The 288,358-nt window shown below is 44.2% G+C and overlaps 1 long non-coding RNA gene across 1 annotated transcript; it reads left to right on the forward strand.

Annotated features, from left to right (window-relative positions):
• Positions 1-91,161: 91,161 nt before the first annotated feature.
• On the forward strand, positions 91,162-212,042 carry LOC144761348 (uncharacterized). The gene is made up of 4 exons (XR_013595679.1): positions 91,162-91,290; positions 93,230-93,357; positions 201,643-201,732; positions 211,937-212,042. It is a non-coding gene; the product is annotated as an uncharacterized LOC144761348 (long non-coding RNA).
• The last annotated feature ends 76,316 nt before the right edge of the window (positions 212,043-288,358 follow it).

The raw sequence follows: 288,358 nt of genomic DNA on the forward strand, positions 1-288,358 counted from the left end.
GCAAGTAGTGCCAGCTGCACCGCTTAGGCCCTTTTTACAGCTGCGCAGCAAGTAGTGCCAGCTGCATCGTCTTGGCCTTTTACAGCTACGCAGCAATTAGTGCCAGCTGCACCGTTTAGGCCACCAATCTGATGTACAGCAAGTAATGCCAGCTGCATTGTTTAGACCTTTTCACAGGTGCACATCTAGTAGTGCCTGCTGCACCTATTAAGCAACTTTCTCCGTGGGGACAGTTCAAATTGAGTCATGACTCCTGCTGCATCAAAGGTGGTCTGAAGATGACGAGGTTACTGTGCATTTTCTAGACATTGCTAATCATTTTGTGATCCACCCTATGCTCTTTGCCCTTTGCCTTAGTGTCTCACAGGAGCTTAGGGTCATATAATAGTCTGTTGAGAACTTGGGCATTCATGGCGGCTGGTACCGAATATTTTTCTATTAGCAGGCTGGTACTAAGTTCAGTGTTCTCCAATGGTCACTGGGTGGTTATATCTGTTCTACTTTGTCTGTATTTGCTCTGTGATGGGTCCCTACTATTTGCAAATATTTCCCTTGTAACTTTTATCTAGTGCTAGGTGGCACCTCATACTCCTAGATGAAGGGCCCAACAAATTCCCACCTCACTTCCCTGACGGCACATTAACTGAGTATTCTCACCAAAAACGTTTGGATTATGCGCCCCCTTTTTGCCCTTTTATTTCTCCTCACCACCACTTTCCCAATAACACCCCTCTCATCCCTCCCCCACCCTTCTTCGCCTCATCTTCCCAACATGGCCACCTCTCGAGTTAAGTCTGGAGCCAATTGCAACAAAATCATTTATCCTCCCGACCAGACTAAAGCTACAATAAAACGACTGAAGCATAACACTATTGAACGTTTCCCGGACTCCCTTTTTGTTGATCAATTTTACAATGGTTGTCTTGGGAGGCTCAAAAACGATTTCATTTTCTTCACTCGCGACACCCCCTCTTGGTCCAACAGTTTTTACAATTCCCTTAACGTCACCTCCTCATCCTCTATCCCTTATGGGAAACAACTAAAAGTGTCCCCCTCTGAGTGCTTCAATGGCTACCTCACTATCTCACTCTATAACAATGGTACTGTCATGATCCAAGGCAAAGACGCCTGCCTCTCGCTCTTTGACCACCTCTTCCCCACCTTACTCCCCTCCTCTGCAACCGGGTTTCCCCCTGTCTCTCCTTCCAGCTCCACCCATTACTCCCTTTCTCCTACGCCGACCCCACCCCACTCCAATTGGCTGCACTCTCGAGAAGCACAGGTCGGCCCTCTTCCCTCCCCGCCCCAACTTACCTCATCTCCTATTCCTCCCCCCTCACAGTATGTCCCCTCCCACATTACTTCAGCCTTACCACTAGCTAATACGCTCCTCGTCCCATCTGCACTATCACGATACTCCAATCTCTTCTCCTCCCCATACTTCTTCCTATCACCCCCCTTTTTAGTCCACCTCTCCTCCAACCCTACCCCCCAATTAACCTTCCCTATGCTCCCCTTATCCCTCCTCTCCACCCCTTCATCCCCTCGTCATTCATCCCGTTTTCGCCACATTCCCACTGCATCTCTCTCCTCCCTCCTACTCCCCCAGTACTGCTGCACTACCCCCTTTCCCCTCCTAGTAACCCCTTCCATCTCCCTCCCTCGGGCCCAGCAGGACCACTTCCTTTCCTCAACTTCCCTTTCTCTCAACCCCCCTCACTCTGCCAGATGCCCGTTCCCTCACTGCCACCTCTCCTAACTGACAGGACCTCCACAACCACTGCACCTCTTTTCCTCCCAAACCTCCTACATTCCCATGACGCCACTCAGGCCTCCCCCTCCTACTTCTCTACCGCCGTGTTCCGAACCTTTCTCCCTCTAAATTTTTCCTTAATTCCTCTTCCTCTTGCAACACCAACAATGACAACTCTCCCTTAACGCCCAATTCACTTACTCCACCTGTGAACCCCACACCCCAACTTACCTCCTGTCCCCCCACCTCTCCCCAACTTACCTCCTGTCCCCCCACCTCTCCCTGTCTTCCACCACCAATTCCACCCCCCCTTGTCTCAATCGAGCCACCCAACCTTCCGTGCTCTGCCTCATTCTCACTGGAAAATACGCTAGTCTCTCTGATCACCTCCATCTCCCAGCTTACAGCTGCCATTTCACTTTTATGCTCTAAGATCTCCACCCATCCATGCAACTCTACTCCCTCCCAACTTCCCATGAGATGCACCTCGCCCCCTCACCCCAATACAGCCAAGCTCAACCTCTCGTCTGCAAACGTCGTTAACTCACACAAGCCCTTGAACGCCACCCTTCTTCAACAGACATACCCTAGGAACCCCACTATCTACACTATTCCGACCATCACCTCTGTCAGAACAAAGCATCCACCTAAACCTTCCCGAGCACCCCCACATAAGTACAATATCCCGATCACCCTTCAGAGCCCAAGTGCCCCCGTCACCAAAACAGTCTTGACAGAGCTGCGCTGTATGCTTCACAACTGCAGATCTGCAGTAAAACACGAACTTGAAATCTCCGATACCATCACCCTTCACAAACTTGACATGCTCTTCCTCACAGAGACCTGGTTCAAAGATACCTCTCACTCGATGTTTGATCTCCTATTACCCACAGGCTATTCCATTTTTAGGATTGACAGAACTGACAACACGGGGGGAGGTGTTGCAGTCATCTTTAGAAACGCCCTCCAACTTAAGGCTTCTCCAATCAGTTCCTCCCTCACCTTTGAATGCCTTTCTCTTGAGCTTCAATTGAAACACCGTCCACCGCTCAGATTCCATATCATTTACCGCCCGCCTCGTAGTGGCCCTTCGTTTATAGAAGATCTCACTGACTTCATCAGCGACCAATACACACAAAGTGACAATCAGACCTTCGTGGGTGACTTCAATCTCCACTAGGGCGTACCACAAGACTCCTCTGCGAACTCTCTGGCCACCTTCCTCTCTACAAACGATCTTATCCAACACTGCATTGAACCAACCCACTCTAAGGGTGCAATCCTGGACCTTGTTATTTCTAAAGCAGGCATGCTTTCTACCACTACCCCAATTCATGTAGATTGGTCTGACCACCACCTCATCCCATTCTCTCTTCAACTTTCACACTCTATAACTCTTGGCCAACCCAAGAGGGCCATCTCCTGGTTCCGTGATGCCAAAAATATTGATGTCGGTCCCCTCTGTGAGTCAGCTTTGCTATCACTTCCAAGGCTAGACCCGAACATAGCTGTTGACGACCTCACCTCCCAATGCCTCACAGTTCTTGCAGCTGAAATTAATAACGTCGCTCCACTCAAAAGCAAAAGGATAAGGCCCACTCCCTCAGCACCTTGGTTCAACAAATCCCTTTATCAGGGCCGGACTGGGAACCAAAATTGGCCCTGGCAAAGAGATGGCCGGCCCCCCTGGGAGCGTCCAAGCTGTTTACCAGGGCTGTTTTGGCCGATTTTGTTACAGTGGACGATTTTGCAGCAATGCTGCAAAAATGGCCCTGTAACAAAAATGGGACCCAGGGGCCCACAATCGGCCCCCACCCTAGCGGCCCACCGGGGAAACGCCCGGTGCCCACAACGGCCAGTCCGGCCCTGCCCTTTATGAGGAAAGGAAGCAGCTAAGATTCCTGGAGAAGCAATGGAGGCAAGTGCCCTCCACAGACAATTTAGCCATGCTTCGCACAGCAAGATCCAAGTACCACAAGCATATCTTCCTTGAGAAAGCGGCACACTTCAAAACCCTCCTTGACTCCGCCAAAAATAGACCCAAAAAACTATTCGGTCTCATCAAGATTCCGAGCTGCTCTCCCCCATCCTCCGAGGTGGAGGATTCTACTAAGAGAGCAGCGGATTTCGCTATTTTCTTCGATGAAAAAGTGAAATCACTTGTGGATCAGGTCATCTCTATGCAGACGACACTCAACTCTACCTCAAGGTTGCCTCCACTCATGATCTCTCCATCCTAAGATCTACTCTTGACTCCATTCAAAACTGGATGTCAACTCATCAATTGATTCTGAATCCCTCCAAAACTGAATTCCTCCTCTTCTCCTCCTCACTCTCTCCTCCCCCGGTTCAATCATGGATGGATCAGATGAATCTACTAAACAATAAACCCATCATTGTCGACAGTGCAAAATCCCTTGGTGTCATTCTAGACACAAAACTCAATCTAACTCCCCACATCAATTCTATTGCAAAATCTGCTCGCTACCAACTGCGCCTTCTTTGGGGAATCCGTCGCTTCCTCCCGGAGCAGGACCTTATAACCCTGGTGCAATCGCTGGTCCTCTCTAGACTAGACTACTGCAATTCTCTTCTTACCGGCCTCCCCAAATCTCACCTGTCCCCACTTAAGTCTGTCTTCCATTCAGCAGCTCGTTTCATTTATGGGGCCAAAAGAAGCGATCACATCACACCGATGTTATCCACCCTCAGCTGGCTTCCCTTCGAGGCTAGAGCTACCTACAAGACTGCCTGCATTACCCACAAAGCCTGGCACTCCTCATCTCCCCGCTACCTGGCGAATAAACTGAAACTCTCTGGAGGCTCTAGACTTTCACGCAATGCGGAGAATCTACTACTTGAACCTCCCACTTTCAAGAAGGAAAGAACAATGGTCCAATCCTTTTCAGGCAACGCAGTGAGAATCTGGAACTCCTTTCCACCTCAGCTCCGGACCACCGCCTCCTCCCAGGCCTTAAAAAGGGACCTCAAAGTTCTCCTCCTCCAGAGACACCTCCAAAAGTAATTCACGTCCTCTTGCTATTTGTGAGGAAGACTTCCCACTACTGATAATTTCTACTTTCCATGACCATGGAAGTGCCTTCCCAGTGTATGCCTGTGGTTGGAGGGTCTGCCTTTTTGCAGTATTTTCCATGTACTGGTGTTAGGTGCCCTTTTGTAACATGCACACACCACTCTGCCCTTGTAACACACGGTTGCTACCTCTCACATGTTTTTACCTTTGATACTTGCACAAGTGCCACCTTGCCCACGTAACGCTTGTTCTTGTGCCTGAGTGTCTAGCACTTATTGCAGTACTATACCTCAAATTATACTCTGTTTTCTCTTATAACTGCACACTTATAACTGCACACAAGTAGTGCCAGCTGCAACGTTTAGGCCTTTGTACAGCTGCGCAGCAAGTAGTGCCAGCTGTACCGTTTAGGCCTTTTTACAGCTGGGCAGCAAGTAGTGCCAGCTGCACCGTTTAGGTCTTTTTCAGCTGCGCAGCAAGTAGTGCCAGCTGCACCGTTTAGACCTTTTACAGCTGCGCAGCAAACACTGCCAGCTGCACCGTTCGGGCCCGTCACAGCTGTGCTGCAAGTAGCGCCAGCTGCACTGTTTATGACACCTTTTTACTTAGGGTCATTTCTGATTGAGGCAGAACTCTTGCTGGATTGGCAGCTACCTTGACATTATGGTTTATGATTAGAGTCCATTAGTGGTCCGCTGAGACTATGGGCGTACAATGCGGTTGGAGCCGAATGTGCTTGTGTTTCAGACTGATGCTTTGTACTGTGATTACCAATAGTCACTCGGCGTTCGTTTTTGATCTGCTTTACCTCGACTAATTGTGCATTGTGATGGTTTTGACAGTGACCCAGTTGGTTTTATCATATGTATTCATGTCCCTTGTAAATATTATCTTGTGCCAGTGGTTTTCATATACACCTAGATGAAGGGCCCATCAAACACCCACCTCTCTTCCCGAACTACACATTAGTCCAGTTTTCCACTCCCAATGCCTGGATTATGTGTCCCCTGTTAGTCCCTATACTTCTCTTCTGCACCGCTCTCCTAGGTACACCAGTCTCATACCCTCCTAGCACTCTCTCTCACATCCCCAACATGGCCACCTCTCGAGTTAAGGATGGAATTAACTGCTACAAAATCATCTATCCTCCTGGCCAAACCAAAGCTTCAGCTAAACGATTGAAGCATGAGACTATTGAACGTTTCCCTGATTCCCTTTTTGTTGACCTTTTTTACAATTGTAATTCTGGGAGGCGCAAAAATGATTTCATTTTCTTCACTCACGACACCCCTTCTTGGTCCAACAGCTTATCTAATTCCCTTAACGTCACCTCCTCCTCCTCTATCCCTCATGGGAAACAACTAAAGATTTCCCCTTCTGCGCATTTCAACGGCTTCCTCACCATCTCCATCTATAACAATGGTACTGTCTTGATCCAAGGCAAAGACACCTCTCTCTCTCTCTTTGACCACCTCTTCCCCTCCCTACTCCCCTCCCCTGCGACCAGGTTTTCCCCCGACTCTCCATCCAACTCCACCCTTTACTCCCTTTCTCCTCCCCTGACCCCCCTACACTCCAATAGGCTGCACCCTCGGGAGGCTCAGGTCGGCCCTCTTCCCTCCCCCTCCTTTGTGCCCTCCTCTCCCTTTCCTCCCACTCCACAGTATGCCCCACCCTTCATCACGTCAGCCTTACCACTAGGCAAAACGCTCCTCGTCCAGTCGGCACCGTCTCAGTACCCCAATCTCTTCTCGTCCCCCCTATACCTTTCTGCTACTCCCTTTTTTAGTCCACCCCTCCGCCAACCTCCCCACCCAGCTAACTTTCCTTATGCTCCCCTCATCCCTCCCTCTGCCCCTCTTCTCTACCCCCTCCTCTCCTCACCTCTTTCCCCGACTTCTTCACAATCCCATGGCTTCTCTTTCTTTCCCCCACTCCGCTAGCAATGCTGTGCTGCCCCCCCCCTTTACCCCCCTGGTACGCCTTTCCATCCCCCCCCCTTCAGGCACAGCAGAACCATTTCCTGTCGTCAACTTCCCCTTCTCCCAACCCCCCCCATTCTACCAGATACCGGCTCCCTCACAGCCACCGCTCCTAGCCAACAGGACCTCTCCAACCACCTCCCCTTTTTTCCGCCCAAACCTCCTATACTCCTATGACTCCTCACAGTCCTCCCCTCTCCCTCCTCCCCACAGTCTTGTTCCGCACCCACCCCCCCTAAACATGTCCCTAATTCCCTCCCTTCGTGCAGCGCCATCAAATACAACTCCCCCTTCTCCTCTGATACCCCAACCCCCGCTCTCAACCTACCCCTTTCCCCACCTAGGAACCCTATACCTCAACTCTCCTCCTGTCCTCCCACCTCTCCCTGCCTACCACCACCTATACCACCCCATCCCTCTGCCATCGAGAGACCCAACCATCCGTGTTCTGCCCTACTCTCTCTCGAAAATAAGATATGCTCTCTCATCACCTCCATCTCCCAGCTTGTAGCTTCCATTTCACTTTTAAGCTCTAAGATTTCAACTTTTCCATTCTCATCAACTCCTCTAGAAAACTCTCACCTTCCCACGAGATGCACCTTGACCCCTCACACCATTATAGCCAAGCATAACCTGTCGTCTGCAAACATCGCTCACCCACACAAGCCTTTGAACGCCACCCTTCCTCAACCAGCACCTCCGAGTAACCCAATTACCTACTCTATTACAACCATCTCCTCTGTCAGAACCAAGCATCCACCTAGACACTCCCGTGCACCCCCATATAGGTATAATATCCCTATCAACCTTCTTTGCCCAAGTGCCCCCGTCACCAAAACAGTCTCGACAGAACTGCGATGCATGCTTCACAACTGCAGATCTGCAATAAAACACAAACTCGAAATCTCTGATACGATCACCCTTCACAATATTGACCTGTTCTTCTTAACAGAGACCTGGTTCAACGATACCTCTCATTCCATGTTTGATCTCCTCCTACCCACTGGCTACTCTATTCTCAGGAATGACAGACCTATCAAAGTTGGGGGAGGTGTTGCAGTTATCTTTAGAAAGTCCCTTCAACTCAAGGCTTTTCCCATCAGCGCATTCCGCACTTTTGAATGTCTATCTCTTGAGCTTTAACTACACCACTGCTCACCCCTTAGATTCCATGTCATATACCGCCCACCTGGCAGTGGCCCTTCATTTATGGAGGAACTCACTGACTTCATCAGCGACCAATACGCACAAAGTGACAATCAGACCTTCGTGGGTGACTTCAATCTCCACTGGGGCTCCCTGCAAGACTCTTCCGCGAACGGGCTGGCCTCCTTCCTCTCTACAAACGATCTTACCCAACACTGCACAGAATCAACACACTCTAAGGGCTCTATCCTGGACCTTGTTATATCTAAAGCAGGCATGCTTTTTATCGCTACCCCTATTCACGTAGACTGGTCTGACCACCTCCTCATCCCATTCTCTCTTCTCCTAGCACACTCTATCACTCTTGGCCAACCTAAGAGGGCTACCTCCTGGTTCCGTGACGCCAAGAATATTGACACTGTTTCCCTCTGTGAATCAGCTTTGCTGTCACTTCCAAGGCTAGACCCGAACCTAGATGTTGATGATCTCACCTCACAATGCCTCTCAGTCCTTGCAGTCGAAATCAATAGCGTTGCTCCTCTCCAAAGCAAAAAGAAAAGGTCCATTCCCTCAGCACCCTGGATCAGCAAATCCCTATATGAAGAAAGGAAGCACCGAAGACGCCTAGAGAAACATTGGAGGCAAGCACCCTCCACCGATAACTTGGCCACGCTTCGTTCAGCAAGATCCGAGTACCACAAGCACATCTTCCTTGGGAAAGCATCACACTTCAGAACCCTCCTTGACTCAGCCAAAAACAGACCCAAAAAACTATTTGATCTCATCAAGACCTCTAATTACTCTCCCCCAACCTCCAAATTGGAGGATTCTACTAAGAAAGCTGCTGATTTCGCTGTATTCTTTGACGAAAAAGTGAAATCACTTGTGGTTCAGGTCGCTCATCCTACCCCTCCAGAGGAGCGCAAATCACTAGCCATCTGGCAGAACTTCGACCCCATCTCTGAAGATGTCCTCCTCAAGTGCATCCTCGAAACAAAGCCCTCCAACCACTCGCTCGACCCCATCCCCAGTGCCATTGCCATTGACTTCTATACCCTTTCTCTTCCCTATTGGACCACTCTGGTCAACCTCTCCCTCTGTCAAGGCTCCCTCCCTGTTCCCTTCAAATCTGGGCAGGTCACCCCTCTGCTTAAAAAACCCACTGCGGATGCGGATGACCTCAACAACTTCCGCCCCATCACTAACCTACCCTTTCTTGCGAAGATCACAGAAAGATGTGTTGCGAAACAACTCTCACGTCATATCAAGGACAATGATCTTCTTGACAATTTTCAGTCCGGCTTCATCCAAAACTGCAGCACTGAAACTGCCCTGCTGCAAGTGATTGATGACGCGCTGAGAATACTAGACTCGGGGGGGTCTTGTCTTCTAATTCTCCTTGACCTTTCGGCAGCCTTTGACACTGTCAACCACAACACCCTCCTCAACACCCTTCAACAGAGAATGGGCATGGAGGGCACCATGCTTAAATGGTTTGCTTCTTTCCTTTCTGATAGATCCCAAATGATGAAAATAGCGGACAGTCTTTCACTTCCTTCGGCAGTGGGTCAAGGTGTTCCCCAAGGCTCTATTCTTGCACCCACATTGTTCAATCTCTATTTGGAACCTCTGGGAAATCTCCTAAGTAAATCTGGGGTCAACTATCACCTCTACGCTGACGACACTCAAATCTACCTAAAGGTTGCCTCCACTCAAGATCTCTCTGTCCTAAGCTCTACCCTCGACTCCATTCATAACTGGATGTCAACACATCAACTGATCCTGAACCCCTCCAAAACTGAGTTCCTCCTCCTCTCCTCCTCACTTTCTCCTCCCCCGGTGCAATCATGGATGGACCAGATGAATCTGATGAACACTAATCCCATCATTGTCGACAGCGCAAAATCCCTTGGTGTCATACTCGACACAAAACTCAACCTACTCTCCCACATTAATTCAATTGCAAAGTCTGCCCGATACCAACTGCGCCTTCTTTGGGGGATTCGTCGCTTCTTCCCGGTGCATGACCTCAAAACGCTGGTCCAATCGCTGGTCCTCTCCAGACTTGACTACTGCAATTCTCTTCTGACTGGCCTCCCCAAATCCCACCTATCCCCCTTAAGTCTGTTCTACATTCAGCAGCTCGTTTCATTTATGGGGCCAAAAGAAGCGACCACATCACTCCCATGTTATCCTCCCTCCGCTGGCTCCCCATCGAGGCTAGAGCTATCTACAAGACTGCCTGCATCACCCATAAAGCCTTGCACTCCTCCTCTACGCGCTACCTGGCGAATAAATTGAAACTCTCTGGAGGCTCTAGACCATCACGAAACGCGGAAAATCTACTACTTGAACCTCCCACTTTCAAAAAGGAGAGATCGATGGCCCAATCCTTTTCAGGCAGCGCAGTGAGAATCTGGAACTCACTTCCGCCTCAGCTCCGGACCACCTCCTCCTCCCAAGCCTTCAAATCTGACCTCAAAGCTCTCCTTCTTCAAAGACATTTCCAAATGTAATTCATGCCCTCTCTGCTATCTGAAGGAAGCCCTTCAACTACTGAAAAATCTATTTTACTTGACTATGGAAGTGTCTTCCCAGTGTGTTCTTGTGGTTTGAGAGTATGCCTCTTATGGCAGTATTGTCCTTCTTCCTGTGGCGGGGACTCGTGGGTGACTTGCATCCGTCACCTTCTCCTGTAACACACTGTTTACACTCCTACATTTGTTTGTGTCGACACCTGCACAAGTGCCACCAGTGCCTTTGTAACGTTTGTTCTTGTGCTGGAGTGTCATCCATATATTGCAGTATTATACCTCTATATTTATTTTGTACGCTTTTTGTAACCTGCACACGTCACTTTTTTCCTCCTGCAATGCACCGTTTGCTACCTCTTGTATTTTGTTGATTCACGATTGTCAGTTTTGTAATGCACCGTTTCCTACCTCTTATATTTTGTTGGCGCACAATTGTCATTTTGCTTCATTTAATGTAACGTTTGCTTTTGTATTTTGTTCACTTGTAATGTTCTCATGTATCAGTTCTGTTCCTATTGTGAAGCGCTCTGACACCTTCGGGTAAAGTCTGCGCTATATAAAAATGCATAAATAAATAAAACTTGTCACTTTCCTTTTGTGCACTTTTGACTACCTCATGTATTTTTGGTTGCTCACAATTTTTACTCAAGTATTTTGTTTGCTCACAATTGTCACTATTACCTTTACTACCTCATGTATTTTTGGTTGCTCACAGTTTTTACTACCTCATGTATTTTGGTTGCTCACAATTGTCACTATTACCTTATGTAAGTAACGTATGTTTTTGCAATCTGTTCTTTTGTGATGTTTCTCATTATGTTTCATTTCTGTTCCTAATGTGAAGCGCTCTGACGCCTTCGGGTAAAGTCCGCGCTATATAAAAATGCATAAAGTTCAAGTATTAGTATCCATGCCTTTCCCCGCTCCCCCTCGTGTGTGCGCATGCGTGAGTGACTAGCGTAGGGTGTGCACAGCCAGACGGGGGAGCGCCAATACACAGGCACAACCTGAATGAATCAGCACCCCTCCGACGTAGGGGGTGTACAAAACGACGGGGGTGGAAATCTAGTTAGAACACCGGATCAAACTCGCAGTGCGGAACGTGTGTGGGATGCGCCCGGACCAAGGGCGGGCCCATCTGAACCTGTCCACTGCAGGACGAGGCAGGGCTTGGAGAGGACTTTTCAATTGAAGGTAGGCCTTTTATTAGTACTTTTGTGCCTTCCTGCTAGATTCTACACTACACTATGGGGAAGAAAAAGCCAATCCAACCATCTAAACCAGGTGTTGAAGGGGCTTCATCATCTCTGTTGATCACATTGGGCCTCATTTATGAGGCCCCTTGCGCCATCAGAACATCACTTTTTGTGACGTTCGGTGGCGCAGAAGCCTGCGTGATATTTATCAGGCAGCACTAAGCCACTTTTTTTGGCTTAATGCTGCCTGATAATTATCATTCCCTTTAACGCATTGTTCTACGTCAAAGGGGCGTGCAATGGGTGTTGCTGCGTGCGTTCCCAGCAACATCCATGGCCTTTTGACACTGCCCCAGAATTATGAGAAATAGTAAATGTGAGGCAGTGCCAAAAGCTTACGCCTCCCCAGGGGAGGCGTAAGGGAGGCGCAACAGGGAGAAATATCTTTATTTCTCCACGTTTTACCTTTTTCTATGTGTGCTGCAGAAAACATAGAAAGAGGAAACGCCTCTTGTGATTATTTTTGTACAGAAAGGTTTCCCTTCCTGTACAAAAATAATCATCCCCGCAATGCAGGCACCCATGCACCATTGTGCAAAGGTGCCTGTGCTGGCGCAGGCAGTCCATTGTGCGCCGGCGCAGGGGAATAGAACAGGAATGCGCTGTATCTTATAGATGCGGCACATTCCTGCACTTTTCTTTTGCCGCGCCGCTTCCCTACTGCAAAACCTCATAAATGAGGCCCATTGTATCTATCATCTTCTATTGGGGCAATCCCTTCAGAATTCGCACTAGTGGAAAACTATAGTGACTCTGTTCAGGAGCTAATTAGTGACCCTATTATCCTTCTGGAAATTTTACAGAGAAATTCTGGCAAGATACTTTTAACTGAGTGCAACGTCACCCAAACAAGAGAACCTTTAAATGGCCAGCTTCTAATTGTACTTTCTTAAATTACCAATCCCTGTATAGCGCATAACTCTCACGAAGTTATTTTTACTGCTGATTAAGTAGTTCCTGTCCAAGGGCACTGCACTTAAATCTCCTCCACAGAAACGGAAGCGGGATGACAGCAAAATCCAAGGGCTGAAGTAAAGGCAAAATAGTCAAAGACCACACCTGCTGCCCCATCTCAAAATCTTGTAGAGTTACTTCAAGGGTTCCTGATTTTAGCATTGTTCTGTCGAACGTTTGTAAACCTTTCTTTGAATCCATGGAGGTTTTATTAAGGGATTTCCAGAAAACTGTAGTGACGCAATTAAATCTTTCAACTCTGGTAGATAATTAGAGTAATTTCCTACGGTCAAACTCAGATTTTTTCTGCGGTGAGGTGGTTTATCCCCCAACATTCACAGGAAAGGGCAGTGGTTCTACAATTGATTTTATTCTGTTTTTTTCTTATTTTGCCCTGCTGGTACTGCACTCAAATATTTTAATGTCCAACATTAGTGACCATAACCCAGTCTCCAACAGTTTAGGTTGTCCTGTCATAGACCCAAACGCCTCAGGCCCCCCCTTTCTGCCCAAACAGGAGGATACACATTAAAAGGGAGAAATATTAAATGGGAGAAATTGGACCAAAATCTATATTTTGAGAACCTAATCAATGAATCCAAAGATAAAGTGATGTGTTGCCTATCAGATGAAGCTAAGCCACATGACGTCTTAGAGTATTATGATTTCCTTTGTAAATCAGTGACTAAAATGATGACTTCAAAAACAAATCCTACTAGATCTACTACCTGTAAATAGTTTAACTGTGCCTGTTTTCTTGCATCTAAAACATTTAAATTGACTACAAAGCTCCATAAAAGAAATGTAGAGGTGATTAGGCATGCCTAGCGGATTTATACGGTGACTCTGGAAGAAATTAAAAAATAAATTAAAAAGAAGGCATGGGAGGACTTATAAGCAGCACCGGAACTCAAGATGTCTAAGGCGTTCTGTGAGATTATTAATCGGCCTTTCCATTTCAAAGAAAAGAATCATAAAATAGAATGTCATATCCCTTTAGAGAAGTGGGTATCTTATTTTTCAGGGAATTTTGATCAAGTGGGACCGGTTCAACTTCGCCGGCTGTGCCTTATTTTAGCATAGAGGGCGCATCTCTATAACTCTATTGATGTTGGCAGTGTAGCTGTGGCCATCTTAACGAGTCCTGATGGTTAGGTACCCAGTCCAGATGGGGTCCCTATAGATGTCTTCAGGCAGAACTCAACATTTTGGGGCTGTTTATTTACCAATATGTTCCATGCTGCTGTTCGATCTCAATTGCTAAATCCTGGAAAGATCTACTATTGTTCCCATTTTTAAAAATGGCAATACAAGGCAACCAAACTGCTATCGCCCTATCTTCCATTTAGAATCCTCTGTCAAGAACTTAGGGAGGGTGATCCTCCATAAATTGAATGAGTGAGCAAAGGCGAGAGCCTTTCTTTCATAGGTTCAATACGGTTTACGCCCAGGTGCTTTTTACAGTCGAACAGTACCTGAACCTGCTTGCGAGTAAGTACGTTAAGGCAAGGGGAGGTCCCCGTCACTTACTTTTTTGGGACCTCTCTAGTGTCTATGACTTGGTGGACAGGGGTAGGCATTGGGACATGATGAGGTAGTCAGGGGTCGAGGCCTCACTGGTAGAACTCGTAAAAGGCCTGCATTGGGACACTGCTGCCCAAGTGTAGGATGACCAGGAAGGAGAATATACCCTACAGGGACCAAAAGGGGGGTCAGACAGGACTGCATACTTGCTTCATTTTTATTTTTAGTCTATATTAATTCCCTAAATCAAGTTTTGAGGGCCAGAGGGAAGGACTCTCCTAACTTGGGTGACCGACTTGTGCCCGTCCTCCTCTACGCGGACAATGCAGTGCTTATCTCTTGCATCGCAAATGGACTACAGCAGTTACTTGATTGTTTTAATGAATTCATGGGCGAATAACCATCAAAAATCATACATCATGACCTTTGGGCCAAAGCATACCCAATCGTGAAGTTTTACTATTGGTGAGTCCCTATTACCAAGGTCCTAAATTTTAATGACCTTGAAATTATAATGGACTCAACTTTTAATTGGGACAAGCTTTTACCACAGAGAGCTTCTAAAATTGCAGGGGCTGTGGAGGCCATTTTTTAATTTGCCAAAAAACTAGGTCAAAAACCTATCAATTAATTAATTTTTCTTTACAGTGCTCGCTGGGAACATATGGAGTGGATGTTTCATGAACGTTAAGGAACGTTGGAGGTGGCCAGGGGTCACAGCTGTGACCTCTAGCTTGATCTCTGCTACTCATGTGCCTTCCTTTGCGACCCCTGGCTCCTGAGGGAGCAAAACATTTGCCTCCTGTAAGGCCAGGGGTCGCAGAGGAAGTTCTAGGAGTAGCAGGGAGCAAGCTAGAGGTCACAGCTGAGACCCCTGGTGTTTTTGGGGCTACACCGAACCAGGGTGCTTGCAGGACATTGAAAACACATTCCTTGGAAAGTGTTAGAAGTCCTAAAGAGTACAGCCAGCTTTATACCTCATTCAGAAGCAAGTCTTCCTTACATAGATGATAAAATAAAAATAGCACATCGCCTACTGTGTTTGAAGATGTGGCATTTACCTCACACCAACTTTTCACGCCAAATTCTAGTGGATTGTATAAAATAGGATCACAGGTATTCCCCAAAGGAAATTGACACTAAATCATGGACAAGGGTAAAAAATGAGTTACTAAGAACCAGGCTATGGATATGGTCTGCCGTCACATAGAGATCACGATCACAGATGGGATTGTACCTTATTTGCAGTTGATTTCTCATGCTGAACATAGATTTTTTTAACACGTTTTTAGACTGTACATTTTCTGAGAGCCTTCCCACAGCAGGGTACTTGGTTTTCTACCATTCATAGAGTACAGATTTTAAGGCCCTATTTACATCTAAACAATTTAAGAAATGTAAGCCGTGTAATCCTTATTTATATTCACCATGTTTTGAGAATTAGGAGAGAACTAAGGGGTATATTCACAAGAATGCGTGCTCAACATCACCAAAAAATGCTAACGCACCTTTACACATCACAGCCTATTGCGGAAAAATAACCCTGTGTCAACGTGGAATTCACAACACAGCGGTACCATGCGATAGTCCGCTGAAAACGCGCCCAATGTCCGCGATATAACCACTGTGACAGAGATAAAAACACAAACCCCAAAGCGTAAAAAGACGCAATGTGCCCAAATGCGATTAGAAAACAGTGACAACCAGCGAGAGACCAGCAATCCCACCACGTAATGCGAGAGAAAAGCACAAGCCCAGCATGCGGAAAATGCCACTAAAAAAAGACATCAACCTCGGAGTGCCACGGGTGCACCCTGAACAACTGCAGTGGACAACATGAATCCCACAATCCCCGCAGAGGAACACCCAGTAATACAGGGCCAGTGGAAGGCCAATGAGAAGAGGAAGCGGAAGATGGGGTACAGTCGCCAGTAAAACCCGATTATCGCCACGGATGAGACAGAACACCACCACCAACTGTACGTCACCTCCAAAGTGTCATTGGCAACAAAGAGGCAAAGATGGCACATCACATCGGACCATGTGAATGCCGTCGCATGGCAGTGGAGGACAATGGAAGAGCACAAGAGGCCCTGGACTGATGTGAATGGCAAAACCTAGCAGAAACTCGCTGCCAATGCGAAAGCAGCAATGCTCCATAGATGAGGGGGGCCAGCAGAACACCAGGAGCTGAATGACATGGAGAAGATGGTGGCCACAGTCACCAGTCGGGAGACGGTGACAGGAGCCAGAAATCCGGACACTGTCCAACATGACCCGACACCACATCAACAGGGTGCGCACCGACCAGGGAGTGGGTGGACGGGGGGAGATGGGCACAATGGCATACATGCACAATTAAGCAGAGCACACTGCACACCCACAATGACTCAGGATAATGTCCCTAATCCCACGAGAATACTTCAGCACACACAAATAAGTGCACCTTGACATTGTCAACATCCCGGTACAAACAGCAACACCTCCACAACAGAACACAGCACATAAATGTGCACAACATGGCAAATCACATCTGGCACAGCAGGAAACAGTGACATGACAATATATACAAGTCGAAGCTGTTACCTGCAAATATGTTTTATTCACACATGCTGTGTTTTTGGACATTTTGTACTGTCCCATGATAGCCAGGGACAGCCACAATGTCACGTGCTCATGAGAAGTAATTGTCAATGATGGTGTTCCCCTGGGCCTTTCCTGCCGCAGCTGCAATGGGATGTGGGCCACCTGCCCTATCGTCCCCATCATCGTCCGGTACTTCTGGAACTGGGATCCATGGTGCATTGGTGCGTACACAGATGTTGTGCAAAACACAACATGTCACGATCCTCTTGCACACGATGTCCGGGCTGTACAGGAGCTTTCCACCTGTGCCGTCCAGGCACCTGAATCGTGACTTCAACACGCCAAATGTGCGTTCAACGATGCTCCTGTCTTGTATGTGGGCAGCATTGCACTGCCTCTGGGTGGGTGTGTTCGGGTCTCGCAGGGGTGTCATAATCCAAGGGCAGAGTGCATATCTTTGATCCCCTGTGACAGTGCAGGTAGAAAAGAGTCAATAGTTAGTTCGGCAGAATGTGATGGCAGGCCCACTAATCCAGTGACGCCTGTGCTGCCTGTGTGTGGGGTGAGTGTAAGCCAGCCCTCAGGGAGTAGATGGTGCTGGCAACAACTCCAACAGTCATCAGGCACTCAGAAAAGCAATCTCAGAACAGCAAGGTGGGATGACTTGAGTTGCACAGGGTTAGTGGCCCCGGATGCACACCCGCCGACATGGGCCCACCGCCACGGGACGCTGACCAGCGGGAGACTGGGGTAGGGTCATGAAGGCAGAGCAGGGTCTCATATGTGTCATAGGTGCCTTCCGCGGAGTGTCTCGAGGGAGAATGGGAGGTCTGCCCCCAGGGCATGATGCAGAGGGCACATGCCAGCTGTGCCAGATGGCGGATATGCATGCCACAGACTTATGCCAGACACCAAATCCGTACCTGCCCATTGCTGATGACAACCCCCAGGCCACAGGCTCAGACACCAATGATGTTCCGCCGGAGGCTGACGGTCACGCACGGCGCACAGGGTTAGTGGCACCACGTGTTGCTGGCTTGCGTTGAGCAGGGTTAGTGGCATCACGTGTCGCCGGCCAGCAATATGGACTTATGCCTCACTGATCGAAGGGAGTCTGGTGCTGTGGCCGCTGCCACTGACTTGTGGTCATGGCCATTCAGGACTCAGGACACAGTTCCACATGTGGGACCTACTGGGATGAAGAGGACGCCGGTGGGATATGTCAAGGAGAAAGGAGTAATGTGGGCCAGAGTCGTGGGGGCCAGCAATGGTCTGCGGAGGCTGCATAGGTCCCGGGCCTGGGTCTTGCACCGGCACATGGTGGGCCCTCTTTGACACACAATGGTGTTGGCAGGTGAGCAGTGCGGCCTTGGGGGGCTGGGGAGGGCAGGCCTGGTCTGGGTATCAGTGTCCTGGTTTGCAGCAGCTCTACAGGGCCGCAGGCCCCGCTACTCATGGCATCGGCCTCATGACGGACTGCGAGGCGACGCCATGTCAGTGACGTTGGCCTTTCCGGGAGAGAACAAATCTCCGCGTCACTGGGTTTTTGTCCACACCCCTGCGCAACCCTGGCGTACTCAGGGCCAACTCACTACGCTCCCGTACTCAGGGGGGGATGTAGTGAGTGACATTTCCACTATCTGAGCCACGGCCTGGGGTGACATGGTTGCATCCCCTGTTCACTACTCTCCAGTCACCAGCAGTTGTGGTCTGCATGGACATATCTATGGTTTGCATACCCATGTCTGTCCTGGTAGGTGGGCATGTTGATTTACATGTTGTTTGTGGTTTGGTCACGTCTGCATTCCCACAGTTGTGCGTTGTGTGATGGTGACTTTGAGGTATGTGGTGTGTTGATTTGCCACTTACCAATGAGTAGTCCAGTTCCATATGTGCCATCCTGGAACCGCAAGTTGATAATGGACTGTCGGAAGATGTAGGAATCGTGCACACTGCCGGGGTAGTTTGCAACAACATTGGGGAATGGTCCCCAGTGATCCACTATTTCCTGCACATTGTTGGAATGCGTGTGCTTTCTGTTGCGGGAGTGGTGTGCAGTATCCGCAGGGGGCACAAGTGGGACATGGGTGCAGTCTATTACCCCCAACACGGCCGGGAATCCAGCTATGGCGTAGAAGCCTTGCTTGGTCTCCTGCTGTTCCTGCGCAGTGTGGAGGAAATAAAAGTACTGGGGTATGAAGCTGAGGATGGCATCCAGGACATGATGTGATGAACTTTGAAAGGGCAGGCTGTGAGACTCCTCCGACTCTGGAAGTTGTTGGTTGGAAGTCACCAGAGGCCAACAGTGCAGCATAGCCTGCAGCTTTGTCTGCAGAGGAATGTTGGTTCTCCACTGTGTTGGGACCGTCAATCTGTGGGCGATGTGGGTCATGATGCGGATGATGGCTGTCCTTTTGAGCCTATAGTGGGCAATGACTTCCTCGGGCGTTAGGTCTGTGAGACTGGTGCGTTTTCCGTAGGTCCGCTGTCTTACTGTGCGCTGCCTCTGTGGTGGTCCGGGGGGGCAGGTCCAGGTCCTGGGGGTGGTGGCAGTGGCGGTGGGTGTTGTGGCCCTGTTGGGGCTTCGAGCTGCATGAGGAGTAGCTCCATGGCATTGTTTGTTCTTCTGGTGTGGCTGTGTGTGGGGCTCTGTTGCCTACTGCAGGTAGATGTCCGGCTTTACACCTGCAGGAGGCAGGTGTTAAATACCTGCTGCTACTGCAGCTTAGCGTGTGGTTTTCACTTGCATTGCAGATCTGGCAGTTCGTTGTGAAAGTGGTGTTGTGGTTTTTTCGTGTGTTTTTGCATGGGAACCCCTACTCTGCATCTCATTAGGGTTAGTTGGTGGTGTCTACAGTGGAGATAAATTTTGGGGCAGTTATCGCGGGAATACTGGTAATGTCAGCAGTTTGCACCAGCTTGTAAATGGGGTGTTAAACCTATCTCCACTTTTGATGTGTTAAGGTGGGGATAAATCGGAGAAAAGTCCTTGTGAATATCCCCCTTAATGTTTTAACCTCGCCTGCTACATAATTCTCTTGTTTCATGAATTTTTAAAATGATATGTCTTTCCTTGATCGAGTGCGCTTCTAGCAATATAATGTCTTAAAAATGTATTATATTTGGTAAAACAGTTCTCTGTATATGTTAGACTTATTTTAGTCATCATTGTTGTGACCAGGTTTTCATCACCTGGACTCATGCATACACTGCTATATTGATATACTTAATTTAACAACCAATAATAAATGTTTGCGTAATATAGCAGTGCATGCTTGAGTCCAGGTGATGAAAACCTTGCCACAACAATGATTAGTAACACATGCTAGTCAGGCATATGTCAAGCATAGCACGTAAACAGGTTCAAACTTGGTTAACCTAGTAATATAAATAAAGAAAAATCTTGATAAGCAGGAGTGCAAAATCTCCCCTATTCTACTTAAAATTATTTTAGAAACATATTCAGCACGGACATATTCCCAGGGACCACTACCTGCTCTTAAAAAATAATATTGCATACATTTGCAAAGGGGATGGGGTCCTCTAGGGTCCCCTTCCCATTTGCGAATGCATTACCACCTACTTGAAGTAGGTGCTAATTTGTGAGTGTTTTGCGACCACAATTGCGGTTGCAAAACATTGATACATAGCTTTTTGGTCGCTATTCCTAATGGTGAGCCTCAAAACATATTTTGCGAGTCACAATGTATTTGCGAGTTGCAAAATACTGTTTGTACATGGGCCCATGCTTTCTAGCGAGAGTAAACGAATCTAAGACCCGTTTGCGCACGCTTAAAAGCGTGTTAAAATTTGGCCCTTAGTGCTGTGGTTTGAATGCAACACATTCTGTCTCAGATGAAGTTAAGTTTCAGCAGTAATATGAAGGGTGTGACACTGCGACCGTAGCTGCATAGAACATGCATATAAACTCGGTCTTTTTCTGAAATGTTAACCTATGGTGTCGCCCATGAGTAAGAACATCATGAGTCAGTTGTGACATTTTAACATGAACATCTTTCAAAGTGTAACACACCTACAGTTTTAACAGGAGCGACATTTAGTCAAAAGAACTTTAACTTGGCTTGGACAGAGTCTCATTTAAAAACAGACAAGTCACAGGTGTTTTTTCTAGCGAGTCAGCATCAAAGTCTCTCAACTTTGTAAAACAGACTTTTCATTTCAGTTACTAAAGACCCTTATTTAATGATGGTGTAAAACAAGTAAAAACAAAGGCAGTGGAACCACTGCAAAAAATGCAGGCAACCAAGTTTTAGGAGCAGATGCTAAAGGTTTGGCAAAAATACTTTAGAAGACGAAACTAACGTAAAAATTGTTATACAATGGAAGCAGAGAACTAGTACAATGTATGCCCCTGTTAAATCATGCAAGCAACCGTGGAATGACTGCAATCAGAGTTAACACGAAATGAAGAGTTGTCTTATAAAGGTTTTATCACTTACATTTAGACAGCAAGTTAATAACATCAGAAATTTGTCATAAGTAAATTTAGATCACCTAAAAACTAGTACTAAATACCACTATACCATGCATTGGCAAAGCAAAGAGGTTTCGCTGAACCCTCATGGCATGAATGCTGTGCCCATTCTCATGGTTTACAGATTTCATATACACAGCATTATGTCCATGCTGTTTCTCATATGGGAAGACCCACAATATGACTAGATGACCTGACATGACATCCCTCAACCAGCATTTTCCCAAATAATACAGCAGGTTATGGTTGCCCTTTTTAGACACGTAGGACATTGTGTTATTTTTTAGACAAATCAGCAAAATGTGTATGCCATCAAAGCCTATTGTTTTGCCGTTGCCAATCTCCCATATGTTGTTGGATCCATCAGCTGCACATCCAGCTGGTTAAAGATAAAGCACAATTACCTACTATTTCAATGTATAGATTAGTTGCAATGCAGATCACCCATTCCCCCATTTAAGTGCCCTATTCCTCGGCCTTGCACATTATTGAAGGGTCCTCTACAACAGCATGATACTACACAGCATGTATCCCATCATCTAAATGAACTGTTCCACACAATCATACGCCTAACAAACTGTTAGACCTGTCATCCTTAGGGTGATCTTCCCCCAAACATTTTTCCTTCTTACCTCCTCTTTTTGTTGTATCTTTATGTTGGCCTTAGGACTCTGCACACTTTACCACTGCTAACCAGTGCTAAAGTGCATGTGCTTCTCCCCTAAACATGGTGACATTGGTGTATACCTGATTGACATATTTAGATAACTTATAGGTCCCTTGTAAAGCGGTATAATATATATCCAGGGCCTGTAATCTAAATGTTACTAGTGGGCCTGCAGCTTTCGTTGTGCCACCCACAGAAGAAGTCTTCTAAACCTGCCATTGCAAGGCCTGTGTGTGCAGTTTTCTGCCACTTCAACTTGGCATTTAAAACCACTTGCCAAGTCTTAAACTCCCCTTTTATCGCACATAAGTCATCCCTAAGGTAGGATACTATAATACTAAATATTTCCCTCGGTGACCTACACACTTTTATCTGTTAACTTAGTTCATATACATTTCATCAAATAAATATTAGGAAAGCAACAGTGACCATTCAACGTTTCTCATTATTCTTTTATTATTATGTCAGGTTCTTTTTTCTTATTTCTTTTTTTTAAAACATATTTAAATTCATATTATCCAACCAACAGTTTTTTCATTTATTTTACAATTGTTCAACTTCATGATTCCACAATAATTCAATACAATATTTTACAATCAAAAACATACAACATTTATATATGAATTATACCAAAGAAGATTTCTTCTCAAAAAGATCTTTTTCTACAATTATCCCTGGAAAAGAATAAATACATATCATCAAATTACAACTCCACAAATACACACACACTCACCACAACTACATTCATACTATATCTGTATATGGATGAGTAGTCACTGGCAAGACAATACTCCTCCCAGGAAAAAGAGTCCCGGACAAACCAAGGACTCCGCACAAGGTCGACGCTCGTTTCGGTGAACAACAGTTCTATAAGCCACCTTCCTCAGGACCTATCTAGATGTCACGCATACATTTCCCAGGGAACCTATATAAATATATAAGATAATCAGCACTATTGCAAATATAAAAACAACATTTATCTTTATACATAAACATATTGTTCTGTTGAGCCCAAAATGCGAACACCCAATAACTACCATGGATCATATCACACTCAATCATTTAATAAATCAAAAGAAGAAAAGAAGAAAAAATAGTTTAGCAAAAAAAAACAATGTGTAGATAAATACAGTGTCAATGTCACCCAGGAATTTCTTTATGATAACACACTATACCAACACCCTGTGTCAAAGATAGTTCCTTCTAACCAAGAAACTCCTATTTTAGATGGAAGTGTTTATTCCTTCACTTACAAGGAAAAAAGCTAAACTTCTGCACCTTGGTTCTATCATTCCATAATATACGAATCCATATAATTGAAGATCATACGGGACTCCCATGTTAACCTTTCAAGGATGTCCTACAAATTAAGGATTTATATTTTAATCCATTTCTTTTATATTCTTGCTGAGACAAAATGGTAGACAACGTCTACTACCACATCCTCTTACCAAAAGCAATATGATGGGTATGTAGTGATGTATCCACTTTCAAAAAGTCACAGCGAGTCAGCTAAAAAGATAATATACTGAAATGTAATTAATATTGTTAGTTGTTCGTGGTGTTTAGCTAACATAAGTTCTATAGTTCTTCCATATATACTGACCTGGTGTTATTGGTAAACAAATATAATTCCTCGGTAACTTAGATCATCTATTAGTTTTCTCCACTTTTCTCCAATTCACATTGATGTGATACCTATAAAAAAAATCAATATTTAAGTGCCTAGTACATGACCTCCAAACAACAGTAATTCTAAATCATTGGTGCTCTAGATAAACAACTGTGTATAATGACCTTTGACACTGTCAATTTGTTGTTATCAGTAAAGACTGTTCTATTCCTCATCTAAGGGTTCCGTCTCTCACCTAATATTAACAATATGACTCCCCATAACGGTCGCATTCTAAATGGCAGTATAACACATCGATATCAATAAGGCAACCCCATCCTTAGTCGTATAAATCCTCTCGTCTGACCTCACATCTCTCTATATAGTGTATTCCACAGGGGACCACCGTGTGTGATGCAAAGTAACTCCGGGGTTTAGGGTATTTTAAGACGTCAGAAAATTGGAAGTCCCAATCTCTTCCTATATCATTGAATATGTTTTCTCACCTACTTCCTCGTTCATTAAATGACAACATTTCTGACTTCGTATCTTTTTTCCTACTCTATAATAATTTCTAGACAATCCTAAACAGTATTAAACTGTCTCTCCCCTCCACTTTTTCAACTCGAAAATGCTGGTTAGAACCATTTATGTACGCGCCTACTTTTGCAGAATTGCGTTTTATAGTCTTGCTTCATAGGCATAGTAACAATAAAGGCGAGGTTTCCACCTAGTGTGTTAAGAAATGGCACTTCCACTCATCGCCATCTAAAATGTACATAAATCATTCTTTAGTTATTTACGGAGGAGACAAATAATGTTTAAGATTTATGTCAGTTAACTAATAAAACCAAAACTTTAGTCTATTCCCTTAACTACGGAATAGTGGCTTTACCCCCCAACTCCAACTTACTTTTGCCATCCCCATGATTCTCTCTCCATGATGCCGTCTCGTGTCGAAAGAAAGAACTTGACCGTTAGTAAACTCGGGCTTTAAATGCCCCAAGTTTCCGCGTTCCCGATCATTCCCGATGAGTGTCGCAAGATTAAAAGCAAGATTCGTTGACCCTGATTGTCAGTCTATATAAAAATAGGACTAATATAAATCGCCATCTTGAATATAGACGTGTATCACGGGGGAGTGTCACCAAGGTCTCAAAGCCCACTACAATAATCTGAACAGGCATGAGACCTATCACGGTCGCCATCTTGAATGGTAATAATGTAACGTAAACCGATAGCACTGATTATTAATGGAAACAAAGCCTTTCTATCCCTATTGTACGAAACGAAAAACTAGTGCGGACCATCTTTGTTTACGGTCCGCCAGCAATCAATAAAGATCACGTGATATCACATGCACCGCTATATCCCATATGTTTTAATCTGTCTAATCTACTTTAGGGAATAAATAAATAATCTCACTTCCTAACAAATCGATCTAGTGTGTCCCTAATATGTATCTCATAATTATAGAGACCCAGTCAGTACAGCGATATAACTCCGAACTATACATAGAGTCAAGATACTTCATATGGCAAAATTGAATTGAATTGAATTGAAAATTTAAATTGAATTGAAAATTGAATTGAAAATTGAACAGAATTTCTATCCTTAGTAACCTGAGAAAAGTCCCCCTCTCTCTAGAACCCCCTTCCACCCTCGACACACCCCGTCTCAAATGCACCCTCCTCAACTGCAGATCGGCCTCTAGGCACTCCTCTGCAATCGCTGATCTCATCTTATCACTGGACCTTGACCTAATCATCATGACTGAAACCTGGCTAACTGAATCTTCTACACCCATATTGGACATACTGGTTCCCCCCAACTACCACATCACCAGACTAGACAGGGTTGGTCAAAAAGGTGGGGGAATCGCATGTATACACAGGAGTAACCTCTCTGTCTTGAAAGTAACCTCTCCCTCCCTACCCTCCCCAACCTCCTGTGAATACATTTGCCTCGATATTATCAGTGAGGGCAAACCGATATGCTCTCTTCACGGCATTTACCACTCACCAGGGGACAACTTTACCTTCTCGCAACAAATCATGGATTTCATCACAACCAATTCAGGGCGACAACTCACACAAATATACCTTGGTGACTTCAACCTTCACTGGAACGATCATAAGGACGCGGTGGTAAATAGTCTTAAAAACTTCCTCGACGCCCTTGACCTCACCCAAATATGCAACAGCCCGACCCACGAGAAAGGCTCTATCATCGACCTTATCTCCAAAGAGGACTCTATCCAACTCGAATCTATCCAACCCTGTGACTGGTCAGATCATCACATTGTCACGTTCTTCAACGAAAAAGTCAAATTTAACACGGTTCAATCCTTCAAGCCCAAAGTCTGGAAAAGAGACCTGAAAAAACTCAACCCAAACTCTCTACCCCCCAACAGCTGCAATATATTACTTCCTCCCACTGGCGTTACGGATGTCCAATCCTTGACGGATCACTATCTCAACGCTATGACCTCCATTGTTAACGAAGCTGCACCTATGCAGCTAAAAAGAGCATTCCACAAAAATGTCCAATCCTTGGTACGACGGGAGTCTCAATGACGATAGACGGGCCATGCGAATGGCAGAGCACACTTGGAGATCAGCTCCCTCCGCACTGCACTTAAAAACGCTGAAGAAAAAGAGAAATGCCTACTTCAGGAAAATAAAACGCTCAAAATCAGATTTCTTCAGCCGTCAGCTCGACCAAGCCAAAAATCGTCCGAGAAAGCTGTTTGAGCTAATCAGAACACAATCCAAGGAACAACCCCAACCACTCAGCACTCTGGGCGAAGCACCCTCCTGCGAAGACTTCGCTTCTTTCTTTATCCAAAAAACAGACAACATAAAGAACGATCTCCTCATTGACGTAAGCCTCTACCCCAAACCCCTCTGCACAGCACCCACTGAACCAAAAAACAATGCTACATGGTCATTCTTTGCCACCTACTCGGAAGAAGAAATTGGTAGACTGCTCAGCACTGTGAAACCAGCCAACCACCTCACGGACCCCCTTCCTGCCAACGCTGTCAAAGACCTTACCCCGTCGCTCCTCCCACTCTGGACTAAAATTATCAACAGCTCACTTCAACAAGGGACCATCCCCGACTCCCTCAAAGTTGGACAAGTCACACCTCTACTAAAGAAACCTACAGCCGACCCCTCTGATCTAAATAATTACCGTCCCATTACCAATATTCCGACTCTTGCCAAATTGCTGGAAAAATGCGCACAAACTCAATTGACTAGACACATTAATCAGTTTGATCTACTCAACCCTCATCAATCAGGCTTCAGAGCGGACCACAGTACAGAAACTGCTATGATTCACATAATTGACGACGCCCTCCAAATCCTGGATCAAAACGATACCTGCCTCCTTATCCTTCTTGATCTCTCTTCTGCATTTGACACCGTCAAACATGAAAACTTACTCGAGCTCTTAAACACAAGAATGGGTATATCTGGAACTGTGCTCAAATGTAAGAGTAACAACTTGATGTCTTCTCCAATACCGGTATCGCTAGGCGTCCCACAAGGATCCTCCCTATCCCCAACTTTGTTTAACCTAGTGATGGAACCTCTCACCACCTTGCTACAAGCATCCAATGTTCAATTCCACATGTACGCCGATGACACCCAACTTTATCTCAAATTACAATCACCCAAAGACATTATGCTCTTGAATTCAACGATCAGAAGCACCCAATCATGGCTGGCCGCTAATCATCTCAAACTCAATGCTCTTAAAACAGAGTTCCTCTTGATCTCACCTCCTGCGAAGATCACTACCACTCAAATCTGGCTTAAACACCTAACCGCACTCAATGTTCATCCCACCATCGTGGACTCAGCAAAATCTCTAGGCATAACACTTGACACCAACCTCAACATGCAGGAACACATCAACAAAGCAACTAAGGGGGCGAACTACCAGATTAATACCTTAAGGAAACTCAAACCCTTCCTTCCAGCCAAAGATTTCCAAACTGCGGTACAAGCTCTAGTCATCCCTCGAATAGATTACGGCAGCATCGCCCTTTGCGGTCTCCCCTAACTACCACGGCACCCATAAGAGCTTCTCTAAACGCCGCAGCGAGACTCATCACCGGATCAAAAAACACTCACACATTTCTCCTGACCTGAGAGCCCTGAACTGGCTGCCTTTTGAAGCCAGAATACATCTGAAAATCGCCTGCATCACGCACAAGGCTGTCCACCTGAGCTCACCCGGATATCTCGCCCAGAAACTGACGATTTCCGGAGGCTCTAGAAACACTAGAGGCACAAACAATCTCCTGCTAAAGCCCCAAAGATTCCGCAAGGAAAAAACGTATAAACGCTCCTTCTCAGGAATGGCACCCAGGATCTGGAACTCACTCCCCCCTGAAATCAGGCTCATCTCCTCTACCATACTTTTTAAGAAAGAAGTCAAAGCTATCCTCATGGCTAAATACACTTGAATTATTACTGGGGATGATTTTACAGACGCTGCACCATTCAGTTCTACTGATCTTTTCTGCATTTTTGTATGACTCGTGTTATTGACCTGCCTGAGTGTTTACGCTATCAATTATTTGTACTTGTTTCATTATTGATGTATCTGGCTGACTATGCTCCCACATGTACCTTCCCCACCCCTATTGTTATTTACTCACACGCTGTTCCTTTAGTCTGTAAAGCGCTCTGATATCTGCAAAGATCTTGTTCGCGCTATATAAAACTTTCAAATAAATCATACAATTGAGCCGTTCTTAATGGAAAGAAAGGGTTTTGTTGTAATATAGGTCATCAATATAGAAAAGAATTTAATAAAAAATCTTAATTATCAAAAAGTTTTATAAAAACAAAAACATCACACAATCATCAAAATATATAGTACATCATCTAGATCCTAATATAAGATAGGCCCCCAATAAGTATTGTAGATGGAGTCTCTATTTTTTATTATAAATCTAAGCGACTTCAAAGGGTTCCTTCTTTTACAAGACTTAAAAATCAAAAAGCCTATTCATATACTGACCACTGAACGAAAGTCTGAGATACCCCAATAAGGACCCAAATGTGTCTATGTCTATGGCACCATCACCAATGTATAACAGTAGGGCTAATCCTGGTAAAAATTTCGATAATCAAGTTCTGGTAACATACCAGAAAATATTTTTATTTAAGCCTTTACGTATGCTGTCAAATTGAAAGATCCAGAATGTCTCACGTTTCTTACGGGTTATCTCCATAGGTTGACCCAGTCTGAACTGAATCTTTTCTATGCTGCACCACTTAAGCTCTAATTCCGTGTGTTGTGCCTCTAGAAAATGTTGGACCAGGGGTGCCGCGACCTTCTTAGTTCTAATAGCGGACTTGTGTTCGCTAAAGCGAAAACGGAATTCGCGGCCTGTCTCTCCCTCGTATGCCAATCCACATGGACAGAAGAGTACATATACAATATTATCACTTCTGCAATTGGTGAGATGTTTCAATTTCACCACCATGTCATTGTATCTAAGTTTATCTGTCACTAATGATGCTTCACATGAGTGGCATGAGCCACATCTATGATTGCCCAGAATGACGGGTAGACCAGTGACAGTCGTTTGATTATCCACACTTTTAGTTTGGTTGCGTGTGTGAACCAACAGATCCGTGAGGTTCCGATTACGACGATACGCAACCAATGGAAGAGGAAGTTTTGGTTCTTTATCATCCGTGTTTAAAATTCTCCAGTTTTTATTGATTACATTTTTTATCTTAAAGTTTAATGTCGAGTGATTAATGACACAAACGATTTGTTCTTTAGTTGCCTTTTTGGTACCATGCAACAATGCATCTCTGTCGTAGTACTTTGATCTTTTGTATGCATGACGTACTTAGTGATGAGGATAACCACATGTTAGTAAACGTTCCTTCAAGGCATCCCCATGTATATGAAAAGATTTCATATCTGTACAATTACGACGTATGTGGAGAAATTATCCAAAAGTGATAGAGTCTTTTTGGCAATTCGGGTGGAAACTACCAAATTCCAATATTGTATTTTTCGCAGTTGGTTTCCTAAAAAGACTCACCTGCAAATATCCATCAATGCTCTCTATAGTAATGTCCAAAAATTCAACTTTGCATGGGCTCCAGTTAGCAGTGAACTTAAGATTTACATCACTGGCATTAAGCCAAAAAATAAATTCCTGCAACATCTCCTGATCACCTCTCCAAATAAAAAAAATGTAATCGATAAAGCGTCTCCAAAGAGACACATTCTCGAAAAACGGCGCCGCCTCATTAAAGATGTTAACAAGCTCCCATTCGCCCATGTAGGCATTCGCTACACTCGGTGCACAAGATGCTCCAATACTTGTGCCTTTTATTTGTTTATGTAGGGAGCCACCAAAGTCGAAAAAAACATTCAAAAGTACAACCTCCAAGCACTCCATAATGAAACTATCAGGTCTGTTGCTAGGGTATCTTTGCAAAAGGGCTGCTACTGCAATTAACGCTAAGGAAGGCCCTAGGTAGCCCCAAGGGCAGGGTGTTGTGTAAGGAAAAGGTAGGACATGTACATTTAAGTTTCACATGTCCTGGTAGTGAAAAACAGCTAAATTCATTTGTCACTACTGTAAGGCCTATTCCTCTCATAGGCTAGCATTGGGAATTCCTTAAAACACTTTGAAACTGTTATTTCTGATTAGAAAGGAGTAGCTACATCATGTTTCATATCCTTGGAATGTTAGTGATGAATCCTCTTTACTGGTAATGTTGGATTTAACATTACTATTTTAATAATGTCACTTTTAGTATGTTGACATTTCTCTGCTCATACTGCTCTGCATGCCTTGCAGCCTGTCCCCAAAACATGTCTGGGATAGATGAGAGCTAAACTTCCCTCTAGACAGCCACTAACAGAGGAAGAGTGGTTGTGACAGAGAACTCATCTGCATTCATCTTGATTCTTCTAGCTCTCCCTGGGCACTAAGAGGGAGGGAGAGCTCACACTGAATAGGCATTGTCCTGTGTCCCACACAAAGGGTTGATTACTCACACCCCCCCCCCACCAGCACCACAGATAGCCTGACAGACTGAACTGGGAATGGGGTCCTGTGCACTCCAAGGGCCTGCTTTGAAGTCCCCCCCCCCCCCCACTTCAAATGCACAACTGGGTATAAGTACTGTGGCTCTGATCCTGCCAAGACAGTACACTTCTGGACCTATGAAGAACTCTACCAGCAGTAAATACTGCTGTGCTGCAAGGATTGCCACTTTGCCTGACTACTGCTCTGAAGGAACTGCTTTCTGCTTTGCTGAGCTGCCCTGCTGCCTGATGATCTCTGCCCTACTGAGGACAAGGACTGGACCCATCTCACTTAAATCAGAGTTACTCTAAGCGCTTGATGGTTTGCTCCATGTTTCTAAAGTCTCAGGGCCATCAAATACTTCCTACAACCCTGCTGTTGCTGCTGCTGGACTCTGCCATCTGTGAGCCGTACCCAGTCTGAGGTGCCAATCCAGTCCTGGACCTCAGAAGTGGGCTCTGCAGTTGTTTTACTTCAAAATTGACGCTGTGACGACTTTGCGCCGATCAATAGATCGTCACAGTGCCCTTCGACGCCGATGCAGTGACGATCTGAAGACATCCATGTGCAGCTTGATGTTGACGTGCGAGTCAACTGCGAGGTTCAACGATGATGCTGTGCCTGCTTCGTAAAGGGGTTTCTCTGACTGAGTGGATCAGAACCAACACATTGCCTGAATCCACAGGATTGATGATGACTCATCGCCTCCCCTGCTTCTCACACCATGTCTTCGACTGTGACGCTAGCTCCGTCTAAGGTATTTTGTCAGTGGGACCTGCGTGAGTCCTGGAGACAGCCTGCACTCCATCGCTGTCAGCCTGAACTTTGTATTTGGCCGTGTCTAGTGTGACCTCAAGTAATCCCTTAACGCTAATAAAATAGCTAAAGTGGGGCATTAAAATAGCTATGCGGGGCAGACTCTGGACCTTTTGTTCTCTAATATTAAGACCATTACAATTGCGAAAGTGACCCCTCTCACATGGACAGACCATTTTCTGATTTCTTTTTTAGTCACTCTCCCAGGTTGGTAATAACCCAATAGGAGTGAACAAGGAGGCATTGAAACGAATAACCAAGAAGGCCTTCAGGGAGGAGGATCTTATACATCTGAGGAAGAAGAAATCTGTCTCCCATTTGATAAATTAATGCATGGAAGGTGAGCCCTTTCCATATCTGGCGAGAATTCCAAATATCATGATGCGTCGAACTCTCATGAAAAGTAGATGTGATGTCAGAAAGATGTGGTACCCTGGTAAAGGAAGGAAACATTTGTAATTGTGGCCTCAACATGAAAGGGGATTTAAATCACACCCTTGTGGACTGTTTATGGTTTTTAGCTCTACAGAAGTCCTTTTTAAAATCCACCTTTAGCCCTACCCTGTTGGAGGTGTCAATCCAGTTTCTTTAGAAAATATCATATCAAGGATAGGGGGCAAGCAAATAAATTATTAGTCGAATTGAGATTTCTTGATGTGATGTGTGCCATGTGGCGATTTTTATTTTATTGCCTATTGATACTTTTTTACAGCTAACTGGGACAAATTTATTGAATTGAGTCGAGTTTTTGTTTTTAGGCGAATTGTGTTTTATAACGCATTTTATACTAAGTGTTTTGTTGGATTTTAACTGATATATTGTGTTTTTAAGAATTTTTGTTAAAGACTAAGGTCTAAATAAACATATGTTTTGACTGACTGACTGACTGACAGTCACTCTCCCAATTGACATAAAAATGGGGAAGATATGCCTTTTACGCTCATAAGATCATGGTGTACGCTAAATGCACAAACGTTTGTTACTAACTTTACTTACCTGCTGAAACACATGACCTTACCAACCAGATTGAATCTTTTAATGTTGCGATGACAAGCTCTCTGGATATTTGTGTTCTGCTAAAAATTAATAAATCTTTGAGGAAGTCCCCCTCAGAAAAATGGTACTCAGCGGAATTGAGAGCAATGAAAAGAAATATTTAAAACCTCGAACAGAGATGGAGGTACTCAAGAAATAAATAAGGCTACATAAAGATTCAATAGGAACAAACAAAATATTATAAAGCCCTGAAAAGAGCTAAGAAGGACTTTTTTATTCATCGAATCGAAGAGAATAGTTGCTCATCAAAGGAGCTATTCACAATTGTTAAAGAACTTACCCAGCCCTTTCAATCGATTCTCCATACATAGGAGTTCTGTGAGGAAATTGGGAATTTATTCTCCAATAAAATTGAAAACATTTATTCATCCTTTGAAAATTAACCCCCTCAAATGGAGAAGACACCATGTTTTTTAGACCCCCATCCAGATGAAGACTCATTTGGGAGCCTTTGAGCTACTATCAGAAATACAAGTATCCAGATGATGACAGAAGTCAAATCTAGCTCCCCGTTCGACCCCTGCCCTCTTTTTATCTACTTCCAACTAGCAGTGATTTTAAGCCCTCATTTTACCAAAGTTTTTAATCAATCTCTGGCAGAAGCTACATTTCCAGAGATTTGGAAGGAAGTGCTATTATTACCCCAGACTAAAAAAAAAACTGGTATTGATGTGTGAAACCTTTCTAAGTATCAACAGATATCTCTCCTTCCCTATATGTCTAACATTTTTGAAAAAGTGGTGAGGAAGCAATTGGCCTATTTTTTAGAGACTAATTTTCTTTTGGATCCCTCTCAGATGAGATTCCGGGCTAATAACAGTACTGAGTCCACGCTGCTAGTCGTGTTAGATATCAGGTCCGTAGTGGATCGGGCGGTGATGCAGCCCTGGTCCTACATGACCTGTCAGCAGCTCTTGATACCGTCTTGCACAGGATTTCTGATCGACTGGCTTTACGAGATGCGCTTACACTCTCACGCTCTTAACTGGCTGTGTTCTTTCTTGCTGAAAAGAGCTCTTTTACTTCTGCTTGCGGGGTTCCACAGGGCTCTTTGCTGAGCCCTACTCTTTTCAATATAGCTCTGTCTGCAAAAATTGTCAGTAATTGGGGCTTTGAGGTCATTTCTTACGCAGAGGACAACCAACTGATGATATAACTGGGGGAGGATCACAATATGACTAGAAGTATTCTTTAGGGATGCCTTGCTGAAGTAGCAGGATGGATGTCAAAGGATTGTTTAAAGATCAATGCAAAAAACCCAGAAATCCTGCTGTTTGATGGTGCGCATCAGATTTGGGATGCCGTGTGCTAGCCTGAGCCTTTGTGAGAGATGCCCACGCCCAAGAAGTCGGCTAAAACCTTGGGGTCATCACTGATTACCAACTCTCTATGCAAGATCATGTCTGAACTATGTATGACAAATGCTCCAGCATCCTCGAGCTTTGAGAAGAATATTCAAATGCATCCCAATAGCTTTGTAAAATAACTCCGTTCAGGCCCTCATAACAAGTAGACAGGACTATTGTAATACTCTGTAGGTATGGCTGATTACCTATGCACTAAATTGCGGGTATTTCAAAATGTAGCAGCCAAGCCTATATGCAATATTGATAAATCTGGCTCTGATTCAGCCTGCTTCACTTCTCTGCATTGGCTGCCTATATACAAGAGGGTCAATTTTAAACTTTTATGCTTTGCTCACAAAACTTTGCATAAGTGGAACTGGCAGCTCTACATGCCCGAACGGAATTTTAGGAACCTACTCACGAACTGAGATCCCACAGTTTGGCTAAACGAATAAGGAAGGGGAGATAAGGAGGCCGTTCCTGCTCTTATTTGACTGCGGTTCAATTGAACTCTATACTCTTGGACATTTGTTTAATTGATAATCATACTAGGTTTAGGAAAGAATTGAAAACTTAGGCCTAGATGTATCAAGCCTTTTGCGAATCGCAAACGGTCTATTTGCATGTTTTGGAATGCAGCAAAAATTCGCAAATTAAGGAATTGCAAAAATTTGCGATTCCTTATTTTGCCATAGCATTTAAGGAATCGCAATTTTGCGATTCCTTAAATGCTATGTATGTAGCATTCTTGAATTGCGAATTTTGGTTAAGAAATCGCAAATTACCACCAACTTGTAGTTGATGGTAATTTGCGAATTCTTTAAAAAATGCACAATTTGGCATTTTTTAAGGTGGCATGTGACGCACACACATGCCCATAGGGCACACACATGTAGATTTCAGGGGTGCAGCAGGATGTCTTTGAGACACCCCTGCACTCTTGAAATTATTCTCAATTTGCGATTAGCAAATTGCAAATCGCAAATTGAGAATTACTTCACAATCATTCCTATGGGTGTCCTGGCCCATAGGAATGCATGGGAAATTATTCCTTAATTGCGAATTCGCAAAATGCGAATTCGCAAATAAGGAAGACTAAGAAATAGCAATTTTCTACATACATTCCATTTTGCGATTTCTAAATAGCGATTCCTTAAAAATCGCTATTTAGAAATCGCAAAATTGAACGTTGATACATCTGCCCCCTAGCTCCTTCCTACGTAATGGATGGCAGGACTTTCCAGTCTTCGTTTAATGAAACTCTCTCAGTGTATAGGTTGGGCGTCTACCTAGCGCTGTGATATTCCCTAGAGGAAAAGTATTGCACTCTACAAATACGAAAAAATTAATAAATTACATAAAATTGACTTCTGAGCACAATTTTTGGTTTATTTTCAAAAAATCATATATATGGTTCTACTTATTGGATTATTGTTGTTTTACTTATATCATTATTCTCCATGCTTCTAAACCTATGTAGGGTATTTTATTTTTTTGTGTTTTCATTGTGTGTGTGTGTGTGTGTGTGTGTGTGTGTGTGTGTGTGTGTGCGTGTGCGTGTGTGTGTGTGTGTGTTGCACAAATAATTTAAACATTGCCTCTTTAGATAAACCTGACTGCTCAGTGCCACGCTACCAGAGGGTGAGCATAGGTTATAATTAAGTGTGTATCTAGCTTACCCTTACTGTGATTGTGGTCCTTGCTTGGTTAGGGTCCATTCCTGTGCCAACTAGAGGCCCAATTTCTAACACAAATCTTGCAAATGTTTTGTGCGAGCTGTGACAAGAATATATGGCAACCCTAATTGTGTATGGGTACAACAAAACATTCCACTCATGCACCACCATGAGCACATGCACAAGTATTGTTGTATTTCATTATAAACATTGGTGTTGGTGCACACGTTGCAATGATATGTGTCCATGGCAACTGTATACTTTCTCACCCTCACAGGATAACTCTGAATACCATCTAAAACCTTGGTTTTTGACCCTCAAAACAAGGTCCACCAAACCATAGCAAGAAGGATAGAACAGTGCCTTTATACAAACTAGAAACATCATTAAATGTGTCTTTGGACTTGTCACATTCAGGTTCTGTATTGTTCACAAGGAGAGCTCACACTCCCCTTCTCCTCCCTGGTTGAATTGTAGGCTGCGTGGCTGAGTGCCAGCACACACCGGCCTGCTTTTTCGGCAATCTCTGGGATCCCGCACAATCGACAGGATTTTTAGCTTACAGGGCCGAAACAGCAGCTCACTCTGGCAAGTTCAACAATGTTGCACGGTCTTGGTGCCGAGGGTTTTGATGGTGTCATAGGCCATTCAAATGTGCATGTTGGCCTCCAGACGATCCTCAGAGAATATTGCTGTGGGCTTTGAAGTATTGTTCTAGAGGATGACCCTGTTCTTCTATTGACCTTCTATCAGTACATGGTCCCTTGTAGAGAGATTTGCTATTGTGATGGTTAATGAAGCCTTCCTTATTTCAAAATTCTACCAAACAACTGGCAGCTTTGTCAAGTAGAACCAATTAATCAGCTCAAGTGGTACTCTGTTCCCTGATGGTGCCTGTAACTTTGTTCATGGCTACCGGTACTGCCTTCATTGTTTGGAGCAGCTCATATCCATTGGCCACTGTTTCTTGTTGCTTTCTTACCACCTCCTGCAATCTGGATGCATCATGGGGTTTTACATAAATTGATGCTGTTGGTGCAGGTTGGTGTTTACCTTAACACTGAGGGATTAAGTCCTGATAAGACAAAGGCTGCCTAATGTTTTGGCCACTATGCTCTATATTAAATTTCATGAGGACGTTTCCACGAAGACTACCCCAAGGATGCTCTAATCTAGGAAAGAGCTGAATAGCCTTTTGTTGGATTAGCGCCATAGAAATACCATATACATGCATAAATACTCTCAGAGTTGGGTTTTGCATTGTCAGACCAGCCACCAGTGTCCCCCCTCAGCATAAAGAAACAAATAGAGGTCGTGCCACTGTCTGCAGTGAGGTGTTACACTTTGGGGATACCTAGAGGGACCAGAGCATGAAGCACATATGGCTTGGGAAATAGGCCAGATGCCAACCCGTTGCCAGGCTGCACCACCAGCGCAGTTGTCTTGGTCCCAATGAAGCTGAGCTGTAGCCCATAAACTACAAAGCATGCTTAGTAGGCCACTGTCATCAGATCTACGCTTCCCTAGCGCAACTACTACCCAGAGGTGTCTAGGGGCAACCTACTAAAAATTCGACGGGAAACAATACGACCCTGATCAGTTACTGATCAAACAGACAGGTTTTTAGACTTTTTTCTGAATTCCCTCAGGTTCGATTACTTTTACCCATAGCTGGTAGGGGGTTCCACAACCTGGAACTCAAGTCACGTTCTAATGTGTCTATAAATTGTATCAATGTATGGAAACGTAACAGTCCCAGCCTACTATTACTATTGCGTGTGTTTCTTTGTTGGTTTTTATTGAGCCTTAAATGACCAAAAATACATTTTATAAGACAGACTTCACACTGACAAAAAAATCTTAGCATTAATTGAGTTAAACTAAAAACAAAAATCCCAGTAGGTTGACATCTGTCAAAAATCTGCCTTACAAATCCTAAACACAAAGGAGTATAGCATGCAACCAGAAATCCTGTATGAATACATAATTTACAACAATGTTTTACACCGTAACTGGTTTAAATTAGAATGTTTCTAGGGTAAGTCGTTCGCACTAAAGTGGTATATACGAGCTGTGTACATTGAATTACTGTAGCGTTAATTGGAGGAACTCTCAATGCCATGCCGGGCTGATAAGCTGATTTACCCAAAATCACACAATGTGTGTTGAAAAGAAATATGTAAACTCCTTACCATAGACTTCAAGCTTATTGCTCTAACAACGAAACCAGATTCTATTGCTACCCATTGTAATTTCAGAAGAAATAATTAGAGACCATATCAGGACTTTCAGTACCTACGTGCAGTCAAACTGCTCATTATATGATGAAATATGAGTTGTAATTACAACAACTTTGGAAAAAGCAATTGACTATTTAATTAGTTTTGACTACGGTAAAAAGTTCAGCCCAATACAGGCTCCTATAATTGTAATTATAAGAGAGAGCATTTCTGACCACCCACGTGAGAAAAGGAGTTGTTTCATTCGAGACCCATAAACACTCAAAAGAGATGGAGAAAGGAGAAAAACGTTCTTGTTTAGTTTTTTCCGGAAAATACCAAAATAATATGAATATGAACCCTTTCACCCATCCACTAAGAATCTGGAAAAGACATTTGAAAAATATAAAGCAAAAAAAAACCATTTAACTTGGCATTTTCCATATTACATGGGCTAAAAATGTGAATTAGTTGCTTGGAAAAAGTCTGAATTCTGATAATACTGTGCATAGGAGAGTCACAGAAAATCGAGTCAGCTAATAAAGTCAGTGGAACATGAGGTGTGACAAATGCTTGTCAGTGCGGCTTGGGACATTCCACACAGTGGGTGTTTTCAGTGTTTTTCTTATTCGATTTGTGTCCCTTTCGTGATGTCGTAAGTATGAACCTACAGCAGTTCTGACAGCGTCATTTGTGAGACTTAGCCGCCTTGTAAAGGCCAGGGCCGTGAAGCAAAGCCCTGCTGTTTCCACTGGTATTCACAGTGCAGCCCATTGCATGTGGGGCGTGAGGAGGGGAGGTGGAAATAAACAGCTCATGGTTGGGCTGAGGTGATTGGTCACACAAGGTAACCAATGAAAATATTTACCTCAGTCATTATTGGTATACACTGCTGGTGGAAATAAAAAAAAACCTGCTGAAATAGATGGGCCCACCAGCTGCAAATGTAGTTATTGAAGACATTGAAAATACTCATAATGTAAGTATGTAAAAAGCAAAAACTTTAGTCCAGAAGTGACTCAATTAAGCGTTCACCATCTTACTCCCTCCTCATACTGCACTAATCTGTATTCAAGGCCTTATCTTTCCGAGCTGTTCCTGTCCAAAAAGAAATCCTGACTGTAAAGAGCACTGCTGCTCCTTTGAGATAGCGCAACCCTAAATCAAAACCCTAAAGAAATGCCAAACACCTACTGGGATCCAAACAGGCCTGCCAAATTACAAAACTATTTCAACATGTGCGAAAAGAATTGTGGCCCAGGAGGAGGCCGGGTCTCGTGGCGGGATCTACCTTAGACTCTGCCCCCTCGCCCCACCAACCCCCTTTCCTAAAAAAACAAAAGCTTGCTGAGGTTGCCACTGATTTCCTGGGGTGTTTTCACACCACTTAATGGTCACTCCTGCCTAGAGGTCAACAAAAAAAAGGGAAAATCACTCTGTGTAGTTAGTCTTTCCTGTCACCGACCAGTGATATCGGCTCCTCCCCTGGTGACCATGTGAAGGGAGCAGACATAGTGTGACACACGGTGGCACCATATGAGTTGGCAGGTCTGGGTAAAAGTCTTGCAGGAAAATGGGCAAAGTCTCAAGATGGCCATATCAGGCGGCACTCCATGTCCCAGAAGTCCGTACATTCTTCAAACTAATTCTTCCCAGCCCTAGACCTGCCGTAGAACAAGCAAAAGAAGGCCCCAAAATGCACTGGTGCCAAGGAAAGAAAAGGTGACTTCCACTCGACTGCTGTGTGCCAGTTTGAGGCTGGTGCATGAGTAGTGGCTGGGGAAATTGAGGTCTTGAAGGCAGTGGTGGCCCCTCCGCTTTGGCAGAGGAGCGTCGCCCCACTACTTTCAAGCAGTGCAAATAAAGGAAACATAACATAATAATAACTTTGAGTTATTATCATGTTAGGTTTCTGTGCTGCTTTGCAGGCGTGCGGGCCGGGCTGCTCTGTTCTCGGAGCAGGGCAGGGGAGGAGTGGTTTGCCCACTCCCAAGTGCACATGACTGTTTAGCCAGCCCTCTGGGACCGCCAAAACAGTCATGCACACTTTTCCTGTTCTCCACGCAGGCTGCATTACAGCCTGCATGGAGAACATGCTTAGGACCCCATTCCCTGCACGATGCTCAGACCCAGCCACGGCCGGTGGTAGGTATAACTTCAGGGCGGTGACGTAGGGAGGGGGAGGGGCAGGGTGGGGGTTTGTAATGTATGGAATACGGACTTTAACAGGTAAGTAAACGTATAAATAAATAAAATGAATTTCGTTGTGTGCACTGCTACACCAAATGCGATGCAGAGGGCACAACGAAATTCGTTTTATTTATTTATATGTTTACTTACCTGTTAAAGTCCGTAATCCATACATTACAACACCCACCCTGCCCCTCCCCCTCCCTACGTCACCGCCCTGCAGTTACACCTACCACCGGCCGTGGCTGCTCAGACCAATCACAATGCTGCATTGCTGCGTTGTGATTGGTCAGGGGAGCCTGGGAGCTTATCAAATGCAAGGCTGGCTGTGCTTCCGGTTCCTGGGGACCCGGCAGCAAGGTAAGTGTTTATATATAACAAAATGTTTTTCCATTGCTCCACCCCCTGTGCGCTCCTCCGCCCCACCCACGAGCCGTGCCGGCCGCCACTGCTTGAAGGCCCAGCAGTGACAGGAATCACCCGTAAGTCTGAAACTCCTCCTATGCCTTTAAGCCCTATAAGGCCATGAAGCAGAATATACAGCTCAATGGGCCAGATTGTGCCACAAGACTTGGCATTGGATTGTCGATGGCAGCAGCCTTGCTCCCCAGAGGAGCAGTGATGACGTAGGAAGTGGTGATAGCATGCTGCTCTATTCCTACTCCAGTGCATCCTGAGTACGCTGGCTGGCACAACTTGTACCTTACCTTTTCCAGGTAGACTTTACCACATGGTACGACATGGCACCTTATGCAGGCTTTACAACATGGATAAGTATCACACAGGTCATTTTTAGATACTTTACAAAGTGGGACTCTACCATGCAGATACATTATACATATATATATATATTTTTAAATGAGATAAACATCTGTGTGTGTGTGCGTGTGTGTGTATATTCATTGAAAACCCTCAAAGATTAAAGTGACGTTATATTAAGGTATCGTAATATCTTATGTTACATGAAAAAACCTTAGGAATGCACTGAAAAAACAAAGGTTAAAGTAATTTTATAGTTAGGTGAAAACATCACGTTTAAAATGTAAAAAAAACACCGACATGCACCAGTTATAGTTAACTGAATAAACTAGTACTCTCTCCACATGCACAATTTTGTTATCAATTATCTCATTAGTGATATTACCACTGATGTATTAGAACATTTCGGGCCAGATGTAGGTAATTCTATTTTACCACTTCTTAAATACCGAATTTTACCGATTCGGTATTTAAAAAGTGGTAAAATAGAGGGGGGGGGGGATGTAGGTAACACAGACTCGGTAAATACCGAATCGTTAACATTCGTTATTTACCGATTCTGTAAATACCGATTCGGTAATGCCCATTGATTCCTATGGGCATTGAAGCCCATAGGAATCAATGGGCATTACCGAATCGGTATTTACCGATTCGGTAAATACCGATTCCAGCAAGGGTGCAGGGGGTGTCACTTTGAGACCCTCTAGCACCCCAAAGACGGGCATGTGTGCCATGTGGCACACAGACATGCCCTAAGGGCATGTCTGTCTGTCACATGGCTAGGTGTGCATGCACACATGTGCATGCACACCTGGATTCGGTATTTTACCACCCAATTTGATTGGGTGGTAAAATACCGAATCTGTAAGGCCTTTGGGACTCAGAAGAGTCCCACCTACATCTGGGATTTACCGATTCGGTAAAAATACCGATTCGGTATTTTACAGAATCGGTAAATTTACCGATTCGGTAAATTTACCGAATCTGTAAAATGATGCCCCTACATCCCAAATACCCATTTACCGGTCGGTAAATGACCTCCTACATCTGGCCCTTCATGAGTAATGTAATATGTGAGGTCATAGACATTGCATGTCGAGGACACAATTTCGGGTTACATTTTCCTTGCACTACTACCTAGGCTGCGGAGTTCAGCTGTTTTGTGCCTGCTGCATGTTGTGCAGATCCATTTGTATAAAATACATCACCAAATGCGATGCAGTGCGCACAACGAAATTCGTTTTATTTATTTATATGTTTACTTACCTGTTAAAGTCCTTAATCTATACATTACAACCCCCCACCCTGCCCCTCCCCCTCCCTACGTCACCACCCTGCAGTTACACCTACCACCGGCCGTGGCTGCTCAGACCAATCACAATGCTGCATTGCTGCATTGCGATTGGTCAGGGGAGCCTGGGAGCTTACCAAATGCAAGGCTGGCTGTGCTTCCAGTTCCTGGAGACCCGGCAGCATGGTAAGTGTTTATATTTAACAAAATGTTTTTCCATTGCTCCACCCCCTGCGTGCTCCTCCGCCCCACCCACGAGCCGTGCCGGCCGCCACTGCTTGAAGGCCCAGCAGTGACAGGAACCACCCGTAAGTTTGAAACTCTTCCTATGCGTTTAAGCCCTATAAGGCCATGAAGCAGAATATACAGCTCAATGGGCCAGATTGTGCCACAAGGCTTGGCATTGGATTGTCGATGGCAGCAACCTTGCTCCCCAGAGGAGCAGCGATGACGTAGGAAGTGGTGAGAGCATGCTGCTCTATTCCTACTCCAGTGCATCCTGAGTACGCTGGCTGGCACAACTTGTACCTTACCTTTTCCAGGTAGACTTTACCACATGGTACGACAGGGCACCTTATGCAGGCTTTACAACATGGAAAAGTATCACACAGGTCATTTTTAGATACTTTACAAAGTGGGACTCTACCATGCAGATACATTATACATATATATATATATATATATATATATATTTTTAAATGAGATAAACATCTGTGTGTGTGTGTGTGTGTGTGTATATTCATTGAAACCCTCAAAGATTAAAGTGACGTTATATTAAGGTATCCTAATATCTTATGTTACATGAAAAAACCTTAGGAATGCACTGAAAAAACAAAGGTTAAAGTAATTTTATAGTTAGGTGAAAACATCACGTTTAAAATGTAAAAAAAACACCGACATGCACCAGTTATAGTTAACTGAATAAACTATTACTCTCTCCACATGCACAATTTTGTTATCAATTATCTCATTAGTGATATTACCACTGATGTATTAGAACATTTCGGGCCAGATGTAGGTAATTCTATTGTACCACTTCTTAAATACCGAATTTTACCGATTCGGTATTTAAAAAGTGGTAAAATAGAGGGGGGGGGGGATGTAGGTAACACAGACTCGGTAAATACCGAATCGTTAAGATTCGGTATTTACCGATTCTGTAAATACCGATTCGGTAATGCCCATTGATTCCTATGGGCATTGAAGCCCATAGGAATCAATGGGCATTACCGAATCGGTATTTACCGATTAGGTAAATACCGATTCCAGCAAGGGTGCAGGGGGTGTCACTTTGACACCCTCTAGCACCCCAAAGACGGGCATGTGTGCCATGTGGCACACAGACATGCCCTAAGGGCATGTCTGTCTGTCACATGGCTAGGTGTGCATGCACACATGTGCATGCACACCTGGATTCGGTATTTTACCACCCAATTGGATTGGGTGGTAAAATACAGACTCTGTAAGGCCTTTGGGACTCAGAAGAGTCCCACCTACATCTGGGATTTACCGATTCGGTAAAAATACCGATTCGGTATTTTACAGAATCTGTAAATTTACCGAATCTGTAAAATGATGCCCCTACATCCCAAATACCCATTTACCGGTCGTTAAATGACCCCCTACATCTGGCCCTTCATGAGTAATGTAATATGTGAGGTCATAGACATTGCATGTCGAGGACACAATTTCTGGTTACATTTTCCTTGCACTACTACCTAGGCTGCGGAGTTCAGCTGTTTTGTGCCTGCTGCATGTTGTGCAGATCCATTCGTATAAAATACATCACCAAATGCGATGCAGTGCGCACAACGAAATTCGTTTTATTTATTTATATGTTTACTTACCTGTTAAAGTCCGTAATCCATACATTACAACCCCCCACCCTGCCCCTCCCCCTCCCTACGTCACCACCCTGCAGTTACACCTACCACCGGCCGCAGCTGCTCAGACCAATCACAATGCTGCATTGCTGCGTTGCGATTGGTCAGGGGAGCCTGGGAGCTTCCCAAATGCAAGGCTGGCTGTGCTTCCAGTTCCTGGAAACCCGGCAGCATGGTAAGTGTTTATATTTAACAAAATGTTTTTCCATTGCTCCACCCCCTGCGTGCTCCTCCGCCCCACCCACGAGCCGTGCCGGCCGCCACTGCTTGAAGGCCCAGCAGTGACAGGAACCACCCGTAAGTCTGAAACTCCTCCTATGCCTTTAAGCCCTATAAGGCCATGAAGCAGAATATACAGCTCAATGGGCCAGATTGTGCCACAAGGCTTGGCATTGGATTGTCGATGGCAGCAACCTTGCTCCCCAGAGGAGCAGCGGTGACGTAGGAAGTGGTGATAGCATGCTGCTCTATTCCTACTCCAGTGCATCCTGAGTACGCTGGCTGGCACAACTTGTATCTTACCTTTTCCAGGTAGACTTTACCACATGGTACGACATGGCACCTTATGCAGACTTTACAACATGGTTAAGTATCACACAGGTCATTTTTAGATACTTTACAAAGTGGGACTCTACCATGCAGATACATTATACATATATATATATATATATATATATATACATTTTTTAAGTGAGATAAACATCTGTGTGTGTGTGTGTGTGTATTCATTGAAAACCCTCAAAGATTAAAGTGACGTTATATTAAGGTATCGTAATATCTTATGTTACATGAAAAACCTTAGGAATGCACTGAAAAAACAAAGGTTAAAGTAATTTTATAGTTAGGTGAAAACATCACGTTTAAAATGTAAAAAAAACACCGACGTGCACCAGTTATAGTTAACTGAATAAACTATTACCCTCTCCACATGCACAATTTTGTTATCAATTATCTCATTAGTGATATTACCACTGATGTATTAGAACATTTCATGAGTAATGTAATATGTGAGGTCATAGTCATTGCATGTCGAGGACACAATTTCTGATTACATTTTCCTTGCACTACTACCTAGGCTGCGGAGTTCCGCTGTTTTGTGCCTGCTGCATGTTGTGCAGATCCATTCGTATAAAATACATCATGATATTCATGTAGCTATTTTGTAAACGGAACCTCAGTAATTGTTGATACTGCAAGAATTCCTGTGTTTTCAATGAAGGATCGGAGTCTAACTGTGTATCTGTACTAACCCAAGTCATGGTCCATTTTATTCAGCAGATATGTAGTGTATGTGAAATTGGGATAGTTGTCTTAGTGGCAGCTTCCAGCGATGATGTTGGTGTTATTACAACTATTCCCTTTCCTTGAGCTGTGGGTCACTCTTTAATGATTGCAGTTTACAGTGCTGTGAATATATTTTTTTCTGTAGGAGTAAATCTCTCCATTGAAGACGATTATAAATATGACTTACATGCAATTGGTATGGTTTGCCCTTCATTGTACAAAATAAATGTATACACTGATTGACTGGGTTATATCCTGATCACCAGGTTAAAGTTGTTATCTCTCATTTGTAAATGTGATGTAGTAATCATGTCTCTCTATAAATCTTGCAGTATCTATGTATGTTCCTGTTTCTAGATCCCTGAATAAACTGTAGGTGTCATTAGTTAATAAAGAATTTCACACTTAAAGCATAAAGTGGTGAACATGTCCATTCAACATTCAAGAATTCCTTCTATGCTTGAATCTGGGGGTTCATGCGCAAACGTTTCTTAAAATCCAGTGTGAGTCCTTTTCTATTCACAGAATTTTTTTAAACTTAATTTCTATCCTGCTTTTGCTAGTACAGAATTTTTTTTGTCTGCATGTTCTTTCAAATCATGATCTGTAATGTAAAAATCATCAGAATAGGTAACTACACTTGCTCTATCTCAGTTTTTCTTTCTCACAACATAGAGGGCTATTCACATACCACTGAGGAAGTTTTGCAAAGCCAAAAAAAACTTCTCCCAGGGTAAAGCAGGTGAAAACGATATGATTCTGATCCTAAACGGTGTGTAAAAAAATCAATTTGCGATATCTACTCTGCTTTTGTATCTTGTGTGTGTCAATTGATCATCAGACCTGAGCTATGTGCATTCTGTGCCGCATACATTTTGTAAAGTGAATTTAAATTGTGATAATCTAACACATTCTCTAAGAGTTACTTGGTTTGAAAACCGAATAAACAGACGTGTTTATTGTTCAGGGGCACGGAATCCCTATCCCTTGATACTGCAACCCTCTTATCATTCTCTTAAGAGCTGTATAAGCTTCTGGCTTTATTGGACATTGCTTCTGAATTTGTGCTTCATCTCTTAAATTAATTACATGGGGCGTTGCTTCTTTATACCATCCTGCTAGTCTTTTGTATAATGCAGTAGCTAATTGTAATGCCCATTTAGTTGCATACTGAGATACTAGGTTGGAAAATGCCCCCATTATATCTTCCTCCCCTATAGCATCCTCCCTGATATCTTTAAGGGGCCACTCCTCTACAGCTAGGATTATATCATATTAATCAATTAATAGTGTACAAAATTTAATTGCAGTTGTTCACTCAATCCTTCCTTCTATTTTTATTATAGCTTTATATATCAAATTTAGTTTGTTTAAACTTTGTAAAGAGTTTGTTTGAGTAGTTTTCTCCTTCACGATCCAGAAGGGTTTGAGGTTTTGGTGGGCTATTGTTATTTTAACCTCACTGACTGATACAGCCTCCACCCACCCTCTGTTCCTCAATAGACATCTCCTTCTGTGAGGCATGCTGTTTTCTTTCAGCACCTACTCTCTTCTTCTGAAAGTACTGTTTTGATCCGGGGGAAGAGTGTGCACCTTTATCAAACTGTCTTATCTGCACAATCCTGTGAGGAATAAGAATAACTCTCATCAGGGGATTGATATCTCTCTCTAGAGCTTTTATTTCTCTCATATCTCTCAGGTGATATCCTCCATTATCTTCATCTTTATGATAAAATGATGGTCTCTCTCTCTATAGCTCTGCCATGACTGTTTTCCCCTTGTCTCCAGGATTGTTGCACCTCTATTTTTCTTTTTTTCACCCGATTCTCATTCGCTCTCTTTGTTTTTAATTGAGGTCTATTTGGCCTTAACCTCAGCCACAGATTTGATATATTTTAGGTAATTCCACCTCTTTCTTATCTTACAGAGTTGCAGCATGTTTTTGATGAATAGCTAATAATTATGCATCAACTCCAAGAACAGTCTAAGTAACAGTGTCTATATTCCATATATGTTTCATCTCTTAATCCATAGGAGGTGAAACTCCATGCTCTGCCTCTATTTGTTGTAGTACTTTTAGCAATACTACAATTGAGGGCATGATATGCGCAGTTACGTAGAAAGTTGCCTACACATTTCACCATAACTGGTGCTGTTGCACAATCTGTATCATACCCATTGGCAAACACACATTATATTCAATGTTTAGCCTGTGGAGGGGAAAAGGGAAAACCTGACTCTAATTAGTTAATTTTCCTTACTAATCAAAACAATGTTTCATTCTGTTTAGTTGGGCAACTATTTTATATCGTTTATTGTCTGTGGATTAATAGCTGTAGCTAGTGTTTGTGTAGACATTTGTACAGCTTATATCACATCAGTACCTCAGTATGATTAAATGTTTGGAATCCCAGTAAGCATTTTCCTAATTTCTGCAATAGAGAGGTGGTCATGCTCTGGGTGTGGTGTGTATGTAGCGGATACTAGTCAAGTTTGTCATGGCAATGTAAGTGGCCCCAAACGTATTCCTTGAAACTACATATGAGAATTTCCCCTGAAACAATGTTAAATACTCAATGCATGTTAAGGGAACTTCAATATACTTAAATGGATCATACTGAGATAGAGAGTCTATCTCATCATACTTTGTAAATAGCCTCACTGCATCTGCAGCTTCTCCTTCAATCTAGGAATTTACCACTTCAGTAGTACATACTATCTTCGATCTCTAGTACTACTTCTCCCTCATTTATTGGGCATCCCATAGCCATCAAATGAGGAGTAAGTGCATGACAGACATTGTCTGGAATAGGTCACTCTTCTAATTCAGTCACTTCTGATTCTCCAGACATTGTTTACAAGACTCGAATTTGGTACTTACAATTTGGGCTGATTCTTTGCTTCTGCAAGCGCTTAACAAACCTCAGTTTGAGTAGGGAATACCTCTCCTAACTCGGAGGAGGATAACTAAACAGCTCCAGACATCTCCAGTTAATTTTATATGTCTATTATTCAGGGTCTCAGGTCTTCAAAAGTTCCTTAAAGATTCATGCTACACTTTGGGTGTCATGTCGTGAACCCCCCTAAATGTGGGGCCCATCCGAAGAGATTTCCTTATCCCCAAATGGGAATTTTCTTATCATCCTCCGCACCATCCCCTGAGAAAAGGAAACCAGACTCTCACTCTTTTTAATAACAAGTTAGGATCAACTAGACTTAGGGTGCTGTGAGACAGACAACTCTGTCAAAGATACAATGATAATTTGCAGGGGCTGCTTGTAGTTGCGCAGACCCTTGCGCTGATCCCTGAAAATAGTGGTCACAAACAGAAATTGGGGATTATAATGATTAGTTATTTATTATGTACACTGAGAACACACACCTTTTGTATGATATTGCTAAGAGCTATTATTATTATTTTTTTAACAACCATCACATAAAAAAATGAATATTGGAAAACTACAAATCATTTTATTTTGTACATTCCTACTGATTAAAGTCATTAATCTGGCCTTACTTATCTTTATAGCTATATTATTGTCAGCTTCTCAATTATGGTTTTAGTTGAATTGGTACACCATCTGTTTCTAAATTATGGCAAGCAATATATTCCAGCATTCCTCTAAAAATATTTGCAGTCTGATATCAGCTCTCCTGCATTTTCCCCAAGCAACTAGTCTTCACATGTGCCTCTCCCTAATTATTGGGTCTCTTTATACCTTCTTCCTCAATGATTCACTATGGAGAGAAAAGGTAAAAGCTGCTTGTGTAGCTTCTGTCTGAACGATCCCTCAGTAAGAGACATATTTCCGAAAGGCAGGCAATTGTATCAAAATACACTGCCTTTCACATTATTTCTGTGCCCGGCCAGATGACCGTACAGTGATCTCACAATGTTGCCTAATGCACGCAGCTTCCTAAACAACAGCATGGAAGTTTCCTACTCTCTGCAGTTTTTTTAGTACAACTAAGTTCAGCCTGTTCATGAAATAATATGGTGATCTTGCACACTTTGTTAGCCATCATCATAGATCCAAATATGAGTTTCCTAAGCCTCAAATCTTCCACATACACACACAAAAGGATTAGTGCGGACATGTAACGTACAACTCAGCTACATTTGTTACGTAACATTCAAAGGTTGTCAAGAAAAGTCTCTGCGGCTCACCACCAATGTACCTGGGGATAGGCAAAGGTTGCCCGAGGGAGGGTGGGCATCTGCTCAAGTTTGAATATGATTAAGAAAAACAGAAATTTACTGAACAAAACAAGATTAAAGTGAGATTACAATTGGGTATTGAAATTAGATAAGAACTAACAGTTTAAAAACTGTAGGTTGACAGGCCCTATGGACAACCCCCCGTAGTCTGCTAAAACACACTACATATATTCCTGAGATGAGCACAATGGCAAACAATCTTAAAGCCATGCTTACAACAGCAGTATGAGTTAAAACACCATAAAAAGGTCACCCCCTACATTCTACATTATTCAGTAATCTGAAGTGCCTCATAATCCTCTGCAAAGTTCTGGAAATAAACATCCACACCTCATGAAAGTCCTTGCCACATGGAATTTGTGTATAGCATTGTATTACACAAATTGAACCTAGAAATGCACCCAGACATTCAGTGGTGACTAATATATTGTCAACAGATAATATGGCTTTCCTCACAGATTTTTTTGCAACAGACTTTGGTTTTAATCCAAAAACTTGCCTCTGCAATCTACAGAATTTGCAGTCAGCCTTTACCTAGTTTAACATGGAGTACTACTTTCACAACAAATTTCCTTGGTTAGTAAAAGGTGCACCATATTACTTTCAACATACACAACCACACTTGCCTCCAGGCCTTAGGTTATTTCTATTCTATGAACCCACACGCTTATACTCTGTAACCCTATGATGTATATGATGATAGGTACTTTACTAACAACATTCCTTTTTAAAATGATGCAAGGGCTTGTAAAGTAATGCAAATATTAGTAACAAGGATGATATCATTTGAGCTGTCATCGATGATGTTATCAGTGATGCCAATTAATATGTCATGTGTGATATAATATGTGAGATCATAAACAGTGCATGATGGGGGTGCAAGTTATAGTTAGTTCACAAACTATAACCCACCATGCACAGTTTTCTCATCAATAATTTCATTGCAAATGTTGTGAGTAATATTATCAATGATGTCATAGAAAATGTCATGAGTAATGTAATATGTTGGGTAATTAGCAGTGCGTGGCGAGGGCACGAGTTTTAGTTACCTTAGGGCACGAGTTGCAGCTACTTGAGATGAATATAACTATAATTGATGAATTCCTATGGTGTTTAGAGTTTAAAAAGTTACGTTGGTACTGAACATTTCACCTAGCTATAACGTTACTTTAACCTTTGTTTTTTTCAGTGAATATCTTTTTTTGATATAAAGTAATATTTTATTATGATAAGTAAATCAACCCCCCAACGCACATGACCTTTGGCTGTGTGGGGCACATGGTTGGTGGTAGTGACTACCCTGCAGCCAACCACTCGCCGGCAACCAGCCCCACAGTGCGCCTGGCCACTGCGCTGCGGGGAGTGGCCGCAGGGCCTGTCCAGCAACCAAGCCCTGCGGCCGACCCCTTCCTGCAGGCAGCCAAAGCCTCCCTTCCACACCCCACACTCTATTTATAAAGTAGATGCATCATCTCTCTCCAAAGATTATTAATAATCTGTATCAAATGTGGAGTTGCTTGCTCAGGAGAGTGCGGGGTTAGGTTTCCTGGGTCACTGTGAAGCTTCACTTCTGAGGTTTGGGCTCCCTGGGACAAATGCCAGCACCAGGAGTGGGATGCAGGCCCCCTCCCCTTTTTTCAAGAATCGAATGGTGGCTCGTGGAGGGGTTCCACATGACCTCTCCCCATTATTTAGTAACAAGCCCCAGGGGATGGGAATACTGCGGCCCAATAGAGCCACGGCGAGGAGGACTACATGCCCCCCCTTCCCCTTAATGTGATTTCAGTCCTGGGATGGGTCCCTGAGGCCAGAAATGGCTTGAGGAAGGGCCCCCATTCACAACCCCTCACCCCACAAAATATAAAATAATGACCAGCAGGTCCCGGTCCAGCCTGGGGGGTCCAATAATTTAAATAAAAAAGAACGTCTGCTGGTGTTTTGCTTTTTTTTTTGTGCTGTAATCCCATAGGAGTCCAGTGGCAATCCCATGGGACCAGGGCTTTTAATTCTTTTTTTTATTTTGGCCCTACCCCACAAGGGCTAGAGGGCAGAGTATCCCTACTCTGCCCCTTATATCCCTTTATAGAAACAAACTCAGGACAGGGGACTAAATCCCCGAGTCCTGTAATGGCTGCTTGCAACATTTTTTCTCATGTTGAAGGTAGCCATTCCGGGAGCAAGTAACATCCAAGCCGAACTCTGTGACATAGACTAACTAGGCTGAATTGATGGCAGCGTGTAATATTAGGGTCTAACCTACCCCATTGGAGGTTGATGCCTTTAAAATACCTGATGAGCCAAGAAAGATGCTGCTGGAGTTGGACTATAGGTATATTATATATAACCATATTATGGGGTGCAGGGATTGGTCAGCTCCAAACTTCCCTATTTGGCCGGCATGGCCTAAGTGAGGATCAATATGTACTGGAGAGTTTATGTTTTCTTAATTGTTGGGCTCACCGATTGGTTACTACGGTTCCATGTTTAAATATCGAAAAAAAAAATACAGCCAACAAAAATATCAATGTAATAATATCGATTACAAAAATATCGACTCACTATACTTAAACAGGTAAGTACAATAATATCGACTCAAAAATATCGATGTAAAAAATATCGACTTTAAAAAACTAACATTACTTAAATTAAATAATATTAATATTATAAAAAATTAAATTTAATGTAATATATATTTTAACTAATTATAACAAATAAACTTAATTTAATAAATAAAAGTGTACATATACATATATTTACTTAAATACATCATATTAACTATTATCTTTATTTAATTTATTAACTTTATTAATTATATAAAAATAAAATAAACACATATATAAATAATTTAAAATAAAATAAAATATTCTATATTTATTTAACACATTAAACTATTAAAAAAATACATACATTTACTAACAAAATAAAACATTAGTAGTTAAAGCATTGGATAGCGGCAAAGTAAAAATGACTATTCCCACTCCAGTGAGTGCAACAGTAGGGAAAGCGCTGGATAGCGTAGGGGTAAAATTTACTATTCCCACTCCAGTGAGTGCAACAGTAGGGAAAGCGCTGGATAGCGTAGAGGTAAAATGTACTATTCCCACTCCAGTGAGTGCAACAGTAGGGAAAGCGCAGGATAGGTTAGGGGTAACAATTACTATTCCCACTTCAGTGAGTGCAACAGTAGGGAAAGCGCTGGATAGCGGAGAAGTACAATTTACTATTCCCACTCCAGTGAGTGCAACAGTAGGGAAAGCCCTGGATAGCATAGGGGTAAAAATTACTATTCCCACTCCAGTGAGTGCAACAGTAGGGAAAGGGCTGGATAGCGGAGGGTTAAAATTTACTATTCCCACTCCAGTGAGTGCAACAGGAGGGAAAGCGCTGGATAGCTCAGGGGTACAAATTACTGTTTTCACTCCAGTGAGTGCAACAGTAGGGAAAGCGCTGGATAGAGTAGGGGTAAAAATTACTATTCCCACTCCAGTGAGTGCAACAGTAGGGAAAGCGCTGGATAGCGGAGGGGTAAAAATTACTATTCCCACTCCAGAGAGTACAACAGTAGGGAAAGCGCGGGATCCCAAAAAAATAAAAAACAAAACTATCAACATTTTTATTACATTTAATTTCCAATTTTAACATAATTAATATATAAAAGTAAATATATTATTATTAACAAAGATAATAAAAATAATTATTTACACATTATTTAGCACTATAATATCCACAACACGCACCTAAAATTATTTACACAATTACATTTAATATTTACTAATTAATTAATGAAAATTAATTTATTATCATTTATTAATTAATCAATAAAAAATTATTTACTTACCAGCTTTCACACCATTTACACATATAAACACCACAACACACACCTAAAATTAATTACACAATTACAATTAATAATTAATAATTAATTAATGAAAATGAATGTATTATTATTTATTAATCAATAAAAAATTAATTACTTACCAGCTTCCACACCATTTACACATATAAACACTACAACACACACCTAAAGTTAATTGAACAATTAACATAATTAATTATTAATTGACTAATTGAAATTAATTAACTACTAATTATTAATCTATTGTTAAGTAATAAATAACACATTAATTAATCAATTAATTTTATATAATTAAATTACTTCCCACCCTATTCCCCTATAAGGCCACAACCCGCTACGGAACTAATAACGCAAAATTAAACTTAAAATAAATTAATAACTAGAAAAATTCTAAAACAAATAATAAAATGACAAACAATTCTATTAAAAACACTAAAATACATATCATTATTAATAAGTTGATATTTTTGTCAACTATATTTTTGTAAACGATATTTATTACAACTATATTTTTGTAATCGATATTACTTACATGTCAGGCGATATTCTTGTCAACTATATTTTTGTTGTCGATATTTCTTCCAAACGATATTTCTGCGGCAATATTAATGTCTCACGATACTTCTCCGTCGATATTCCTGCTCTGCACCGTTACTACATCAATGTGGGCAGCGGCACTGGGGGTTGAATAGCTATTACCGTACAAAATACATTTATACACTATTGAACGACCTGAATGGTGTATGGGTGAATTTTTATTAATGTTTTAAAAAAAAGTTTTATAAAGCGTAAATATGACCCAAGGGAATAGGAGCACAGTACATAACAAAAACAACAAGAAGCAACCAATGAAAAACTGAGCATGTTCTGGCAACGTAAAACGGAGCAAGTTCTGATTGCATAGATGGGTAAAGAAGGATCATATTCTATTTTCCTCTGTCAGTTAGGCATGATCTTGAACTTCCAGGTGTGGTATAGATAGAGTGGATATGACCAAGAAATTATTGAAAAATAATCATAGTCTTTAGCATGGGAGGAACGTCATGTGAAATCATCAACTGATTGCAATAGGGATGTGAATAAAGCAATGTGCAGGAGACGGGATCTGCTGTCATAAATGTTGGGTGCATTGATCCCCGCGTCCTCAGTAGCCTCATAATTGGGGAGGTCAGGCATAGTGGAATCTGTTAATCAGAATCTCTTTGACATCCTGATTGCACATAGCCGCTGATGGGTTTGTCTGTATCTCTGGCAGAAGGGAGTTCCATATTCTGAGGGTTGATCTGGAGAAGGAGCCAAAAAAGGAGGAAAAATTGGCATTGATCGCTATTCAGAATAGACCCTTCCACTAGATCTAGAATAGACCCTTCAGTCGAGTGAAAACTCAGTTAAATATCTTGGGTGCCCATTAGGATGATGGGCGGACTTTGTCTGCCCGCCATTCCATCGTAGAAAGGGACCGCCCGCCTTAAGGGCGGGGGTCCCGTGGGGGAAATTAGGATGCGCCTGCCACAGTGGCGGGCGCATCCAGCATTCCTGACATTGTGGCCAGCACCACCCGCCACAATGCCAGGAAGGCATGATGTGCACTTCCATGCACAACATGGCAGGCACCGCGCGGTGCCTGCCATGTTGTGCATGGAACTGCTGGGGGGTACCATAGGTAACCCCCATGTGCACCCCCCATCCCCCCCGGAGTCCCTGGCGACCCGCAATGGACCCCAAAGCAGACTCCGCATGCCTTTCCGTGGCGGCAATGCCGCCATTGAAAGGCATTGGAAAATGGCCATTGTAATATGGCTGGCGGTGTCTGATAGACACCGCCACCATATAGAACCCTTTTCCGCCCGGTCGCAAGGCGACCGCGGCAGAAAAGTGGCGGACGGTCTTTCAGTCCGCCGGGGACCCCCCAGCCATGATAATATGGCGGGGGGGGGTCATTCCGGCACGAACGGCGGGCCCATCATCCTAATGGGCCCCCAAGTGTTCAAATTAACCCTGGGAGTAGTTCGCGTAGTAGCGCTACACGTAGCTACGCGAAGTTCACTTTGCACCTCGCGAGCTACGCGAACTGCATAGTGCACTGTGCAAAATGCTGTTCGCACTGATTTAACAGTGCTGGATGCTTGTCCGCACTGTGCAATCAGTGCAAACCGCATCTTGCACAGTGCAAGCGGTCGTTTTCTGCCAGACAAGTAGATTTCTACTCGAGCGGCAGCTTTCTCAATGCGAACTGGTAGTTTCTCATCGCGAGCGTTCGCAAGCATACGCGACCACTCCCAATGAGAAACCTAACCTCCCCGGGTTGAGAATCTCGCTGGGAGGTTTATTTTCCAAGCTCGCGATCGGCAACTTGATGTTGCTGATCGTGAACGAGAAAAAAGTCTCACCGGGATGTAATTTTGCTTGCTCGTGGTCGCCAACTTGATGTTGAGGACCGTGAGCAAGCAAAAAATAACCGCTACACTACGCGTGTTTGCACTGTGCTACGTGCAATTCGCGTAGTGCGAAGTAGCGCAAACTTTGCAAACTACACGAGCGTAGCGTTGTACTTTGCCCAGAGTTAGTTCAAATCCACAGTTCTAAATAATTCAGAGATAACTATGGGTTAACACTTAAAAGATGTTCAACAGAGGTTTACAGATGGACATGCTGACCCTTAACCATAGGGGGCATAAAAGCACTGGTTATAATGGTTGTGTTACCCGAATTCGAGTATATATTTATGAATATCCCTACTCCAGTCCCTATTCCACTCTCACAGACATTCTTTGAAAATCCTGACTCAGCTGATTTGGCTAGTTAGCGAGTGTGGCTAAAATGGGATGCCATGATTATGAAAAGGGGGATTCTATGTAGCCGGTTTGGAATGCTACTTTTAGCAGCTCAAGCACTCAGCTGTGTACTGGTATTATCCACCACCACTTATACCACATAGCTGAAAATGGCCTAGTAGCTATGGGCTCCCTGCAGACTGCAGTGCTCAAAAGCATACCTTACTTCACGAACCACACTGACACAGTTGCCTCCACAAAAGGGTGTGGTATTTCTAAGGAAAGTAACCCGGTCACACTCAATTGTATTCACTTAAATTTCCTCTTCTAGTCAGCACTCCCACTACAGACAAACTCACATTAACAGATACACTGACTGAAAAGTGTGCCCTGAAAAATAATTGGTGCACATTCTGTATTATGAAGTGCAACCCCTGGATGGGGAACAGCACAATTTGCAGTATAGTGCCTGCCAATGCTGCAATTTGGCATCCTAAATGTTCTTAACGGAAATGTGAACAACGTTTGACTTTGGTGTTTTAGACCATGTGTGTAATAATGAAATACTGAACATTAGCATGTCATAAACTATATTTCTTTATGACAGTTGGATTCATCTTTTTTAAACAGGCAGATACAGTCATATTTTAAACTGCCCTCAACTACATCAAGCAGCTAATTCTTCTCTATATCAAAATCTATACTATGAGACAATGTGAAAAACAAATCTTGACACCCTTCAATGAGGAAAAGTATCACTATATCTCAAGTCTGCATTTTCTGGCTTAGATTATTGAGCAATGTGTGTCCCCCTGCTAATAAAACATATAATACAAAATGACATTTTAGGGCAGGCCATAGTACAGAATCAGCAATACCCACTGTGCTGGATGGCATCCTTTGAACCTTCAATAAGGGCCACCCTTCCCTTCTCATCCTACTAGATCTAACTGTGGCTTTTTATACAGTTGGCCTTGCTGTGAACTCTGCAAAACAGGAAAAGCCTCAGAAGGCTATCTGCAATGTCACAACTTCGGTCTCTCAGGATGTTCACCAACGGTCAAAACTGGTAATAAGTATTCTGCTCCATAACCCATCTCACCCAGTGCCCCTCATGGTTACATCCTACTGCAAGTTCTCCTTAATATCCATGCACAACCCTTGAGCAAGCTCCTTCAAGATCTTTAAGATTCTACCACCAATACACAATAAACAGATGACACCCAGGTCTACCTTAAAGTGGATTCTCCTAAATCTATTGTCAAGTTAAAATACTCACTTGAGCACATCCACAAATGCCCTGAGCAAAATTATCTCGAATGTAATTCATTGAAGACTGACTTTTCTCCTCCTTGCAGCTAAACCCTTCCCTACCATTGCCTTTCTTTGATTGAAAACACCATATTCAGTGGATATTGCCCACAACAGGCCTCCTCTGCTAAATCTCTAGTATTCATTCTTGACTCTATCCTCAATATGAGAATCCACATCCAAGCTATGGCCAAATTTGCAATATTTCACCTTTACATTCTCAAGATTAAACACATTCTCTCCTTCCAAGATCTGAAATTGGCAGGAAAAAGACACGCCCCTGTCTGAGCAGAGTCATGTGCTTCGGCCAGGCACCTCACTAGTGCAAAAAACATGGGACATGTTACTCATTTTCTTGCCTTCTTGAAATGTCTTCCAATCAATTCTTGTTGCATCTTGAGAACTGTTCACCCTACTTTCAAAGCCTTGAACTGCCAAATTACAAAATATCTTGCCCGGACATTCTCATTTTCTGGAGGCTCTCGCTCTCCCCCCTGCAGTCTGAAGATCAATTGTTACTCTATTTCTGATAATGCCTTGAGAGTATAAAACAATCTGCCTCTCCATATCATTAATGCCCCTTCTTTTCAACGCGTTAAATCCCTCTACAAACACCTGCTACTTGAGGAGCACTTGCCCATTCCTGCCTAATTCACACATACATTCTAGCTGAATCATATGGGCTCTTAAATAATTTCTACTTTGTGTCTTCTTGCCCAGCTACTTACCTTTATTCTTAATTCCACATGATTCACAAGATCCTTAACACTATCCCTACCCCAAAATCTAGGTTACACAATTTCCTGCTGTCAGTCCCTTACTCCTAACTTCTAACTTCTGAGTCCTCTAAGGCCCATAAACCATGGCTTCTGTAAATTGATGCTTTAGTCTACCTGCATACTTACTCCTGTGACTTTGTACTGTATGGTTAATACTTGCAATCCAGCCCTATATTTCATATAAGCCCTACTTGTATGATTAACGGTACTGCATGCAAATTATTGGTGCTGTGTTAAAGCTCATATTTTTTCTGTAACATTGGACCCATGCTGTGTATATAGGCTGTTGGACTTGTCCCTTTCTGCAGGATCTTCCCCAGACTGTTTGCCTTCCTCCTCCACATTTTTGTGAATTTGTTTTTGTTGGCTTTGCACTTTTCAGCTGCTACCCAGTGCTAAAGCGCTTGCACTCTCTTCTCTGAACAGAATTGGCTTACACCCAATTGGCATATTTAATTTACTTATAAGTCCCTAGTAAAGTGGTTCAATGTGTACCCAGGACCTGTAAATTAAATGCTACTAGTGTGCCTGCCCTGCAGCACTTATTGTGCCATCCACTTAAGTACCCGTTTAAACTTGTCTCAGGCTTGTCTTTGCGTGACAAAATAAATCTTTTGGCAGGCCCAAACCTTCCTTTTAAGCACATGTAAATCATTCCTAGGGTAGGCCATAACCGTCCACAGGGCAGGGTGCAATGTACTTAAAAAGTATGATGTAATTTTGAGTTTTACAATCCCTGGTAGTGAAAAACTCTTTAATTCGGTTTTCACTACTCCAAAGCCTGCTTCTCCCACAGGATAACATTGGAGTTGCCTTTTTATATTTCATAAGCTGTAACTTCAAAATGGGAACAGGTAACCAGGTTTTGTTTGGTGTCTTTGGAATTGTAAGGCAAAATCCTCTCTTATGGTGAATTCAGATTTTAAATTACAATTTTGAAATGGCCACTTTTAGATATTTGGCATTTTTCTGCCTTAGCTATTTAGTGCCTACAGCCTGGCTCTGGGTCACATGACTGGGTGTACAGACAGTTGGGCTTTCTGTATTCCTCCTAAAGAGCCCCACACAATAGAGAGCTTAGGTGTACCTGGATAGGCCATCACTGGCAGGACTGAGGGTGGAGCTGGGCATAGTTCTACTTAAACTTGAATAGGCTGTGTCCTGCCTCCACACAGAGGCTTGCATACTCCCTTTATTTAGTCTGGAGCCAGGGCAGGGAAGGCAGAAAGCCTGTGGACTTCAAAGGTAAATCCATAAAAACGTCTCCCCTTTTCAAAGGAAGCACCTGATATAAATATGTGACCTCACACACCAACTCTTCAGTACACGTTTTGACTCTGCCAGGACTGTTGTGCTGCTGAAGGACTACCACTCTGCTGGACTGCTGCCCTGCTGTGCTGACCTGATGCCCTCTTGCCTGGGTGAGAAGAACTGGACCTGCATCTGTTGAAGCCAGAATCCCAGGAGACTCCAAGGGCTAGTTGGCTGGTCTCCTGACTAGAGTCTCGGTGACAGAAGGCTCCAACAACTTTGAACCTGACACTTGGACTCTGCCAGCCCATCTGTAGACCCAGCAGAACCGACGCATATAATCTGTGGTGCAATCCTGAGGAGAACCGATGCATCACCTCTGATGTCCGGCTTCTCTCAGTGCAAATACTCCACAATAACTTTGCAGCCTGCATTGGAACTGCTGCTGTGCAAAAGCTTTCATGACGCAGGCCCTTGCATTGCAAATCTCTTGTTGATGACAGCCTCGATGACGATGCAGGTTCTTGCATCCCAGCCTCACAGCTCCTTAGAACCATGCAGCACCTCGACTGCGTGATGCATCTCCGACACCTGCCTTTGCATCCCAAGCCCTCGTCAACAGGATCCTCGCCGCGATGCAGGACCGCTCATCGCAGCTTCCCAGCTCCTCGGAATCAATGCATTGCCTCAATGCTCGACACATTCTCAACGTGAGACCTCACAACGCTACTCAACCAGGATTTAAGGTACTCAGCTGAACTAGCTAGGTCCCTGAAACCAGCCATTGTTACATTGCAGTCAACCTGATCTTGTGAATTTGTCCTGCTCCAGTGCGATCAGATACCAACAGTTGGAACTTTGTACTTGTGGTGATATTTTCACTGACATTTTTAAAACTGCATATTTCTGGTTCTAATAATTGGATTTTTCTTGTTTTGGTCTTGTTTTATTAATTAACAATTAATCTATATTTCCACATTTGGCGCGGGATCTTTTTTGTTGTATTTTTACTGTGTTACTCTTTGAATTGTTGCACAAATACTTAACACATTGCCTCTAAGTTAAGCCTGACTCCTCTGTGCCACACTACCAGAGGCTTGAGCATAGATTAATTTAGGGGTTACTTGTGACTTCACCATGACAAGGATTGTGGTGTGTTCTTGAGTAGGGTTTTAACCCCTCAACTATCAACCCAAGTTCTGACATAGGCCAAATCCCTACCCACACATATATCTTGCCTAATATAAATTCTAAGCCCTTTTTATTGTTTGCTTCTTTTAAATTGTTTACCCTGGCTAACTTCTGACGGACCTTAAACTGCATGTTACTATGTGCTCCGTCATGCACACCAGTTAATGCACCATTAGCTAATCTAAGTACCATCTACCACCCTTATATACCTGTGTACAGAAATCCTCTGTTGATCCCTAATAAATACTGTTACTGTATACAATTTTTGCTTTATCTCACCTTTCAACACATGTTTTACTCTTGCTTGGTGTCTTCACATGCTACTTAGGTACAGCACTCTGGATCCCTACTGTGTGCAGTTCGCTCTATATAAAACAACAGATAACAAAACAAAATATGTATCATCACGTGATACAATGAGGAAGTTACATAGACTAATTAATTTCTAGAAGAGGCATCGATGAGGCGCCAGAAAGAGGGCAGAGGCATTCGAAATAGCACAAAGTCATGTGGTCGATGCGTTATTTGTTATGAATGTATTCGACTTTTTTCTAACGCGCTAGCCTAGCCTGAACACACTAGGTTTTACAGTGCACCTTGAGGCTTCTTGGAATTGAAATGTATTTAGTGGCCATGGCTTCATGGTTAGAAGTTGGAAAATAAAAGAAACTAACATATTTGTTATTGGTGGTGGCAGCTAAGAAGATATGTGAGTTGACATGAATGCAACTCTTTTTAGGACACTTATACTTTGCTTTTAAAGTGGTGACATATTCATTGAGAGGTATATAGAGGCCACACGGTAAGTATATTAGACAGAGTCAGGAAGGATGTTTAGCTGTGTTTGAACTTTATAGAGCCTTACAAGAAAGTGACGATGTGACTACAAGACGACACTAACTTGGATGGTGGAGTTATATTCTTACGCATCTGAGGGACAGGGATTTTGCCTATGTTGGGATGGAATGTGGTGTGCTGAAAGGTGGCTAGAGGAATCCATGGAGACGAAGCATAATAACATTTGTTGCAGTCAGGTTGTTTTTTTAGGTTTGAGGGTAAGAGCTGAGCAATAGGAAGGTGACTTTTGGTATCAATAATTAAGGGTGGTTAAAGTATATGATAAGATGTCGGCCAATGACCAATGGGAACTGTGTTTGCTGAGAAAACTGGTTTTGGTGTGCTTGAACTGAAGCATTTTGTTTAGGTTGAGGTACATTCCCAGTTGACTGCAGAAGCAGGTGTGACAGCACCTCTTGGGTGCCACAGGATATGTGGACAACGGAAGTATGAGACATTGCCGCTGGCTCAGTAACCTTAAGTGACATCTACAAGGTTCACCAATTGACAAGTCTTGTTCTCATTTTTGGACTCAGGAGCTCAGAGACGAGTAAAAGAGTGAGTTACATGAAGGACAGGAGAGAGGATTTAATTAGTTTCCTAATGAGCTAAATTGAAAAAGAACAGTCCAAAGTTACTATTTCAGGGAAACTGATGAATATTGGTATTTATGAGAAGTATTTTGGGGGGCGAACCCAGTTGAGAGGTGTATAGTCAGAGGATTTTAGGAGGCTGGTACAGGGGGAAAGGTAAGATCAAGGCAGGACATGAGAAAGGTGATAGCAGTGGAAATATAAGAAGGCATTGTATTTCCGCTGCAGTTTGCATGCACGTTTGCATGAGAGGTTTCATTGTTTAGGGAGATGTTTGCTTTGCTGTTTCTTAGAACATTTCAAGTGTCAGACGTGGTAGGGGAGAAACAGTAAGGTGGATTGTTGTGTGGTGATGTGACTGCTGTGGAATATAAAATGGAGATGTACGTGAGGAAGAGTAAGTGTCCACATATTCTACCATATATTCTATTCTATAGTGTCACTATGTATTTTTTATTTACTCCACATCTATCTCATGGTATTGCTGCTGTCATCTCAATAAAGTACTCTGATACCTTCGGGTCTAATTTGTGCTATATAGAACTTGATAAATAAATAAAAGAAAATAAATACGATGGATCAGAAAGCGTTGGGATAGACTGGTAAGGCTGGAGGCTATTGGTCAGCACAATCATTTGTGAGTTATGCCTGATACAGAGGGGTAGGTAGTAGGCACATGGCTGGCATGAAAAGGTTGATAGAGTAAGAGGCAGGCAGGTTTTGGGTATGCACTTATTTAGGTTTGGTGCCTTCCCAGAGGGGTTCTGTTTGGGTTGAGTGAGAGGAGAATGAGGAGCTTTGGTATTTACTTATTTATTTATTTATTTTAAAGTTTTATATAGCCCAAACTTGACTCAAGAGGGTATCAGAGTGCTTTACATTTAGGATTGTTGCGTTTAAAGTTACATCAGTTACAAGAGCATAGTAAGATACAGTACACATAAACAATGTTGCAAGATTTTGTAGGAGGGAGGGGAGGTAGGAGTAATAGCGGGGAGACGAGGAGGAACTGTGCCCAATGTCCGGCTGGGTAGGTGATGGTCAAGGAGGACACCAGGGCTAATCTCCTCATTACCTGTCTAGCAGCTCCACCGGGCATCAGCCCTGTTGGTCAAGTCTCAGCGTTCAGGAAAAACAGTTTTGAGTTTATTTGATTTGAGAAGTTTATATAGCGCTGGCTAGACCCGGAGGTATCAGGGCACTTAACCAGAGGATCGTTGCATTACAAGGTACATCTAAAAATGTATATATAGCGCTGGCTAGACCCAGAGGTATCAGAGCGCTATACCAGAGTAACATTGTGTTACAAGTTGCATCAGTTACAATAGCGTAGTAAGGTACAGTAAACAAACAACAAGGTTGAGAGAATTTGTAGGAAAGGAGGGGAGGAATGAGCCATAGCCGGGAGATGAGGACGAACTGTGTCCAATGTCCGGCTGGGTAGGTGACTGTCGAGGGGGAAACCAGGGCTAGTCTCCTCATTAGCTGTCAAGCAACTCCACCGGGCATCAGCCATGTTGCTCAGGTCTCAACGTTCAGGAAAAAACGTTTTGAATAGATACATAGGCTACAGAAACAGAGTCAAGTAGTGGAAGAGCATGTCCCCACTAGAGGACAGAGGTAAAAGAAGGAGATGGGGGGAGGGAGTAAAAACAAACCAGAGAAGGAGCTGGGGCTGCCTTTTAGGCCGATGGGGGATATGTTCAAGGTCTGGTCGGAGTCCGGTGGTAGGGATAACTGTGGCAGCCAACTTGGGGTCAGGCAAGGGATTCTGACCTTGGAGTTAGAAACAGCCAGGACCCATTTTAGACTTTCACTCGCGGGGGGGGGAGTGTTTGTTGTGCAATGAATGCTGAGCAGGTCTTATTTCTACATCCTACTAAAGTGTCCTGCCCCACATGGGGGTGCAGCTTGCTTCTGCTCTCACAGTTTGTGCTTCTCCCACCATGTTTTTCTTTCAGGGCAACGAAATCCTGTTTAGGAGCTGCACGAACCCTACAGTCTCCCAGAGTGTTGCCACCTGTCCAACCCCGCGTCTCCAACTCCCATGGCCCTTCGCGTTTACAGACCTACTTCGCTGCACATAACCTCTGGCTGGCCCACTGTATACGTCTTGATTTTTTAGAGGTGCGGGGGAGTTCTAGGGGGCCCCTCGGGTCCCTGCCCTTCAGGACACGGTCATCATGCGGCCCCGGATCTGAATAGTTGTGTGAGGGTTTCTGTGCAGCCAAGTTGGCAGTAAGGATGAAGGTAGCCTGCGATAGGATGTGCTCATTCTGCAGGTCTAACGTTGGGCAGCAATTGGAAAAAAGCAGTATGGATTTATAGACACTCCATTGTAAAGTGGGTGGGCAAGCACACAGGGAGGCAGGTATTTAAATTGCAGTTGCAACTCGATTATAAGAAAGTGATTGTTCATTGGCATGGAATTGGAGGCATGGGATATGGGAAACTGGTGGCTACACTGCTGTGACTGAAGCATAAGTGGCCACGGCCAAATGTTGTGTTGATACACTTTGGGAAAAAAAGCTTACTACAATCCACAGGGTTAGAATTGATTGATAGTGAAGAGGGACCTGCCCTGGGAGACTGAAAAAGAGGTGAGGTGGAGTTATTTTGGACAGAGTGGTGGCCACGCAAAGGTTGCAGACGGCGAGAAAGCCAGCAATGATCAACAGGGCAAGAAAGGATTTGAATAGAGGGGTGTCAGATTTCTGTAACACCAGAGATTTTGTTGAGGGCAAGGCATATGTAGATTGTATTAGACTCCCCAGTCTTGCTTATACACAATGTGGTACATTTGTCTTCCTTAGGGTACAGATTGTACCTGCAGAAGGTGATCATGGTTGTGGGGGATGATGGTAAAGACAGTGTTGAGCTTTTAGGGGGACAGAAATAACTTCTCTGGAGGGTTTTTGTGGTGGTGGTAAAGTCCCTTAACCCCTTCCGTGCTCATGACGAGCTCAGCTCGTCTTGAGGCACGGTGCTCGTGTGCTCATGACGAGCTCAGCTCGTCATGACCACACCCATTTACATTAGGGCCCAGCACAGCAGGATAATCTCCCTAGCAGCCAAGGTGTTAAAGGAAGTAATTTAAGTAATAGAGAAGTGAAGTATTGTGTTTGTTGGGTGGAGAGGGTAGCAAAAGTGAACTCTGTCATAATCTTACACCAGGTAGGACAAGCATTAAAGGGTATGAGACAAACCAGTAAAGTTGTTTGGGGCAGTTTCTAAAGGTTGAAGAAAGACGGGGAGGTTTAGAAATGGGAAATGTTTTAGAGGGAGGAGGGAAGGGTTAGTGTTTATTGTTAGTAGGTTAACAGGGCATTTTTGTTTGTGTTGCTAAGCCGAAGTTTTGTAAATGTGAGCTTAGCTGCATCCTGAATAAAAGCAATGTTAATTGACAAGTGAGTCTCTGGTTCATTTCCCTTCCATGTAGAGTCCATAGTACAAGGGCTTTACCATGTGGTAGAGGCCAACAGACAGAGGCCTGGAGCCATATTGAGCATTACTTTATTACAGCTCTAATGAAAGTACATTGCCAAACGAATGAGTGTCTGATGGGTTCAGTCTTTAGGAGTTTCTGAAAAGGGGGTGATTAAGTTCTGCTCTTAGGCTGTACTTTAAGATATTTCAGCCGGGATTTAGGTACCTCTCACACAACGCAGTGAAGCATCCAAAGTTGCTGCGCTGTGTTTTGTGACAGTGAAAGAGCAGGAAAGCACCATATCTACAGAGAAATGGCACTCTTCTCCTCTCTTCCTAGCGTCGGTACACAATCAGGCTGCCAAACACCACGCAAAGAGCATTGCACCATCGTGCAACCATGTTTGCATGAGACTAGCATAGGTTTTCTACTGTTTCAGTACAAAATGCTATGCTTAGAATAACTTAAAACTTTTCCTATTTTGTATATGTGCTGCACAGAATAGCACACATGTAAAGTGGGAAAAGGTATGGGACATAAAAGCATTTCTTCCTTTTAACGCTTGAATTCTATTATTGTTAGTAGATGGCGTTTTGAAAAACCAGGGGTGATTACTCAGAAACTCCCAGGTACCAATCATGGAACGCCCTCCTGACACAGAGCCGTTGGCTCAACCAACGATATCGAAGATCTGGAAAAGGGACCTCAGATGTATCAATACAGACGATCTAGCAACCCACTGTAAATATGCCCTCTCCTCCCAAGCTGACATATCCAAGGTTCAGGTGCTTACTGACTTCTACAACTCTACTATCTCTAACATCGTGGATTCAATTGCACAACTCCAACAAAAAAATGCCTCAGCAAAAATATCCAAACCGTGGTTCAACGACAATTTAAACTCAGAACGCCGCAACCTTAGGGCAATTGAACGATCTTGGAGATCCAAACCTTCTGCGGATCAGCTAAAACTCCTTAGAGAGGTTAGGAGTTCCTACAACAAACAAATCATGAGCGCTACTTCAGATCCCAACTTGATCAAGCTGCTTTTCGCCCCAAGAAACTTTTTGAACTGGTCAAACAGCAATCGTTGGAACGCTCCAAACCACTCAGACTCTGGAGTCAGCCCACCCACATGCGACAAACTGGCTGCTTTTTTTTACTGAGAAATTAAGACTCATCAACATTGAACTTGCTTCTAAGAAGCCTCTACTGCCATCCTATAGGTCCATGCCACATCCTGCCCTCTTAGAGAAGCTCAAAACAATCAGCCTGAGCACCAAGAACAATGCCTCATGGGGAACCTTTACTCCCTTCAGTGAATGAGACATCAACAAGATTCTTCTGTTTATCAATCCATCTAATCACTTCAGTGACCCGTTGCCACCCTCCATCTTCAAAGAAATCAAGGATGTCATCATCCCCATCTGGACAAAAATTGTCAATGCCTCACTGTCACAAGGCACAATCCCAGATTGCCTAAAAGCAGCTCAGGTATCACCTATACTAAAAAAACAAATGCAGATAGTTCAGGCCTTAACACCTTCCGCCCTATCTCTAACATCCCACCCTAGCCAAACTCCTAGAAAAATGCGTCCAATCACAACTCTGCGCTCACATTGAGAATTTCTGACTCCTGGACCAGCATCAATCGGGCTTTCAGAGTGGGCACAGCACTGAATCGGCTCTCACTCATGTTATGGATGATATTTTAAAAATGCTTGACCAAAATGAATCTTGCCTCCTTATCCTCCTTGACCTTTTCTCTGTGTTTGACACTGTCAATCACGACAACCTCCTTTCCATTTTGAAAAACAGGATGGGCCTCTCTGGTCGGGTGTTGCAATGGTTCTCGTCCTTCCTCCACCACAGATCACAAAGAGTCAAGGCGGACCACTCTCTCTCCCAGCCCTCCCCAGTATCCATGAGGGTCCCCCAAGGGTCGCCCTATCGCCCATACTCTTCAACTTGTTCTTGGAACCCTTAGCTAATGCCCTAAACTCCACAAACATTCATATATACGCGGATAATATGCAACTTTATCTGAAAATCTCCTCCCCGGATAACCTCATATCACTCAAGACTACTCTAACATCTACTGAAAACTGGTTAACCGAGAACCACCTCCTGTTCAACACTTTCAAAACGCGATTCCTTCTCATTTTTCCCCCGAATCACACTCCCAAGTTAGACCTTTGGTTGAACCGCATCACTGCCTTCAACTGCTCCCCCATTATTTACTCAGCCAAATTTCTTGGTCTCTCCCTGGACAAGTATCTGAACATAAAGAATCATATCAGCAATGTGTACAATGGTGCCAATCACCTGATGAGGATACTCAGGAATATCAAGCTATTCCTTCGACAAGCCGATTTCAAACAGGTGGTCCAAGCGCTTGTTTTGCCAAGACTAGACCATGGCAGTGCAAAGCTCTGTGGCCTCCCTAAATATACCTTGGCCCCACTAAGGGCTTCTTTGAACGCTGCTGCCAGATTGGTTATGGGTACTAAAAGAAATGCGCACATTTCCCCAGTCCTAAAATCCCTTAAGTGGTTGCCTTACGAAGCACAAATTCAGATAAATATTACCTGCCTGTCTCACAAAGCCCTCCATCTCAAAACCCCCAGCTATTTAGCACAAAAGCTAGAATTATCCGGAGGAGGTAGACCCTCAAGAAGTGCTAACTCTTTCCTCCTGAAACCACAGATCTTTCGCAAAAAGAGAACGTGTCACCGAGCTTTCTCCGGCTCTGCCCCGAAGATCTGGAACTCTCTTCCACCGGAAGTACGCAAAATCTCCTCCACGGTTGCTTTCAAATTAGAAGCTAAAAGATTCCTTATGAACAAATTCTTTCCTTAAATGGGTTTGGATCATCTGCTCTAAGTCATTGGTCTAACAACCGTAGGAACTGCACTGGGTGCTACTCGTCCTTAACCAATCGTTTGCTCCCCCTTAACTCGCTATGTACCAGTTATTGTATTATTCTCTATCGGCCCCTTTTGTTTTGTAACTGTTCTGTTTTAGTTTTCTTATTTGATGCCAATATTACATTTATTACCTTCTTTCCCTCTAATTGTAAAGCACTCTGATATCCTTCGGGGTCATGTTTGCGCTATATAAAACTTTATAAATAAATAAATAAAGAGAAGCAGAAAGCAGCGCTTTGAGCTGGTTTGCGTTGCTTTTCTTGTAAACCCATGCATTGGTTTGCAAATACCTGAAAAGGATTCTGCGTCAGGTCTGCCTTACAAGAGTAACCCAAACCCAATGCAAAACCTTTGTAAATCTTGTTTTTTTATCGCCTGGAGGTACGTTTTTGGATAAGGTGCATGTCCTGTCAGCAAAGGTTTCTAGCTGGTTTCACTTACACAGTGACAAATAGGTATTCCATCTAGAGCGAAGCCTTCTGAAATCATTTCTGAATAATGGAACGCCTGCTGCAATGTTACCTACTGATGCACGGAACACCCATTACTTTCACGCTATCCCTTGCACAGCCCTATTGATTGTTTATAGATTTAACTTTATCTTATAATTAATTTTATTGCTATTTGCTGTACTTGCAAGCCTACTTTCTTTAACTAAACAATATTGCTTTGCCCTAAATTGTATTATACTGACATTTATTGCTATAGAATTCGATTAGGTGTTATGTTTTTTGTCTTATGGTGATTTATTTGATACTGTTGTGTATTTTGTTACCTTAGTTGAATCTTATTAATTCCGGTTTCATGTTAGCCTGTTTTGTGCGTAGTTCACAGATTTGTTTGTGAAAATGCAAGGCATGCATCCAACTTGCACCAGTGTTTTCTGTCAGTTGCATGTCCTCAGTGCTGCTTCTCACCTGGTGGGTACTTCGCTCCTTCATCTGTATTCCTATACGTGTTTTATCTTTCCTCTACTAATGACCTGCTATTCACCTTTGCGTTTTCCTTTCATTGCCAGATATTACCTGCCATCTCTTTTCAAGAAAAGTGGAAGTAACTCATTCACAAAAAGTCAGGACAGGTATGAAAAGCATAATGCACTTTGCTATTAGCAGAGTCATTATTTAGTGTAGCAAAGAAAGATGCAAGTGTGGGGGCGGAGAAGGGTTTACAGTGCAATGAAAGAAGTGATGGAAATATGAAAGAGCAACCACACAGCAGCTAATTCAGTAAAGAGGTATGTGGAAATAAACTGACACATTAGCAATAAAGGAGGTGCTGCGAAAACTGGAAAGTGTTGAGGCAATCAAAGAGATTTGGTGCAATGAAAAAGTTTACTCTGTAATCAATTAGCTAGAATGCCAGTGAAAAGGGTTCTTCTGTTTCAGTGGAAGAGGCACAGAACTGTGAACTCAATGGCCCTGAGGCAGAGATATCCAATGTATGCCTATGGGAGGTCCATTTTGGAACTTCCATATAAGATAAGATTGGAAATAGAGATTCTAAATGAAACTTCCATACCTTCTAAAACACTTATTTAGCATGTGTTTACAAGTTCAAATCAGCCCTAATTTGAAAGCATGGGACACTTTTATAGCTATCTAATTCACTAATAAGGCCCACTTTTATTTTGGTGTCAAACCTGTTTTCTGTTCGAGTTCAACCTTGATCTGAATAGGAGAGATGTGGTTAAGCTTTCCCACAACAGTGGCCGGTCTGAGGCCACATGACTTTGAGTTGATTTAGGCGCAGTTTGGAAATTCATATGATAAAACGTTGCCATAGTTCGGTCTCGACAATATGAGGTATTGGATCACTTTTTTGAAATTTGAATCCAAGATTAAAGGTTTGATTCCACAAATAATTCTAAATTGGAAATGGTTCAATGTAGCCATTGGATTGATGCTTCAAGGTTTATGATGGTTGTTAGAAATGGGGTTTCTGGCTGGCTAGGGTATGCACCTAAGTCAGGCAGAACCCACCACTCTAGTCAGGGAAAGGGAGTTACACACATAAGATAACCACTGTTCACCCACTTGGTAGCTTGGCAGAGCAGTCAGGCTTATCCAAGATGCAATCTGTGTAGTGTTTGCACAACACACACACACAGCAGTGACACACTAGGCACACCACAAAAAGAGACTTCACACAAGGTTATATAAAAATATCTCATATATTGTATACAAAACACATAAGACCGAGGATCACATGAATCATTGTGCCACTAGGCAATAGTAAAAATAAAAGCACGTAGACTACAAATCACATACATCACTTTGCCAACTAAGCAATTGTCATGACATCATATAGACCATAATCACTTTGTAGTATGTAAAACACATTAGACCAAGGATCATACAAACCACTTTACCAATAGGCAATGGTCATAACGTCCTAGGTAGTGCAAAATAGTAAATACAGAGCTGTCATACATGTTATAGACCATAATTCGCTTTGTCACCAGGCAATTGTCAAAATACCACATTTAGTGCAATAAACAAATGTTTATTAGTTGCCCATTTCATAAGAACATCATGAAAACAACCTCCCACATCCCCATTGTATGTATTAGGCAGTTTCTGAAAACCACAGCCATTATCATGAGGTTCCTGCCAGGCATGAATAAAAACGTTCCCTGCATCTCCCAGGCTGTACAGCAACTGCTACCCTGGCTCCAGAAGCAGTACAAGAAATATGTTTCAATTACCCAAATAGGATGTCCAGGGGAGACTAGCACCCAGATTACCAGGCGGTTTATCAGCTTTGTGGCTTCGGTTTCTCTCCCGCCTCTGACACCCTGTTCACTAGCTCACTGAGCAGTGCCTGCTGTCGGACTGCCCGGTCGCTCTCGGCGAATGCGGTTGGTCACGAAATACAATGGCTCCGTTGGAATCTCCGAGAGGGGGAGGGCCAGAGCACAACTTCCGTGCTGGGATCCCTTCAGGAGAGTGCCCTGCACTGGCCCTTCCCAGCAACGCGGTCAGATGCTGACTGTGCTGGGCCAGCTGCTGAGTTGCTGCCCGGCTCTCAGCTTCCTGGGTGTTTGCTGGGCAACGCAAGGAACTCCTGGCGGGGCGTTGGAGAATGCTGAGGACTCCATTGTGCCAGCTGTGCCCTCGCTTCAGATTCTCTTTTTTCTGTTCATCGTAGTTGGCGAGTGAGCCAGCGCCTCTGGCAATAAAAATCAAAGTGATCACCACTCGCTTCTATGGGACAGGCACCACTCTTCGTGGTTGTCAGGAGCTTCGACCCATGCACCGACTGCCAGGTGGGAGGGAAAAAGCACTTCCTCAATAGTCAGCTCTCCCCTCCCTCTGTTCCACACACAAGGAGGCCAGTGCAGTGCTGCAGAGGTGGAAAGGTAACCGCCCTGAAATTCTTAACAACAGCACTCTCAACACGCGCTTGACCATGGAACAGAGCCAAGAGAGCTCCTCCTTTTGTAAAAAAAATAGAGAGAGAGAAAGCGCTCCACCCCAGCTTACTTTTGTGCAAAAACAGGTGAAGAACACAGTGCCCACCTTGCACTGTTAGGCTAATTTGGGAAAAGAATAGTCCAACCTTTTCTCCTGCACCAGGCAGGTTCTTTGTGAATATAGCCAATATTTTCCTTGAAGTCTTTTAAATCCCTGAGACTTCCAACAGGAGGCAAGCACACACACGCCATTGGAGACTCTTCCCAAGCAGGATACCCCACCAGGGCTAAAAGAGTCAGTCATGTTCCTCCACCACAGACAGAAGAAGCAACTGCAGGTCAACCCACCACTCACAAAGACAAGGTAGTGCTCCTCACACAGTCCTTCCGCTCTTCTTGGCAGTGCCCTCTTGTTCCTTGAAGTTATCTGAAGTGCTGGGGATTTAGGTCCAATACTTATACCCCAATTTGTTATTGTTCTCTTTTGTGTAAGGGTCCCTGAACTCAGTCCAAACCAGTCCTTGGTGCAGCATAACAACAGGGGCCAGAGACAACATTGTGAAAAAAGAGACAGCCTATTCAGGTGCAAGTGAAACATCTCACACCACTCTAAATGCAGACCAGGTCTATTCAGCCAGAGATGAGTCACCCAGGCAAGGCAACACACACCTCATGCTCCCTAGTGACTTCCTAGAGTGAATGCACATCTGCATCTCCTATCGCTCAAACACTCAATGCTGAATACATAAACAGCAAGAGGCACACTGAATGGTAAAGCAAGAAAATGTCAGTTTTAAAACACAGGATTTAAAAAACACCTTTACCAAAAGGTGCGTTAATAAATTCTGAGTTCAGAGAGCCTAAACTTAATTTTTCTGTCTTGTCCGTATTGAAAGTTACACTTGTAAAAATGTTCCAGTGCAATCCCAATGATAAGCCTATGGGACAGATAGCCTTTCAATAGTGAAAAATGAAATTCACAATAATTCACTATCAGGACATGTCACACACACCAGTACATGTACTACCTTTCACATACACTGCACCCTGTCCATGGGGGTACCTTGGGCCTACCATAGGGGTGCCTTACATGTAAAGAAAGGAAAGGTTTGGGCCTGGCAAGGGGCTGCACTTGCCAGGAAACATGACAGTTTACAACTGTGCGCGCAGACACTGCAGGGTCAGGTCTAAGATACATTTACAGGGTTACTCATGTGGGTGGCACAAACAGTGCTACAAGCCCACTAGTAGCATTTGATTTACATGCCCTGGCACACACTGTGCACTTTAATAGGGACTTACCAGTAAATCAAATATGGCAATCATGGATAACCAATGATATCACAATCTATACAGAGAGCATATGCACTTTTGCCCTGATCAGCAGTGGTAAAGTGCCCAGAATCCCATAGCCAACTAAAACAGGGTCAGAAAAATAGGAGGCAAAAAGTGTGGGGATGACCCTGCGGAAAGGGCCAATTCCAACAATGGAGATAGAGACAACTATTCTAGACAGTTTGCACTTCATCCAATCACATACACTTATATAGCACAAACTTAGAGGCAAATCCGTAGTTGTTTGGGGAGGGGTGAAGGCACAAACTTTGGAGTATCACAAATCTAAACCACTGAGCAGAGCCAAACCACCTCCTATTCACAAAAATCTAAAGACTGAACTCTAGTTACGCATTTTCTGATCTCAGACATCAAAAGAAGCAGTGGTAGAGGAAAATCAAATAGCAATGCGTGTCATGTTTCAATACGGCAGACCCACTGAATGACACTGCTCTCCAAGAACATCCGTGGTGGTGAACAACATGGAACATATCACCAGGCACAGAAACAGGGGAAGGAACATGGAAGGGAGTGAAAGAGCGAAAGCCCAGACTGAAGCCCACTCTCTGAGGTTTCGTCTTTTTCAAGGGACTCGACCACTCTTTCTGGATGTTACGATAGGAAGTAGATTCAACCAGCTGGAAGACGGAGCGCAAACAGTAAGTATAATATACCAGCAAGATGGCAAGGTAAAACAACTGAAACAATCTTATCGGTTTCAGCAGAGGACGGTGCTATGATGAGATGGGAGGCAACTTGCATTCCAGTGCAGGACCCTGTACACTGCTGAACACACACAGGTAAGGCTCTACAGGAAATGGGGAAGAAACAGCATACTCAGCAATACTAGGAGGGAAAAGGACTAGGGAAATGGTAAAGGAAAAAATAATAAACAGTGAAGAGATGCCAAATGTGTGCAAACTAAAGTGAGAATTGGAAAGCAAATGCAACCACACAATATATTGCTGGGCACAGGACTAACTTCCTATGAAGACTATATAGGGTTCGACTGCCCATGATCTGGAAAATTACCACAACCCAGGAAGTGAGTACATGAAAGTCACTAATAGTTAGCAGTCTAATGTTTCCAATGCAGCCTCCATGGAATCGTTCACCAGCACCTCCAGCCCCTTTAGTCTGTCGTCTTGCATGTATCCTAACAATGTTTCCCCTCACTTTCGGTTGGAAACTATTTCCTTCTTACTTCAGCACCCTGACCCATGCTCCTCCTCAGCACTCTTTAGTAACCACAAAGGTACTTGTATACAGCTTTACAAAACAAACAAACAAATAAATACATAAATGTGTTTGTTAAATGAAATGTTTCCTAAGCTGTTTGCAATAACCTTTGGACCGCACTGGGGTCCCTACCATACCAAATACTTTGATCATCTGCAACGAGACAGCGGCATGTCAAAGTTAAGGTGTCTGGGCCCATTTAGGCCCGATCGGACCCGGGGTAAGACATGCTGCTAATATCCGACCCTACAGCAGCCTGCAAACCTGCTGATTCTACTTTAATTTATTCTGCTGCTGAGCTTTGCTGATTTTGTAATGCATTAGTGATACTGACAACTGAAATAGTGAGTACTCTCTTAAAGTTAAACGTACCTTTACCTGAACTCACTATAAATAATACTACACAATCTGTATCACCTTCTCCCTCAGGGTTCTGCACTAGCACTCACATTAACATTCAAAACATCAAGTGGCAATTAATAAACGTCCACTTCTGGCCCAAGCATGCCATTGAAATGGATGATATACAGTTGAGACATCCTTTGTATTACTAAAATGTGGCTCAGACTGGCAAGATTCCGATATTACTGATTAATAACCTAATGACGTTTCCTTATTAAACAAGATCAACAGGGACCAATATGGAGTGGTATTGTGGTAAGTATCATTATTATTACATATAAAAATGCAAAACCTAAATACACGACTTAGAAACTCTAACCACTTCCTTAGCAATTTCTCCCTCAGATATCATCTCTATACTGCTAATCCAGTAACCTCCTACTATCCATAGTGGATTTCATTGATCTAGTGCAGCGTTCCCCTAAGTCGCTCCTGGAGGGAAGGATCTATGCCAGATTTTTAGCACATTCCCATTTAGATAAAGGAAGTTATCCTAAAAATTTAGCATGCATCCGGCACTCCAGGACCGACTTTGGAGCCCACTTGTTTTCTCATTTACTCACCACCTGTTACTGGTGTTACTGGTGCTGTTTGGACCACTTCTGTTTCTCAGCCGCATCCACTGGCTGCTTCCACCAGGACACTGCCGCTGTTTGTAACGTGAGGCATAGGACTGCATTGCCCATCATCCTGTGCGGTGCGTATGTCGTGCACCGCACACTGAGCGCCAGGAGGCGTTCAAGAGGGGGCTAGGGCTCCTGCGGGGTGGGAGCTCACTTGTTTTCTCATTTACTCACCACCTGTTACTGGTGTTACTGGTGCTGTTCGGACCACTGCTGTTTTTCTGCTGCATCCACTGGCCGCTTCCACCAGGACACTGCTGCTGTTTGTATCGCGAGGCTCCAGGACTGCATTGCCCATCATCCTGTGCGGCACGCACATCGCGCACCGCGCGCTGAGCGCCAGGAGGCGTTCAAGAGGGGGCTAGGGCTCCCACGGCCGGGCGAAGCCCGGACCAAGGGCCGGCCCGTTTGAGCCTGTTCGAGGCCAGTTGAGGCCGGGCTGGGCCCCCTCTTTCTTCTGCAGCATTCTAAGGTCAGCCATCACTTGCTCCTTGTTGGGTTTTGGAATTTCAGGACATTGCAACTATTGTGCCTAGTTAAAGGTGAATTCTCGGGAGGGAAGGGGGAGGAACGCTCTCACAGGAGGAAGTGTGGCTGGGACTCTGGACCAAATTATAATTAGAGCTAGTTCTGTCTTAGCCCATGAAATAGCCCTGACTGAGCATTGTTTATCCCTCTATCCATTGCAATTAAAACGATCATTACTGGGCGGATTGATGTCTGCACGCTCACCAGAACGTTGTTTGGCTGCAGGCCCAGATCCCTTAAACTCGGCAGGAGGTGCTAGCCAGACTCCATCAGAACTGCTGGACATATCAACAATCAGGGAGTTATCACCTAGCCCTGTGTCTGTAGATTTGGTCCAAGAGAGCACAGTATGCACTACTCCACCACGTGTCACTACAAGGTCTGTTCCCAAACCAAAGCCTCAAGTTTCGGAAATACTACCCGAGCCGGCTACAAAGAGGAAACGGGGAGGGGGCCCCAAAGGCAGAAAAATGCAAAGATGCCAAAAACGACTCGGACTGATGGGTTGGCGACTCCAATGCTGCCAGCGATAATTGAGCCTCAGCCTACCAACCTTACATCGGGCGCTCCAAACATGGATAAAGTTGGCGTTCCCGTGCCTGAAATTGAAGAGGCCCTATGGGCTAGAACGGGGCCCTTATTTCGACATCACTATCTCCTATTTATGTAAGACTGACACTAATAGAGGAGAAACTAACTAATCTTGAACTGTTTGTCGTGTCTAATCTTGATTCTATTAAGGCCTCAGTGGGGGAAAATATGCGGCCCTCTGAATCGATATCTAATGTGCTGTGTAACCCCACAGATCCCAATCGCCCATTAGCGACCCCTTTAATAACCAACCCAATGCCCTTACCATCTGGGAGGTGTGACGGGACGAGCATTGTCTCTGATGTCTAGTGAATTTGCCCAGCTTATCCAGAGCCCCCCTAGGGTGGTGGGAGATAGATCATGTGCTAGGCCAACAAGTAATACCTTACAAAATAACCCTATCTTTTGCCTAGTTAACCAATTAATCACTGCTCCTCGGGGTATGGGTTATGACTTATCTGTTAGGCACACCGATCTGGTTTCAGTCGAGAAATGATTGTAGGGTATTACATCTCCCAGCTGCCGCTGCCCCATTGGTAGTGGTATTGAGGAATGTACCGACTCTACATCCCGGCCAGATGGAATCTACTGACCAGTTAATGGCAAAAACAATTCACTGGCTCAGTGCACAATTGAAGGAAGCAGGGGTATGGGGTTGGGATATTTGTAACCAACTGATAATGGCTAGACGTTCATCATGGGTAGGATATTCCTCCAAGGGCGGGGGTGACTGTGTAGTCACCAATTTTAACAATGTGCATGTAGTGAGCCTCCTACTGGAGTGCTTAGGGAGTAGAAATTTATGGCATTGTCCCGATAAAAAAATCTCTTCTGCCCCTAGGGTTCTTTTAAAGACCCCGTTACTACTTGCCGCCAGGAGGTAGGATTCGTAGTGCCCATCACAGGGCCATAGGCCAACCCCTTGCCCCATTGTCTGTCTTAGAAGCCTGCTATGGACAGCCACAGGTAGATGCATCAGGGACAGAGAATACCCCTATTCACTCCGCTATTTCCCACGCGACAGATTTAATCCTCCAGGTAAAAACAACCAGTGGGACACAGTGCACTGAAGTATTGACTCAGATAGAACAGGGTGAAGGACTAGGATCCAGGACATTTAATATTGTATCCTGGAACACAGCTGGGCTCCTATCGAAGACTAAATCTTCTGATTGGTCTAATTTTATCGAGTCCTATGATATTGTTGCCTTCCAGGAGACTTGGTCTCTGAGTACGATCTTTCGGCCAGGTTACTTAGCATTTGCCAAGCCAGGAATTGCGAGCACCAAAGGGCGACCAGCAGGTGGATTAACTATTTGGGTCAAACAACAGGCGGGCCTTCGGATAGAAGATCTAGTGATTGATGATGCAGATATTCAGGCAATCAAAATAATCCCTGTGTGTGAATCAGAGTTTATATTAATAAATGTTTATACCTGAGGGCTGGTAGGTGGGAAAGTTTCACAGACCATCTCCAGCCTGGACACATATATTAAATCACTAAAAGGGTCAAGTAATCGGATTATTGGGGGGGACCTTAACTGCACGTTCGAGCCACTTGGCCTAGAAGACGGGAGCCTCACTAGTGATGAGGAGGCTATTTGAGGTGTTCCGTCTCTAATGCTTGCCCCTATTAAGAAGTGGACAGAAGCCGTCCTACAGTTAAAAAGTCTAACACTGGAGAGGGGGCTTCGTGCAGCTAATGGAAGATATAAATCTGACAGCAATGGTAATCCAACTTATATTAGTGGGCTAAGAAGCAGTAGGATTGATTATTTCCTTATTAGCTTAGAATTCTGGCAATGGGGTGAGGGACATGCAGGTCGTGAAAAGACCAGAGAGCGATCATGATCCCCTTATATTGACATTAGATGTGAAAGGCTGTTCGACCATGAGTGGTAATATAGATACTGTAACAGCAGACGTGATTATGCCTCACGCCTGCCGCAGGTTAAAATGGGCGAAGGTTGCTGAGGATGAGGGCACTGTAACTCAAATTAAGTCAGCACTTGTGGACTCCCTCACTGCCCTCTCGCTACTTGATTTAAATGAGGACACTTTCCCAGCCGTTACAGCAGCTCATGAGGCCCTGTTTGCCAAATTTAGATCTTTTTTTATAAAACCCACAACAAGAATTAATAGGTATCTTGTGTACAAATCTGCAAAATGGTATGACGGGATATGCAGGAATGCCTACAGGGCCTTGTCTAAAGCAATAAGGGCAGGTTTAACGCAGGAGGTAAGGAAATTGAGATCTGAATATAAGGCAACCCAACAACGGGCTAAGAAGACCTATGATGAAAACAGACAAAGGGACTTGTTTGATGCAAGTAATGGGAAGAACCGCTGCCGATTCTAGCAACTACTCAAGTGGGGTGGTGATAATACAGGTTTGGCACCAGATAACAATGTCCCCCCCTGAAGCCGGGGTTGCACATTATGAGACCCAATTTTGTTCGCATGCAAATTCTCCTGGGCAATATCAATATGGAGTCCCGGAGTTAGTTTTAACATTTACCTCAGCGGAAATAGAAAGCACATTTGATGGGGTAGCTGCAGGTAGAGCCCCGGGCCCGGATTGCATCCCGGCGGATGTATTTAAATCTGACCAGGAGAATTGGCTGAAATATTTTTTTATTTTTGCCAATGGTCTGGCTAGAGGAGCCCCCATCCCGGAATCCTGGCATGGGGCGGAAATTATCCCCATATATAAAAAAGGGGATCATGCTAGTCCGATAAACTATCGACCAATAAGCCTTATAGACACTAAGCAAAAGTTGGTGGCTAGATTAGTGCTAAGTAGGGTAAATAGGTGGCTTGATGATAATGAAATTCTATCCACCTATCAAGCAGGGTTTCGTTCCCATGTTAGCACTATTGATAAAGTTTTCAGATTTATGATGATATATTGGAATACAGTGGTCTTAGCTGGGGGCACCCTCTTTGCAGCATTTATAGATCTTAAATATGCATTTGATCTAGTGCTCCGTAATAAACTATGGGACAGCCTTAAGCAAGTAGGGATGCCTGCTTAGATCTTATCATTCATCATCAAATTACATGAATCCACCTATGCCCAAGTCCGGTGGGGTTAACAGGGAAAGGTAACTGAACCATTGCCCATGAACAAGGGAGTTCGGCAGGGGTGTGTTTTAGCTCCTACCCTTTTCTCTTTGTTCATTAATAATGTTATCTCTTCCTACACTACCGCCTTCCTCGAGACGAACGGATCCCTCGACCCCTCACAGTCCGGCTTCCGAGCCAACCACAGCACCGAGACCGCCCTCATCGCCGCCACCGATGACATCCGAGCCCTGATGGACAATGGAGAAACAGCGGCCCTCATCCTCCTAGACCTCTCCGCGGCATTCGACACGGTCTGCCACCGCACCCTGGTACGGCGCCTCAGCAACATCGGCATCCAGAACAAGGCGCTGGAATGGATCACCTCCTTCCTCGACGGAAGAACACAGAGAGTCCGCCTACCACCGTACAAGTCAGAGGCCTCCGAAGTCATCTGCGGCGTCCCCCAAGGATCATCTCTGAGCCCCACCCTCTTCAACGTCTACATGAGCCCCCTCGCGGCCATCGTACGCAAACACAACCTCAGCATAATCTCCTACGCCGACGACACCCAGCTGATCCTCTCCCTGACCAACGACCCCGCCGCCGCCAGAGCCAACCTGCACGAAGGGATGAAAGAGGTAGCCGAGTGGATGACGACCAGCCGCCTGAAGCTGAACTCGGACAAAACGGAGGTCCTCATCCTGGGCTCCTCACCCTCCGCCTGGGACGACTCCTGGTGGCCTCCCGCCCTGGGCACCGCACCCAAACCGACAGACCATGCACGAAACCTGGGCGTCATCCTGGACTCCTCCCTCTCCATGACCAGACAAGTCAACGCCGTCTCCTCGTCATGCTTCAACATCCTACGCATGCTACGGAAGATCTTCTGGTGGATCCCCACCGAGACCAGAAAGACCGTCACCCAGGCCCTCGTCACCAGCCGGCTGGACTACGGCAACGCCCTCTACGCCGGCACCACCGCCAAGCTCCAGAAGAGACTCCAGCGGATCCAGAACGCCTCAGCCAGACTCATCCTCGACATCCCACGAACCAGCCACATCTCCGGACATCTGAGAGACCTTCACTGGCTCCCCGTCAACAAAAGAATCACCTTCCGCCTCCTCACCCACGCACACAAAGCCCTACACGACCAAGGCCCGAGCTATCTCAACAGCCGAGTCAACTTCTACGCTCCCAAACGCCACCTCCGATCAGCCAACCACGCCCTCGCCGCCGTCCCCCGCATCCGAAGAGCGACTACAGGAGGAAGGTCCTTCTCCTACCTGGCCGCCAAGACCTGGAACTCCCTCCCGACCGACCTGCGCCTGACCCAAGACCACCTCTCCTTCAGGAAGAAGCTGAAGACCTGGCTGTTCGAGCAGTAGCGGCACCCCCCCCCCCAGCGCCTTGAGACCCTACGGGTATGTAGCGCGCTTTATAAGTGTCACTGATTGATTGATTGATTGACACTGAATATCCTACGGACACTCCTACTCTCGCTGGTTCAAGGGTTCCTCTTTTAATGTTTGCAGACGACACTTTAATCTTGTCTAAAACACGCGTTGGTCTGCAACGAGCCCTTGATAGATTCAGTCTTTTTTGTAATGATCATGATCTGGTAGTTAATGTCGACAAGACAAAGTTCATGGTATTACATAAATATAAAACAGTGAGAGCCAGAGTAGAAATGAATTCTGCGTCCCTTGAACAAACAGACTCCTTTACTTACCTTGGTGTTACAATGGGCAAAAGGATGAACTGGAAGGCTCAGACGGATTTGTTAGTCTTAAGGCATAATCAACTTGCAGGGGCCCTTTTGAAAGAACATCGCCTATCCCAAACTAAACCAGTTGCTCCGATCCTAACCATTTACCAAGGGAAGGTTAGAGCCTCAATAATCTATGGAGCTGAACTTTGCGGCTTCGACAATTTAGTTCCATTGGTGCAAGCCCAGAACAAGTTTCTGAGGGCACTGACTGGCCTTCCTATATCTACACCACTTAGACCCTTACTTTTAGATCTGGGGTGTATTTCTTTTGAGGAGGCAGCAGGTTTTAGACCACTCGCCTACTGGCGAAGGCTTTGGACTACCCCGGAGCTGGCTCCCTATGTGCAAGCTGTTAAGTATATTAGAGAAGCTGATAAATCCAATAAAATCATATGGTTACGAAAGATTAAGGCCACTTTATTGGATATGGGCCTCACCCACTTGTGGTCGGACCCAGACGGGAACTCTTTCCCCTCAAAATCAGATTTTAAAGCCTTATATAGGGACATGGTCTGTCAGAAGTCTCTTTCGCAGGTGAATGGCTCCTCCTTAACAGGGCTCTTTTTGGATCATAAAATTGAGTATAGGCTAGAGGCTTACTGGCTTACCATCATGAGCCCAGGTGATAGGAAGCTCACTCACCAATTTAGAGTAGGTACTCTTCCCCTAAAATCTTTTACAAAAAGGTGGGGGAATGATCAAAACACAAAATGTCATTCTTGCCTATGCGAGGAAGAGACCATACCGCACGTCCTGTTTGTGTGCCCTGCATACAAGGGCCCCCATCATAAATGGCTCAAGCCAGCGTGTGTCACCTTAGGAACAAGATCTTGCCAAACAGCTTTGCGTATCTTAAAAACTAATACTAGCGAAGTCATAGTTATTGCTATGGCTAAATTTTGGAGCTATTCGTGGGCCCTTAGAAGGGATAGGTAGCATGGTACTACGTAACTGATTTTATTGAGTGTTATGGTGACTTTAGTCTCCTTTAATCTAATCTGCTTATATGATGAAGTGCCTATCCAAAACTTGCGTAATTAGGGACATAACCTTCTCTCTGCTATGAATTTTTACCTGGCTTTATTGAGATAAGGATTTATATACTATTTTTACCTGATATGTTTGTTTTAAGGGAATTATTTTATGAATTTTAACATGTGACATTTTTTTTCTCGCAACAAAATTTTTATTTTATTGATCAGGTAAGGCATATATGCAGTCCTCCACAGTGAGGAGAGCCCTGCCAAAACATCAAAGCATGTATGAGCATGTCACAAACCCAATCAGAAACAACCCCGTCCGTCCCCCCCACCGCCCACGGCCACCCAGCGACCCCTCTACCCACCCCTTATCCCTCCCTAACCCAGCGCACGTAATCACAGTAAGCCTCTAGTAACTGTTTGTATCGAGCTAGGAAACAAGCGTCTCCTCAGGCCTGGAGCCCATCTACCAAATCCACACCATCGTCAGAACATGTGACATTTTTAATACCTTTCACAAAGTTATTCCTTGTACTTTATATTGTTTGTCTACATGTGTCTTTTATGATTGTTTGTGATCGAATAAAGACTAATTGAATTGAGAACCCTGATCTAGTGTTAGCCTTTGCCTCTGATAATAAACATGGCCATTTTAATGTACACAAAATGTAGATGGGAGAATAAATTCTCAATTACTAACATACAGGGAAGACTGTGTGGATTTAATCAATTAAAGCACTTACTTACTCTTCTGCCCATACCTTACATGCAGTTTGGGCTCCCCAGACCAGTTTCATTGCCTACCCCTGCCCCCTATTTCATGAACTGACCATTTTCTCATCACTTTTGATTTTAAAATGTCCTGTAACTTAACTTAAAACACACTTCAAAACAAGGATATCTTTTAGAACATGTATTAATTATAATCATAATTTGACAGACTCTTTATCTGCTCTACCTATTTTACAACAATCAGACTCCAGCTACTCTTAATACACCCAATGATCCATCCAACATCAAATGTAATATTATCTATTTCTAAATATCAATCTAGAGCTAATACTAAAGCCTTGCTGTGGTTTACATCCACACTACATGAATTGAATCTAGAGGTCAAACAAGCAGACCAAACATGGCATTCTGATTACTGATTTGATTGTAAATCCCATTACAAAGAATTTGCTTCTCTATTACAATCCTATACCCTCCCACCAAAGAATTTTGTGAAAATGTATCCAGATACTTTGAGAATGAAATTACATAAACTCACACAGTTGTGCACAAAACACAAATCAAAACATATTCCTCTGTCAATAAAAATCCCACAATTTGTTCAATTTCATAGCCCTACGTTTGATGGTGTACATGAATTTATCAAGAACAGTATATTTGGTTCACTTTTAGATTCAATTCCCATAAAGATTCTTCATCTACATATACTTTGACTGACCAATGCAGTTTTCCAGATTGTTGACCTTTCTTTGAAATCTGCCATACTCCCTAAAGTACTTAACGTTGTGATTGTCAATCCTCTACTAACAGAAACAAATCTAAACCCTGAATTTTGATGAATTACAGACATATAACCTTTTTTCCAGTTGTCTCTCAAATTACTCAAAGTATAATAGCCACAAAGATATCCTTTTTCTTGAGGACCATCAAGTCTTAGGTAATGATCATGTGGACTTTTGCCCTGATAGAAGTCCAAAAGACACCTTGGTCTCCACCATTGATGACCTCTGTACGTTAGCTGTCTCAAAGAGCACGAGTGCACTGATCTCTTTACATCCTTCACCAAGATTCAATACAGTATATCACAATATTCTAATTTCCAGGCTGGCTGCCAATAAATTCTTTGGAAGTACCTTGACATGGCTTTCCTCTTTTTTAAGGTATAGATCTCAAAGAGAAAAAGCAACAATTATATCTAGGGGTCAGAAAGCAGAAAAACTCACTGTGAGAACAAGACTTCAACATGGAAAAACAATAAGTTTGTGAACTTAAGGTGGAGACCCAAGTATTCTCCCAAGTGTGACACCAATGTGTGAGCTAAAGCTCGAGGGCATGGGTGAATTTTCCCATCAGTAGCCACTCTGTACCGCCCTTGTTGACATCATTTGGGTTCTCCTTGCCCAGGAGGAAAAGGGAAAAGGGAAAACAGCCTATTGATGTTATTTAAGGCTGTTCCAAAAACCTTTGGCATAATGTGATGTCAGTACTTATTGTTTTTCCATGTTGAAGTCTTGTTCTCACAGTGAGTTGGGGCATATAGCTAGTTTGGGTCGTTAAATTTGCCCTTGGACTCTCTTTTTAAATGGAGGTTGTTGATATATAGATCTCAATGAGTCATTACTGTCCATTTCATGACTCCTGTTAAAGCCATCAATACCACAGTTGTGCAGGATTCCGTTCTATCTCCTTCTTAAATCAACATTTGTGTCCAACTTGTCTCTTCTCTAATAAGTTTTGGATGTAATTTTTATACATAGGAAGTAAGAACCCAATTGACCTACTGTGTAAAATGAAATAATTCAAATCATGATATCTTAAAAGCTTTTAATGCAACGTGAAACGCTGGATGGGTAAATATTGGTTGAAAATTATTCTTATGAAAATAGAAGTTCTAGTGTTTAATGATTCCACAGAATAGTCTCCCTCTTTATGGCCAACTTTAGTAGGTTATTTTCTTCAATTGAAGCTCAATGTCACGAGTCTTTCAATAATCTAGTAGTTAGACCACAAAATAAAGATGTACACTGAAATATCCTCAATTGTTTCTTCCTGCACCTTCTATATGTGCAAACTTACATAGTTCCTTCCCTATCTCACTAGTAAAGGTATAAAAGTCCACTCTAGCTGTTAGTTTGTTTCAAAAATAGAATATTTTAATGTCTTCTATCTTGGCATTGATGAATATCTGTAGAAAAAAACTTCAATCAATTCTAAAACAATTACCATGAGTTGTTATGTGAGCCCCTATCTTTACCAAAGTTAAACCTTTCCTTACCAGACTCTGTTGGTTATAGATTCATAATATTACAATTCATTTAAAATATTGTGCTTCGTATATAACTGTCTGTTTGGTAATGCTTCTTCATTTCTGGCTGACAAATTAGTAAAATACACCACTACCCGTATGTTTCTATCAACCTCTTTAACCCTTCTTCCAATCCCCTTTCCCCACAATAAATAGACCTAATTTGGAGGCAAATCATTCTCAGTTATTGCCCCTCGTCTCTGCTATGCATCAATACTGGAACTGAAAAATACCTCATCGCACTTTTTTCTCAGAATAACGTATTCTTGCTTTGTCCCGTTCTTCCTTAATGTTTAATGCCAAGAGACCTACAAGTGTATGATGCACTTCATAACAAACCCCTTAGCATGACTTAATCTTACCAACCTTATTTCGGGTGAACTTCTGGGTGTCTAATTTGCCACATTAATTCATGGGATTTGGGAGACCTTATTTTTACAACAACCTTTTCCCAATGCTTTCTCTGCAGTATTGGATTGGACTGTCTGACTCCTGCGGTTCACTAGCTCAGCTGCAGTTTACAAAACTGTTAAAGAGTCTTTCAACTAAATGTGGTTTCTGGAAAGACTGTGTTGATTGGCGACCCCAACAGCGTCTTAGATATTAAGGTACCCACCTACCTCACAAGGAGTAGTCAGCCTTCATTCACACCTTCAACCATCTGCCCGCTTACAGCTAGTCACCAGTCAGTGAAGAAGTTTATTGAAACAGCAGTGCCTACCGGGATCCTAATAAAGTACCTTGATGCCTGGGTTTCTTGGGTTTTCGTCACCATTGGTGATTCACTACCATAAAGAGAGACTCTACCAGTTCAGGCCTGAGCCAAGAACCTGGATCCCCTTCAGTACAAACCATGAGAAAGGCTTTGGTTAGCGCCATCAAGTAGGAAGAATACTGGACTTCGTTCCTAATAGAATCCTTCCACAAGTGCTTAACTGCTTAATTTGAGCCAGTGGTTGGGGCCCACCGGCACTCATTTTCAGGGACTGGCTATTATTTTTCCTTCTCAGACATTTCCCGAGAGTAAGAGAGAGAAAAATCCACAAAGTGGAAAGATAAAGAAAAAGGGAGAAAGGAAGAAACGAGGAACCTGAAAGAGTGATATAAATAGGAAGGGAGTGTCTGGTAGTGTATTAAATAAGCATGAGGTGGATTCAAGACTACGCTGCCTTGGTATTCATGGCGCTGACATTTCACCGCCTTCTGAACAGAGCTTTGGTCCTCGGTACTCATTCTTTTACAAATTGAACTGGACTCCTCCAAAAAGCTTCCGGCTGGACATACTGTTCTGTCCATATAAACATAGAGATTCTATCAATGTGTAGTGGTGCAAATTATTTTTTAGAGAATTTTTGATTATAGTGAAATGAGGGCTCCCCCTTAACGATGGAAAGATGGGAGCACGTGTGCTTGTTTAAAATACCCCTCACACACTAAAAAAATCCGTTAGTGTCATGCTTCATCATAGGGGTCTTCCCGTCCCTATAACGGGGCGGGGCGTGCTACGACCAGACGGACTACGCGGGAGCACTTTCAATGTGACAGAGCTATGTGTGGGTGCAGGGGTGATCAGTGAAGTGTAGGGATCTAGCTAGTGAATGCAAAAAAATACAAAAATTAAAAATTCCCTGGCTAGTAGAACAAATGTATTTTATTGGTTTCTCTGGCTGGGAATGTTAAAAAGGGGATGTAGGTAGAGCAATTACTGACTACCAAGTCGACATGTTTCATAGGCAGTCCCCTCCTGCCTACTCATCAGGACCATGTAGAGATCCCTGCTATGAATAGCTCAGTTATATAAAAGTAAGCCTAATGTCCTACAAATAAGCCAGCAAAAATAGGCTGGATATTTGTGCTTCGGGGCATGAGCTGGCCCAGGTGAAGCAAAGCACCAAAAATCAGTGCCAAACAAGTGACCAGTGGTCCTTTTCCGTAATTTCTTAGTGCCCCATGAGCTGGCAGGCGGAGGAGGATTGGCTCGGTCTAGTTACCGGAGCTGCGCGGTAGGAATGACAGGCGAATTGCTGAGCCGGTAACTAGACCGAGCCAATCCTCCTCCACCTGCCAGCTCATGGGGCACTAAGAAATTACGGAAAACATTAGGCTTACTTTTATATAACTGAGCTATTCATAGCAGGGATCTCTACATGGTCCTGATGAGTAGGCAGGAGGGGACTGCCTATGAAACATGTCGACTTGGTAGTCAGTAATTGCTCTACCTACATCCCCTTTTTAACATTCCCAGCCAGAGAAACCAATAAAATACATTTGTTCTACTAGCCAGGGAATTTTTAATTTTTGTATTTTTTTGCATTCACTAGCTAGATCCCTACACTTCACTGATCACCCCTGCACCCACACATAGCTCTGTCACATTGAAAGTGCTCCCGCGTAGTCCGTCTGGTCGTAGCACGCCCCGCCCCGTTATAGGGACGGGAAGACCCCTATGATGAAGCATGACACTAACGGATTTTTTTAGTGTGTGAGGGGTATTTTAAACAAGCACACGTGCTCCCATCTTTCCATCGTTAAGGGGGAGCCCTCATTTCACTATAATCAAAAATTCTCTAAAAAATAATTTGCACCACTACACATTGATAGAATCTCTATGTTTATATGAACTGTCCAGGAGGGTGATTCTATCTCAACCTCTACGCTTCCCCCTTTGTTTTTTGTGGTCATACTGTTCTGTCACCTGGTCTGGACCTCTCTCAGACAGGAACCACCCCCAGCTCACCAGAGAGAATCAGTTTTAACCAGGCACAATATTCTACTGAGACATCCAGAGCACTGGCCTTTGTGGCTGGGTACTCCAGCACTATAATGCACCACATTCACACACACAGTCATACTTCTGCAAACAAATGAAAGAATTCAAGTCACATGGCAACTGGCCATCAAAATAATAAAAAATCCAACTAAAGCTTTTTACTTACTATAATGATCATGATGTTGGTGTTACTGAACTGTGCTTTATTGTTTATCATAATCTCGTCTCGCTAGGAAAATCATAACTTTAACAAAACATATCGTCAATTATCAGTGGTGCATTTTAACTCCACCACGATTAATTCATTCGACAATTAACAATATGCTGGTGAAATGTAAGACATATTGTAGATCACACCAGAGATCGCAGTAGAAAAAAATATGCACAGAAGCAGGTTAGAAAATCAGACAGGCTAAACAGTTCATATGACTAAGTTATCATAATAGTGTCAAAGACGGGGAATGTGTGTAAACTCACAAAACCAATGAGAATTGTGAAATACTCTCATATCGAAGACAAGGATACTATAACATTAAGTGATAAGCAAATGCCTATGAAAACTATGAAGCATGTCTCTCATTGTGAAATGGAAGCAGTGTTTCCTTGAGCAGTCTGAGATATGTAGTTTAATATGCATTTATGGCCCATAATTCAGGAATATGGAAAAATGCAGAGGCACTTTAGTATGAAACCCCCTTTATTGAAAAGAGATAATGGGATCTCTGCAGGCACATTTACAGCTTTCGTAACACATACTGCAAAAGCTAAAAAAGATCAAATTGGAAAATTAAATGAAATGTGCAAGTTAAAAATGGATTTTCATAAGTTTTCATGAATAATGCCCTAAATTAAAATGTAACCTCTTGGTTGCAAGTTATTTATTTTGTATTTGATATAATATGTATTTATGCAAAATGAATGAGCTAATATTCCTATTGAGGCCAATGAAATATAAATCTCTCAAGTCCTAATAACTCACCAAAATGTATCTCTTCTAGAGGGGGCAGGGGAGTCTCAGCAGAGGATCTGGGGGCTTATTTATGAGCCCCTGCGTCACTTTTGCGCCGCTGTTGCATCACTTTTTGTGACTCAGCAGCGGCTTATTTACGCTCCATCTTTACGAAGTGACGCATCTAGGCAGATGCGTCACATCGTAAACCCCTGCACTACATTATACCTGCATCAGGTATAATGTATGCAGGGTGGGCATTTCCCCGCAAGAATGGGTCATAGGAGTGGCGCAGTGAAATCTATGAGATTTCTCTGCACCTCTTCTAGGGCGCCAGTGCGTCAAAACCTTACGCCTGCCTCATGGCAGGTGTAAGGGTGACGCAGGCCCTTTCACATGGGGCTTGCCCCAAGTGAAAGGAACATTGATGTAGTTGTGTCACGCTTCCCACACTACTCCAGCAATGCGCCACTTTTGCGCCGAAAGATACATCAATAAAATTGACGTATCTGTCATTTCTTGCCGTATGATGCATCACACTGTAAATATGAAGCATCATTGGTGTCGCAAGGAGTACGCATTGAGAAGTGGCACAGCACTGCTTTCATGCAATGCGCCACTTCTCATAAATAAGGCCCCCAGTATTTAGGAGTCTACTCCCCATGTACTCAGAGCTTCAATTAAAAAAATAATTAAACATGGCTTTCTGACTATGCTGTCATGCTGAAACTGTCTATGAAGATTAACAACCTAATTACAGTTGCCCATTTGATGGGGGTCAGTATCAAGAGTTACTGCAGACCCAATAAGTTCCACCAGAGGCTCCTGCTGGTGAAAGAAGAAACAATTCAGAAAAGGGGGTGGTGATGGACAGAGCATCTGAATTAAGCAGAACACTCATACCCAGTCAAAAGATCAGGGCTTGATCCATCACCGTTTTTTAGCTCACTGCACCATCCCAGTTCAGAACCTGGCTACATGCAAATTAGTCTGTCCCTGGCCCAGTGCATCATGGGAACAGGGCAGACCAAACTACCAAGCCAATTCTTTACTGGAAAGGAAACAAGCTTCCGGGGACCGGTTTCTGGCATTGCAGCCGTCTTCGGCCCGACTTGCTTGAATCCTGATGGTGCAGTGAGCAAGGGACTCATGTCTGAGCATACCCTTCCACTCCTATAGTGGCCAAAACGATTCAGAAAAGGGGGTGGTGATGGACAGAGCATCTGAATTAAGCAGAACACTCATACCCAGTCAAAAGATCAGGGCTTGATCCATCACTGTTTTTTAGCTCACTGCACCATCCCAGTTCAGAACCTGGCTACATGCAAATTAGTCTGTACCTGGCCCAGTGCATCATGGGAACAGGGCAGACCAAACTACCAAGCCAATTCTTTACTGGAAAGGAAACAAGCTTCCGGGGACCGGTTTCTGGCATTGCAGCCGTCTTCGGCCCGGCTTGCTTGAATCCTGATGGTGCAGTGAGCAAGGGACTCATGTCTGAGCATACCCTTCCACTCCTATAGTGGCCAAAACGATTCAGAAAAGGGGGTGGTGATGGACAGAGCATCTGAATTAGAAGAAATACAATATACCTCGAACTTCAAATTACCAATTCTCATGGTGATTCCTCATTTCTAAAGGCAACTTTAAGATACAACCTTTAATTCCAAGCAATTCCACACCCCGGAAGTTTATGGTAACCTCAATATACCTAACTCTGAGGGTGTGGAATTAACACACCAAATCTGAAGCACTAATAATGAGGACTTTAAAACAGAATTAAACTGAGGAAGTACATGTTGTCCTACTGGCAGCAAAGTAATAGTGATAGGTCGAATGCATCCGCCACTCAGTAACTCAAAGGAGCTACAAGATGCCCTGAGGGTGGACTGTAAAGCGGATACAAGGGTAAATAAATAAATATGGTAGTGACCTCCACAGACAGTGTTGTAGTGCCAGTGAAGAAGCCTAAGAGAGAATTAATTTTGCAGTGGGCCTTTTAGAAACCTCCTAGATGAATGATCAACTAGTACATGACTATTGCTGCAGTGTGGGACTCCCTCAGGCTTGGTCACACGGCTATCATGGAGACACATCCTACGAAAGATATAGCAATATCTCTTCATTATTTATTAATTTTGCAGGCATCATTATGAACAGAAGATAATGTAAAGGAAGCAATAGCGCTACATAGAACAACGCAGGAACTGGGAGAGGTGGTTGACATTGAAGGAAAGTGATCTACTATGGAGTGGACTATTTGCAAAAGCTCTTCTCGAAGGTAATTTTGGTTCCTTTCAGATATCACTATGAGCTGTGGAGTAGTGTGGCTCACTGGTTAGAGGCGGCAGACCCGGGAGCAGAAGTCGGCCCGGGACCAGGGTTCAATTCCCGATGCGGCAGGGTCGTGGACTTGGGTCAGCGGACTCGATAATTCTTGCTTCGGTGCTTACTCTAATCAGGGGTTCCACTCGGCAACTCTGGGCATTAGCTTGCCTAATCTCCACAACGGCCCCATCAATTCCGGGGATGCCTGGCTCCACCTTGGGGACTCCCAGCAGGGACTATCCCACAGGGAAAGCCAGGACGGGTTCCCCAGAGTTATACAGTGCCAGGAAACCTACGGACGGGTAGCAGTGCGCTTTACAAGCTCAAATACATTTACATACATTTACAGCTGAACAGTGTTGTCTGGTCTAAACTCCAGTTTCCATGGGCTGCTTTATTACAAATGAAGCCTGAAAGAAGGAATGCAAGGGATCCTTTCTAGACTTTGCAGCAGGTTTGCTATTCAAGTTATCAGTTTTGAGTATTGCGTCAGACACATGTAATGTATTCAGTGATGTAATAGCCTTATATCATAATTAGGTTTGAATAAAATTTAACACTTATTAACTCATTATGAGTGCATCTATAATTCTGATGGGGCTGGCATTACCAGCATGGTTGGAATTTAAATATTTGTGGTAACTTTGCGGATTCTGTGTGTTTCATGCGGGCAAATCAGCTGCTAAAATATCTGAGATGTACAAGCGAAACTCGGGAGAAACTGGCAATTACTGGAGAATTCACCCAATAGATACTCATTACTAATGGAAATATCAGGATACACCTTGTAATACGTAGTATTACCTACACACCAGCGTTCAAAGCCATGGTTTAAGTAACTCAGCGAGGAGATTCCTTGGCTAGTATCGGGACACTCATTATGAGCTTAAATTGTTAAAATTTCACATGACGACTCTAAGGCATGCATGCACCTTGTTTGGCTGAAACCCCATATTCTTTTAAATAGACCTCCAGCATATCTTTAAATCTGGTAAATGAAAGGTCAGTAGGCATCACAGCTCCTGTATGCACCGTGACAGTACCTCGGCTTTCAGAATATGAGAAAGTCGCACACACCTCAAACAGACTGGTGAAATGCACAAAAAGGTTTCTTTTAAGAACACAGGAATGAACCCATTAAACAAAGTATTGTCTTGTCTTTTAGCCATGTCGCACAGCAGAGTGCCTGCTGTTCAGCATGGCTAAAGGTTAGTGGTGTGGCACAGAGTGGCGTAGTGGATAGTGACATAGAGTAGAATGGCGTAGAGTGGAGTGGCATGGAGTAGCACAGAGTGGAAAGTAGCAAAGTGGAGTGGCCTAGAGTGGTGGAGAGATGAGTGGCATAGAGTAGATTGGGGTGGCATGCAGTGGCATAGAGTAGAATAAAGTGGCTCGCAACGGTCAGGTGATATGATTGGGTGAAAGTTGAAGAAGCGAGCACCACTGAAAAGTCACAGAGGGTGAAAATGAGTCATGTGATGAGAAATTTGCAGTTCTGCTCCACCTCAATGCACATAAAAGGTCTCAACAGGCATTTGCTGTTAAAACACAAACACTGGGTTCATCAGATCTTGACCACCTCTTGGGATGCCCATATATTTCGCTGGCCAATTTATTGCTAGAAAATGTTGTGAAGGACAAGGCAACAAGCTTTATTGAGAAGTGATAGGTTTTATTGTTGAGCGCATACCTGAATGTGGACTTCCATGGCCACATCTGAATCAACTGACTAGATTTGGAGCCCCACATTCAATAAACAACAACTGAACATAGAAATACAACACGTTCCAAGCTATGCCTTAAAAGCATAACACCAGGCTAAATCAAAATTGTTTAACAATTTGTTATGGTTCAATAAAAAAACTGAAGACAACTATGTATTGCCCTTTCAGGAGCCAATCAACAGCAAAAGGAGTCTACGCCATATCATAGTTCCTCAAAGATCATGCACCTCTTCTTTTTTAAGAATTGACAGCACAATACAACAAAGAGGAAAGACATTTTCTGACACTGTCCCAAGGTAAGTTGCTTATTAAACTTCTAACAGAAACGCTGAAATAACTTCTCACAAGTGAAACAGTCACCCCATATTAGGGCAAAACGGGCTTCTATTTCTGAATTTAGTAAGAGACATACTGCCAACTTCAGTACCCCCTGCCATGTCATGCCTGAATAAGCTCACTATCGGAACAAGTAAAGGAACACATCTGGAAAAGAGCCAACAGCTGCGCTGAATCTGCCTTCATCATCAATAGATTTATTTCAATCTGCAAACGACTTTGTGGTCATAAGTGAGCTTCACACAACTAGCTTACTAGGCGAGAACTCTCGGTGGTGCTTTAGGGAAAGGAAGGGTACAATTGAGTACATCAACATTGAATGACTTGTCAATATCATCCTCCCACAAATCCAGCCGCTCCTTAATGGTTGCATGTCAGACTATCACATGCAGAAATATCATCTAAGCGTCACTTAAAAAAATATTGTCCCTTTTGGTGTAGATTCTGTATTATTAACTCCAATAGACTGACATTTTTGTGGCTGATATTTAGGACACACGATTTATATCAAAGATTATTCTGACAATGATGTTCTTGTATCACACCCACCATAGCCACACATCTTCAGAAGTAGAATAAAACGTATTGACCTACTCACGGCAATAGACCTTCAGAAATTATGGCCTTCTATAAAGATGCTAATTCTTCCTTTTGTCTTAATGGTGGAACACTGATATGAATGTCATAGAGAAAAATGCGAGATCACAGGCAAAAACCCATTCCAACCAAATCTGCAATCGACGTGGACTTCACATGTTGACTCTAAACAAGCAAGTCAAGACAAGTATGGACAGGCACTCCAGAAAGGAAGGCGTTGTTCCGAAACCTCTATGATAATCCTCCTACTAAGAACTGTATCCTTTTCTCTAATCGTGATTTGACTTCTTTGTCATCCTTCCTATACTCTAACTGTCTAGCCTACCTTTATTACACCATTTAACCTAACAGCTCCCCGTGACTCTAGTCTGTCTCAAGTATGGGCTCATAAGTAGGGGTGGGCGTAGTTCACAAAGTAGCGCTAAGCGTAGCTATGCAAAGTGCACTTCGCACTACGCGAGCTATGCGTAGCACTACGCGAACTGCGTAGTAGCATGTTCGCACTGTGCAAGATGCTGTTTTCAATGATTGCACAGTGCCGGATGCTTGTCCGCACTGTGCAATCATTGAAAACGACATCTTGCACAGTGCGAGGTGTACTTTTCTGCCGCTCGAGTAGATTTTTACTCGAGCTGCAGCTTTATCAACGCGGACTGGTAGTTTCTCATCGCGGGCGGTCGCGAGCATGCGCGACCACTCGCAATGAGAAACCTGACCTCCCCGCGTTGAGAATCACGTCGGGAGGTTTATTTTCCATGCTCTCGATCAGCAACTTGATGTTGCTGATCGCGAACAAGGAAAAAGTCTTGCGAGGATGTAATTTTGCTTGCTCGCGGTCACCAACTTGACATTGAGGACCGCGGGCAAGCAAAAAATGACCGCTGCACTACGCTATGCATGTTTGCAAGTGCTATGTGCAGTTCGCATAGTGCGAAGTAGCACAAACTTCGCAAACTACGCGAACGTAGCGTACTGCTTTGCCCGGGGTTACTCTTAAGCAGAACCTAGTTACCTACTATGAATGCAACATTTCTGCATTACCTTGTCCAACCCCCTCACCCTTCTCTTACATTGCATCTTCCAAATGTATAAAATTCATTTAAAAGAAAAGAATTGCTGATGAAACCAATAGCTGGTACTAGGAAAATTATTCGAAAGCCATGTAGCCTCACAATTAAGACTCCACATTTATGATGATGATCTCCTGGGTAAATTGCTATTGGGTTTCAGACGTGGATGCATTAACCAGATTGTCTTAGTGGTTCATCATGGCTTACACATTCTTGACAGGGGAAAGTTGCTGCTTTCAATATGATCAATTGGACCACGCGCATTAATACACTCAGGAACCTCACAGGAATTTACGGCATGGTTCTGAGCAATTTTTCTTTATGTTTGATCAATCTATGTCTGCAGATAAATATTGAAAACTTGCCAGTGTCGTCAGTGCCGGTCGCTCAACCCGCCGCGTGGCTCCTCCCGAGGTCACCCTGCTGCTGCTCCCCCGCGGCCCCGCTCCCTCTCCACCTGGTACCTCTCCCATTCACCACCCCGCTCCCACCTCCCAGCTGCTCCTCCCTCCCACTGGGCACTTAAGGACTCGGCCATGCGACGGGGAGCTGTGACCAGCCTGACCTCGTCAGTGCCAGTTGCTCAACCCGCCGCGTGGCTCCTCCCGAGGTCACCCGGTCCCCCTGCTGCCACCGCCTGCTCGTTGCCACCTTGCTTCCGCTGTGCCCCTGATTCTGCTCTTGTGCGTTTGTATCTCTGCGTTCGTAATTGTATTTCTGCTGTTTTTTGCCTCTGTTATCGTGCTGTGCCCCTGATTGTCCGCTGTTATCCCCCTGCCTTTGTCTGTTTTGGTGACCCCCTAGCGCTTCAGCCGCCGTTCCCCACTCCCTGCCGCTGCTCCCCCGCGGCACCGCCCCCTCTCCACCTGGTCCCTCTCCCATTCGCCACCCCGCTCCCACCTCCCAGCTGCTCCTCCCTCGCTCCGCCCCCCCCCCACTCACCCTTTATGGCAGAGTCCGCGCGTACGCCCAGCGGGCGCACCGATTGTGCGCCGAAGGCGCGCCAAAGGCAAGCCTGTCTGCGCCCGTCTGCGCCTGGACCGCGCCCAGCGCCAGACCCCCTGGCCCCCGCAGCTGCCAACCCACACACCGGACTTACGACACCGCCACCCTCAACGCACTCAACACCGGCCGAATCCCCGTCTGCCACCGTGCCACCCCAGGATGCACCCACGGACCCTTCGCCTGCCAATCCTGCAAGTTCTCCTGCCTCCGGACCTGCACCGCACCCGCCAAGCCGAGCACCAGCAGTAACCACCTGAAGTGCATCCTGCTCAACACCCGCTCCGTCCACAGAAACGCCGTGGAACTATGTAACCTGCTCAACTCCACATCACCAGACGTCGCTTTCCTCACGGAAACATGGATGAACGCCTCCTCAGCGCCCGACATCGCCATCGCCATCCCGGACGGATACAAGATCACCCGAAGAGACAGCGTCGACCAGACCAGAGGAGGCATCGCCATCGTCCACAAGAACACCATCCGCATCACGACCAACTCCGACGACACCTTCACAGCTGCCGAACACCTGCACTTCTAGATACACACCGACCCCAAGACCACCCTCAGAGGCACCCTCATCTACAGACCACCAGGACCACGCACACAATTCAGCGAAGACATCGCCGACTTCATCAGCCCACACGCCCTCCCCTCGGCTGACTACATCCTCCTTGGGGACCTCAACTTCCACCTAGAGACCAACAACGACCGCAACACCACCACCCTGCTGGACAACCTCGCCAACCTCGGACTCAAGCAACTGGTGACCACCCCCACACACTACGCCGGCCACACGCTTGACCCCGTCTTCTCCTCCAGCAAGGACATCTCCTTCAGCCACACCACCGGACTCCACTGGACAGACCACAGCTGCGTCCACTTCAGCTTCAGTAGGACCACCACTCACCACCACCCGCAACAGTTTCCCTGCAGAAGCTGGAACAAGATCACCACCAATCAACTCACCACATCCCTGAGCCAGAACCCTCCCGCCAGCTCAACTAACCCCAACCAAGCCGCCAGCAACCTCACAAGATGGATCACCAACTGCGCAGACGACCTCGCCCCATTGAAGACCCCCCCGTCAGACCCGGCAACAAGAAAGCATCCTGGTTCACAGACGAACTCAAGAGATCCAAGAAGAACTGCTGGGCCCTCGAGAAAGCATGGCGCAGAGACCCGACTGCAGACAACATGACCACACTCAAGCACGCCACCCGAAAACACCACCAGCTGATCCACACCACCAAGAAAACCGCATTCAAGGAACGACTGGACAACAACGCCCACAACAGCAAGGAACTCTTCATCATCGTCAAAGAGCTCTCGAACCCCAGCGCCGGAAACAACGACATCACTCCCTCGCAAGACCTCTGCAACTCGCTCGCCTCGTTCTTCCACAGCAAGATCGCAGACATACACAACAGTTTCAGCACACAGCCGACGCACCCTACGACCGTACCAACACCCCCCACCTCCACCCTCCAAGCCTGGACCCCGATCAACACCGAAGACACCATCCGCACGATGAACTCCATCCACTCCGGATCACCAACCGACACCTGCCCTCACCACGTCTTCAACAAGGCCGACGCCGTCATCGCACCCCACCTCCAGGACATCATCAACACCTCCTTCGACACCGCCACCTTCCCAGAGAGCTGGAAGCACGCCGAACTCAGCGCCCTACTGAAGAAACCGTCAGCGGACCCCACCGACCTCAAAAACTACCGCCCCATCTCACTCCTTCCTTTTCCTGCCAAAGTCATCGAGAAGACCGTCAACAGACAACTGGCCGCCTTCCTCGAGACGAATGGATCCCTCGACCACTCGCAATCCGGCTTCTGGGCCAACCACAGCACCGAGACCACCCTCATCGCAGCCACCGACGACATCCGAGCCCTGCTCGACAACGGGGAAACAGCGGCCCTCATCCTCCTGGACCTCTCCGCTGCGTTCGACACGGTCTGCCACCGCACCCTAGTGCAACGCCTGAACAACGTCGGAATCCAAGAGAAGGCACTGGAGTGGATCATCTCCTTCCTCGCCGGAAGAACCCAGAGAGTCCGCCTCCCCCCGTTCAGTTCCGTGGCCACCAAAGTCATCTGCGGCGTACCACAAGGATCATCACTCAGCCCCACCCTCTTGAACGTCTACATGAGCCCCCTCGCAGGCATCGCACGCCAACACAACCATCATCTCCTACGCCGACGACACCCAGCTGATCCTCTCCCTCACCAACAACCCCACAACCGCCAGAACCAACCTACATGAAGGGATGAAGGACGTAGCCGAGTGGATGAGGAACAGCCGCCTGAAACTGAACTCAGATAAGACGGAAGTCCTGATCCTAGGATCATCACCCTCCGCCTGGGACGACACCTGGTGGCCCCCTGCCCTGGGCAACGCACCCAAACCAACGGCCCACGCACGCAACCTGGGCTTCATCCTGGACTCCTCCCTCTCAATGACCAGACAAGTCAACGCCGTCTCCTCGTCATGCTTCAACATCCTACGCATGCTGCGCAAGATCTTCCAGTGGATCTCCACCGAAACCAGGAAGACGGTCACCCAGGCCCTCGTCACCAGCCGACTGGACTACGGCAACTCCCTCTACGCCGGAACCACAGCCAAACTTCAGAAAATACTCCACCGCATCCAGAACGCCTCAGCACGATGCATCCTGGACATCACCCGACACAGCCACATCGCCGGACACCTGAGAGACCTGCACCGGCTCCCTCTCAGCAAGAGAATCACGTTCCGACTCCTCACCCACGCACACAAAGCTCTCCACAACCAAGGCCCCAGATACCTCAACGACCGTCTGACCTTCTACACTCCCACCCGCCAGCTACGATCGACCAACCACGCCCTCGCCACCGTTCCCCCATCCGAAGAGCCACAACGGGAGGAAGATCCTTCTCCTACCTGGCTGCCAAGACGTGGAACTCCCTACCCATCCACCTCCGCCTGACCCAAGACCACCTCTCCTTCAGGAAGCAACTCAAGACCTGGCTGTTCGAACAGTAGCGGACCCCCCTCCCCAAGTACCTTGAGACCCTCCGGGTGAGTAGCACGCTATACAAATGCTTTGATTGATTGATTGATTGATTGATTGATTGCTTCCCAGCCTCCGACACCATCACACAAGGAGTACCACCAGATTCCATTTTGGCACCAACTCTCTTTGATCTCTACCTAGGACCTCATGATGATATCCTCAAGAGTTCAGACATCTTGTATCAAAATTATCCTGATGTTACTCAGCTTTGTGTCCGGGTGTATGCAACTGATGACATCTCTCATCTAGCCAACAGATTTAAGATCATTCAAGACTCAATGGCATGCCACGGTTTGGAACTTAATCTTCTGAAAATGATGGGTTTAGTATCACAAAGTTATTGGATATGTGAACAGGGGCTTATGAGCCAGTGGGAGGTCCAAGGCACTGACCTTGTGTCCTGAATGACCACCATTTATGACCCATGAGCATGACCTGTCATCCATGTTCCTCAGGGGGTTACATGAAATGATAATAATAATAAATTCACGCTGTGAAACATTTTCGTTGCTTCATGGTTATTCTGTTTTCCTGGCAATTAAATAAAAGTTACCCTTTGTTTGTCTTTGCTTTGTGGAAGCTGGTAAATGTGGTTTCTGACATGTGGAGTCTGTGCACCATCTTTCTCATAACCTAATGACAGTTTACTTCTCAGACTGTGGCGTGATATCTCGGTGAGGTCGGTGACAAAGACAATTACCACTTTTCTGGCGTGAATCTGTGCATCTATCTGTTAACCTTTATAAAAGTCCCCTTTGCTAAGATTTTACTGTATTTTACTGTGCTTACCTTACATCTCCTATAGGCCTGGCTAGCACTACATAAATATTTTTAAAATGTATATGTATTTTGTGTTATTTTCTGTCTTCTTAGAAAGAGTGGCTGATTCCACATATATAACCCCTCTGAGGAGCCTCTGGAAGATCTACATTGCTCTATCCACCTGAACTATGCCCACATTGCCCACCTTTTGAATCATGGGCTACCTGGTGTGCATAGCTGTGCTTGGAAATCTGAGTCATGCATGACTCTGCCTCATGTGAAATCCTTTATAACTGAGCAGTTTTTAGGTTTGGTGTTAGTGAAGACCTATTAGTGTTACTGAAATTATAGGTATGATACTTACTTTTAGAGGGTTTCAGCCAGCTCTCTTCTGTCATTCACATTTTTCTTTCGCCCACTAGAGCATTCTGCATGGGGCACGGAGTCAGCCCACTTCAGCCATTTCCTACTTTCATTGTGAGCAACAATATTCTGTTCTTTCACAAGGGGTACATCCACACACAAAGGAGTTTCCTTAAGTGCCTTGAATCACTACAGCAATGTGTGCTTTCTGTCATCTATAATATTTTTGCCAGTGGATTTTAGATTGATCCAGCAACTTCTCCAACAATAAAGTTTTGCAAAAACCATGCCAAAACAAAAGAAGCACTGGAAAAGCCAAATGCCTGGTGGACAATGCCCGACTAATTTGTTTTGCCAGCATGGTTCAGGGTTGGTGGGCACTTTGGCTTGCCATTAATTTATGATCGTGTAGTATTCATTATTTAATGTGGGTAATAGAGAACAAATTAATGCATTTTTTATCAGTCCGGATTACAGATGCTTTTATGAAGATAATTGGTGAAAAATTGTGAAAAATATTAAACACGTTTATTGTTTATAAAACATTGGTCGTTTGTAATAGATTTAACATAGAAATTCTAATCAAAACGCTAAAAAAAATAAAAGAACAACACTAATTGTGTAGAGATGTTGCTTGCCACCAATGAGGACTCAGGAGCCAGGTTACGTTAATTACGTTTATTTGTATTGTACTCCTAAAGAGCGCCGAGCCTGTGCTGCATACCGGCTCTGCTCTCGCCGTTCGCGCTATTCGCGCCACTCGCACTGCTCTGCGCGCGCAGCCAGTGATGGCCGCCAACACGTCACGTCGCCGACGTGACGTGCGTAGACTAGACCGTCACTACAAATCTCCCTTTTTTCCACACAAACATTGTAACTTACAGTCCGCCGCTCAGATCATAGTCTCTGAACCTTGTGGGCTTTATCACCACCCTGCCGCTCCGGGTCAGTCTTACAAGGGTGGTGTGGTTCTCTTCCTCGCCACTCCTTCTGCTTCCTCGTGCCTCTCCTTGTCCATTCATGTCACTACAGTTCTCACCAGTTCTCTGCTCTTGCTCGATGCTTCTCGCTTTCACCTGTCACTGTACTTCTCCTCTCATTGCAGGTTCATCCTCCTGAAGTTCTTGTTGACCGAGCTCATTTTCTCCTTCCTCTGCGTCTACTCCTCCATAGTCCCACGTAAGGATCTTATTGCATCTTGCCATGCGGTCTTGTGACCATATGTTTCCGTCACTCAATCTGGCCGCTCTGCCCTTAATTTCCTTCACCTGCATGGGCTTGCTGTATTTGCTCTCTCCCTTCCTTTGTAGTATTGGCAACTTTACTCTCACCCATTCTCCTTCTTTGAGTTCTGTGTCTTGCACATTCTTCCGCTCGCTGTAATGCTTTGTGTATACCGCTTGTGCTTTCTCTATGTTAGCACGCACCACTGCAGGGGACCATTCGCGTACTATTGTCTTTTCTTTCCACACCCGATTGTCTTGGGTGAATGGTTCCCGGCCACGCAATACCTGAAAGGGGCTATAGCCAGTGCCTGTGGGAGTGATCCTGTAAGCCCACAACATGTGCCAAATGTCCTTCTCCCAATCTTTGTTATCCGAGATGGCTGCTTGGATTGACCCCATCACTACCCTGTTGAAGCGTTCAACTTGGCCATTCCCCGCCGGGTGGTATATGGATGTGTGCTTCGCCAGGATGCCATTTCTTTGCATGAAGTCGTTCCATTTTTCCGATCTGAACTGGGGCCCATTGTCGCTGAGGATGGACTTCGGGATGCCCTCCCTCACAAAGGTGTCTGCCAAAAATTTAATTATTGTTTCTGTGTCCATGGTTTCCTCTATCTTCACTTCTGGCCACTTCGAAAATTTGTCAATTAGGACACACACATACTTCTGGACTCCCTGTGTGTCTAGGATCGGGCCTAGGATGTCGACTGACAGCTCTTCCCACGGATTTTTTGGTGTTTCGAATGTACCCAGTGCTGGGCGTAATGGTTTGAGAGTCTTGTCAGCACCTTGGCACCTCGCACAATCTCTTACATGCCGTTCTGCTCTTATGTCCATTCCTGGCCACCAATAGTCTTGTTTGGACCTCAGCTTGAGTTTCCCGATGCCCAGGTGTCCTTCGTGTAGCATGTCCAGCAGCCTGGGGATGATGCTTGTTGGGGGAACAACCTTCTCCCCTCTGTACATGAATATTCCTTGGTTGTCCATGGACAGTTCTGCCCTGACTTCAAAGTAGGGGTTGAGTTCCCCACGGGTGTGTCTCTTATCAGGCCATCCTTGGGTGATGTATACCTTCACCTCTTCTAATGTCTGGTCTTCCTCGTACGCCTGTTTCCATTCTTGAAGGCTGATGACCTTTTCGTGATCCTCCATTAGTGCTACCCACTCTTCTGTCCCTGCATTGTCTTCCTCACTTGGTCCCATAGCCGCCGCTCTGCTCAAATAGTCTGCAACTTTGTTTTTGCTGCCTGATATATGTTCCACATCATACCTGAATTCAAGTAGTTTCAGTGTCATTTTTGATATTCGGGGCGTAGCATCTGCGTGTCCGCTCGACGTTAGCACTCTCAGTAACGGTTTGTGATCAGTCCGCAACTGGAACCGTGTGCCCCACAGGAATTGTCTGAATCTCGTGGTAGCCCACACCACTGCCAGCATCTCTTTCTCTATCACGCTGTACTTTTTTTCTGTTTCGCTCAGTGTGCGTGAGGCGAAGCTAATAGTTTCCAGCTTTCCCTGCCCTCGGTCTTGCATGAGAACAGCACCTAAGCCTTTATCGCTGGCGTCAGTGGTCAGTACGGTTTTGCCTTGAGGGTCGTACCCTTGGAGTGGTATTGCTCCTGCCACTTCCTTTTTGATGACCTCGAATTCCCTTTGTGTATCCTCTGACCAGCAGAATTCCGTGTTTTTTTTTGTCAGCTGTCTCATGTGATGAGTCTTTGAGGCAAAGTGCTGCACAAATTTTCCATAGTACTCTGCCATTCCCAGGAATGACCTGACCTCTTCCTTGTTGGTGGGGGATGGTGCTTCACAGATCGCCCTAACGTTTTCTGCTTTAGGAGTTACTCCATGCACTCCTATCTCATGCCCTAGGTAGCTCACCGAGTTCATCCCTATCCGGCACTTGGACCACTCTGGCGTGAGTCCTTTTCTTTCTAGGATCTTCAATACTTTTCCAAGCTTCACGTCATGGTCATGTATGTCTCTTCCCATCACCAGGATGTCGTCCTGGAAGTATTGAACGTCGGTGACATCCTTGAACAATTGGTGCATCAGCTTCTGAAACACCGCCGCTGATGAGGCCAGACCAAATGGCATCCGGCGGAACTGATAGCACCCAAACGGGGTGATGAAAGATGTTAGTTTCCGGCTTTCCGGGTGCAGAGTTATTTGATGGTACGCGGAGGTCAAGTCTATGGTGGAGTACCACTTAATTCCCCTGGTGCTAGCCAGCATCTCCTCTATTCTGGGCAAGGGGAACCGTTCCACCACAATGTTCTTGTTCAGTTCCCACAAGTCAACGCACAGCCGGACCTTGCCATTGGGTTTCTTAACTACTACCAGGGGCGCCAGCCACTCGGCGCACGTGATGGGCTCGATGATCCCCTTCCTTTCCAAGTCTTGGAGTTCCTCCCGTACTGCTTCCTTTACAGCCAACGGGACATTTCTTGCTTTGTGGGCCACCGGTACCACGTCTTCCTTCAGGATGATTTTGTGGGCGAACTTTTCCAGCCTTCCTACTGTGCCTCCGAACACCTTGGGGTATTCACTCCTCCATTTGTCAAGACCGGGCAGCGCCTCCTGGTCAGTTAGTAGTATCTGTTCTTTGCCTCCCGGATCCAGCTTGATGCCCAGGTCGCCTTGATCTAGCCATCCTAAAACCGACGGGCCTTTCTCCGATACGTAAAGCTTGCAGTATGCTGACCGGCCTCGAAATTCGAAGGTCAAAGGTCTGAACCCCGCCATTGGTATTCGGTCTCCGTTGTACGTGACTGGGCGGATGTCTAGTTTTTCTAGCTCTGGGCCTAGATGCGGTGCGAATTTCTCCTCCCACACTGCTCTCTGGATGATAGTGAAGGGCGATCCTGTGTCTGCCACCACGCTGATCATGACCCCTCCTATTGTCAATTCTAAGACTGGTTTCATCGTTCGTCTTCCGTCTCTGCCCAGGACTTTGCCGTCCGTGCTCAGCACCTGGTCTTCAATGTAGATCACCGTGACCACATCCTCCTCTGTATCGTCATCTTGATCTTCGTTACTTTGGCCCACATACCTCACAGTGCCTTTGGAGGCCTTCTTCAGGCAGACCTTCTCGTAGTGGCCGATTATTCCGCAGTACAGGCACTTAGCACAAAATGCGGGGCACTTCCTGTCGTGCGCCTCGTGCGACCAGCTCCCGCACCTGTAGCATGGCTTCTTGTTGCTCCCTGCTTGTTTCCCTGATGTGCTTGCGTTGCTTTGCCACTTGTTGGACCCCTTCTCCATTGGCTTCCTGTTCTGATACTCTCTGCGAGGTCCTTCATCGTCTACCTTATTCACCATAGTGTTGGACGCTGTTTCTTTCCTCGTTACTTCAGCACATCGTCGCGCTAATTCGGCCCTTTTGACGATGACCAATACCTCTTTCAGTGTGGTGTCTCCACTGGCCCATAATTTGTCCTGTACTGTCGTGCACGTGGTGTGCATCACCACCTGGTCTTTGATGAACTCTTCTTCCCAGTTGTCGTGCTTGCACGTGGACGCTAACCGCTTCAGTGCCGCCACGTACTCCTCCACCGTTTCTCCTTGTCGCTGTTTCCTCTGTTGGAAATTGAACCTGTCCACCGACACACACACTGCTGGTCTGAAGTGTTTGTTAAGGTCATCGAGTGCGTGTGCATACACATCGTCGTCTGTGGCTGTTCTCTGTTTCGGAACTAAGCTCTTGTAAATCCGGAGACCCTCCGGGCCAAGGTTCAGTAGCAAGATGCGTTTCTTTCTCTGGGGTTTGAACACTTCTTCGTTCTCGTCTTCCAGGACACCTATGAAATTGTCTATATATTCTCTCCAGTCCTCCCACTTCATGAGGGGTTCTCCGGGGCGAGGCAAAAACTGTACCGGCGCCATCGCGTATCCTGTTTGCACGCTCATTTTCTCACTCTTGGTCTTGGGTTGCGCGCTCCCTTGGCTTCTGGGACTCCCTGGTGCGTCGTCCTGCTCTTCTTCACTTGTTTGGGCGTGGGGACTACCTGCGTCAGCCCCCCCGGTCCCCAGTGAATTTTCCAGCGCGTGTTCCCTTGTCTTGCGGACCGCGGTGTGGATTGGCACCCTTCCTGCTTGTCCCTGGGGTCTGTCCCCCTTTTTCTCGCTTCTCTGTGCTGCCCCCCCGGGTGTTCCTGGGCTTTGCCGCGCTCTTTAGGGTACCTGTTGTCGTGCACAAGGGTCTTCTTGCTCTTCTGTCCTTTGTGTGGTGGTCCTGGTGCAACTGGTGCTCTCCTTGTTGTCCGTGTGGTTGGTTTGGTGGTTCTGCCTTGCTGGGGGGTCTTTATCCCATCCTCGTCGCCATTGTAGAGATGTTGCTTGCCACCAATGAGGACTCAGGAGCCAGGTTACGTTAATTACGTTTATTTGTATTGTACTCCTAAAGAGCGCCGAGCCTGTGCTGCATACCGGCTCTGCTCTCGCCGTTCGCGCTATTCGCGCCACTCGCACTGCTCTGCGCGCGCAGCCAGTGATGGCCGCCAACACGTCACGTCGCCGACGTGACGTGCGTAGACTAGACCGTCACTACAAATTGTACACAAGTTTGCTATTTTTGAGGTTTTGTAATAAATTAGAAACAAACAGACATTCAGTTCTATCTTTCACATTTAAATGTCGAAAATATATTTCCCAATTTCCTGTGAGATATACAGAGCACCTGAAGTCAGTTGTGCAGTTATTGCCTTGGTTCAAAACTTTAAGGGGGCCAAGATATCACTTACCCAGTTCCCTATTACTCTAGTAACAAAAACAGAGTAAATAGATTTGATGTGGTATCCTGAACCAGGGCAATGTTTCCATGAGATGGCCCCAGAATGCCTTCATTTCTAGCAGTATTTTCAGATCAATATCAGATTCGGACTGCTGCATTAATGTATAGTTAGAGCTTAAGGGGCACTGCATCGATAAAGCTCTGCTCCATGGGGAGGGAATCCATAAATATGGTATTAATTCTGAAGTTTGAAATCTGAAAACGTGAAAACCATTCTGAGTGCCTTTAATTGGCTGTATTCTGCCAGCGTACCCAGTAAGCACCGAAGTCACGATTGGCTGCAGCCAGAGTACTTCACAGGTCGAGCTCTTTAAATCGTATTCCCTCGGTGCTCATTTTGCTTAGCAGCTCTTAATGCATGCTGGTGGCTGCAGGTGGTGGACACCAGCGCTCATTTTGGGGAAAGGGACGTATCTAATTCATCTTCATCAAAGTTTGACCCACAAAAAGTGCGAGAACTGCAAAACATGGAGAGAGAGAAGAAGAAAAGAAACATAGGAAGTCAATGTCAAAGTGAGAGAGCAGAAATTGCAGTTGTGAGGTTGGAACTGCAGGATGGTGGAAAAGAAAGACATGAAAGGGGCTCAAGACAAAGCAGACATGGTGCCCACAAACGCCAGCATTCGAGGGTGCAGTGGCGATATGGGACACAGGGAAAACTCCCCCAGTAGACTGAAGACCAGAGGCTGCTGTAGGGCTGGATGGACATCAGTTAGAAAGAGCACACACATATTGCTATTGTAAACATGTATATTATTTGCTCCCCCTTGCGCAAATCCTTCTGGGAGTGGCCAGACACACTCACCACACGTACACAGGGCGAGTTTGAACTCATTTCCATGTCTTCTTTTAGATTCCACTGTTGACTGAGCTATTGGCAAGCTCCAATGAAAAACGTCAGACCCATGCACTTATGACTTGTACAAATTAAGCACAGTCCTGCAGGTTAACATTTCTTTTCTGGTAATGGCCTGTCAGTTGAGGTAAGTAAAGGGACCAAACATATCAGCGTCACTGCTTTAAGTGGAAAAAAAATAAGTGCAGGTACTTATTAGATTGAGTTAGGGGTGTGGTTAGAGGCGGGGTGAGACATGATGATAGAAAAATTCTCCTTCCTCTTCCCTCGGCAGAAGGCAACACTGCAGTGGCAGACAGTGCGCTCTGCAGGGTCGTGAGCATGAGCAGAGTCCAGTAGAGCAGAGGTCAGAGGAAGACCAATACAGGCCTCTGATGGTCAGTAGACCTCCTTCCACCTCACCTGGGCTCAAGGCAGGCAGGGGGTAGGCCATCTCCACCACCCTATCCCAGCCAACTTCCCAGCAGGTGGAGGGGCGTGAGGGTGGATTTCCAGGAGCAAGTGAGTCAGGCCTCACTGGGAGGCCAAGTGGTTAAATGGCATGGTCAGTCATGCAGGCTCTCTTCCCTCCCACCCATTCAGGCTGCACACATCACTGTGCCCCTGGCAGCTGATGTGCAATACACTAACAAGACGACCCAGCATAGAGGCCCAGCTGGGGGCGGGTGAGGACAATGAGAGCTTCGGGAGCAGAGGCCCACTTGCCCCTGCGGCAGGCCTCCAGCAGGCCATACAGCTGAATGATACAGAAGCCAAAACGGCCAACATGCTGCCAAATAAACGGGCGACAGCTGGCCCTCAGGCATCAGCCCAGTGCCTACTATAAAAATCTGAGTACCGGTACTCTCCTTGGCACTGGTGAAGTGCTGGTACTCAGCTTGTCAAAAACAAGAAGTGCCGGTACTCAGTACCTCTGAGTACTGGCCCATTTAAAGCACTGGTCAGCGTCTGACTTCAGTGGTATAAAGCAGTAAAAGCTCTTTCACTGCAGCCAGTTCAGATCACATTCCTTACACTCATCTCAATCCTTGGCAGTGTCCCATGTTATCACAGTCACAGGCTGTGGTAGGATGTTCACGAACAACACATTATCCAGGCTCAGTCTAACCTTCCTCCAAACATGAAGCTGAGGACCATTGGCAGGAGCAGATGGGTTTCATCAGTTCAGTTTGGAGTGCCAAGTGGACAATATCACTTTCACACTCGAATGTTGCCTCTCGCTGCATTTTAATGTCCTTCCTGTTTTCTCAATAGATGGCACTGGGGGGTCAGGGGAGTTGATTTTGAAAAACAAAAAAAGTTTGCTGTGCAGATGCATGAAATGGTGGACGCTCAGCAAATTTGTAGTGCTTTAAGAGGAGCTGCCCTGGCAGTAGCTCCTCTGGAGGTACAGAGATCTCCAGCAGTCAGGAAGACACATCTAAATATGTTGGAGAGCCCATACGCTGCTCGCCATACCCTAAATAACTCCCTAAGTTATACAGTGGCACAAATAGTAAATGATCTAGACACATAAGAAATTTGAATCTTTTAGCAAATGCACATATTTCTGTTTGACTCATTGGTAAGATTCACATTATTTAAGAAATACGTGTGTGCACACTCTTCCCATACAATGGTTTTCTGGCGATTTGCTATTCCCTTTGCAGGCATAAAAAACATATTGTACCTGATTCATAAATATTTTCCTCTAAATTACTTTGGTAGTACCCCTGGCTTACTCTTGGATTTCAGGAGTGATACAAGAGCAAGTCACATTTGCTCAAAGTAAGATCTGTTTGGATAGGGCTTGATTTACTTATATATTCAATAGGATTAAAAAAAACTATTTTCAGTTTCATAAGCCTTTCTTGTTTTTTACTCAGCAACATTGTTTGCCCATACATGACATCTCTTTCTATATATTTCTTTTAATACTTTGTTAATTTTTCTGTATGTATGGTTATTTTATAAATGCATCGTGGTGACAGAACCTTTCTGAAGAGTACACTCAAAAATCCAATAGGAAAAAACACCCTGGTGGTTTATGTTTTTCTCTGTCAGAAAGTATCCAGTTTGTAGTTTATATTTTAAAATTCCTTTATACTGAAAAATGCATAAGGAAGTATGAAACTCCATGTGGCAGGATCCAACTCCTAAAATGATCTCCCGCAAGAGCGAGAATTCTTAGAGGTATATTCACAAGAACGTGTGATAACTACAGCAAGAGTAGCGTAACACAACTTTCAACATCGCAGCCCATCACGGTAAAATAACCCAGTGTTAACGTGGAATTCACAACACGGCGGTAGCATGCGATAGTCTGCCGAAACCGAGGCCAATGTCTGCGATACATCCTCCTCGATGGAGACAAAAACACAAACCACAATAGCAAAAAAACCTGTGATGGACAAAAAGGCAATGAGGAAGCCAGCGATAAGCAGCGCCAGGCCTGCAACAGATAACTGGCAGGCAGGAAAAATCACCATAGAAGTATAAAAAACACCCAAACACAAACTGACCAACAACCAATCACCATGGAGGCAGCCGGAGCAGGCACAGAGGACGAGCACAACCCCACAATCACCCACGAATGACCAGCCTGGGACCTCGGGGGCAGGGAAGGGCAAGGACAAGAAGAAGAGGAAGACAAAGTTCAGTCCTCAGGCGAACAGGATCATAGTCATGGAGGTGATGGAACACCATCAACAACTGTTCGTCAACTTCAACGTGTCATTGGGCACCAAAAACGGAATATGGTGGGACATCGTAGACAAGGTGAATGCCGTCGGGGTGCACAAGAAGACAATGGACGAGGTGAAGAGGCGATGGAATGAGATCAAGCGGCGGACCAAGGAGAAACTCCACACCAACCGGAAGGCAGCAACGCAGACTGGAGGTGGGGGCCCACAGTTTGAGCTGGATGACATGGAGGAGCTGGTGTCGACAATGTTCAGTGTGGAGACTGTGGCCGGAGTCGAGGGATCCGACACTGCTCGACAGGACATAACACAACTACAACAGGGTGAGTGACCACCAAGCACTGGGAGGACGGGTGGCATGGGGCACAATGGCACACATGTACAATCAAGCAGGGCACAGTGCACACCCACAATGACTCTGGGCCCTTGCCTAGATCTACAGACTGTCACAATGCAAAATGCCATGCTGTCTCAATGTCAACATGTACCATCAACACCTCCTGCCGAGCAGTCCCAGTCACTCTTCACTGATGACGAGGAGGACAACACCAGCATCGACACCCAAGCCATCCAAGACATCATGGACCTCATCCTCAACTCACCTCCAGGATCAGGGCAGCCCAGCTGCATCGAGGAGACCCCACCCACTACCCAAAGCACCCAGCAGGAGGCGTCCACAGCCCCGGCACCCCCTCAAGATCCCCAGGAACAACACATGGCCTTCCAACTCCGTGTGCTGCAGTGCCAGAGGGAGACCACAGAACAGGTGTGGTTGGGCTTCGGCAACATGGCAACCAAACTTGACGACATCTTTGGGTGTGTAGCCCCACTACATGGTCTCCAACGAGCCCTGACTGACATCGCTGGAGTCATGACGCGGAAAGAAGAACACCTGTCTGCCTAGAGTGGCTCCAGCGATATCAGCCATGAGCTGGCACAAATGCAGAGGCTCAAGGAGGACATGGTGCGGATGGAAGCGGAAAGGATGGCAGCCACCGCTGAACATCAGCAGAATGTAACTGGGATCTACCATACCCTGCAGATACTCATTATGGCATTGCTGCAACAAGGCGTGGTGATGTTGAATGCTGCTGCCCCCACACCATCCACATCTCCGCCCCCTAGTGTGGCCATGCCTCCCTGTGTGGCAGGCCTAACCACTCCGGCACCTGAGGTGTCAGTGCCACACAGTACGGCACACAGAGCACCTCAAGTTTCCTGTCCGGACATGAACTGAACCACGCCCAGTGCCGAAGAGTCACTTTTTGCACGCCCTTCCCTGTTTCGGCGTATGGCACGCCGTACCACTCCGCTCACACTCCCAGGGGGGCCTCATTGCTACCCATCGCAGGTTTAATCGCTGGTAGTGTGCAGGTCACTGGTCTAGTTGTCAGCATGTCAGAGCCACTCCCTAAGGGCAGGTCTGCACACACACCACACCCGCCAGGCACAGGCTTCACAGGCCATGTGACCCCGCAAATGTAAGGGGCCGACGACGTCACATAACCCTCTGCCGTAGGTGACTGGATGGCAGGCCCGAGGCCTTGAGGCCGGCATGGGCCTGCCACCACGTGGCGCTGACTGGGTTTGCACAGGGTTTGTGGCAGTCGCTGCGTTGCGGCCTGCACGGGCCTAACACCACGTGGCGCTGACTGGGGTTGGACAGAGTTTGTGGCAGACGCTGCATTGTGGCCTACTTAGGCACTCCGCCACGGGACACTGACTGGGGTTGGACAGGGTCTGTGGCAGATCCTGCATTGCGGCCGGCACAGGCATCCCGCCACGGGACGGTGACTTAGGGTGCACTGCATCATTGGCACCTTGAGCTGCTGAGAGGGTGTGCAGCCTGCGATGATGGCCTGTCCTGGCAGTCCAGATTACCCAGGATTTGTGTGCCTTGCTGGACCGCAATGTAGGCCGCGCCAGAGTCCTGTGTGGGCCTACCACATCGTGGCCCCGCTTCTAGGGTCACAGAGTTAGTGGCACCCATTGGGCTGAGCGGCTGTGCAGGCTGCGATGTTGCCGGGTCCCCTGGTTCATGCCATGCTGTGGTGTAATATAGTCCCAGCACCAGACGTGTTACCTGGTGGCCAGCACAACGTGGATGCATGGTGCGGAGGGTGCCATGTCTGCGGGCCCGGCCTTGTGGCTTGCAGCGGCACATGATGGGACCTGCAGTCTACACACCAGTGGGTGAAGGTGAGCAGTGTGGCCCTGGTTTGCAGGTGCGGTCATGCTGCGATGGGAGGCGGAAGGGGCTGGGATGCCTCTGCCTGGGTGTGCATGGGCGGGCGCTGTTATCTTGTGCAAGTAATGTAATGTAGTAAAGGAGCACTTATATAGCGTGGCTATCACTCCAAGGAGCATCTTGGCGCTGTTGCCAGAGATAGATGACAATGCTGGACAAAAACTGCTCTTATTAGTGGGGTCTGACAATCACACTAAAGCTTTGCACGCTGTATTAGAGAGACTGTAAATCCAGGTCTTAAGTGATTTTCTGAACAGTATTTTGGTGGGGATTTGATGTAGTTGGCTGGGGAGTTTATTCCAAGCCTTAGATCCTATAACTGCCAAACATTTCCCTCCATTTGAGATAAACATAAAGATAGGGATAGTTAGCAGATTCGCGTTTGAGGATCTAAGGGTACGCGATGGACAGTATCGCCTAAAACCTTTCTGAAAGTACTTGGGGCCTTGTGAATGAAAGGCCCTAAAGGTGATGACCAGTACTTTAAACAAGATACGCTTGTGCATTGGTAGCCAATGGAGAGCATCCAGTGCGGCTGAGGCAGAGGACTTCCTAGGCCATCTCAGCACTAGCCGAGCGGCTGCATGTTGGACCATCTGTAACCTGTGTAAGACTGCTTTGTTTGATCCCGCATACAAACTGTTACAGTAGTCCAATCTAGATGTTATCCGTGCAACCACCACCATTTGTCTAGCTGCTAGTGGGAGTAAATCAAAGAATTTCCTCAAGTCTTTTATGATGTTAAAGCAGGTACCTGCCACGGCCAACACCTTTTGTTTGAAAGACAAAGTGTCATCAAACTTAATTCTTAGATTACGGGCAGTGCTAATTGTATTTGGGGGCGCCTCTGCATCCTCAGGCCACCACCGTTTTGGAATAAAATGATTATGTTGTCCAAACCGCAGGATTTCTGTTTTACCCGAATTACATTTCAGGTGGTTGTTTCTCATCCATTCAAAGGTGGCTGAGAGGCAGTTTTTAAGATTTTCTTCTGCATCCATCATGTCTTTGTCAAGAACTAGGATAAGCTGTGTATCATCCACATAAGAGATGGTACTAATCTTAAAGGACGATATTAATTTGATCAAGTGTGTGTACTTTGCCAGTCATGTCTCTTGACTCTGTTTCAGTTGACGGCTCTGTCTCAGATGTGGGGCCTGGTGTGCTGCTATACGTACTGGCAAGTGGTTGGAGATACACCGGTGGCAGCAGGTGAGCTGTGTGGCCTGAGACGCTGGGTCGGCTCTTTCTCTCACCCCCTCTCTTCTCTCTCTCTCTCCCCCTCTCTTCCTCTCTCGCTTTCTCTCCCCCTCTCTTCTACCCTTTCTCTCCCCCTCTCTTCTTCTCTCTCTCTCTCTCTCTCTCTCTCTCTCTCCCCCTCTCTTCTTCTCTCTCTCTCTCCTCTGCTCTCTCTCTCTGTCCTTTGATGTGCGGAGGTCACTCCTTCTCATCATGTTTTTTGTCTTGCAAACTGTGTTCTACGGAATGTGTCGAGGGGAGCCGCCATGTGTCTTAATTTGATTTCTGTGTTGTTTCAATAAAGTATAATTGTTTGCTTCAATAGTGAATGTGTGATGGTCATTTCTGTGCCAACACATGCATGTCAACAGTTGTGATTGTGCAACATCAGGCGAATTATTTGGTACATGTTTGGGTGTAGCTGATGTGGCATGTCTTTGCCTGGGTGGGGCCTGGGGCGGGCTTGCGGGTGGTGGCGGTGGGTGTTGTGGCCCTCTTGGGTGTCCGGCATGCATAATCAGTTGCTCCATGGCATCTGTTGCCCTTCCGATGATGCCCTGGGCTGGGCTCCCTATTGTGGTGCAGGCTGCCGTCCGACTTTACACCAGGTCAGAGCAGGTGTAAAATTCCTACTGCTAACGCGCCTTATCGAGTGTTTTGTGTTCTTATCGCCGATCTGTCTGGTCATTGTGAATGTGGAGGTGTGGTGTTGTCACTGGTTTTTGTCATGGGAACGCCTACTCTGCATCTCATTAGCGATAGTTGCGGGGGTCCTCTGTGATAATGTTTTTTGCAGCTCAAAACGCGGGTAAACTGGTGCTGTGGGCTGTTAGCACCTGCTTGCGAATGGTGAGGTAAATTTATCAAGACTTTGGCTGCGCAAAAGTGCTGTTAATTCGACAATTGCTCCTTGTGAATATGCCCCTTAGTTGTTAGAACTTCCAAGGGAGAAAAACATTCAAAGGTTCTAAGGGTCCGGAAGAAGCACAATTCACCAATTTGACTCGATTGGTGCACCTCACCCCACAAAATCCACGCAGCTTTGCCAAGTTTGCTCAGATTTAAGTAAGCTGCTATGATTAGCGTAGCAGTCATACTTCTAAATGTGTGTAAATACCCCAAAACGTACAACATAGTGCGTGTAAACAAAAAGGGCATACCCTTTGCCACTTCTCTGACACTATCGTGAAAATCTGGTGGAGCAAATGTATTTTGTGCCACCACTCAAGCCAGTGCAAGAGGGGCGGTCTAGACTAAATAATGTTCTAACAGAAGAGTAGAAAAATCTAAGCACACCAAATTTGCTTTATTTTTGGCATGTTTACATAATGCACAATTTCTCAAATGCCTTTTTCTCCCATTAAAATTTGAAAGAAGAAACTAGGGTTGAAACAAAATCACGTTGCTTCAGTTCTTCTTAGAGTAAGAAGTAGCTGAAATATTGCAAAATCCGTGTGTTTTTTTGTTGTTTTTTAAATCAAGGTTATTGTGATATAGCTGTTAAAAGCTATACAACAAGGAAAAAAAATCATTTATATGCAGAAGATCTTCCATATTTTTTGTAACGTTTTAACAACCCTTTCCTCGCTTTCTGCCCTGTTGTAAATACCCTGTGTGCAGCATACTCAGTTGTGCTTCCGGAAAAAAAAAATTCTGAAAAGAGAAATACTTTTTTTTGTACCTGTGAAAACTATGGCTCTGGTTCACATAGATTTTGCTATGATTTTCTCTTGAAGTACTCCTGATTTCCAGGAAGAAGCCATGAGTACTCCTGGTTTGCTCCTGGAAGTTAGTAGTAAGCCAGGAGAGTAAATCATACCTATCCATACACTAATCTATGCTAATTGGGCCCTATATGTTGTCTGGCACATGTACCAGTCCCAGTCATAGACACCAGTTCCTTCCTGCTTTGATTTCAATCACTTTCGAAAAAGGGTGATTGGTCGCCATGAGAGATGCACTTTGCATGTCGCTCTTTATCCTGCACACGTCTCGAGACTGTGAAAACAATTAGCTCTGTTCTCCCCTCCATCATCTTCTGTGACGCGCGCGCACAAATCAGAATAATGGCAGCACTTGCAGCCTTTCGAACAAGCCTAACGCGCCAATTACTCTTGATCTATTAAAGCGCAGTGCATACATTAAGGGACACCGGAAAGACACGTGATGTCAATCCATAACGATGCATTATTCAGGCTTATTAGGCGCTAGTACATGAGAAGGTAATTGGCAATCAGGCACAGAGGGGCACCGCTGGGCTTCCAAGGACTGTTGGTACAGTGTATCCCTATTATGAGACCACTTCCGTGTCATTAGCATAATCCCGACGAAGGTAGGACATTTTCCCGAATGATAAAACGATATGCTCTGAAGTGCAAACAACTAATGTTTACGTACTCGTTTGAAGAAAAAAAAACATGACCAAGTTTATTGCATTCCTTTAAGTCTCCGTTTTTTTAAAATTAAGCTTGCATATGTCTTCCTATGTTATTTTAGTGCATCCACAGGGTTAAAAGGTAAGGCAAAAACGAGCACCCAATGAGAATGCATTGTTTTAGTTTTTTTCATCTTTGATATGAAGACTTTGCAGCATGCCTTGAGGCCAGTTCATTAAACATCTGGGGCCGTATTATGTATGGAGCGCACTGCCCGGGGGTGCACCTTTAAGTAGGTGTCCCATTCTCAGACCTGGCCAGTGTGCTCTATTGCAGTTATTGCGTTGCCCTCAAGGCAGTTACAAACTCGCGCCTGCCCCCAGGGCAGCTCATTTGTGAATGGAGGACGGGTTATTTGAAGACTTTCATTTTGCAGGTAGCAAAGAAGCCTGTCTTTCAGAGAGTGACTGCACCTGCCTGCAGGGGAATGGCTCAGGGTCCAAAGGGCCTCTTTTGTCCCCTTTCAAGGTTCACGCCCCCCGGGGGGGGGGGGGGGGGGAATACTGACTTTGTGCCACTTCTCTGTGGCGTACCATCAGAGCACCCTCTGACAGCTCTTTGCCTCTGTGTCTCAGTCTATAGTACAGTGCAGGTGCACAGCTACAGTGTTGCTTCATTTGCATAGGGCACACCACCATGCAAATGAGAATATGCCCCCATGAAATCACACCAGTGCACATGAACACCAGTGCAAACTATATTACAGAAGGGGCTGCACAAAGTCCCCTCCCCTGGTACAGCTGAATGTGGGCATATATGCTTGTTGCACACTTAGGACACTAAGGGGCATATGTATCATTGACATTCGCATTCGCAAAGGCCGAAATTCGCAGAATTTCGTCCTTTGCGAATGAGAATTCTCAATATGGTATGTATTAAACCAATGTGGTTCAAAATAAGGATTCGCACAAATTGCTATTCCTTATTTTGCGATTGCATTTAAGAAATCGCAAAATTTGCGATTCCTTAAATGCAATGTATGATAAAAAAAATATTGCTAATTGTCCCTAGGAATCGCAAATTACCACCAACTTCAAGTTGGTGGTAAGTTGCAATTTCCTTTTAAAAATCATTTATTTAAAAACAAAAGGTGCCATGTGACGCTCATACATGCCCTTAGCAGCAGGGTGTCCTTTGGACACCCCAGCACCCTTGAAAATTTTCTCAATTTGCGATTAGCTAATTGCTAATCGCACATTTCCCCTTCATTCCTATGGGCCTCCTGGCCCATAGAAATGAATGGGAAATTATTCCTTAATTGCGATTAGCAATTTGCTAATCGCAATTAAGGAATAGTAAGAAATCGCTAAAAATAAGCTGATTTCTACATACATACCATTTTGCGATTCCTAAATAGCGATTCCTTAAAAATCGCTATTTAGGAATTGCAAAATGGAATGTTAATACATATCACCCTAAGTGTAACAAAGGCCCCTGCTCCCAAGTCAAAACGGATACTTTTAAAGTGTCAATTGTGTAGACTTTGCTTACAGCTGCCGGAAGTGCCCTCTTAGCTGCATTTTTTGTGCTCACAATTATTGATGGGTTGGGCGGAAATATGGATGTTCCCAAGAGAGTTCCATGAGACTACCCTTTGAAAATGTGATGAACACGCACAATGTCACATCTTTACCTGCGTTTACAAAGATTACACTTTTCCTACTATGTCTCCATATGCTACTTTGCATGTACAAAAAATAGGCAGAAGTGGCTTGGTTAAGATGTGAAAGGAAAGAGAACACTTCGATATTCTGTGGGATGCAATGGAGACAAACATTGGCAAAGATGTTAGGTCTCACCTTTAGAACCTATTGGCTTTTCCAATAGATTTCGCCATGATGCACAGGATCCATGATGCTGTGCAGCATGGCTAAAGAATAAAGAAACACCTCAAAAACTTTTGATGCAGAATGCTGCCTCATCTGGTAGGCGGATGCAAAACTCATGGTCGTGCCTACAAAATATGCAGCTGTTTTTTGGGTGTTTTTGTTACCAATCCCAACTGGAGCTTAGATTTACTATGATTTTGTTTCGAGGTTGTGTCACTTTTTTGGTGCAAACCAATGCAAAATCTATTTTGGGATTTACAAAGTCACACAAATCACGATTTGTATGGCTTTGCATAGTTTTGTAAACAAGGTATGTGCTGCCTTGCATTAGCTTGCATCAGGGAGGTGTTTTTATGGGTGGTGCATGGGTTTTGCCATACACCACCAATGTATTTTGATGCAAACTCATAATTACAAATACTTGTAAATATGGGGGGGTGCTGTTGAGCCCACGGAAAAAATGGCCGTGCACTAGCGTAGCTCTGCTGGCTGGGAATAATCTGGCAAAAATCCGGGTAATTTACAGGCATCAAGGGCCCACAAGCAATCTTAAATGGCAGCGAAATACCCCTGATTGTACGGGCCTGGAAAAACAGCGATGAGAAGCCGTCCTTAACAAAGTATGAACACGATTGCGTGGTAGAGGCTAAAATGGCAGACCCGCGCTAGCGAACGGAGGGAAGGCCTGGAGGTGCGGTGCCACAGTTAAGCTGCGAGACAACCTGGGGTCCTTACTGACTGGCTGGTTTTACCGGTCGCCTGGTGGGTTCGGAGACAAAAGTGACGCGTGATCGCGACAGCTGATACGTGCTCCGGTGTGTCTAGGAGGCCCGGCGTGTCTCAGAGATGCAGCGCTGAAATGCACTAGTGTGACTCCGTGGGAGAGGCCGGCTGTGATATTGTGGGATTGGCACTCCAGACTTTTTCTGTTTTGGGACCCTTTCCATTTGCGAATGGTTTACCACCTGCTTATGTTTTGCACCGCATTTATGGTCACAAAACATACATACGTACCGATGTGATTCGGTATTAGGAAGGGACGCCCTAAACACCCCACTTCCTAATTAATACAAAATCGCAAACCCAAATTGCGATTCGGTAATAGGTTACCGAATCGCAATTTGGGTTTGATACATTTGAAAAGCCTTTTTTTGTTTGCAAACGGGACGATTCTTCAACTCGGCCCGTTTGTGACCTAAAAGGTACATACATCTGGCCCCTTACATCTAGTGAGGTTGGGGGAGCATTTTATGAGTTGATCCCCACCCTCTGAAACTCAATCCATGGTGATTGTGGAAAATGCCCAATCTGCACGCCTTCTGTAAACAGTTGAAGACCACTCGCACAGCTAGCATGACCTCTGAATAGTGGTGCAGCACCTATCCTTTGATGTGAAATGATTTAGGGGCACAACCCAGTCCACACTAGTTTTAGCTGTATGTGAGCACCACACCAGCCATTCCCCTGAAATAAAATCAGTGATTTTTTGACAATTTAACACCTTAACTAGTACTAGGACATCTTTGTTCATCATTTATTTTCAGTAATTGTTTATTTGTTTGCTCAGTGGGCATCTTGTTACTTACTGTAAAGTAAAGCACATAGTCATGTTTGTGTGTATTGTTGCTTTATAGCCCAGCCAGATTTGTGGCCACATTCAGACAAATCAACATGTGACATTTCACAATTGTCTGCCTTCAGCAAGGATGGACAACAGTGATCCTTCTATCAACCATTCTTGCCATGGTTCTATAAGTAATAATCTTTGGATTTCCAACTCATTGTCATTTCAAATGTAATCGTTTGAGCGCCTGACATGTTCATTTGTCTGACAGTGCCACAACTGTGCCAGACTCCTGGGAGGAAAATGAAGCTTGTCATACTGATGATCATGTAGAAGTTTTTGAGCATTAATTGAATTTTGTATTATTGACAACTTCCAAAATAGTAATCTACACTCAAATTTACATGTGTATACTGTTATGATGATATTACCTTTGAGACAATTTTGATTTAACTTGTTAAGGTGCATTTTCTTGGCTTATGCTAACTAGGCCTCAACACCATTTTATTCAAAATGGATACCTCACATTGTACATTCACTATTTATTATTTCTGGCACACATATATAAGCTAGTCATGTTTCTTTATTTTCAAATGAAGTTGTTCTCGAAGGATTTCTAGCACGTGCTCAGTAATGAGTCCCTTGCTCATTGCACCATCAGGATTCAAGCAAGCCGGGCCGAAGACGGCTGTAATGCCAGAAACCGGTCCCCGGAAGCTTGTTTCCTTTCCAGTGAAGAATTGGCTTGGTAGTTTGGTCTGCCCTGTTCCCATGATGCACTGGGCCAGGGACAGACTAATTTGCATATAGCCAGGTTCTGAACTGGGATGGTGCAGTGAGCTAAAAAACGGTGATGGATCAAGCCCTGATCTGTTGACTGGGTAGGAGTGTTCTGATTAACTCAGATACTCTGTCCATCACCACCCCCTTTTTGAAAGCCTTTCAAGCAGAGCGGTGAGGTTGTGAAAATGTTCTCTAATATAAAGAGGAAAAACCTGTTAGGTAAGCAGTTCAGATTAGAATACCATATCTGCACAGTTTTTGAAAAAAAGTATTTTCCCTCGTTGGGCCCACAGTGCAGTCTGGTAATTTAACCTTCAGTATAAGGCAAAGTTCTCATCTTTTTGCCGAATGCGATGCCATAAAGATGGCAGTAACACATATTTTTATGAAGCGCAGGTGAAGGTGTTCATAGAAACGGTACCACTTCTGGATGGGGTGGATAGTGTGATGCTTCTGGATGACTAACTGGAACTGTATGGTCACTGCACAGCTAATGTATGTTAGTACTATATTGGCCTTGGATGAATTTTAAATCATCAGCTCTCGGGTGTGTAAAGAAGATCGGCGAGGTAAGATGATTATTTCTATTATATTAAGTTAACCATGCACAAGTACAGTTTGCATGCCTCATCGTTTTTGAAAGTCACCACCCGCCACTGGAAGAACCCAACCAGATCTAACTCAGGCCCTGGTTCCATTACCTTGCCATGTTGGCATTGTGTAATTTTGGCCTACCCAAAAACAAGCCATCCCTGATGTGCAAGCTTGCTGTAAACCACCCATAGGTCACTTCTGTGACCCACCTAGAGGTAACCGTAAAAGCACAAATACTCCTCAGCCTCCAGAAACATCTCCTGTACAAAAGCTAGGAGAGCATGGTACGTATCAAAACAGCACCCTATTGCTCCCTCGCATCTTATCCCTTTGACATGCTGCCCTCCCTTCCTTTGGGTCTGTCAAGGGTTCTGCTCATACTGCTACTCATTTATGTTTAGTGACTTGGAAGACTTGCCACTAAATGGTTTGTCTTGCCACCTTGTAGTCTGTCCAGCCCTACCCCGTGGATAAATCTGTGGTCCTTCCCACCAGAAGGTATGAAGATATAATGTTCTCTCTGCTGTGCTGGCCAGTTTCCACTCCTCCATGGAAGGAGGGAGGCCCTGGTGATGCACAGGTTTGATACTGGACTCTCATTGCTTATATATTATCTGATAAAAATATTTGTTCTAAATATTATTTACAAAATTCATCCCATTGGAGTTAATAACGTAAAATGTGCCCAGTGGAAGACATTTTTGTAAACAGTATATAAACCACGATATTTATTATAGACAATATATTTGTTATTGGTATTCTGACCTACAACCGATGTGCAGGGGCAAAAGTGAAGTTAGAACGGAGCATAGTGCTGCAGATTGTGCTGACCCCTTCTCTAAAAGCACCCCTAGGCCTTTTCATGAAAAACATTTTTAAAATGGCAACTGCTAACAATAGGTACTAACAACCACAATAAATGCATGTTGGACCAGTTTGACGAAGGCTGTAATCTACTTGCGGAAGATCAATATGCTAGCAAAGTACCATCAATAATTGTAAAAGGGAATATTAAATTCCAAATATTGACAGGACATAATATCTATCTATCTATCTATCTATCCATCTATCTATCTATCTAGGTGTATAAATATATATATATATATATATATATATATATATATATATATATATATATATATATATATATATATATATATATATATATATTCCCACAATGTGATCGAAAAGGTTTGATGCACTCAACAGCGGGTGCTCAGCGTGGGGGCCGGATCCTGGCCCTATATTCCACATGTATTACAAATAATGCGGCACTCAGGAGTTACGTTTGGAAAGATTTATTTCAGCAACACTCAACCAACGTGTTTCAGCCCTCTCACGGCTTTGCTCACGGTTAGTGACTCCTTTCTTTATTGCACCATATATACCCATGTGGCCTTAATGTGGCATTATGTAGTGCCATTACAAATAAACTTTACTACACTATTTACAAAAAGGACATATTACTGTTGTGATTTTTCATGATGGAGTTTGCGCTTGTTTGCATTGTGCCATGATGCAGTATCAGGCGACACAATAGTCGATTAGAGTATAAAAATATACATTGTGTAATATTTCTAATTATTCTCTTTCTGTTATTTGTTGTATAGTAAAAAATGTTATGCCACTCAACGTAACTTTAAGATTAAAGATGCAGACAATTCCATGGTGTCAGCTTTCACCCATCTCAATATATTACCGCTTGCTGTTATATATTGTGTAGTACAACTTCATTAGTTTGTTTTTGCAATGTCTCTTGGTAAGGATACAGTATCTAACCCAAGAGCTATAAGTAAGTAACTATCATCATTTCACCACTGCTACTGTTTGTTTTGGAAGGGTCTTTTGTTGGTTCTATTTCCTACTCTAGATTTATAAAGAGTTCCTTGTCATTGTTCATCCCCCTCATGGCTCTTTGTCCTGAGCCTGATTATATACCGAGATTCCAATTTTGAGTAACTTTTTCATTTTGTTCCCTCCACGTTCGTCTGATGTTATTGTGTGGATGCCATAATAGCTCATTGCTCCCCAGTCTCCATTTTGACATGACATTATATGTTTGGCAGTTGCGTATGTCATATCCCTGTTTTTGACTGCTCCGATAAGGTCTTAGATAAGTTTTTTAGTGTGCATAACGTATTGCCAATGTATTTTGATCCGCTAGTTGCATTCAATAATATAGATTACGTATTACGTTGTGCAGGTAATTCTTTGATTCAACATTATTGTGTTTCCATTAGGTTTCGTGATGGTTCTCATGTTTTTACCAATTTTGCATGCTTTACACGAATTACATTTGGTGAATCCATTTCGTTGTTCAGTTAGCCAATTAGTTTCCTGTTGCTGTTTAAAATGGCTCTTGACCAACACGTCTTGAAGGGATTTTGTTTTTCTGTATGTAACCACTGGTTTTGATCTTAAAAGTTATCCTATATCTGGGTCCTTCGCGATCAGGCGCCAATACTTTTTGATCTTGCTCATGATCTTCCCACTTTCTTTACTGTAGGTGGTTACAAATCTTGGTACTTGTTGTTCTGTAGTGCGTTCTGTCTTTTTATTGGGAATTAATGTTTCCTCTCTAGGTTTTTTGTCAATTCTTAACTTGCTTTTGTTCAAAGTGGTCTCTCTGTACCCTCTTGACTTGAGTCTCTCCATGGTTTCCTTGATTTTCTCTTCCACATCATCTGGTTTAGAGCAATTCAGCTTCATCTGCATAAGTTCCCCCTAGGGAATGCTCTCAATTAACGGTTCGGGATGAAAGCTTGTCCCGTATAGGATACTGTTAGTAGTTGTTTTTTTTCTGAAAAGTGTGGAGTGTATCTGGTCATTTTCGATGTATATTAAAGTATCGAGAAAAGCCATCTCAGTTTTGCTTGTGTTGCAAGTAAAAGATAAGCCAATTTGGTTTTTATTCAATCTTTGATAGTACTGATGGAATTCTTGTTCAGTGCCATTCCATATTAAAAACAATTTGTCAATTTAACAAACCACAAAATTATTCCATCCAGATCATCTTGATTCTTCACATCCCATGCTACCGTTTTCTCCCACCACCTCATTGTAATGTTAGCATCATTTGGGGAAAAGGAAATGCCCATGGCAGTCCCACATTGTTGTTTAAAATTGTCTTTGTTGAAGCAAAAAATGTTGTTAGTTAGACACAACTCAAACGTAATAAGTAACATTTGTGTGTGTTTCCATTCCGATACTTTTCTGTGTCTAAGAATGTAGTTGCAAGCATTAAGACCTACTTCATGTCTTATCGACGTGTATAGTGATACCACGTCTATCGTCACAAGAGATATTGACTGTTCCAAGAAATGCCTGTCAGTATCCTAAGGAAGTTACCTGTGTCCCGGATGTAAGAGCTCATGTGCTGAGCTATTGGTGCAAGGAATCTATCCACATATTCTGAAAGATTTTCATACAATGAGTCACATGATGAGACAATAGGTCTCACAGGTGGATGATGAAGAGTCTCATGTATTTTTGGCAAAAAATATATTGTTGGGATTACTGGGAAGCCTTTCGTGAGAAATTACAATTCATCGTCACTAATAAGGTTCTCATTATGCCCTTTATATATATTCACTAAAAAACAGAAGGTTAAAGGGACATTATAGTTAGGGTCAGATTTTACTCACACATAACCAGAGAAATTCAGCTGTTATAGTTAGCTGAGTTAACTATAACTCGTGCCCCCGCAATGCACTTCTTATGACCTCACATTTTACCAAACTCATGACATGGTCAGTGACATCACTGCTGACATCACTGATGACGTCCTCAGGACACAAGAGAGCCACATCGCCCCATCAGCAGTGTGTCAAGAGGCGCTTTTGCAGAGTGATGTAAAAAGGGGCGTGGCCTCCGACCGCCTCTCAGCAATCTCACTGTATGGGGCTTACTGGAGGTAACAGATGGGCTAGTTGGCCCTTAAGAACCCTCAGAAGTGAAGGAAACGTCATCCCCCAACCAAAAGCGCGCCAGGAGGCGTGTTTGCAGAGTAGTGGAGAAAGGGGCCGGGCCTCTGGCGAGTTGCCAGCTTTGTTTTTTAATATTTTAGGAAGGGGAGCTGTGTGGTCCCCCTTCCCTTGACCGTTTTAGGCCCCGGGGTACCCATCCATTTGTTTTGTTTTTATTAAAATAAATACAAAAGGAGGGGTCTGCGCGGCCCCTCTTTTGCCGACTTCAGCCCTGGGGACCCCATCCCCTGGGGCTAGGCCTATCTTTATATTTTTTAATATAGAGGAGAGGGGGGCCCCCCTCTCAAGGCCAGTTTGTCCCCTGGGGACCCCAGCCCCAGCCCCTGGGCCAGGCCATTTCTTTTTCCTTACATTTATTTTATTTTAAGTGTGGGGGGCCACACAGCCCCTCTCCTCAGACCAATTTCGGCCCCGGGGACACCATCCTCCAGGCCCTGGCATTTTTTCTTAAATAAAAAGGGAGGGAGGCTGAGCGGCCCGCCTTCTGGGCCATATTCGGCCTTTGGTACCGCATTACCCGGGGCATGGTCATCTCCTTTGAGAACGTGGGGGGAGCCGGCATTGCTTTTTACCCCCAGGGAGCGGCTAAGATGCAGCTCCCTGGGGGTAAAAAGCAAAGTGCTCCACTTTGAACAAGCGAGAGCAAAACGTTCTTGTTTGTTCAAAGTGGGGCACTTGTTTGCTATGGGATGGATCCCATAGCAAACTGCAATGTCCCGGGGTGGGCACCCCTGGACATTGCGGAAGCTGGCCCTGTGGGGTGGCAATCTCCAGGGCCATTTATGGCCCAACTCCCATTTGCAAAATATCCCTGGGGAGGTGGAGGTCCCCAGGGCAGCTGGGGGTCATGTGGCCCCCTGCATTTTAGTATAGTAGCCCTGGGGAGGTGGTGGTTCTCAGGGCTCCATGCTTCTTTTTTCATTATAGCCCCCGGGAGGTGGTGGTCCCCGGGGCTGCGGGGGGCGCATTCCCCCCGCATTGCAAACAATTTTCCCGGGGAGGCGGAGGTCCCCGGGGCTGCAGGGGCCAGCATGGGCCCCCGCATCTTCATTTCTTATTGCCCCAGGGACCTGGACCACCCGGAGGCCTAAAGTCAGCAAAGCGGGATGGCCCGTGCTTCATTAAAAAAAATAGTTCTGCCAGATTTGCGGATCCACCGCGTATCCTGTCAAAATATTTTTTTAATGTTTTTTTAGCTCTTAACAGGTCTAGGGGTCAGGATGTTTCTACCCTGACCCCTTTTCTTGTTTTCTTTACGTTTTTTGTTGTGACTCAGTTCAACTGAGTCACAAGATGGCTACCAACACTTCCTGGTTTGAAGTGTTGGCAACCAATCAGATCTCAGGCACAAGATCGGGAGGGTTCGCAAATCCACTGTGGCCACATTTGTATATCTGAGAAATTTTCAAGTTTCTCAGAAACTACTGAACAGATTTACACCATTTACCAGAAAGAGTGCTTTCTGGACCAAGACCTACCTTTCTGATAAATTTGCTGTAATTACCTTCAGCTGTTCGGGCTGTAGCTGCATCAACAGTTTTCTATGGAAATTAAAATGTAGAAAAAGCGTATTGGGACACACTTTTTTCTTGGCCCCCGCTTGATGGACAACTCCTACATCTTCAAGTAAGCAGCTGACTTGACCTCCCCATTAGTTTTGAAAATTTCACGACGGCGCAAACGTTATTGGCAAATCAAAAAATGCTTTTCCTACGGAAACTAGGTCCTAACTATAACTACCTACTGGCAACCGCCAGTAGGTAATATATATATATATATATGCCCCACGTAGGGATTTGAGGGCAAAGAATCTTAAACAGCAAGAAAAACAATCCGCAGTCATAGAAACCTCTGAATCAGAAGCAACCAGAGGAGAGGAGAACTTGGCGGATACACGACCAAAAGAGAAGGCAAGATGCCAGCCTTCTTTTCACGAGGAGTTCGACCTCATCCACCAGAATTGGTTGAGGGATGGAAAGAAGCGCCCCCCAGAGAAACAACAAAACACAAACAGAGGCGCATCACGCGGAGAGGAGGGAGTAAACACAGAAAACACGACTCGACAGTTGAGGAATCGTCATCCCAGGACCAAGAAGAAGTAACAGAGAATTTAAATATTATTAATCTGTCACAAAGAATCCTCACACAAAATGAAGAAAGGCTATTAAAGTTAGGATTGACTTTCTGTCCTACTAACCGTTATGAGTACACGCAGAAGCGTATTGATTTATTTCTCTTCACCCGCAAGATAAAACTGTGGAAGTTTTTCAAACAAAAGGCCCTCAGGGAAGGTGAGCGACATACCAACTTGGAGGGACAAACTGATCCCGATAACCCTTTCGATATTAACATTAGGGATTTAGAGAATATGGCAGTTCTGGAGAAACTATTGGAGGAAAACGATCCCCTTCCAGTTGTGGAAAAGTCAGCCCATAACGCACCTGATGCCCAGGCTGCTGGCGCAGGACGCCTCTTAGTTCCCATCTTGAACAATTACCAAATAAAGAGACGGGCGCTGAAAGCAGGAAAACAAGAACAGAGTTTTATTTCTCATGAGGAGAGCCTGTCATTTCGGACACTCGCATAGTGTCTTCAGGAGATGCTCTAACAAGTTTCTCGGAGGCTTCGTCTTTTATACACATGTTTATGATGCACAAAACATTCCTTATTGCAATAAAGACGCTTTGAAGTAGGAAGAAGCATGCTTGGAATCCCAGCTTCAGGCCTATTCCCATACCAGCCGCTCAGATGTCATTCTCCCCTCCTGAGTGTAACAAGAGATTGTGATCTCTCAGCCGGACATTCCTACAGGACACGAGGGCAGGAGGGGATGATCAGATCAAAGGTTGGGCAGGCGATAAGATCGGGGACTTCGGCTGGTGTATCACGGTTTTGTTATGCTGGGCAGAAAAAGGGGGGGTGTACATCCACGAGGCTTGGTCTTAGGACTTGGGACTGGGTCGAAGGGCCAAGTGCAGTTGGGGGGGGCTCATCAGCTGAGGGGAAGGGTGTTCTTGGGAGGAAATGGGGGGTGTGGGTCAAGCAGGAGGGTTACTTCTAGGGCAGGGTCACGCAGAGGGAGAGGGTCTTATGGCCGATGCATGAGCAGTGCGCGCGGGGAGGGGTGCCGGGAACAAACGGGCAGAGAGGCCATGGTGCCTAAAATGGCTGTCGTGTACGTGCGTGCATGGGTCTATGCTGGCGAGATAACACAGTCAGTGTTTAGCGATATCCGTTCTGTTTACAACAAGGGGTACAGTGAACACAAATGAACGCCGCTTATGTGCATATACATTGCCATTTTCAACAGTCCCCACTTTTTTACATAAGCTAGTTCATTTCTATACAGTCGATACGATTGGCGGGATGCGGTACATATGATTTTACATGTGTTGGGTTATTCATACAAGTCTAGAGATCGGCATAATACTTAGTCGGGGTCAATCAAGAAAAAGGTTCCGACACATTATAGAATCAGGTTCTGACTTTCTCTCCGGTGACATCAACATACAGTAAAAAGTGCTCTGATACCTTCGGGTCTTGTCAGTGCTATAAGAGACTTTTGGAAAACTAAATACATGAGTGACCGATGAAACATTTTTGAAAGCCATACAAAAAATGGTTGAGGGAGGAATTCAGTTCGATACAAGCAATTAGTCAAGGGGTGGGTAGAAAGTTCAGGAAGGGGGGTCTTTGTCACAGTGTCTTTTTAACAGAGTCCGTCTTCTTTCGTTGGCGCTGTTGAGCACCGGCGGTGGAGCTATAGGTTCAGCTCGGATTCATCCTTACGCGTTGCAGGGTGCGATCAGTCCTCTGCTGTTAGATCACAGTCCTGTTTCCTAACTGATCTTCTTAGGGGTGCCTCATGCTGGGCACCTGCGTGTCTTTCTTCTTCCGTGGCAAAACCTTATTCTATCTAAATGCTGCTCTTCTTTTCTGAGTCAAAAATTATGCGAAAAGGGTGATGTTGTTGAATGATCGAGGGAAGAGAGGGCAGAGTGGGATCAGATCATTGAACACACCAAGGGACCAAAGGAGCAAAGGACGACGAGCAGGCAGGCCCATCAGTCGGGCTCAAAAGGGACGGGGACTTCAGGCACGAGTGGGTCAGCAAATCGAGGGCTTCAAGGCAGCCCTTCATTCCTTTATCTGCCGAGTTTGAGAGTGGTGCCTCGTCCCACGTCTCGTTGCTCTGCGACTCCACCTTTGGTTGCGGTCACACGTGCTTCATGATCTGTGGCCAGGCTGTGCGTCACATCCAGCTCCTCTCCTCCGGTGATTGTATCTTTGAATGGGTACAAAACAAGTTTTAGAAAAACTGGCAGGAGAAGACATTTATACATCTCAATTCCGTCCCCAATCCTAAGTAGGTGGGGGATATGTTCATCAGTCACAGTCAGAAGTCATCATTTATGGAGTATGTAGGAGGGCATTTCCACTGAATTCGTAAGCCTATTTGGCGTTCATTCGTGACGTACGTGGAGAGAAGGACTCCCATTGACAGTGTATTCTATCAAACTCGAAATCGAGTCCTTAGGTAGAGACTCGCCCTTTTTTCTTTTTAACCCAAGTACTGACAATCTTACATTTCCCTTCGGGGTCGGCAAACTCTTGCAAGCAGGGGGTTATCATCATGAGAGGGGGGCAGAGGTTAAACATGCTTTTCTTGGGGAGCGACGGTTAATCAAGGTCATCAATTACGCTTCGGGGATAGCTGATATGGAGCTGGGGTCAATCGGGAGAAGCGAGGATGCTTTGGACAGGGAGCTGGGGTCAATCGGGAGAAGCGAGGATGCTTTGGACAGGGAGCTGGGGTCAATCGGGAGAAGCGAGGATGCTTTGGACAGGGAGCTGGGGTCAATCGGGAGAAGCGAGGACGCTTTGGACATCCTCACTTAAGTGCAGAGGGGTGAGGCAATCTGGGCATTGGGGATTGCATTTCTAATGAACTGAAAAACAGAAGACCATTGACGTTATAGTTCCCCTATAAAAAGGCCAGATTAGGGGACATCAGTCGTCTTACCTGTCCTTTCTTTCCTTACCAACTCGGGTTCTATCGTTTTGCAGAAAGGAGAGGTAGTAATATGGCAAGTTACAATCGTTTTAGTTCCTGTCAATTTTGCCGAACACTTTTGTGTTCAAAGAGACCCAATTAGGTTTGTGCCGGTGGGGCACAACGTTACCATACAAGGGAGGAGGGAACAGGGGGATCCTCAGAGAGAGGGAGAGGGAGAGAGAGAGAGAGAGAGAGAGAGAGAGAGAGAGAGAGAGAGAGAGAGAGAGAGAGAGTCCGCACTCTAAACGAACCATTCGGTACACGTATGACATGGAGAGAGAGGGAGAGAGAGAGAGAGAGAGAGAGAGAGAGAGACGTGTACAATAATGGGTCATTCAGTGCGCACACAACACAGAACAGCAGGGGTCAAGTAATACGGAAACACAGGCAGAGGGACGACGTAGATCCATACATCACGTACGCACAAACTCAGATGGGGGAGACAGTACATGTATTATATACAAAAAATCCAAGACAAAACTTAGAACAGTCATTGGCCAAAATGATCTCTTCCTGTATGCTGCACATCCTAAGCTCTTTTTACCTTTTTCCTTCTGTTTTATCGTCGGCTGCCTTCACTGGTGGCTTTGGTTGCACACACTTACGCCTTTGGCAATTGGTCAAGAACTAACCTGGTCGTGCTAGGGTGTTTCCAGGCTGAGGCAACAGTGGGTGTCAGTTGTGAGAACAATGGAGCAGCTTTGAGTTTCATGTCTATGAGGGTGCGAAAGGATGTAGTAGATTTTAAACACTGGCAACATTCCTAGTCCTCCAAGCGGAGGGTACCTGGGTAAACCTCACCTCGGAATATTCCTTAAACTTTCCCTATTTAATTAAACGTAGGAATTTATTCATTAGTGCACGTCATTCTTGGTTGTATTATTCGGGGGGCCAAGCGAAGTCATATTTTGTAGTTTCCGCTTCAGGCTGTCCTCCCAAGCGCTAAGTTCAGGGAGGGAAATAGCCATTGTTCGCTCGTCGTGTGTAAGCACCATAATCGCACCCCTTTTTCCCATCTCTTCGTCCGCTAGATCACCATTTTCTTCCGATGTGACCTGCAGAAAGAGGGAAAAAGAAGGGGGGCGGGGGCAGCATTTTAAAAACACATTAGCGCGCATAAACCCGAAAAGGCTTTTACTTACTACATACTCGGGCTATCTCCACTGGACGCAGTCCCTGCCAACTCGGCGTTTAAGCCCAGGTGTACCATTTAGTGTGGGAGAGGTGATTATCGGAAGCCTGTGGATAGCATAGGTCGCCCAAGTGTGGTATTACGGATTGTGCGCAGGGGGGGGGCCAGAACAAAGGGCAGTCGGTGCAACGTGGGGGGCGAGCTCATGCTCTCCTTTGAGGAAAAGTGATAACCTACAGTGGTACGGGGTCGTTTGTCGTTCGTACCGGGGGGGGGTCAGGTGGCACTCCTTCGAGGCGACTTAGGGGCATTTTTAAAACAACTTTCCTGACACAGGTAGCATATAAAGTATAGGCTAAATACCAGGATCTTTAGCAGTTGCTTTAGGCTTGTACAAAAATGCAAAACACATACAACAAAAACCTGGACCGTTCATATTTGCAATATTTCTGCGTACTATACTTTTTAACCCTTAACTAGTCGAGCTGAGCCATTTCACCTGTAATCTAGTTATATCAGAAATAGTGGTCATTTATTCGAAACTTACCAATTTACGCGTGACAACTACGTTTTGCTTTTTCCAAAAATCTTTAATACAAATGTCGGTGCATAAATACGGGCCTACAACCCCGTGGGCCGGTCACGGAGCAGGCTGGAACTGTACATGTGGGGATACTTATTAGTGGAAAACCTAATGGAGTCGGTGGTCGTTGATTTCATAATAAAAAGTGCGACAAGTACAATAAAATCATATCGAAACTTCAGTGTGAGCGAGTATCGTAAGTGTTGAAATTCGAACTTTCAATAATCACGATGCGCCAAAACTTAACAACAATTCATTGTCCGAATGTTCAAGCAGTACCCATCTCACTTCAATTCATTGTCCGAACACATAATCAGTACCCATCCCATATCAATTCATTGTGTTTAAAAACTGCATACATATTTCATGACACCAAGGCTGAGCAATCGGGGTACAACAAGGAGTTGAAAGTTTCATTTGTACCAGCGCCATTTTGGGTGCAGCCAGGCAGATCCAGGCATAGTCAAAATCTCCACCAACTCGTGGTTGGCCCAGAGCCTCTTTCGGCAGTCCAAAAGTTCCGTTAAAGGGCAACAGAAAGGATGGGCGGTACGAAGCATCAGTCAAAGGGGGAGGGAGGCAACAATTTTTTCTACCGGGTCATACTGGGTTTTCACCGGAACTGATCCGAACTGTAGTCTGCAGGATTTTAGTCATTCAAACTGAGGCTGGCGTCAGCATGAGAGTGCCGACGTCTCGCGGCTACATTTTCATCGTTCCGCGGGCAATCATGGCAGTCATTCCCCATCGGGGGTGTCTGCGGGGGTCGGGGGCCCCCGTGGCTTTTATAGAATCTTCAAAGTCGAGGAGAACACTTTTGATTGTGGGACTCATTTCTTAATCAACAAGCAACCGGGCCATCTCTGCACGCCGGGCCCGCTCCAGCATGGTCGACCGCCATTTTACGAGTGGGCGAACCCTCGTCGGGTGAGTGGAGCGTTGGGGGTGCCACTAGGGGCCTCCACCTGGGAAGGTGGGAGAGGCTCGTTCGTGCCGCCTCTCCCTCCCAGCGCACCCCACGCCGTTTTTCTCGGCGCTAATATTCATGATGGCCGGACCAGGCGATGAGAGGGGGGGGTCGGAGGCATAGGCAAGACTCCCCCCCCCCCGTTGGCCTGCAAGGCGCCGCTTCAGGGCCGAACGGGGAGCTTCTATCAAGCCGAGGCTGGACCAGGAGATGCGAGGAGGGGGGGGTCGGTGGCATGAGCAAGACATCCCCCCCGTGTTGTCGCAGCCATTATTGAAGAAAGAAGAGGGGACGCCCGGATTCTGTCTGCCTCGGCTCCTCTTCTGGCCCACCTTATGCGACGACCTCCGGCCGACGGCTGGCAGCAGGACCCGCCCTACACGTGCCGAAGATCTCGTCTTCCGGATGGGCGTAGCCGCGGACCTGTTGCACTTCGGGAGCTTCCAGAAGGGGGGTAGGTATCTGCTGACTTGTATCTTTCTCATGTTACCGTTATTGGGGCGTGGCAGGCGGTGGGACAGACATGTTTGGAGCAGTGAGGGGTGGCGAAGCCTGGTTGCCTCGTGGCCGTTGCGATGTCAAGCTTGGCTTCTCTCACCATTTTCATGTTTCTTATTAGGGGCTTATTTCTAACGTTTCTTATTTCTAGCGAAATCATGTGTTTTATCGTGAGCTATTTCTAACGTTTTCCTATTTGTTGCGAAATCAAAAACTCATCAGTGGCCTACTGATTTTGCTTTCCTATTTCTTTCTCTCTATTTTTTTTTCTTTTTTTTTCTTCTCTTTCTAGCGTGTTTCATGCTAAAGTTTCTGTTAACAGGATACAGTGATTACTTCGTTATTGTTGCATATGTCCTTTTTATTAGGGGTGCCCTCTGGTCGAGCCAGATGACCTACCTCTAATAAATGGTCCGGGTGGAACTAGTTTACCAATCAGTGGGGAGTAGATAGGCACGAGAGATTACAACGGGGGACAAAGGTCCACATTACCTACCCTTCACTACTTGCAAAGATTAGACAGAATATTTCTTTTCTACGTTATTTGCAAACAGAGAATACCTCAAAACAACTATTCCTTGAACAATAAATGTCCAGACAATCAATCAATCAGTGGGGAGAAAAACAGGCATGACGGATTACAACGGGGACAAAAATCTGCATTACCTATCCTTCACTATCTGCAAAGGGGGCAGAATATTTCTATTCTTACCTGTTTGAAGACAGGGAATATCTCAAAGAGCAATAATCGATAAAAATCGATAACAAACAATCAGTGGGGAGAAAGATAGGCATGACGGATTACAATGGGGGACAAACATCTGCATTACCTATCCTTAACTATTTGCAAAGAGAGGGGAACGTTCCTATTCATCGCTGTTTGCAAATAGAAAATGTCTCAAAGAGAACCAATACTTCAAGTACAATCAATCAATCAATCAGATGGATAAAGCCATCCTACCAATCGGACGTAAAGACGTCCTACTTAACCTTACCCGGACCGGACCGTGTGGGCAATTCTTCGCCTTCCCTTTTCCAGCGCCCAATTGTTCTCTTTCTCCATGTTTTTACCGCAGCATTCCTGTGGGATTCCAGTCAGGACAGTAGGTCACTTGAGAGAGGTCCGTTCGGAATCGGTGAAGTTCATTCAATCGGCAGCCGGACGAGGGCCCTCTCCAGGCAGGTATACTCCAATCGTTTAGATGTTCACCCCATCGTCTGGACCTCTCTTACCAGACCTTATGTCGCTGATGGGCCCCACGTTGGGCGCCAATTGTGGAAAAGTCAGCCCATAACGCACCTGATGCCCAGGCTGCTGGCGCAGGACGCCTCTTAGTTCCCATCTTGAACAATTACCAAATAAAGAGACGGGCGCTGGAAGCAGGAAAACAAGAACAGAGTTTTATTTCTCTTGAGGAGAGCCTGTCATTTCGGACACTCGCATAGTGTCTTCAGGAGGTGCTCTAACAAGTTTCTCTGAGGCTTCGTCTTTTATACACATGTTTATGATGCACAAAACATTCCTTATTGCAATAAAGACACTTTGAAGTAGGAAGAAGCATGCTTGGAATCCCAGCTTCAGGCCTATTCCCATACCAGCCGCTCAGATGTCATTCTCCCCTCCTGAGTGTAACAAGAGATTGTGATCTCTCAGCCGGACATTCCTACAGGACACGAGGGCAGGAGGGGATGATCAGATCAAAGGTTGGGCAGGCGATAAGATCGGGGACTTCGGCTGGTGTATCACAGTTTTGTTATGCTGGGCAGAAAAAGGGGGGGTGTACATCCACGAGGCTTGGTCTTAGGACTTGGGACTGGGTCGAAGGGCCAAGTGCAGTTGGGGGGGGTCATCAGCTGAGGGGAAGGGTGTTCTTGGGAGGAAATGGGGGGTGTGGGTCAAGCAGGAGGGTTACTTCTAGGGCAGGGTCACGCAGAGGGAGAGGGTCTTATGGCCGATGCATGAGCAGTGCGCGCGGGGAGGGGTGCCGGGAACAAACGGGCAGAGAGGCCATGGTGCCTAAAATGGCTGTCGTGTACGTGCGTGCATGGGTCTATGCTGGCGAGATAACACAGTCAGTGTTTAGCGATATCCGTTCTGTTTACAACAAGGGGTACAGTGAACACAAATGAACGCCGCTTATGTGCATATACATTGCCATTTTCACGCTTATGTGCATATACATTGCCATTTTCAACACAGTACCCCGAACGACAGTAACCGAGAGGGGCACCAGTATTGGCATTGTCCAGATGGGAGAAAACAGCAACTTGAAGCCACGGTCACGCTTTCTACCACAGACGCCAGTGGATGCCAGAGACAGTGAACAGAGAATTGAAGAAAATGTCTAACGAGGAGTCTACAAATAAGAACAACATAAGATGGAATTTGACATCTGAAGAGAGGGCAGCAATTTCCAGTTTAGAAAAGGACGATTCTATTGTCATCAAGCCCTCAGATAAGGGCGGTAACATCGTTATTCAGGACTGTGTAAATTACTGCAAAGAAGCTCTCAACCAGCTCCAAGACCGCACTAATTATTCGCTAACTACAGAGAAAGAGTACCTCACCAGCATTCATGAGTATCACTTACTGATTGATTATTGGTACCACAGGGGGATCCTGGCAAAGGAAGAACATCTTTACCTACAAAATCAGCAACCCAGACTCCCCTGTTTTTATCACCTGCCTAAGATACACAAAGACCCCACTAGACCACCTGGGAGACCTATTGTCTCCTCTATTGGAGGTCTAACTGAGAAGATGTCCAAATTCATCGATCTTTTCCTAGCACCATGGGTCATGCAATTGAGTTCCTACACTAAGGACACTAAAGACTTTTTACGGCAGATACAAGACATTGAATAGGAAGATGACATGATCATGATAACCATGGACATCTCCAGCTTGTACACCAGCATCGGACACGTGGATGGAATAAGAGCGGTAGAAACATTTTTGAATTTACGCTCGGCAAGATATTTGGAACACAGCAAGATGATATTAGAGTTCATATCATTTTGTTTAAACAATAACATCTTTGTCTTCCAGGAACAGAGGTCTAGACAGACAAGGGGGACGGCGATGGGTACCTGCTTCGCCCCCAGCTACGCAAATTTATTCGTGGGCTGGTGGGAGAAGCAGGTAGCCTGGGCCGATGAGAAGGCAGAGTGGGTGGATCATCTGATTTGCTGGAGGAGGTATATAGATGACCTCTTCCTCATTTGGAAGGGACCGAAATCCTCGGCTGAGGAATATATCAGGTCCCTCAACACAAACGACCTAAATCTTAGATTCACTTATGAAATGAGTAAAGAAGAGGTCAATTTTCTGGATCTGAAAGTCTTTGTAGAGTCAGGCATGATTCAAACAGCTCTCTACAGAAAAGAGACAGCAGGGAATTCTGTCCTCCATGGACGTGGTAACCATCCCAGATCCCTCATTAATAGCATTTCCTATGGTGAGCTGTTAAGGATTAAGCGTAACAGCTCCCTTGAGAGAGACTATACAACTGCAGCCGAGGGCAGCATCAGACGTTTTGAATCACGTGGCTACTCGAAAAAGACCCTTGCAAAAGCAAAAGGGAGAGTAGCACAAATTGAAAGGGAATCACTCCTGAAGGAGAAACAGAGTAAGAACGTCAAAAGTGGAAAGGGCATAATCCGATTAATTACCAACTATTCGGTGGCAGCGAATAAGATCAGAGCCATTATGCTTAGGAACTGGAACATCCTTAAATCAGACACAGTTATTGGCAAAGAATTGTCGGACCATCCGATGATAACCTTTAGGAAAACTAAGTCCTTAAAGGACAGGCTAGTACGAAGTTATTTGCCCAATACGAAATCCAAGAAAGCTCTGCAGTCTATGCATGGATCCTTCCCATGTGGGAAATGCAAAGCCTGCAGCGCAAGCAAGAGAGTGTTGTCATACAGCGTTCCCCACAAAACGGAGAAAATCAGAATCCCTAAATTTATCACATGTTCGACACCTTTTGTTGTCTATTGCTTGCAATGTCCCTGCGGATATCGCTATGTAGGGAGTACTACTAAGGCAGTCAAGCTGAGGATACTAGAACATCAACGTGCCATCGCGAATAAAGATGATAGTTATCCGATGGCACGACACTTCGCAATACATCATGGGAGTGACAGAAACCTTTTGAGCTTTTTCAGTCTAGACTGCATTACACAAGATATGAGAGGAGGAAACTACAAATGTCAGTTGAGACGTTTGGAGTCTAGATACATCATAGAGCTCCAAATGAAGTCCCCAGGGGGTATGAATTCGGGGGAGGAACTCCTGTCACATCTGTAGTACCTGAGGGTAATGGCACTAATTGATCGAACTATCCAGTTATGTGCAAACCTGTGTTCATCAAGTCTGTATGTTAATGTATATATGTGTATAGGGTCGAAGTTGGAAGAGTGTTGTCCTAGAACTTGTAAATAGGCGAACGAAAATGAATTTAATTTACAATTATTGCTTAATTGTTTGAATTTTATAAGAATTACCTATTAGAGGTGTCTATAAGTTCGTAACACAAGGACAAGAGATATTTAGTTCTTCCACCAACTGATGAAATTATTTAGTGTGGACGTAAAGGTTATGATTACTGTTCAATGAATTAACTATTTGAACTATCATGATTGCCCATACAGGGCAAAATGAACTCATTGATGATTTGATTGATATAACGATCTAATCTCATAGATAACGTTCCACAGCACGATTTGATTTGACTTCATTTATATTTTACTGCTTTAAGATGGCGCTCATGATTTTGGACGTGTAGTCCTATTTTTATGTTTCTTAATTTCGCCATTATTTATGTTCTCCTCACGGACGCCAGTGTGAAACTGACGAAGGCAAAAGCCGACGCGCATTTTTCTTTTATGTGCAAATAAACCAACAGGTTTAAACTCACTGGGAGTGCTGGATTTTCTGACTTGGTCAGGGGAGCTGCAATATATATATATATATATATATATTACCTACTGGCGGTCGCCAGTAGGTATATATAGTTAGGATTTTTTCCCTATGGGATTTTTGAAAATTCTATGTCTAATAACTTTGGCGTTTGTGGACGGAATTGGCTGAAATTTTCTGGAAAATGGAACATTTTGTTTCTGAGCAGCCCCTGAAAATTTGGGGGGGGGTTCGTCCAGGGGGGGCCGAGAAAAAAGGGGGGTCCCAAAACGTGTTTTTAACATTGAGTTTTCCATAGGGCGGTTAGCCTCACTTTTAGCCCGAACGGCTGAATGGATTTGCACGAAACTTGGCTAAATTGTAGGGACTGGTAGCCCGATGTGCCTTTTGTAGGTCTCAATATATGTGCTGCAGTGGATTTTGAGAAATTAACGTTCAAAAAAAGATATATATCTGTAAGCGCGGACCGGGCAGCGCCCCGGTTCGCGGACCTTAAGCGTACCAAAACTTCGCGTAGCGAAGCTGATTGGCTCTCCGGTGTCTGTCAACATTCTAAACAGTCCGGAGCGGCCGCCATCTTGTCTCTCGGTAGGATCGAGAGACAAGAGGAGGCCAAAACAAAGGGGGAAATAACCATAAGGGGGCATAGTAGATCCTCGCTGACCCCCTAGGTTTAATGTGGAGGTTTTAAAAGGGCCCCGCGGGGCAAAAAAAAATAATTTTTTTTTTGTTTTTTTGCGTGGGTAGCGCCCGGTACGCGAACCGGGAAGCGTTCTGGGGAGCGTACTACAATGAAAAATGAATGATAGATTTTTCAAATGCTGTATGTTAATTGATTGTTGGATTTGTTGATTATTTTTTATTTTCTTTATATTCCCAGGGAGCGACCCGGTACGCGAACCGTTGAGCGCCTCGGTTCGCGGACCTTAAGCGTTCCGGGAGTCCACCATTTTGTGTTTCAGTCGAATTAAGATACAAGATGGAGGGCAAATAATGTTCAGAATGGGTAGAAGGGGGCACGGTAGAGTTATCTTGACCCCCTAGGTTTTCTGAGGGTGGCTGAGGAGGCTTATATGTGCGAAAAAAAAACATTTTTTTAAAAAAAATTCGCGAGGTTAGCTCCCGGTACGCGTACCGGGTAGCGCCCCAGGGAGCGTATTTTGTTGAAAATTAGTGAAAATGTTAGAGTTAAATAATAATTGTGAGTGATTAGATGTAGGGTAGCTCTGAGAAGAGCTTTTGGGTTTATGGTACATTTAGGTACTTATAAGTAGGTACCAATGCACATTCTTAAATTCAGAGTGAAAACTCTGTTGCCCTCATCTGAGAAGTGAACTCCATCTCCTCTGTAGATATCTTGCATTTAGTAACGCAAGTTATTGTTGTACAGGGAGCCCATTCCATGGTCTCTCATGTACGCTGAAACAGATTTGTTTACATGCTTCCTCGACTTCTCAATTTGTGGACAAAATTGGTTTGACCACCTCCATTTCTGTCTTTGGCATATATTTGAATATACCAAGGCAGTCTGAGGAAAAAGTGCCATTAATTGCTCAAAGGTGTCCTTTAAAAGCATTTCCAGACCTACCCCAGTCAAAGTGCCCAAATCATTACCTCCACAGTGCACAATTAACAGGTCAGGTTTTGGCAAATGCATAAAGGTTTTCACCAATGGTATCAATTGGTGACATTTTAATCCTCTGTGGCCAAACCACTTAATTTCCACATCTTGTAAATTGAGGTTAGGTAAATTCCTGCTTTCAACGTACCTTTGAGCCCAGTGAATATAACTATGACCAACAATCCAGACAGAAAACATGGTGAGAGAAGGTTCTCCTGCAGTCAGATGAAGTGTGGCAATGAAATGGCAGTTGAAAAAATGAGAGTGTAAAATGAAAAAAAAACTGTGGAGTTTCTGTGTTCATGAAGCAGTAACAGTGATTGGTGGATTTTGATTGATGAAAACAGAAAGTTAGGGTGCACAGATGTGTTCTTTGAAAGATGTATTTTGAGTGGTCAATAAAAAATCATTAAATGAAAGAATGCACTGGATATGCAGGTGCACTGAGAGTTCAGAGTTCAATTGCAACATTGTTGTGTGAACTTGCAAACACCAGAGGTATTCCAGGAGGTGGTTGCTATGGAAAATAGGCAGAAAGGGCAGAGGGGGAAGGGTTTTCATTTGAAAAAAAGTGAGGGAAGAGTTTTGATTGGGTGACATGAGAAATATGTGTGAAGAATTACAGCATTTCTGTGCTTTTGATAGCTGCAGACTCTGGAGTGCATACCTTTTGCTCTGCTGAAGACAAATTGGTGTGTTTCTGAGACTGTTTTCAAACTCAAAGTATTTGCTAAGGTGAGAAAATATTTCTTTAATTTAGATAGAGAATAGTGTGCTTTAAGGAGAAAATTATGATTTATGTGGCGCAAATTGCTTGTAAATATGCTCTCACATGTGTATGGAAAATTTTGATTTTGAATGTTTGTGTTACATAGCCATGTTAAGAGTGACCCTACCATGCAGGAAAGCCAATCAAAAAACGCTTTCATGTGTTTTAATGACATTTTAAGTCATTTTCCCATGTGCAGTGTTTAGAAATTATGATTTGAAAATCGTTTTTGGGGAAAAGGAATTGTTTTTAAATTCATGACAAGGACATAATGGTGTATGCTTCTTTATAAGGCAATTGACTGTCCCTGATGTTATTTTTCTCATTTTAGTGTAAGACCTTTCTCTGTGGCGCAAATTGCTTGTAAATATGCTTCCACATGTGCATGGAAAATTTTGATTTTGAATGTTTGTGTTACATAGCCATGTTAAAAGTGACCCAACCATGCTCGAAAGGCAATCAAAAAACGCTTTCATGTGTTTTAATGACATTTTAAGTCATTTTCTCATGTGCAGTGTTTTGAAATTATGATTTGAAAATCGTTTTTGGGGAAAAGGAATTGTTTTTAAATTCATGACAAGGACATAATGGTGTACGGTTCTTTATAAGGCAATTGACTGTCCCTGATGTTATTTTTCTCATTTTAGTGTAAGACATTTCTCTGTGGCGCAAATTGCTTGTAAATATGCTCCCACATGTGCATGGAAAATTTAGATTTTGAATGTTTGTGTTACATAGCCATGTTAAGAGTGACCCTACCATGCTGGAAAGGCAATAAAAAAACACTTTCATGTGTCTTAAGGACAATTTAAGTAATTTTCCCATGTGTAGTGTTTTGAAGTTATGATTTGAAAATCGTTGTAGAGGTAAAGGAATGTTGTTAAAATTTATGTGCGCCATATTCCCCCAAATTTCTTTTTTAGGGGTGCAGCAGGGTGTTCTTGAGACACCCCTGCACCTTTGGAATAAATTCCTAATTTGTGATGAGCAAATTGTTAATCGCAAATTGCACCTTCATTTATATGAGCCTCCTAGCCCATGGAAATGAATGGGTAATTTGCAATTAGCAATTTTCTCATCGCAAATTTGGAATGGTAAAGAATCGCTATTTATTCCTTAAAATTCGCTTTTTTGGAAATGCAAAATAGTTATATGATACATATGGCGGTTGATGTCTAACAAGATAAGAAGCTTATGGATTCATTTATGGTGACTGGCGCAATGAAGTAGACATCACTTACTTCATTGGTAGAGCTTTACATGTATTATCTCCTCTGTATTCTTCATCAAGCGTAACTTTAATCTGCAATCCTGAGTAGGCCTCACCTTAAACAAACCTCTGGATAGGACACACTTTATTGTCATCCTGGATTAATCATTTAAAATGCTAGGGACAGATTTATGATAGGTGTATGCCTCTTTTGTGCCACTGTGCGTCACTTTTATGATGCAGCGGTGGTGCAAAAGATTTGCTATGAGGCGACAACATTACAAATTGATGCATTTAGGCAGATATGTCATGGTGTAAAAAAAACGTACCACATAAAACCCAAGCAGCAGTGATGCAAAAGATGCACCATGTCGCAAGACAGGCCTCACTTGGGGCCATATGTATCAAGCTAATTAGCATTTACAAATATCAAAATTCTACGAATTTCGGCCTTTGCGAATGTTAATTAGACAAATGGTATGTATCAAACAAGTTTGATGCAAAATAAGGAGTAGCAAAATTTGCTATTCCTTATTTTGCAATTGCACTGAAGGATTTGCAAATTTTGTGACTACTTAAATGCAATGTATCAAACAAAAACTATGTAAAAAATGACATTAAGGATTTGGAAACTATTGTGGTAAATTGGTGGTAATTTGTGAATTCTTTTCAAAAAGCTTTCTTTCAAAAAAACAAAAGGTGCCATATGACGCCAACACATGCCCTTAGGGCATGTATGTGTGCCATATGCCCCCAAATTTGTTTTTCAGGGGTGCAGCAGGGTGTTCTTGAGACACCCCTGCACCCTTGGAAAAATTCCTAATTTGTGATGAGCAAATTGCTAATCGCAAATTAAACCTTCATTCCTATGAGCCTCCTAGCCCATGGAAATGAATGGGTAACTTGCAATTAGCAATTTGCTCATCGCAAATTAGGAATGGTAAAGAATCGCTATTTATTCCTTAAAATTCGCTATTTAGAAAATGTAAAATATTTTGATGATACATATGGCAGTTCATCTGTAACAAGATAAGAAGCTTAGGGATAGATTTATGATGACTGGCGCATCACCAGGGATGTGACAGTCATCCTGCGCCGCTGTTCCGCCACCCATGGTGTGCTGCATTTACAATGCGGCGCAGCATGGGGCAAAAACGGCACAGATGCGTGACGCATCTGTGCCGTAAAGGTGGCGCATTGCTGGAGTTGTATCGCAAGTGCGATGCAGCTCCAGCAAGGCTCAGGGGTGCCCCATCTCCACAATGCTGCGTCAAGACCTATGCCAGCTTCAAGCAGGCGCAGGGTTTTGACGCAGCTTTCTCCTATCTGATTGTAAATGCGGCACACCATGGGTGGCAGAGCAGTGGTGCACGTTAACTGGTGCATGCCTGGGGATGTGCCATTTAACATAAATCTGCCCTTTAACATTTAAGTATGTGCAGGGGACACAGAGTCGGTGAGGCTTATCCAAGGTTAAGAAGAGATGAGTCCTGTTCAGTGGAAAATTAGACATAGGCTTCACCTGCTCAGCATTGCTGGACATGGCTAAATAATAGCTGCAAAATGTTAATCTTGTTAAACAATTTTACTATTATAATCTGTGAGATTTGTCTCTTACTCTGCAACATCTCATTGTTGTTATCTTTCTTTAAAGATAAAGACAACCTCAACATGAGCGACAATCTGCAATCAGTTGATTTTGACCTCATCATTGAACTTGTAATTGAAACATCAGTGGATGTTGATCCTTTGGATGATTTAAATCCTGAGGATGAAGAAGAGCGTGATGAGGATGCAGATTTGTCCGAATTATATGATATAGGATGGGAAGCTGACCTGCTTGAGCCTTTGGAAATATAAACATTTATTTTTAAAATTTATAATCAATAAAAAGTAAAAAGGTAAACCGTTTAATTTAAAAATAAAGACACCTTCAAAAACAGGTTATGTGTAGTGTCTTCAATAAAATATTAAAATATGCTCATAAAATTAGATCAGATTCACATATAAAATAGCATAGGTAACATAAATATAAATGTCATTTCTTTTCTGGTATTTCTGTATTGTAAAATTGCCAATGACTAAAAAATCTTCAAATTAAAATGTCAAGTAGTGTGTTAAGTTTTTGATCACTGTTACTGATTTACTGTTTGGTAATAATGTTTAATAACATTTTTTATTATATTTTTCCACAGATTCAACTGCAGATCATTTCAAGATTTCACCATGCCTACAATACAAAGACAGATAAAGGCTGCAAAACGTCAAAGACAGCAGGTGAAAAAAAAAATGCAGCAGTCCTCTAACAAAAAGATTTCTCAAGCCACGAAGAAAGCACCGGGTAAGAGCTCTAAATATTTCATAAGAAATATTTGTATTAAAAAAAATATTACTACAGAAAATGTTTCAGTCCATAAAACGAGAAGGAAATCAAATGGAAAGAAAAGGACAATGAAAAATGTTACTGCTAGATCAAGAGATAAATCTGTGCATGATAGTAGAAGGAAACAACAGTTTAGGGAGATTCGTAAACGAATGTTCCGCAACAGGATAATTGGCAATTTGTTAAAAAATATTAAGAAAGGTCAACAGAAACTAGTTTTTTATAAGAGAAAAAAAAAAGTTGAGAAAGTTATTGATCAGGCATTTGAAATTAAACGTAAGTTATTTATTTTGATAATCAATAGAATTAGGAAGCTAAACAAGGCAATTTTTGATTTCAAAAGAAATAGTAGATGGAAGAGAATAGTTAATCGTAGTAATTTTTGTGAAGTTTTTTCTGGAGAATGGATGCATAGTTCAAGCTGTGAGGCATTTTTTAATGAGGAGAGTTATTTCCAGGATAATGATTTGGTGCATGCAGTTGACACCAGTGGTCGTGCTTATGAAGTGAAAGATGGTTGTCCAGTTGAAAAAGAAAAACTTGTGACAACAGAGGCAGAAGAGGTGTTAGGTAATGAGGTTTTAGGAAGACGTGCTAAGGGTCCTGTGTACACCTGGAAGTGTAGTAGTATTTGCAGTGTGCGACAGGATTCCATCAATTTGCTTTGTGATTTTGTACGGTCATTTAACAAAAAAAGTTTGAAGCAGAAAATGATGTTGTTGCAAGAATTAGATCCTTGCAGAGTAAGAGAAGTGACAGGTTTGCATGGTCATTCACTGGCTTGTCTTTCCAGGAGAGTATGCCAGAGTGTTTTTCATCATTTCAGGATGCTAGCAGTGCATCATAACAAAGTGAGGAAATTAGTTAGAATGTTGTATTATGCTAAGAGTCCAGCAATTATGCTGAAACAATTATGCGCTGCTCTTTTGCATGGTTCTGAAATAGATGTGAAGAATATATGTGAAGAAATTGAGTTTTGTTACTTTGGAAGTAAAGAGGAGAATGTTGAAATTGAGCAAGAAGTAGAGGGTCATGTGGAAGATAGTGTACAGGTTTCCAGTACAGATAATTTCCAGAGGGAAATTGCGACGTTTGACGTGAAATCAAGTGAGAGGCCTAATTTCACTTGTGTGTGTTGTCGACGCACTTATTATAAGAATCAGACTAAGTTAGTGGATTTATATGCAAAAAGTGAAAGGGAAAATAATAGTGAATGGAAGGATTTTGCAACATACTTGATGGTAGAAAATTGTTTTGATTTGGGATTGGATCAACGTGTGTGTACTTATTGTTGTAACAAATTAAAACAAAACCAGATGCCTGCTAGAGCAGTTCATAATAATCTGGAATTGGTTGAGATTCCTTCTGAATTGAAGGACTTAAATACTTATGAATCTATTTTGATTCAAAGTATCCATCCCTTTCAGGCTATTGTAAGAATGGAGCCAAAGACAGGGAAATTGCCTCCATCAGATTTACAGAGAGGATTAAAGGGAAGAGTTGTTTATTTGCCTCTAGATTTCAAGAAAAACATTAACACAATTGGAGTAGAAAAAGTGGAAGAGGAACCTCTGGTTATCTTAGTTAATGGGGTTCCGACAAAGAATAAGAAAATATGTCAAGATTTAGTAGATGTTAGGAAAGTTAAAAAGGCAACATTGTATTTGAAAAAAAAATAATAAATACTAGAAGAATGTATATGTTGCAGAAGAGGAAGTAAGTGAGGAAGAGGATAGCGATTTGTGTGCTGGTCAAATTGAGAAAGTAGAACCCTCTACTAGTGAAGAAATATATGAACATTATAGTGTTCATCCTTTGCATTCCAAGGAAGTCATGGGGAATGCTATTGAGTTGTTTCAAATGAAACAAGCCAAAGGGAGTCCCATTAGTGTTTGGGAGGAAAGTTTGGAAGCTCGGTGTTTCCCACAGCTTTTTCCAACAGGTCAGGGAGGAAGATATGATGAGCGACCTCATCAAATTCCTGCTTCTGAATACCGGACTTTGCGATTGTATGCAGGAGATGCTAGGTTTCGACAATGCATTCCTTATTTGTTTCATCTCCTGTTTGAAAGCGATCTGTCTGGACTGTCATATGCAGTGAACCACATCTTGAAAAGTGGTATACACATGCAAAACATCTCGGCAAGTGATTTTATGGATAAAGTCAATGTCCAAGATAGTATTTTGGATTCTCACCTGATTAATCTCATGGCGTGTCAGCGTGGTACTAATGAGTACTGGTACCGTCGTCATGGTGATTTAAAATGTATGCTGAGGAACTTAGGTACTCCCACATGGTTCCTCACTCTGAGCTGTGCCGAGTATGGCTGGGAAGACTTACTTCAATTTCTACGAGAGGCAAATGCTAACGTAGATAACATCGAATTCAAGACACCCGGAGAACTGTGCTCTTTGGATCCAGTCAATGTATGTAGGTACTTCAATCATAGATTTGAAGCTATGATGTCTTTCATCATGAATAAGAAGAATCCACCTCTTGGAGAGGTGTTGGATTTCTTCTGGAGAAAGGAGTACCAAGCAAGAGGTGCTCCTCATATACATATGTTGCTGTGGATCAAGGATGCACCTAAATTTGGAACGGATCCAGAAGACTCAGTGATGAGTTTCATCCAACAGTATTCTACGTGTGCTGTTCCAAACGCAAAGGAGAAGAAAAGCCTAAGAGAAAAAGTTCTGCGTTTCCAAAGCCATCGATGTGGAAAGTACTGCCGTCGTAAATTCCGAAACAAAGACAAGTTCTACACTAAATGTCGTTTCGGCTTTCCACGACCGGTGATTTCTAAAGGAAGAGTAAACAGTTTGATGTCTTCGTTGCGACACAATGTCATGAAGAAATCACCTAAAAACACTTACAATTTGAAGAGGAATGAAGAGTCCAAGTACATCAACGACTACAACCCGGTGATTTTGTCCATGTGGAATGCTAACATGGATATACAGTTTGTGGCTGATAACTGTATGGCTGTGGCTCGGTATGTGACGTCTTACATCACCAAAAAAGAGAAGACAGAATTGAAGGATATGTGGGAGGACATTTCCCATGAAAAGAGCCTCAGCAAGAAGTTGTACAGTTTCAGTCTGAAGATGTTGTCGCATCGAGAAATCGGAGCGTACGAATGTTCTGACCGGTTGTCTTCAGCAAGTCTCTATGCCAAGTCCAGGAGTATCGTTTGGGCGAGTCTTGGTCTTGCTGCAACGCGTAATCGAGTTCTCAAACCTGTGCGGGAAATTGAGTATTTGGCGGAAAAGGAGCCAAACAGTACCGACATTTTGAAGACAAACATGTTGGATACATATTATCCAAATCGAAGCAGTCACCTCGAGAATGTTTGTCTGTATGAGGTTCTGCAAAATTACATATTCAAGAGGAACATCAAAGAAGATACTGAGAAAGGAGTGTATGCTGTAATAGGAAGTGAGGGATGTCTGGTCAAGCAAAGAAAATGCCACTTGGTAAACCATCGAAAATTGAGGGGCGAATCTCCTGAAAAAAAGGAGTTTTTCTATTTAGCACTTTTGCAACTTTTCAAGCCTTGGCGTGCAGAAGAGGAACTGCTTGGAGATTTCCTCTGTTACGAAGACTCTTTCAATGCCGCCAAGGAGACCATAGAATGTCCTGCTTTTCCCAAATATGTAGAAATGTTGAATGCGGAAATTGAGCAGGAAGCAACGATTGCAGCCGAGATTGCCAGAGACAGTTCTCAGGACAGTCAGAGTTCTGCTTCATTGAGTCAGGATCCACTAGGAGGACCTGTTATCGAAAATGAAGCTGCCACTGCTATGAATGAAGTGGAAAGAGCCATGGCACATGCTCAAGAGGATGCGGTTAACTTAGAAGAGTTGGAAAGGCAACTCAACGTTGAGCAGAGGAAAATATATGACGAAGTTACCATGCAAATTGATCATGGATTAAGTCATGATAAGAAAGAGTGCTCATGTACGTCGTTGAAGCCTGTCCGACTGTACGTGAGTGGAGAAGCGGGAACTGGAAAAAGTTTCCTCATTAAAGCAATTTCATGCTATTTGCAGGAAAGGACAGAGTCATCGCTGTCTTGTGTTGTCACTGCTCCAACTGGACTGGCAGCACATAATATTAAAGGGATTACTTTACATCGTTTACTGATGCTGCCAGTGGAGCATGACAACAAATTAGAATATCACAAGCTATCTGGAGATGCTTGTTTTGAAGTTTCAAGAATCTTGAGGAAAATGAAACTTCTTATCATTGACGAAGTAAGCATGGTTTCCAATGTCATGCTTGCCTTTGTGCATTTGAGGATGCAAGAAGTTCTCAAAACAGAGTATGATGTGTTATTTGGTGGCAAACACATCATTGTTTTCGGAGATCTTCTGCAGCTGACACCAGTGAAAGGGCAACCTGTGTTCAAAATGCTCACGCATGAAGATACCAGGAAGTGCCTAGGCAGCATTGGCAACGTCAATATATGGTTAAACTTAAATTATGCTGAACTGCATGAAAATATGCGTCAGGCGAAGGATGAAGTTTACAAGACTATTCTACAAGATGTTAGAATTGGAAAAGTGACCGAGCATGGCAAAGAAGTTTTACATGCACGATTACTGTCAAATTTATATCCAGAACAAGATGTTGTGCCTGAGAATATTTTTCAGAAAATTACTGAAAAGAAATCTGGAATATGTTTGATGCCAACTCTTGCAGAATGTGCCAAATTTAACAACAAAATGTTGCATTTAGAAAAGCAAGAGATTGTGAAACTGGAAGCTATTGATAGAGTAGAGCATATGGGATCAACAATTATTTTGTCTGAGAATCTGAAAACAAAATTGGATTCATTAGAGAAGAGTATATCTAAAACTGCAGGTTTTGAAAAGACTCTGAATGTGTGCTTGAACTGCCGTATAATTTTAAGAAGGAATTTACATGTTGAAAGAGGTCTGGTAAATGGATCAATGGGTAATGTTGTTGATTTTGTGAAATACAGAAATAGAGATGGAATTGAATTTTTAAAAATTAAATTTGATGGCATTGAGGAAGTACAGCTAATTGCTCGTTGTTCTGCTAGATTTTTGCTTGTAAAAGACTTATATGTTCGCCGTAAGCAGTTTCCTGTTTGCTTGGCATATGCGGTGACAATCCATAAATCGCAAGGTTTAAGTGTAGACAGTGCATTGGTGAATATTGGCAGTTCTGTGTTCAAGGAGGGTATGGCATATGTGGCATTGTCACGAGTTAGAACTTTATCGGGATTGTACTTGATTGAGTGTGATGTCACAAACATTTGTGCAGATCTAGATTGTGTTAAGGAATACAATAGGTTAAGAAGAGAGTATGCGCCACATTTGCCTCAGTTTCCTTTGTTTGAGAAACGTGTGGTAGGCCGGAAACGAAGAAATGAGAACAATACTGGGGAGGTTGTAGCAAAAAGACAAAAAGTCAATGAACCTAAAATTACAAGCAGAAACAAAAAGGATTCTGTTGAAGATGTTGTTGGTTTTCAGTTTGAAAACAGTTCTGGTGTCAACTGCTATGCTAATGTAGTAATTAATGTTTTGTTTTCTCTAAAAAATGTAAAAGAAGAGATTGTGGTCAATTCTGATCAAAGATTTTGCAGTTTGTTAAATTCTGTGTTAGAGAAATGTACCACTGATAGAAGAAACATAGAAAGTGTGTCTGAAATTCGAAATCTGTTAGACAGATGTTCAGGCCAAACACAATTCTCTCAAAATATTCAGCAAGATTGTCAGGAGTTTTTAATGTATATGCTTGATGTATTACATGCTGAAGGTGTAGATGTAGATCAGCTGTTTGGGCTTTCTTATCAATGGCAGCATGACTGCGAGAACTGTATGGTATCAAGTACTACTAGTGTAGACTCAGAAAGATTTATATATTTAACTTTGCCAGACAGTAAATCAGTCTCCTTTAATAAGCTAGTAAAAGCTGCTAATCACAACATGGAGTGTAGCCAATGTAAATCTGAAATGACGTCCACATTATTTATACGAACATATGGCCAGTACGTCATTTTAATGTTCCAACGGTGTAGGCCTGATGGAACAAAATTGACAACTTTAATAAAAAAATTTGTAGCTTCGCAGTTGTCAATATCAGGAAGGACTTTTGTAACTACAGCAATTATATATCATGACGGCCCTTCAATAACATCAGGACATTACACAGCTTATTTAAAGTCTAGAAATGGCTGGTCATTCTGCAATGATTCTGTTTTAATTTTCAAAAAAAAATTGCCGTATGACCTTAAAAACTCTTACCTGGTGTTTTTAAAACCAAAATTTTAGGGAGATAATTTCGGGATGTGTTCTGTGGAATTTCAAGAAGTTCTAATGGCTTCTACACTATTTGGCCTTGAGGATAAGTGTAGTTCAGAGACATAAATTCTAACCACAAGACTGGACATCATGGAGAAATAAGTGCACTTTGAATGAGTTCAGAAAAACTGTTTCTTTTTATAAGCTAATTGAAGCAGCCAATCAAAACATGGAGTAGAGGGAATGTAAGTCTGCAATGCTGTCTACTGTTTTACATTGCTTTGTGATTAAAAGTGATGTAGAGAATTAAATAATTGTAGTAGTCATAGAGGTAGTGTAAGTCTGCTTGTAGCAGTGTCATAGGAAAAGTAGAACATGACTGAGCAAGAAGGGGAAGATATTACTATTCCAGGATTGTGAAAATGATCTTCAACATTTTAATTCTGAAAGTTGCGGAAATGTGAAAAGACGGGATTAACTAACAAGAAATCCAAGAGTTATACATGGCTCTGACAAGATTTGGCCTTGTGGAATCTTGTGGTAGAGAGCAAGAAGTCATTTATTGTATGTAACATGTTTTTAAAAACGATGGAGATTTTCTTTCAGAAAGTGGCGGGCTGAAAGTAATAACAGCACAAAAGAGTGTAAGCTGTTCATAGGACATCCTTGGACGTCATGGAAAGTAAGTTAACTTTAAGGAGTTCTGATTTTTGATTTCTGATGTTGTATGGGTTTTTTAAACACAATCATTTTGATTGTGTTTTTTTTTCCCCGCTGTTACATGATGAATACCTTCAAGTCACTGTTTTTAGTGAATTTTGATACATTCTGAGAACAGCAAAAATAAACCATTTAACATGTATAATTAATTCTGTACTGTTTGCATTTATGATGTATATGTAGAACTGTGTAGGAGGCATGGAGAAGGTGAGGCTTCTGTAAGTGTCAAAGTTGTTGCATGCAGTGCTGCACTTCTGCGTATTCTTTCATATGCTAGACTACATCTGCACAATGAGATACCTAAGCAAAGGAAACACAAGTGATGTGATTGTGAAATGAGCAAAATAAATTGCATGTATTTCAATTACATCACCTGTGTTTCCTATCATTACGAATCACATTGTGCAGATCAAGTTTAGGTCTGTCCAGGGAAACATAGGAGGTTTGGACTTTGTTGAAGATTGCAGTGGACATGACTCACTTCATTGGTAGACCTTCACATGTATTATGTCCTCTATTCTCTTCAACAACTCGAAATTTCATCTGCAACCCTGAGTAGGCCTCACCTGAAACAAAACTCTGGATAGTAGACATCTTATTGGCATCCTGAAGCAATTATTTAAAATTTTAGTGTCTTGCAACACTTTTCTGAAACAACAGCAATGCAAAATATGCACCATGTTTTAATATAGGCCTCACTTCATCTGCATCAAGATAGTGTTAGTTTAAAATGTATATCTTTAGGACTGTGTAGCTTCTGTAAGTGTCAAAGTTGTTGAAAAACTGTTTGTCCTTCAATCTTTGCCCTTGTCTTTTGTAATTTTTTAATACATGTTTTTATATTTTTCTAATGTTTGTTCTCTCTTTCACAGATTGAAAGTATAAAAACAAAAAGTGAGTAATTTAACGACAATTATAAGGTAAATATTTTGTACTCTTTTCGTTACATTTCTATCACATTGAACTACTATTAGTTCCACTGCTTCATTTCTTTAATCCTCAGTTTCCTGCCTTTGCTACTTCCCTCATTCCTTTCTCTATTACATACTTACTCAACTCCTTCCACTCTTTTTCTCAGTCCCTCTCTTCTCATAGTTCCTCACTCTTGTTCACTCACTCCATCTCTATTACTCTTAGTGTCTTTGACTGATCACTGTATCACTATTTGTTCATAATGCTTTCTCTGTGTAGTTGAAGCACACTAAGTGGCATATTATGAATACAGCCAATAAAATTATTGCTCTTTTTATTGGCAGAAAACTGGTGCAAAAGCGGCTTTAGCGGCAGTTTTCTGCCGCAAAAGCAGCTTTAGCGACACATTTCTGCCGATAAAAGCTGCAAAACTTTTATTGCCTATGTTGATAATATGCCCCTATGTTATTTACATTAGGGCTATATTGTCCAGTATAACAATCAAAATTGCTCTCCAAAGACACCAGGCAAAGCAGACGCTCCCTCAAACAGATCACCAAGCGCAATTTACCCTACTTACAGCCTAGCCTGTTCTCTGTCGAGACTTTAGCAATCTTTAGAGCACAAGATAAGATCTTTTCACATGGAAGAGTCAGACATATTGCAATTCTACTTAAGAAACAAGCATTGGCATAGACAATAGGTCTCGCTTTTGGGACCTTATACGTGTTTAGACATGCAACAGTTGATGTTGCTGCACCAAGGATATTATGCTGCATAACTAAATACTTAGAAGGTCCCAAAGGCGAGATCTATTGGCTATGCCAATGCTTGTTTTTCTTTCACTTCGTTATCTATTTTGTTTTTCACAATTATACCCTCTTCTGTCTTTTCTTCGGTAAATAGATCTATTAAACAGTATCTCTTCTTTACTCCCTATAGCTGTCTTTCTTTTAACATCACTCTCTGTTTACTTTCCTTATACTTACACTTTTTTTTTATTTTTATTTTTTTTTTGGTTAGCTCCCGGTCCGCGTACCGGGAAGCTAACCCGGGAGCGAACCAAAAGAAATAGAGCTTGCCAGAGTGCTAAACATTGTAGCAATTTTTTTTGAAAGGGAAGGTTGTTCTGAAAAGAACTTTTTTTTTTATATTTTTGTTGTTTTATATTTTTTTTGTATTTTTTGAACATTTTTTGTTTTTTTTGTATTTTTTGAACGATTTTATATTTTTTTTGGTTTTTTTGGGGGGGGGGAAACAACAAAAAACAGGCGTTGAAAAGGGCTCAACAGGAGCAAAAAAAAATTACTGGGGGCGGTTAGGGCAATCATGGTGTTCATATGCAAGGTTGAGTGCATTGATGCTCATGTTGCCACAAGCTAATAATGCACGACAGCGCATACATAAATGTATCATATTCCCAAAATTTGGTTGGATATTTGGCACAGTTTCCCGTGCCTCCTCTGGTGTTAAAGAAACCGATGTTGTTGATCTCGCCACAGGAGTTGCTCTAGGATTGTCCATCATATCCCTTAATTCCGCCCGGCTGTAATTTAGGGGATGTTTCCTCGTCATGTGCCTATGCATGGTGTGATTACCATAACTGTATTTTTTGTCCGTCCCTCTGGACAATTGTTCCTTGCATATGAGGCATGTTGCGTACCTGGCATTGACCTTTTTTTGGCCAGGAGGGATGGAAAAAAACTGCCAGATGAAACTGGCTTTCTTTCTTGAAACCCGGGGCAACTCTTCCAGGAATTGTGGTTGTTCTCCCTCCTCATCCATTTCTTCATCTTCCTCCTCAGTGTTGGTAACCACCTGGGGAGGTGGTCCTCTCTTCCCATGAGGAGGTGGAGGTGGTGGTGGGGGTGCACCAGCTGCAGCAATCAATGAAGCCATTTTCACACAACCAAAATAGGTCTTCCAAGAAGCAAAATAGGTCTTCCTCTCACAATAATGAAAGTCAGAGTGAGGAAAGAAGGAGGGGTTTTCATCATTTGGAAAAAACAATACTTCTCAACCAATGAAAAGTGTTATTTTTAGGTCACCTGACCTAGCCTTCCATAATTATGAAACTAAAAGTGAAATGAACCAATGAAAAGTTTTATTAACAAGTCACATGACCTCTAACGCTCATGTTACGCGCTGCGGAACGCTCCCCGGTTAGCTTCCGGTTCGCTGAGCTTCGCGCCTCGGTCCGCGCCCCGGGACACTTCCGGGTGCGCTAACGCGATACGTCACAAGACGCATTTCGCGGCAACGCGATACGTCGCGCTTTCGCGCCGCGGATCGCTTCCGGGGAGTTGCGTTTCGCGCCTCGGTCCGCGCCCCGGGGCACTTCCGGGTGCGCTAACGCAGTACGTCATAAGACGCATTACGCGGCAACGCGATACCGTCACTATGTTGATTTCTTACCGGTTCGCGGACCGGATCGCGGAATCAAATTGAGCTAACGGGAAGCTTCCCGGTTCGCGGACCGGGAGCGAAACAAAAAAAATATTTAAAAAAATTATTAATAAACATATAAAATATATTTTTGGATTTAAAGAAGAATAAATTTTACAGCTACAGATATTAGCTTTTAAAAAACCAATGAAATTCACTGAAAAAAACATAGGTTATAGACCATATATAGTTAGGAATTAGCATTTACAAAACCTTGAAAATTCACTGAAAAAACCATAGGTTATAGACCATATATAGTTAGGAATTAGCATTTAAAAAACCTTATTTTACTCACACAAAACCATTGAAATTCCATATATAGTTAGTTGTACTAACTATATATCGCGCACCCGCAATCCACTGCTGATCATGTCACATATTACATCATTCATGACATGGTCAGTGACATCACTGATGACATCACTGATGACATCTCAAATGACATCACTGATGACATCACTGATGACATCTCAAATGACATCACTGATGACATCACTGATGACAACATCCAGTGACTGTATGTTTCTGTAAAGTTAAAATATGTCTTACATATTGAAGAATGAGTGGATGTATAAGTGTCTGGATGAAGTATTTAGTAGGTGCATGACTGACTGTATGAGTGAGTGATTAAATGTGTCTCACTGAGTGCATGGGTTAGTGACTAAACTGTCTTAATTTGTGCATCATTATGTCTGTTGTTCTGTAAACTGCTGCATGTGTTGATCAGTAGCTATATGAGTAACTATATGGGTTATTGATTGGTTGCCCAAGTATTTGTATGGGAGACTGAGTGTGTGTGTGTGGGTGGCTGGGAGGTGTATGACTCTGTGCATAGATGTGTGAGCAGTTGATTCACTAGATGTATGGGTTCAAAAGTGCATGTGGAAACACCTGTATGGGCGGTTGACTGAGTGCATTGGTGAGTGAATGGATATCTCAGTGCTACATGTCAAAGTAAGTACATATGTAAAACACAGTACATGTGACAGTTGACATATATAAATAACTGTGCATAAGAGCCAGTGAATGTGTGATTGGCTGTATGGATCATTGTGAACTTGTATCAGGCATTGTAAAAGAGAGTAAATATGTGTTAGTATATGTTTGAATAAGTAAGGTGTGTATAACTGTATAGTTGAGGAAATGGAGGTGTGATTGATTCTTTGCATGACTGACTAGGTGTGTGAGTAACTCCATGGATGAGTGACAGTCTGTGAGTGTCTGTTTACACTGAGTATATCTAAAGTTTTAATAGAGTCTGAAGAGGTTCATCGTATTATCACATGAATGATGTCATCAGTGATGTGATCAGTAATGTCAAATGAGATGTCATCAGTGATGTCATCAGTGATGTCATTTGAGATGTCATTAGTGATGTCATTCGAGATGTCATCAGTGATGTCATCAGTGATGTCATTTGAGATGTCATCAGTGATGTCATCAGTGATGTCACTGACCATGTCATGAATGATGTAATATGTGACATGATCAGCAGTGGATTGCGGGTGCGCGATATATAGTTAGTACAACTAACTATATATGGAATTTCAATGGTTTTGTGTGAGTAAAATAAGGTTTTTTAAATGCTAATTCCTAACTATATATGGTCTATAACCTATGGTTTTTTCAGTGAATTTTCAAGGTTTTGTAAATGCTAATTCCTAACTATATATGGTCTATAACCTATGGTTTTTTCAGTGAATTTATATATATATATAACTAGACAGATAGATAGATAGATAGATAGATAGATAGATAGATAGATAGATAGATAGATAGATAGATAGATAGATAGATAGATAGATAGATAGATAGATAGATAGATAGATATAAATAGATAGATAGATAGATGGATGGATGGATAGATAGATAGATAGATAGATAGATAGATAGATAGATAGATAGATAGATAGATTGATTGATTGATTGATTGATTGATTGATTGATTGATAGATCTATCTATATATATATATATATTCACTCGTACAAAACCATTGAAATTCCTCCGTTATAGTTAGTTGTACTAAGTATAACTCGCGTGCCCGCAATCCACTGCTGATGATGTCACATATGACATCATTCATGACATGGTCAGTGACATCACTGATGACATCTCAAATGACTATTTAAAGGGGACAAGGGCACCCAAGGAGCAATAAGCTAAGGACCATGGGTAGGTACTGTATTATAAAGAACAAGGGTCCTTAGAGCAAAAAAACAAATGAAGAGAAGAAATAAATATAGACCAAATGGAAATATATTGTTAGGGGAAATGTCCAGCCGGACAATTTATTTCCCTGATACAAAGGTAATTCTAAAACCAATAGAACACTGAGTGTGATAGAAGCGAGACACCGGCCGGTGTCCGACTAACACACTAAGAAGACATACAACATACAAAAGAGCAGGCAATAACAGGACATCTGATTAGAATAAAACATAAACCAGACAATCTAAAGTATACACATATGCATGAAAAAAGTATAAAACAATTTATGCATTTAGTGTAATGTGTCGACGACGTTTCGAACCATACTTAATAAAGGTTCATCCTCAGGACAGAGGGTAATTGCCTTGAAATTACACATTTGCAAATATATCACTAGTAGGAATGTACATATGCCATACCATGAGAAAAGAAGGGAGACATAAAAAGATAAAGACATGTCATTAGAACATTGCCAAAACTGCGTGCATAGATTGCATGACTCATACCATGCCAAGGTGCAGCCGGCAACGGGGTGTGGTCCATGCTAAGTACAGGCAGTGGAAAACAACAGGAGGAGCAAGACTAGTGGCGCCGAGTATCTATAGTCCATGGAAGTGACTATGGCTAGTGCATGCCAAAGTGCAATGAATAAACACGTGTGGAGTGAAACGGCAGCGAACTAGCGTGCCAATAAATACAGTGAACTGTGACATTGTGTGATATTTGTGGGGAAGTGGAGTGGCTTACCAATTGTGTAGCACTCAGTTAAGGAAGATTTCTTGTACTTGTTAATTTAATTTGCTTAAAAGCAAAGAAACATAATGGATCTACTGGGAAGAAAAAAGGTTCAGTGAAGTGGCGCAAATTACTTCCCAAAAATAAAGGTCTATAAGGAAATAATCCTACCTTTGAGAGTGCCCTCGGTAATGGGGTCTGTGGAGGGAGGGGACGAAATTGTAATTAAGTTTACAATTAAGAGGTAGCGTGGATAAAACGTCTTGCGAGGGGTTTGCTTACCCGAAATACGATGGTCTCGGTATCCTGGTCTGGGGAAAATAAACGGGCGGCGTGAGTGCCAATGGTCGCATTAGCCGAATACATAAAAGGTATGCAGGGTATCAGGGACCGATCTCACCTGGTAATACAGCTTGCAAGGCCTCAATGGGGATTCTTGCTGGCACCGGGAATCTGCGCGGCGCCCCCATGCAAAGCGAAACGCGATGTAGTGAGCAGGGGAGTCACGTGGGGGATGGAAGCCAATCGATTTGCGCCAAAAGGTGTCGGCCATTTTAGAATGGGAAAGGAACAACCATTTGCAAGGCACGACGTGGTGTAGTGAGCCGGGGAGTCACGTGGGGAATAAGGCCCAACCAGAGTGCACCTAAAGGTTGTCGGCCATTTTAAAGTGGGAACAAGACCCATAGAAAGGTAGTGATATTAAAGGTAGTGATATTAAAAATTCGCTGAGTGAAGGACGGGGAATTACATGCTAGTGGATACCGCTCACTCTAGACATACAGTAACACCATCCAATCATAATTACTGAATTTTTAGCACATTTTTTCCATTTTTCCATTTTTAACAAGTGCACCGTAAGGAGAAAAATTACAGTTGTATTTCCAGGCTTCAGTTAAAATTAGTAAAAAGATGGAAACAGTTTGTAATTGTAAAGTCAAATTTGTTAAATCAGAGAGGTCCAATCCTCAGTCCGATTGAGCCCAGTGTGAAGACTTTTAGTCTTCAGAATCCATCGCAGTTCCTCTTTGTTCAGAAGTTGTTGCAGGTTGCCGCCGCGGCTGGGCGGTTTTACCAGGCAAATGATGGTCCATTTAAAATCCATTTCTGTGTGGGCCTGTTCAGTGAAATGCTGTACGAGGGGAGCATTCGCAGTTCTACAGCGTATCCTGCTCCGATGTTGGCACATCCTTGTTCGTGCCTTTTGTGTAGTTTGTCCAATATAGATCATAGAGCAAGGGCAAAAAATAGCATAGATCGCATTTGAGCTATTGCAGTTTGAGAATTCTCTACGCTCGTATTTCATATCTCTGTAAATAAACTCTTTGCCTTCTATAGTGCTCTCACACATTGAACAGTTACCGCATCTAACATGTCCAGTGAGTTTTGGCAGACCCCATAGTGTATCAATTGTGGTCATTTCTGCAGGGGCGGGTAGTACTGCCCGCACCAAATGATCTTTTAAGTTCTTGGCCTTCTTAAAGGCAAACATGGGTTTTTCTAGTTGCAATTGGTCAGCATTCAGCACAGGCCAGTGTTTTTTAATGCTCTTAGTAAGTGAATTAGATATCGGAGAGAAGGTTGTAACACACACCAGACGGTTCTGTGGTTTTTTCGGTTTAGATTCCAACAGAACTTCCCTCGGACAAAACCATGCTCTTTTTGATGAAGTTTTGATCAATCTGCGGGGGTAGCCGCGGGCGCTAAGTTTAGCACTGAGTAGTTGGGCCTCTCTGAAGTAATCTTCTTTTAAATAACAATTTCTTCTGAGCCTTAGAAATTGTGAGAAGGGTAAAGAGTCACGGAGCGCTCTAGGATGATTGCTCTTGTAGCTCAGTAAGGTATTGCGCTCAGTAGGTTTCCTATAGAGGCTAGTGATGAGGACACCTTCTTTCTCCTGTATGTTTAGATCTAAGAAGGGAATGTTGGTACGGCTATTAGTAAGGGTGTAGGTAAGGCCGCAGCAATTAGAATTAAGCCAGTGTAGAAAGGGGGGAAGTAGATCCTCACTATCATTCCAAATCATGAAGATATCATCAATATACCTTTTCCATAGGGCAATGCCACTATGGAAAGGGTTAGACGGGATCAATATACGCCCGCATTCAAGGTTATCCATGTAAAGCACTGCCAGGTTCGACTACACCGCGTCGTGCCTTGCAAATGGTTGTTCCTTTCCCATTCTAAAATGGCCGACACCTTTTGGCGCAAATCGATTGGCTTCCATCCCCCACGTGACTCCCCTGCTCACTACATCGCGTTTCGCTTTGCATGGGGGCGCCGCGCAGATTCCCGGTGCCAGCAAGAATCCCCATTGAGGCCTTGCAAGCTGTATTACCAGGTGAGATCGGTCCCTGATACCCTGCATACCTTTTATGTATTCGGCTAATGCGACCATTGGCACTCACGCCGCCCGTTTATTTTCCCCAGACCAGGATACCGAGACCATCGTATTTCGGGTAAGCAAACCCCTCGCAAGACGTTTTATCCACGCTACCTCTTAATTGTAAACTTAATTACAATTTCGTCCCCTCCCTCCACAGACCCCATTACCGAGGGCACTCTCAAAGGTAGGATTATTTCCTTATAGACCTTTATTTTTGGGAAGTAATTTGCGCCACTTCACTGAACCTTTTTTCATCCCAGTAGATCCATTATGTTTCTTTGCTTTTAAGCAAATTAAATTAACAAGTACAAGAAATCTCCCTTAACTGAGTGCTACACAATTGGTAAGCCACTCCACTTCCCCACAAATATCACACAATGTCACAGTTCACTGTATTTATTGGCACGCTAGTTCGCTGCCGTTTCACTCCACACGTGTTTATTCATTGCACTTTGGCATGCACTAGCCATAGTCACTTCCATGGACTATAGATACTCGGCGCCACTAGTCTTGCTCCTCCTGTTGTTTTCCACTGCCTGTACTTAGCATGGACCACACCCCGTTGCCGGCTGCACCTTGGCATGGTATGAGTCATGCAATCTATGCACGCAGTTTTGGCAATGTTCTAATGACATGTCTTTATCTTTTTATGTCTCCCTTCTTTTCTCATGGTATGGCATATGTACATTCCTACTAGTGATATATTTGCAAATGTGTAATTTCAAGGCAATTACCCTCTGTCCTGAGGATGAACCTTTATTAAGTATGGTTCGAAACGTCGTCGACACATTACACTAAATGCATAAATTGTTTTAATATCACTACCTTTCTATGGGTCTTGTTCCCACTTTAAAATGGCCGACAACCTTTAGGTGCACTCTGGTTGGGCCTTATTCCCCACGTGACTCCCCGGCTCACTACACCGCGTCGTGCCTTGCAAATGGTTGTTCCTTTCCCATTCTAAAATGGCCGACACCTTTTGGCGCAAATCGATTGGCTTCCATCCCCCACGTGACTCCCCTGCTCACTACATCGCGTTTCGCTTTGCATGGGGGCGCCGCGCAGATTCCCGGTGCCAGCAAGAATCCCCATTGAGGCCTTGCAAGCTGTATTACCAGGTGAGATCGGTCCCTGATACCCTGCATACCTTTTATGTATTCGGCTAATGCGACCATTGGCACTCACGCCGCCCGTTTATTTTCCCCAGACCAGGATACCGAGACCATCGTATTTCGGGTAAGCAAACCCCTCGCAAGACGTTTTATCCACGCTACCTCTTAATTGTAAACTTAATTACAATTTCGTCCCCTCCCTCCACAGACCCCATTACCGAGGGCACTCTCAAAGGTAGGATTATTTCCTTATAGACCTTTATTTTTGGGAAGTAATTTGCGCCACTTCACTGAACCTTTTTTCTTCCCAGTAGATCCATTATGTTTCTTTGCTTTTAAGCAAATTAAATTAACAAGTACAAGAAATCTTCCTTAACTGAGTGCTACACAATTGGTAAGCCACTCCACTTCCCCACAAATATCACACAATGTCACAGTTCACTGTATTTATTGGCACGCTAGTTCGCTGCCGTTTCACTCCACACGTGTTTATTCATTGCACTTTGGCATGCACTAGCCATAGTCACTTCCATGGACTATAGATACTCGGCGCCACTAGTCTTGCTCCTCCTGTTGTTTTCCACTGCCTGTACTTAGCATGGACCACACCCCGTTGCCGGCTGCACCTTGGCATGGTATGAGTCATGCAATCTATGCACGCAGTTTTGGCAATGTTCTAATGACATGTCTTTATCTTTTTATGTCTCCCTTCTTTTCTCATGGTATGGCATATGTACATTCCTACTAGTGATATATTTGCAAATGTGTAATTTCAAGGCAATTACCCTCTGTCCTGAGGATGAACCTTTATTAAGTATGGTTCGAAACGTCGTCGACACATTACACTAAATGCATAAATTGTTTTAATATCACTACCTTTCTATGGGTCTTGTTCCCACTTTAAAATGGCCGACAACCTTTAGGTGCACTCTGGTTGGGCCTTATTCCCCACGTGACTCCCCGGCTCACTACACCGCGTCGTGCCTTGCAAATGGTTGTTCCTTTCCCATTCTAAAATGGCCGACACCTTTTGGCGCAAATCGATTGGCTTCCATCCCCCACGTGACTCCCCTGCTCACTACATCGCGTTTCGCTTTGCATGGGGGCGCCGCGCAGATTCCCGGTGCCAGCAAGAATCCCCATTGAGGCCTTGCAAGCTGTATTACCAGGTGAGATCGGTCCCTGATACCCTGCATACCTTTTATGTATTCGGCTAATGCGACCATTGGCACTCACGCCGCCCGTTTATTTTCCCCAGACCAGGATACCGAGACCATCGTATTTCGGGTAAGCAAACCCCTCGCAAGACGTTTTATCCACGCTACCTCTTAATTGTAAACTTAATTACAATTTCGTCCCCTCCCTCCACAGACCCCATTACCGAGGGCACTCTCAAAGGTAGGATTATTTCCTTATAGACCTTTATTTTTGGGAAGTAATTTGCGCCACTTCACTGAACCTTTTTTCTTCCCAGTAGATCCATTATGTTTCTTTGCTTTTAAGCAAATTAAATTAACAAGTACAAGAAATCTTCCTTAACTGAGTGCTACACAATTGGTAAGCCACTCCACTTCCCCACAAATATCACACAATGTCACAGTTCACTGTATTTATTGGCACGCTAGTTCGCTGCCGTTTCACTCCACACGTGTTTATTCATTGCACTTTGGCATGCACTAGCCATAGTCACTTCCATGGACTACAGATACTCGGCGCCACTAGTCTTGCTCCTCCTGTTGTTTTCCACTGCCTGTACTTAGCATGGACCACACCCCGTTGCCGGCTGCACCTTGGCATGGTATGAGTCATGCAATCTATGCACGCAGTTTTGGCAATGTTCTAATGACATGTCTTTATCTTTTTATGTCTCCCTTCTTTTCTCATGGTATGGCATATGTACATTCCTACTAGTGATATATTTGCAAATGTGTAATTTCAAGGCAATTACCCTCTGTCCTGAGGATGAACCTTTATTAAGTATGGTTCGAAACGTCGTCGACACATTACACTAAATGCATAAATTGTTTTATACTTTTTTCATGCATATGTGTATACTTTAGATTGTCTGGTTTATGTTTTATTCTAATCAGATGTCCTGTTATTGCCTGCTATTTTGTATGTTGTATGTCTTCTTAGTGTGTTAGTCTGACACCGGCCGGTGTCCCGCTTCTATCACACTCAGTGTTCTATTGGTTTTAGAATTACCTTTGTATCAGGGAAATAAATTGTCCGGCTGGACATTTCCCCTAACAATATATTTCCATTTGGACATCTCAAATGACATCACTGATGACATCACTGATGACATCATCCAGTTAATGTGGTTTCGTTCGTTAGTTAAATATATTTTATATATATATATATAGCAATCTGCATTGAAGAATGACTGGATATATAAACATAAATATCTGGATGGATGATTTAGTAGCAGTGTGATTGACTGTTTACTTGACTAAATTATAGTGTCTCACTAAATATATTGGATAGTGACTAAACTGTGTGAATATCTGTATCACTTTGTCAGTTGTTGTGTAAACTGCTGCACCAGTTGGTTACTAGCTATGTGAAAGTCTATATTAGTTATTGATTAGTTAACTGATTATTTGTATGGGAGAGTGAATGCGTGTGTGGTTCGGTGGGGGGTGTAACTGCCGAAAGATGTGTGAATAGGTGATTCAGTAGGTATATGAGCTTAAGACTACATGTTATAACAATTGTTTGGGTGAGTGAATATCTTTATGAGTGTGGTGATGAGCAAATATATCTGTCAATGGTACATGTCCAACAAACTGGAAAAATAAAAGGCAGTGTATGTGACAGTTGTTTTATATAAAAAAAGTATACATAAGACTCAGTGATTGTGTGAGTGACTGTATGGATAACTGTATACTTGTAATAGTGATTTTATAACACAGTAAGTATGAGTTACTATCTATATGAATAAATGAAGTGGTGTTTGTATAAGTGTATAGCTGAGTAAATGTAAGTATGATCCATTCTTTGCATAAGTGAGTAAGATGACTGCATAAGTGAATAGGATGTGTGCTGGTGTGTAATGTCGATTTAGGTGTATAAGTATATTTGATAGTGTTCTATTGATCATTGACAGTATGTATGAGTGAATCTATAGGTAAGTGATTAGATGTGTGTGTAGATCTAAGAATCACTGAGTGGGTTTTCAGAAACTTGTATGAGTCTGTCAATGGACTCAAATATGGTACTCTGTATTTTACAGTGAGTGATGAAAGGTCATCCTAGTGTATGATGAGGTGTATCAGAATATCATGTGGATGATGTCATCAGTGATGACATCAGTGATGTAATTTGAGATGTCATCAGTGATGTCACTGACCATGTCATGAATGATGTCATATTTGACATCATCAGCAGTGGATTGCGGGCGCGCAAGTTATACTTAGTACAACTAACTATAATGGAGGAATTTCAATGGTTTTGTACGGGTGAAATGTCCAGCTAACTATAACACCCTAAAACCTATGTTTTTTTCAGTGAATTTTTAAGTTTTTTTTAAATGCTATTTCCTAACTATAACCTGCTTGAAACCTATGGTTTTTTCAGTGAATTTCAAAGGTTTTTTAAATGATAATTCCAAATTATAACCTGCCTGAAACCCAAGGTTTTTTTCAGTGATTTATTCAATAACAATTTTAATCTATTAATTGTTATATTTATTTATTTGATACTGATTTTAAATTTTTTTTCAAATATATTTTATTTTAGATTTTTTTTTAGATTACATTGCACATTTTTAATATATATATTTTTTAAATGTAATGTATATATTTTTTTACATTTATTAAAATATTTTAATATATATATTTTTTAATAATTTTTGAGCAGTCCCGCACCCATAGCGTACCTCTCTCGATTACTGTGCAGAACATAGCCACCATTTTACAATTGTTCTGTAGGATGCACGTAGGGTGTGCGATACGTGTGTATTTTCATGTGTGATTGCTATGCGACCCGTACGGGACTTCAAGCGCATACGCAACATATACGTATCACGCCACACAGCGGTTGCGTATTTAAATATAAAAAAAAATATATATATATATATATATATATATATATATATATATATATATTTTATATATATATATATATATATATATATATATATATATATACACTTAATATAAATATTAAGGAGAAAAAAATAATATTCTTTTAGTTTTAATAAATTTATATTACTTTTAAATGCAATTTTGAGAAGTGCTAGATGCGTGCGCACATCCCATGTGACCAAAAATAGAGATTTCATTGGTTTATAACACTTAGTGTTCTAACTATTGAAGAACCCCACGCATTATAATCACTCTTCTTGGACCTTCCTTAAGAGAAGACCTGTTCTGAGAAAAACCTCACTTTTTTGTCATTGGAAACCTGAACTTCTTTTTTGGATTCAAAAATGGCTACATTACTACAAGAATCATCTGATTCTGATGATTTTGTTACTGAACAATTTGTACCAGAACCTCACCCTCCCAAAAGATACACATCCATTATATGGAAATTATTTACTTTTCCGGAGGGACAAAAGAAATGTAATGCCACCAAGGTGACATGCAAGATTTTCCAGGCAGTGCTGTCCAGAGGAGATCCAAACAAGAAATACTCCTGTGGCACTGCTAGTATGCGCAAGCACCTCCAATCCCAGCATCCCGTGAACGTTGCTCATGTAGAATGTAGAAGACTGCACCAAAATACACCTCCCCACCGGCAATACCAAGTACCTCTGTGGCATCACCTTTAACATCGCCACCAGACATACATCCCCAATTTGTGAAAGTTAGAATGCACTGCGAGAAGTGCTTTCGTTTAATTTGTTATGGGGAGCAATCGGTAGACCTAGTTTTTAGAGCAATTGATAACCATCAATGCTAGTGTTTTTTTTATTCCCTCAAAGTTCATGGTTTTGTTCATCCTGTTGACTTTTTTCTTTTTAAAAAAACCATAAAAAGGAAAAAACGTTTAAAAAAATCAAACAAAATATAAAAGTACAAAAAAAAGTTCTTTTCAGAACTAACTACACTGGTTAAAGAAAGAGCTACATTTATATGCTAGTGTGTGAAAGTTTACATAAATGTTTACATACTGCATAATTGACTAAAGAATGCATTTGTAGTACATGGTGAATGTATAACTGTAGAACTATAAGGAAGTGCTGTAGCATGATACTGTAAGCTCTTTAGCTACAGCGTGCTGAGCTACTTCCGAAGCACAGAGATGCAACATATGTACATAAATATGTTGTAAGTTTGTCCTTCCCTCTGCACTGCTGCTTAAACTGCAGGCATGTGGTGGTACAGGCACCCTTGCACCGTGGTGCAGAATATCTGACGTGTGGAGTTTGTTTTTATCCAGGAAGACACACCTTCCTGTACAAAAACAATCAGTGAAGGCATTTTTCTCCTACAATCTATGCTGTGCATTGTAGCATATATTGGAAGTAAAAACTTAGCAGAAATGAAAACAATTTTGCAGCAGCTTTCCAAGCTCTCTGCGCCACCAGTACGTCACTTTTTGTGACATACTGGTTGCGCAGGTGCCTCCTCCATATTTACAAAGAGAGAAAAAGTTACTTTGCATGACTTTTCCTTTCCTTAGAGGTACGGCCCCTTCATACGCAGCTCTTTACGTATATATATATTACTTCATTCATGACATGGTTAATGGCATCACTGGTGACATCTCATATGACATCACTTATGACATCACTGATGACAACATCCAGTGAATGTGGTTTGGTTTGTTATTTAAATATGTATTATATATATATAACAATCTGCATTAAAGAATGAGTGGATATAAAACAATCTGGATAAAGGGTTTAGTAGCAGTGTGATCGATTGTTTAATTGAATGATTTATACTGTCTCATTAAATATATTGAATAGTGACTAAACTATGTGAATATTTGTATTACTTTGACAGTTGTTCTGTAAACTGCTGCACCAGTTGGTTATTAGCTATGTGAAAGTCTATATTACTTATTGATTACTTAACTAAGTATATGTATAGGAGAATAAATGTGTGTGTGGTTCGTTGGGGGATGTGTGACTGCCCAAAGATGTGTGAATAGTTGATTCAGTAAGTATATGACGTTAAGACTACATGTTATAACAATTGTTTGGGTGAGTTAACATCTTTATGGGTGTGGTGATTAGCAAATATATCTCTCAATGATATATGTGCAATAAAGTACAAAAATAAAAGGCAACGTATGTGACATTTCTTGTATATAAAGAAGTATACATACCACTCAGTGATCGCATCAGTAACTGTATAGATAACTGTATACTTGTATTAGTGATTTTATAACACTAACTGTGAGTAACTATCGATATAAATAAATGAAGTGCAGTTTGTATAAGTGTTAGGGGTAGTGTTTTGGGGTTTAGGGTAGTATAGTAGTGTTTGGGTAGTGAACGGGTTGTGCTGGGGATAGATTTAGGGTTTAAAGTAGTGCATAGATCTTTGTCTAGAGTAGGGGGTCGTGCTGGTGGTACATTTAGCGTTAAGGGTAGTACACTGCTGTCTGTGTAGTGTAGGGGGTCTTGCTGAAGGTAGTGTTGTAGGGTTTAGGATAGTCCAGTAGGGTTTGTCTACTGTAGTGGGTAGTGTTTTAGGGTTTAGAGTAGTGCAATAGTGTTTATGTACTGTTGAGGTTCATGCTGGGGATAGTGTTTAGGGTTTACGATAGTGTAGTGGTGTTTGTGAAGTGTAGGGGTTGTGCTGGAGGTATCTATTAACATTACACTATCTCCACCCTAAGCACAATTGTCAGTAGTAACCACCAAAAATTCCAGATGAAGTTGTCAGCAGAATGCTAGGAAAACGTTTATCAATATTAAATGCTTCTAATCAAGTAAAATTCAAATCACCACATACAGTGTGCCACAAATGGTATTACCACAACAGTAAGTCTCTCCAACTTAGATTTAAAGGGAATAAACATGTTTCATGTGACAGACCCATAGGCCAATGCTGCAGCTTCCACATGCTGCAATACCCTCCACATACTCAGCAAGACCTTCAAGTAGACCCACCCCCGAATGAAAGAAGACCATCACCCAAGCACTCATCACCAGCAGGCTAGACTATGGGAACACCCTCTATGTCGGAATCAACAAATCTCTATTCCACAAACTTCAGACTGTCCAGAACACTGCAGCCAGACTTATCCTCAGCATCCCACGACAAGACCACATTACTCAGCATAAACGGGAACTGCACTTGCTCCCCGTTGAAAAAACAATGACCTTCAAGCTGCTCACACACACCTATAAAGCCCTCCACAACACCGGACTCCAATACCTCAATCTCCTTCTACACCCACAAAAGAAACCTCCACTCCGCTGACCAGGCCTTGGCCAAAATCCTCTATATTCACGTAACCAGACAGGAGGCACACCCTTCTCGTACATCATGGCCAAGACCTGGAAAGAACTCCCCCTCAGGATCAGATGAACACCCACACTGAAAGCATTCAGGAAGAGCCATAACACCTGCCTTTTCAAATGACCAAAGCTGCACAAAACCCCCCAAATACATCCCTAATTGATTAATTCATACACCACCACAGTTTGTTTTTGAGTGTTATTTACAGGCCTTGCCATTGCTTTGGCTGTCTGTAACTCTTAAGGGTAGTGAAATGAGCAGTACTACCTCTGAGATTGGTTTGGTTTGGCTTCACCTTTGAGAGCTAATTTCAGGGGGCTGGTGAGCTACCAGTAGCTCCCGAGCTACTGGTTGGAGCCCCCTGGTATGTATAGTGAGTGGGAAATTGTAGTCCTCAAGCATAAACATAAAGGTTATTACACCACTACATGCATAATACATAGCACTTAGAATCACTACATTCGCTAAAGCCTGCCTTACTGCATGGATACATGCTTACTGAGTGAATGTTTACATTAATATAAGTAAAGACACTGAGTAAATTCTTAATTGGTTCACTTTTACTTTACTGAATGAATTACTACATGGTACCAAAAGAGTCATTTTCAAATTGCAACAGGAGTCACACTGTGTTAGCTGGAGTATATAGATACTGACTGGGGAATTGTAGGCCTGAAGCAAAAATGTGAAGGTGGTTACCCAACTACATGCATAATGCATAGGAGTTTGAAGCACTGCATACCCTAAAGCCTGGCTTACTGCAAGAGTATATATACTTATGTAACTGCAAACACATCAACCAACCAAATCAAGCTCTCTCAAATTGGCCAATGGACACTGATTCATAGTGTTATTCAACACAAATAACAGTATCCCTTGCAGTGTATAAAGATAGATTAAAAATATTAGATAAATAAATGATTAAAACTCGTAGTAATGGAATTAAGTAAATTAATACTCGGATATAAATTAGAATACTCAAAGTTTAATAGGGAGTATCTCTTGCACAGGATGTAGGGAAAATAGGGGTTTAGGGTAATGACAAATATTAAAAGATAGTTTTACAAAAAAAGGTAAGTTACTAGAAAAATACGTCCAAAAAAAAGGGGGAATGAATGTTAATACTCGTATTAAGAAAAGTAACCTATAGAAATGCTTTAATAAGAAAAACAAGTTTAAATAAAGCATTTTAGAAATTATACGAAAGTTAAAAAGTATGGAAAGAGGCATGTTTACATAAACACGTGAAACACTAAAACAGTGCAAATGAGAACACCTGTCAACTGAAAAACGTGACTTAAAAGTGGGAGGAGCAATACATTGATCCCATAGACTGTTAAGTAACCAAAAAGTATATAAACCACACCAGTGGGATAAATAGTTTCATTTCAGAGAATCAATACGGGCTAAGAAACTACGAGCAAGGTAATGATTCGGGACTGCGGAAGCATCTTGACAATATCTTTCATTTCCACAGAGGGAACATATTGTTAATGTATATTTAAAAATACATAAAACATTATGTCCCCTCTAGAGGAGTTGGATGAATTTCGACGGAGGAAGGAAAGAATATTGAAGAGAGGTACATTTTTTTAATGGGTATATGTTTTATATATTTAAAAAAAGATAGCAAAAATATTTAAATGATTATAGAATGTGGTATGATTACGTTTAAATAGAATATAATAACGAGTTCACTAAAGAACCATTACAAGAAATATAGGTTATTGAAGGAATTACTAACTGCAAAGTAATGATTAGGAGCGATGTCATAATCTTCAATTTATCTTCCATTTCCACAAAGGGATCATAATGTTAATGTATATTTTAATTTATATATAACTTTATGATCCTTCAACTGGAGTTGGATGACTTACAACCGAGAATATCATACATTAATAAATAGTATTTTTTTAGTATGCAAGTATTTCTTAATGATTGAAAAATGTACTATAAATAAACTATCGACGAAACAACGAAATACTTAATAATAAAAAAGAATACTCATCATCTTCTAGAGTGAAAATGGGCTAAAAGCATTTATATTGAGTAGTGCTTTTCCAAATTTTCGCTCGTGAAGAATTGGAGGACTATTTTCACAAGCACTTTAAAAAAAAAAAATAATAATAATATAATTGTGGCTTCAAATGTTAATAATTCTTTCCATTTTTAGAAATGATAGTTAAATGTAAAACTAACGTGAAATGTACATAAAAAAGAAAGATGAAGTAGTGAGGGAGTGTTTGTCTTAGCACTTATATTCTACTTTATCTGAAAGTAAAAAAAGCCCAAACATTTATAAAAAGATGATGGGGCAACACTTATATAATGTAAACATAAGGAATGAGTGCTTATGATAAAATAAAATAAATGCGGTCCAACGCGTGATACCAATGAATGTAAAAGAATTTTTGCATTTCACCCATATGATGAATATAAAAGACTCAATAAAAATATTTTGAAAACATGAGCATGTTTTTTTTTGCAGAGTTTTATATAGCGCGTACTTGACCCGAACCGAACCGGGGATCAGAGCGCTTTAAATAGCACCAGTTACGTTACATGAGGACACACATTCATTTTGTTAGGCACGGGGAGATTAAGTGAAATGCCCAGAATCACAGGATGATTTAGCGACATTACCGAGACTCAAACCCAGTTCCCCAGATCCGAGGTCGAGCGCCCTAGCCGTTAGGATGGTTTGAAGAATTATACATTTTATAAAAAACCATAGTACTCCACGCTAAAGGAGAAAAGTCAGCACAACTATGATAGAAATTAGAATCATATTTTTAAATACCTTTACAGTCAACAAACTCATAAGCACAGTACACAGTTTAAGTTAAAAACACCCTACCACAACTAGTTTTTGAAACGCATAGTAAAATAAAGTGCGTCACAAAATGGGCTACGTCCATGGTGAGTGTATCGTAATGTAACATAGTAAAAACAAGCCAATCAACATTAGGATCAGGAAGGTAGACTTAACCACACAACAACCACTCAAATGTTTTTCAAAATCTGCGCAAGGAAAGGGATTGGTCGCTAATAAGTCTTCTTATAGTGCTTCGCAACCAATCAAAAAGAGTTGTAGAAAATTTCTGTTTTTAACATACGAGCAAATCAGATAACCTTGCGAGTACACGCAGCGAGAGGCAATTATTAAAGATGACTTGCTTTCGCAAGACCCCGAAATACTTTTTCCAGAATAAGTACGCACTTTACTGCCAGACCCCATTTAATGATTATCCAGGCTCTCAAACCTTAACACGTCACAAATCATCTCTCGTCACTTTCTCTTCTTCCACGTTCACCGTGAAAGTGTGTGTCTCCTTCTCCTTTAACTCCTTCCTTTTTCATAGTAATTGTTACTCATACACTATCCTGCAAATACCCCACAGATGCAACCCCCTGGATTTGCAATAGTAATTGTTACTCATACACTATCCTGCAAATACCCCACAGATGCAACCCCCTGGATTTGCAATAGTAATTGTTACTCATACACTATCCAGCACATACCCTACTGATGCACCACCTTGGGGTTGGAATTTTTTTTTGTGATACACTAACCAGCACATTCCGTACAAATGCACCCCCCGGTATTAGAATAGTAATTGTTACCGCTACACTAACCTGCACTTACCCTACTGATGCATTCTACTCTCTATTTCAAAATCCAAACCAGATTTACAACACCCTTGCACCACTTTCGTGTCACTTTTCCCATCTTAAAAGTGATGCAATAGTAACGCAATGAACTTGTAAATCTACCCCTATGCACATTATGAGCAAAACAAGTAGACAACTCATTCCCTTCTTTATCGATCACAATTAGACAGTGTTGTTTCATGATTCACAATGAACTTCAATAAATACTTTGTGCCTATTTAAATGGAAGACAAGATTGTCGACATTACAAAACTTAGTGGCATTTTTACAAAGACAGAGTTAAAATTGTCGTCGCTTTAACGCCTGCAAAGTCCAAAAAAACACCGAAAATGGACTTTAAAATCCTTTGTTATCTTACTGGAAGATTTTTTCAACATTGCTGTTTCCTATACAAGACTGAGAGCCATCACCCAAGGCAATAAAATAAATGGTTGTAGGGGGCTCCAACGCCCAGCCCTTCAAAATTAAAAGTGTGGGAACCTCAACGACTCCCCTCAATCCCCGGGAACCACCACCCCCGGGATTTAGTGTATTGTGCGAGGCAGACTACGTGATTCTATGCCTAGAGCCCCCGAAGGCCCTGGAGACCGTCACGCCCCAGGGCCGCCTCCTGCCGTGTGTCCCGGGTGCCTACCCCTGGGACACTGCTGTTTGCTATGAGAGGGCGTGAGTCTCGCGCCTTCTGCCCTCCCATAGCAAACCTAGTTTGCATTATGAAAGACACAACAGTGAAATGTGTTCTCACTTTCAAAATCCAAACCAGATTGCTTTTTCACATGCAAGATAGCATCTCCCCATGCGGAAATGCAATGCCGGCTCCTGAAGAACGCGGGAAGCCGACTGGACCGTGGGGGCATTGCGGGTACCCCCACGTTCCCCAACACTTTTTATAAGACCCGGGGGATAGGGTCCCTGGGAATATTAAAAATTACTGATAGGGGCTATTTTTTTACGGTAAAATGAAAAGTCGCGCACCCAGCTCAGTGTGGCCCCCTGGTGTGCACGCGCTGGATGCACAACTCATAAACTGTAGGGTGCGCAACTCCATTGCCTTTGGTGCACAACTTCTACGCGTTTGGGAGCCGACATTGCTTTTCCACAAGGAGACCCACTAACATGCAGCTCACCATGTGGAAAAGCAATCTCATTTACATTTTGAAAGAGAGAAAAGATTTCCTTGCTATGGGAGGGTGAGATAGACACCCCAGGACACAGCAGGAACCGGCCCTCCCACAATACATAAAGCCCCGGGAGTGGTGGTCCCCGGGGCTTTGGACACCTTGCAGCGCCCCCCCGCCCACAACCATTTTTTTTTTAGCCCCGGCAGTGTGGCCCCCTGGTGTGCAAGCGCTGCATGCATGACTCAGAATCTGTAGGGCAGGACCGGCGCTAGGCATGGGCAGTGTGGGCAGCTGCCCAGGGCCTCGCGCTCAGCCCACCAGCATGGGGCCCGAACCGATCGTGTGCCCTGTTGTTTCCCTGTCTCCTTGCAATTAGGGTCCAGGGGAGGCCCCCTCCCTGTGCCTCTCAGGGATGGTGTCTCTAGGCCTAGGGGAGGGAGACTCTTCCCCTAGTCCCAATTGCAAGGAGACCCATTCAGAGATACTGCGGAAGGCCCATTGTACAGGATCTTAGCGCCCACACAGTGTTAACTCTCAGCCCACAAGCAATTTTTACACCTATCAGGCTGGAGGTGTGAGAATTGCTTGTGGGCTGATAGTTAAAACTATAGGGGCGCTAATATCCTGTACATTGGACCTCCTGTGGTGTCTCTGAATGCTTTGCAAGGGTCATTTCAATAAATTAGAGCAGCCTAGCGCATTCCCTTAAGTAAATTAGAGGGGCCTTGCTTATTCCCTTTTGGCTAAGGGCCTCGCAAATCATAGACCCGTTCCTCCTGTATGGTGCACGAATCCAGCGGCTATGGTGCACAACTTCTACACATTTGGGAGCCACCATTGCTTTTCCACATAGGGAGCTACTAACATGCAGCTCTCCATGTAGAAAATCAATGTCATTTAGATATTAAAAGAGAGAACAGATTTCCTTGCTATGGGAGGGCGGGATGGGCACCCCTGGACATTGCAGGAGCCGGCCCTCCCACAATACACAATACCCGGGGGAGTGGTGCTCCCCAGGGCTTTGGACACCTTACAACCCCCCAAACCATTTGTTTTGTAGCCCCGGGGGTAACGGGCCCTCGAGTGCTCCAGGAAGGGGGCCACGCAATCACCCTCCCACAATACAGAAAGCCTCGGGGTGATGGTCCCCGCGGCTTTGGGGACCTTGGACCCCTCCCCCCACCATTTTTTTCTTTTTAGCTCCGGGGGTGACAATCCCCGGGGATGGAGGGCCCCTCTGGGCCACCCATAAAATGTAATAATTTTGCTCCCGGTATTTAAACCCCCCCTTCCCCCCCCCCCGAGTTCTAATTATAAGGGCCCCCCATAAAATTTAATAATTTTGCCCCTGGTATTTACCCCCCCGGGGGCTAATTATACCAAAAGCTCAGTTTTATTTTATTAATTTGACGGCAGAGTCCACGCACCCTACAGGCACCTGCAGTTTTTTTTTTTTAAATGTGGACCCTTAGGGTCCTTCTGGGACCCCCTAAGCAGGTCTAGAGGGTAAGATTATTTCTACCCTGTCCCCTTTCTCCGTTTTGCACACATATTCCACTGACTTCCTCAGCCTCGCTTCTACCAAGGCACAAGATGGCTTCCAACAGTTCCTGGTTTTGAATGTTTACAACCGCTTGACTGCCAATTAGCATTGAGCGTGTGATCGGGACGGTGCGTTTATGCTATGATGCCAATCCTCGCCCAATCCGCGGATCCACCGCGCCCATAGATATATAAATGACTTTAACCGTAATTTTCTCAGGAATTACTGAACAGATTGACACCATATAAGCTAAAGGCACAAGTCAGAACTGAGGACTACCTCTCTGCCAAATTTGGTGTAATTCCGTTCAGCCGTTTGGGCTGTAGCCGTGGCTAAAGGTCCTATGAGAAATTGCATGGGGAAAACACGTTTTGGGGCCCCCTTTTTCTCAGCCCCCGCTTTACCAATCACCCCCAAACTTTCAGGGAAGGAGCAGAACTGAGCTGGCCAAAAGTTTGGAAAATTCCGAGAGGATTCATCAATCGTCGCTAAAGTTATTGGCAATAGAATGTTGCGGATTTCCTATGGATGATAGGTTCTAACTATAACTACCTACTGGAGGCAGCCAGTAGGTAATGTATGAATATATATATATATATTTATATATTTTTTTCCACTAAAATAAACAAAGCTTAAAGTGACATTATAATTAGGTGAATATGTCAGTGACAACATTAACATTTTGAACTAAAAAAAAGTAACAGAAACTGTGCCTTAGCAATGCATTCCTTGGAACTCTGTGTGGTTACATCACTCAGGATTTGTTCTGTGACATCATTTATTACATCACTGATGACATCTCAAATGACACCATTGATAACATCACTGATGACTTCATTAATGACATCATCCAAGCTTCTTTCATATACATTACTCTATAAACTAGTATGGCATTAGAGGCCTGAAAGTAATTACAAAATAGTTCAGAATTATATGAAACATCATTAATGTCATTACAGACTCAACTCCCTTTGGTGTAAAAAGCATATGTTATGCCCACCAGTGTCGCCATACCATACTTTTCACAGGTAGTCTAGTTCATATTAACAATCAGTCATATGTATATAGGGGAAACCCTTATTGGAACCAGTGTTCAATACATATATACTGTTCAGAAAAAGTCATGTTTCTGAAGATACTCAGGGGCATATTTACAAGCACCTATCTCCACAAGATTGTCACTTTTTATGACATTCCGGTGACGATAGGGGCTTTGCCTTATTTATAAGGCAGTGTTAAGCCACTTAATGTGGCTTAACGCTGCCTTGTAAATAAGGCCTACTTTCATGCTATGATTAGAATGAAAGGGGAGGGCAATTGGTGTTGCTGTGGGTGTTCCACGGCAACACCCATTGATTTTGACGCTGCCCCCTATTTACAAGCGAGGCGTAAATAGGAGGCAGCAGCAGAATTAAGACCAGAGAAAACATGGTCTTACCATTGCGCAGCGAGGAGAAATTTTCCATTTATCCTTGTTTTTGCTGTTTTCATGTGTGCTGCATTGTGCAGCACACATGAAAACAGCAAAAGGCCAATGATTGTTTATGTGCAGGAAGGTCTCCCTTCCTGCACATAAACAATCATTTTTTACAAATGCAGATTTGCAACTTCAATGTGTGCTGCGTTAAGCAGCACACATAGAAGTTACATAACTGCATTTAAAGATTGTTCATGTGCAGAAGGGGGACCCTGGTGCAAGGGTGTCTGCGTTGGCGCTAGACTGCTAAGTGTAGCACCAGCACAGGGAGGAAAGCAGGGCTGCACCATATTCTTGTAAATATGGTGCAGCCCTGTGTTTCTGAAGTGGCGGAATAAGGCGTTAAGCCAGGCAGGTTAACGCCTCACTCCGCCACTTCCTTTGTAAATATGTCTCCCAGCGTCTGTTGCAAAATGAATGCCTTAATGCGGACAGCTTTTATCTGTATCAAACCCCTCACAGTCACCAAACCTATACTGAGAAATGAAGTTGATATAAGCAGAACAATGAGTACTGTAAACAGTGTTTACTCTATGGGGAGAGTTCACTCTACACCACACTGTTTGTACACAGTGAAACTCTCATGAGAAATGCACCACAATGTAGTCAAAAGTATCTACTAAGAACAGCGTATGGTATGCTCTATGCAACACTTGCCAAAATGACACTATTCGCTTAAAATAACTAAGGAATGAAGGTGCAAAAGAACATACTTCCTTCAGGGTTCATACTGTGGTGAAAACTGTAGAGATAGCCTGCCTTCCGAATCAAAACAAGCACAAGTACATAGGTCAGTATGTTATGTAGAAATTGCCATGCTGAGACAATTCTGTCTAATAACTCAAGGCTGCTTACAATACTTAGTATCTACTAACTAGAATCTTTGTCCTCTTGGAAACTTTTTATGCAGAGCCAATAAACGTGTCTGGAACATACTGGACACAAGTCATCAACTGTCATCTGCACATAGTGTTACTTTTCAATAGAAAAATGTATAACATGTTCAATACCTCTACACATCTATGATGCATTAGGAGCAGATGTGTTTTGTAAACACTTACACCCATTAGCTGGACAAAGGCTGTACAAAACTTGGTAGAATAGTAGTATGATAGTTACCCTCTACTATGTAAACTATAAAACAAACTAGGACACTCATTGGGTGATATCACCAATGATATAATTTGAGATGTTATAAGTGGTGTTATAATTGATGTCCCCGAACATATCATGAGTGATGTAATATGTGAGATCATAAGCAGGGCAGTGTGGGGGGCGCAAGTTATAGTTAGCTCTGCTAACTATAAATGGTGAATTTAAAAAAAAAAAAATTTAGTTCAACATGTCAACGTTGTCACTGACATATTCACCTAACTACAAAAACAGATATTTTTATTACACCTAACTATAACGTTACTTTAACCTTTGGTTTTGTCTAGTGCATAATCTACAGTTCAGCTGTGTAAAGGACCACGCGGCAATGTCTCCAGTGACCTTGTGTGCATGTAATTTTGGCTATTCGATTGCTCCTCGAGCGTCTTCATACAGAAATCAGCGATGAATTGAATCATCGTATAGAGAAGACGACAAGAGTACAGACAAAGAGTTAAATCTCCACCAAACAAGGGTACTTCTTCTTAATCATATGAAATAAGTGCTTCTTGGCTTGGTGGTGTTTTTTTCGTAATCATCTGCATCAAGAACATGCATCAAAATCATCAGGAGTCATGCTCGGTTCACTTTGGTGAGTTGGGCTGTTCATCAGACTTGAAATTGGCGGGAATACTACACACGTGGAAGGGGTGGAGCCAAGCAGGCAGAGCTTATATGTGAATTTGTACATTTGCATACTCAGCAGTAATTAAAAGAGAGAACCATGGACTCTGCTCTCAGACCAGGAGATGACAAGAAAGAACCCACTCATCTTGGACAGCCACTGCAGAAAAGATTGCACTCCAATAAATCAATGATGCATTCTCCTTCATCAAGGATTTCAGATCGTTTTCCAATATGGAATTGTTGAGAAAACACATGTGCTTTGGCTTGGCCAAATTCAAAAGGTTAGAATGATTTGTTGTTTATAAAATTGGAGCTTCAACCAGGGCACCTGCTATGTTTATATTTGTAAGTGCTTCCCTTTGAGGTTTGATTTCTGTGAAATGAGCATGGGGCCAGAATTTATCCAAGAAGAGTCCACAGTTTTGCACAAAATGTCTACCCAACTGGAGTACTTTCTACTGGTTAATTAGTAAGCGCTTCCTCATTGGGTGGATTTCCAGTGCATATTCTACACTACACCTGCGCAAAGGCCCACAAGGTAATGTCTCCAGTGACTCTCTGCACATGTAATTCTGGCAATGTGGTTGTTCCTCGAGCATCTTCATACAGAAACCAGTGACAGAATGAATCCTCATATAGAGAAGATTACAAGATTGCAGACAAAGAGTTGAATATCTGCCTAATAAGAGTAGTTCTTCTTTATTATATGAATAAGTGCTTCTTAGTTTGGTGTAGAAGTCCTCACATTCCTCTACATCAAAAACACACCATCAAATATGGCAGGAAACACGCTCAGGCTCCTTTTGTAAGTTGAGCTGACCATCAGCATGGAAAATGGAGGGAACACTGTTTTTTTATTATAAAGGGGAGGTGAGCCACGCAGCCAGTCCGCCCCTAGCCTATTATGGCCCACGGGACCCCAAACACCAGGGCCTAACTTTAAAATAGGTGAGTGCCCCGGTGCCCACCCGGAGCACGCTCAAACAACAAGTTGGGGGCCGCGGGGTGGCACCCAGCATAGTGTGGGAGCCACCATTCCTCCCACTCAGAGGGAGCAGCTATTTACCCTGCTCCCTCCGGGAGGGAGAAATATATTTTTCTGTTTCCCTGATCGCATCAGTGCTGGCCGGGAAACAGAATACAAGCCTGCTCTGAGCTGGTTGGAGGATTTTTTAAGCTCCCACCCGCTGGGAGTAGACTTTGTGTTTGCTCCCCTTTGGCATGACATTTGAAAATGCTCCTGCCAGATGGAAGCAGCACATGTTTCCCTGCCCTAGCTTGGGTGGGTAGGGAAACTGCTCTGTCCTGGGGGTGGGACACAGCAAGTGAGCTAGCCCTCGGGGTATGATCCCCGGGGTCTTTAAAGGCTGGGGGGTGAATGGCCCCCTTCTTTATTGGAAAGTGACGGCCATGGAGGATGGGGCCCCAGGTTCCCCTCCCATAATAATTATGTTGGACAAGGTGGGACTATGGCTCAGGGAGGGGGGCTGCGCACCTCCATCCCTATAGTAATCAACTTGCACCCCGGTGGATAGGGTCCCCAGGGCCTAATACAATTCAGAGATGGCGGCCTGGTGCCCCTTTCCAAATTAATTAAATTTGGTCAGGGGGATGGGGTACCCAGGGCCAAAAATGACTAGGGGCGGGGGATGCGCACTCCTCCCCTTAATTAAACAATGTGGCCCCAACCTGCCTTTTTTGGATGTTTTTTGCGGCGACCATGCATGATTCCCACAGGGTCGTGGAAAAAATTGGTGTTTTTCTTTTGTTTTTTGTCACAGGTGGGTCCCTCTGGGTTCCCCACATGGTGTCTGCAGGGCAGAGTATCCCTACTGTGCCGCCTTATATGATTTTCTTAAACGGTTCAGGACATACGACTAAGACTCCTGTTTTGGCTGCGGACAGGGCTTTAAGTGGGCTTGTTCTCACCGGTGCTGAGCACCGGCAGTTTTTTAAAGGGGGCCTCGAAATGGGTCTCTATCGGTCTCTGGTTTGTGCCCTGACACAGGTGGTCCCTTTTTTTCCAGAGTGCAATGAAGCAGGCACCTCGATGTGCGCTGCTCACACTGCTCACTTCCCACTAGTGGGAAAGTTACGGCATGACGTCATGCTAGGTGAGCATTGTAGGGGGATGGGAAATCCTTTAAAGAGAGTCATTTTCTCTGGATTTCCATTCTCTTTTTTAAATGAAGGAGCAGCAACATTGTTGTGGTGTCACCAGGGCTTTAAGTGGAAGCTTTTGCAATGTTATATACAAAGCATAGTTGCTGCTTATTTATCTTATGCTACAAAACAACCATTGACAAAGCCAATAGTTGTGACTTGTTGAAGGCATGATGTTACATGTTGTATCTTATATCTGGATGGAATGACAGAAATAGAAGTAGTCGGGCAGTACACAATGCCAAGCACAGATTTTTGGCTTATGTGTTTTTAAGCCATGCCCTTAATTACATTGGCCACTCCCCTTTGAGAGACCCCCCCGTTTTTTCATCCCACTTAAAGCCCTGGCTGCCGACCACATTTTTCTCATGTTGCTGGCAGCGAATCAGAGCTCTGTCCCTTATAATGATGTTCTGTCCTGTTGATATTTGGAATTAGATATTGTCGGCCTACGCCCAGGGCTGGTCCACCGCACACTTCGGTGATGTAACAAGGCTTTTGTCATGAGTCTGGTGTAGTTCAGGTTTTGAGAATGTATTATTTTTGTGATGCGACTGACCGAATATTCTGTGCGTCATTACACAATCTTTGCCTTACTGACTGTTCTACAGATTAGACAGATAAAGTTCAATGTAAAATCTTGGCTTATAATAATCTGAAAGACTTAAACATGAGTATCAAAAAAAAAATCAATTGTCATGGTTTGCAAATAAAGGACCACACATGAGCAATCCCTCACTGCTTTCATTTAAAAAGGATGGCGAATGCACGTAAATAAACGTATTCTTGAAATATATGTTTAAATATATGTGGCTTCTCATTTTCCCAGCTTCCAAACACAATTGTCAGATCACGCTAGATTTCACAGGGTTCTCGTGTGTAGTTCTCCATTCCATTCCATTCCAGCGCTTAGTATTTCATTTGCCATGAGTTCAAAGAACAAACACACCCCAGGACACACAGGAGGGAGTGCAAAGGGTGGGGGGCAAGGAAGGGATGCCGCAGCTCAGTTTGGGAGGTTTGAAAGAAAGAAGGGACCTTAGAAAAAAGAAACTGTTCCACTCCGTCTAGCAGTGCTGCAATACATCACTCCAATTAAATCACAGCCAATAAGCAACGGGACGTGTTAAGTAAAATTCATGAGCCCAGAGTGGCTGTGAATGGAGGTGCCAGTCAGCATCAGTGCCACCCATTCATCGGCGGGAGCACCATGACGATAACAATGAGCTTGACACCGGTCTTTGTTGTCATCAGCTGGGGCGACAGTTGCCGAAGCCTTGGCTGAGCTCAACACTATGGAACATTTTAAATCTTGGGCATGCAACCAGCCTATAGGACATCTTTATTCATGGAAAATAGCGAGCTAGGCGTGCAAAGGGGCTGCAATACCGCAACAACAACAAAAATAACTTAAGACACTCACTAAAGAACTGCTCGGGCGATTGCGGTCGCGACGCAAAAGATAGCGTCCATTTACTTAGGATTTTAAGGCCTGTATATATAGTGCTAAATTTGCGCTGCATTGCCTGATCACCCCGTACACTTTAGGTAAATGTGGGCGCGTGTGTAAATCTGCAGGAGGCATGAATTGAGGTGCACATAGCAACAGTTTGCCCAGACTGAAAAGCGCTAGAGTGCCATGTAAGTGGTAGAAGTGTGCATAGAAATGTAAATAACGTAGCGCAGTATAACATAACCTAAAGTATTATAACATAACATAGAACTGAACAGAGTACACACAATTTCAATTTCACCATACATCTGCCCTTAAGATATACCTTTACAGGCTGTAGTACATAAAATACCCACTTGGTGTTAATTTGCACCAATGTACGTTTTAGTAATGTATTACGTTACCACTTTTGCACTATAAACATAATTCTAACATTTATATGTGCTGTCTCAAAGCAGCACTCACTGGATCAAAACAGGAGCAGAAAAAGAAGAAGCTGAAACATGAATTGTGTTGCTTAATAGCACAATATTACTATTTTGCTCGGTGTCTTTGCAGTAAATCGTGCTGGCATTCTGCAGCAACAATGGTTGTATTTTGCCTTCTTAGAACAAAATATGGGCAATGACTACGTCAGTCAAACGTAGCAACAAGAAATCGACTCATGTAGCAAAGCTTTACAAAACGTTCTCTGGTGTAAATTAACCTGAACTGGGCCATTTAGGTCGTCCAACCACAGTGGAGCACCTGGGAATGGTCAGGGTACTGTGGATGTACAACATAGTTAGCAAAATCCACGGGGGTCTGTGGTTCTGGATTGTCTGTGGCTTCTTCTGCCAATGCTTGATGTTTTCATTAGGATTTCCTGTAAATGGTTTGATTTTTCACTGTTTGTACTCTTTACCCATTCCAATGTGTCTGTGATAAACATCCAGGGCCCTGCTCAAATTGCCATCACCAAGAGCTTTGATCCCACTCTAATTACTAGTGCACCAATCACATATTTCACTTTTCAATGTGTTTCCAATAAGGGCGCTGCTTGTGGTTGGAAGCGGCACAGAGCCGGCTTTGAGGTGGATCCGCTCCCACTCATTTTGTCTGTGGCTTCATGCCGCGCGACCTACGCTCAATGTATTCCCTTCCCTCGGTATCATGTCTCCACACTGCCAGATGTACCAGGCCCATTTGGGGTTTGAATACCTTCATTTACATTCCATTAAAATGCATTGTACCTATTGGGAACTGCTACTGGACTAGGTAAAAAATGTGTCTGGTAAGAGTGCAGTAAAGAATGATGCAAGTAGCCCAGAAAGAGCAATGCAGGGAAGGAAATTGGTACCCACAGACCCTGGTTTCAGACATGCCCAGTGGCGGCTCCTCCGCTAAGGCGGAGTAGAGTCGCCCCCCTGAGTAGGTCGAAAAAGGAAAAAATAAATTATAATAACTCATTGATATTATAATTTTATTATTCCCCTTGCTCATGTGGGTTGGGGTGGAGCTGCTCTGCTCACAGAGCAGGGAAGGGGTGGAGTGGTTTGCCCAGTCCAAGTGCGCAGGACGCTTTGGCTGGCCGTCTCGGGATGGCAAACCGTCATGCGCATTTTGCATATCTCCAAGTAGGCTAAACTGCCCAGCCTCCCATTCTCTGGCTGAGCGCCAAACCATGGCGCTCAGACCAATCACAGCGCAGCATTGCCCCCTAGTGCTTGGCTATCAAGAGGCTGGGAGCAGGGTGCTTATTGCTTTCTGCCCTGGAAGTGGGCGAAAAGGAATGAAAGGAGACAGCAGCAGTAGACAGGTAACTGTTTTTTCTTCCCTCTTCCCACTCCCTCTCTCCCCCTGGCCTTTAAATGGCAGCCGCCACTGGACATGACAACTTCAAGAAAAATTTAGCATGTAAAAGGGCGCATTGGAACCTGGTGTGGGGATTGGACCTCAAGTCTGTTACTTTATAACATGCTTTTGAGACTCTATGAAAAGGGGCGTGGCTCTGTGCTGATCTCAGGTTAAGAGTCACATCTAGCCTCCAGGGACGGCTCTCCCGTTATGGCGGGGAAGCGTCGCCCCACTGCTGGAACCAGCAGACGCATGTAAAATAAAATGATAATAGAGCAGTTAATAAAAATACAGTACACAACCAAGAATGTGTGGAAATGGCATCACCTGGTGAATTGATTTGTATTGATTGTTTTAAAAAAATTGTTTCCACCACACTTCAGAATTTCCAAAAAGTGCAAAATATTTGCTTTCTTAATTCTGATATATTGTAAAATATTTGCACAGTTTATTTACAGACTAGGTGTGCTAGAAAAAGGGCTTTCCTTTCACATCCCAGATTATCAGATGATTCCTTTCACTTTGAAGTCAGAGAAAGTAAAGTAAACATCAAGATTTCTCGGAAGACAGAGCCTGACATGTGACCTCTGTCTGAATGCACAGCAAATATGATGTGACAAGATCAACATTTAAAAGCCTGTTTACAGAAAAGCTAGCATTTGTGGAAAAGTACAGTAAATGGCTATGCTCCACAGGAGGGACAAAGACATGCTGGACAGGCTGAAACAAATAAAGCCAGTAAATATAAAACAAGCAAATGTGATTTACACAAAGCCAATGGTCGGATTTGGGTTAAAAACCAATAAAAAGAGTTAAAAAAAGAAAAAACTCCAGAAGGTATGAAAAAAGCAAGAAATTCCAGAAGGTATAAATGGGAAGGGATAGGTCAACAGTAGTCACATGGAAGAGGATCACAGACATTTAGAATTCATTGTGATCTTGTGGTTTTTACAAGTTGGGAGTTTGCCCTTTGGTTAGGCTACTAAGGGCCTCATTTGGATCTGGGTTGGAAAGCCTCCGACCACAGGTCAGAGGATTTCCAACCGGCATCTAAGGTTTAAACTCTGACTGCCCTGTTACAAAGATGGCAGTTGTTGTATAAACCGGCAGATCAAACTGACTGGCTTCCAACGGGCTCAAGGACCCCGTCAGCCAGTCAGAAACCTATAATAATCTCTAATGGGCGGTGTTTCCGCCATTGGGATTGTGATGTCGGTTCCTGACAGGCTTTCCATGTCGGGCTTCCCAAAAAGGAAAGTCTGTCAGAAAGTGGCTCTAGGGCCCCCATACCTAAGCAGCCAATGATTATGTGCCTGGGGGCACTTATGGTGCCCCCTGAAAATCCCTGCACTGTGTGGCGCCTGACACATGGTGCAGGGATTCACACAAACTCCAATTTCCCCACGGGAGCTTCTGCTGCAAGCAGTTTCCGCCCGCACCACAAGTTCCCATAGAGAAATGGAAGTTTGCAAACACACCATGTGTGGTCGCATTGTAATACAGTGTTTGGAACTGCCGACCTAAGGTCTGTCGGTTATGACACTGAGACGGTGTGGGTCAGAGGCAACTCCGACCGACATCGTAATAGGGCCCTAAATGTGCAATGTCATCTTCACCTAGTACTACAATCGAAGTAAAATGATGATTTAGCACATTTGTGATGGCAAGAAGATTCAAAATGGGTGCTTTAGGAGCTAATATCACAGAACAGTTTACCTACTATATTTGGAGCAAAAATCAAGATTGCACTTTTTCTTTCATAATTTATTAGCAGTTCTATATAGCATGGACTAGGCCCTGCAGTTGAAGGATTGTTTACAAGAAGGCAGGTTACATGTTATTGATTATAAAAGAGAGAATACACATCAAATATGTAAGAAATCATGTTAAAGGATGAAAGGGGCAAAAGCCCCACTCACACAACAACCAAAATCATTGTCAGAGTGATCTACAAAAGTCACTAAATCACACTGAGCTTCACCCCCTGGCAGCTTCGCACACACACAGTAATGAAGTGAAACTACAAGACAAATACCAAACCAATTTGGAAAAATAGAGTACATTTTATTCAAAATGAAACCAGAATGACACACATCCAATCGGGAGAACGGGAAATATTGTTTTTTTATATAATTTCAGTGAAAATAGTGCCAAGAAGCTGAAAACTTCACTCCCAGTTAAATTCACATGCTGGACCAGGATAAAGTCACCAATTCAGGAAGATCAGATACAGGGACCAGGATAGTCTAGCTTAAGAGTTACCTTCTCAAGTCCGGCACAAAGAGTTTTGTCAGTGGTGAAGGTGGCCATGAGGAGGAGGCGTTTGTTGCAAAGAGCAGGCCAAGCATTGCAAGCAGTCATTGGTATAGTGCAAAGAGCTGGTCAATGCTGGATGGTCAAGTTAGTTTATCATTGCAGACAGTTGCTGTCAGCATGTAGTGCAGGTCTCGCATTGTCAGTCGTCACAGTCAGTCACTGTTGGTGCAGAGAGCTGGTCTTACCAGAGCTTTCCGTTGGTGGTCATCATGGGTGGTAGAGTTTTGGTGCAAACAGCCCAAACTTAAGGATTTTCAACTTTTACTTCAGGTGGAGCTCAAAATGATTCCAGCATAGGGTCAAGGCCCTAGAGTCACCTCTTGGGGATCCTGACTCACTCTAGCACAAGCCAGCAGCAGTGCTCAGGCAGGTCCAGTTGCTGCTGGTCAGCTAGTTGCAGGAAGGCCTCTAAAAGCTTGCTGTGTCCCTTGAGCTCACACAGGTGGTCAGTTAACTGACCCTTGCACAGTAGTCTGTCTTCTGAATCTTTCACAGGTCGAATAGTGTTCTGAAGAGCGGTTTTGAAGGTCCTTTTTTATATCTAGTGCCAGCCATTGTTTGGTGAATTCCCTAGCCTACTCCCAAAACTGGTTTAGGTCAGTTCTTCCCCTGCCCTTCTCCTGCCTCCAAACTGTCTACTGTGACAAGGACAAGGGCATGCCTGGTGTCAGGTTCCTTTGTGTGTGCCTTGAAATGTAATCAGGGCAGGGTACAGCTCCTCAACAGCCATCCTGCCAGGAAGACCCACTCTCAGTTACATCCAGGTCCCATCGTTTACTGCCTGGGCTCAATACACATTCTTGATAGAGGGACCATTAACAGGGCCAGGCAGCTGGAAACATTTAGAAAGGCCTCCAATACCAACTTTCTAAAAGTGGTGTTTTAAAACTTGTAATCTAAATTCTGACTTTATCTTTAAATATGATTTTAAATCGATTAGTTTAAGTGTAAACAGTATTTCTCTCCCTCCTGAAGTTAAGACTTATTAATGGAAATAATGTAACCCAGCATTAGCCTATGGAAGAGATAGGTCCTATAACAGTGGAAAAAGACTTTAGGAGTTTTTCACTGTCAGGACATATAAAACCTAAACACACATGTCCTAATTTTTAAATACCATGCACCCTGCCCTATCAGCCTTTACAGCCTAGAGAGGATTGGTTTATAAGTATTAAAAAGAAAGGTTTGGGCCTGGCAAAAGGTTTATTTTCCCAGGTCAAAATGGCAGTTTAAAACTGCACTGCAGGCTTCAGTGGCATGCCCGAGAAGTGTTTTTTAAAAGCCACTTTAGTGGGTAGCACAATCAGTGCTGCTGCCTACTAGTAGCATTTAATGTACAGGCCCTGGCTATCTGTAGTACCATATACTTGGGATTTACTAAAGGATTACTAGTAAATCAAATGGTTCAATCAGGACTATACCTGCTGTTACCAAGTTTTAGGGAGAGAGCACAATCATGTTGTCACTGGATATCAGAAAAAAGAGCACAGAGCCCTAAAAGACAACAAAAATGAGTTCAGCAACTGAAGGCAGAGGAAGGCAAAAATCTTCAGTGACACTACAGAAAGGGCTATGCCTAACAAAATGAAAATAAATTGAGCAAAAATAAAGTGAAAATAAAATCATATAATAATAGAAGATGCCGTTAGGTGGTGCAGATCACATTATATAGTGTTACACAGAGAATATAATATAAGCAAGAGGTGGTTGAGATACTACAACCAGTTGCAGGACAGAATTAATACGGTGGAAGTACATGAATCAAGAATTACAAAAGATAGAAATTCATAGTCAATAGCAGTGGACTACTTAGCAACCTATTTAGTCGAAGCAACAAATCCAGACTGGCTACTGGAATGTAATTTGTTACTGCATTCCTGAGGTAGTTGGGTGCTTTGGCAATCAAAGGGTTAGATATGTGAAACCTTATTTGTAGCACTGAGTGAGTATAATGCAAAAAATATATTGTTGCTGACATGAGGACATCTCATTCCTTCCCAACTTTAACTGCTATCAAACACAATTCAGAGACTTTCTCAAAAAGACCCTTATATTACCCTGCAGACAATATTTAACTGATGACGAGAAACACTTATTCCAAGCCTCGAACACATGCTACAATAAATATATTTAATTTAGGGTAATCAGTACTCATTTTTATCAACCCTAGACAATGACAGTGTCACTGTCTCATGATCACTTGGGTATGGATGCCAGAGTAGAGATTTCACATTCTAGTAGTGCTGTGCAGGGAAGAAAGTGTAACCAACTTTTTCACAAAATATAACTTCTGCACGTTTTGAAAAGAATCCATGCTTGCATCAAGTGGCAGATCATCCGACTTTAGAAAAATACAATGTATATTCTTTAAGGCACCAACTATCACTGCAGATGTAAAAAAAAAACTGTTTCTTAGTGGCTGATGCATCAAGCACAGATGATGTGACAGTTTTAGTTCTCTCTGTGCTACTCTACAGGTAGTGTCTCCATGACTGGCATTGTGTGCCTGGAGCAGGTACTGTTGCTGCTGTTACACTGTGCACCTCGTGCAGGTGCAGTTGAAGTTACTGTGTACTAGTATATAAAGCTAATATCAATGAACGATGGGCCAGATTTACAAACATTTTGCATCGGGTTGCTTCACTATCTTTTGATGCAGCATGAGACAAAATATATTTTCGGATTTACTCTGCCACACAAAGCTCAATTTCTGTGGCTATGCATAGATTTTTTTTAAACCTGTGAAAAATTGGGTTGTTAGTTGACTGGGGTGTTAATCCTGGCAAAACAACAGCTACAGTCCCTGTCAGGGTGAACCACAAAAAGCATTAAACCCCTGTTTAATCCTCTGGTAGCTTGGCACAAAAGCAGTCAGGCTTAACTTAAAGGCAAAGTGTAAAGCATTTATGCAGCACACAAACAGTGATCAAGTGAAAACACAACAGTAAAAAAATCCCACATCAATTAAAAAAATAGAGTACATTGTAATAAATGATGAGACATCAAAATGAAAATAATCGGAGTTGAATTTTTAAATTTTTAGAAAAACTAGTGCCTAAAAGCTCAAAGCACCAACCCTGGACACCTAGTTGCATGAGTCAAAGTAGAAAAAAATATTGTTGAGCGCGATGGAGCACGGGTTGAATACAAGGAGTGGGTTAGTCGGCACTTACCTTCGGACTTGAAAGAAATTTCGAAGAAAGAATTCTGAGTAGGTAAAGTTCAGTGGGGCAAGGCTTCAGGCAGAGACCGAGGAGGAGGCGTCATCGTCGGGGAGCCGCAGGATGAAGTCACAGGGAACCTTTCTATATTTGGACTCAGTCACTTTTTTAGAAGTTGAAAATCTCCAGTGGGACAAACAGGAGGCTGTAGCTGAAGAGAGTTGCAGGAGGCCAGATACTATGGTGAAAACCCACTGAACATGATTTGCTGCTGCAGAGAGGAACATAGCAGGAGCTAGCATAAAGTCAAGCCGACTGGCAATGCATTTTGGGCAGAAAGAAAAGCAGGTTTGTCACAGTCTTCCTTCAGATCTCAAAGCGATCTTTAGCAAAAACAAATTCTGGTCCTAAGTTTTGGATTTTGGCTATCTGGGCATCCTTAAAACCACAACCAAAGCAACTGGGGCTGGGGGCAACCACATGAGGGTTCAGAACTCACTCAAGCTTGGTCTAGGTGTGGTTTGAGAAAGGTGAAAACCTGTTATGTCCCTGTTGCTCTGAAGAGGAGACCAGCAGGTTAGCCCTTGAAGTCACTCTTGTAATCCTGGGTTCAAGTGATGAAGCAGGGCTCAAGCAGCAGGGCATGCCTCTGAGGGTTCAAGGCAGGCTCTAGGCAGAAAAACAGTTATTCTAGGTGCAGCTAAGCAGTTTTGTGTAGTACACAGCAGGTCACAGCAGCAGACAGTCTTCTGAAAGTCCAGAAAATGAACTGAAGAGTGGGACTGAGGGTCTAATTTTCATACCTGGAGCCTTCTATGAAGTAGGAGAAGTTTCTAGAGGTTTATCTTTGAAGTGGTTGGAATTTCCTTACTCCCCTGTCCTGACACCAGGCTAGCTGCAGGGACAATGCAGTGGTGACAATCCCTTTGTGTGACGGCAGAGCACAGCCTATTCAGTTGCAAGTGGGGCTGTGCCTTTCTCCGACACCCCCCAAATCCTGCAAGCAGATGGCCCATTCAGGAACACCTAATCCCGCTATTATGTGCCTGTCTGGGAAGAATGCACAAAATATAACTGCCAACTATTCCCAGTCATGTGATCTAGGACAGGATACAGGCACTAAATGGCAAAGGGCAGGAAAATGCCAAATTTCTAAAAGAGGCTTTTTCAAAATTGTAATTTAAATTCCTTGGGCCTCATTTATGAGAAATGGCGCATCGCTGTGTGAAAGCAGCGATGCGTCACTTCTCAGTGCGCACTCCTTACGACATTCCTGATGCGTCATGTTGCAAGGAGTTACAGATAAGTCAGTATTTCTGACGTATCTGTAAGCGCAAAAGTGATGCATTGCTGGATTGTGTCACAAAAGTGACGCAACTCCAGCAATGCGCCCTTACACATGGGGCAAGCCCCATGTGAAAGGGCCTGCATCAGTCTTACGCCTGCTGTGAGGCAGGCGCAAGATTTTGACGCAACGGCGTCCTAAAAGTGACGCAGTGAAATCTCATAGATTTCACTGCGTCACTTCTACGACCCTTCCTTGCATCATTATACCTGGCGCAGGTATAATGTGGCGCAGGGGTTTACAAAGTGACGCATCTACCTAGATGCGTCACTTTGTAAATATGGCGCAACAAGGCACATTTTTTACACCACTGGTGCGTCACAAAAAGTGACGCAACGGCAGCGTAAAAGTGACGCACAGCCTCATAAATGAGGCCCCAAGGATTTATAATTACACTTTCTCAAACACCAAACATGAAATGCTTACGTGTTCCCAATCAAAAGTTATCACTTATTAAGTATAATAAAACAACCCAATGTTATCCTACAGAAGATGTATTTCTCACAGTAGTGAAAACTGAATTCAGGTGTTTTTCATTACCAGGACATGTAAAACTTAAAAGTACATGTCCAACCTTTTAATTACAATGCACCTTGCTCTATGGGCTAGCTACGGCCTACCTTAGCTGTGACTCATGTGTAATAAAAGAGGAGTTCAAGGCATGGCACGGTGGGTTATATTGCAAAGTCGATTTGGCAGTTTGAAACTGCATTCAGGTTGCAATTGCAGGACTGGGACATGTTTAGGGTATACTTAATTGGGTGACACAATAAGTGCCACAGGACCACTAGGAGCATTTAATTTACAGGCCCTGGGTATATGATATGCCACTCTACAAGAGACTTGGAAGTAAATTAAATATATGGTCCCGTTTTACCAATTTTACCATGTTTTGGGGAGAAAGAACAAAAGTACTTTAGCACTGGTTAGCAGTATGCCTGGGCAGTGAACTTCGCTCCGTTCGCGGAGTTTGCAGAGTTTTCTACACTCCGCACTCCATGAAGCTCGCGGAGTGCAGAAAACCCCGCTCACGATCGCGAACGGTAAGTTTGCGGTCGCGAGCGGCAGGAATACCAGCACAAACTGCAGTTCGCTCTGCACTCTGCCACGCGCTGAACTTCGCTGAGTTTTTTTTGTAACTTAGAACTATGCCCAGGCCTAGCAGTGATAAAGCTTTCACAGTCCTAAGCCAACAAATTCAGCAAAAGTAGGAGTGAAGGCAGAGTTTGGGGGTGACCCTGCAGAGAGGATTAGTTCCAACATAACCCAAAGCGACGGATGGCGCTGCCTTGCACTACTTTACATCTGGGGTTGTATGATAGAGGCATGCATGGCTGAACCATGCATGCCTCTACAATGTTCCTCTACCCACGAATGCGTATGAACAGCGTATTCATTTGCTACGCATGCCTTTACCACTCAATTTAATGGTAAAGGCATGACTAGTCAAGGTATATGTGTGGTAAAGTTTACACTCAAGCCCCCCAACGAGCCTGAAGAACTATTGAACCCCCTAGAGCCCTAAAAGCGACCCCACCCCTGGAGCCCTAAAAAATAATCAGACCTCCCCTGAGCCCTAAAAAGTACCTAGGCCCCCAGACCTAAAAAGTACCCCGAATCCCCAAGCCCTAAAAATGACCGTGAGCCCTAAACACTACCCTGACCCCGCCTGAGCCCTAAAAAATTCCCCGACGCCCCAACCCTAAAAACGACCCTTAAAAACTATCCACCACCCCACCCAAAATCCGGTCCCAGCCCACTTACTTTATCGTGTTCTCTTCTGAATCCTCTTGTTTCAGGTCCCGCCTTTCAAGCATCTAGACCACGTATATGCCTTAACCACGCATATGCGTGGCTAAGGCAAGTGTGGTTGCGCTTGCGAGGACACAGCATACGTGTCATAGCCCGCATTGTAAAGGCTGTTTCCCTGCATCAGGGTGCATTCCATGAGTAGAGAATGGGAGTTCCAGTACATTCACCCATGGATTTTGATGTGAAACCAGATTTTCCAAAGTCTGTAAACCTATGTTTGCACCAAAATGGAGCGCCTTTCCACGTTACTTCGTCTTGCATGTGTGCTGTGTTCTGCAGCACACATGCAAACAGAAATAAGCCTCTGCTGGGTTGCATTGCATTAACCGTTAGTGAATCTGCCCCTTTATCTGTGTAGTTAACCTAGGAATCGTTTGGAAAGACACGTCTAAGTCACTTTGGACAGCACAAAAAGTGCTGGATTGAATGCTTGAATAAATGTCGTTGACTGGACCTCATTCCATTTCAACATTTTGTAACTTATTTGTGGCATTGTAGACAGGGGCAAATCATATCCAAATAAGTCTCGGTCCCATCTAAAAAATGTGATAGTCCAGTCCAAACTGCCTAGCTGTGCCCCTTCCAGGTAACCAAAAGCTCTACAATGTCCCAAAAAATGGAAGGCCGACGCTCAGCTATACATATGTTAATAACATAATAGAACATCTTTTGAGCTTTGCAAAAAGTACTTATCTTTGATGTTCTGCAACACTGGTATAAAATTAATAGCATTCGGACAAGGCTTATTTATAAAAACTATGGCTTATGTTGGCACGGGCTTCATTACAACAGCTGTAATAAAAAATGAGCAGAGAAAAGCTGAGTGTGCACAGCCACCGAACAGGAAAGTATGGGTGAATTATTTATGGCATTGACCCATTAGACATTAATGCAGTCTTATCTCATCGCGCTTCCGGCTCAGAGGAAGCAGTTCTGGCCTGATGGTCTCATTTTTTTTTTTTTTTATGTGAAGATATCCTCACAGAACCCAAAATCTACAAAAGCTTGAAATACAGAGGACAGTGTAAGATGGGAAATAGACGGCGGATTCACAAACATGTATTTAACTTCAAGAGTCCTACCTGTGATTTTGCTAAGGTTAGCAATTTAATGAGGTTTACAAAAATCTCCTGGCATAGGGAAGAACTTATCTATGAACAGCGCATATTTTATGCACAGCCTCAAGAGTGCACTGGCAGATTTTCTTATGGTTTCAGAAAAGGGGCGAGTAACCTTAACTTTATTTACTTTTTTGTGAGCCGGGAAATTTGTCATCCAAATGGATAAACATAAATACCAACTGAGTCCTGAAACGTTTTATTGTTTTTCTCATCCAATGTGCACAATTAGTCCAGACCTTTTGGCACTGAACTGTGCAAAGTTTTGTTGAAATCATTGACAATTTTGAGAAATAGCTACACATGTACTACTTATGGGGTTTTCAACAAACAGAATGGCCACCCGAGTCCCTTCCCTGGGAAAAACCACTGGGCATATCATTAACAGCGAGCGATAAATATCGCTAAACGCGTCTAGCGGGTTTTACATTATCGCCGTATATCGCCAGATCACATCGCCATGTTAGCAGTGTATTTGCAACTATTTGCTAACAGGCGATATGAAACCCGGGGATATACGGGGATCGTCATCAAAATCGCTTAAAAACCAGCGATGTAAGAACAGTGCTGAATAAAATGTTGTAAATAGGGAGAAGTGAATGTAACCAAACAATCCACCTCCCAATATGTACATGGCTAAGTTGAGAATTTGGCAGACATTAGTATTAGGTGATATCAGCGGTTAGCGCACAGTTTTTCATCACTAAACTTTTTCTGGGACGGCTTGTAAATACGTCGATGTACGGTTAGCCATCATTTTCCTGTTGTTTCCTGAAAGGAACGCCTACTTTGGATCTCATTAGCGATGCAAAGCGCGGCATTTGAAAAACGTCAGCTTACATGCGCTAATGCATGTTAGCGCCGCCTTGTTAATAGGGCGAAGTCATTTTCGCTGCTTTTTTGGCTTTTAAAGCCAAAAAAGCAGCAAAGTGACCCTTGATAATATGCCCGCACGTACCTACATCTAACAATAAATGTAGAATTGAGGAACACCTATAGTTGGGGATGTTCCTAGGTTGAAGGTTCCTTCTGCAGGCAAAAAGGTCTGCACACTCTTTCATTTGCACCCACAGCTGGCACCTTTTGCACACCTAAGTTTAACTTATTTTACCATTCATGCCTTTAACCATGAAAGTTGTTGTTCAGGCACGCATGATAAATGCATATGCGTTGTTAAAAAATGAATGTTGTAAGGGCTGTTTCCCCAAAATGTTAGGTTCTACTGTCCATGTCATAGTATAAATACTTTTCAAAATGTTTGCAAAAGCTTTTAATTGCACACACCTAATGGTGTTAATCAAAATAAAGCAGAACAATGGAAGAGACATGTAAATGGGTTGGGTCGGCATATAAGGACAGTGAACCAGAAGTATTTTATGATCTAAAAGTCTCTGAATCAGAGTTTGTGATCTCAATCAAGGGGTTTTCTTTGTATCAATCCCATTTTAGGAGTCAGTGCTCTGCTTTCAACAGCCCCTAAACTGGGATTGAGACTGGATACCCATTCAGTATTTGGAAGTGGGGTATTTTGGTTGTCCCTTCCAAATTTCAAATCTCTACCCTATGTATCAATGTTTTGTAAAGGTAATTCCGGTCACAAACAATTGAAAATTTACCAACCACCAAGTTAAAAAAATGTTGCTATTAATTTTACAGTATCAATAGTCAGTTACATCATGGAACTAGCATCAACATGTTGATATTTGTGATTAGATCATACCAATTCTATTTCTGTTCCCCTCCGCCCCTGCCCCTGTGAAACTCAGGTGTATTAACATAATGATAACATTTTGGTGTGGATAAAGGTATGCAACAAGGCGTGATCACAGTATACAGTATACTTTGAAAAGGTTACAGGCCCACATTTTCCAAGCCACAAGTGTTCCCCAGGGCTGCCTAGGATTACAATGTATTGCAGTGTATATATCATGTATCATTGCAATTTGCTATTCGTCTGTGCCCTCCCGAACCGGTGTACTCTCCCCTGTCTGCAGATCCAAGAGCATCTGTCTCCATACCCTTAGATCATCTTCTAGCTATTCATCCCTTCTAACATGTTTCATTCTGATCTCTTCCACAGTTGCCCACCCCAGCATATACCACAGCCATTCCCCAAGACCCGATGGGTTTACATTCAGCCATTTGAATGTAATTCACCGTTTGGCAAGTACTAATCCCAGGCTCAGAAATGTACGGCTTAGCTTTCTTTTGAAAGGTGCCAGGAGAAGGCCTAACAACATTTCACGAGGGGGTACCTTCAAATTCCCATCCAGTAGCTTGTTTGAATGTCAGCAGAACCTCTCTCCAATACGATTCAATGTGCTCATAGGTTAAGCAACATGCAAGATCTTAGGGGTGAGATACAGTTGGTGAACATAATTATATTGTATTAAGTTGAACCGAGCATTTGAGCTAATCTTACGTGTTTCCTTGTGGATCTTTTGCTAATCTCATGGGGTAACGTCTTCCCCTAAGCTCTCTTCCCATCGAAATGAGGTGAACGACTGAGCATCATCCCATAGCACGCTGTATAGGTGAGTTATAAGTCGATTCAGTGTCTGGGAAGGGGTAGGCTCTTCTGGAAAACTAGGCCAAAGCTAGCGTGCAGTGGCTGACATCCTGTTACACTGTAAATATTCTCCCATGCCAAGGGCAAATGAGTCTGTCGCGACTTCCATTATAAATTGACCCTCCAATATAAATCACCAAGCACCTCACAGCCTTATTTTTTTAATTTTTTGAGTGCCCATATTGGTATATTGTGTGCAAATGCGGCTCTACGTAGGACTGTCATGACCACTCGCTCCCAAATACTGCCCATCTGCCTAACCAAGCATGGGTAAGTGTCCGAGATGCGTGCCCCAATCATGAGGTGCTCCGGTAGGCCTTGACGACCATCTAGGTGACAAAACAGCCTCTTCTCCCAATTATCCCCCTCATCGAACCAGTGGGTCGCATGTTGGTGGTTTGCTGCCATATAATAGAACTCTAGGTTGAGGAGTTCATTGCCCCCTCTTTCCCAGGGTTGTTGCAACATACACAGTCCAATTATTTTCCGTTTCGTGGACCATAGTAGTTCCACCACCACCAAGTTGGAGTGGTAATTAATTTGCAAAAGAGAAGAGGTACCCTTTTGACCCCTTCTCACTTGTGAACTGTCGTAAACATTTCTGGGAGAGTAAACAATGGGCTAGAGGACCACTGGCAACTCTCAAAGAAATATTTAAAAACATATTCTTTTAAAGCAGTCCTGTTTCCTATAATTGCTCTGCTTTGAAGAAAACATTTCTTGATTCAAAAGCAATCACAGACATAGTGGTCTGACCACCTTGCAGGCCACATTCACTGTAAATTGTATTTAAACAGAATGAGTCATAATTTGCAACCTGTCTAATGATTATTAAAAAGGTAGCTTGGTTTACAACCCACTCCGATTTGGAAATTTACCTACCAACCTATTAGTACACAGGTCTGGTCACAAAATTTAATATTGGTCGCAAAAGCTCTGGTTGAAAAATGCAAGCATTATAATGACACATCTGACCCAAAATTTGGTGTCATGATGTAAAAGTAACAAACAAGGATAAACAGGTAGTAGGGTATAGACGGCGCACAGTAATTTAACTAGATATTTCCAAAAATCTAAATTCTATTTTCCTGTGTCTGAGGGTGCTCCAAGGAGATTGAACAACGACCACCCTACGTTGTTAAATGAGTGTAAAACAAGTCTACATGAATATATTATATAGAACAAAGTCAATGTCTTGAGCCACACTCATATAGTAATGCCAAAATTTAAATCCACATGGTAGTCGTCTCAAATGTTCTTCTTTGTTGTTTTTATTCCAAGTCTTGTAAAGTAAATGCTTCACTTACACGCCAGGATTAGGAGCAGAGCACTCTCTGTCGAGGATTTAAGAATTGTTCAGTATGGGATTCAAACTCTTAAGGATCGTTTTTTAATTGATGAAGCTACTGTGCTGATCTTCAAGATTCTCGTTTTGATCGGGCACATTCGTGTACAAGGACAGTATTTCATTGACTGTGACAGAGGATTATATTTATACCTCCCTTATGGATATTGTTGCTCGCGCCCTGATGAAGTCCAAGTTTAATTCCTTAAGATGAAACACGTGTTGGTTCTGTGGCTATATGTTGTTGAGATGAAGAACTGAAGCATATACTTTACAAGACTTGGAATAAAAACAACAAAGAAGAACATTTGAGAAGACTACCGTGTGGATTTAATTTTTGGCATTACTATATGATGTAAAAGTACTTTGTTCATGATCAACAATGTATGGCTCAAGAGCTGGTGGGTCGATTCAGTCACTTGAACTTGAGGATCCTCAGTGACCTCGTCCCAATGTTTTCTTCACACATCCAAAATATATAAGGCAAGTAGGGATTCTACTTTATGTTTTAGCAAATCTCAGCACCTCATCACTGTTAGTTCACCACCTGTAAGGGTAGGTCCAACCCTGTTTGCATGCATACTGCGCAGGCCACTACTTCCTACCGGTCAAGTCCAGGGAATTACATGATCCCTAGCCAACAGAATAAACCTTTTAATTAAGACAGGGAAAAATAGCAGCGGGCCCATCAATCCCAGAATACTTTTCTTAGGCTATGTCCTCTAATACAGACTGCAAATGAGGTGCACCCCAATCCCTGAGGGCAACTCTCTGGACCTCGCATGGACCCCCCAGACATGCCCTGCAAGCGGGTGCAATAACTCACTGCACCCACATGCATGGGGATCTTTCTCCCCTATTGAACATGCAGACAGGTTGTAATATGCACAGAGAAACACATATCGGTTTGTAAACAGCTGCTCCGTATTTCACTTGAATGTGCTGCCCCTAGGGCATGCACGCATTCATACCTGCCCTGAGGGCAGGCAGCGCATTCAGCTTAATAGGGCGCACTTTACCTGTTTGCGTCCAGCTCACCTTTTGAAAGGTGTGATGTGATGTAAATAGGGAAAGGGTGCCCTGTGGGTAATATGGCCCTAGGTGTTGGAAAGAAGAATAAAATACAAGTAAGTTAGTACAGGGAGTATGCTCACAAGGCAGAATCACTGCTAATCTCACCTGTACTTGCAATAGTATATCTTTCAGGCATTAAACCTCCAACTCTTGCTTTAAGTGCTCAACGACAACATGCTTGGAGTTGTAAGGATTTGGCGCTTCCCATGTTTACATGATTTTGTAAATCTGGGACATCATCAAAATCCATAGGTGGTGCATTGCTAAACACACCGCAATGCCCATGGAATGCCTCCTGGGAGCAAAGTAAGTTGATGCAGCGATTTGCGCTGCTTTTCCTTACTCACTATTTATGAGGCCACTAAAAGCCACAGAGGTGGCTTTGCATGTTTTATACATCTGATTCAGAGCGCTGTGTCATGTATGTACCACTTTACATGGTGCAAAAGTGATGCAGGGCTCTCATAAATAAGCCCCTAAGAATCCAGAAGTTGCTTGTTCGGGAAAGCCTACCAATACATCTTATTGATAAAAACGTTTTTCTATGAAAATAAAAACATAGAAAGAAAATTATTTTTTGAATGTCACTATGCTGCCTGAGTGTATACATTGCAGAGACTCAACCTGCATCGAGCTATGGAAAACAGGATGATACCAGGAATCTGTGCAACTCACATACAAGTGTATGCGTGTAGTAGCGTAGCCAGTGCTTGGAAGGCCCGAGTGCAAGGAAGGAAAAAGTGGCCTGCATGAGTGGCTCGTGCAGGTAAGAGCAGTGGGGTGGTGCCCCCTGGCTGCTTTTTAGGTCTCGCCTATGCAGCGTGCAAGCGCTGAATTGGAGTGACCTCTTGGAATCACTCCGGACTTTTTCGGAAATTCGTTCATGTACTGCACTGTTTTCACTGAGCACTCATGCATGTACGGTCTTTAAATGCGGTAGCGAGCAGAAAGCCTCTACATCATTTTTTTGCTGGGCTGTCTCTTCGATCCATATTTGAGGAATTCGAGGAGGTGACCTATTTTACTCCAATGCAGATGGGGGGGCTTGCAGGCACAATTGCAGCCGGCAGCGTCCAAGCCTTGATCCGCTCCCCCCCTTTATGTCTGCCTCGGCCACGCTTGTGTTTTTTCACTCCCTCCACCTTTCCCGGCCTCGCCTTGTGAGTTGCGGCAACTTGAGAAGATGTGATGAAACACAGGGGGGAAATCTCTAGCTTGTGATCCGCCGGTCACCTGTGATCAGACCGCCTCGCCTCTTGGAAACGCAGAGGGGGGGCCTTGCAGGCACAATTGCTGTCAGCGGCGTCCAAGCCTTGATCCGATCCCTGCTTGTGCAGACTGATTAGTCAGGAGGATTAATCTGTTGAGTTCACAGCTTCTTGCCGGAGGAGCGGTATGCGAGACCTAACAGAGTGGATTTTGATTCCTCTGATTCCAATGTAGCGCCTGCGGGGTGTGCATGAGGAGCGCTGCTGGGGTCACCAGGGAAGCCGGCCAGCTCTGGGTCGCCTCTGACCGCAGAGGGCATAGGGGACTCGGTGTTCTGTGATATGAAACTGTCCTATACAGTAATTACCCTCTGGGTGGAGTGTCTTCGCTTTTCACTCACACTCGTTCAAGTTTGTCTGTTGGAGGAAACGAGGCTGGGGTCGGTGTTGTAGGACAGTCTCATACTCTGTTGCATTTTCTATCAGGCACCATGCACAGGTTTTTGGGAGGGGACTGGATACAGGATCCCACTAACATAATGCAGCGAGCATACATTTTAAAGTTGTTGTGTATTCTTTGCTTTAATGGATGTTGCACCAATCTGCTCTGTCATTTGTACTGCATTTCTATTTGCTTTGGGGACAGTGACGAGAACCAACCTCGCCCACCTACATCTTGTCCCTTGTATTGTGACGGAGGGGTCTTGAGGAGTGTTTAACAGGCAATGCTCGCACCCTGCAGTGCCTTCAGCACCCCTCACCCAGTGGTATATAGCATGAACCATACACAGCGGAAAGACCCGAGGCACAGGCTCGCTCACGGGTCTCTCTCTCTCCTACGGTTCTCCTCTGCTACTTCTGCTTCTGCTCACCCGAGCTGTTCCTGCTGTTGAACCGTGCCTGCTACAGAGGCCAAGATAACAGTAAAACAAGCATTGGCATAGCCAATAGGTCTCGCCTTTGGGATCTTATAAGTGTTTAGTTATCCAGCACAATATCCTTGGTGCAACAACATCAACTGTTGCATTGCTAAACACTTATAAGGTCCCAAAGGTGAGGCCTATTGGCTATGTCAAAGCTTGTTTAATTATAAAATACAGCAATAATCAGGCTTCAGTGGGTCACTCAGGCCTCTGGGCCCCAGTGCCACTGTACTTGCTGCAACAATGGATGCTACTTACCTGCATGCGTGTATTTCACACATAAGTTGCTGGCTTGTACACTTGTGAGTTTTGCAGCTCAGCAAACTAATTGCAAAACTCTGCAATGCATAGACATACAATACTCATCTGTAGGTTTACTATATTCTTTACAAACTGAGGCAACATGATTTACCTCTTGCATTATGGACCCAGGCAGAATCTGGTGTTCCACTGGCTTCCCGCAGTAATGCTTTACTCCTGCAGCAATACATAATAGATTCCAATCAAGGAGAATTTTGGAATGGGTACATCTAATTTCAAATCACTGTAGCAAGCCTTGTGGAGGTTAGGTGCAGAAATATGGTATGGAACACACGGGTTCTCCAAAGTCGGTCCTGGAGGGTTGGACCCATATATCGGTGCGTGAGGATGTGCCATATATACAGTGAACCATGCCAGATGTTTGCCATATCCACATTTAGATAAATGCAGCTATCTTCGAAATCTGAAATGGACCCTGCCCTCCAGGACTCACTTTGGAGAACGCTTGTATAGAATGAAGCACTGCATATTGTTTACATTCGGCAAAGGATACGTTTAGTTGCCTCTTAGGTACTGTACTGTTCTGCAGGACACGTCCTAGTGTTTGCAGGCTTTAGTATTTCCCAGCCACTCACTTGAGGGCTGGACACACTTACACCCCCACCCATCCATCACGGCTGTCAGGAGTGACGTGGCCCCGCCAATAAAAGGGCCCGGGTAGAGGTGCTCGGGGCCAGTTACTGCAATACATACCTGGTGTCTGTGTCCGTTATTTCATAATGAAGGCCTGAGGCCTGACACCACAGGTTCCAATGCGACATAATTGTTGGTGTCTAGTAATTTGTGGTTATTTGTGCCAATTCCTCAATCAGGCCTCCTTGAGCTCTCTACAATAAAGCATCTTGCTTCCAACGCCCTGCTCTCCACAAAGTGATCAACAAAGCATGTTCAGCTTATTTAAAACCAGGCCTCGCCAAACGCAGCATCCCTTGACAGCATTGGCGCGCGGTTTAGGGCTCACATGGCAGCATCTGTCGTTTATAGCTCCGATGACTCAGACACTTTACATTCGATATATTATAAGTGGTGTTAAAGTTAAAAAGGATAAAATCGTTAGCCGCCTGCCTGGATTCGTTCTCTAATAGCCCACCACGGCTGCTGCCTGACTTACTAGCCCAGTGCACCTCCCAGAAACAAAGGGAGAAAGGCAGACACAAAAGCAAAGGCGTTTCAGGAGCACCCGGTGGGGGCAGGCGTGGTAGTGAAGAGAGAAAGCTTGGTGATTAGATTTATATTTACATAATGTAGATGATTAAATCACCCGGATCAGCGTTGAGGTGTTTTGTTTGAGCTGTGCGTGGCTGTTATTATTGCACTAAATATAGGGGTGCTGGACAACAAAACTGAGGGGTGCTTACAAATCTGTGTCAGGTTGTGTAAGCTGTGGCTGAGGTGCATTGGAGGAACGGTTTTCTTTTTCTACTTCTAGAATAGCACATGTAAGACTTACGGTGACTTTGCTTTCTCAATGTATTTTTTTATTGTTGATGGGTTTACACATACTTATCAGATATTGTTTACATACAATTATTTAAAGTTTTCTCATTCGTCAGAAAACTCCTCAACCTTCAGAAAACTCCTCAAGACCTGGCTTTTCGAGCAGTAGCAGCATTCCCCACCCCAGCGCCTTGAGACCCTCACGGGTGAGTAGTGCGCTTTACAAATGATATGATTGATTCATAGTTTCTTGTAACGATACATTTATATTTACATGTAACAACTTTTCATTTTTGTACATTACTGTGAGATTTGTAATTCTTTGTTCTATGTTGTCTTTTTTGTCTTCCTTGACTGTTTTGTCTGTTTATGTCTTAGATTGTATCATTGGCACTCTTTGTGTATGTGCAGGTATTTGTTTCATGATTATTGTTTGTTTCATTTAGAAAAAATGTAATAAAGAATTGAAATACAAAAAAAAAATAGCACGTGTAGATCAGTTGTGAGCCATTGTGGAAGAGACGTGTATAATTGCAGAGCCTGCATGGCCTAAGACTCTTCATCTCACGACTGAGGGGCTTTGTTAAGGCATTTTTGTTATTTCCAGTGCTGACACAGTGGGTGTGGCGAACAAAGCAAAACCAAAGGTGGTGATGGACGGAGCGTTGACAATACAAGCACTCACCCCCAGTCAACTGATCTGGGTTTAATCCATCACCGTTCTTTAGCCCACTCTGCCACCCCAGTTCAGACAGTGGGTGTGGCTGCAGACTGGCACGCAGGTGTCAAAGGAGGGCTGTGTGTGGAGGGAATGGGAATGTGAGGGAATGGAAGTGAGTGGTATAGTGCATGCTTGAGTAGCATGTGCAGATTTTTATGTGGGTCTCATTACGATCAGTGTATTCAATGTTCACCTGGAAAGACCCTTAACATGCTATTCTCGAGAACTTAGCTATCACTAAATGGCCATATAAAGCGGTAGAAAGACAGTTGAGATGTACAACATACGGCCGCAACGGACGACATCAGAACTATCCTCAACTGCAGAGAATCCACTGCCCTTATCCTCCTCAACCTCTCTGCGGCTTTCGACACCGTGTCCCACCACATCCTGCTCAACAGACATCACCACACATCGCATCAGCGGTAACGTACTCAAGCTGATTATCTTATTTCTCCCAGGACGCACACAAAGAATCCTCCCACGACCCTACACACCTCCAAACCCAAGTACACCATCTGCGGCATTCCCTAGGGCTCCTTTCTCAGCCCCACCCTCTTCAACATCCACAAGACTCCGCTGGCCAACATCCATCATGGCAGCCAAGGACTCAACATCATCTCATAGCCGAAGACACCCAACTCATCCTCTCACTCACCAAAGCCACCTCCACCACCAGAGCCAATTTCAGAATGCTATGACCAATGTCGCCGACTGAATGAAGAGCAACTGTCTGAAACTGAACATGAACAATAGGGAAGTACTTATCTTCGGAAGTGGGTGTGGCTGCAGACTGGCACGCAGGTGTCAAAGGAGGGCTGTGTGTGGAGGGAATGGGAATGTGAGGGAATGGAAGTGAGTGGTATAGTGCATGCTTGAGTAGCATGTGCAGATTTTTATGTGGGTCTCATTACGATCAGTGTATTCAATGTTCACCTGGAAAGACCCTTAACATGCTATTCTCGAGAACTTAGCTATCACTAAATGGCCATATAAAGCGGTAGAAAGACAGTTGAGATGTACAACATACGGCCGCAACGGACGGCATCAGAACTATCCTCAACTGCAGAGAATCCACTGCCCTTATCCTCCTCAACCTCTCTGCGGCTTTCGACACCGTGTCCCACCACATCCTGCTCAACAGACTTCACCACACATCGCATCAGCGGTAACGTACTCAAGCTGATTATCTTATTTCTCCCAGGACGCACACAAAGAATCCTCCCACGACCCTACACACCTCCAAACCCAAGTACACCATCTGCGGCATTCCTTAGGGCTCCTTTCTCAGCCCCACCCTCTTCAACATCCACAAGACTCCGCTGGCCAACATCCATCATGGCAGCCAAGGACTCAACATCATCTCATAGCCGAAGACACCAAACTCATCCTCTCACTCACCAAAGCCACCTCCACCACCAGAGCCAATTTCAGAATGCTATGACCAATGTCGCCGACTGAATGAAGAGCAACTGTCTGAAACTGAACATGAACAATAGGGAAGTACTTATCTTCGGAAGAAACCCCTCCCCTTGGGATAACTTCTGGTGGGAACCCACTCTCGGGCCTGCACCGACCTCCCCCACCCATACTAGGAACCTGGGCGTCATCTTGGACAGCAAGCTCTCCTTGAAGTGCCAGGTTAATGCAGTAACCGCCACAAGCTTCCAAATCCTCCGAATGCTCTGCAAGATCATCAGGTAAATCCCGCCCAGCACCAGAACAACAGTAACACAGGACCTCGTCCCCAGACGACTGGACTACGGAAATGCACTCTACATCAGAATCACCACCCAGCTCCTGAAATGACTCAAGACCATGCGAAATGCAGTAGCCAGCCTCATCCTTGATCTACCAAGATGATCAAGCATCACCCCACCACTGAGAGACCTCCACTAGCTCCCAATCAAGAAGAGATGCCACTTCAAACTACTCACTCACGCTTACAAGGCCGTCCACAACACTGGACCAGCCTACATCAACCACGGCATGACCTTCCACCAGCCCACCAGACAACTCCGCTCAGCCCACCTTGCCCGTGCACACGTCCCATGCTTCCATTGGATCCATGGAGGAGGCCAATCCTTCTCCTATTTCGCTGCCAAGTGCTGGAACGACCTGCCCCGTAACCTCTGGACCTCCACTACCTTCACTGACTTCAGGAGAGCACTCAAGACCTATCTGTTCGACTAAATGGCTCATCCTCAGTGCCTGGATACCGCCAGAGGGATAAGCAGCTCTCAACAAATCCTGCTGAGTGAGTGAGAGAATTGCTGTTGTTGACTTGACCTGTTATCTTTAACATGGAGGTATTGGCATCATCTGGTTGTTTGTACAGCCAAAGGTACCCTCTGGTTCAGTGAGCTCCATAAGACTGCATAGATAAATAAATATCTACTTAATTGATGATGAGTGATTATCTCAATAGAACATGTTCTCCTGTTGCCTCCTCTCTATATTAAAATATTTAGTTTAAGCATAAGATACAAACTTTCTTTAAATTATTGTTGTGTTCTTTTTTTGAAGTGCACTTCTAAAGGATAATTGCGGTTTTGATTTTTTATCACTCTGATGTACAATGACACTCTGGCCCTTTGATGTTGGGCAGAAGTACTATTACGGAAAGGAAACGCCCGAACTTAGGTTGGCGGTTCTGACCGTAGTATTACGATGTGACCACCCATAGGGCAGTCGCAAAACTCCATTTGTCAATGGAAGCTTATGCGGTGGGCCAAAAAGGCCCGTAGCACCATCTTCCATTGACATATGGAGGTTTGTAAACATCCCTGTACCATGTGGCAGGCACCTTATACAGTACAGGGATGTTAAGGGGGGCACATAGGTGCCCCCAGGCCCCATTGCGGAGGTACAGGAGGCATAGGGGGCCCTTCTAGGGGCCCCTAATGTTGCTTTCGGAAAGCCTTTCTATGTCGAAAAGGCCCACATGGAATGGTTGTCAGAAACCAACATCATAATCCAGATGGCAGAGCTGCTGTCATTTAGGGACTATGCGGTCTGTCCAACGCAGCAAAGGCTCCTTGAGCACGTCGGAAGCATTTCGAAATCCCCCCGTAGGTTTCACTCTGACCGCTGTCATCCTAAGACGGTGGTCAGACTGTAAACCGACCATGTTGAGCGAAAACCTCCAGCCACTGGTCGGAGGCTTTCCACCCTGTTTTAATTCTTGGGCCATAACTGGGTTCCAATGCATATATAAGCATTGTCTTTCACATGTGATGTACAATTGTTTTTCCTGTCTATTTCCATGATAGTTTCAAATGTTTTGCAGTGCTAAGCTTATTTACGTGCTTTGCATTTCCTACAGGAAGAAACCCTTTGACCTTCTGTGTCAAACACGCTGAGTCCTTTACTTCTTTTTCTAGGAATTGTACCTCTACAGACGGTTACGTGTGAATGGACTGCTATTCTCTGTAAGACAAAAGACACACAAAAATGATGGATTAAGTCCCAGATCTCCTTACTGGGGTGAATGTATGACATTGTTCTGCATTCTGTCCATCAATTGTTGTTTTTTCAATTCTCTGTAAGACATCTTCATTAATTTTTAATATTTGCCAGAGTCTGTGTCTGTTTTTTTATTTATTTCTCCTCCTGGCAACGTAAGGTATCTAATGGACCTTTCTGTATCTTAGTTTTTAGAAGCGTTGTGAGTTTTGTGGGACTGTTTCTGATGCTGTTTATTTGCAACCAGGAGTACAGTTCTACCTACCTGATCAGATTGTTTTCTTGCATTGATCAACACAGAGGTCGAATCTCCCTCCTGAGTGGATAGTTGCTAGATTTTACAGGCTAGTTCTTTGTAATCTTCTTCACTCAAACAATTTGTTTTAGGCATTTCAAATTTTCCCAAGGCATGCTTCAGTTTAGAGGGTTTGATGCTCTCTTGTGTCCGTGGGTTTTCTTTCTGCACAGTGTGCATATCTATCTATCTATTTTCAAGACACCTGCTGAAGTGAGCAGCGAACTAGTTTTTAATTTTGCGAGGATTCGTCCAACAATGCTAAAGTTATTGGCAAAACGAAAAAAAACTCTCCTATGGAAACTACATCTTAACTATAACTACCTACTGGCAATGCCAGTGGGTAATATATACACATATATATATACATAAACAAACACACACACACACACATATATATATACATAGAGACAGAGCGAGAGAGAGAGAGAGAGAGAGAGAGAGAGAGAGAGAGAGAGAGAGATAGATAGATAGATAGATAGATAGATAGATAGATAGATAGATAGATAGATAGATAGATAGATAGATAGATAGATAGATAGATGGATGGATGGATGGATGGATGGATGGATGGATGGATGGATGGATGGATAGATAGATAGATAGATAGATAGATAGATAGATAGATAGATAGATAGATAGATAGATAGATAGATAGATAGATAGATAGATAGATAGATAGATAGATAGATAGATAGATAGATAGATAGATAGATAGATAGATAGATAGATAGATAGATAGATAGATAGATAGATAGATAGATAGATAGATAGATAGATAGATAGATAGATAGATAGATAGATAGATAGATAGATAGATAGAAAACATCCCGGCACTGTGATCACATCTACCTCAAGATGGACCGGTGCGAGAAATGGGTGCCAGGGCCCATTTTCAAAAACACAGAAAATATGTATCAAAGTGGTGACTCTCACTCCAGCATCGCTTTCTTCAATTCAGATGTTTATTTTCAATGCCCATTGAAGTGCGAGTTATATGTATCGTCCTCACTTTGATACATATTATATATGGACCCAGGAGAAAGCAATTCACAGAAACGCATCGGTTCATTCTGAGAGATGGAATGAAGACTGTGTAAATATGCCTTAACCCCTTCACTGCGGCGGCTATTCCGCCGCAGTGCTAAGGGGGCGAGGCGGCCCGCCCCGCTCAATAGAACCCTCAGCGCAGGCGCAGAATTCGCGCCGCGCATGAGCGTTCTATCGAGCGGGGCGGGCCATGACGGAACCGCTCCGTCATCAGCACAGCGCACCCGCAGCTGATGACGGAGCGGTTCCGTCATCAACGTGCAAGGGGTTAAATAAAAAACAATTTAATAAAAAGAAGTAATATACTGACCAGGAAGTGTTGCCATTTGTAAACCATGTGCCGCCTGATCTGGTGTTTGCGAGGAGGATGCCACAAGGAGAATATACATATATTTTACCTACTGGCGGTCACCAGTAGGTAGTTATAGTTAGGACCTCGGTTCTATTCAAAAAGTGTATTTTCTTTTCCCAATAACTTTGGCACCGGTGGACCAATCTTCGCAAAAGTATCAAAACTAGTGGGGCACTCTGGTCAGCTCCTGTCTTGAAAGTTTCGGGGTGATTCATCAAGCGGGGACCGAGAAAAACTGGGGTCCCAAAATGCATTTTCCCCATGTTAATTTCCATAGGAAACTTTAGACAAAGCTACAGCCCGAACTGCTGAACGGAATTACACGAAATTTGGCAAAAAGGTAGCCATTGGTTCAGAAAGAGACTTTTTTTAAATGGTGTAAATCCATTCAGTGGTTTCTGAGAAATTAGAAAAAGAAAAAATGTATACATCTGTGGGTGCGATGGGTTCACAAACCATCCCAACCACAAGCTTCATTCTCATTGGCTGCCAACACTCCAAACCAGGAACTGTTGGCAGCCATCGTGTTACTCGGAAGAACCGAGTCACAGGAAAAAGTAAAATAAAGGATAATAAACAAGCAAAGAGGGCAGGGTAGAAACACCCTGACCCCCTAGACCTGCTTAGGGGGTCCCACAAGGACCCCCAGGGACCAAAAAAACATTTTTTTAAATAATTTAGGCGGAATTCACTTTGGGGTCGCAAATCCCGCCGAAGTTATTAAACAAAAATGAAGGATAGGCTCCTGCGCTTCATTTTAATGAGACTCCTGGGTAGGCGAGGTCCCGGGGGCAATGTGGTTTAAGATTGCTGGGGCCCGCGGGGGCTCCTGCAGCCCTGGGGTCCGCCACCTCCTGGGGCTTCTTAGTTCTAATGTGGGTGGCAAGCGCCCCCCGCCCCCGTAGCCCTGGGAACTGCCACCTCCCCGGGGCTTCTAAAATAAATGCGTGGGGGTCCAACCCCCCATGCTGCCCCAGGACCCTTCCCATGGCATTTATGTAAATGAAAGGGGGGCCTCGTGGGCTCCCTGAGCCCGGGTGACCTCCACCTCCCCGGGGCTCTAAATAATAATTAGTGTGGAGGGATCAAGCCCCCCACACTGCCCTGGGGACCACCACCTCCCCGGGGCACTTAATATTTAAATTTGGTGGTCCGTTATGGACCCCGGGCCCCAGGTACCACCACCTCCCTGGGGCTTTTTATATGTTGGGAGGGGAACCGCACGCCCCCCCTCCATGAGCCCTCAATGACTCTGGGGACTACTACCCCCCAGGGTCAGCTCCTGCAGTGTCCCGGGGTGCCCACCCCTGGGACACTGCTGTTTGTTATGGCAGGGCGGGAGCATGGCTCGCTTCAAGGAAGCAACGCAGAATTGCTTTTGAGCAAGGGGAGCTACAAGTTAGCAGCTTCCCTTGCTCAAAAGCAATGCCGGCTCAGGGCAATGGGGCTCCCCCCATGGTCCCCAATGGAAAGGGCCGGTCCCTGGGAAATGGGGTTCCCGGGGCCAGAAGTGGCCTCGAGAGGGGTGCCACGTGGCCCCTTTCCCTGTTTTTTTGTAACTGTCAAAAACAGGGCAAGCCCTGGGGGTTGGGGTCCCCAGGGCATCAAATATTGTTAAAGAAGGGGGGGCCACACAGCCCCCTTCTAAATATTATTTTTTTTTTAAAGCCAGAAGTGCACCGGAGGCCCTACCCCCTCCCAGCAGCATTCAGCAAATGCGCCCCCTGGCACATTGTAAGTTGGGGAATTAATTCCCCTTGAATACTGAGGGTCCCTGGGGGCCAACTAGCCCACCAGGTTCCTCCGGTATGTGCCACAGAGCTGCATTGCACAGAAGTGTTCCAAGGCCACGCCTGTTTTTACACCTCTCTGCAACGCAGCTCTGTGGACTTACTGGAGTGGTGGGCTAGTTGGCCCCCAGGGATCCTCAGGACTCAAGGGGAATTAATCTCCCAATTTACAACATGCCAGGGGGCGCGTTTGAACAATGGTGCAGGGAGGTGGTGGGGCATAATAAAACAAGTGTCCAAATGTGCCCCCTGGCGCCTTGTAAATTGGGGGATTAAGTCCACTTGAATCCTGAGGGTCCCTGGAAGCCAACTAGCCCACCAGGTACCTCCAGTATGCGCCACAGAGCTGCGTTGCAGAGGTGTTCTGACGCTACGCCCCTTTTTACATCTCTCTTCAAAGCAGCTCTGTGGCACTTACTAGATGTACCTGGTGGGCTAGTTGGCCCCCAGGGACCCTCAGGACTCAAAGGGAATTAATCCCCCAATTTACAATGTGCCAGGGGGCACGTTTGCATAGGGAGGGGGCGGGCCTCATATAACAAGTTAGCAATCTTGCTGTGTGGGACTTGCTGGAGCTCATCAAAGAGGTAGTTGGCCCCTAAGGTTGACGTTGGGGGCTAACTACACCTCCTGTTACCTCCAGTAAATCCCACACAGTGGGATTGCTAAAAGGTGTTTGGAGGCCATGCTCACATTTTTCCACCACTTTGAAAACAAGGCTGCTATGTTATAGTTAGAAATTAGCATTTAAAAAACCTTTGAAATTCACTGACAAAACCATAGGTTTCAGGCATATTATAGTTATATATTAGCATTTAAAAGACCTTAGAAATTCACTGAAAAAACGATATGTTTCAGGCACGTTATAGTTAGAAATCAGCATTTAAAAAACCTTAGAAATTCACTGAAAATACCATAGGTTTCAGGGACGTTATAGTTAGTAGGACATGTTACTTGTACAAAATCAGAGAAATTCCACCGTTATAGTTAGTTCAGCTAAATATAACTTGCGCCCCCACAATGCACTGCTGATGATGTCACATATTGCATCATTCATTCACTGATGACATCTCAAATGACATCACTGATGACATCACTGATGACATCATCCACGTGGAAATCTGATGCACCTCCTTACACCCTAATAAAACCATTGACACACCCACTGTAAAATGTAGACTACAATTTTCGAAACCATTGACTCACCAATACCAGTTACTACATACGCACTCACTGATTCCTATGTCTACACACACATCCACTCATTCACCCATACAATCACTCATACATGCAGTCACTCATTAATACAACAGTATCATATGCACTCATACACCTATACAGACACTCAAACACCACCACTCATCCAGAGTTACATACACACCTAGTCAGTTATGTAAAGAATCAATCACACTTCCATTTACTCACCTATACAGTTATACACACACCACATCACTTATTCATACAGAAACAAATGCATACTTACTCTCTTATACAATCACTGATACAAGTACACACTCATCCATACACCACTCTCACAATCACTGACAATCATGTTTAGTCATTTATATACTCCAACTCTCACATACACTGGCTTTTACATATGTAGTTACTAGGACATGTACGACTGAGATATCCATTCACTTTCCAAAACACCCATTCACACACTCACCCACCCACACAGCTGTTTCCACATGCACTCTTGAACCCATACACCCACTGAATCAACCACTCAAACATCTATGCACAGACTCACACACCTCCTACCCACCGACACACACACTCAGGCACCCATACAAATACTCATGCAACCAATCGATAACCCATATAGACACGCATGTAGCTACTGACCTACCCATGCAGCAGCTTATACAACAACAGACAGACTGATACAGATATGCACACAGTTTAGTCACTAACCCATGCATTCAGTAAGAAACATTTAATCACTCACTCAGACAGTCAGTCACCCACCTACTAAATCCTCCATCCAGACAAATATACACCCACATATTCTTCAATACACCTTGGCATATATATAAAACATATTTAAATTTTAAACAAACACACAGTCACTGGATGATGTCATCAGTGATGCCATCAGTGATGTCATTTGAGATGTCATCGGTGATGTCATCAGTGATGTCGCTGACCATGTCATGAATGATGTAATATGTGACATCATCATCAGTGCATTGCGGGGGCATGAGTTATAGTTAGCTGAACTAACTATAACGGCGGAATTTCTCTGGTTTTGTACGAGTGAAATGACCAACTAACTATAATGTCCCTGAAACCTATGTTTATTTTAGTGAATGTATATATATATATATATATATTATCCACAACGATTTTCTTCAAAGAAAAGCTCGCACTAGGGAATAATTGAACCACAGTATATTCCAGCAAAGTAACGCGTTTCGACAGCAAAAGTTGTCTTGGTCACGTGATTGTGAGAGTGGTGTATGGATGAGTGTGTCTTGGAAACTGTTCCCAATAGGGAAAGAGGAGGGGATCGAATCAAAGAGATGAGAAGACTGGAATCCAGATTCATAATAAAATATAGGACCATGCAGCCAGGGGGCCACAATTTACACGAGGAATTATCCGTGCATTTGGGCTAGCCATGAAACCAGAATGTTGATATACTGTGCTTATGTCGTTTTTTAACTCTGTTTTTACAAACGGTAGTGTTTTATTTAAGTCACAAATTTATACTGTTTTATTTTCACTTTTACAGAACGTGGTGGTGATACAATATGGGAATTTGGTCGGAGCTTATGAGTTACTGCACGATTGAATGAATGGCAAGGCATGAAACTACAATGTCCGTGATTACCTGAACCTATTGCTTATTAGACATGTGGCCTTTTATACATTCTATTTTGCCCACTGGGGCCGTACTACAGAGAATAGTTGAACACTAGCCCACTGGGGCGTTACATGACTTTTGATGTTGTCCTTAATACAGCGGGATCACCGCGTTTACCTGAATGGTTTGTTGTGTATTGTACCCCCACTTGGGGCGAGAGTGATGCCTAACACTTTAGACGCAATAGGCCACTTTATGCATAGTGTCTCTTGTTTACCTTAACTATAGACCATTGACTACGCGCAGGCAGCGCAATCTCGAATTTAGAGCACTTGTTCCATGAGATGAACTTTACCTTATGTTACTTTACAATTGTCAGTGTTGCCTTTATGTATGTGCACGCAATAATGACATTTTATATATATATTTTTTGACCATAGCCCGAATGCAAACCATGAAGTCTGTTGTCTATTACCTTTGGTATGACGCTAATACCATGTGACTATATAATGCATGTCATTCAGTTTGCTCGTTCTCGTGAGAAAGCAGGTTTACCTGCGAAACGCGTCGAGACAAGCCGTTTGTTAATTAAAATCACGCTTTGCAAACTCGAAGTGGCCCGGATTTCTTTCTTTTCTACGAGAGAAAGTGGTTTGTTGGAATATATATATATATATATATATATATATATATATATATATATATATATATATATATATATATTACCTACTGGCGGTCGCCAGTAGGTAGTTATATTTAGGATTGTTTTCCATAGGAAATCCGCAACATTCTATTGAGAATAACTTTGGCGCTGGTGGACGAATCTTCGGGAATTTCTCAAAGAAGATGGCCCGCTCCACTCTGCTCCTTCCCTGAAAGTTTGGGGGGGATTCGATCAGCGGGGGCCGAGATATTTGGGGGTCCCAAAACGTGTTTTCCCCATGTTAATTTCCATAGGGCGGTTGGACTCACTTTTAGCCCGAACGGCTGAATGGATTCCCACCAAATTTGGCAAAATTGTAGGGACTGGTAGCCCGATGTGCCTTTGCTATGTCTGAAGATATGTGCTCCAGTGGATTTGGGGTAATTTAGGTTAAAAAAAATATATATATCTATAAGCGCGCCCCGGTACGCGCACCGGGGCGCGTACCAGTGCGTAACGCGAGTTCGCGAGCGGAAAGCTGATTGGCTTTCGGGTGTCTGTCAACATTCCAAACAGTCCGGAGCGGCCGCCATCTTGTGTCTCAGTAGGATCGCGACACAAGAGGTGGCAAAAACAAAGGGGGAAATGACCAAAAGGGGGCAGGGTAGACCCCCCCTGACCCCATAGTTTTGATGTGGGGGCCATAAAAGGGCTTCGCGGGGCAAAAAAACCAACATTTTTTGGGGGGGGGATTTTCGCGTGGGGAGCGCCCGGTACGCGCTCCGGGGAGCGTACCGGGGAGCGTACCATGGGGACAACCAAGTGAAACAGTAAAATAATAATTTAAAGTGCTTAGAGGTAGGGTAGCTCTGAATAGAGTTGTTGTGTTGTGTGGGTGATTTAAGTACCATCATGTAGGTACCAATGCAGAGTCTTAAATTCAATGTACACCTTCTTTTCTGTAGATATCTTGCATGTTGTTACAGAAGTTATTGTGGTATATGGAATCCATACCATAGTCTGTCAGGAAAGCAGAAACAGATCCTTTAAGGACTCCCTGAGAAGGCCTAGGGGATCATGGGTAGTTTACCCTGCTCCCTTATGATGTTTTAAAATTGCACAGTATACTGTAAGTCTCACTTTATATTATAATCATTTTGGTAGTATTTCATGAATTACATATAAAAATGAATAATGTCTCAAACAATTTTTAATTATTAAATAAAAATTTATTGGTTAGAGTTTTCATAGTTTAATAAAACTTCCAGCATCAGATGATCTGGAATCTCCTCAAAATTGCATGATTAAATTTCTTGTAAATAGTCAATAAATTGTTGGTCCAGAGACTCATCCATAAAATCCTCGTCAATATAATCTTCAAGAACAATCTCTTCATCAGTAATTTTGAAAGAAATATTGTTCATTTCTTGTTCTCCTTCCATTTTCTTGCTGTAAATTGCATAAAAAATAACTATATCAGTAGGGTTAGGGCACTGTTGGGTTTAAGTTCAGAGAGGTACTTCTGAGTTTTTAACAGTGAAGTTATCTTTGGGCAGTGTATGGTATCAGGAAGGAAGTAGAAATATTAAAAAGGGTATGTGAGGAAGCCTAAGTAAATTCATAATTATACCAGAGAAGCCTAACTTAATCTATAACTATAATAGAGAAGCCTATCTTAATCTATAACTATAACAGAGGGACAGTAAATAACTATCAGAAAACGTTTTCACAAATTAACTTAAAGTGCCCCTTACAAATTAACAACTTACCTTATATAAAGGTGATGAAGATAAATGAGAAAATCCTTTAAAGATGTACCTCAGGTAGTTGTATTCAAAATGGCCGTGTTTCCCTCTCATTTTTCATTTATATTCATGTACATAACCAATCAAATGTCAGGAAATAAAAGTAGAAAATGAAAGTAACATTTTAATTGGTTGTAAATTCTAACACTTCATATGTGTTTTTGTCATGTAATTTACCTCAGGATATTTAGACAGGGCTACAGCCCAAATGGCTCAATGGAATTCCACCAAATTTGGGAAAATGGTAGGGACTGGTATGTAGTAGGGCCTATTCTATATTTGGTGAAAGTCTCTGCAGCGGTTTCTATGTAAATTAACTTTTAAAAAATTTGGGGAGCGCTCACCGGGACGCGCCCCGGTACGCGTACCGGCAGCGCTACGGGAGTCCTCCATCTTGTGGTACGGTAGATTTGAGACACAAGATGGAGGACAAACAACGTTGGGAATGGGTAAAAGGGGGCACGGGAGACACCCCCTGACCTCCTAGGTTTTCTGAGGGGGGCTTAGGAGGCCCGTATAGGGGGGAGCGCCCGGTATGCGTACCGGGGAGCGTACCGGGGAGCGTACTTTGGGGAAAAAAGTTAGAGTAAAATAATCATTTTGAGTGATCAGAGGTAGGGTAGCCCTGAAAAGAGCTTTTGGGGTCTGTGGGTGATTTAGGTACCTACAAGTAGGTTCCAATGCACAGTCTTAAATTTAGGAGGAATATTCTATGCCCCTCATCTGAGAAGTGCACACCATCTCCTCTGTAGATATCTTGCATGTTGTAACGCAAGTTGTTGTTGTATATTGAGCCCTTTCCATAGTCTCTCATGTAAGCAGAAACAGATTTATTCACATGTTTCCGTGCTTTCTCAAATTGTGGACAAAATTGGTTGGACCACTTCCATTTCTGTCTTTGGCATATATTGGAATATACCAAGGCAGTTTGTGGAAAAAGTGTCATCAATTGCCCAAAGGTGTCCTTTAAAAGCATTTCCAGACCTACCCCAGTCAAAGTGCCTAGGTCATTTCCACCACAGTGCAAAATTATGAGGTCAGGGTGTGGCAGATGGTAAAAGGTTTTCACCAATGGTATCAATTGATGACATTTCAATCCTCTCTGGCCAATCCACTTGATGTCTACATTTGGTAAATCAAGGTTGTGAAAATTTCTGATAGCTGCATACCTTTGAGCCCAGTGGATGTAGTTATGTCCAATAATCCAGACAGAATACATGGTGAGAGGAGGTTCTGGTGCAGTCAGATGAAGTGTAGGAATGAAATGGCAATTGGAACAGTAGGAGTTTGCAAAAAAAACTGTGGAGTTTCAGTGCCCTTGAATCACAAGCAATGATTGGTGGATTCAGATAGTTGAAAACTGAAAGTTAGGGTGCATGCTTCTGTTCTGTGAAAGAAGTAATTTGAATGGTTAAGAAAAAGTAATTTAAAGAAACATAGCATCGGATAAGCTGGTGTATTGAGAGGTCAAACATCCTTGCTGAGTTCATTTGCAACATTGTAGAATAAACTTTTAAACCTGAGAGCTCAGTGAGGAGGGAGTTGCTATGGTGACAGGTAGAAAGGGCTCAGGGGGGAAGGGTGTTGGTTTGAAAATAGAGAGGGAAGAGTTTTAATTGGTTAACATGAGGGATATGTGTGTAGAATTAGAGGTTTTCTGTGCCATTCATGGTTGCAGTGCCTGGAGTACATACCTTTTGCTCTGTTAAAGAAATATTGGTGTGTGTGTCTGACACTGTTCTCAATCTACCAAAGCATTTGTAAAGGTGAGTAATGATTCATTTAATATAGATAGAGACTTGTATACTCTAGGGAGAAGATTTGGAAGCAAAATGTGGTTTTTTAATGTGACTTTCTTCATGTTTTTTGAACATGCTTGATAAAAAGTTGTTGCTGGAAAGAGGAATTGTATTTTGTAAAAATGTGAAGCTTCAGTAGTGACCTGGAATGCTTGTACATATTGACCTATGCTTTGTTTCTAAAATGTTATTTAAAAAACGATTTTGGGGCAAATGAATGGCTTTTAGATTTTTGAGAAGGAATAAATAGTGTCTGCCTAATTAAATAAATATATTTGAACCATTCACAATCATGTCACCTGTGTTACCTCAGATTAGGAAGCACGTTGAGCTTCTTTGCTGTTGGTTTGTGTCATGTTTTTTGAGAATGCTTGGTATCAACACTTGCAAGATAGAGGATTTGTATTTTGTGAAATAGTGAGGTTTCACTAGTGAAAATGAATGCTTGTACATAGGATCTGCGCACTGTTTCTTAAATGTTATTTAAAAAACGATTTTGGGGCAAATGAATGGCTTTTACATTTTTGAGAAGGAATAAATAGTGTCTGCATGATTAAATAAATATATTTGAACTATTCACAATCATGTCACCTGTGTTACCTCAGATTAGGAAGCACGTTGAGCTTCTTTGCTGTTGGTTTGTGTCATGTTTTTTGATAATGCTTGGTATCAACATTTGCAAGATAGAGGATTTGTATTTTGTGAAATAGTGAGGTTTCACTAGTGAAAATTAATCATTGTACATAGGATCTGCGCACTGTTTCTTAAATGTTATTTAAAAAACGATTTGGGGGCAAATGAATGGCTTTTACTTTTTTGAGAAGGAATAAATAGTGTCTGCATGATTAAATAAATATATTTGAACCTTTTACAATCATCTCACCTGTGTTACCTCAGATTAAGAAGCACATTGAGCTTCTTTGCTGTTGTTTTGTGTCATGTTTTTTGATAATGCTTGCTAGGAATGTTTGCAAGAGAGAGGAAATGTATTTTGTGAAATAGTGAAGTTTCAGTAGTGACCTGGAATGCTTGTACATATGACCTGCGCTTTGTTTCTAAAATGTTATTTAAAAAATGATTTTGGGGCAAATGAATGGCTTTTACATTTTTGAGAAGGAATAAATAGTGTCTGCATGATTAAATAAATATATTTGAACCATTCACAATCATGTCACCTGTGTTACCTCAGATTAGGAAGCACGTTGAGCTTCTTTGCTGTTGTTTTGTGTCATGTTTTTTGATAATGCTTGCTAGGAATGTTTGCAAGAGAGAGGAAATGTATTTTGTGAAATAGTGAAGTTTAAGTAGTGACCTGGAATGCTTGTACATATGACCTGCGCTTTGTTTCTAAAATGTTATTTAAAAAACGATTTTGGGGCAAATGAATGGCTTTTACATTTTTGAGAAGGAATAAATAGTGTCTGCAAGATTAAATAGATATATTTCAACCTTTCATTATCATGTCACCTGTGTTTTCTCAGATTAGGAAGTAGATTGTGCTACCCTGGAGACAAAAGAATGACAGAGTTTTTAAAAAATGGTTTTTTTTTATAAATTAGAGGTAGTTCTAAAAAGAACTGTTTTTTTAATTCTTTTTGTTGTTTTATATATTTTTTTTTTTTTAAACATTTTTTACTTTTTTTGGCTTTTCTGAACAGTTTTATATTTTTTTTGTATTTTTAATGGGGAGAAACAAAAAACAGGGAATTGAAAACGGCTCAACTGGAGCACAAAAAAAATCAGGAAAAATTATGGTTTCCTCAGGCATTTGTGGTTCTCCATAGCAACATTGATTAGTGTAATGCTTTGCTGACCATAACTAATTGTTTTGTTACAATATATACAAACAAGTTTGTATCCCCCAAACTTTTTTTGTATATTTGGGACCGTCTCCCTTGCCTCTGGACCCGATGGAGTGGGTTCTTTGGATGTTGAGGGTCGGGATGTTGATTGGGGTAGGTTTCTGCAGAGGTCCCTTACCTCTGCTGCAGAATAGTTGTTAGGGTGCAAACGCATCATGTGCCGAATCATAGTATGATTCCCAAAGGAATATTTTTTTGTAGGGTTCCCCCTGGATAGCACAGCACCACAGATGAGACAAGTCACCTTCGCAGCGTTGACTTTTTTGAAACCCCTTGGGATTTTGTAAAACTCCCATACGAAGTGCTCTTTTGGTTTGTATGGGGGATCATCTTCAGGCAGGAACTGCCTTGTCTCTTCCTCCTCTTCCTCCTCCTCCTCCTCTTCTTCTTGACCACCAATGTGATCTTCTGGTGGTCTTTTTGATGGTGGTGTTGGTGGTGGTGGGGCAGATGCTCCAGCTGCTGATATGACTGTAGCCATCTCTGTAAGGAAAAAGCAGGTCTTCCTCACTCAAATAACAAAGTGAGAATGAGGAAAGAAAGGTGGGGGCTTTCATCATTTGGAAAACAAAACTGTTCTGAACCAATGAAAAGTGCTATTTTCAAGTCACATGATCCGGGTTTTCATCATTTGGAAGCCAAAACCGATCTGAACCAATGAAAAGTGTTATTTTCAGATCACATGACCCGACGCGCTTACGCTATGCGCCCCGGTGCGTGCCCGGCGGCGCTTACGTTGCGCGATCGTATGCGCTCAGGTACTTCCGGGTGCACTTACGCCATGCGTCATAAGACGCATCACGCGGCTACGCGATACGTCACGATGTTGTTTTCGTTTGCGGCAATAGCTCTAACGGGACGCTCACCGGTACGAGCCCCGGGGCGCACTGTAACATTGCGCTCACCGGTGAGCGCATCGGTACGCGCCCCGGGAGCGCTCCGGGGCACAAAAATAAAAAATAAAAAAATAAACATAAAAAAAATAGTATTACATAATTATAAAAAATAAAATTCATTATAAAAAATATTACATTTCATACCTATAGAGATTTGCTATTAAAAAACCTATGAAATTCACTGAAAAAACCATAGGTTTCACATCAGTTATAGTTAGGAATTAGCATTTAAAAAACCTATGAAATTCACTGAAAAAACCATAGGTTTGACACCAGTTATAGTTAGCTGGAAATTTTACTCGCATAAAACCAATGAAATTCCCACGTTATAGTTAGTTGAACTCACTATAACTTGAGCGTGCAATGCACTGCTGATGACGTCACATATTACATCACTCATGACATGGTCAGTGACATCACTCATGACATCACTGATGACACCATCCTTGTGACAGAGTGACAGACCTCTTTTCACTGTAATGTAAACCTTGAAACACATATTCAAAAATAGAAACTAAAATTTTCAAAAAAATGGAGATACCCATACCAGTTATAACAACCAATTCAATAATTCCATCATCTATATACATATCCACTCATTGACCAACAGTTCTATATAGTCACTCATACATATACTCACTCATCATATGTAGTGATACACCTATACATCCTATTACACACCGACAGTCATTCAAAAGATACTCTTACACATACTCACGCATGCAAATAAACTATTGAACATCCATTTATTTGCATATACAGCTATACACACACAACCACCTTACTTCTAAGGAAACTTACACATACTTACTCTCTTAAACAATCACTTATAGAAACACATACTTATTTAAACCGGAACTCTTACAATCTCTTACTCTCACATATACTCACTTATATACATCAATATTCACATATATTAGATTAAAACATATGTAGTTACTGATAAAGACACTAGTGAGACAGTCATTCAGTCACTAACACACACATATATACACTCATCCACCCATACAGTCCTGCACATATGCTGTCTTCAAAACACATACAAACAGAGAGTCAGTCACTCATGCATCTATGTGCTAAGTAATACCCCCACCAAACCATACAAACACTCATACTGATACTAAGAAAAACATCTAATAACCCATAAACCTACACATGTAGTTACTCACCAACCCATGCAGCCACTTATACACAAAGTGAAACACTAATCCATATATTTAAATATTTAAACATTACTCACTAATATATGTATTCACTAACATACACTTAATAAGCGAGTTAACCAATCAATTTTTAAAAAAAAAAACATCCATGTAAACACTTATTTAAACATTTATTCTTCCATCAACTTTTACATATACATATATAACACATACTTATTTTTTTTAAATACACACATTCACTGGATGGTGTCATCAGTGATGTCATGAGTGATGTCACTGACCATGTCATGAGTGATGTAATATGTGACGTCATCAGCAGTGCATTGCACGCGCAAGTTATAGTGAGTCCAACTAACTATAACGTGGGAATTTCATTGGTTTTATGCGAGTAAAATTTCCAGCAAACTATAACTGGTGTCAAACCTATGGTTTTTTCAGTGAATATATATTACCTACTGGCGGTCGCCAGTAGGTATATATAGTTAGGATTTTTTCCCTATGGGATTTTTGAAAATTCTATGTCTAATAACTTTGGCGTTTGTGGACGGAATTGGCTGAAATTTTCAGGAAAATGGCACATTATGTTTCTGAGCAGCCCCTGAAAATTTTGGGGGGGTTCGTCAAGGGGGGGCCGAGAAAAAAGGGGGGTCCCAAAACGCGTTTTTCCCATGTTAATTTCCATAGGGCGGTTGGCCTCACTTTTAGCCCGAACGGCTGAATGGATTTGCACGAAACTTGGCAAAATTGTAGGGACTGGTAGCCCGATGTGCCTTTTGTAGGTCTCAATATATATATGTGCTCCAGTGGATTTTGAGAAATTAACGTTTAAAAAAAGATATATATCTGTAACAGCGGACCGGGCAGCGCCCCAGGACGCGTACTTTTCTTGCAACGGAGCTTTGTGAAGCGAAGCTGATTGGTTCTCCGGCGTCTGTCAACATTCCAAACAGTCCGTAGCGGCCGCCATCTTGTCTCTCGGTAGGATCGAGAGACAAGAGGAGGCCAAAGCGAAGGGGCAAATGACCATAAGGGGGCATAGTACATTGTCGCTCACCCCCTAGGTTTGATGTGGAGGTTTTAAAAGGGCCCCGCGGGGCAAAAAAAAATAAAAATAATAATAATCGAACAGCTGAATGGATTTGCACGAAACTTGGCAAAATTGTAGGGACTGGTAGCCCGATGTGCCTTTGCTAGATCTCAATATATGTGCTCCAGTGGATTTTGAGAAATTAACGTTCAAAAAAAGATATATATCTGTAACAGCGCACCGCTTCGCGTACTTTTCGCGTTACGGAGCTTTGCGAAGCGAAGCTGATTGGCTCTCCGGTGTCTGTAAACATTCCAAACAGTCCGTAGCGGCCGCCATCTTGTCTCTCGGTAGGATCGAACAGCTGAATGGATTTGCACGAAACTTGGCAAAATTGTAGGGACTGGTAGCCCGATGTGCCTTTGCTAGGTCTCAATATATGTGCTTCAGGCATTTTGAGAAATTAACGTTCAGAAACAAGATATATATCTGTAACAGCGCTCCGCTTCGCGGAGATAAAATTATATGTGTATTACCTAGCTGTTGCTAACACCAGTTAGCGACGGCTAGTAGAAGATAGCGACCATCTTGGGCCCCACTTTGCATGTGAGTGATATTTATCACTAATGACATGCAAAGTGGGCATGCCAAGATGTTAGCGACTGGAAACAGTCGCTAACATCGCTATCTCCTATTATCAACTTTTGGAAATATTCGAGATAAGCGCGAATATCTCCAAAAGCTACCACCTGCCCTGAGCAGTTCTTAGCCATGTTATCCAATGGGAGGTGGATAACATGGCTAAGAGCATTAGCTCGGTAATGCATGAATATCGCTGAGTTTTCAGCGATATTAATGCATTGCGGTCGTTTTTTATCGTATTTCCGATAAACCTTGATAATAGCAAGGTTTATCTGCGATAATTTCTGACGGTAAAAAAATCGTTGCTAAGCATCGTTAGGGATAAATATCGCTTAACTTTGGTAATATGCCCCAACGTCTGTTAACGTTCGATTCAAAGGAAATCAGGAAGTGTTGAAAAACATTGTCTGCGCCATCTTGTCTTTTTTCAAATGCCACACTTTTGTCGTGCACGGCAGCCATTTTAGATGCCTTGACCAGACCCACTCTGTGCACGCTGTCGATCCTTAGCATGGCTCCCCACCCTCGCAAGCATCTCCCCCAGGCAGTGGTCACCCCCGCTCTCTGTCTTATGCATGGGTATTAAACCTCCCCCCATCTGCGCTGCTCTTCCCTGAGAATCACACCCTGTGCCCGCCTGACACCTCCCTTTCGCCCTATTCACTACCGCACCCTCTGACACTCCTTTTCCTCTGTGTCCGATTGTCCAGGCTGGTCCTAGGGTATCAGCTAGCCCTGCAGATGTAGTTTATGGCCACAGCTGTAAAGAATCACCCCTCTTCAAAGGAGTTATAGTAGATCAAGGCCCACACTCGATGAGATCCGTCACAGCAGAAGCGTTGCTATTGTAGGGACTGGTAGCCCGATGTGCCTTTGCTAGGTCTCAATATATGTGCTTCAGTGCATTTTGAGAAATTAACGTTCAGAAACAAGATATATATCTGTAACAGCGCTCCGCTTCGCGGAGATAAAATTATATGTGTATTACCTAGCTGTTGCTAACACCAGTTAGCGACGGCTAGTAGAAGATAGCGACCATCTTGGGCCCCACTTTGCATGTGAGTGATATTTATCACTAATGACATGCAAAGTGGGCATGCCAAGATGTTAGCGACTGGAAACAGTCGCTAACATCGCTATCTCCTATTATCAACTTTTGGAAATATTCGAGATAAGCGCGAATATCTCCAAAAGCTACCACCTGCCCTGAGCAGTTCTTAGCCATGTTATCCAATGGGAGGTGGATAACATGGCTAAGAGCATTAGCTCGGTAATGCATGAATATCGCTGAGTTTTCAGCGATATTAATGCATTGCGGTCGTTTTTTATCGTATTTCCGATAAACCTTGATAATAGCAAGGTTTATCTGCGATAATTTCTGACGGTAAAAAAATCGTTGCTAAGCATCGTTAGGGATAAATATCGCTTAACTTTGGTAATATGCCCCAACGTCTGTTAACGTTCGATTCGAAGGAAATCAGGAAGTGTTGAAAAACATTGTCTGCGCCATCTTGTCTTTTTTCAAATGCCACACTTTTGTCGTGCACGGCAGCCATTTTAGATGCCTTGACCAGACCCACTCTGTGCACGCTGTCGATCCTTAGCATGGCTCCCCACCCTCGCAAGCATCTCCCCCAGGCAGTGGTCACCCCCGCTCTCTGTCTTATGCATGGGTAATAAACCTCCCCCCATCTGCGCTGCTCTTCCCTGAGAATCACACCCTGTGCCCGCCCGACACCTCCCTTTCGCCCTATTCACTACCGCACCCTCTGACACTCCTTTTCCTCTGTGTCCGATTGTCCAGGCTGGTCCTAGGGTATCAGCTAGCCCTGCAGATGTAGTTTATGGCCACAGCTGTAAAGAATCACCCCTCTTCAAAGGAGTTATAGTAGATCAAGGCCCACACTCGATGAGATCCGTCACAGCAGAAGCGTTGCTATTATCTGAAAACCATCCTGTATTGTGATTGGGGAGGGGACCGAGCCTGAAGCGGAAGATTCCAGGGATGACTCTTTGTACATCAAAGTTTTTACAATTATGTGTCACATTAAAAATATATAGCACTCCGACAAAGTAATAAGATTATAAAACTTTAATAATTTATAAATATATACAAGAAAACAAAAATAGTAATAACATATAAACATTTTTAGGGAAAAACAACGAAGTAGCGGTCGGCTGTGCGAATAGTCCCAACGCAGCACAACGTCCAGATTTCCGGCGTGGGGCGTCGCGGGGGGTGGGTCATCAGTAGCAAACTGTTGTGCGAATAGTTCCAAGGCAGCAGAACGCGCTGAAATCTAGATGACACGAAAGTGATGTCTAGTAAGTTGCCACCCAGCAAATAACGGCATGGGGCGTCGCGGGGGGTGGGTCATCAGTAGCAAACTGTTGCGCGAATAGTTCCAAGGCAGCAGAACGATGGCACCAAGGTGATGTCCAGTAAGTTGCCGCACTGGTTTTGGTATCCTACAATGCTGCTCCGAATAACGGCGTGGGGCGCCCCGGGGGAGGCGGCGTGAACGGGCCTCTCCAGGTGGAGTGTCATCTGTTGTAGTGGGGCGCCCCTTTACCGTTTCAGTTGCCATTCCGTCCGTTTTTGGTCCACTGTGTCAAAAGCCGCAATTCAGCTGAGTTGCGCCCACTCTTGCGGTGCAGCGATAGGCGGCTGTCACAGGACTCTCAAAATGGCGGCAGGCTGTTTCCTTTTTGGGCCTGGTCCACTGAAATGGCCCTGGGACACCTTGGAAATCGGACGCTTGTCTGCTAGGTCTTGGACCCCATTCTCGAAAGCGTCCCCTCCGCCTTGAGAATTCATCAAAAGTTTTGGGGGCTCCGACTCCTGCAGGCTTCTGGTGGGGAGCGGCTGCCATGATTGCTCGCGGAATGACCACGACTGAGCTACGAGATGTTGGTGCTCTCATGCTGACGCCAGCTTCAGTCTGAAACATCCAGAAACAAGGTGGGGCTTTCATCGTTTGGGAAAAAAAAAAGTTTTCATCCAATGAAAAGTGTTGTTTTTAGGTCACATGATCAAGCCTTCCATCATTAGGAAACCAAAAGTAAAATGAACCAATGAAAAGTTTTATAAACAAGTCACATGACCTGTTATGCGGCATAGGGTGTAAAATGCGGAGAAAATACGTTGGCACGTGAGGCGGCGTCAGTAGCGGACCGATGTGCGAATAGGCCGAAGGCAACACAACGCGCCAAGATCCGGATGGCACCGAGGTGGTTTCCAGCAAGTTGCAGCACTGGTGTGGCCATCCTACAATGCTGAAAGTCGGCGTGGGGCGCCCCGTTGGCCTGTGAGTTTGCGTCAGTAGCGGACCGATGTGCGAATAGGCCGAAGGCAGCACAACGCGCCAAGATCCGGATGGCACCGAGGTGGTGTCTAGTAAGTTGCCGCACTGGTGTGGCCATCCAACAATGCTGAAAGTCGGCGTGGGGCGCCCCGTTGGCCTGTGAGTTTGCGTCAGTAGCGGACCGATGTGCGAATAGGCCGAAGGCAGCACAACGCGCCAAGATCCGGATGGCACCGAGGTGGTGTCTAGTAAGTTGCCGCACTGGTGTGGCCATCCTACAATGCTGAAAGTCGGCGTGGGGCGCCCCGTTGGACTGTGAGATGGCGTCAGTAGCGGACCGATGTGTGAATGGGGCCGAAGGCAGCGCAACAATATTTTCGGAATAGAAGACACCACTAGGCGCTGAGATGCCAAGATCCGGATGGCACCGAGGTGGTGTGTAGCAAGTTGCCGCACTGGTGTGGCCATCCTACAATGCTGAAAGTCGGCGTGGGGCGCCCCGTTGGCCTGTGAGTTTGCGTCAGTAGCGGACCGATGTGCGAATAGGCCGAAGGCAGCACAACGCGCCAAGATCCGGATGGCACCGAGGTGGTGTCTAGTACGTTGTCGCACTTCTGTGGCCATCCTACAATGTTGAAAGTCGGCGTGGGGCGCCCCGTTGGCCTGTGAGATGGCGTCAGTAGCGGACCGATGTGCGAATGGGGCCAAAGGCAGCGCAACAATATTTTCTGATTTGAAGACACCACAAGGCGCTGAGATGCCAAGATCCGGATGGCACCGAGGTGGTGTCTAGCAAGTTGTGGCACTGGTGTGGCCATCGTACAATGGTAAAAGTCGGCGTGGGGCGCCCTGTTGGCCTGTGAGATGGTGTCAGTAGCGGACTGATGTGTGAATGGGGCCAAAGGCAGCGCAACAATATTTTCTACAATATTTTCGGAGTAGAAGACACCACAAGGCGCTGAGATGCCAAGATCCGGATGGCACCGAGGTGATGTCTAAGTTGCGGACCGATGTGCGAATGGGGCCAAAGGCAGCTCAACAATATTTTCTGAAGAGAATACACCACAAGGCGCTGAGATGCTAAGATCCGGATGGCACCGAGGTGATGTCTAAGTTGCGGACCGATGTGCGAATGGGGCCAAAGGTAGCGTAACAAGATTTTCTGTATGGAAGATACCACTAGGCGTTGAGATGCCAAGATTCGGATGGCACCGAGGTGATGTCTAGCAAGTTGTGCCACTGGTGTGGCCATCGTACAATGGTAAAAGTCGGCGTGGGGCGCCCTATTGGCCTGTGAGATGGTGTCAGTAGCGGACTGATGTGCGAATGGGGCCAAAGGCAGCGCAACAATATTTTCTGACTGACACCACAAGGCGCTGAGATGCCAAGATCCGGATGGCACCGAGGTGATGTCTAAGTTGCGGACTGATGTGCGAATGGGGCCAAAGGCAGCGTAACAATATTTTCTGTATGGAAGATACCACTAGGCGTTGAGATGCCAAGATTCGGATGGCACCGAGGTGATGTCTAGCAAGTTGGTGTGGTCATCCTACAATGCTGAAACTCGGCGTTGGTCACCCCATTAGCCTGTGAGATGGCGTCAGTAGCGGACCGATGTGCGAATAGGCCGAAGGCAGCACAACGCGCCAAGATCCGGATGTCACCGTGGTGGTTTCATAGTTGAGAGGCACTTCATCTGCAGTGGGGCGCCGAGATCCGGATGGCACCGAGGTGATGTCTAGCAAGTTGCTGTACTGGTGTGGTCATCCTACAATGCTGAAATGTAGTGGGGCGCCCATTTACCGTTTCAGTTGCCATTCAGCTGAGTTTCGGCTGCTCTTGATGCTACAGCGACAGGCGGCTGCAAGAGGACTCTCAAAATGGCGGCCTGTTCTTTGTATTTGGGCCTGGTCCACTAAAATGGCCCTGGGACACCTTAGAACTCGGACGCTCGATTTTTTTTTCCTTTCCTGTACATGCAAAAAAAGGTAAATGCCCGGTACGTTACACGCTTCATCTGCCACGATGAACTCTCCAGAGGAACCGAAAAAAAATATAGTTGTGGTAACTATACCATGCATCGTCATATGGAGAGGTGGCACCAATTAATTATAGTGCTGCATAAAAGAGAGATTTGGAGGAGAACCCCTGACCTGCTAGTACATTCATCAAAGAAGTATATATGAATTTGAGATGTCATCAGTGATGTCATCAGTGATGTCACTGACCATGTCATGAATGATGTAATATGTGACATGATCAGCAGTGGATTGCGGGTGCGCGATATATAGTTAGTGCAACTAACTATATATGGAATTTCAATGGTTTTGTGTGAGTAAAATAAGGTTTTTTAAATGCTAATTCCTAACTATATATGGTCTATAACCTATGGTTTTTTCAGTGAATTTTCAAGGTTTTGTAAATGCTAATTCCTAACTATATATGGTCTATAACCTATGGTTTTTTCAGTGAATATATATATAGATAGATAGATACATAGATAGATAGATAGATAGATAGATAGATAGATAGATAGATATAGATATAGAAATAGATATAGATATAGATAGATAGATAGATAGATAGATAGATAGATAGATAGATAGATAGATAGATAGATAGATAGATAGATAGATAGATAGATAGGTAGATAGATAGATAGATAGATAGATAGATAGATATTACCTACTGACGGTCACCAGTAGGTAGTTATAGTTAGAACCTAGTTTCCATAGGAAAGGCATTTTTTGATTTGCTAATACCTTTGGTGTCGTATGACGAATCTTCGCGAAATTCTCCAAAAAAAAGGTCTATCCAGGTCAGCTCCTATGCTGAAAGTTTGGGGGGATTCGTCAAGCAGGGGCTGAGAAAAAAAGGGGTTCCAAAAAGTGTTTTCTCCATGTTAATTTCCATTGGACACTTTAGCCAAGGCTACAGCCCGAACTGCTGAGCGGAATTACACCAAATGTGGCAAAAAGTTAGTTCTTGATTAAGAAAGAGAACTTTTGTAAAATGGTGCAAATCCGTTCAGTAGTTGCTGACAAACTAAAAAATGTAAATATCGATATCTATGGCCGCGGTGGGTTCGCAACCCCTCCCCACCACGCGCTTTTCTAATTCAAAAACAACAGTTGATAAACAGAATGCAGAACAATGTCATGCATTCACCCCAGTACAGAGATCTGGGCCTTAATCCATCGCTTTTTTGCTCACCATGCCATTCCAGTTTGAACCCAGCCATATGCAAATCAGTCTTGACCCTGTCCCCATGGGAACAGTCCAGCCCAAACTGGACTGGAAACAAGCATCCTAGGACCGGTTTCAGGCTTTCAGCCCTCATCAGCCAGGGTAGCTTGATTCCAGTGGCATGGAGATCACGGGACTAAGTTCTGAGCTTACCCGTCCCACACTGGGCGACAAATGCAAAAATAAAAGTTGATGGACAGAATGCAGAATAATGTCATACATTCACCCCAGTACAGAGTTCTGGGCCTAAATCCATCGTGTTTTTGCTCATCATGCCATTCCAGTTTGAACACAGCAATATTCAAATCAGTCTTGACCCTGTGCCCCATTGGAACAGTCCAGCCCGAACTGCCAAGCTAGGTCCTCCCTGGACTGGAAACAAGCATCCTAGGACCGGTTTCGGGCTTTCAGCCCTCATCAGCCAGGATATCTTGATTCTAGTGGCATGGAAAGCACGGGACTCACGTCTGAGCATATCCATCCCACTCGGGGTGATAAAATGAAGAAACAACAGTTGATGAACACAATGCAGAACAATGTCATACATTCACCTCAGTACAGAGATCTGGGCTTTAATCCATCGTTTTTTTGCTCACCATGCCATTCCAGTTTGAACCCAGCCATATGCAAATCAGTCTTGACCCTGTGTCCCATGGGAACAGTCCAGCCCGAACTGCCAAGCCAGGTCCACCCTGGACTGGAAACAAGCATCCTAGGACCGATTTCGGGCTTTCAGCCCTCATCAGCCAGGATAGCTTGATTCCAGTGGCATGGAGAGCACGGGACTCACATCTGAGCATACCCGTCCCACTCGGGGTGAAAAATGTAAAAACAGCAGTTGATGGACAGAATGCAGAACAATGTCATACATTCACCCCAGTACAGAGATCTGGGCCTAAATCCATTGTTTCTTTGTTCACCATGCCATTCCAGATTGAACCCAGCCATATGCAAATCAGTCTTGACCCTTTGCCCAATGGGAAAAGTCCAAACCCGAACTGCCAAGTCAAGTCCTCCCTGGACTGGAAACAAGCATCCTAGTAACTGGTGGGCTAGTTGGTCCCCAGGTACCCTCAGGATTGAAGGGACTTTATCCCCAACTTAAAATGAGCCATGTAGCGTGTTTGCACAGTGGTGAAGTCAGGGGGCGGGCCTGATGTGACAAGTTTGCAAACGCGCTCTGTGGCACATTTTAAGTTGGGGGATTAAGTCCCCTTGAATCCTGAGGGTCCCTGGGGGCCAACTAGCACACCAGGTATCTCAAGTAAGCGCCACAGAGTTGAGTTGCAGAGAGGTGTAAAAAGGGGTGTGGCCTCGGACCACCTCTCTGCAACGCAGCTCTGTGGTGCTTACTGGAAGTTCCTGGTGGGTTAGGTGGCCCCCAGGGACCCTCAGGATTCAAGGGGAATTAATCTACCAACTTAAAATGAGCCACGTGGCGCATTTGCACAGTGGTGATGGCAGGGGGCGGGGCCTGATGTGACAAGTGTGCAAACGCGCTCTGTGGCACATTTTAAGTTGGGGAATTAAGTCCCCTTGAATCCTGAGGGTCCCTGGGGGCCAATTAGCCCACCAGGTATCTCCAGTAAGTGCCACTGAGTTGTGTTGCAGAGAGGTGTAAAAAGGGGTGTGGCCTCGGACCACCTCTCTGCAACGCAGCTCTGTGGTGCTTACTGGAGGTACCTGATGGGCTAGTTGGGCCCCAGGGACCCTCAGGATTCAAGGGGACTTAATTCCCCAACTTAAAATGTGCCACAGGGCTCATTTGAACACTTGTCACATCAGGCCCCACCCTCTCCCTTCACCACTGTGCAGACGGGCCCTCTGGCACGTTGTGAGTTGGGGATTAAGTCCCCTTGAATCCTGAGGGTCCCTTGATTCCAACTAGCCCACCAGGTACCTCCAGTAAGCGCCACAGAGCTGCATTGCAGAGAGGTGTAAAAAGGGGTATGGTCTCAGGATTCAAGGGGACTTAATACCCAACTTAACAAGCATTTACAATGCAATAGGTCTCCCAGCATAAAAGTTTGAGCTATTGGCATTGTATATTACACTGTGTTACATTAATTTGTTATCAAACTCTGAATTGTTGTATAAAGATGATTTGCAAACTGTCAAATGTTGCTGAATAGTAAGCAACGTTGTGAATAATATTGTTTGCTAGTCATCCTTGGGTACCAGAGTACTTCACTTGAGGCAGCTCACTACTCTGCACTCACTACTCTGCACTCACTACTCACTACTCTGCACTCACTACTCACTACTCACTACTCTGCACTCACTACTCACTACTCTGCACTCACTACTCTGCACTCACTACTCTGCACTCACTACTCTGCACTCACTACTCTGCTCTCACTATTCACTACTTTGCTCTCACTACTCACTACTTTGCACTCACTACTCACTACTTTGCACTCACTACTCACTACTTTGCACTCACTACTCACTACTTTGCACCCACTTCTCACTACTCTGCACCCACTACTCACTACTCTGCACTCACTACTCACTACTCTGCGCTCACTACTCACTACTCTGCACTCACTACTCACTACTCTGCACTCACTACTTTGCACTCACTACTCACTACTTTGCACTCACTACTCACTACTCTGCACTCACTACTCTGCACTCACTACTCTGCACTCACTACTCTGCACTCACTACTCAGCACACTACAGGGAGACAGCACACTACAGGGAGACAGCACACTACAGGGAGACAGCACACTACAGAGAGACAGCACACTACAGGGAGACAGCACACTACAGGGAGACAGCACACTACAGAGAGACATCACACTACAGGGAGACAGCACACTACAGGGAGACAGCACACTACAGAGAGACAGCACACTACAGGGAGACAGCACACTAGAGACAGCACACTACAGGGAGACAGCACACTAGAGACAGCACACTACAGGGAGACAGCACACTAGAGACAGCACACTACAGGGAGACAGCACACTACAGGGAGACAGCACACTACAGAGAGACAGCACACTACAGGGAGACAGCACACTACAGGGAGACAGCACACTAGAGACAGCACACTATAGGGAGACAGCACACTATAGGGAGACAGCACACTAGAGACAGCACACTACAGGGAGACAGCACACTACAGGGAGGCAGCACACTACATGGAGACAGCACACTACAGGGAGACAGCACACTATAGGGAGACAGCACACTACAGGGAGACAGCACACTACAGGGAGACAGCACACTACCGGGAGACAGCACACTACAGGGAGACAGCACACTACAGGGAGACAGCACACTACAGGGAGACAGCACACTACAGGGAGACAGCACACGACCGGGAGACAGCACACTACAGGGAGACAGCACACTATAGGGAGACAGCACACTGCAGGGAGACAGCACACTACAGGGAGACAGCACACTACAGCACCTATTGCATTGTAAATGCTTGTTATAGTTTGTTTTTCATGCAACATATGATCCTTGTTTTGCTTGTACTGCAAACTGAGTCACCTACAGGTATCTGGGTGAGTTCAGGGTGTGGATGGGTGTTCATAGCAGAACAATTAGGAGCTTTAGAGTTGAGGCTGACGGCAGTGTGTTTTTTCCACAGTGCCATAAGGGTGTTCATACCTTATCTAGTGTAAATAATCTGCATTCCCCCACTCAGTTGTTCTTGTAAAGTGTTTATGGCTTGGGATAAATAAATATCTTGCTTCTTCCTAATTTCAGCTATTCTTTGTTGAGTAAAACGTTATGAATTTGTCACGCATAAATATGTCACCTATTTTAGACAAAACCATTTTAGACGCGGCCATCCTTTCTACCCCACTTAAAGCACTGGGTATGGTTTTACAAGACCAGGCTCAGGCACCTAGTCTAACCAATGAAAATGCGCCTATAGACGGAAACCAACACGTGCTTGAATACTAATACCCTGCAGTGGTATTCAGTATTTATTATACATGAAAAAAACAACACTACGTGGTTTGAAATTGATCAGGAGAACTAATTGGCACCTATTTAATGTTTTTCACAAACAACGGGATATAACATGCATGTTTTTGTGCATACCCCACCAGAATGTGCATGTTCTGTTAATTAACTATCAGTTGTCCCTCGCTAAAATTCAGGAAGTCTGATCTCATCTAGTAAAATTTAAGAGTGCAGATTTTATCAGCCCAAGTAATTATTGGCCGCAGTAAAGTCGAGGTTGTGTGTTGAGCTTAGAGCAACCGACCTTCGAACTGAGAAATAGGTTTGCGCCTGATGTCCAGACTCCCGGGCCCGCGAGCCTCCGATCGTGGTCCGAGGTAAACAGCGTGGCAAGCGAAAAATCACCATTAGGGCGCCATGGACGTGGCCGCCCGCTTCTCATCCGAACTTCCAGTTGCCGCAGGATAATGGCCGAGCACAGCAGGCAAGCAGTATTAAATTATAATTAACCCCGTGGGGGCAGAGCCGGTACATGTGTGCCACCCTGCGCGTCTCATCGCCTCCCTAGAGTCTGCCAGGAGCCTCAATGTCCACTGGCAATCGGCCGTAACTGCAGTGTCACTACCTGAGTGTGAGCCATGCCTCCTCACAGCCCACCGATAGAAGCGTGACCTGCAGCGCTAGAAAGCCGGCCTCTGTTGTACTGCGCGCGCACTAAAAACAAAACCTATGGTGGGGGCGGGACTTCCGTTTTGTGAAGCCCGCGCCCACGGAGTGCCTGGAGCCGAGGAGCAGTTGTGACGCGGGGCTCCCCTGCCCAAGGGAGAGCCCCGCGGTCGGAGGCTGCACAAGTCCTGAGTGCCGGTGAGCGGGGAAGGGGGGATGCCTGTATGTGTGCGTGTGCGTGTGTCTGTGTGTGCGACGGCGGAGGGGTGGGGGGGATGTCTCTCCGTGCGTGTATGTGTGCTTGTGTATGTGTGTGCACATGCGTGCAGGGGGAGGTGTGCCTGTGTATGTTTGAGCTTCCCAGGAGACAGCCACGGCGAGCTTGTTCGCGCGCGCGTGGCCTGCGGCGATCGGCTTTTGCGAAATGCGCGCGGCCAGGTGCTGTCTCCTGGGAAGCAGAGTCAGTAACAAAAGATCTCCTGGCGGACACAGCGCTGACGCGCTGTTAAACGCCAGGAGACCTAAAAACCACCAGGGGGGCATTTCCACAGTGGTAAAGGGAGGGGGTGGGCCTGATGTGACGTGTTTGTACTTATGCGATCTCTCTGTCAAAACCAAGCACTTATACATTCACCATGCACTCTCCTTGCAGCACTCTAATCATCCCGTTACTACCCATGCAATCATGTAATGACCCATGCACTAGCTCATGCTCTGCTACAATACACTGAGCACTACCCATGCAGTCCATCCATCGCCCTGTCACTACCCATGTACTCCTCCAATCACCCAGCCAGTTCCATGTACTTATCCAATCACTCCAGCAAAATCCAAGCACTTATAAGTTCACCATGCACTCTCCTTGCAGTACTCTAACCATCCAGTCACTATCCATGTACTCATGCAATGACCCAGGCACTAACACATGCACTGCTACAATCCTCTGAGCACTACTGATGTAGTCCATCCATCTCCTTGTCCCTACCCATGCACTCCTCCAATCACCCAGCCAGCACCATGAACTTATCCAATCACTCCGCCAAAACCCAAGCACTTATAAATTCACCATGCATTCACCTTGCAGTACTCTAAATATCCAGTCAGTACCCATGTACTCATGCAATGACCCACAAACTAACTCATGGCAAATACAGAGGAGGCCATGCTAATCACAGGGGTACCCCAATGCACAGTGTTCCCTAGTGTATGTAGGTGTTTTCACTGTATTCTAAGTATCTTTTAGCATAGCACTGGCTCTAGGCTTGGTTAGTCAGAGTCAGTTACCACCAGTACCCGTCAGAAAAAAGTTGGGGGCACAAAAGGACTTTCTGCTCCCCTGTTGCCTCTTTCTACATTTGTCTTGTTTCTTTCTGCGCTTTCCTTCCTCTTTCTTCACATGTCCTACCTTTGTAGGCATTTATAGAAATTAACATTTAAAAAAACCTTTGAAATTCACTGACAAAACCATAGGTTTCAGGAACGTTATAGTTAGAAATTAGCATTTAAATAACCTTTGAAATTCACTGAAAAAACAATAGGTTTCAGGGACTTTAATACGCATTTAAAAAACCTTAGAAATTCACAGAAAAAAACACAGGTTTCAGAGATGTTATAGTTAGAAATTAGCAATTAAAAAACCCTAGAAATGCACAGAAAAAAACATAGGTTACAGGGACGTTATAATTAGTTGGGCATTTCACTCATACAAAACGATAGAAATTCGGCCGTTATAATTAGTTCAGCTAACTATAAATCATGCCCCCGCAATGCACTGCTGATGACGTCACATGTTACATCATTCATGACTTATTGAAAATCTTACTCGGTAATGCCCTGATGGTTCCGAATGTCTTCTTTTTTCACAGGAAACAACAGTACAATTACACACGTTAGATCCATGAACTAGGTCCATATGGAACAGGAAGAATCTTTGGAATAGGATTCTGCTTATGTTTATTTACAGGTATTTAGCAGTGAAAAACATTTATTTCAATGTTTCTACAAGTAATTCAGGAGTGAAAACCATTTATTTCAATGTTTCTACAAGTAATTGTATGGAAGATAACTATTATAGATATTTTCTCCTTAGGTTTCCTTCCCAGCTGTTCCTTCCCTTTCCTTCCCTCGCTTGATCTGATCAACATTCTGTGTTATTTATTGACGGAATTAAGACAATCAAGAGGTGGACCAATGTTTGAGCATCGAATCAACTCCAAGGTATTCGCAGACTGACAGCCACTGAAACCTGGGGACCGCCACCTACCCAAGGCTCGTCTACTGAATAGTGGGGGGGCTACATTTAAAATAATACGTGTAGGGCTCCAGCCCCCCTCTCAGCCCAGGGACCACCACCTCCCCAGGGCACAAATGAAGAAATGACGGGATCTTGCCCCGGGGACCACCACCTCCCCAGGGCTCAACAGTTGATGGGAGTGGGCCACACGGCCCCCTCCAGGAGCCGTCCATGGCCCTGGTCACCACCACCCCCTAGGGCTGGCTCCAGCAATGTCTCAGGGTGCCTAACCCCAGGACATTGCAGTTTACCATGGGATGGTGGGAGCACTGCACATGCCAAGCCAATGCATGCTCTGCTCCGCTTCATTGAAGCGAGAGCTATAAAAATGCTCTTGCTTCCATGAAGCGGGCAGAATTGTTTTTGGACAGAGGGAGCTGCATGTTTGCAATGCTGGCTCCCGCAGGAGATGGAGTGCTCGCAGGGACCAGGGGGGTTTTCATGCTCCCCAGTGGTCCCCAATTGAGGCCATGCCATGGGTGATGATGTCCCCTGGGCAATATTGGCCCAGGGAGGGAGGTTGCGCCGGCCCCCCTCCCTATTTAAAAAAAGGGGTAGGCTTGGTCCCAGGGGATGAGGTCCACGGGGCCAAAATAGGCCTAGGGAAAGGTGCCGCGTGGCCCCCTCCTTATTTAAAAAAAAACTAATAAAATAAAGTCTGCCACAGGGAATGGGGTCCATGAGCCGAAATAGATCTTGGGAAGAGGGCCGTGTGGCTCCCCTCTCTTTTAAAAAAAATATATAAATGAAGGGGAGGTCCCGGGGTATGGGGTCCCTGGGGAAAAATTGCCCCAGGGAAACGCAGCCCCCCCATATTTTTCTTTAAAAAAAAGTAAAAGGTCGGCCCCCAGAGGATGGGGTCACCGGGGCCGTAATCAGCTCGGGGAGGGAGGTTGCGCGGACCCCTTCCTCATTAAAAAAAGACTGTCCCGGGGATGGGGTCCCCAGGGCCGAAATCAACACAGGGAAGAGGGGCTACGCAGCTACCCCTCCTCTTACCTCCAGTAAGTCCCACACAGCAGGATTTCTAAAGTTGTCAGAGGCCTCACCCCTTTTTTCACCACATGGCAAACTTGCCGCCCGGCACACTACTAGTTAGGAGATAAAATCACCTTGGCTCCAGAGGGACCTTAGAGGCCAAGAAGTCCTCTTGGTACCTCTTATAAGTCCTACACAGCTGAATTCCTCGGAGCTGGTCGGAGGCCCAGCCCTCTTTCTCCACCACTCTGCAAACGTGACTGCTAGTCAAAAAACCTTAGAAATTCACTAAAAAAAAACAAAGGATACAGACATGTTATAGTTAGGGATTAGCATTTAGAAATCCTTCGAAATTCACTGAAAAAAAAAACAAAGGTCACAGGGACGTTATAGTTAGGCTGACATTTTACTTATACCGAACCAGAGAAAATCAATTCATGCCCCCGCAATGCACTGCTTCATCAGTGATGTCATTTGAGATGTCATCAGTGATCTCACTGACCATGTCATGAGTGATGTAATATGTGAGGTCATAAGCAGTGCATTGCAGGGGTGTGAGTTATAGTTAGCTCTGCTAAGTATAACTGCAAAATTTCTCTGGTTTTGTATGTGTGAAATGTCAGCATAACCATAACGTTTTTAACGTCTTTCTTAATAACTTTGGCACTGTTTGATAAATCTTCACAAAAGATTCCACAAAACAAAAGTTCATTCACTTTTGCTCCTTGTACTTATCTGTCAATGGAGGAAGCAAGGAAATGGAGGGAGGGGGTTAAAACAGCAATTTCCCATTGTAAAATATGCTCTTTGTACAGAAGAAATCCCTGTACACAATTACACCAAATTTGGCATAAAGTTAGAACTTTACTCAGAAAGCTTGCTTTTTGTACTTTAGTGAACCTATTCAGCCCTTTTAGAGAAATTAGCCCATAAGAGGGTTTCTGGTTGGACATGGAGGGGTTAACCCTCATAAAAAGTTTGAGATATCTGTATGGGTTGCCCTGCAATACTCTTGCAACCCGGTACAACGGTACTCCAGCAGTACCAACATTTTAAACATTTAAAAAATTGGAACTTGATTGGGCAAGAGAGTTTTGTATACCATCAGTCATTTTGGTACAGTTGTACCAGTAACACGGCATTGAAACAATATGATTAGCTCCCCGCAACACTGAAGAAAAGGTTGCAGCTACCACTACAGGACATGAGGGAAGCCCGCTGCCCGGGACCTTACGCATAGGTTGGATAAGGGAGTTGGATGTGTTTGAGATGTCATAAATAATATCATCAATGATGTCATTTAACATTTGCAACTAGTTAAGTCAAGTCGAGTCAAAACCACTTTATTCGATTAATTAAAATCATAAAAGTACACATACAAATCACACATCTTAAAATACATTGGGGTGATACAAAAATATTAAAAATCACAAAAAAATCTTAGTTAAAACAATTTCAAGTTCATATAAAAAGATAAGATCAGAAAAGTTCATGTTTCAATAATTGCTGGGCATCTTAATTTTCTCAACCGAACAGCAGCTACAAAATAATTTGCGACAATAAAAATATTCCAGAGGTTATCCAATAATTGCAGATATAATAGGGCAGGTTTAGCCTGTAGAAACCCGTTGCCCCTTAAAAGTGGAATTATAAACTTCTTTCTAATATCAGAATAATAATCACAAAAAAATGTAAAATGCATAGTATCTTGAAATGAGCTGCTGTCACAATTACAAAGAGCTGCATCCTCTGGTTTGCTCCATCCTTGAAAATTCCCCAATAAAAAGTGGATCAAATTGAAACGGAATCTGGTCAGTAACCAGCGATGATAGGGCCTTGTTACTAACCTTAGGTAGAGCTCAATAGATGGTGATGTAACTAATAAAAAGTGGGCCCTAACCAGAGGTTTTTTTAGTTCCTCACCCTCTCGTTCCTGGACCCTTAAACTCAGGAAGTGCTATTTAACCCATCTAATATCACCTTTAACAATACCTTCCGGTGTTTCAAAAATTTCTGGGCGCCCTAGTTTTAAAAACATTGACCTAATGTAGGAAAGCCACTGTATTTCATTACCTCTTTCTAAAGTGACGCAGTCATTTAAAATCTGGCGATTTAACGTAAGTTCTGGGTTCAGCCATATTTTTAGCCAACAGATTAGGGGAGCCATGCTCATCAAGTCAGATACATACCCCATCCCCAGCTCCTGATGGGTGGCAAAAGTAGGGGTCGATTAGGGGATAGACAAGAGGGAGCGAAAAAATGTATTTTCGACCTTCCGGACCTCTTCCACTTGTTTATACCCCCATATTGCTGTACCATATAACGCTATTGCCAAGCATTTTGCCTTATAGATAGAAAGAATTGCCTCGCAGGGCTTTCCTCCTAATCGCTGGGCAAAACTTAATAGGGCTGATGACGATCTACCTATGGCATTTTGTTTTGTTAAAAGCTGGGGGGCCCAGGAACATCTATCATCAAACAAGACCCCCAGATATGTAGAGACCTTCACCCTTGTCACCTCGGCCCCTTTGCAATAGAAAGTCCTAACTTTGTTCTTTCGTAAACCCATGGACATAACATGCGATTTAGCAATATTAACTACCAGGTCTAGAGAGTTCATGAACTCCCCGAAGGAGTTCAGTAGTCTCTGTAGACCTAACGGGGTACAAGCTAGTAGGACGGCATCGTCCGCGTATTTGAGAACCGGGATGGTACTGTTCCCTGCACGCGGAACATCCAAACTAGCAACATCCAGAGATTTGTCTATGGCGTTTATATAAAGTGTAAAAAGTAAAGGGGCCAGAATGCACCCTAAAATGTCTCGTGCAAGTGCCCTCCTGTGTGACCCTGACGGACGCAAGCAAATCCTGATGAAGAGCTGCTAAAAAAAATACCAGACAGGGGTCAATCCCTAAATCAAGCAGAATGGTCCACAGCCTCGATCTGTTCACCAAATCAAAGGCTGTGGATAGGTCCATAAAGCCTAAATAAATAGACCCCTTGGAGGCTACAGTGTACTTATTTGTTAATAAATACAGGTTAAGGCACTTGTCCAGGGTGCTTCTACCGGATCTGAATCCATATTGGAGATTGGACAGCATCCCATTTTCTGTCACCCACTCTGACACCTTCGTCAAGATAACTTTCCCCAGGATTTTGACAGACGAATCTATTAAAGAAATGGGCCTATAACACCTACGGTCCCCTCTCTGTCCTTTTTTGAAGACAGGAATAATAATGGAGTGGGGCCATGAAGCAGGAAACCCATGGGAAACAGTAGAATTAAAAACATTAGTTAAAATTTTAGCCCATAGTTTAACATTGCCCTTATAAAGATCGGCAGGGACGCCGTCTGGGCCAGGACCCTTATTACTTGCAGATTCATTTATTGCCCTTTCCACATCCTCCTCATTAAACACTAACGCGGGCAAAGGAGAACTACTGGGGGGAGCAACAAAAGAATCGAATGCCTCGTTACTCGCATAAATACCTTCAAAGTGAGTCAACCACTCATCTTCTGAGATGTTGATTTCCAGTACACCATTCTCCTCACCCGAGAGCAGCGGGCTGTTAACGATAGACCAGAACTTCGAGCTATCCTTTAAGACTTCTTCAGACTTTAAAGCGTCCCATGCCTCTGTTTTAATTTCATTTTTACGATTCTGTATATTCTGTTTATATTCTTTTCTAAGGCTGGCTATAAGGGCCTGATCCCTAGGTTTAACTTTCAGTGATTTTATTAGGTTTTGATGGGCCCTAGAGCATTTAGAATCAAACCATCTTTTTTCTTTTTTTAGTTTAGGGCTAGAGGTAATGGTTAAATCTATAGCAACCTGTTTACATATTGCTTCAAAGGCTATGATAATTCCCCCCTCTGGGATAGAGGAATCAGCACATTTTGTGATATCTTCTTTAACCTTCATACTCAGGCTATCAAGAAAGTGATCAGGGACTAATTTTGCCCATTTTAGCCTCCTCCCTTGATCTTGGGTTATCACACTACTAGGCCCCTTCGTGTTGGCTGTGGCATCTATAAGGGAAAAGCCTTTCTCCAAAACTAAGATGACCGGGTTGTGATCACTGAAAGAAGAACTTATGGCATTATAAAAAAGTGCATGCCCTAACAGTGCAGGGGATATAAATATGTAATCAATAATCGTCTCACTTTTCTTAGTTTTAAACATAACAACCCTCTCACTGGTATAAAAAAAACTGGCTCATAGAGGTCAGCAAATGAAAGAAGTTCTTCGAGAGCCTCCCCCTTAGGGGTATGCTCAAAGTGAGGTGGCGACGAATAAGAGGGACCATGAATTTCATTAATTCGACAATTAAAATTACAAAATGAATATTAAAATCACCCAGCAGGATAATATAAACATAAGTGGTTGGATGTGCTTTATATGTTTCTAAAAACTGTGTCAAGTGACAGAGATGCTCGTTGCTGTACTCACTTTCCCCAGAATTATAAAAAATAATTATCAATGTTTTAGGGTAATTCGGGGTGGTGAGCTCGGCTATTAGACAATTAGGGGAAGCTGAGTCTAAGATCATTACTGAACCCTTTAATCTGACCGAGAGAAGGAGCATCAACCCTCCCTTAGCTCTACCCGCTGAAGTTATTGTCCTTGTCCCAGGTCTCTTGGGAGGCTATAACATCACAATCTCTGATAAGCTTCAACCAACTCTGGTCACCCCTTTTGGACCAAAGCCCTGTAATGTTCCAACTCATTAACCTAAATTTAACACCCACCTCTGCGATGGTGTCATGCTCGGGGGTGGGGAGTCGAAGAATAATATTTATGGGCCTTAGTCAATCGTTCTCATTTAACCAAGACAAAGGAGAAAACCTGTTAGATAGAACTAATGTCTCCTTACTCTTGATTACCTGGCTACAGGATGCTTTAGGTGAAAGAGGGAATCTAGAACTACCCCCGACAGAGAGATATTCCCTGTTTAAGGAGTTATAGGGGATCCGACCTAAACTCCCATGGATCTGTTCTGGTCGTGGTCTTGTATTTACTTTTAGCCGTCTAGGGGGGGGGGGGATTAAAAAAAAACAATGATAGTGCCCTGATGCTTCCTTCCTCCCTCTTCAGGTCTGAGGCATCCCACAACAAACGGGGGACAACATGGGGATTATTAAAATTGACAATGACACAATCCCCTTTTACTGCCTTTTGGGTACTGCCTAACCATCCAACCCGCCCGGCCATTATAATACTTGAAGAAATTTCAGTATTACCAGAGCAATTAAGGTCACACCATTTTTTAGTGACTGCTAATAGAGCATCTGTTGATTCTACCTCTCCCTCCATTAATGGAGGGACCCTTACAAGGACTACCACCAGCGGAGCTGCTTCAGGAGGGATATTAATATTAGGTTGGATAACAATTTTACTCCTAGACTGTTGATCCATGTGTTTCCCCCTGCTCCTAGTTGGAGCTGGATTACGTCGTATCTCTGGATTCCTTACTGGGCTCCTCTGTGATTCCCTAACTCCGTTGTGATCATGGCAACCGCTTGGTGTGGCGGATCCAGGGGCGGGATTCGCAACCATTAAAGGGCTCAAAGACCTATACCCTTCGCCTTGCTCTGTATTTTTCCCAGTGCCTGATTTGGGGTTACATTTAGGGGGCACAGATATCTGATCCGAACCAGGTGCACAATTAATCAGATTTAGAAACTCATTGATACGTTCACATTTTTCTAATAAACCGGCGACACAGATGTTCAAAGTATCAATAATGTCCTTAGCAATACCGGTTAGAGCTAACTGCAGCCGAGAAGTAAACATTTCCTCCTCCATGTCCCGTACAGTTGTCTCTATTAAATTAGTTGTAGCAGGCCCTTGTTTCAAAGTGGTACATTTCTGATCTTTATCCCGCTTATTTGCTCTCTTCGAGACTTTCTTTGACACAGTGCTCTGTTTCTTAGATTGTCCTTTAGTGACTAGAGTCTGACTGGGAGATTTACTGGGAGTATTGCTTTTAGGTAACAGAACCCTCTCCTCAGAGTCAACATGAGATATCTTCTGTGCACAAGATGGGGGGTTAATGATTGCAAGGGGCTCCAGGAGGACAGGGTTTTCCGGGGTAGTATCCAGAGGGGAATTCCAGTTACTTGAACAGCGGTCGGATCCAGCCCAAGTTCCCTCTCTGCAATGGCAATTTCTGTGGTCAAAACACCCACCGCCGAGGTTAGATAGGAAATGATAGACGCTGATTTCCTAGGGACTTTGGCTTTAAGCCCCCCCTGGTCTTGTAAAGTATGTAGTTTCCGCTTACCCATGATGAAATTCACGTTGAAGAGGGGTGGCCCGGCCCGGCCTCCTTGGGCCCCTGACGGCCACAGACGGCCCGCCCTTTGCCCGGGCTTAGCCCGGCACACACCCGCAAGCGTCCCGCGAGGCGGGAGTTCCGGCTCGCTAATGAACTTCCGGTGGCAAGGGGAGGGGGAGTCGATGTCTGTTAGCCCCCGCAGCCCTCTGGAGCTTGTAAAATTGTAAATGTAAATTGATACTTGTATAGCGCACTACTCACCCGCAAGGGTCTCAAGGCGCTTGTACGAATACCGCTGTGGAATCCATCCTGGCTTTCCCTGTGAGGTGTCCACTCCTGGGCACCCCCAAGGTGGAGGCCAGGCATCCTTAGCGTTGTGGGGACGTTGTGGAGATTAGGCAAGCTATTGCCCAGAGTTGCAGACTAGGACTCCATGATTGGAATAGGCACCGAGGCGAGAATTATCAGGTCCGTGGAATTTTTTAGCCCAAGACCCGCCGATGCGGGGAATTGAACCCTGGTCCCGGGCTAGACCTCTGCATCAGGGTCTGCCGCTCTAACCATTGAGCCACACTCAATTGGTCCCAACTCCTGCACCTTCAGGAATCACGCAGCGTCCTTGTGGTCCCAACTCCTGCACCTTCAGGAATCACGCAGCGTCTCCCCTGCAACTAGTCAATTTCTGTGTTTTTCCATTTTTTATCTGTTGGTTTTGCAAATTTTAACAAAAGAAAAGTTGTTTCTAGCTAAAACAGATCAAAAGTTACTAAAAACATAGCAACACGTGATGCAGCGCAGTGAAAGGTCCTTTACAAAGTTTGACCCATCACTTATCCATGACCTATTCCTGGATTTGGGTGTTAAACTGGTACTAATCAGGTGGAACCTCTTACCAGACAGTGTTATCATGTGTATAACTGACAAAATAATGATGCAAACCTATCACAACATTTGCCACAATAAGCTGCATAATTTGTCTTTTCTAACCACATGATTTAGTTAACCCTGCCACATAAATTGGTCCTCTCCTGCCGAATAAAAAACGTTACTTTAACCTTTTGATTTTTCAATGAATTTCAGGGGAACTTAACGTAAACTAAGATCCTATTTCTATACCTTAAAAATGTATATACCATTGATGTGAAAATAAATATTTAGACTTTTAATTCCCTATTCTTTCATGGATTCACATATCCAATTAAAAAGAAAAAAAGCACATTATTGGACAATGGAGCTTTTCTCCCACATTGTGACTATGCTGCACCATCATTGACTGAACACCAGAGAAAAATTTCTGTTGCAGCAGCCATTACCCAACATAGGGTTATATTCACAAGAACGTGTGATAACTACTGTAAGATTGGCATAACACAACTTTCAACAATGCACCTATCATGGGAAAATACCCCCGTGTCAACGTGGAATTCACAACAAGGCGGTAGCATGCGATAGCCACCAGATAACACAGACAATGTTCGCTATACAACCACCTCGATGAAGACAAAAACACAAACCATAACACCCAAAAACCTGAGATGGGCCAAAGCGCAATGAGTAAATCAGCGATAAGCAGCGCCAGGCCAGGGACACACACCCAGCAGACAGGAAAAATCACCATAAAAGTAGAAAAAACACCCAAACACAAACTGACCAACACCCAAGCACCATGGAGGCAGCTGGAGCAGGCGCAGTGGACGAGCGCAACCTCACAAGCACCCCGGACGACCAGCCCAGGACCTCAGGGTCAGGGAAGGGTAAGGACAAGAAGAAGAGGAAGACAAAGTTCAGTCCGGAGGCGAACATGATCATAGTCACAGAGGTGATGGAACACCATCAACAACTGTTTGTCGCTTCCAGCGTGTCATTGGGCACCAAAAATGGAATATGGTGGGACATCGTGGACAAGGTGAATGCCGTTGGAGAGCACAAGAGGACAATGGACGAGGTCAAGAGGCGATGGAATGACATCAAGCGGAGGACCAAGGAGAAACTCTCTGCCAACCAGTAGGCAGCAACACAGACTGGAGGTGGGAGCCCAGCACCACAGCTCGAGCTGGATGACATGGAGGAGCTGGTGTGGACAGTCATCAGTGTAGAGACTGTGGCCGGAGTCGGGGGATCGGGCACTGCCCAACAGGACACAACACAACAGCAACAGGGTGAGTGACCACCAGGTACTGGGGGGACGGGTGGAGATGGGCACAATGGCACACATGCACAATCAAGCAGCGCACAGTGCACACTCACAATGACTCTGGGTCCTCGCCCTGATCTACAGACTGTCACAATGTACAATGCCATGCTGTCTGAATGTCTTACATGTACCATGTGGCTACATATATGTGGACACATTGTAATACACCATCTCCCCTTCACATCGCAGGGGCACAGTCAACACCTCCTGCAGGGCAGTCCCAGTCACTCTTCACTAATGGCGAGGAGGACAACACCAGCATCGACACCCAAACGATCCAAGAAATCATTGACCTCATCTGACACTCACCTCCAGGATCAGGGCAGCCCAGCTACATCGAGGAGACCCCACCCACTACTCAAAGCACCCAGCAGGAGGCACCCACAGCCCCAGCACTCCCCCAAGACCCCCAGGAACAACACATGGCCTTCCAATGCCGTGTGCTGGAGTGCCAAAGGGAGACTCAGTGAAGGTGCGGTTGGGCTTCGGCATCATGGCAACCAAACTTGACGCCATCCTTGGATGTGTAGGCCCGCTCCATGGTCTCTAACGAGCCCTGACTGACATCGCTGGAGTCATGACGCGAAGAGAAGAACACCTGTCCGCTCAGAGTAGCTCAAGCGATACCAGCCATGAGATGGCACACATGCGGAGTCTCATGGAGGACATGGTGCGGATGGAGGCGGAAAGGAGGGCAACCACTACTGCACATCAGCGGAATGTAGCTGGGATCTACCATGCCCTGCAGATCCTCCTCATGGCATTGCTGCCACAAGGCGTGGCGATTATGAATTCTGCTGCCCCCACACCATCCACATCTCCGCCCTCTGGTGTGTCTATGCCTCCCGGTGCGGCAGGCCTAACCACTCCGGCACCTGAGGTGTCAGTGGGACACAGTGCGGCCGACAATCCACCTCTGGCCCTTGATGTGTCTGTGGCACACAGTGCTGCAGCCGGTACAGCAACACCCACAGGTGGGGCAGATCACTCATTCGGGGACGAGGACGTGGATGTGCCTGTGATCAGAAGGACTCAGTAGCATTAATTTCCCCCATCTGGCCTGTTTCTGCTTGGTCCCGCACATGGCCTCATGACCTTCCACTGACCCGGATTCACTCAGATGCACTCACCTTGGACAATGACATGGACTGCCACATCCTGTTTGATGACCAATTACACGGCGACCAGTCTGCGGACTGTAGCCTTCCTCTTCCGCTGTAGTTGTCATCCCCGGATGGACTCTGGCTGGCCCTGCACGGGCCCATCTTGTGTAGTGTGCTCGGCATTGCCCTGTACCGCTCCAGCTGCAGAACTGCACTGGATGTGCAATAAACATCCAGTGACGCACTGCTGTGTCATGTCTTTCATCATTCATGTATGTATGAGTGGATGAATGTAGGGACAGTGATTTCCCTTGCATCAATGTTGCTCATCCTGTGGGATGCCAGTCAGAGGGTGCTACATAGCAATTGTGTAACGGGTCCGGTGGACACCACAGCAGGGACACACGCATCAGCCACTTCCCAGTGCCCACGAGCCATTTTTGCAAGCCCTGCGCTGTTCCGGCATATGGCAGGCCAGACCACTGCGCTAATACTCTGGGTGGGGGGCCTCATTGCTACCCATCACAGGTATACTCGCTGGTGGTGTACAGGTCACTGGTCTAGTTGTCAGCATGTCGCAGCCACTCCCTGAGGGCAGGTTTGCACGCAGACCACACCCATCTGGCACAGATGTCACAGGCCATGTGACCTCACAAATATAAGGGGCTGATGATATCAAATACCCCTCTGCCGGTGGTGACTGAATGACGGACCTGAGGCCTTGAGGCCGGCATGGGCCTACCACCATGTGGCGCAGATTGGGGTTGAATGGGGTTTGTGGCACACGCTGCATTGTGGCCGGCACAGGCACCCCGCCACGGGACGCTGACTGGGGTTGAACAGGCTTTGTGGCAATCGCTGCATTGCAGCCGGCACAGGCACCCTGCCACGGGACGCTGACTGGGATTGAACAGAGTTTGTGGCACATGCCGCATTGCGGCCGGCACAGGCACCCCGCCACGGGACGGGACGGTGACTTTGGGTGCACTGAGTCATTGGCACCTTAAGCTGCTGAATGGGTGTGCAGCCTGCGATGATCCCCCATCCCGGTTGTCTGGACTGCTCAGGATGTGTGTGCCTTGCTGGACCGCAGTTTAGGCCAAGCCAGCGAGCTGCGCGGGCCTACCGCCATGTAGCCTCGCTTCCGGGACCACAGAGTTAGTGGCACCCTTTGGGCTGAGCAGGTTTGCACCCTGCGATGGTGTTGGGTGCCCTGGTATGTCCTATGCCATGGAGTAATCAGCACAAGATGTGAGACCTGGTGGCCTGCGCAGCGTGGCTGCAGAGTGTGGATGGTGCCATATCTGTGGGCCATGGGCTTGTGGCTTGCAGTGGCACGTGGTGGGACATCCTGTCTACATGCCAGTGGCGGAAGGTGAGCAGTGAGGCCCGGGTGTGCATGGGCGGGCATGCTCCGATGTGCGGCAGGATGGGCTTGGGTGCCTCTGCTCGGGTGTGCATGGGCAGGTGGGCGACGTTGTCTTGTGCAAGTGTGTGTACTGTGCCAGTCATGTATCTGGACTCTGTTTCAGATGACCGCTCTGACTCTGATGTGTCACCTGGTGTACTGCTATACAAACAGTGGTTGGAGACACACCGGGGGCAGCAGGTGAGTAATGTGGCCTGGGTGTGCAGGGGCAGCAATCGCTCTCTCTCTCTCTCTTTCCCCTCCTATCTTCTCTCTCTCTCTCCCTCTCTTCTTCTCTCTCTCTCTCCCCCTCTCTTCTTCTCTCTCTCTCTCTCCTCTCTTCGTTCTGTCTCCTCTCTCTCTCTCTCTCTCCCCTCTCTTCTTCTCTCTCTCCCCCTCTCTTCTCTCTCTCCCCCTCTCTTCTTCTTCTCTCTCTCTGTCCTTTGATGTGTGCAGGACACACCTTCTCATCATGTTTTTTGTCTTGCGGTCTGTGACATACGGATTGTGTCGAGGGGAGCCGCCATGTGTCTTTATTTCATTTCAGTGTTCATTTCAATAAAGTTTCATTGGTAGCATCGAAAGTGAATTTGTGATGCTAATTTCTGGGACGACATATGCATGTCACCAGTTGTGGCTGTGCGACATCAGGCAGAATATTTGGTACATGTTTAGGTGTAGCTGATGTGGCATGTCTTTGGCTGGGGGGGTGCCAGGGAGGGTTGGTCCTGGGTATGGTGTCGGTGGGTGTTGTGGCCCCCTCGGGTGTCCATGCTGCATGTTCAGTTGCTCCATTGCATCTGTTTGTCTTCAGGTGTGACTCTGGCCTGTACTCCCTTTTGTGATGCAGACTGTAGTCCGACTTTACACCAGGTCAGAGCAGGTGTTAATATCCTGCTGCTAACGCGTCTTATCGTGTGTTTTGTGTCGTGTTGTTGCGGCTTTTGGCATGGGAACACCTACTCTCTGCATTAGCAATAGTTGCGGGGCTCCTCTGTGGCAATGTTTTTTGCGGCTGCTATTGAGGGTAAACTGGTGCTGTTAGCACCAGCTTGTGAATGGGGTGTTACATTTATCACAACTTTGGCTGCAGTAAAGTGTTGTTAATTCGGTGATAGCTCCTTGTGAATATGCCCCATAGTGCACTGATCACTCTGTTGGGAAAAATAAAGACAAAACGGCATAAAGCCACAGGGGCTGACAGGCCATTCCTTATTGGGTGCTTCCTTTGCCCTGTGCTGTCAGGTCTTTGGGTTGTCACAGGCTGTGCACTGGGGGGTTGGTAGCAAATAGGAAATTAGGCACAATGAACAGTTGATATGTATATGATAAATAAAAATAACATCACTGAAAATAATAAAGATGAAAATGAAGCTACGGGTATCTTTTGTTGTAACACATTAACATATGTTTCTAAAGTCCTTAGAAATTAACTAAAATTACTAGTTATGGTTAAGAAATCTAAACATAAACCACACCACACCATGCACGTCTTAAGACTTTACATATGACATCACTCATGATTTGTTAAGTTAAATTATTGATGGATGATCATGGATTGCAGCATCCAGAGGTACCAAAGCTCTGCCTTTGGCTTTTCACTGTGTTACACATCATAACTGGCAAGTTTTAGGGCTTTTTCAGTTTTCTGTCCACTGAACCTTAATTGAACTTTAGCTGTGTTTTTTTTACGATGCAACATATTCACTTACCATGTACCCAAAATTCGCAAAAAGCTAAATTTGGTATAATTAGAGATAAGGGTCATGGCCTCATTTACTGTTTGTCAGATAGTACTCCGTCTATTGGGGTGGAGGAAGACATTGCCTTTGCCATCCTGATGGACTGCCATCTGTCAAATATAGACATGACCATTGGCACAGCAGTCATCTCTGTACATTATGGTTCCTATCAAAGTAAAAAGAAAAAAAAGTTAAGCCGATTGGGCCGAAGCCATCGCCAGCCCTAGGGGTGCTGCGGTGTCTATGCGCTTTCGACTTATCCAATTCAAGTACATACATCGCGTATGGTATACAACGGTAACCATGCATTTTTTACAACGCGGTACCGTTACCACGCTACTTTTACCACGCAAGTCGATACAACGACTTGCGCTGGGGGGCGCTCCAGGATAGTAAATATATTAATTTACTATCCAACTCCTTTCCCTAGAGTCCACGGGGACTGGAGTTGGAATAGTAAATTAAAAAATTTACTATCCAGCGCCCACCCACGCAAGTTGTTGTAACGACTTGCGTGGTAAAAGTAGCGTTGTAACGGTACGCGTTGTAAAAGTACGCGTGGTACCGTCATATATCCATCGCGTATACTACACAGGGTACACCTATGGTGGATGGGTGTTGTTCAGTCCCCCATGTGCCTGAGGTGTGATAGAGAGGAGGGGTCATTTTTGCACACGGTTTTGAGCTGCTCGGCATTACAGCCGTTTTGGCGACGAATGAGTTTGTGTCTCCATCAAGTGTTGTCATGGGATCTCCCACTTGACCCTTGCCTTTTCTTGTTACATTCCACAGAAGACATTGGGGGGAATAGATAAAAGCAATACCTCTTGTTTTTAGCACTCACGGGGGCCAATAGGGATATAGCGCAAATGTGGAAGGCAACATCGCCCGACCTTGGGCAAATGGAAAACTGAACTAGATAAATGTATGGGAGCTGAGATTGCTGTTTTTGAGGCCCGAGGTTGCCCCGCTAAACATCGCAAATTTGGACCAGATGGGCAGAAACCATGGTATCAACCTTCCCCCCTTGCCCGAGTTAGACCCCTAAGTCTGAATCATTTTGTTTGTATGTGCTGGTATATTTCCACTGTAAGTTCAAAAATATTTTTATGTATATATTTAATGTGGCACACTATGAAGAATATACCGCTTGTTTGAATTTGGAGACCGGGACCTGCCTGTAAGTTTTTCGTTTATGTCACCTATGTGTTCGGTGGGTGTTGTTATATATTAGAAAGATGGTTATTGTCACAGGCTAAACGTTCATCTCTCTGACCATGGTGGGGCTCCAACCCCTGCATATTGCAAAATAACCAAATAAAATGTGTTATTAAAAAAATGCTAAAAAAAAGTTTTGGTGGACAGCTGCTGTTGGTTTTGATGACCACTCAACAAACTTGTTTTTTCAGAAATTCAGAAACAAACTCCTTAAGCGAATACTTGTGTTGGAAGAAAATAACTAATGATCCCCACACCTTGGGGGCTTTCTCACAGGTTTTCAGGGTATTTTTTTTCTTTTACTCCATTGCTGACAGGAAAAATAAGACATTATAAGGTCTACAATTAATTAGACTGAACGTATAATATCCTTCCTACTACATCCCCTGCTCCATTGGGCCATGGGGTGAAGTTTTCTGTTGACAGAGCCAATGGGGGCTCCATCACTAGAAACCCAGGGCCCAGCTGCCTCCAAATGAGGTGGGTGACCTGAGGGTTTGCCTGGCACAGTACTCTGTTGTGTCTGCAATGTTCATTGTCATTATCACTAAGTTTATTACATAGAAATAAAACTTAGCAATCCTAAAGAAAAGCTTTATTGGAAGATAATATAGGTAATATAAAGGTTGCAGTAACGTAGTGGATAGTACATAGAGGAAAAGTGTCTCACATATAAAGTGATTATGAAATAACAATAAGCAATAAGACAATATGTATTTGTGTGGGCTTCAATTCCTAACTAAAACGTGTGGATAAGACATGGAATGCTAAGACATGGAATGGAGCATTTTAAGGGTACAAGGTTACACTGCTCTCCACAACCACATGTTTATTTTCCACTGTTGCACCACGATTACAGATTCAGGGACCATTCAGTAGAATTAAGTGGTTAATTTGTGCCAGTGGTTGCTGGTGGGCACCCATGGGCACTTATTTCTAGGTAATGGGACTCTTTCACAGTTTTGTCTCGATCTGAGCCAAGGAAACAGAAACCCAGTCCTTCTTTTATTTCTATGACATAGAAATAGAAGGACAGCTAATACAATCCTCTTTCTCTATTTAACTGAATTGTCACGTGTCTCTCGCTCTCTCTCTCTCTCTCTCTCTCTTTCTCTCTCTCAAGCAGTGGTGGTCAGAGGTGTTAGGGGGTAGTGCAGCTAAGGTTTGCCTCCTTGCTGGTTCACACCACCTCTGCAGGAAAGCTTTGTAACTGGCACTTATAATTTTAAAAATTAAGAACTGGTTGGAATATTATTTTCAGTGCTTAATTTGTAAAAAAAAAATATGCCAGAACTCTTGTAAGGTCACCACATCAGCTTTCACCACATAGTGCTCCTGCCATGCTGCCAAAGAAAGCTACTAACCAACACACTCCTACAAGTGTGATAATTTGGACTATTCCAGGTCCCCAAAGCTATAAGAATGGCGTGGGCAGCTGGTGATGGTCATTTTTAATGTATATTGAACTAATAACTGACTGTTGTGGTCATCTCTAAATTAGACAGACAGCACCACCTAATGACAGACTTTCACCAGTGCCTGTGTTGACAATTAACTGCCTTTGCAGAGCACCGGAAGCCACCTTCTTAAATAAAGCCCTGTTTTAATTGTTACTGCAGTTGTTTAAAATAGGGTGTTGCACAGTATGAGTCTAAACACAAAGAAACATCATCATTATGGCGTTGCAGTTCAGCATTTATATTTGGATCCATTAAAGCACAAACACATTGGTACTATTTTACAGTAATCATTCCAGGACACTAGAGCTCTCTGAGGAATTCATATTTGTCTGCCAGTTCTCATCTGATTTCATTAACCTAGGGATGTGTTTTTAGTTACTCATCTATTTTGTGCAACAAAACCTTTTTGATGAGCCAATTATCTAGCATAAAGGGCCCTTTGGGTGACATCTCCGCTGACTGAACATCTCTACAAATTGAATCAAATTCTGGTTTGTGATGAGATACCGCTGCCTAACAACGGCAGATTGCGCTATTATACAAATATATAAAAATATAATCAATAACAATATTGCTCTTGAGATTGTAATGATGAAAGAGAGAAGGGCCTATGAAACCTTGTTTGCATGTCTTACTAACCAACCTGTACCGGCTAGAATCAATTACACCAACATGGAAATATGAAAATTCCAAAATAAATGTGATTTTGGGGACAGAATGGTGATCCCCTGCAGTAAGTACACTCTCAATTAGGCGCACTCTAGCCACCTGCGTTAAAATTATATATGAGAAAACGGCAGGATACCAGTCTGGTCACAGTGCGCTCTATAAATATACCATTCAAATACAAATACAAATCTAAATACAAATACAAGAGAAGTGCTTGCAACAATGTATTTGTGTGTTGTGGGTGTTTCCTTTTATTTGTTACAATGGTGTCGCTCTTCCGTGGACAAATTGAAACATCGCTCGTATAGAGTAAAAGTTATAATGTGCGTTTCATACCCACTGATGTGAAATGTGAGCAAAGAGGTTGAATTGCACAAGAAGAGAAGTATTTCCATAGTAACGTCAGCAGTTCAATCTTTGGCAAAGGAAAGTTGTTGAAACGCAGGTGTGGATGGCTGCATAGATGGATATTAACGCCTGATAAGAAACGGTAAGGCTGCAATGTAAACATCCAGAGAGCAGCTGTCCGATACAAGTTGAAGAGTGTGCCCAGTGTGCATGCTGTCATCACAACAGGAAGTAAAAGTGTCATGCTGCACAAATTAAGCGATATACTGACAGGTGTTTGATAATATCATACTACTGTCATGAATTGGCGAGCTATTAACTATAGCTGGGATGTGCCTTTGTTACATTTATTCCCTAACTCCTGGAGCGGGTGAGGGAGAGGTCAGTGTTTGGGCGATGTTGATGCTCTCTGGCAGATTAGTTAATCAGAGAGGAGAAATCCCGTACGAGTGTAGGCTACTGAATTTCCCTCCATCCACTACTCCATGATACCCAAAACACAAAAGTTATTGGCTACCCTTGGTGGTAAGGCAGTGCTTGGTGCAAACATATTTTACAGCTGTATTATGAAAGATGATTTGTGGAGAGGGTAAAGTGTCCCAAGAATCCTCATGCTTATTTGTTGTGTTGCACTGTGGGCTATAGAATATTAAGCATGGAAGAGCTAGCTCAAGGAAGAGCCCCAGACTTATTGAAGATTTGCACCAGCGCAAAGCCACACAAAAACTTGGAAGGGAAAAAGCTGTCCTGTGCAAAAGGTATTTTCCACTGGAAATGTGTCCTTTTCTCAATGTTGTGCTATTTTACAGTTTAAAATGCTTTATTGGGAAGTTAAAACAATGTCAAACATCAGTACAAAATCAAGAAGAACAGGAGTAAATAAGATCTAGGGATATGAAGAAAAGTAACATCACTCAAAATCCTTATGAAATAAAATGTACTAAGTACAAATGCAATTTTTGGGGACGTTTTGTAAGGAAAAAGGGAGAAAAGAAGAAAAGAAAAAAGAAAAAAACAAAAGGAGGAAAAGAAAAGGAAAAAGGAAAAGGAAAAAAGAAAACAACACAGTACTAAGCAACATTATGATAAGATGAGTAACAATGCATAAATTGAAACAATACAAGGTTAAGATGATTTCCTAGATAAAAAGTTAGTCAAAGGTAACCACAATAAGTCTCTTTTAATCAACAAAGAAGTGGAGGTGGCGTAAGCTCTAGCCGTTCTATGATGATGACAAAGTAGGTTCCACCATGCTTGAAAGGATATTTTTGAAGTGTCTTTCCAGTTAGAAGTAATGATCTGAAAAGTGATGGCTATGAATAGGTTAACAAAGTTACCAGCATCCTTATAAGTATCAAATACAGGGGAAAGATTACCAAGGAAAACATGTTCAATATGAAAAGGGATATCTGATGTGAGAATTTCATTTAAGTTGGACCACACTTTAGACCACAGCTCAGTAATAAAGGGACCATGAAAGAACATGTGAAAAAAGTCACCATTTGCGTGAGGGCAGGACCAACATTTAGGAGAGTCAAGCAGTTTAAATCTATGAAGGTCACTGGGGGTGAAGAATAGTCTGTTGTAGAAGTAAAATAAGGTCTGTGTCGTACTGGCTGAGCAGGAGGTGGTATGGATCTTGGACCAAATATTATCCCAGGTGCGAACAGGGAGATCAATGCAAAGGTCTTTTTCCCACAAAAGTTCCAAAGGGGACTTGACTCTGGGTGTTTGAGGATGAGATATCAACTTATAAATGGTGGATGCTTTAAATTGGGAAGAAAAGGCAATAGGATTAGGAGAGGGAATGGGAGGAACAGAGGAGGTAGTGGGAATAGGAGGAGTGCAGACATAGTAACGAGTAAGGATATCTTTAAGTATGTTATAATGGGAATAATAATGTGAGGAAATGTTGTGAAGGGATTGAAGTTCAGAAAAAGAAATAAAAGTGTCATCCTTCAACAAGTGGTAGGGGTTAATGATCCCTTTATCTATCCACTCCTTCCAAAACAGGGCACGATTATTAATCTTAAAGTGTTTATTATACCAAAGAGGGGTATCAAGGGAGCGAGAGGTGGAAGAAAAATGAGCAGACAGAGAGGAAAAAACTAAAGCCTTAGAATGAAGAAGAGTGGGAAAGGACAAACGCTTTGGGGGGTGAGGTAATCCGAATGGCTGAGGAGAGAGAAAAAGGGGAACATTGTGCCATTTCCAAGGCGCTCCATGCCGTAGATGAAGAGGTAGAGGGGTCAGAAAAATAAGTCCAAATTTGCCTCAAAGAGAAAGCTGAGTGATAACGCCTGAGATGAGGAAAATTAACTCCTCCAAGATCTTTAGGGAGTTGAAGGCAAGCTAAAGAGATTCTAGATTTGCGATTATTCTAGAGAAATTTGGTAAGTAAACTATTGATAGTTCGAAAAAAGGAATTGGGAAGGGAAATGGGAAGCATAGAGAGGTAAACATTGATGATAGGAAGAAGCATCATCTTGATCGTAGCAAGTCTATCCCACCATGAAAGGAAAAGAGGAGACCAACTATCAGTAAGGGTCCTAATTTTATTAAGGATTTCAGAGTGATTAAGTTTAATTAGATCTTTGAGATTGTTACAATATAAAATACCAAGACATTTAATATGAGAAGAGGCCCACTCAAAACCAAAATAAAGAAACATTGAAGGGAGACAAAATTTATTTAGAGGGAGAATTTCTGATTTGTCAATATTCAATTTATAACCAGAGACATCAGAGTAGTGTTGTAATGAAGAAAAAAAGGTCGGTAGGGAGGTGGATGGGTTGGACATAAAAAGAAGGATGTCATCCGCATAAGCAGTAAACTTTATATCCACACCTTGATCATGAAACCCCGTATAGTCCTTAGAGCGTCTAATAGTTTCAAGGAAGGGTTCGAGGGCTAAGATGAAAAGGAGAGGAGAAAGAGGGCAGCCCTGTCTAGTACCTCTAAGAAGAGGGAAGTATTGAGACTGGGAACCATTAACCCAAACGGAGGAGGTAGGTGAGGAATATAAGAGTTTAATAAATTTAATGATAGTGGGGCTAAATCCATACCACTTAAGGGACCCAAATATGAAATCCCAGCTTACTCTATCAAAAGCCTTTTCGGTGTCTAGAGTAATAGCAGCAATAGGAAAATCAAATTTAGAAGCTAAATGTATAATATTAAGAAGGGGACGAGAATTGTCTGTAATTGAGCGACATTTCACAAACCCGGATAGATAAATAGTAACTACATTAGGGATGACTTTGTTAATGCGAAGGACGAGAAGTTTAGCGTATATTTTACAATCAGTATTAATTAAAGAGATTGATCTATAGTTCTTGCACAAAGAAGGATCTTTATCCTTTTTAGGTATAAGACACAACATTGCTTGTGTAAAGGAGCCATGTGATGCACCAGTAAGCAAAAAGGAATTGATCAGTGACAAAAGATGGGGAATCAGAAATGCTTTGAAATGAAGAAAAATCGAACAGAGAAGCCGTCTGGCCCAGGAGTTTTATCTTTCAGTAGTAGGGCTAAAGTTTCGATTAGTTCCGTAGCAGAGATGGGAGCGTCAAGAGAAGTAAGATCAGGAATGCTGTCAAGAGATTTAGGAATATTATGAAAGAAAGAATCAATGAGGTCAGAGGAAGGGGAGGTTTCCGGGGTGTAAAGAGAAGAGTAATATGTTGAAAAGCAATCAAGTATGGAAGAGTCTGAAAAATGCATATTTCCTGAGTCATCCTTAATAGCAACAATTTTAGATTTTTGTTTTTTAACCTTTAGGTAATTTGCTAGGGATCTACCCGCTTTGTTGCGACCACCATACATTTTGGCATTGAATTTGAGAAGAGTTTTACTGGCTGAATCCCACGAGAATTTATTATATTGCTGTTTGGCCTGAATAAGGAGATGTAAAGTATCAGGGCAGTTGGTAGTAAATTACTTGTGCTCCAGGGCTTTAAGTTGTTTAAGAAGTGATAGTGAATGTGAAAGAGATTTCTTTTTTTTCAGAGAAACAAAGTCAATAATGAAACCCCTAGCTGAGGCATTGAAAGCATCCTAAAAAACATGAAAGTTAGAAACAGAGGTAAGATTGTGCTTGAAGAACTCCTGGGCAAAAAGAAAAAATTGTTCAGAGAATTGCGTATCAAGAAGGAGAGAATTGTTAAAGCGCCATCTCTTGGAAGCAGGGGAAGGAGAGGGGTAGTCCATATCGAGAATTACAGGTGCGTGGTCAGATATGAGGATAGAACCAATTTCAACCTTAGTCATGTACTGGAGTGCTGATTGTGTGAGAAAAAGATAATCAATCCGCGAGTGTGATTTGTGGACGGGAGAAAAAAAGGAGAATTCTAAAGTATCAGGGTGAGAAGTGCGCCAGGTGTCTATTAGCCCCCTGTTGGTATTGGTTTTAAGAAAACACTTCTGCATCTTATTTGGGACATATCTGGTCTGGGATTTTCTATCAAGGAAAGGATCCATGAGTTGATTACAATCCCCACCTAGGATTAAGTATTCGGCTACGTGTGAGGTAAGAAACGTGGAAAAATCATTCCAAAAGGATATATCTACACCAGTCGGACCATAAACATTACAAAGTGATAGCTGGTGGGTGTTTACTGTAACATCGAGATAAAGACATCTACCATCATCATCTAAAAACTTATTTTGTAATACAACATCTAAAGATTTATGAAACAGGATGATCACACCATTCTTATTGTGAACAGCGGGCGAGCAAAAGATTTCACCAACCCAATGTTTACATAACATAGATAACTCTTCAAACGTAAGGTGAGATTCTTGCAACATTGTGATTTGGCAATTTAATCTAGCAAGGTGCGATAGCACCCGTTGTTGTTTAATAGGATTACGCAAACCCTTAACATTCCACGATATAATGAGTAATCCTTTCAGGAGTATGAGAAAAGAAGGGATAGAGAAATTAAGGAAAGTTGAGAAAAAGGAAACCCAACATCAATGAGTAATGAAGGAATAAGTAAAGGAATGTTAGAAGGTATAAGAGGGTGTTCAAAGACACATGAAAGAAAGAGACTGGAAAGAAGTGAAAAGATCGAACAGCTAAGAAAGAAAAAACGTAGGGAAATAAAACTACAAAAGGTATGAAATGGACAAGAACACAGCTGAAAGAAAAGAGCATGGTGAAAAAAGAAAAAGAGACAAAAAAGTCTGAATATTAAATGAGCAAAGAAGGACTCGAAAAATAAGAAGAAGGGAAAAGGGTGTAGGAAAGGGAAAAAAGTCAGAAAGAAAGGAGGTGGAGGAAAGAACTCTACCCAGATAGATAACAAAAAGAAGATGACCAGAAGTCCGAAAACTGGAGCCACAGGGTGAAACATAGAAAAAAACATTGAAGTGGGAAGAGGGGCAGCAAGAAACAAAATGACCACACAGAAGAGGAACAGCGAGCACAGAGAAATAACAAAATGGGACGATAAGAAAGGCTTACCATAGACTAGAGGTAACAGGACCGCGGAAAATACAATACACACAGGGTGTACATAAGGGCAACAAATGGAAGGGAAGTCGCCAACTACAGTTTGGGAAACAGACCTGAAAGACACAAAAGGGAATAAAGAGAATTATAAAAAACAGGCATGGGAAACATAACAAATAGTGAGCATAACAAATGTTATAAACAATAAATCATATTCATGGCTTGCTGAGTTCCATTGATTCTCCTTTGTGAGAATGGATAAACGTTCGCAGATCAGCAGGATCCTCAAAGCTCCATGTTCTGTCCTTATAAGTAACTTTAAAGAAACAGGGATGGATTAGTCCATAACGTGCATTCATAGAGCGCAATGCAGGTCTCAAGTCGAGGAATTCCTTTCGACGGGTAGCAGTCGACTTAGCAACATCTTGACTAAAGAAGACTCTGTGGCTAGACCAAAAGAGCTGCTTATGTTGTTTTGCAGCATTGATGATTGCAATAAGGTCTGAGTAGAGAAGAATATCTGAAATGATGCCTCTGGGCTTAGAAGAGGTAGAAGCACTCCGAGGACCAAGTCTGTGTGCCCTTTGAATGTTGAAGTCCATTGTCTTCGGAAGGCCGACAAGATGAAGAACTTGAGTTTTCAGGAACGTGATCAAGTCATTACTCTCGGAATTCTCCGGAATACCATAAATACGCAAATTATTGCGTCTATTGCGGTTTTCAAAATCCTCCGTGGTCTTTTGTAGTAGATTGACTTCTTTAGAGAGGGACTCAACTCTGGCAACAACATCTTGAGCATCACTGACTTTGTGTTCAATGTCAGAAAGTCTTAAATCAAGATTAGTCCATTTATCGTTGATACGTTGTAACGTGGCAGCAGTATCAGTCATGAAGGGGCGAATGAGGCGCAACTCCTCCATTACATCCTCCAGGGTGAGAGGGAGAGGTGACTTGGAGGGCGAAGGTAGATCCTTTTTGAGTCGTTTGCCTGATGCAGCAGTAGCATCCTTGCCTCCACCCGTGGCAGAGCCCTGAGCTTTGTGAGAATGATCCATGTTGCTTTAGAACAGGGGCAATGAGAGCAATAGAAACAGCCACAGAATGGCAATAGTAAAAGTTGCGTCAAAGGAAAACCCCAAAAATAGCTGCAAAATAGTACCACAGAACAGGTGAAATAAACTGGCAGGAGAGAGTAGCGAAGTCGTTATGAGTGACAAATAAACATAGTACCTCCACTGCAAAAAAAAAAAAAAGCAGTAGTGTGCAGCTTCTAGGTGGCAGTAATACAACCATCAAAATGAGATGAATATACTGCAATTGCATTTGCGCTCAAAATAAACAGTATGTAAGTGCCATAGAAGTAAGGGGGAGAAGTTTGAGAGGAGGAAAGCAGCAATAGGACATTGCGCTGACTGAAACTATAGCTCGCGGAGGAGAGGAGCTAAAATGGCGGCTGCAGGGTCGCGTAGAAAACAAATGCGCGATAACGCGACATTCAGACCACAACAAGGTCTGCTACTTGCGTATTTGTGTACCCAGGCATTCCGACATCAAAATCCGTTGTCGGGGCAAAGCAGCAAATCCTACGAACTCGAGTGCAGCTCGAAACGCCGGAGCTCCTCAGAAGGCGGCCATCTTGCGTCGCCGCGCCGTCCCCCTGTTGTGCTACTTTGTATCACTTTGCGTCAATGTGGTGATACTGGGGAGGAACATGGGCTGATCAGCACGCACACCAATAGTTTTTGACCCAAATTCTAATCTACTAAAATAGGCATACCAGGCTTTGCGTAAAAAAATAATGACTCCTTGAAGCAGCTTAAAAGGAGGAAGGCTTTCATTTCTCCAAACAATCCACATATTGCATGTGTGCTGCAATGCACAACTCACATCCAATATGTCATATGCTTCGGAGTTTGTCTTGGCAATACTTTCAGTACAAATTCTATGCTAGACAGTGCACATTCACCTTTGCACCTTGGAACAAGGGTGTGCGTTACACAAAGCAGCCTTTATAATGCACCAGCACAGGGGATGACAACAGTAACAGGCTGTTTGGAATAAATATGTCTCACCTCAGAAATTGGGTTGCTGGTTGACTAGGATGTGAGTACTGCTCAAGCAGCAAACACAGTCCTTGTCTGGGTAAGGCACAAGCAAACCCCAATTTACCCTGTGCTCAACCCACTGGTAGCTTGGCCCGGAAAAGTCAGACTTAAGTGTAAAGTATTTGTGCAACACTGCAAACAGTAAAGCAGTGAAAATTCCACACAAAAAGTATCCTACACCAGGTTGCAATAATAGAGCTGAATTTAATAAAATAAAAAAGTCCAAAATCACAAAAATCCAATAAGTAGAACAAGAGAAATTAATTTTTTTGTAAAGAATAAAATGTAAAACAGTGGCTAAAAGCACAAAGTGTCAACCATGGCTATGTGGTTAAGTTGGACCAGGTCAAATTCAAATATTCAGGCCAACCGCAAGAGAGCACAGGTCAGATACAGTCCTAGGTTATTCACGCTAAAGGTTTACCTTCTCACGTTCATGCCAAGAGTCTCATTTACATTGCAAAGAGCTGTGAGGAGCAGGGAGAGTGTCCTGGTATGCTGTCAGTAAAATGCAAGGAGCCTGCCGGTGTTGTGGGTGGGTGTTTCTGGAGCTTTGTGGTGGCGGTACCCACAAGCTGTCAATGCTGTAGTGCGAATCGTCAGGCTGACGGAGCTAATCCCTGATTTGTGGTGCGAGCAATGAGATCTCAATGTGAACAGGCCCATTTGTGGTCGCGAACAGCCCAAAACCTTGATTCCAGCACCAGTGAGCCACAGCAAGGGTTCAGGACCTGAGAGGCACCACTAGGGACTCAGGGAGCTGGCGTAAAAAGGGCTGGGGAGCCTTTTATGTCCCTGAGGCTCAGATCAGGTGGCCAATAGACTAGCCTTTAGATTCACTCTGGGATCCTGGGTTCAAGATGAAGTTGCAGATCCAATTCTTTTTCCCCAGTCAAGATGACAGAATATCAACACAGCAGGGCAGCAGTTCCTTCAGAGCAGCAGTCCAGCAGAGTGGCAGTCCTTTCAGCAGCACAGCAATCCTTCTCTATGGCAGAGTATTCACAGGTTAGAAGTGTACTCAAGAGTTGGTGTCTGAGGCTCAGTATTTAAACACAGTTGTACTTTAGAAATGGGGGGAAGCTTCTCGAAGTTTCCCTTTGAAGTCCCCAGGTATCCTGCCTCCCCTGTCCTGGCTCCAGACTAACTACAGGGGATAGGCAGCCCTTTGTGTGAAGGCAGGACACAGCCTATCAAGCATAAGTCTGGCTGTGCCCAGCTCCTCCAACCCACCCTGCCAGTGATGGCCTATCCGGGCACACCTAAGCCCCCTATAATGTGTGGTGGTTTAGGAGGACTTCACAAAGCTCTACTGTCAGCTACACACAGTCATGTGACCCAGGTACAGGCTACTGGCACTAAATGGCTAAGGCAGAAAAATGGCAACTCTCTAAAAGGGGCATTTTCAGAATTGCAATTTAAAATCTGACTTCACCTAAAGTTCGGATTTTAAATTAGGATTCCAAAGACACCAAACATGAACTGGTTTGGAAATTACGCTTATAAAAGGTAATAACGTGACCTTAAGTTATCCTATGGGAAAGGTAGCCTTTATAGTAGTGAAAAACGAATTTAAGAGTTTTGACTAACAGGATAAGTAAAACTTAAAAGTACATGTTCAGCTTTTTAAATACATTGCACCGTGCCCTCTGGGTTGACCAGATTTAGTTTGCCTGGTTGAAATGGCAGTTTAAAACTACATGCCCAGGCTGCAATTGCAGGCCTGACACATGTTTTCAGTGCCACTTAAGTGGGTGGCACAATCATTGCTACAGGCCCGCCAGTAGAATTTAACTTAGAGGCTCTGGTCACAGGTAGGGCCACTTTAATAGGGACTTATAGGTAAATTAAATATGCCAATTGGGTATAAGCCAATCCTACCATGTTTTAAGCAGAGCACAAGCATTTTAGCACTGGTTAGCAGTGTTAAAGTGCACTGAGTCCTAAGGCCAACAAAAAATGCAGCAAAAATAGGAGGAGGAAGAAGGCAAAATGTCTAGAAAGGGCCAAATTCAACATATCCCCTTTTACAATGCAGCACAGTAACTTTGGTTGTGGAACTGCATTGTTACGAAAAAGTATATATATGGAGCACTGTCTGCCACAAATGTGGGCTGACAGTTGTCCTAAACAATTAAAAGCTGCTGATACACTATGTTGCAACTTTAGACAGTGGAAATGGCAGCTTGTCACTGGAACTTTAAAGTCATCTACTGCATTTTGTCATGTTATGTTATGTGGATTTGAAAGGCGTACTGTCACTACCCTGGCACTGAGCAGGTGTGTGTGCCTTGCCCTGTCTGTTGTGGGTTGGTTAACTGACAGCCAGTTCTTTGGCTTCTTGCAAAATTCAACAAGAGAGGAGGAGAGTCTGATGTGGATTGGGAAGTTGTTCCATGCTTTAGGAGCGATGTAAGATAACATCCGTCTTCCTGATATTGTTCTCTGTGTATGAGTGGGTTGTTTGCAAGTAGGAGTCCTGCAAAGCAGAGGTGACAGTCCATATTTTCAGGTGTTCGGGACTGTGGATGAGTTGACGGAGGCATTGTGGATGTGTGGTAGTCTTTTGTTGAAGGCGTGGGGGAGGCAATTGTAAGACGGAGCCTCTGAGTAGATGGTCTTCATAGTAGCAACGCTTCCGACTGTGGTGAATGGCAGACCACAAGATGAGGGTTTCTACACCGGCCTTGATGGAAAGTTGAGTTGCGACAGTGACGTGATCCGGTTGAGGGTCAAAGTTGCTGTATATAAAGGCAATTTGTTACAGATGAATTACGAGAGCTTACTAGAAGGGTTTTTTTTTAAAAATATTTTTATTGGCATTTTTAAAACAGTGCGATACAGTGTCATGTAGAAACACAAAGTAAGTTAGGCACAGTAGTTTGTCAACAGAAACCAGCAGAATTACATCATGAACACAGGAGCATCTCTGTCTATCAATCAGAACACGGGTTGTCAACAAATATTGAGGTTCCAAAGCACTATTCCGAATCAGAGCTAGAGCTGTCAGTATCAGAAGGTGGGTCGCAAATGTTTCCCCTGTACTTATTCCAAGCCCCCCAAATCTTATTCCATTTCTTGGGACAACCTCTATTTTGGAACACTGCCCGTTCTGCAATCATCGCAGCGTCCATATCTTGCTTCCAGGCCGATATTGTTGGCGGCATCCCCCCACCCCACTTCTGCGCTATATTTCTTTTTGCCACCATCATACCTAGTGTCATCCAGTTCTGCCCATATCGTGTGAGGTCATTGGGTTCCCCTATGTTTAAAAGGCAACGCTTGGGGTCAGGCAGTATGGAGAGCTCCTCTGATTGAGACATGGTGCGCATCACCTGAACCCAGTAGTATGCAATTCGGGGGCAATCCCATATCGTGTGGTAGAAGCTACCTATTTCCCCGCATCCCCGCAGGCAGTATGGATGTGAAATCCTTTTCATCTTATGTAGTGCGTCCCTAGTGTAGTATGATCTGTGTAGTATGCGTAGTTGCAACAGGCGGAGACGTGACGGGACACCCACTTCTTTCGGAGACGCAGTCGCCTTCTGCCACTCTGAGTCATCAATGTCTCCACAGTCGTGTACCCACTTCTCCCGCAGGGCCTCCAGAGGGTCAGGTAAATTGTTTACGAGTTTCCGGTACGTCAGAGATGTCGCCTTTGACGGCATAAAGTCAGTCAGTAACCTGTCCTCGAGTGGGGCGCCTCCGGGATAGCTGTTCCGAACTTTAACGCTGTCGTCAATGCATGACGTACCTGCATGTATCTGAAACGTTCTGTCAGCGCCAGATCATATTGCTGTTGTAGCGTCTTAAAAGGGAGCATCTGCCCCTTCTGCCATAGATCGCCAATGGTCGAGATGCCGATAGCATCCCAGCGGTCGAAGCCTTTGGAGTGTCTTAGTTTTCCCAGCTGTTTTATGTCCCACAACGGGGTTAACTGTGTCAGTACACCCTGCCATTTCAACCTGCTCAGAGCCGCATGCCATACGGTGAGCGTGTGATGTAGTGGGCCGAACTTCGTGGCGAATAATGATTTATCATACAGGGGGGCCAGCATACCAGAGAATCCCAACTGTGCCCTGTCTGCCTTTAGAGCTGGTTCAGACTGGGGGAGATGAAGCCATTGGTTAACAATCTTCAACTGCGATGCCCAGTAGTAAAGGTTGACGTCAGGGAGCGCTATGCCTCCGTCGTACCAGCCGTGCGTGAACTTGGCCTGCGCTATACGCGCATGCTTAGTACCACATAGCAGCACCGAGACTTGCGCTGCGATGGTTTTGAGGTACGCGGGAGGGACAGGGTAGGGTGTATTTTCCAAAACGTAGAGGAAGCGGGGTAGGGCCATCATTTTGAAAAGGGCCGCCTTTCCTAGCAGCGTCAGCGGTAGTGATTCCCAGTGTCTGATGTCACGTTTGAGGCGATCAAGAGGGGGCTGCAGGTTGTGTGTATAGAAGACGGCAAGGTCAGCTGTGATGTGTATCCCTAAGTATTTAAACCCGGTAGCAGAAGTCCGCAATGGGCAGGTGTCCGGCAAGCGCGGTGCGGGACCGCGCACTATGTACATGGTAGATTTGGACCAGTTGATCAAGTAGCCGGAAGCTCGGACGTATGCCGTGCAGACATCTAGAAGGGTGTTAATCGAGCGCTTGGGGGAGGTGAGATGCAACAGAACATTGTCAGCGTATAGGGATATTCTGTCTTCCCATTCGTCTGTCCAACGGATACCACTGATAGTGGGCTCCCATCTTATCCATTCAGCCAACGGTTCAAGAACCATGGCAAACAGTAATGGGGACAGAGGGAAACCCTGGCGCGTGCCTCTAGACAATGGAAAGTCCGCCGAGATGTGGCCATTGGCAGCAACATGCGCCATAGGTCTTGCGTAGAGTAGACGGATCCAGGAGCAGAACTTCGGGCCAAAACCAAAGTGGCATAGTACTGCAAATAAGAAGGGCTGGTGGACCGTGTCAAACGCCATGTGGGCGTCTAGGGACAGTATCACCGCAGGTTCTAATAGATACGTCGCGCGCGCCAGTACACCATGTACTCTCCGCAAATTGAGCGCCGTGTTTCTGCCGGCATAAAGCCGGACTGGTCTTTATGTATGAGTTTGGGCAAAAGGGACGTGAGGCGCTGCGCCAACAGTTTCGCGAGTATTTTAGCCTCGGCGTTGATGAGGGAAATCGGGCGGTATGACGCACATTGGTCAGCTGGTTTCCCTGGTTTTAAGATAGCTACAATAGTGGCCGTGCGTTGATCTAATGGAAGTTCCCCTGCCTCCAAGCTTTCCGTGAACATGCGTAGCAAATGCGGCGCAAGCGTGTCCGCCTGTTGCTTGTATAAGTCAACTGGTATACCATTTGGTCCCAGTTCCTTACCCGTCTGCAGGGCTTTGATCGCCAATTGCACCTCGTTGGTCGTTAGGTCTGCGTCCAAGGCCTGTGCCTCTTCCTCCGTCAATGCGGGCATTTTGAGATCTTTAATGTAGGTGTACGCCTCATCCTCCGATATCATGGACGCTGACGAGTACACCGTTTCATAGTGCCGGGCTAGCATGTGTACTGATGTGCTGGGATCCCTAACGGGGTCACCTCCCTCCAACGTCAGTTGTGCTATCCACCTGTCCCATCTGTCACGTCTGTCCAGCCAAGCCAGTAATTTGCCCGCTTTTTCGCCCACCTCGTAAATTTTGTGTCGTGTGGCGGACAGTTGCAGCTGGACTTCCTCTGTCAAGTGTGTTCTATGGCGATATTGTGCTACTTGTAAACTGTGCGCCGTAGCGGGGTTTGGGTCCGTCGCATGTCTAGTCTCCGCCTCTGCCACTGCCGTTTCTAGAGCTAACAGTTCCGCTCTCCCCTCCCGCTTAAGCGTTGTAATGGAGACTATCGCAGGTCCCCTAACCACTGTTTTGTAGGCCTCCCACAGAGTGACAGGGGAGGACACCGAGCCAGTGTTGTCCCGGAAGTAGTGTTTAGTCCCCACCCTTAGCTCCCTCCTAATCTTAGAATTGTGGAGGTATGCAGCGTGGATTGGATAGGTCCGACACCGTGTGGGCTGGTGGTGCGCATAGGTAATTAGCAATGGAGAGTGATCTGAGATGCCTCGTGGACGTATTTCTACCTTGAGCACAGTGCCAGGGCCACCCGGTGAGCCCAGAAAGTAGTCAAGTCTGGTGAGACTATTATGGACCCTTGAGCGGTAGGTGAACTGGCGGTCTTGGGGGTTGTATTTCCTCCAGAGGTCCTCCAATCCCATAGCAGTCAGGAAGCCCCCCAACAGTGTTGTACCAGCTGGAGCTAACTTCGGGGGGACTCTATCCACCAAGCTATCAGCCACTAAATTAAAATCCCCCCCGAGAAGCAAATCCCCCTCAGGGAGCCCCAGTAGGAAAGCGCTAAGATCTGATAGGGCCGCCGCCTGTAAGGCAGGTGGAACGTAGACTGAGACAATATTAATGGGTTTTCCCTCTCACTGTACATGTATTGCGGCAAATCTACACGCTGCGTCCGACCTAGCAGACTGTATGAGTAGGGGGAATTGTTTTTTTACCAGAACGCCGACTCCCCAGGACCCAGAGGTGAACTCAGAGTAGGCTACCATCTGAAAACCCCATCTGTCCATGGCTTTCGTGGCCGTGCCAGTGAGGTGCGTCTCCTGTAGGAGTATCACTGCCGCCCCCTCCCTTTTAATGCATTTCAGAACCAAACCCCGCTTGATTTTGTCACCAAGGCCTCGGACGTTCCAGGAGAGTACAGACAAGGACGGTGTCACACTAGCCGCGCCGTCCTGTAGAACAGTGCGAGTGTCAACCCCCATCATCATGGATCAGTGTGCTAATTAGACAACAATCAGTTTCCGTGATCCCAAACACCATGCCGCTCAAGTTAGATCGGTGTATCGCAGTAACATAAAACACAACGAACAACAAAAAACACTCCCCCCTTCCCTCCCCCCTCCCTGCCTCCCTGCCGTGCGGACTCCAAACTGCCCGCCACCCCAACTCAGCAGAGTGCTAATGATCCCTGTCAAAAAACAACGTTGCTTACAAGAGCATAGGGGGGTGAAAGTCCAAGGAGGACCAGATAGACCCCCAACAGTTCCAGAGTCCCAGCTCAATCGTGAAAGTCTCAGTAGCTTAGTAAGGGAGGTGAACCCCATTCAGAAAAGTTTGGGTCACCGGCCATAGTTCACAGAGGAAAAAGAGAAGTACTTCCCTTGAGGTAGCAGGTGTCATTCCCCAGAGTCTGCGGTCGGGTCGGTCTCGTTCTTCTCCTCTTGTCCGGTCATTTCAGGCTCGTCGGTTTGTCCTTGTCTTCTGCGTCTACTGTTCTGTCTGCCAGAGCCTTCCGCCGGACGCCACCCCTCGAGCCAGTCGTGTGCCTCCACCGGAGTATCAAAGAACCATGTCTTTTTATCAGCCACCACCCTGAGGCGCGCCGGGAAGAGCATGGAATAGGGCAATTCGCGAGACCTCAATGTCTTTTTCACCTCAAGGAAACTTCTCCGTCTCGCCGCCACCGCCGTCGTGTAGTCCGGGAAAATTGAAACTTCTGAATTTTGAATCCGTGTGGGCGGCGCGACCCGAGCCGTTTGTAGAATGGCATCGCGATCTCTGAAATTGAATATGCGCGCTATAACAGGTCTCGGTCGCGCCCCGAGGCGTGGGCGCCCCCCCGGGACCCTGTGCGCCCGCTCCACCGAGAAAAACTTGGAGAGGCCTTTTGGTTGCAGCACGTTTCTCACGAGGTCCTCTACATACAGGTCCATGGCAGGCCCCCCTTCCGATTCTGGCAGGCCAATAAGGCGAATATTATTGCGCCGAGAGCGCCCTTCTTGTTCGTCCATCTTGTCTGCCAGGAATTTGTTGTCGTCCTCCAATTGCGCCACTCGTTTTAGCAGCGACGCAGTGTCCGAGGTAAGGGTCGTTGTGACCTGTTCCACTGCAGTGACCCTTGATGACATCTTTTGTAAGTCTGCCCGCAAAAGTGTGACGTCCGTAGAGATTGAACTAACCGTGGTTTGTACCTGGTTCAGGGCCGCCATGATGTCTTCCAGCGTTATAGCAGGGATAGCGCCGCCCTCCGCTCCCTTAGCGCTGGTCCTCTTTTGCTCCGTCAGTGGAGGAAAGTCTTTGGCATAAGCAAATTTGTCTAGCTTGCTCTGCTGGGCCCCATGATTACCCCTGCCGCTCATTGTGGGTTAGAGATGAGTGCTGCCTCGGGTCACACTGGAGGAAGTTAATGGGTGCGCAGCTTATGGGTTCGTACCTCCAATCAAGGAAACCAGGCCCGAAACAGAGAATGGTCGGTGATCGCCTCCCTAGCTGCGCCACTCGTTGCCCCCTTCACTGCACACGTCGTCAAGGCACCCTGTGGGGACACCAGTCACAGGCTCCAGCAGTGTTCGGCTAGTCACCAGGCGCCTGGTCCGCCTCGCCAGGGGGGGTCCAATCCAGGAGTGGGCCCAGACAGTCGGTGGGAGATCAGGAGTGTGCCCGGTATCTGCACGTCGCAGCGGGGCGCGAAGGGCGCGGGACCGGCCGCGGTAGTTCCGGGTGCTAGCGGCGGACCCTCGGGTTCCCCGTCACAGCTATTCAGGAGTGTAGCTGGAAGGCAGCAGCAATCTCGCCGGCATGCTCGCTGGGGGGCGAAGCCGGGCGGGGGGGGGAGCCGTCACACCACTCACCCGCCTCCGGAAGCCCCAGCTCCGCTACGTGATGTCACTCGTCGGCAATCAGTGGCGCTCCACCGGCGGCCATCCCAAATTGAGGCCGGTGCTTATGGGGCGGTTGTAGGCCGCAAACTCGTGCACGATGCAGCTCCGGGCTCCGATGTCGCAGAGAGCTTGGAGTGGGGCCGATGTGCGCCGGTTCACCTCCGCCACTGGGTCCTTCAGCCTGGGCTACTCTGGAGCAGGATAACTGGCCGGATAATTACGGGGAATCGGTCTCACCCTCGGAGCCTCACTAGATCGCGGCCATCTTGGTTGATCGCCGGCCACGCCCCCCCACTAGAAGGGTTTTGTGTGCAGATGATGTTGCTGCTGGAAGCAAGGGGCATGGTGCAATTTTTGATGAAAGGGAAGTTTCCTTGTTGCTTTTATTACTGGCATTGATGCGATCTGCAAGAGGTGTACGTATTGCAAATCTGTCTGTGGTATCCTCTTTGGGCTGATTTAAAGATGTATTTATCTGTAGTGTCTCGACTTGTTCTCCATTTGTGCTCCAGTTGCTTGCAGTGGTTGGAAAATCTAGCAGCATTTATGGCCATCTCTAAGGGTAAACAATAGAACGTAACACAGTTGCATGTGCAATGCAAGTTAACAACATAATTAAACCAAAACAGGCACAAATCAAAGAAACAATCAACATTACCACCACCTGAAACCTGTTTTCATAATTCAGTGGGAAAAGCTGTTTGCACAAAACTGTGACTTAAATTACCACCAAGGATATGAAGTAGTATTAATCAAAAATGTTTTGTGATCAGGCCCTTTGTTTTGGTGATATGTTCTGTTATTTTGTATTGTTTATTTGCATCGCATTGTTGGATTGTTGTGTTGTAGTGTGGGTGCTGTGTTCATTCTGTTTTGGCCGTTTTGCTGTCTTTGGTTAAATTTTGTTTTTTTTTGCAGGGTTATCACTTTATTTAGTTATTTTATTATGATATTTCGACAATCCTTGAGATATCTAATGACAAACACGCATTTACTACTGTTCCAGCTAATGAACTATTCAAGGCACCAGTCCACTCATACTTGTGGCAGAGACCCTTGGCCATATCACATAAAGAGAGCACTGAGAGCACAAAGTTAAGATACATTTTCTGCAACAGTTTTGAGCTGTTGGGTGTTTTGCATAGTTGAGGGGTTGGAATAGAGCTGGTGTGCCACTTCGGATAGTCATAAATGGTTGCTTGTCTAATATACTTTCAAGCCATCTGCTGCTATAGGTTGTAAAAGTAGCAGTATTTGTTGGCATTGTAATAAACAACAGAGCATAGCAAAATAAAAAGTAAAACATTTATCATAACAGGGCACCATGAAACATAATTGTCAAAACAGAATTCAATACAATGGCCACAAGGCAACACAACTATGTCACATTATAATAATGAGCACAAAAACAAACAGCAGCACAAAAAACACAACAGAATACATTACCAGCACGACATAATGCCACACAACAAATATGCACACACATTTTTGTCACAAATTACCTACTTCAGAAACCAGTTTTCACAATACGATGGCAGAAGATGTTTGCACCAAGTGGAGTCTTAACTTATAACCAAGGACTTGAAATAGCGCCAGTCAAACATGTTTTGTGATCTGCTTCCATGGCTTAAATTAACACTTCGAATGCTGAAGTTCGGCCTCATTACAAGTCAGGCATAACAAATCTTGCAAGCATTAATTTTGCTCCACCCAATTATGAGTGGTTAGGTTTTTCTGCACCAGGATTTACCAATATGGAAGAGACGGACCCAATTTTTCCAGAAGGAAAAACTGCCCAGACAAAATTACATGAGATTTTGGCTGCAGTAGCACCAAGTCTCCTGATCCATTTTTTTCTAAAAGAGGGACAAATACGGGGGCGTGGCTTGCGGCCGACAATGGCGGCGGCAGACTAGAGAGGCTCCCAGCATAAGGCGGCATCCCGCACCAATCCGCATGCCAATCCACCCAGTAACTTACTCGGAAGGGGTGCCCCGGGTCCAGTGATAGTGCGGCAACCGGAGAAGGAGTCTCAAAGCAGCGACGCACCCGGAAATGGTGAGGAGACGGCGCACTTAAAGGGGCCTGGTGCCAGACAGCAAGCAGCGGGGTGTGCTAGGAGCGGTGCCCGGGCGGAAGTGAGGCCCCAGCGGGGACCGCATACTGGAAGTGGTCGAGGTGAAGGATAAAGGGGAAACGGCGGTGATAAGCCCGGCGACCCTCGCAGACCATCCGCGAGCAGTGAGTGATATCGCGCTATGGCGCAACACAGCGGGAAGCGGCAACAAAGAAAAGAAACGGACGCCGAGAAGCGAGTGACGGCGCCGCCGGTTTCCAAGGCTACGCCGTCCCGGGCACAATATCATTTGTTAAACGGACACTACACACCCGCGCTAAAGACTCGGCGAGTGTACAAGAGTGGAAAACATACGCTGAGGAGTGGCGGTGTCTCCCTGCTGAGCACCTGACCATACCGCCAACTCAATAAAACCTGGGCAAAGCGAACACTCAGATAACTGAAGCGCAACCTGTGCTTGGGCGACCCCCCCACTCAGTGCAGTTGGGGCAATACTCGGCGGTGTGCCGGTCCACAAGCCAGGACTGATACTGCATGCGACGGACAGAGGGACCAGCGAAACGCACCGTGCCTACACACTCCAGCTACAGTAGGAACGGGCACACGAGAATCGTACATCAAAACAGGACTTAATTGAGAGGAGTGTATAACTAACCCCCACTTTACAACGTGCGACACACCGCTCAGTGGTGAGAGGATTCCTGGCTCGTAACCATGGCGGGCAGGGGGCCTAAACACAATTCCACACAAGCCAAGCTTGACAAATTCGCCTATGACAAGCAGAATCCTCCCCTGACGGAACAAAGAAAGTCCATTGGGAAAACGGTGGAGGGCGAAGGGACCAAAAAAGCCACACTGGATGATGTACTGAACGCCCTGGCCCAGGTGCAAGCGACAGTGGGGGCAACGGCAACGGAGGTAACCCTTATACACGCGGATCTCCAAAAGATGAATGAAAGGGTGAAAGAAGTTGAAGTTTTGACCAAATCACTAGTGGAGTATGTGTCGGAGCTGCAAGTGGAAATGGAGAAAATGCAAGCGGATAACAAATCGCTCAGGGAGAAGCTGGACGACCAGGAAGGACGCGCCCAGAGGAACAACGTCCGACTACTAGGAGTTCCGGAGTCGGAAACGACAGGTGCTATGGACCTCTATGTGGAAGACTTGATTAAAAACCAGCTTAATCCCAAGGGACTCTCACACTTCTTCTCTGTGGAAAGGGCCCACAGGGTACCAGGAGGACAGCCTAAACCGGGGGCCCCACCGAGGCCAATTCTAGCGAGACTCTTTAACTTTCGCGACCGAGATGCCATTTTGCAGGCAGCCAGAGTGGCGAGGGCCATCCAAATCCAAAACTCCAAAGTTTCCTTTTTCCCGGACTACACGGCGGAGGTCACGCGGGGAGGGAGGACATTCCTGGAAGTGAAAAAGACGTTGCGAGAACAGGAGCTGCCCTACTCGATGTTGTTCCCGGCCCGGCTTCGGGTGGTCGCTGACAAAAAGGTCTGGTTCTTTGATAACCCAGAGGCAGCCGGAGACTGGCTCGAGGGATGACGCACCGCGGGGCCCCCACGCAGAACGCATAGAACAAACCATGGACACCGCGACGACAGTCGGACTGGGTCACAAACATCAGGCAGAGGAGGCGCAGGCAAGTCACCGACACAAGAGCTAACCGAGGCTGACGGAGGAGAATGACTCGGAACACCTGGTGCAACACTGGACGCTGACTTCATTTGCCTGAACTAAATGCTTAAGGGTCGGGGTTGGGCGCTGGCCTGGGTAACCCTGAAGAGTGCAGGGGTGCCGCCTGCCTGGGGGGACACTCTCCCCCAACACGCAAGTACTCTGGTTTTTGCATGGGTTAAGCGCTCTGCTCAGTTGGGGAGGCGGGCAGTTGAAGGTCCGTTAAGCAGGGAGGCAGGGAGGGGGGAGGAGAGGGGGGATTGTTTAGCATTTGTTAGAAATTCACATGTAAGGTCGAGATACGAAGTCTTGCATCTCCGTTGCTTAGCTGACAGGAGGGAACAAAGAGTCTGGGCCACGAGCCACGATAGGCACACACGCACATACATGACTAGCTATGGCCGACGGCATGATACGTAGTGCAGAGGGGGGCGAATTAGAATCACAAGGCACACCCCTACGAATGCTGACATGGAATGTGAGAGGTCTGGGAGATAAGGTGAAACGCGGCCTAGCATTAACCGCACTGAAGAGGCAGAGGCCAGTCCTAGCACTCTTGCAAGAGACACACTTGACGGGGGGCATCCAAGGCTCTGGACAGGAGAGGATACAAAATGATAGTGCATTCAGAGTTCACTTCAGGTTCTCGGGGTACTGGCATTTTAATCAAGAAGTCCTCACACTTCATTCCACTGAGCACCAAGACTGATGGACAGGGTTGCTTTGCGGCCCTGCAAGGCCGGTGGGAGGGGCGGCTCGTCAACGTGGTCTCGGTGTACATCCCCCCGGCACTTCACTCGGTGAAACTTCCAGCGTTAGGTGAATTTCTCCTGGCCCTTCCTGAGGGAGATGTTATTCTGGGGCGAGATTTTAATGCCACAATAGACACACAGTTCGACAAATTCCCGGCGACGGCCCAGACTGGGGGACCCTCCCGCTTCCAACGATTCTTGACGGCTATGGGTCTGATCGATATATGGCGCCATGCTCACCCTCAGGAGAGACAATACACTTTCCACTCCACTATCCATAATAGTCTGTCGAGAATCGACTATTTCCTGGCGCTGGGCGATGGCATACAACACATAGACACCATAGACATCCACCCTAGAGGTATATCAGACCACTCTCCAATCACCCTAACTGTCTCCACCCAAGAGAAATCTCGTAAAAGAATCTATCCCATACAGGCCGCATATCTTAAGGTCCCTAAGGTCAGGAAGGCACTTAGAACGGCGACAACACAGTACTTCACGGAAAATGTCGCCTCGGTGCGCTCCTCGGAGATTTTATGGGAAGCATATAAGGCGGTGTTAAGGGGACAGGCCATTAATTCGATCACGGGCTACAAAAGGGAAAAAGCAACCGAACTGGCTAGGCTAGAATTGGCTCTGCGAGACACAACGACAGCACACGAGAAACATCCCACGCCTGGCACGTCCCACACACTACACCTCCAACAGCAATTATACACAGAACATGTGCGACATCAAGTGAAGGGGCAGATAACCGACACTCAGAACAGGATTTATGATGTAGGGGATAAGGCGGGTAAGATGCTGGCCTGGCTAGATAAGAAGGGGGGAGCTCCAGGGGTATCCAGCAAGTGAGAGATGGACTAGGAGTAGTTCACACAAGCCCTGAACAAATTGTGGAGGCCCTCGCAGTCCACTTCGAAGAGGTTTACACCTCAGACAGGGAGTTATCAGCTGAAATGGCCAGGGCTGCTCTAGAACCGATCGAGATTCCGACGCTGCGGCCAGAGGCATCATCTGAGTTAGAAGCTGACATAACTATGGGAGAAATACATATGGCTATACGAGCACTGAAGCCCGGCAAGGCGCTCGGACCAAATGGCATCCCAATAGAGTGGTACCAGACCACACCGGAGAGGCTGAGTAAACACTTACTGGCTATGTATAAGGAGTGTCTGGAGAAAGGCGAACTTCCACTGGACCAGAGAATAGCTACCATAGTAGCAATCCCCAAACCTGGGAAGCCGCCAGAGGATTGCTCCTCATACCGCCCTATCTCCCTGCTTAATGCAGAAGTTAAAATCTTGGCCAAAATCCTAGCTACTCGAATGATGACGCATCTACCCGACCTCATACATCCCGACCAATCCGGGTTTATGCCTCACAGGAACACGGCGCTGAATTTGCGCCGGGTGCAAGGGGTGTTGGCAAAGGCGGAATTGATCCCCGAACAAGCAGTAATACTGGCTCTGGATGCAAAGATGGCTTTTGACCTAGTGGAATGGAACTATCTGTTCGAGGTCCTGGCATGTCTGGGGTTCGGCTCAAAGTTTATAGCATGGGTCAGGTTACTATACACTAAACCGGTTGCACATGTGGTAGCAAATGGTCACATTTCACGGACATTCCCTTTGGGGAGAGGCACCCGTCAGGGATGCCCCCTGTCGCCATTACTCTTTGCAATCGCTTTAGAACCCTTGGCAACCTTGATACGAACGACGCCGTTACTGAAGGGAATACATTGGACGGAGGGCTGGGAGGACCGCCTCTCCTTATACGCGGACGACATGCTGGTGTACCTAATGGATCCTGAACGTGGAGTTCCGGCGCTCCTGACTCTTTGTGATGAACATGGCAAGGTCTCGGGATACACGCTTAACTGGACTAAATCGGAGATATATGTTCTGAAGGGCCCGGTCCTGGCATTGAGCACAGAATGCCCCTTAAGGGCAGCCGGTTCTTCATTTAAGTATAGGGGCATCCATGTTACAAGGGACCCACTGGAATTTATGCAGAAAAATCTGGCGCCACCCATGGAGCGGCTTAAGCAGGACGTTAAATTCTGGGCGGGGTTGCCCCTAACGATGCTGGGTAAAGCGGCACTTTACAAAATGATGTCCCTACCCCGTTTTTTATACATAGTTGAGAACACACCATACCCGGTGGCACCAGGGTACTTCAAGAAAGTAGCAGCAGTGGTCTCTAATCTTTTATGGGGGAACCGCCCAGCACACATCGCACAGGCCAAAATGCACAGGGGATGGTTTGACGGGGGAATCGCCCTGCCGAATCTAAAACTGTATTATTGGGCAGCGCAATTGAAACCCATAAATCAATGGACTCATGCTCCACAAGGTGACCCAGCATTACAGGCGGACAGGGTGCAACTCGGCACAAATAGTCTGCTGGCCCCGCTCTATGACCAGCGAAAGGTGCGTAAGTTGGTGGGACCCACGAGACTTACCGCAGCGCTATGGCATACGGCGCTAGCGGCGCTAGGTTGGAAAGGGAAAATAACCAAACTCACGTCACTGTGGGACTCTCAGGCCCTGGGAAACCTGAGGCACAGTAAGGGCTTCTCTCATTGTGACACTATAGGAATATCTACGGTGGGAGACCTATGGGAAAAAGGAGAGGTAATTCCATTTGACAGACTGAGGGAACAGTACGACCTGGTGACACAGGAGTCATACCGCTACGTCCAGATACGCCACGCACTACTCACTACCATCCCCCCTGGAGCGGGGGTGCCGGAGTCTTCCCCGCTTGAGGATCGCCTCTCACTGATTTTATGGTTGAGCGAGCGACGTCACTTACATACCGCAAATTAGTTAACAACTTGCCAGACCCAATGCTTAAATTGAAAGACAAATGGGAGGGTGACATAGAAGCTATGGATGAACACGAATGGAATGACGCACTGGCGTCACCAAAAGAAGTTGGCATCTCTACTAAACTAAGGCTCGTACAGCTTAAGGTTTTACATAGAGTATACTATACAAGATCGATGCTACATCGCATACACAGAGCACAGCATCCATACTGTCTTCGCGGTTGTGGGGAGGATGGTACGTTCTTCCACACAATATGGGATTGCCCGCGTATCCAGGAATACTGGAAGCAAATAATGCGCACATTGTCACAGGCCTTGGAGACCTCCCTGGTCCCCGAGCCGCGAAAGTGCCTGCTGAATGAGTGGGGACCCACCGATTTGTCTAGACATGGTCAACTTTGGGTCACTTTGGGTATGATAATAGCAAAACGGGACATTGCGCAGCGCTGGGGGGCGGGGGAAGTACCAACAAAAACACAATGGTGCATTAACATGGACAGGGGGATGATAACTGAAAGGGCGGTATACCTTAGCCGGGCATGCCCCGGGAAATGGAATAAAATTTGGACACCATGGAATGTATACAGAGGGGAGATCTGTGAGGCCCTATCGGAGGAAGACCCAACCACATCAGACGAGGAGGGGGAGGATGACTAAGGTACTCAAAAGGTGGGACGGGGGAGGGGGCGGCCACGGGACACGGGGAGGAACTTAGGAACTAGATGACAAGGATTAGAGGGACTTAAAGTGCAGGGCCCCAGAAGAGTCACGTACACGAGAGCACACGCACTCCCTGTATGGTATCTGTGGCCGGCTCTAAGGGAGTACATGTAGGTATACGCAGTGGGAACGCTCAAGACTCGGCTAATGCAAAACTAATTAACCATTGATGACCGCAATGTGATTTCTTTGTGTTTTACGTTGTTTGTGGTACAAAATAGAAAACCAAACCTGTATAGACCAGAAAACTATTGCGAATTGTGTACCTATAGTTTATTGTGAAATTGCCAACTCCAGAGCATGACAATCAGTTTAGGGTTTTGCCAGTTATACACAACTGCCAAAACGAGATTGCGGCCGGCCCCACGGGTTGTAGGCCAAAAGCTGTGTGAAACTGAGGTATAATAAAGGTTTTGGAAAAAAAAAGAGGGACAAATACAATGTTTTCCTCCTTCTAAAACGAGCCCTTACATCCCCCAATACCCTACACCCCCCACCCCATATCCCACACTCCACTCTCTGCAGACATGTATCACCTACTAAGAGCACATGGTAAATGTATGCAGTAAAATTGGATCCTGTGCAGTTTCATGGCTGCAAAAACACAGCTCCACACTGTAATTCCCCATTCCATGTGGTTTTACTTATATTTGCATACATGCCCTGCTTGACACTCAAGCTCTTGTAATTAACCGCTCCTCACGCAGGTGATACCGAGAGGGCATTGGAATAGTTCAGATGAATTCTGTCAGTCTAACACGGTGATGCTCAAAGTATTTACATGCGGTCCCCCGGTGAACAGCAGCACGAGCTAGCACGAGTTGCTGTTTAATTACTATGCACTAATATCCAGAAAAGAATGTTAAATAAACAGGCAAGCATTTATTAACCTGCAAAGAAATGCTTGCCTATTTATTTAACATTTTTTCAAGACCTCCATACACAATCTCTGACCCACCTAGACCCCCAACCGCCACCCTGCTGGCATCAGTGCAGCCCGCGGTCACGTCACACCACAGACCTTAGTTTGTGGCCCCTGGGCAAATGTTTGTGAGTACCCATGGCCTAATAGTACCTCTTTCAAAGAGCGCAGGCAAGATAGTTCAGCAAGTTCAACTTTAATATTGACAGCTGCAGCTCACAAGTTCATATTCCCACAAGGTTGACTTTGTCATTCATCTTTCTGATTTCAAAAACTTTATAGAGCTCAGAAATGGCAGAAAGTGTCCTATTATGTAGTATATTCAAAGTATTGTTATATTTATTAGATTATCCAGTCCACTCCCACCTTCATGTCCCACTCACAGTGGGCTACTAAGTTGCTACTACAGCACTAGTGACCAAGAGTCATTGCGGAGAAATAGTCACACAACTTACAACACCAGGGGTAGACTATCTTTAATCGCCAGACAAAGGGCGTGTTACCTGCATCAGAGATGCATAAGCACCTGACAAATGCCATCCCGCACACCAAAATCGCACACCTTTATCTCATTGAACATGACGCTGAAACCCAAATAAGCTATGCTTATTTTGAGCTGGTGTCTTCTGGTGCTCAGCGCCCGCACTTAATCATCAACACAAGTCCTTTTTATGAGCACCAATTAAGGACACATTCAATTAAGGTAGGCAAGGGGAGATTAAGTAATGTGCCCAGAATCACAGGATGTTGACCTGATGCCGAGAATCCAACCTGGCATCCCTGCTCCAAAGTCAGCAGCTCTGGCCATTATGCCACATCATCTCCTCACTTTCATGGTTAATAGTTGGTTCTGTTTTGGCTGTGCTAACAGGAGAAATAGGCTGGTGCAAGCTGCCTCCTGGCGAGAGACCCAACACTTTTTTTAAAAGTTTTTTACAAATTAACCACTGGCAAGGACCACAACTCAATGCCATGAACAATCGGGTCTGGGTTGCCGGTGAGGCGCCTCCAGATAGTCATCACCGCTGTGAACTCACAACAAATGGTCATTCACTGTACTGGGTAGGGGTCGTGACATACCTCACCATCAGGTGTTTGAGAAATCTATTAGGAACTTCATATTCTTAATTGAGTAACAAGTGTTGATATTAATAAGGCCCTCTCGAGCCATCCCGTAACAGAATAATCATTCTGAATGTGTGTTATCTGATTTTATTCAGGCCTTTAGCTTCCCCTTTGGGATACTTACAGTGCCAGCAGTTGAGCCAGGTTTTGCCCATTCTATTCCATGGAATTGTTCTCAGCTGAGCAATTATACAACAATTGTATACTTTCCCGAAGTCCTTAGATGTTGTCTATCGGAATAGTTTTATTCGCTTTCTGGAGCAGTCCTCTCTGTTATAGTAATAAAACAGGAGTCATTTTCGCTATTTCGCCTGCCAAGCAAAGCCACTATGCTAGTTCTGGCAATGACTGGCACTATTTGATTAACCATAGACTGACTTCCTTATCATCCAATTAGGGTAGTGGACCACCCCTGTTAAACCCAACCCACACTATTCAATGCAATTATGTAAAACAGGGGACAGATAATTAGTCACAAGGCTTTATTCTTGTTGACGATATGAAAGAGCCATGCGTGCGCAGATCACAATTCATTAGCGAGTAATTGACCGTTAAATCATGAAATCCATGTAACGCACGCACAGGCCTTCATGGGTGACGTGCTTTCTGCTTTCCAAGGCACATCGTCAATTTGAAAACAAATGTTTTTGTTATTGATGCATGCAGATTTGTCTAGCTTCCATATAAGCTAACTACCACAGGTCCTCTCGGCAGCAAATAGAGCATAATTACAGAAAAATACATTCCTATTATATAGATAGTGTCAGAAAAAAAGAGCGCAGTAACCAACAGGAAACTAGCCTATTGGGAAATTAGTTACTGCTTTGTCTTTTTTTTTCTTTGAGCTGCAATTGTCTTATGAAAAGAATTAATTGTTTGTTGAGGTTATACTTCCACTGTTTTCTCTTCCATTGCTACACATTACAGGTTGCATGTTATGTGTACAAATTTGAAGATCGGTTAACATTTCGAGATAATGAGGTTGGAATGAGGCCTAACGTGGTATTGGAAGTTGCACATATGATTTCTTCCAGTTTTGCCTCTTTGCTATCATTTTGTTGGTACAAATTACGTTATGTGTTTCCTGCTGAAACGTGTGCGAATGGTGCAAAACTCACAATCCTGCTAAAGGCATATATTCTTGCTAGCGCCTTAAATGAGATTTGCAGCACGCTTGTAACAAGGCCCTTGAAACTGAAGACCTATGCTTCAGTGAGTGATATCATGAAAAACTCCATAGAATTCTATGACATTTAAAATTGACTTTTGGGTGCTAGGCAGAAACAACTGGCACGAATAAATTAAGGAGCGTAAAACAGGAAAGGACAATATGCATCACTGTACCTTCAGTAACACTGACATTCTTCTTCATCAAAGTGAGATGATGTGACTTTTTAGCCAAAATCAGTCACTTCACATAATGTAAATTTAAGGTAAACATTAGGTCACATTACAAAAAAATGGTTATATAACAGATTATCAAGCACTGAAATCACAATAAAAATTGGTCACTCAAAAAATATCAAGGTCCTACATAATAACTTCACATTCATATAACGTAAAGTACCAGAATATCAACTACAAAAATATCTTGCACCTAAGAATAGACATTACATGGGTGTGTGGGTGGTCAGATTTCCTATTCTAACCCCAATCTATCAAACGGTAATGAAAAGGCATACATGGGGAGACAACTATACTATTGTAGCTCCAGAGAAACCAACATTAGCAACACTGCAGATATAAGAGGGGGTTAGTTTTACTATTCTAATTCCAGTTTAACAAAATGTGGAGTAAGTGCATTCATTGGATTCGGGCAGTTACAGTTGCTCTTCATACTCTATTTTAACAACCATTGCAGGAAGTTTAACTGTTGGGGGAGGGTTAAATGTACAATTGTAACTCAAATCCAGAAAAAGTCTGGTAAAGTTGATATGTTCTGGAATGGTGCGGTTATCAGATTTACTATACTAACTCCAGTATAACAAACACTGAGAACAGTGCATAGATGGGGTAGGAGTCGAGGGCTAAATTTACTATTCGAACTCCTGTTCTATATACACTGGGGAAAGCGAATAAATATGGGTGGAGTTAGATTTATTGTTCTAACTGCATTCTAACAAACATTGCAGAAAGTGTAAACATTAGGGGTAATGGTATATGTACTATTGTAACTTCAAAAGAGGAGTAAAATGTATGCATTGGGATGGGGTGGAATTAGATTTAATATTTGAACTCCAATCTAACAAACATTGAGAAAAGTGCATACATCGGGTGGGTGGCAGATTTACTATACTAAGTCCAGAGTCCAGTCTAACAAACATTGAGGAAGGGGTGCATACATTCAGGGGACAGCCAGACTTAGAATTCTATCTCCTGTCTAACAAATTCTGGACAATGCACAATCCTTGAGTGTGGGGGGCACTGTTAGATTTACTATTCTAACTCCTGTTCCGTAAACTTTGAGAAGTACATACACTGGAAGTGTCAAATGTACTATTCGAATTACAGTCCTGCATTTGAAGACAGGTGTCATATACACTTAACCCATGTACGTTCATTACTCATTAAAAATTAAGCATATTTATGAAATTACAAAAATAGCTTACACTAAAAAAAAATGTAAAACATTATTTTAAAAAGTTAACAAAACATGTATAAATGAACAGTATAACTCAAACATATCGGAAAAGACACATACGCCTAACAATAATCTATAAAATAGAATCATTATCACAAGAATTTATTTTTTATCTTTATTATAAAATATATATATATTTATATATATTTACCTAATTACAATTTTCTAATTCAATTACTCTGAGACAAACCCACAATTTTCCAACAACCTTTAAAAAATAGATTTGAAAAATGATATTAAGACATATTTTTGTTCTGAAATATTAAAACAAAATACATTTAATAGCCAATTTAAAATGCATAGTTAAAATATTAATAATTTGATCTAAAATATTTAATATTTTATTACAAAAAAGGGCCCACTCAACCTACTAATACACCCCACAAGCCAATTTAAAAATGTATATGTAATATATATATAAACACTCACACAACTAAAAACTATTTAAAAATGTAATATAACTAATATATATTTAATAAACACAGCTCACCCAATGCCATAATAAACTAAACAACTAGAAATGTAAATATTGAATTGAAAAATATATTAAACAAATAATTGGCAATGGCAAAGAAGCTGTTATGAGGCGTACTGACAGTGCGTCTAGGTAATAGCTCTGAAATGTAGTGAGTTGTTGGTGGCTGTGGCTCTCATTCTAATTGTATTTTTGATGGATGATCTGGCTTTGATACCGGTGTTTGTGAAGTTGATATTTACTAGGATGTCCTTTTTCGGTGGTAGGCTGTAGAAGGGATGCATATACCACACAATTTTGTGAAGGTGTGGTGACTAAAATCGGTATACATAAGCAGCGTTCATTTATGTTCACCATAGCCACTGTTGAGCGTAAAGTGAAAATCATGAAACATTGGCCACACCATCTTGTCCCTTTTTAGGCCCCTTCGTGCGCGTAAGTGGCAGCCATTTTGAAAATCATGGTCTCCCTGGCCAGCGCCGCTAGCCAGCGCGCCTCTCCCTCTGACCTCGCAAGCATCCCCCGCGCGCTGATAGCCCCCGCTCTCTCATACCTGAACCATAAAACTCCCCTCCAGCGCGACTCTGCCTCGGAAATGTATTCCGCTCCCGGCCAACACCTCCCCATCCTTTGATGAACCCCCTTTCCTCTGTGCCCAATCGTCCTGCCCGTTCCCAGGGCGCCACCTGGCCCTGCGGACACCATTTATTGGCCCCCTTACAGTAAGCAGCTGCCGCGATTCAAAGGATCTCTGACTGATCAAAGCCCCCCCCCCACCCCATGAGATCCGATCAGACACACATTCCGGGAATCGACGGAATGTCCTGGTGTGCGATAGTCATCACCTACTATGACCGGGGTGGGGACTTCTACTGTAAATGTGTGTGGGAACAGGCCCAAAGTGAGGATTCCGAGGATGTCTTTCCGTACATCAAAGTATTGACAAGAATGTGTTTCATGTAATAAAGCAATAAACCTGTGTATAAGAGGCCAGGCCTCAAGGATGCTTTTAGAGCACCTCGAGAAGATACCCTGTTGTCTGATTTGACGTGTTCTGCTCCTTCGGAATAAACTCCTGTTTCCTGCCTTCTGTCTCCAGCGCCTGCCTCTTTGTTTGGTAAATCTCGAATGGTATGAGAGGCGGCTAACGCCGGGCAAATACTGAAGGGTTCTTGGTCGACATCGGCCCTACCTTTTTAACAATTGGTGCCCAACGTGGGGCCCATCAGCGACACGTGGATCCAGTGGGAGAGGTCCGAACGACAGAGTGAACGACTGCAACGATCGGGAAGTGCACCTGCCCGATAGACCCTCGTCTGGCAGCCGATCATCCAAACTTCACCGGTTCCGAGCAGACCTCTCTCGAGTGATCTACGGTCCTGACTGGGAACCATCAGGAGTGCCACAGCAATTACGGAGAATAGAGGACGATCAGGCGCTGGAAGCGGAAGACAAGAAACTGTCCATGCGGTCCGGGTAAGGCGTGTAATACGACGAATTGCGAATTGATTGTTTGATTGTTTGAAAATACTAGTATTACTCATTTGATTGTTTCTGAGAGATTCTCTGTCTGCAAACAGGGAAGAATAGGAGTATTCTCTCTTTGCAGATAGTGAAGGGTAGGTAACGCAGGCCTTTGCCCCCATTGTAACCCGTCATGCCTGCTTCCCTCTCCATTTGATTGATTGTTATCCAAGCATTTACTGTTTTGGAATTGGTTCTCTTTGGATCATTCTCTATTTGCAAACAAGCACAGAGTCGCAATACTCTGTTTAGTCTTTGCAGATAGTGAAGGATAGGTAACGCAGGCTTTTGCCCCCATTGTAATCCGTCGTGCCTATTTTTATCCCTCATTTGATTGATTGTTTATCCGAACATTGATCGTTCGGAATTGGTTCTCTTTGGATTATTCTCTATTCACAAATAAGCACAGGGTCGCAATACTCTGTTTAGTCTTTGCGGATAGTGAAGGATAGGTAGTGCAGACTTTTGTCCCCATTGTAACCCGTCATGCCTATCTTCTCCCCATTGTTCAGTAGTTGGTTCAGCCCGGACCGTTTATTAGAGGTAGATCATCCGGCTCCACCGGAGGACACCCCTAATAAAAAGGACATGTATATAAAAATACGGATTAGCCGTTGTATCATGCTAGCAAACTATAACATAAAAATCGTTAGGGAAAACAAAAGGAATTGAGCAAAATCAGTAGGCCACTGATGGGATCTTTTTGACCCCGCTAAAATAGAAACATTAGGAACAACCCCTCATGAGAAATATGAAACTAGTGAGAAGAACCGAGCTCGACGCCATGATAGCTGCAAGACAGCTCGGATCCATCGCCCGCCCCGCCCAAATAACGACAAACCCTATGCAAATATTATAAATATATACAACACTCCAGCAAAGTAACATGTTAAAACTTTTTATTAAACAACTATTTAAAACTTTTTATTAAACAACCATTTAAAACTTTTTATTAAACAACTATTTACATGGCAGCCGGCTGCAACAACAAACCCAAATGCATTTGCCGTCTGCTTGACGCTGTTCCTGATTGGGCTACTTTGAGCTACTTTTTAGTAGGCTTTGGGCTATAAAAAAGACTACAAAAGCCGTCAGCCGGCGAGGTAGCGTCGGTGGCGGCCCGTTGTGCGAATAGGCCGGAGGCTACCCAACGCGCCAAGACCTGTCCCCGGACCATCCAGAGGTGATGTCCAGCAAGTTGTGTGCGGGGGATGCCTTGCTGATGGCTCCCCCCCTTTTTTTGCCTGGTCCGGCCATCCTATAATGCTGCGCCAAGAGATGGCACGGGGTGCCCTGGGGGGAGGCGACGCGAATGGGCCTCCCCCACCTCCCCAGGAGGAGGTTCCTCAGCTGCAGCAGGGCGACCCTTAGCGTTTCACTCGCCGGTCAGCTGCAGCAGGGCGACCCTTAGCGTTTCACTCGCCGGTCAGCTGCAGCAGAACAACCATTAGCGTTTCACCTGCCGGACGGCTGCACCAGGACTGCCATTGGCGTTCCACTCGGTTGGATGGCCGGGGGGACCCGCTCCGGTGGCCGGGGTGAAGAGCGGCTGCTGCTGCGGAACGCTCAAAATGGCGGCCGGCTCCCTGGATTTGGGCCTGGTCCACTAGAACGGCTCTGGACTACTCTGGAACTCGAATGCTTGCCTGCTCGGGCATGAGCCACACTCTTGAAGACATTGTCCAAGCTTTAAAGATTCTAGGAGAGTCGTTGGCCCTCGACTCCCGCGGGCTTCTGGTGGGGGCAACCGCCACTGTTGCTCGACTATCCCCCATGGATATGCCACTGCCCCGGGTGACCACCGCCTTATCCCCATCTGGTGCCGTGAGAGAGGCTGATTCAGCACATCGGTGGAGGGATACGCCTGCTGTCCCACTCCCCGGAGTGGCCGCGACGTTGCCGCGAGAGGATGGTGCTCTCATGATGACGCCAGCTTTTGTCTGAATTACCAAGAGAGAATCGATCAGCTCCGGTGGGACTTCAGCGTGACCCGGTAGGGAAGATTTTTGCCTCCCCCGCCCCCCCTTTTGAGTCACGGTTCATGCAGCCTGTTCTTTCTGTTGGCGCTAACGAACTTTTTTTGAACTGCCGAAAGGGATTCTGGTCCGGCCGCTAGTTGTTGGAGGTATTTGGACTATACTCTGGACCCACCCGGCCTCGCCCCAAAATGGCGCCAGTATAGGCGGGACTTGCAACTCCTTATGACGTTTTAGTTACGTAGCCTTGATGTTATGGGATATGTATGCGGTCCTTGAGCACGTGGCGGGCGGGGAAGGGTACTGACTGGGCATGCGGACAACCCTACTGATATTGGTTTTTATTCAATATTGATTATTGTATTATTATAGCTTCGAAGTAAATATTACTCATGATACTCGCCCATGGTATACGTATGAACGATTTTATTGTAACTGATCCTGTTATACTTTCAATAATAAAATCAACCTTCACTGATCCTGCAACCGTTTGTCACGTTTGGTTTTTTTTTCAATTAAATGACTCATGTACTGCTATACTACAGTGTAATCTCTCCTTACCTCATGCGTTTCCCGTCTGTTCCGTAACCGACCTATATGGTTGGAGGCCCTTATTTGAATGCTGACATTTCCACAATAAGGGTTTTTAAAATATATGAAACTAGCATCATAACAGTCACTTTGATTGGTAAGGTTTTTTAAATACCACGCTCTGCGAATAGGAACGACCCTATACCACCGTAGGCCATTTCTTTTCCTCAAATGAAAACGTGAATCCGTCACCCCCCCCCCACCTTATACCGAATGCCCCTGGCTTTTGACCCCTCCCTACACGCGGTCCGTACTACCGCCCTCGGGCAACCTATGTAATGAACAGCCTGTCATTGGTTATCTTTTCCGCACTACCGGTTCCTTTGGGCTTCAATGCCGAGATAAAAGGGACTGCATCCCACAGAGATAAGTCAGGTACGTGGTAGGTAAAAACATTTTTTATGTTTATGCGCGCTGATGTGCTTTGAACACTGCCCCCTCCCCCTCTTTTCTTTTTCTGCAGGTTACATCGGAAATTCAGCTGAAGTATGGAGAGGACCTAAAACGCACCATGCTCCACGCGAGGAAAATAGGCCAGCTCTGTGAGATGGTACATTATATGCAGGAGCTATCTCTGAGAGCATGAAAATTGTATGGTATGAATGTGCGCATGGGCCCTGATTTGTACGGTATGAATGCGTATGTGTGGCGCACGTCTGGGTCGATAAAAGAATGCTTTTTGTATGACGGAGGTGTTGATCGAGCGGTTAATGGAATAAGAAAAATAAGCCCGAACATGGTACCTGCATGTGAAGGGCGAAAAGGAATATAGCACTTACCTTACCTTGAAACGACTCTCTCCCTCTCTGGAGCTAGTGAATGGGAGAGTGGCCTACACCAGAAACTTGAAGGGTTATTGTAGTACCTCAGACCCGAACCGATATCCCAAATGTACACCCAAAATAATGCGCACCGGTGAGTCAATTTACGTGCTGACTAAATAAGAGAAATCAAGAGTACCCCGGGTTGGGGTTCATCCCAAATCCCCCTCAGCCCAGAAATTAGGGATATTGTTATGTTTTAGATTTACCCCTTCTTCTTCCATCCTCGTAGGAAAATCAGAATTGTACCATTACACGTCCGACTGACACCCCTCCTTTACCTCAGCTTGGATCATCATTTGCTAGATGTTGGAAGGCCCCACCGTGAGTATAAGCACAACTGGACTAGTGTCCGACCAATTAAAAAGGAGTAAGTATTTTCGAAGCGAGGTTACCAACAAAATTGTCCACTATTAGGAAGGAAGGAGAACAAAGAGCTCGACCACCAAAATGAATTAAAAGGAATACTGAGAATACGCAACATGCATGACAAACGTCCTTTTGCCCAAAATAGCTCTGTGTTCTGTCTTAGGTTTCCGTACTTGATGTATGTACTGTCGCACCCTGTCTGGTATTTGTGTGTATGTAAACTATGAATTTATGTTTTCTCTCAGTTTGTGTTTTTTATACGTGAAACCGACCCGTACTGTTCTATATGTGTGTGCACTGAATAACATATTATTATACGCGTCTCTCTCTCTCTCTCTCTTTATGCTGTACGTGTACTAATAGCCTATTTGGTGCACACGACGCTCTCTCTCTCTCAGGGCTCCCTTGCTCCCTTTTGAATAAACGACGACACTGTGCCTCGCCGGCACAGGTATAATTGGCTTTAGACACGGCAGTGTTTGAACAAATTGACAGAAACAAAACGATCGTATTTTGCCATGTTACTACCTCTCCTTTCTGTAAAATGATGGAACTTAATTGGCTGAGAAAGAAAGGACAGGTAAGACGACTAATGTCCCCTAATCTGACCCTTAAAAGGGAACTATATGTCAGTGGCTTTTGTTTTTAGTGCTCTAGTAACTCCACCCTCATTCATTCGGATTACCACCGCCCATTGCACTTAAGTAGAATGTCCGAAACGTCCCCGTTTTCCAGAATGGTCCCAGTTCTGTAACTAGCCGTCCCAGAAAATCTTAAAGACTGTAGCTGATGACCTTGTTTTTAAAGATAAATAGTCCAAAAACTGATAAAAGTTAGCCGTTGCTGAAATTGTCACTGATTCCTGATAATTTCAATTACAATGGT

Source organism: Lissotriton helveticus, chromosome 6, assembly GCF_964261635.1.
Source record: "Lissotriton helveticus chromosome 6, aLisHel1.1, whole genome shotgun sequence".
NCBI classification, from domain to species: Eukaryota; Metazoa; Chordata; class Amphibia; order Caudata; family Salamandridae; genus Lissotriton; species Lissotriton helveticus.